Source organism: Tamandua tetradactyla, chromosome X, assembly GCF_023851605.1.
Source record: "Tamandua tetradactyla isolate mTamTet1 chromosome X, mTamTet1.pri, whole genome shotgun sequence".
NCBI lineage: Eukaryota > Metazoa > Chordata > Mammalia > Pilosa > Myrmecophagidae > Tamandua > Tamandua tetradactyla.
In genome coordinates, this window is record NC_135353.1 from 114,621,584 (window position 1) to 114,825,977 (window position 204,394).

Here is a 204,394-nt window from a genome sequence, read left to right on the forward strand (position 1 = left end):
CTCTCCAGGAAGGAGCCAATGGGGATATGGGAACTATAAGGGTCCACATTCCTTTTTCTACAACTGACTTAAAAGCAGAGTGTAAGTAAATTGTCTAAGGACTCCTCCAAGTTTCTGGTTTAAAAATCTCTTCCTCACCTATGAGTTCACCTGGGGAGATATCTGAGTTATTCTCTCTCTCCTCCTATTGCACTCCTGAGGAGAAATGAAGGATTTGGATAGAAGCCCAAGGGCATGCAGACAAGCTGCACTGGGGAACAACCAGCACTATACAGGGCAGGGGCCATAGCTGTCCCAAATGCAGACAGGGGAGACTAGTGGAGGCTATGAAAAAATAACCTAATGTAGATGCAGACTCTGAGGAAGGACATATCATGTTAAAAACCTACTTCATAGGCCAGCCAGCTTCTGACATAAGGAGAAGACTGCAAAAGATGTCCTCAGCACACCAAACAACTATGAATTACCTTATGAGTACTGCCAAAGTCCAGGACCAGATGGCTTCACATGTGAATTCTACCAAACATTCCAGAAAGAATTAGTACCAACTCTCCTCCAACTCTTCAAAAAAATTGAAGAGGAGGGAAAGCTACCTAATTCATTCTACGAAGCCAACATCACCCTCATACCAAAGCCACACAAAGATATTACAAAAAAAGAAAACTACAGACCAATCTCTGTAATGAATATAGATGCAAAAATCCTCAACAAAATTCTAGCAAATCGTATCCAACAACACATTAAAAGAATTATACATCATGACCAAGTAGGATTCATCCCAGGTCTGCAAGGATGGTTCAACATAAGAAAATCAATTAATGAAATACACCATATCAACAAATCAAAGCAGAAAAACCACATGATCATCTCGATTGATGCAGAAAAGGCATTTGACAAAATTCAACGTCCTTTCCTGGTGAAAACACTTCAAAGGATAGGAATAGAATGGAACTTCTTTAAAATGATAAAGGGAATATATGAAAAACCCACAGCTAATATCATCCTCAATGGGGAAAAACTGAAAACTTTCCCCCTAAGATCAGGAACAAGACAAGGATGTCCACTATCACCACTGTCATTCAACATTGTGTTGGAAGTTCTAGCCAGAGCAATTAGACAAGAAAAAGAAATACAAGGCATCAAAATTGGAAAGGAAGAAGTAAAACTCTCACTGTTTGCAGATGATATGATACTATACGTCGAAAACCCTGAAAAATCCACAGCAAAACTACTACAGCTAATAAACGAGTACAGCAAAGTGGCAGGGTACAAGATCAACACTCAAAAATCTGTAGTGTTTTTAAGAGTACTGCCTTTTCTGTCTTTAATAACTGAGACAAGGTTATAGTGGAGGAGAGAGCAAAGAAAGACCGGAATAAAGCAAGACTCATAGTTTTAGCAATGAATGATAAGCAGCCTCCTCAGGGCGACTCGGTGCAGAAGCCACTGGGAATCTGTCATCAATGTGGAAAATTGGGACACTGGAGATGAGTGTGTCCCCCAAAGACCAAAGGGGCCCCAAGGATGGACAAATCCTCCAGGGTCTTGTCCATGATACAGGAAGGCAGGACATTGGGCCCGAGAATGTATCAAACCCTCAAGGGGGAGTGAAGCCTCTCCAAAAGCCCTGTTGGCCACCCCGAACCAGGACTGAAGAGGCCCGGGGTCAATGGCTCCCTGGATCTCTCTGAAGGATATAGAAATCGAAGAGCCCCAAGTGTCTTTAGACGTGGTGGGTAAGACTGTTAATTTTTTTATTGATACGGGAGCTACATATTCTGTGTTAATCTCTCACTATTGTCCTCTCTCCTCTAAAACTTGTCCCATAGTGCGAGTAGATGGGAAGTCGCGGGCTCCAGCCTTCATGTCACCTCTCCCCTGCTGAATTGGTAGTATTTTTTTTTTACATGGGCAGGCAGCAGGAATTGAACCCGGGTCTCTGGCATGGCAAGCGAGAACTCTACCTGCTGAGCTACCGTGGCCTGCCCTGGTGGTATTCTTTTGAGTTATCAGTTTTTAATACCAGAGTATCCCACCCAGCTTCTGCGAAGGGATATATTAAAGGCATTAGGTGCTCAAATCCAATAGACTGCCTGCAAAGCAGGATCCTGAAAGCCCCATTAAAAATATTGTAGCATTAAGTATGGTGTTAGCTGGGACTGAAAGCACTCTAGAGTTCCTCCCCTCAGAGTTAAAAAGCCATGTGGACCCTAAAGTCTGGGAGATAGACTTGCCTGGGAAAGCAATTCATGTTCCTCCTATTGTAATTCAGTACAGAAGGGACCTATCTGCCTTTATCCAGAAAAAAAAAAAAAAAAAAAAAAAAAAAACCCAGAAAAACCTGAAGCAGGAGGACATCAAAGGTATTCAACCTCTCGTCTAAAAATTCCTAAAAGCAGGACTTCTCATCCCTTGTAGGTCCTCCTCTAACACCCCTATTCTTCCTGTTAAAAAGCCAATGGGTCCTACCAGTTAGTGTAAGATCTTAGAGCCATGAACCAATTTGTCATTCCCCTCTACCCTATGGCACCTAACCATTACACTCTTCTCAAGAAAATTCCGAGCTCCATCCTATGGTAGTCAGTTCTTGATTTAAAACATGCTTTCTTCTGCATACCTGTACCTAAATTCTCAGTTTTTATTTGCCTTTGAATGGCAAGGACTCAGAGAAGCAGTCCCAACCCAGCTCACTTGGACAGTCCTACTCCAAGGGTTCAAAGATAGTCCTCGCCTTTTTGTGAAGGTACTAGCATAGGACCTAGCCCTCCTGCATTTAGGGTCTACCTCCCTCCTTCATTATGTAGATGATTTATTAATATGTAGTTCTACAAGGGAAGCCTCCTTCAAGGACACTATTACCACTCTTAATTTCCTAGCCAAAGGAGGTTACCAAGTTTCACCTTCTAAGGCTCAAATAGCCCTATAAAAGGTTGTTTACCTTGGGCTTGTCCTCACCCCAGGGGAGTGATCTTTGTCATCTAAAAGAGTCCAGGCCATACTCTAAGTGCCACTCCCTGAGATGTAAACCTAAACCATTAAACATTAAAAAGAGTAAGCATAAAAGGGCAGCAATGAAGTGGCAAATAGAAAAATTGTTAGTATTTCAAAATGCATAAAAATATATTCTGACAAGTTTTATTTTGATGGTAATTGCATGTTGTAAGGTATTTTTTTGGAAACAGTTTCCAAAATTATTTTGGTAACTGAGTATGAAGGCTATGAAGAATGTGGGTTTTTTTAAATTTTTTATTAAAAGGAAAAAGAGTGTAGTTTTGTTCTACGATCAAATGAATGGTTGTTACAGAATGAGGAAAATGTAGGTTAAAACCTAAATGGACATAGACAGTTGTAGAGAGTTTGCAAAAAGAGAAATTATGGTCAAGGTTAAGAAAACTTTGATGGGTCTATAATATACTAATGTAAAACTAAAACACAGTTTTTCTCTTAAAATGATAGTTTTCTTAAATTATTACTCAATCTTTAGTAAAAAGTTTCCCTTAAGTAGTCAGTATAAAAAGCAAAAAGTCAATAGTTTGTCAAAATAACTTCTTGTGCCTGCGTTAATATTTGTATACCCTTAGTTGCTTTAAAAAAAAAAAAACTTCACTTTTTTTTGAAAAAAAAAAAAAGCTAAGTCTTGTCCTTAACTTTAATTAAATAAGGAACCAAATATTGTTTCAAACCTGACAACCTTTAACAGTTTTCTTTCTCAGGGTCAAACCCTAAAGGATACCTCTTTATTCTTTCTTTCTTTTGGTAAAAATTTATTCTTTCACCTTATAAAAATTAAGTGCTAAAAATAGCTAAATTCATTTAATATTTTATAAGTTGCATAAAAAATGTCCAGTGTTATAATCAAATTTCCTTGTCAACTACTTTGTTTCACTCTAATGCTTCTCTAAAAGTGTTTGCAGTAAACTACAACTCAAAAATTCATCTTCAGGGCAGGCAACGGTGGCTCAGTGGCAGAGTTCTTGTCTGCCTTGCCGGAGACCCAGGTTTGATTCCTGGTGCCTGCCCATGCAAAAAACAAAAAATCATCTTCAACAAAATGAGACTTTCAAAAGAAAGCAAGGTGAGTATATAAATTATATTCTACTTGTTGAGTAACATAACCCTAGTTATGTTAGAAAAAGAAACTAAACCTCTGTTTTAACTAAAGTGTTTACATGTTTACCAAGGCCAATAGAAAAAACTTCACAAATAACCTTACTCATAAAAGGAAAAAACCTTCCCATTTGGGTACCCAATAAACATTTATGTTTAAGTCCCTATGTCTCTTTCCTGCTTCATCTAAGTTGATTAAGTTGCAGCTATAAAGGCACTCCACAATCAGGCTGTTGGTTATGCAACTACATTCCAACTTCAAGTAATTCTAGCTTCCCATGGAATAGTCTTCCACCATCTTCAGTTAACTGGAACAATTAAATAATAACTGTTAATCACCCATGACCTGCAAAGCGGCAACTACCTAATTCTTTTTTTAAATTAATTTTTTAATTTTTTTAAAAAATATAACAACAAATGCAAACATTCTTAACTTTTGATCATTCCATTCTACATATATAATCAGTAATTCACAATATCATCATATAGTTGCATATTCATCATCATGATCATTTCTTAGAACATTTGCATCTATTCAGAAAAAGAAATAAACAGAAAACAATTTATATATACCCTACCCCTTACCCCTCCCTTTCATTGATCACTAGCATTTCAGTCTAAATGTATTTTAATACTTGTTCCCCCTATTATTTATTTTTATTCCATGTTTTACTCATCTGTTGATAAGGTAGATCAAAGGAGCATCAGACACAAGGTTTTCACAATCACACAGTCACATGGTGAAAGCTATATCATTATACAATCATCTTCAAGAAACATGGCTATTGGAACACAGCTCTACATTTTCAGGCAGTTCCCTCCAGCCTCTCCAATACTTCTTGACTAACAAGGTGATATCTACCTAATCCGTAAGAAAAACCTCCAGGATGACTCTGTTTGGAATCTCTCAGCCACTGACACTTTGTCTCATTTCACTCTTCCCCCTTTTGGTCTAGAAGGTTTTCTCCATCCCTTGATGCTGAGTCTCAGCTCATTCTAGGATTTCTGTCCCACGTTGCCAGGAAGGGCCACACCCCTGGGAGTCAAGTCCCACATAGACAGGGGGAGGGTGGTGAGTTTGCTTGTTGTGTTGGCTGGAGAAAGAGGCCACATCTGAGCAACAGAAGAGGTTCTCTTGGGGGTGACACTTAGGCCTAATTTTAAGTAGGCTTGACCTATCCTTTGTGGGGTTAAGTTTCATATGAACAAACCCCAAGATTGGGGGCTCAGTCTATAGCTTTGGTTGTCCGCACTGCTTGTGAGAATATCAAGAATTCAACTTGGGGAAGTTGAATTTCCCCCTTTCTCACCATTCCCCAAAGGGGACTTTACAAATTCTTTTTTATTCACTGTTCAAATCACCCTGAACAAACCCACAAAATCTCATGCCCTACTCATGGTTCCATGTACTTATGGTGTTCAATTAAGCTGTCTACATAAGTTATATTAGGAAATGCACTCAACTACTTAATTCTAATACTCTATAACTATTTTCTTTCTGCTCTGTATGTTACCTCTATTGTCAGAGTACATCTAAAAAGGACCTTCCCATCTGTGATATCTGTTTGGGATGGCTCAATCTGGATAATTACTAAATGTGGCATCCTGGGCCCCAGGATGGCTGGCCACAGTCAAGTGTGACTGGCACATCATCATATGTTAAAATAAATGAACAAAGGATAGAGCAGCTCTAAGGAAGCCAGAGCATTCTTGGCTTTCCCCAAATGCTATTGTATTCTCATTTCTCAACAGTGCAAGCTATAAACCTGCAACCTCCTATTCCTGTGCTCATGGACTTACGCAGAAGAGGTAGCAGAAAGATTGTAAGAGTGGTGGGACAGGATAGACTATAACATGTTTTTGTGTTTTCCAATCTCCCCCAAAGCTTCCAATATCATCAACAATTATGCACATTCCTACATGTACTCTCTCAACTCTGAAAATATAAGAAATTCATCCCTCAACCTCCCTTTAAGATTAAAGGGATTTAACTCTGGGGTAGGGGGTGGAGACTGAAGCAGGATAAAATAGGACAACAGTAAATCCCTGGTTTCCTATTCAGCTGTGAAAGAGTTAACAGACAACTCCAAGTCCCTTGTTTCTTACCTAGATCCAAAGAAACTAAACAGATAGCAGCAAACTTCCTGGGTCAAAAATTCCCCTAAAGCTCCCAAAGCATTGAAACCTCCCCAAACCATAAAAGCTTGTAAAATTCTGAGCCAAAAACAAATTCTAAGTTAATGATAGGTAGACTCATTAACCATTTGCCCAAAGACAAATTTTAGGTACAAACTATGAATTCTACTATCTATCTCCTGGTGCCATGGGAACCTGCACAAAGAAGACACCTGCTGTTCAAAGATTACTGTGGAAACCTGCTACCAACAAAACTTCCCTATAAAACAAGCTAGCCCACTCCACTTAGTGTGTGTCCGTCCCTTGAGCACGTCAGCATTAACCTCTTTAACATGTACTCTCTCTCCTTCTCTTTAATGAACTTTACTACTTATTCCTACTGGCCCTCTCCTCTCCAAATTCTTTTAGTTTCGAGACTAACGAACCTGGATTGAGCTCAGCTGGCACCATTGCCATCAGGGCATCAGTTACAGTAACTCAGTGAAGAATACAACTTGTAGTTCAATTTGTATTGGTGTTTATTTCCCTGATAAAAGGAGATCTTGATGGGAAAGGATATTCAATTTCACTTTGGCTGTGCATGGCCTTGAGCAAATAAATAATGTAAATTTTTCCCATTCATAAAATGGGTCCAACAACTCTTCAGAGAATTACAGTAGGTAAAAGTAACTGGTTTGCTATAGAAATGTTAGTGGTTGTCATTATGTTTCACATGTGTTCTTTCTTCTATATTAAAAGCTAGGCATATTATTTTTTCCAAGGGGAAAATTCTCCTGGGGAATTCTAGCTTACTTTAAACTCAGTCAAGCCACTTCATTTCCCATGATGCGTCACTGCTTTCCCCGAAACTCCTTTTCGTGGGAAAGTTGCCTGAAACAACTCCGTGGATACAAGGAATATGAGAGCTACTAAACACAAATCATCACGTCCCGCCCTCGTGATCGGTGAGCGCAAGGGTTGACAGGGGCGGTAGTTTCATTCCTCGACTGCATCCCGAGGCCATTGAGGAGGAGCCTACAACTCCCGTCATGCCCCTCCACCCAGCTCTCCCTCCTAGAGCTAGAAAACGTGTACCATAGAGAAGACGATGCAACATGGCTCCTGGAGGTGAAGAGCCTTTACCCCCCCCCTCTTTAAAGCAGTGAAGAAGAGCAGCCTGGAGGAGGAAGAGAAGTGACTAGAACTCATCGTCGCTACTTTCCTCCCAGCCCCTCCTGAGTCTGGTCTGCATCACCCCTCCTCCCCACCCCAAAGCAATCTGTGTTTTCCTCCGTGCCCTCATAGCCTCGCTTCCTCCTCCCTCCGCTCGGGAATCCTTTTCCCGCCCCTCGCCCCCCGCGGTGTGCGCACGCGCCTGCTCCCTGCTTCGCGCCCAGATCGCCGCCCAGCCTGCTCGGCGAGAAGAGAGCCGCGGTCTCTTCTGCCCACCGACGAAGCATGGGCGTCCAGGGCTTCCAAGAGTTCCTGGAGAAGCGCTGTCCTGGGGCTGTGGTGCCAGTGGACCTCCTCAAACTCGCGCGTACGGTCTCGCGGCGGCGGCAGCAGCAACAGCAGCAGCACCGCCAGCTACCACTGACAGCAGCCCTGGCGCCCGGGGCGCCACACGCCGCCGCCAGGGGCTCAGTACCTCTGCAACTGCCGCTCCCGCCCGCTGCGTTGGGTACCTACTACGGGGGCGCGGGGCCAGCTCGGCACCATCATCCCGCTCACCACCTCCATCACCACGGCCAGGCACAGTCCGGGTTGCACCCGCCGCTGCCCCCTCCGCTGCCAGGAGCCCGGGTGCTGGTGGATGCGGGTTCGGCGCTGCCGCGGCTCTATGGCGGCTACCAGACGGATTGGGTGTGTGGCGGCCAATGGAACGCCATGCTGGGCTACTTGTCAGCGCTGTGCCAGGCTTGTGCTTATCCTGGTGGCGACGGCCTGGAGCTGGTGGTCATGTTCCCCGGGGGCCTGGGCAAGGACCGGCTGGCCGAGTGGGGCCGTCGGTGTCAGGCCGAGCGGCAGACAGCGCAACTGATCGTGGGACACGTGGGCAACAAGGGCACCCCTCCACCACGGGCCTGGTTCCTGCCACCGGCCTGCCTGAGCCACTGCGTGAGGCTAGCACTCATCCGCTTCCGGGTCAAGGTGAGGGAGGGGCCGGATCTTAAATACTACGTCCCACACCTATTCCTTCCCAACTAAAAACCTAATCACCCACCCACTTACCTGCCTCCCATCTACCCACTCGGCCCTATGCCTTACTACCGCCTGACCATTTTATCCATTTACCCACCCTTTCATACCACTCCCTAGTGATTCACTCACCTACATGACCACATCTCTACCCATGCCATCCCAATCCCTTCCTTCCCCTTTAGTTATCTAATTGCCCTCTTCCTAGGTTTTAGCGGATAATCATTTAAAGCCCCACCTTTCTCCTGCTGTCTTCTGCCTCAAGCAGGAGTGCCTTTTTCCAGATTGTTCCAGTTGGCATCTTTGTTCTGTATGCCCCTTTACCAATCTCGCAGCAAATCAATTAAACAAATGTTAATTGAATACCTTCTACAAGCTTTTTTTCCCATCGTCCTGACCCAGTGCTTCTTTTTTACCCATCTGTCCATTCAACCTTTTTTTTTTTCAAAATGCATCTACCTGCTTGCTTTAGCTTAAGCAAACAAAAAACCTGCTAATTCAACCACTGTTCAACAAGTGAGAGTAAAGGGTTTGAAAGACATGTGAGACACATTTCCTGCCCTTGGAGAATCAAATATGTACACATGAAACATTTATTAATAGTATAGATGTGTATGTGATTATGCTTTAAGGTACAGACAGTAAGTACACTACCTGTTGAATGAGGGGAAAATGGTTGATTTTTCCCTGAATAAGTTCCCTGAAGAAGTTGGACCTCAAGGATGGGTTGGGTTTGAATGGGTCACAGGTTTTAGAAGATTGCTTTAAGTGAAAGGAAAAAACAGTGAGCAGAAGCAAAAATATCAAACATGTAAGGCCCCTGGACAGTTAAATTCAAATCTCTGCATGTAGTTGTCTCACTGCATATGGGGCCTGGGGAACAGATTGGCAGTATTTCCAGTTCTGGAGACCACTGTGGTTGCTCTGTTGCTTTCCCATATGCTTAGATTTCAAATTCCTAGGTGTAGGGAATAGACTTGAAGAGGAAAGGACGTGGACAGGAAGAAGAAAAAATTAGGTCAGGGTTGGGTAAGATGAAACCTTCTCAAACCAATTCCTCAACCGAGATTCTTAGGGATGTGCCCCCAGTTAGAAGACAGGACTGGGAATTGTGAGAATCACAAACCAAAGAAATAGTTTAAATTGCAGCAATAAGGAGGAAAGAAATCTCAGTTGAGAAATTGCAAGACCTGCACAGGGAAGCTTGTAGTGGTCATAGAGCTTGTGGCTAGACTCCAATCATTGCTAGATCCCTGTGCCCAGCATCAAATTAGTGCCTATGCTGGATAGATTATAGCTGTTTTTAATAATAAATTCAATCATGAAATAGCTGAGTAAATTGGACATTGGCAGGAGACTGTAGAAGTTGCTAGAGGGTTGGACACTAAGTTTGGGCTTGTAGTTTCCAAAGAACTCTCTGTTCATTGCACTCCATTTACCAAAAATTTTTGAGCAAGCAACCCTAATATAGATATATGGGTCTACTAAAATTCTTGTCATCCTTCATCACACAAAGTCTCGTTTTAAAATTCCAGCAGTTCATCAAAAAAAAAAAAAAGGTAGATTGTCTAGATGGATGGGTATGTGAAGACGCAAGTATGATAAAGGTAGAATCTCAGTGGCAGGTATCCAGGTATTCACATATTTCAATTTTGCCAAATTTTTCATAATAAAATGTTGGGTATAAAATCCCAGCATTCCTCCTCGGCTCTTAGTACCTCTGGTTGAGAAATATATAAATCTTTTCCCCCGTGCTAGATTATAAACACATCCTTGGATCTTTTCATGTTTTCTGTAATGTCTTTATAATGTATATTTTGGGTGCAGGATACATTTTTTTTCTGAATAAATCGGTCAGTGGCCCTAAGCAAATGGATTGTAGGAGTAACTTTAAAAATGAAGTATTTCCTCTTACCATAGTGGATTTAAGACAGGCTCCAAAATTGCATATATAAAGTGTTTTAGAAGTTGTCAGTGAATAAAGTTCTGGTTCTGGTCAGTGACTTTGTTGGAGTGATAGAGAGCTTCCTGGATTGGAGCACTGGATAATCTGTATGCAGACCTTTTCTTTGAATGGTAGTGTTTCAGAACAAAATCCAGTTCTCCCCTCCTTGCTTAGTTCTTCAGGTTAAGCCACAGAATGCAATTTTTGAGGTAGCAGCCCTAATATAGATATTCCTAGTTTCATTTTCATTGTGATAAGTTGAGAAAAATAGAGGTGGAGGAATTAAATAATAGGTAAATTGCTGGGTTGTCTGTTTAGCCTTAAGACAGTTTAGGCCTTCCATGAAAAAACTCAATGTATATTGTCGGGGTGGGCTTTGTCATTTGGTTGGTTTCATTTATATGCTCTACACACCATTGTAAATGGTAATGATCAAAAGCAGAAAAACTAAATAAATTCACAAATTTCTAGTCTGATCTTTCTGTAAGGGTCTCAGAAGTAGAACAACCTATAGCAGTTCGAGACTGTGGTTCAGGAGATGATGTGGGGTGATTAAGGGGGTGAATAATTTATCTTAATGGTTTATGTATATTAGAAAAAAAGATAATTAGTACATCACAACTGTCATTTTATGGCTATAATATTTGAAATGGGGCCAATTAAAGAACAGTGAGTTAATTTAATAATAATCCATTAATTTGTAGTATGGCAAATTAATTTGGGTATGGCAGAAATCATGCTGATGGTTCACAAGTGACCAAAGTTTAAGAAGCCTAACCAACAGCTGATATAATTTTGTGCTTTAGTTCTCTAGAGTACAATATAGCAATGAATGAAATGTCTCCTAGTTGTTTACTTATCTGCAATTAGACACATTCTGAAGTCATTGACTACTTCTAGATATTGCAGTGGTAGGAAAAATAATTATAATAGTAATTACTATGTCTTAGTTGTATATAAGCTGCCTTTAAAATATTTAATCCTCACAGGCTTGCAAGATGCACGGTATTATCCCCATTTAAAAGTTGAAATAACTGAGGCACAAAGAGGTGAAATGATTTTTCTTTGGTCTGGGAACTAGAAAGTGGTGGATAAGAAGCTTTGTTCTAAGGCTGTATTGCTCAGAGTCTCCATAATCCTACCTCACTGTTTTGTGATATGTTCTTAAGGAAGATTCTGCACTCTTATTGCCAGTTATTATACATAGATACATGAAGAAAAACAATAAAAAGTAGATTTATTGAGTGCTTGGTTTGTGCCAGCATTGCCAAATTTGTAATATTGCCAGCACAAGGGAAATGTGTAAGCTAAGTACCAAGTGAGAGAATCGTTGCAGTGATGTTATAGGAATTCAAAAGAAGCAGTCCCTTTTTTTACTACATTTTTATCTCTCCCTCTCTAGTGTCTTTCACTTACAGCATATATAAGTACTCTTTAAGAACTAAAACTTCCCCTTCCCTTTGTAAACCCTTCAAGCTATTACCCTTATCCCCTTTCTTCCTTTTTCATTATTATTCTTGAAAAGGATAGTGTTAATTCCCATTCCTCTTGCCAGTTTGCATCTGCTGTTACCACCCAGAAGCTGCCACATCCATTTCCATTCTTAACCTTTTTAGTTCTCTTTGAGCTAAATGACACCATTGAACCATCCTTTCTTTGAATTCCCTTCCTTGGATTCCATGATCCTACTTACATCTGATTCTCATTACAAATATCTGGCTGTTTCTTCTTACATTATTCCTCGTTCTCTGCCTGTTCCCTTAAATGTTTGTACCCTCAAGGCTTCTGTCCTTGTCATATTTATATTCTCCATTCATTTCCTGAGCAATCTAATCCCTTCTGACTTAAGTATTAATTCTATTCTGATGATTCAGTTCTATCTTTACACCCAACCTCTCTCCTGTGCTTTTACACAGATCTTTTCAGGACTCTATTCCTCAATGTCTTATAAGTCACTAAAACTACAAAATATTCAAGATAAAATTCATTATCTTTCCCTCAAACTTGTTCCACCAATGAATGGTATATTTCATCCATTTCAAACCAAAACCTGGACTCTGGATTCTTTACTTTCTTTTCACTTCCCACATCTAGCTGCTCACTAAATCCTGTCAAGTATATCTTAAAAATGTCTCCTGAGGGCAGTGTGACAGTGAGAACGGTACAATGGTGGCTTAGTGGCAGAGCTCTCACCTGCCAGGCCAGAGACCCGGTTTCAATTCCTGGTGCCTGCCCATCTTAAAAAAAAAATGTCTCCTGACTCTAGCCACTTCTATCTGTTCTCATCCCCATGGCCTTAATTCATCCCTTCATCATTTCTTATCTGAACCATGAAAACAGCCTCAATTTGTTCCATTCTCATAACACTCTCTGGATTATAGTCCATTTGCCACACTGCTACCAGAAGTACCATTATGAAAACCAAAGCTGATTCTGTTGTGTGCCCAAAGATCTACTGACCCAAGTCTAAACTCCTCAGCATGGCAGACAGTGCTTTTCACAGTCTGCCCAGCTTTCCCTGGTGTTCACCTCTGCCCATCCCTGTTCCAAACATTCTGAACAATATTTAGTTTCCTAGATGCATCATGTCCTTTCACAGAGTGCTTTTCTTACGTTACCCTCACTTTTATTAAACTTTTTTTATTGTATAGTGTAACATATAATAAATGCAAAGCAAAGAAATAAAAAAAGCAATAGTTTTCAAAGCACTCTTCAAAGAGTGGTCACAGGATACATCCCAGAGTTTGTCATGGGCTACCATACGATCCTCTCAGATTTTTCCTTTTAGCTGCTTCAGGACATAGGAGGCTAGAGGGCTTAAATACTTTTTTATCATCACAATTGACTTTTTTTCTTCCTTTATTGTGAATAATAACATATATACAAAAAAGCTATAAATTTCAGAGCACAGCACCACAGTTAGTTGTACAACATATTTCAGACTTTGACATGGGTTACAATTTCACAATTTTAGGTTTTTACTTCTAGGTGCTCTAAAATAGTGTAGACTAAAAGAGATATCAATTTAATGATTCAGCATTCATATTCATTTGTTAAGTCCTACCTTCTATGTATAATTCACCATCACCTTTGATCTTTCCATACCTCTGATTGGGGTTGTTTGGGCTATGGCAGTTCTAAATTTTTGATGTTGGAAGGATCCGTCACTGATATGGGGTAGGGAGAACACTCACTTTTGCTTAGCAAATGCTTACCTGCACCTGCTCAAAAATTATCACTTTGAACTATTTTCTAACTGACCTCTTCCAACTAAGGTAAATTACCGCTTCCCTTGTGCTACTAGAGTGCCTGTTCTTAGCTTTCTCATAGTATTGTCATATCACATTATAATTCTTTTTTAATTGAGTTCTAGGAGGACAGGGTTTTGCCCTAGGACCTGGTACATTATACACATTATTAGTTGTTGAAATAGAGGGTGAGAGAAAAGGGGGCTGATTGATTGGTTGACTGACTGTAGAAGATTTTAACGATCTCATAAAGAATATCTTAGAACCAATGTGATACGTTAATTCCATGTAAATCAACAAATATTGCAAATTGCATTACCAAACTCCTGTTATGTAGAAGTGAGTTTTGTAGCAGCTTAGCAATGCATTTATGGAATACAGTTACTCTTTGGTGGTAGTAATGGGCTGGATACCTTACATATATTCATTATCTCACTTAATCCTCACAACCACCCCTGAGGATGGGTGGTTAATTAATCTCCACTTTATTTTACAGCTAAAATAAAACAGGTTCAGTATAGTCACTAGCCCAAGATTGCATGCTAGAAAGAATGTGGTTGGTCTAAGATTTGAAACTAAACTTATCTTCTATATATCACAAAATAATGCAGTAGAATTTTTTATTAGTTTTTATAATTTATTATTAGTTTTATAGTTTATTAGTTTCTTAAGGCTGTTGTAACAAATTAACACAAAATTGGTGGCTTCAAACCACAAAAACATACTCATTCACAGTTCTGTGGGTTAGCAGTCCAAAATTAAGGTGTAGGCAGGCCATGTACCCTCCAAAGGCTCTGAAAATACTTCCTTGCTGCTTCCAGCTTTTGGTGGCTCCAGAGGTTCTTTGGTTTGTGGCTGCATCACTCTGATCTTTGCCTCCGTCTTCACATGGCCACCTGCCTTTTCCCTCTGTGTCTCCATATGTCTTCACATGGATACCAGTTGGTGGATTTAGGACCACCTTAATCCAATATGACCTCATCTTAACTAATTGCATCTGCAAAGCTGCTATTTCCTAATAAGGTCATGTTCTGAAGCTGCAGGTGGATATGAATTTTCAGAGGACACTTCAGCCCAGTACAGTTGCATTTGAGTAACTTTTTTCAGAACACTTGTACTTAATTGTTTAGCATAAAGGCTAAGAGCCACTGGAGCCAGACCGCCTGGATTTAAATCCCTGTTCTTCTAACTTCTAGTTGTGTAACCTTAGTTAAGTTACTTACCCTCTCCGTGCCTCAGTTTTTTCATCTTAAAAATGAGGATAGTAATAATAACTATATTACACACTTGATTGTGAACATTAAATAATTTAAACTTATTAAATAAAAGTACTTAAAACATATGGCTTTATATGACACATGGTAAATGTCATATAAATATTAGCTACTACTACTCTGATCAAAATATTTTGTGCGTCAAGTAGGTTGGACATTGATAACTTCACTCTTATGTTTTAAGGATGGCATGGCATGCAGGGTCCTTCATGATCTAACTACCATTTTCTAGCTTTACTTTACCACATTTTTCTTTTCAGGACAATAAATGCTTTTCAGTTCAATTAACATTCTTTGAGCATCTTCTCTTTGTTAGACCCTGTGCTAAATGCTGTGAACAGTGGAATTCATTCATTCATCAAATATTTATTGAGTTGCTCGTGTGTGCCAGGCACAGTTCAAGATTCAAACAGTGAACAGAACAGATTTCTGACTTTATGAAGCTTATATTCTGATGGGAAGGACAGATAGTAAATAAGATGGACAAAATACATAGTACATTCGGTGGTGTAGTAAATGCTGTTGAGAAAAATGAAGTAGAAAAGTGAGATAAGCAGTGTGGAGATCCGTGGTACAAAATGTGGTTCTCTTCCCCTCCAGAAGCTCATATTCCAGTAGGGGAGACAAATAAGGAAATACAGTATCAGTTTCAAGGATCACTTCTCTGACTTTTGTTGTAGGCCCAGGGACATAGCCAATATTAAGAGGTAGCATCAGAATTTGCATGCCAGATACAAAAGCCCTTGTTCTTTCATTACACCATATAGGAAATTACAAAGGTTATGGCAGGGATGGCAAACTAGCAGTCCATAGACCCCATATGGCCCATGTGCACATTCGTTTGGCCCACAGGTTTCTTTTTAACAACCTTGAATTTATTGCCAACATTTGAAACATTGTAAATTGTTGTGAAAGAGCCTGACTTTTAAACTACTCTTGAAACTTCAGATCCTCTGGCAGTATTAGTTGCCACCTTTAGATGAACCACATGGCCTTCATTTATGGAAGCTCTACCACCCATGGTATCTCCCTGTCTTGGGCACTTGGTCCAAGCGCCACTGGCCATTCATGACACACATCTTCTACAGTTGCTCCTAATGATCCCTGACTCCTGTTATTCACACAGTTGTGTAATTCTACCAGCTTTCCTTGTGTGTGGGCTGGATCTAGTGACTTGCTTCTAATGAATAGAATATGACAAAAGCAATGGGATATTACTTCCAAGATTTTATGAAAAACTATTACTTCCCTCTTATTTACACTCTCTCTCATCTTGCTTGCTTGCTCGTATAAACTAAGCTCAATGTTGTGAGCTGCACTATGGTGAGGGCCACGTGAAAAGGAACTCAAGGCAGCTTATGACCAACTGCCAGTGAGGAACTGAGGCCCTCTGTATAACCACTCACAAGAAACCGAATCCTGCCAACAGCCATGTGAATGAGCTTGAAAGCGGATCCTTTCTCAGTCAAACCTTGAGATGACTGCAGCCCCAGCTGACAATTTAATTGCAGCCTTGCAAGACTCCCTGAGCCAGAGGATACAGCTTATCCATACCCATAAAAACTATGAGATAATAAATGTTGTTTTAAGCCACGAAGTTTGGGGGTAATTTGTTATACAGAAATAGATAATACACCTTTGATTGCTGTGCTTGTACTTTTTAAAATAGTAGCTTTGATAAACAGGAAATATTTCTTATATCCCCATCTATGAAATGTACAAAAAAGAGGTTATGCAAGAAGGTCACATTTCGTATGGAAGGGATGAGCATTCCTATATATTTAAATAAAATGTGTCTGTTGAAAGACTACAATTTAAGTCACCATTGTAAAATGTGTGAGCACTATAAAAAATGATGAGTGTTGAAACTAAAAGAATTTTTTAATACTTATAGAGTGACACTCATGAAATGCAATTATGTATTAAATGAAAAAATTGCCAGACCTTGAAAACCTATTAAAGATAGTTTTATAAAAGAGCGTCTGTTGCGTTCAGCAGAAATTATGTCAAACAAGGATTTGCACAGGTAGGAAAAACTGTTGTTCAGGTGTTAAAGATTGATGGCTGGACCATTATTCATTTTCATAAAATTTCATTTTCATAAAATTCCTTTTTTGGAATTCAATAGACAGCTTCTCAATTTGGGGAATGTCATTCAGGTCTCAGAAGAGGCAAACTGGGTCAAGAAGTTAGTGTGAAGTTTTAAATTGGAGCTGGTTAGAACCGTTAGAAACTCCACCCACATAGCTATACACTTAACTATACACTTGGCGAGAGGTTCTCAAACTGTCAGATCAGCAGTATTGGCACTACCTGAAAACTTGAAGACATTGCAAATCCTCAGGCACTACCCCAGACCTACTGAATCGGAAGCTCTAGGGTGGAGGTGGGGGGGCTCATCAGTCAGTTTTAACAAGCCCTCCAGTTGATTCTGATAGATGCTAAAGTTGGAGAACCCCTGAACCTAGATATTATTCATGTGTAAGGAATTTTGATATAATCTCTTTTAGACTTGGATCTTGTGAAAGGTACATCAGGAAATACCTGACTTTTATGTGTTGAGAAAAGTCTTGAACATTTTAATATAGAGTGATCAAAATGAGTAAATATGATAGTGCTTCTGCAGTGGGTGGCATTACTATTAGACTTAGAAAATTTCCATTTGAAGCAGAAACATTTTATTAGGATTTAAAGCTGTTCATTGTATCACTTCTCAGGATTCACTTTGTGCTAAAAAAGATCAAAATGAATCATGTTAGAAACTAGTAATTAACATTGTGGTTTGCTCGAACCACAGCTGAATACTTTGCTTGAAGCTATTAGATGCATGTTTTGCACATCTGCTCTATTCTGTGACGGTTGATTGACTTAGTTGAGGTATGGTACTGGAGGTACTAAAAAAAAAAGATTTGACTTGTTTGACATCCAAAGGGCATTCCTACTTTGGTTCACCGACAAAGACTGAATAATATTTGACCTGTTTGGTTGACATTATAACTCATCCAGATATTGTGAATAAAAGCAGAGCTGTTCAGAAGTATCTTCACATATATATGTTAAATTTGCACATTCCTAGCACAATTACATCCTTGACAAACTCATTTTGCAAGACATAAACTAATAAACTTTCTTTTGCCAAAATTATTTTCAAGAAATGAAAGTGATGTCCTGAATTACATTTCCAAAATTGTGTGGAGTTGGTCAAATTCCAGAAAAGATTCTCTGACATTAAATTTTATGCAAGTGAACTAATATTGTTCAGAGAGTTTTTCTCAGTGGTCATGATGTGAAACAAGCTACAATGGAGATATGGAATTACTGTGCCATGGTACTGAAAACGAAGCATGATGTCATCGAAATACCAGAATTCTACAAATATCTTGCACGTATGTACCCTAAATATAAAACCACTGCATAAAATGCCTGTTAGAAATGTAGTCGTTTCCAGGGTGGGCAATGGTGGCTCGGTGGCATAGTTCTCGCCTGCCATGCCAGAGACCCGTGTTCAATTCCCGGAGCCTGCCCATGCCAAAAACAAAACAAAACAAACAAAAAACCACAAAAGAAATGTAGACATTTCCAAGCAGCTCCTTTCTATTGCAAAATAGGGTAAAATTAATCACTCTCAGCTAAAAGATTCAAGGCTAAATTCTGTACCACACATTGCAATACAAAAATAAAAGACGTGGCATTGACATGTTGGTACATAATAAAGGTATCAGACCTCTAAGTCCAAGTCAAAAGAGTAATAAGCTTTAAAAAATATGTTGTAAGGATGAAAATTTTCTATTTTTTAACTTACGTTTTTAATTTTTAATTTAAAATGGAAACTTCAATATCTTACATATGTATATTGTTAACACCCGAAGTTTAGTAAAAAAGACAAAAAATTATTAGATTTCTGGCAGTTGATTTTTCATAACTCAAGCCCCTCTCATTCATTCATGTTAGCTGCCCTGTCCCTCTAAGCATTTGCAGCCCCTGGTTCAAAGACTTATAAACTTCTTGCCATCATTGTCTCAGCAGTTCCTGTCTTCTTTTCTGAAGTAACCTAGAAGCTCCCTTGAACTCTTGTCCTCTTCCCAAGGATACCTTTCATCAGGCCTTCTAACTTTTCAATCCCAAAGATTTGCTTTGGGCAGAACAATTGCACATTCTGGTATTTACTTATCTCGAATGATTTCTCAAGACCTCCAAGACAGTAGTATGCTCATAGGCTTCATTAATCTCTGCAGAACAGAACATGATTTTTTTGAAGCACTTTTTCAGAGCAATATGCCAAGCTGTCTTAAATAAGTAATTTCGAAATCTTACAATAGGGTAGGAATAAGCAAAATCTCCACTTTACAGACTTGTTCCACAACTATAGTAGTTCTGGAACTTGAATTTGAACATAGAGACATTGGATGCCAATGCTCCTGTTTTATACATTGATTATAAAAATTTATTCTCAAAGTATAATCTTCAGTCAACTGATGAGCCACAATAAATTAAAAATCGAAGTCTTCCCTCTGGTTCTTACCTGTGACAGGCAAGTTTCACCCACCTAGTAGCCTCAGAATAATTAAGAGTATTAAAATTGGGTGTTTATCATCCCTAAAGAGAGGGTCGGAAAGATCAAAGGTGATGGTTGAATTATACACAGAAGATACGATTTAACAAATGAATATGAATGCTGAATCATTAAATTGATATGTCTTTTAATCTCCAGTATTTTAGAGCACCTAGAAGTAAAATCCTAAAATTGTGAATTTGTAACCCATGTCAAAGTCTGAGATATGTTCTATAACTAATTGTGATGCTGTGCTTTGAAATTTATAGCTTTTTTGTGTATATGTTATTGTTCACAATAAAGGAAGGAAAAAAGTCAATTGTAATGATAAAAAAGTATTTAAGCCCTCTAGCCTCCTACATTCTGGAGCAGCTAGAAGGAAAAATATGAGAGGATTGTATGGTAGCCCATGACAGACTCTGGTATCTGTCCTGTAACCACTCTTTGAAGAGTGCTTTGAAATCTATTGCTTTTTTATTTCTTTGCTTTGTATATATGTTATGCTATACAATTAAAAAAGTTAAAAAAAATTTGGGTGTTTATAAATTAGCCCCTTATGAGCATTTACTGAGCACTGGATCAGTATTCCACTATCTCCAGGTTGACTGCCATATTTCACTGCAAAGGCTCTACCATGTAAATCATTGAATCTACAGTTGGTGGGGAAGGCCATTTTATCAATGTTGCCTTGAATGGATATTGTTTCAATTGCTATTATTCTTACTTTTTAATTGTACATTATTCTTTAGCCTTGTGATTATCAATTTAGTCTCTTAGTGATTGTTTGTTAAACTCCACAGGGTATAGTGATGTATATTTGCATCAATAATAGATTCAGTCTGTAATTTTCCAGTTACTAGACTTTGAGTCATATCAGCCTTACAGTTGAATTATAACTCATTAATATCTCTATTGCTAAAACAGATATATATATATAATCCACTCCCCCTCAAAATTTCCTTTAAGGTGATTCTGATACTTCCTTGTCACCTCTGATTTCTTTTTACTTTGGGATTGAAAACAGGTGGAGAAAGTGGGCCATAGAGCCCTGAGTCAGATACCAGTTTGGTGTGTTTAACATGATAGATGGGAGTGAGAGTCCCAAGAAAAAGAATTTGGAACAAGGTGGAGGAAGTCAAGTATTACAGACATCAGAATGCAGTGCTGCCTCTGGTTTGAGGTTACTTTAAATGACAAACATTTATAAAGCTCTTTCTATGCTTCAGCCAGGGTCCTGTATAGTCACTGCCATGAATAGGCTCACAATCTACTTTTCGTTATGGTCCTTTGCTTATTGTTTTACTTTATGAATTGATATGAAGTTAGTGTATGTCCAGTTTTCCAGTTGCCCTTATTTGAGAAGGAACATATTTTGTGGAAAGAGCATTGTTTTGCAGTCATACCTAACTGGGTTCAAATTCAGGTTCTGCCACATTACTTACTAGCTGTGTGATTTGAGGCATTATCTAAATATTCTGAGCTTCAGTTTTGTCCCCTGTAAAAAAAACCCAAAGGATTGGGGAGAGGCATTATTGATGTAATACCCATTTCACAAGGTTAAAAGGATAAATGAGATATGTCTTAAATAGCTTAGCCCAGTGTCTATCTTAAAATATTAATCACCAGAATGTCAGCTCCATGAAGGCAGGGATTTTTGTCTTTTGTTCACTTCTTTATCCCAACGCTTTTATCAGTGCCTGGAATAGATTGGTAATATATGGTAAATACTGGTTGGATGTTGAAATGCTCATTGGTTGCCTACTCTGTGTAACTGTTCTATGTACCGAAGATAGAGCAGTGAACAAAACAGACAAAAATAAAATCCCAAGCCCTCTTGAAGCTTATGTTCTAGTTATTTTTAATGGCAAACATTCTTGAAATAAGATATTTCTGAAAGAGCCAAAATATGAAAAAGATAAAATGGGGCATGTGACTCCAGGTTGAAGAGAAAATAGGGGCGCTAGTCCCCTCTGGTTATTTGGTCCAATTCTCCACCCACCTAAATTCTGTTTTCATGAAGCACAGTTTGAAAGCCACTTCTTGGAAACAAAACATTAAACTTTTCTCAGAGAGCTAGCTGTTTTTCCCTGAGTTTTATAAGTAGGTGTGGCATCCTCTAGAAAGTATTACTCCACTGACCTTAGTTGCCTTTTCTCTGCTACCCCATAGCCCTCTGTGCTTATGTCTGTTAAGAACTTATCACACTGTCTTGTTCTATGTTGTCTGCATCCTGATACATGGTAAGTCCTCAATTCATATTTGTTCAACTGAACAGTGAACCATTAATTGAGAGCTATAGACAGCTGCTCAGAATTTCAACTCACAATTTCTTGGAAGCACAAATGTGCTTCTTTCTGATTAGTTGTTTGGATATGTTATTAGTCTCCCCTAAATCATTTTACCTGCTCAGAAAATTGCAAAGTTAATAAAGTATCTAAAATGACCAGTTAGGGCCAAGAACTGGAAGTCATTCTGCTTACAGGTGGTAGCAGTCATCATAAATGTGTACATGGAGCCAGGGTGCTCAGCCGTTCTGAGGCTTTTCTCTTTGACCTGGTCAGGATTTAATTGCCATCAGTCACACCCATTGTGTTTTGTCAGGAATAAATTGCCATGCTATATAATCTGACTACAGACCAGTGTCTCTTAAGCCTGTCTCAGCATGAGAATCACCTGGCCTTAAAAATAAACCTACTGAATCAGACTCTCCAGAGGAGGGCCTGGGAATATAAGTTTAAGGATCATCATGGGTGATTCTTCTGATGAAGCACTGGCAAGCTTAATGTCTCATTTCCAGCTACAATTAAGAAGAGCAGAATCTTCAGTGGATAAAGATACTTTTATGTTCTTCCACCTGCACAGAAATTTTTTAAAACATCAATTACCTCCTGTGTTAGTTAGATTCAGTTGTCAACTTGGCCAGGTGAGCATACCTAGTCTTGTTGCTGCGGACATAAGCCAATGGTGCGTGAACCTCATCTGTTGCCAATTACATCTGCAGTCAGCTAGGAGGCGCGTCTGCTGCAATGAGTGACGTTTGACTTAATTGGCTGGTGCTTAAATGGGAAATTGCAATGTAGCACTGCTAAGCAGCTCACATTCCTCATCTCAGCACTAGCAGCTCAGCTCAGGCCTTTGGAGATGCAGAAAGAAGTCACCCCGGGGAAAGTTGTTGGAACCCAGGGGCCTAGAGAGAAGACCAGCAGAGACCATCTTGTGCCTTCCACGTAAGAAAGAACCTCAGTGGAAAGTTAGCTGCCTTTTCTCTGAAGAACCAACAAAATAAATCCCCTTTTATTAAAAGCCAATCCATCTCTGGTGTGTTGCATTCCGGCAGCTAGCAAACTAGAACACCTCCAGGGAATGAAAGTAAAAGGACTATTATTTTTTACTGAATATGCCCTGTATTTTTTTTAATTTTTCACTTTAAGTATCTTCTGCTTTTATTCAGCCACACTTTATCCTTTATTTTTATTAGAGAAGTTACAGGTTTACTGAAAAATCATGCAGAAAGTGCAGAGTTCCCATATACCGCCACCCCCAATAGTTTTTCCCTATTTTTAATATTTTACAGTAGTGTGGAACCTTTGTTAAAATATCTTTTGAACAATTATTGCAACTCATGGTACAATTTACCACCTAAATACAAAAGGATAGGTGGTAAAAAAAAAAAAAACTTTCCTTTTTGCTACTGTCCCCAGCCACTAGATCCTTTTCTCCAGAGGCAACCAGTTTTATCAGTTTGTTGTGCATCCTTCCAGAGATACTATGTATATAAAAGCAAATACATATAGCTATACGTTTAATATATATAGCTAAGTATATAATTCATACAAAATACCTTTTTAAAAACACAAATGGTAGCGTACTATAATGTTCTGTACCTTGCTTTTAGCATTTAATATATCTTAATTTTCCCATGAGTATGTAGAACTTTTTTATAGTTTCATACTACTCCATTGCATACATGTTATAATTTATTTTGCTAGTCCCTTACTGATGGGCAATTAGTTTTTTCTAGTCATCAGCTATTACAAATAATGCTACAGTGAATTACCTTGTATGCTTGCAATGTAGTTGCTTATATGTAAGCAGTTGCATTGTTTTTCCAAATGCTTTACGTTTTGAATCAAATTCCTAGAAGTACAAGTTTTGGATCAAACAGTGTGTGCTTTTGTAACTTTAAAAGATCTTGCCAAATTGCTCTCCCTAGAGATTGTACCATTTATACCCCTACCAGCAATATTTGAGAATGCCTGTATCCATCATCAATACATTATTTGCTAATCTCGTACATGAAATATCATGTTCCAACATTATTTTAATTTGCACTTTTCTTATCGTGAATAAGTTTGCATTTCCTTTCATATATTTAAGATCCATCTGTCTTTCCTAATTTTGTGAAATATCCTTTTAGGTTGTTAGACTTTTTTCTTTCTCCTAGGGAAATTAGCCCTTTGTGATAAGTTGTAAATTTTTTTTTTCCAGTTTGTTGTTTGTCTTTTAAGTTTGCTTATGTTGGCTTTTCTCAAGCAGAAATTTTTGATTTTACACTATCAAGAGGATTGATCATTTTCTTTAGTGTTACTAGGTTTTCTCTTATATTTAAGTTTTTCTCATGCTGAGATTATAAAATATTCCCCCCATGGTGTCTTATATTATTTTTATGGTTATCCTGATTAGAGTGTGAGGTATGGATCCATCTTTTTTTTTCTGAAATGACTATCCAGTTATCCCAACACCATTTGCTGTGTGATCTTTCTTACTTTTGAATTCTAAAGACAAGTTTTTTTCCCCCAACAAATGAATAGCATTTAAATAAAGGGACCGGGAACTGTTATAGATTAAAAGAGATGTAGGTGACATATCAACCAAATGGAGCATGCGAACCATATTTGGATTTGCTGTTCTGTTTACATATGTATGTTTAAAATTTTCTATAATCCAAAACTTTTAAAAGGAGGTGTTAGGGAGCATGGGCTTTGTGGGCTGAACTGAGTTTGAATCCTAGCTCCACATTTTAAAAACTGAAGTATAATTCACATACCATAAAATTCATCATTTTAAAATGTACAATTCAGCGGTTTTTTTTTTTTTTTACTGTATTCACAGATATGTGCAACTACTACCACCATCTAATTTCAAGACATTTTCATCACCGCAAAAGGAAACTCTTTATCTGGCTTCTTTTACTTAGCCTATGTTTTCAAGGTTCATTTGTGTTGTAGCATGTGTCAGTACTTCATTTTTATGGATGAATGATATTCCATTATATGGATATACCATATTTTTTTATCCATTAATCTCTCTTTGGACACCTGGATTGTTTCCACCTTTCAGCTATCCTCAATAGTGCCAGTATAAACATTCATGTACAAGTTTTTATGTGGACATAGATTTTCAGTTCTCTTGGGTATATACCAAACAGTAGAATTGCTGGATCATATAGTAACTCTGTGTTTAACCAGCCAGACAGTTTTCCAAAGCTACTGCATCATTTTACAGTCCCTCTAGCACTGTATGTTCCAGTTTCTCCACATCCTTGTCAACACTTGTTATTGTCTCTCTTTTTTATTATAGCTGTTGGGTTTGAAGTGGTATCTCATTGTAGTTTTGACTGGCATTTCTCTAATACTAGTGATGTTAAAACATCTTTTCATGTGCTTTTTGTCAAGCTCTACTTTTTTATTTGAAAAAAATTTATATACAAAAAAGCAATAAATTTCAAAGCACACTCAAATTTCACAGTTTCATACAGTTACAGTTCCACAATTTTAGGTTTTTACTTGTAGTTGCTCCAGGACACTGGAGACTAAAAGAAATATCACTATAATGAATGAGCAATCATATTCATTTGTTAAATCTTATCTTCTCTCTTATAACTCCACCTTCTCCTTTGATCTTTCTCTCAACCTTTAGGGGTGTTTGGGCTCTACGCATCCTAACTTTTTCATGTTGGAAGGGGCTGTTGATAATATGGGATGGGGGATAGAACTACTTGATGTTCTGGAGAGGCTTGTCCCTCTGGGTTTCAGGACTCTTCTGGTCCAGGGACCCATCTTGAAGTTGTAGGTTTCTGGAAAGTATTCATAGTGCATGGAACCTTTGTAGAATCTCAGATAATGTCATAGGTGTTCTTTAGGGCTGGCAGGAATGGTTTTGGTTGGGTTTGGCAAACCATGATAAGTAGCAATGTCTAGCTGAAGCTGTGTAAGAGTGGCCTCCAGAGCAGCCTCTTGACTCTATTTGAACTGTCTCAACTGATTCCTTATTTGTTATCATTCTTTTCCCCCTTTTGTTCAGGAAGGCATTGTTGATCCCATGGTGCCAGGGCCAGGCTCATCCCTGGAGTCATCTCCCACGTTGCCAGGAAGACTTTCACCCCTGGATGTCATGTCCCACGTAGAGGGGAGGGCAATGATTTCACTTACAGAGTTGGTCTTAGAGAGAGGGAGGCCACATCTATAGCTTTACTTTTTATCTGTGTGACTTTGGTCAAGTTCTCTAACTTTTCTGAGCCACATTATTCCCTCATCTCCAAAAACAGAGATAATAATGCCTAATAATGTTATTGCAAGCATTAACATTATTAATGAGATGAACTTCGAACACTGCCTGGATAAAGATAAGTTCAGTATGCTTTAAGTGCAGTGATAGAGTCATACACAGGAATGGTACTTAACATTCTGCCTCTATTACATAAAAAATAGTGCTCACCAGGAAGAAGCATGGCACAATGGAAAGTCCTATCTACCATTCACTCACTATGTAACTTCGCGGACAGTCAACCTCTCTCAGTCTTTGGCCACAATTTCATGAATGGAATAAAAAAGGACTGGGCATTTGAATAAACACTTATAGTGATAACTGTAAATCAAGCTCAAGGCTAGGAGAAGCTTTTTATTTTTACCATGAGTATTCTGTTAGTGGAAGTTATATATATATAACTTTAAGATTATATTCTTAAATTTCAATGAACTATTAACCTTCCTGACTTAACCAAAGACTGGTCAGCTTCTGTCACATGACATGTTCTTCTCTTATTCCCTCCTAGGTTTTTCAGAGCCTTGAGGACCACCATTTGGAAGTGGTAGCTTTTTTCAGGGAAAATGGCTTCCATGGCCTTCTTGCCCATGATTCGGAGTATGCACTCTACAATATTCCCTCTTACTACAGTTCCCATGCTCTGAAGCTGAGCTGGAATGGGAAGAACCTCACTACCAACCAGTTCCTGATGCAGGAGGTGGCCAAGCAGCTGGGCCTAAAGCGGATGAATTTTCCCATATTTGCTGCACTGTTAGGTAGGTAGTCCAAATAAGAGACTCCAATGATTGTTAAAGTTTCCTTTTTCAGTATTAAGAAATGAAGACCAGAGTGATTTAGCCTATCATTATTGGATTTGTCTTCTTCTTCTTTTTTTTTTAAACAAAACAAAACACATTTATTGGAGTACAATTCATGGTTTTTTTTCTTTAAGTTCACTTGCCAAATACTGTGCAGTGGGATAACCTAGCAGGGTTTGGGCTTTTGATTAGACCTAACTTAAATTCAATATGCATATTTTATGGATTGCTGTGGGACACTCCAGAACATTATTTTGATTTTTGCAAAACTTTTTTTTGTTGTTTTATTTCCTAACTGTTTTACATACAGTCCTAGACCAAAATGTTTTACTAACCCTTGATAACTTAGGTTTCCCCACCCAGAGCATTAACATTTCTTACCCCACCATCTAAATTAAGACCAGGAACATACATTTTTTATTGTTTTTCTTTTTGTTTCAGTTGTGCCAAAATTTTATTTTGAAAATTTCCAACGACGGAGCAAAATTGAAAGAATTTTGCAGCGAAGATCCTATATGTACCACCTATATTCTACTATTAACATTTTTCTAAACTTGCTTTATCTTTCGTCTATCCATTCCTCTATCTATCCATCAGTCTATCTTTTTAAGGTGCATTTCATAGTAAATTGCAGAGAGCTGATTATGTGTTGAGTAGGTTTTCCAAGTGCTGACAGCATGAAAGTTAATATCCTATCTCAGGTGTGACTTCTGCTCCATAGTTACCTTCCTGGTTCCAGTTTCCTCATCTGTGAAACGGGAGTGATAATACTTCATGCTGTTATTGATAAGGTTAAATGAAATGAGATATATCAAATGCCCAACACTTATTAGGTAGTCAGTAATTTGGTGGCTGCTACTGTAAAAGGCAACATGACTAGGGGATAGGTAATAGCCTGGACTTTGGAGTCAGATAGTCCTAGCTTCTTATCCTACTGTGGGTACTTATTAACTGTGCCACCTTGGGCCAAGTCACAAAACATTTCAGAACCTCAGTTTCCTTATCAGCAAAATGGGAATAATAATACTACCATGCATGGTTATAAAATTTAGAGATGATACATATAACACGCACGGTACATAGTAGGTAATCAGCACATAACTACTGTAATTATTACCTTAAAAATATAGTACTATGCGAATTCACTGATCTTCTCTTTTTCCCAGGACCCCTTTCACAGCCTGGAGGGTCTAAGAAAACATTTGTATGGTCAATAAATGACAAATGTATTTTATAGGTAACCACATTCTCCCAGACGAGGACCTTGCTGCTTTTCACTGGAGCCTCTTGGGACCGGAGCATCCTCTTGCATCACTTAAGGTAATGTGTCCCAATATTTGCCTGTTCAGATTGGGGGACAACAAGTTTTGGTTAGAGTTTTGATAATTTTTCATTAGATTTAAAATATTTCAAATGCTTACAAGACAAAAAATTATAAATATAGTCATTATCCTTTATATCTTAAGAATTTGTATAAATCTATGAAGAGAAGTACTAATACTACAATAAATAATGAAATGATAACCAAAGGACATAAGGCAGACAGCTCACAAAAGAGGAAACACTGTCCAATAATATGCCTAGATGTTAAACCTTGCTGGTGATCAGACATTCACGTTATATGAGCAGTGTGGTTTCAACTTAACAAATGAGCAAATATTGAAAAATTAGTCTACCCATGCTATCAAGACTGTGGTGAGACTGATATTCTCACATAGTTCTGGTGGTAATATAAGTTGGTGATCATATATTTCTCTAGTCTTTTTACTCTCCTAGACAACTGTTTCAAACCTTTTCTCTCCTCAAACCTCTATTACTTCCTCCTCCTTGCTGATAACCTTATTTCCTATTTCACTAAGAAAATTGAAGCAATTAGAAGAGAACTTCCACAAGTTCCTACCCTCTCATCTTTTTACCTACGTACATCTGTGTGCCCACGTATGCATGCCTCCTGTTACTGTGGATGCTCTGTCCATGTTTCTATTCAAGGCCAGCTCCTCCACTGATATACTAGATCCCATCCCCTTTTGCCAACCTGTTTATTTTTTGTATGCTGTATGGCATGGGTCACATTTCCTTCTTTTTCCATGTGAGTATCCCATTATGGCAGCACCATTTGTTGAATTTTTGTTTTTTTTTTCTTTCTTTTCTATGCTTGTTTGTTTGTTTTTGGAAAGTGCATGGGCCACGAATCAAACCCAGGTCTCCTGCATGAGAGGCAAGAATTCTACCACTGAACTACCCTTGCACCCCTCCCCCAGCCCCAACCTGGTTTTAAAGGAAAGGTTTTACTATCTCTCAGTGGATTAACTGAACTTGAATTCCTTTGTTACCCCACCTCACCCTTTATCTTAGTGATCAGTCTTTGATGTCAGTGTCCCTTGCTTATCTTGCTTTTCTGTAGGTCCGAGCTCATCAGCTGGTTCTTCCTCCCTGTGATGTGGTGATCAAGGCTGTTTCTGAGTATGTTAGTTCCATCAAAGACCCCTCAAACCTGGATGTAGTTGGAAAGGATGTTTTCAAACAATCTCAGGTGAGCTAGCCTCTCCCTTCCTGAGAGCCACCAGTTTTCTTACTTTCTTCAGTACCACCAGTAGATCTCCAGATCTTTTCTGTGATATCTAACTTCTCTCCTCCTAGTTGCTGTCATCTCCATGTTGACACACTAGAGCCCCAAAGTTTACTTTAAAAAACATTACTAGGCCTGAATTCAAAGGGTTCTTTACCTTTTTTTTTTCTGATTATCAAAGTAATATAAGCCCATTCTGGAAAATTTAGAAAAGAAAGCAAGTCACATATAATCTTGCTATGCAGAAAAATATAGCAGCAGTTAACATTCTGGCATTATGTCCTGCTACTCTTTTTTTTTTTTCTACACATATTTGACATTTCTTGCTTAGTGTAGGAAATGGGTAATGAAAAAAGACTACTTAAGGTGAGCCCGCATAAAACAACAATCAAAATTTCATCAATTATGGAGAAGAAGGCTTGATGGGGACATTATCTTGTAAAGTGAAACTAAAAATTACGAAAATAATTTAGGTTTATTTTTAACAATTTATGTTTGCAACTCTGGATTTTTTCAATTTTTAAAAAATTACCATACAGTAAAATTGACTTTTGTGTATATGTGTGTAAAGTTCTATGAATTGTTAATAGATGTACAGATTTATGCCATCACCACAATGAGGATAAGAAGAGTTATATCATCCCCCTAAAACTGTCTCGTACTATCCCTTTTTAATCACAACCTCTAACCCCTGGCTACCACCAATCTTTTCTCTGTTGGCATAGTTTGATGTCTTAGAAAGTATTGTATGAATGGAATCATACAGTACTGCAACCTATTGAGACTGGTTTCTTTCATTCAACATAATACCTTTGAGATTCATCCAAGTTATTGCATGTTTCCATAGTTCATTTCCTTTTATTCCTGAGTATATATTTCATGTGTAAATATACCATAGTTTCTTAATCCATTCAACCCTTACAGTATATTTGGATTGTTTCTAGTTTGGGGTTATTATGGTTAGACATATAAACATTTGTGTAAGGCTTTTGTGTGAACATAAGTTTTCATTTCTCTTGTGTAAATAACTAAGAATGAGATTTCTGGATCATATTATAAGTGTATGTTTAACTTTAAAAGATTTCCAGAGTGGCTGTACCATTCATGTGCATTTCCCAAATGACTAATGATGAACATTTTTTTCTTGTGCTTATTTGCCATCCATATATGGCAAATAAGTGAATGGACTGTTCAAGAACAGTCTCTTGCCCATCTTTTAATTGAATTATTGTTTTCTTCCTGTTAAGTTTTACAAGTTCTTTTTATATTCTGGATACAGGTCCTTTGCTGAATATCTGGTTTGCAGATATTTTCTTCCTGTCTGTACCTTGTCTTTTCATCCTTTTAACAGGGTTTTTGACAGAGCAAAGTTTCTCATTTTGATGAAGTGCAATTGGACAATTTTTGTCTTTTATGGATCACACTTTTGGTGTCATGTCTAAGAACCCTTTGCCTAATCTCAGGCATGACAATTTTGTCCCGCTTTCTTCTAAAAGTTTTATACTTTTACATTTATATTTAGAACTATCATCCATCTTGAGTTAATTTGTATATAAAGTATGAGGTTTTGGCAATGTTTTGTTTTGTTTTTGCATATGGCTGTCCAATTACTTCAACGGTTTGTTGACAAGACTATCCTTTCTCCACTGAATTCTCTTTGCACCTTTGTCAAAAATCATTCATCCATATTTGTAAGGGTCTATTTCTGGACTCTATTCTGTTCAATTGTCTATACATTCACCAACTGTACACTGTTTATATTACTGTAGTTTTATATTAAAATATTAAATTGGATAGTGAGTGCTCCAACTTTATTCTTCTTTTTCAAAATTGTTTTAACTATTCTAGTTCCTTTGTCTTTTCATATAAATTTTAGAATATTTTTTTTATATCTTCAAAAAATTCCCTGCAGGGATTTTGATTGGAATTACATTAAATATATAAATCAATTCAGTTAGACTTTCAATCCATGAGTATGATATGCCTCTCCTTTAATTTAGGTCTTCTTTAGATTTCTTTCATCAGCATTTTGTAGTTTTCAGAATACATGACGTGGGTATATTTCATTATATTTATAATTAAGTGTTTCATACTGGGGGGCACCCTATTGTGAATAATGTTATTTTGTTAATTTCAGCTTCCAGTTGTTCATTGTGAATATATAGAAATGATCGATTTTTATGTGTCGACTTTGTATCTTGCGACCTTTCTAAACAACAGTTCTAGCCGTTGTGGAGTAGAGTTCTTGTGTAGATAATCATCTTGTTTATGAATAGCATTAGTTTTTCTGTGTTTTTTTGGCATAGGCAGGCCCAGGAATTGAACCTGGGTCTCCAGCATGGCAGTCAAGAACTCTGCCTGCTGAGCCACCATGACCCGCCCTTTATTTTTTGGCATGAGCGTTAGTTTTATTTATTCCTTTCTGATATGTACGCCTTTTTTATTTCTTAAGTTACTGTACTGCCTAGGACTTCAAAAATGATGTTGAATAAGAGTACCGAAAGCAGACATGCTGTCATGTTCCTGATCTTCAGGGAAAGCATTCAGTCTTTTATCGTTAAGTAAGATATTAACTGTAGGATTTGTAGATGCCCCTTTTCAGTTTGAGGGTGTCCTCTTCCATTCCTGGGGTGCTGACAGTTTTTATCATGAACAGATGGTGTGTTTTATCAAATGTGTTTTCTACAGCTATTGATATGATTATGTGGTTTTTCTTCTGTAGTCTGCCAATATTTAGGATTTGTTTGTTTGTTTAAGTAAAATTTAGTTTTGGAGTAGTATGAGGTTTATGGAAAAATTGCATGCAAAGTACAAAGTTTCCATACACCTTCCCCTCCACCCCATACCATTTCCCATATTATTAACATTTTGCATTAATGTGGGATATTTGTTACAACTGATTAACCAATATTTATATATAACTAGTAAATAAAGTTTACATTAGGGTTCACTCTTAGTGTTGTACAGTTCTATGTGTTTTACAAATGTGTGATGCCATGTATCCACCCTTATAGTATCAGACAGAATAATTTCACTGCCCTAAAAATGTCCTGTGCTCTACCTATTTATTCCTCTGTTCTTTCCCCAGAACCCATGGTAACCACTGATATTTTCTCTGTCTATATACTTTGCCCTTTCCAGAATGTCATATAGTTGGCATCATACAGTAGGTAACCCTTTCAGACTGTCTTCTTTTACTTAACAATATGCATTTAGGTTCCTCCATTTCTTTTTGCAGTTTGATAGGCCATTTCTTTGATTTTAACTTTATTTTATTTCTTGTGGTAAAATATGCACAATATAATATATCCCATTTTAATGATCCATAAGCATAAAATTCAGTGGCATTAAGTACATTCATAGTGTTCTACTACCATCAGCCCATCCTTTATCAAAACTTTTCCAGGATGGGCCACAGTGGCTCAGCAGGTAGAGTTCTCACCTGCCATGCCAGAGACCCGGGTTCGATTCCCAGTGCCTGCCCATGCAACAAAACAAAACAAAACAAAAAAAACAAACAAACTTTTCCATAACCCCAAACAGGGACTCTGCACCCATGAAGCACTGATGCTCACTCCCCTACTGATAACCTGTATTCTACTTCTGTCTTTATAAATTTGTGTGATCTAGTTATTTCATATAAGTGAAATTATACAATATCTGTCTGTGTCTGCTTTATTTCACTCAATATGATGTCTTCAAGATTCATCAGTGTTATAGTACACATCAGAACTTCATTCTCTTTTACAGCTGAATAATACTCCATTGTAGGTATATATAGCATTTTGTTCAACCATTCATCTATTAATGGACACTTGAGCTGCTTTCACATTTGACTATTGTGAGGGACAAATTCTATGAGCATTGGTATACAATACCTATTTGATCCCTGCTCTCAATTTTTTTTGTATATATACCTAGAAGCGATATTACTGGATCATATGGTAATTCTGAGAAAATTCCAAACTGTTTTCCACAGTGGTTGCACCATTTTACATTCCTACCAACAATGTACAAGGGTTCCTATTTCTCTGTATCCTTGCTAACACTTGTTATTTTCCATTTTTTAATAATAGCCATCCTAGTGGATGTGAAGTGGTATCTCACTGTGGTTTGATTTACATTTCCCTGATGGCTAATGAGGTTGAATGTCTTTTCATGTGCTTATTGGACATTTATATATCTTCATTTTGGAGAAATATCTAGTCAAATCCTATGCCCATTTCTTAAAACTTTTTATTGTAGTAATAAATATACAGCACAAAATTTTCCATTTAACCAAATTCAAGTGTACAATTCAATAATAATTAAATATGCACAATATTGAACTACCATCGTTGACATCCATTACTACTACTGAGTCATCATATCAAACAGTACTACTTTCACCCATTAAGGTATAAATCCTTACTACTGAGTCATCATATCAAACACTACTACTTTCACCCATTAAGGTATAAATCCTACTTCCTGCTCCCACCTCCAGCCCCTGGAAACCTATAAACCACCATCTGTCTCTTTAAAGTTTGCTTCTTCTAGGTATTTCATATAAGCAGTTGATTATCATTTTGTCTTTGAGTTGCAGGAGTTATTTATATATTCTGGCTATTAAGTTAGTATCAAATATATGGCTTCCAAATTTATTCTACCATTCTGTTAGTTCTCTTTTCACCTTTTTTTTTTTTTTTGCATGGGCAGGCAAAAAAACCTGGGTCTCTGGCACACCAGGCGAAAACTCTGCCTGCTGAGCCACAGTGGCCCGCCCTCTTTTCACTTTCTTGATAATATTCTTTGATGCACAAAAATTTTAGTTTTGATGCAGTCCTATATATTTTTTCTTTTGTTTCTCATTCTTTTGGTGTAAAGTCTAAAAATCCAATGCCATGTACAAGCTCTTGAAAATATTGCCCAATGTTTTCTTCTAAAAATTTTATAGTCTTAGCTGCTATATTTAGGGTGTTGATGCATTTTTAGTTGCTTTTTATATGGTATAATAGAGGGGTCCAATTTCATTTTTTGCATGTGAATATACAGTTTCCTAGCAGCATTTGTTGAAGGAACTATTATTTTCCCATTGAGTAGAATTGGCGCCCTGAAAAAAATCAGGTGGTCCTATGAGAGTGTATTTCTGAGCTCTCGAGTCTATGTCATTGGTCTACTGTCCTTTTGGTGGTACCATACCATGTTGATTACTGTATCTTTGTAGTAAATTTTAAAATTGGGAACTGTGAGTCCTCCAACTTTGCTTTTCTTTTTCAAGATGGTTTGGGATATTCAGGCCTCTTGCCCTTCCATGTGAATTTGATGATTGGCTTTCCATTTTTTGTAAAAAAAATTCTATTGGAATTTTTTATTGGGATTGAGAATCTGTAAAAGTCACTTTAGATAGTGTTTTAAGTTGTTTAATGCTGCCGGAATGGAATAAAGCAGAAATGGAACAGCTTTTAAAAAGGGAATTTATTGTTACAAGTGTGCAGTTATAAGGCCATAAAAATGTCCAAACTAAGGCATCCAGAGAAAGATAATTTGACTCAAGAAAAGCCAACGTCTGTCACATGGGAAGGCATGTGGCTGGAGTCTGCTGGTCCTTGTTCCTGATTCTGTTGCTTCTAGATTTTGATGCCAGTGGTTTCCTAAGTATCTATGGGCCTTCACTTAGCTCCTCTGGGACACAATTCTGGGTCCTGGCTTGCTTAGCATCTCATGGGAAGATACATGCCGAGATCTGCTGGGTTCTGCATCTCTAAATATCCCTATCATTAGTGTCAGATCTGAAGCAATTGTATTTTCTCCAAAATCCCTCTCCTTTAAAAGGACTCAAGTAAACAAATCAAGACGTACCTTAAATAGGCAGAGTCACATCTCCATCAAATCAAAAGGTCACACCCAGAACTGGGTGTGTCGCATCTCTATGGAAATAATTCAATCAGTTTCCACCCCACAATATTGAATCAGGATTAAAAGAAACATGGCTTCCCCCACACATTGGATCAGGAAAAAGGACATGGCTTGTCTTGGATACATAACAGCTTCAAACTGGCATATCCCACCCTCTGGACCCCCAAAAGACATGTTCTTTCCCTATACAAATTAGATTTCATTCCATCACAATATCACAAAAGCCTTGAACCATTTCAGTAACAATACAAATATAATACAAAGTCAGAAACAGTATAAAATCTTATCAAAGCCAGTTACAAGCATAGCATGTCCTAAGGCAAAAATTCTCCTCTGGTTGTTGACCTGTGAAACTCAGAACAAGTTATCTGTTTCCAATATACAAAGGAGATACAGTCATAAGATACATGTTCCCATTGCCATAGGGAGATATCAAAAGAAAAACAGGGGCAATCAGTCCAAAACAGTTCTGAAAATCTTCAGGGCAAGCTGCATTAAATTTCAAAGTCTAGAAGTTACTTATTACCCTCAGGGCTTGGAAGAGTGGTAGTCTCACCCTTGCCAAGGGCAAACACTGGGATGAGGGTTGCAGCACTGGAGTACATGAAGGGGACTACCTTTATCTTGGCTCCACCCTCTCCAAGCATCAGGGAATCACCTGGGATCTATGCCATCTCTGAGGCACACACTCAACCCCTCGAGAGCAATGGGGTAATTGCTGGGCTCCCCTCAATCCCCGGTTTATGTGCTCCACCCTCTCCAAGGCCTGAGGCCTCGTCCTGAAAATCGAGGAGGAAGGCCCACCCTCTGCTTCTGGGGCAAACACCCTTCCCATGTGGGAGGGTTGGTCTCATCTCCTGGCCCAAGATTTCTTGGCTTCAGACCTTACCTCCAGTGGATCTGCCTTTGAAGTCATTTTTCCTTCAATCTGTCCCTTTTCTGTCTCTTTTAGTCCAGAATGGCAGTGGTTCAGTTCATACAGACCTTGCAAGAAATTTCTTGGTTTTCCATGTATTATACAGGGATTATAGCCATCAGGCAAAAGGACTTTCTACAGATCCTTTCTGGATAACTCCATCTTTGATCCTTGCTTGTCCTATAACAGCTGACTGCTTCCATGATTTGGGAAATCCTCTTGTGGGTCACTATTCTCTGGGGGTCTCTCTTTCTGGAAGCCCAGGATTTTCCAGACCATTAATTTCTGGTTTCTTTGTGCTCAAGAGTTCAGTTCTCAACTTATCCCTTTCCTGTCGCATTTTACTATAAGCTACAAGAAACCAGACTGCATTTTCCACATTTAGTTTGGAAATCTCTTCAGCTAAGTATCCAAATACATCACTCTCAAATTCTACCTTCTATGTTATATCAGCACTGAATTTTGTCAAATTCTCTGCCACTTTAAAACAAGGGTCACTTTCCTACCACTTTGAAGAACACATGCATCATTTCTGTCTACAACCTCTTTGGAGGTATCTTTAGAGTCCACATTTCTTTTTTTAAAAGATATTTTTATTATAAGCAATGAACAACCATACAAACTTTCTTGACATACAAACATTCTTGTCATGGTTACAATCAGTGGCTCACAATATCATCACATAGTTGTGTATTCATCACCATGATCATTTTTTTGAACATTTGTATCTCTCCAGCAAAAGAAAGAAAAAAGAAAAAGTCATGCATGCCATACCCCTTACCACTCCCTTTCATTAACCACTAGTATTTCAATCTATTCAATTTATTTTAACCTTTGTTCCCCCTATTATTTGTTTATTTCTTATCCATGTTTTTTACTCATCTGTCCATACCATAGATGAAAGGAGCATCAGACACAAGGTTTTCATAATCACACAGTCACATTTTGAGAGCTATATCATTATACAGTCATCTTCAAGAAACATGGCTACTGGAGCACAGGTACATCCCTCTAGCTACTCTAATACACCATAAACTAAAAAGGGGAATATCTATATAATGCATAAGAATGACATCCAGGATTACCTCTTGACTCTGAAATCTCTCAGCCGCGGACACTTTATTTTGTCTCATTTCTCTCTTCCCCTTTCAGTCGAGGTTTACTCAGTCCCTTGATGATGAGCCTTAGCTCATTCTACGATTTCTGTCACACATTGCCAGGGAGGTTTACACCCCTGGGAGTCATATCCCACGTAGAGAGGAGGGAGAGCAGTGAGTTTACTTGGCTGAGAGAGAGAGTGGCCACATCTGAGCAACAAAAGAGGTTTAGAGTCTACATTTCTACCAACAGTTACTTCAAAGCATTCTAGGCCTTCTCTATCAAGATCCTCGCAATTTTTCCAAAATCTTCCCCTTACCATTTGAAAAGCCATGCCAACATGTTTGGCATTTGCAATCCGCAGAACTCCACTCCTCTAGTACCAAAATCTGTTTCAGTTTGTTAAATGCTACCAGAATGCAATATACCAGAAATAGGAAGGCTTTTAAAAAGGGAATTCATTAAGTTACAAGTTTACAGTTCTAAGGCCATAAAAACGTCAAAACTAAAGTTATCTAGAGAAAGATACCTTGACTCAAGAAAGACTGATATCTGTCACATCAGAAGGCATATGGCTGGCATACTCTGGTCCTTGTTCCTGCTTCCGTTGTTTCCATTATCTGATGCCATTGGTTTCCTCTCTAAGTGTCTGTGGGCCTTCACTTAGCTTTTCCAGCACACAAGTCTGGGTTCTGGCTTCCTTAGCATCTCATGGGAAGGTACATGATGACGTCCCCTGGGCTCTGCATCTACAAACAACTGTGTCCAAGCATCTTCTCTCTCTGTTAGCACTCCAAGCATCTCCAAACATCTACGTCTCTGTCAGTTCCACCCTATTCTAGCGTCTGAGCTTCCTTGAGATCTGTGCAAACTAGATTCAGAGTTTCATTGTGCGAGTAGCAGATTTATAATATAAACTAAATTCTCAGCTTTGCAGGGTGTCTGCTGTTAAAGTTAGGGCTTTGATTGGAAATGAATGGGATATGTAAACTTGGGATGGGGACATATGGTTGATAATGATGGCAATGGGGACATGAAAACCCTGGATTCTGCTGAGTCTTTGATAAATAGACCTGTAATGATCTGCCCTGAGAGACACCTGCCTCACATCCAGCCTGCTCTGAGGAAATATCCACCCAATCTCCAGGCTGCCCTGAGGAGACAGGTACCTGACTTTATACCTTCCCTGAGGAAAGATCTTCCCAACCTCCAGCCTGCCTTGAGGAAACAGCTTCTTAGCCTCTAGTCCACCTTGAGGAGTCTATGATCCAAATTCCACCTAAATAGATGAACTTTTCAGTGTTTTCTAAACTTATAACCACCTCCCCTGGGGAGACAGCCCTCCTCTGATTGGAAAGATTAATCCTGTTTCATCAGATGAAACTGCAGTGGAATGCCCTTCATTGGATCTGCCAGCTTCACAGCCTGCCCTGTGGATTTTGGACTCTTTCATTCCTACAGCTGCATGAGACACCTTTATAAATCTCATATTTATGGATAGTTCCTGTTGGTTCTGTTTCTCTAGAGAACCCGGACATGTTTCACCTAACAATACTCAAACGTCATGTGTACACCCAGAAAAGCACTACATCTCTCCAGAACAAGGTGCAAGTCCTTACGTAACATTCACTATTAAGCTTCATGTCCTGTGACTTAAAGACCATAACATGAACAATACAACTTATGTCATAGGATAAGAGGAAAGATATTTCCTTATGTACAGATGCAAACATACTTGTAACAAAATAAGGAGGAAATATTCATACAACCACAGTACTCATTTCTGTAACTGATCACGTGGTTGTAGTTCATATTTATCACTACCTTCTTCTACTATCTATTCCATGTTCCCTTTACCCTCAGCAAGCACTTCAGCTGGCCGTAGTTCTTTGCCAGGTAGGGTGACCCAAACCTTCATTCCTGAAGTTTCTGGGCCATTTGTAGTTCTGCCTCGATTGGGTTGTTGCAGTACTCCATTGACTTTAATCTCAGGGAACGGTAGTACTAAGAGATACCCTAGGGGATCTCCTATATTCCAGGAAAACTCTTCTTTATCTCCATTGTGTAGTTGCAATCCTATTTTCCCTTGATACTGGGATCAATCACACCGGACAGAACAGTAATCCCCTTTCCAGCCTATTCAGTAGTATAAGAAGCCCAAAGTGGCCAGGTGGCAGTCTTAACTACCAATTCAATGGAATCATTGTTATGTCTCCTGGTAGGAACACTCCTCCTTTTCAAACTAAGACCTGTAGACCAGCAGAGCTTAAGGTTTCCGGGACAGGAAGCAAAAATTTTCCTAGTGGACCACTAGGTGTGATACTGAGTGGTGCCACACCTATCTCCACCCCTTAATTCCTGGACCCATGAATCCTGGCTATGGGAGAAACAGCACCATATGTTGGACACTGATTCAGAGCATACACAGCCTCCTGGAGAGCATTGCCCCAGCCCTGCAAGGTATGGCCACCTAGTTGGTACCATAATTGGGTCTTCAAAAGGCCATTCTACCTTTTTATTAACCCAGGTACCTCTGGATGATGGGGAATAGAGTTATACTAGAGAATTCCATGAGTATGTGCCTGTTCCTGCAGTTCATTTGTTGTGAAGTGGTTTCCTTGATTAGAAGCAATGCAGTGTGGAACACTGTGGCAGTGGATAAGGCATTCCTTAAATCCACGTGTGGTAGTTTTGGCAGAAGCATTGCATACAGGAAGGCAAACTCATATCCAGATAAGTGTCTACTCCAATTAGAACAAATCACTGCCCCTTCTGTGGTGGAAGTGGTCCAATGTAGTCAGCCTTCCACCAGGTAGCAGGCTGATCAGCTCAGGGAATGGTGCCATATCAGGGACTGAGGGTGGGTCCCTGCTGCTGGCAGATTGGGCACTCAGAAGTGGCTGTAGCCATATAGGCCTTGGTGAGTGGAAGGCTATGTTGCTGAGCCCATGCATATGCTTCATCCCTACCACTATGCCTGCTTTGTTCATGAGCCCATTGGGTAATGGCAGGAGTGGCTGAGGAAAGAGGATAACTTGTATCCATAAGACAGGTCATCTTATATACTTGGTTATTAAACCCTTCTTCTGCATAAGTCACCCTCTGGTGAGCATTCAAATGAGACACAAATATCTTCATGTTCTTTACCACTCAGAAAAGTCTATTCACATACCTCTTCCCCAGACTTCTTTGTCACCAATTTTCTAATCATGTTCCTTCCAAGTCCTTGACCATCCAGCCAAACCATTAGCAATAGCCCATGACTCAGTATACAAACCCATCTCTGGCCAGATCTCCTTCCAAGCAAAATGAACAACCAGGTGCACTACTTGAAGTTCAGCCCACTGGGAAGATTTTTCTTCACCACTGTCCTTCAGGGGAATCCCTTAAAGGGGCTGCAGTGCTGCAGCTGTCCATTTCCTGGTGATCTCTGCATATCATGCAGATCCATCTGTAAACCAGGCTCGAGTTTTCTCTTCCTCCATCAACTGGCTACAAGCATCCCCAAGATGCCATAGCTCTGGTCTGGGAAAGAGAAGGTAATGTGGCAGGAATAGGGGCAGTGTGCATTTGGGCCACTTCCTCATGTAACTTACTTGTGCCTTCAGGACCTGCTCGAGACATATCTCTAATATGCCATTTCCATTTTATGATGGAGTGCTGCTGTTGCACACCCAAATTTATGGCTTGGCGCATAAGACAACACCCAGCTCGTGATAGGCAACTCAGGTCTCATGGTAACTTGGTGGCCCACGGTTAAGCATTCAGTCTCTACTAAGGTCCAGTAGCAGGCTAAAGGCTTTTTCTCAAAAGGAGAGTAGTTATCTGCAGCGGATGGTAAGGCTTTGCTCCAAAACCCTAAGGGTCTATGTTGTGATTCTCCTATAGGGGCCTGCCAAAGGCTCCAGACAGCATCTCTATTTGCCACTGACACTTCCAGCACCATTGAATCTGCTGGATCATATGGCCCAAGTGGCAGAGCAGCTTGAACAGCAGCCTGGACCTGTCGCAGAGCCTCCTCTTGTTCAGGTCCCCACTCAAAATTAGCAGCTTTTCTGGTCACTCAATAAATGGGCTGGAGTAGCACACCCAAACAAGGAATATGTTGTCGCCAAAATCCAAAGAAGCCAACTAGGCATTGTGCCTCTTTTTTGTTTGTAGGAGGGGCCAGATGCAACAGCTTATCCTTTCCTTCAGAAGGAATATCTCAACATGTCCCACAACACTGGAAACCTAGAAATTCCACTGAGGTGGAAGGCCCCTGTATTTTTGTTGGAGTCATTTTCTGTCTTCTGACATGCAAATGCCTTATCAATAAATCATTTGTGGGAGGGAGAAATGATCAAAGTCCCTGCAGACAAGATTGTGACATAGGGCTGGATGGTTGATATACCCCTGAGGAAGGATAGTGAAGGTATACTTCTGGTCTTGCCAGCTGAATGCAAACTATTTCTAGTGGTCCTTACTAACAGCTATTGAGAAAAGAGAATTTGCCAAATCAATAGCTGCAGACCAGGTACCAGGCAGTATGTCGATTTTCTCAAACAGTGATATCACATCTGGAACTGCAGATGCAATCTGAGTTATTACTTGGTTAAGTTTATGATAATTCATTGTCATCCTCAAAGTCTCATGTGTTTTCTGCAGAGGCCAAATAGGAGAGTTGAATGGGGATGTGGTGGGAATCACCACCCCTGTATCCTTCAAGTTCTTAAGAGTGGCACTAATCTCTGCAGTTCCTCCCGGAGTCTGGTATTGCTTATAATTCACTATTTTGCTAGGTAGGGGCATTTCTAGTGGCTTCCACTTGGCTTTTCCTACCATAATTGCCCTTACTCCATGAGTCAGAGAAACAATGTGGGGATTCTGCCAGTTGCTGAGTATTGGTTCCAATTATGCATTCTGTAACTGGGGAAATGAGCACAGAATGGTTCTGGAGACCCACTGGACCCACTATGGATGGATCCAACAATCACCTGGCCTCTGTAAGCCCCTACTCTGACTGGTAGACTGTAGTGACATTTTGGGTCTTCTGGAATTAGTGTCACTTCTGAGCCAGTGTCTGTAATCCTTGAAATATCTGATTAATTCCTTTTCCCCAATGCACAGTCACCCTGGTAAAAGGACATAGTTCTCCTTAGGGAAGGCTGGGGGAAAGTTAACAGTGTAAATTCTTGGCAATGTGACAGGGTGCTTCCCAAAGGGAACCTGGCCTTCCCCTGATTTGAGGGGCTCTGCGTCATTAAACAGTCTCAAGTCCGCGAATTGATTAAGAGGCCACGGCTCTGTTTTTGTAAATCAAGTTAGACTTCTGTTCACTTGATCTAGAACTCTTCAGCTTATACAGCTCAAACAAGAATTTAGTAGACTGCCCATCTATTTTACTTCTAGATACCCCATGATCTAGCCAACACCACAAGTCTCTGTGAGTCAGATTATTTTGACTGCTGTTTTGAGTCTGCTGTCCATTACACTGGCCACACATACCTTGTCTATGGTGATTAACTATCTCCACCTGGCTTCTGTGAACTCAGGATCCAATCATCCCCATTGTGTTTAAGGATTCCAACTCAGTGACAGCAGTTCCCACAGTAATATCTGACCTACAGAGACGGGTCACTACAGAGCTCTTCAGTGATGATACAGCTGGTCTCACAAATTTATTTCTCAAGGTTCTGGTGAAAGATGTGTCCTCTGGACATTCCTGGGGATATGAACTGATCGTCCATGATAAATCCACTCTAACATTCCAGTCTCTCGAAACCTCTGGACCCCCTATCAGCGTTTACCAGAGCAGTTCTGGCATTTCAACTTCGGGTAATGTTGGCCACCTTTAGATCCATGTTTCAGCCAACTATCCAAACTATTAATGTCCTTTCTAACCCTTAGAGATACAGCATTGAATGTAAAATCTCTGCTTAATGGGTGCCTATCAATAAATTCAGGTTGATCCAACTTTATATTCCTTCCACCATTATCCCACTCCCTTAATATCCATTCCCACACATATTCCCCTGATTTCTGTCTGTATAAATTGGAAAACTCATGTTGTCCTTTTGGAGTATAACTTACCCCTCATGGGTCACACTTTGTACCTCCCCTTTCAGGGCCTGTTGGGACTTTTGTCTAATTATAAGTCTTAAAGAGAAGAGGGGTGGTGGGAATGGGCCATAAAAAGAAATAGAAGTGTCTTTAAAGCCAATTACCTCAGGGCATTCTGTTGCAGATTCTTCTGGTGAAACAGGATTAGTTGGTCCAGACAGTGAAGTGAGGGCTCATTCCCCAGGTGTGGTGTTTACAGGGTTAGCAGGCACTGAAAGGTTAATCACATTAGGTGGAGGTTGGATGGCAGACTCCTCTGGGCAAACTGGAGGCTGGTAAACTGTTTTCTCAAGGCAGACTGGAAGTCAGGAAGCTCTTTCCTCAGGGCAGTACATTACAGGTCTATCTAGCAAAGGCTCAGCAGATTCCAGAGAGTCCATCTCCCCATTGCTATCATCATCAAGCCATATATCCCCATCCCAAGTTTCAGGATCCCATTGTTTTCCAATCAAAGCCCTTTCTTTAACAGTAGACACCCTGCAAGGTTGAGATTTTAGTTTAAGTTGTAAATATGCTACTTGCACAATAAGGCTCTGTGTCTGGTTTAGAGAGATCTCAAGTCTGCAACCACAGGAAATAAGATTTTCTTTCAGGGCCAACATGGAAACTTCTACCTTGTTCATACAGTGTTTAATTTTCTAATTTGAAGACTTTAACTCATCCCTTTACCTCATCACTGTATCCAGTGTATCAACAACCAGCCGATATCATTGTACCTTTTAATTCCACAAAATTCCATAAAGTTCTCAAAAATGCTGTCACCCAGAGCCTTGAATCATGTAAGCATACAATTAGTAGAATCTAATGGTGATATTTTGAGTATGCCCCTTGCCAGCTCTCCTCATATAATGTCAATGCCATCTTTGGAAACAGAGCCATTAGTACCTCTGTGTCTAATCAGAGTAGAAAACCAATTGGAAACACCCATTGTTAAGATTCTGTTTTTCAAGAACCACTGCCAGTACGAAGCTGTATTAGTCAGGGTTCTCTAAAGAAACTGAACCAACAGGAGATATCTGTAAATATGAGATTTATAAATGTGTCTCACACAACCATGGACATGGAAGAGTCCAAAGTCCACAGAGCAGGCTGTGAATGTGGCAGCTCTGATGAAGGGTCTGGAGGAACTCCACAGGATAGGCTCACTGACTGAAGAAACAGCCAAAATTCTCTCTTTTTCCTTAGAAACCTTCAAATGATTGAGTTATCTATTTGGTGGGAGACAGGCCTTAGTTGATCTCAGATGTAATCAGCAATGGATGCAGTCAACTGACTGATGATTTAATACACCAGCCTTCCACTTTATCAACCAACCATGAAATATCCCTGCAGCAATGGTCATGCCAATGCTTGTCTTACCAAACAACTGGGCATCATCACTTAGCCAAGTTGACACTAGAACCTAACCATCACATAAGAGATAGTGCTTGAGTAGATCCTGAAGGCACATGTAATTTACATGAGGAAGTAGCCCAAATGTCCATGGCTTCCCCACATTACCTTCTGTTTCCCAGCCCAGAGCTATGGCCTCTTGGGGAGTGCTGTACATTCAGTTGACTGAGGAAGCGAAAACTCGGGCCTTGTTTATAAATGGTTCTGTACGATATGCAGGTACCACCCAAAAGTGGACATCTGCAGCACTACAGTCCCTTTCTGAGATGTCCCTGAGGAACAATTGTGAGGAGAAATCCTCCCAGTGGGCCAAACTTCGAGCAGTGCACCTGGTTGTTTATTTTGCTTGGAAGGAGAGCTGGCCAGAAGTGCATTTGTATATTGACTCATTGCTATTGCTGATGATGTGGCTGGATGGTCAGAGACTTGGAAGAAGCATAATTGGAAAATTGGTGATGAAGTCTGGGGAAGAGATATATGGATAGACCTTTCTGACTGGGCAAAAAACAGAAAAAATATTTGTGCTCTATGTGAATGCTCACCAGAAGGTGATTTCAGCAGAGGAAGGTTTTAATTATGAAGTGGATAAGGTGACCCATTCTGTGGGTCCAAGTCATTCTCTTTCCCTAGCCAGTCCTGCCATTGCCTAATGGGCTCATGAGCAAAGTGGCAATGGTGGTAGGGATGGAGGTTATAAATGGGCTCAGCTACATGGACTTCTGCTCATCAACTTGACCTGGATGTGGCCACTGCTCTGTGCCCAATCTGCTAGCAGCAGGGACCCAGACTCAGTCCACGATATGGCACCATTTCCAGAGCTGATCAGCCTACTACCTGGTGGCAGGTTGATTACATTGGACCTCTTCCACCATAGAAGGGGCAGCGATTTGTTCTAACTGGAATAGACACATACCCTATATATGGATTTGCCTTCCCTGCATGCAATGCTTCTGCCAAAACTACCATCTGTGGACTGATGAAATGACTTATCTTCATGGTATTCCACACAGCAGCATGCTTCTGATTGAGGAACTCACTTCACGGCAAATGAAGTGCAGAAATGGGCACATACTCATGGAGTTCTCTGGTCTTACAATGTTCTGCATTATCCTGAGGTAGCTAGTTTGATAGAGCAGTTGAATGGCCTTTTGAACACCCAATTATGGTGCCAACCAGGTGGCAAAACCTTTCAGGGCTGGGCCAGTGTTCTCCTGGAGCCTGTGTATGTTCTGAATCAATGTCCACTCTGTAGTGCTGTTTCTCCCATAGCCAGGATTCACAGGTCCAGAAATCAAGGGGTGGAAATGGAAGTGACACCACTCACTTTATTGCTAGTGATCCACTAGGAAATTTTTTGCTTCTTGTCCCTGAAACCTTAAGCTCTGCTGGTATACAGGTCTTCATTCCAAAAGCAAGAGTGCTCCTACCAGGAGTCACAACAATGATTCCAATGAACTAGAAATTAAGACTGCTACGTAACCACTTTGGGCTTCTCATGCCACTGAATTAACTGGCAGTGAAGGGGATTACTGTTCTGTCTGGAGTGATTGATCCTGGCTATGAAGGGGAAATAGGACGGCAACTACACAATGGAGGTAAAGAAGAATTTTCCTGCAATACAGGAGATCCCCTAGGGTGTCTCTTAGTATTACCATGCCCTGTGATTAATGTTAATGGAAAAATACAACAATCCAATCCAGGCAGTTCTACCAGTAACCCAGAAACTTCAGAAATGAAGGTTTGGGTCACCCCATTATGCAAAGAACCCCTGCCAGCTGAAGTGCTTGCTGAGGGTAATGGGAACATGGAATGGGTAGTAATAGAAGGTAGTGACAAATATGAACCATGACCATGTGGCCAGTTACAGAAACAAGGACAGGGTTGTATGAATATCTACTCCCTATTTTGTTATGAGTTTGTTTGCTTTTAATTTTTATTAATAAAACCAATCAACATACAATATGAACATTCTTCTTTTTGTCCATCAAATAGTTGTATATTCATCATCATGATCATTTCTTAGAACATTTGCATCCGTTCAGAAAAAGAAATAAAAAGAAAACAGAAAAGAATTCATACATACCATATTCTTTACCCCTCCCTTTCATTGATCACTAGCATTTCAATCTACTAAATTTATTTTATTTTGTTATGTGTTTGTTTGTATTTATACATAAAGCAAATATCTTGTTTTCTTATCACATGACATAAGTTGTATTGTTCATGTTATAGTATTTAAGTTGTAGGATATCAAGTTTAAGAGTGAATGTTACCTAAGGACATGCACCCTTCAGGATTTAGTGCCTTTCCCATTGTTCTTTCTCAGAACAGTTGAGTATAGTTAGGTGAAACATATGTCTGTTATTGTATTCTATTTAGAGATTAAGTATGGCTTAATGTGATGTATATATCTGCTTAGTTGACAAGGGTTGGAGTGTGATGGTTAGGTTCAGGTGTCAACTTCACCAGTGGATTGTGTCCAGTTATCCGGTGAGGCAAGAACTGGCCTAACCATTACTGCAAGGATATTTCGTGTCTGGTTGATAAACCAGAAGATTGGTTGTTTTAGTTTGCTAGCTGCCGGAATGCAATATACCAGAAATGGAGTGGTTTTTAAAAGGGGGAATTTATTAAGTTGCAAGTCTACAGTTCTATGGCTGTGAAAATGCCCTAATTAAAGCAAAGATACGGAAATGTCCAATCTAAGGCATCCAGGGAAAGATACCTTGGTTCAAGAAGGCTGTTGATGTTCAGGGTTTCTCTGTCAACTGGGAAGGCACATGGCAAAGATGATGACGTCTGCTGGCTTTCTTTTCAAATTCTTCTTTCATGAAGCTCCCCTGGGAATATATTCCTTCTTCATCACCAAAGGTCTCTGACTGCATGGGCTCTCTGCTTCGTGGCTCTCTCATGGCTTTCTTTAAAAGGGACTCTCTCCAAAATGTTTTCTCTTTTAAAGGATTCCAGTAAACTAATCAAGACCCACGTGTAATGGGTGGAGTCACACCTCTATTCAAAAGTTAGTACCCACAATTGGGTGAGTCACATCTCCGTGGAGACAATCTAATCAAGTTCGCCAACATACAGTACTGAATAGGGTTTAAAAGAAAAGGTTGCTCCCATGAGATTGGATTAGAAATAAAGTATGGCTTTTCTAGGGTATATAAATCCTTTCAAACCAAAACACTGGTTTATTTAAATCATCAGTCAGTTGATTGCATCTGTGACTCATTACTTCTACCGTCAACTAAGGTTGTGTCTTCCACAAATGAGAGAATCCAATCAGTTGGATTTGATCCATTCAGTTGAAGACTTTCTTCCTCCAGCCAGCCTCTTCTCTGGAGTTCATCAAGACACTTCATTGGAGTTGTCAGCCTTGTGGCCTGCCCTATGGATTTTGGACTCTTGCATCTCCATGGTTACATGAGACACTTTTATAAATCTCATATTTGCAGATATCTCCTGTTCTGGTTCTCTAGAGAACCCTGACTGATACAGATAGTATTTACATTTTAATGATATTACGCCTTCCAATCCATAAGCATGGAATATCTTTCCATTTATTTAGGTCCTTCAGCAATGATTTGTAGTTTTTGGTTTACAAGTCCTTTACACCTTAGCTAAATTTGTTCCTAGACATTTTATCCTTTTTGATGCTACTATAAATGTAATTATTTTCTTGATTTCCTTTTTAGATTATTCATTGCTTGTAGACTGAAACACCACTGATTTTGGGGAGTAATCTTCTACCCTTTGACATTGCTAATTCATTTATTTCCTATAGAATCTTCTAGATTTTCTAGGTATACGTTATGTCATCTACAAATATGGATAGTTTTATTTCTTTTTATCCCATTTGGATGCCTGTTTTTCTTTTTATTCATAACTTGCTTTGGCTAGAACTACTGGTACAATGTTGAAGAGCTGTGGCAAAAGTGGGCATCCTTGTCTTTGAATTGGGAAGTGATTGCTACCCTTCAATTTTTTTGGAAGAGTGTGTGAAGGATTTGGTGTTCATTTTTTGTTTTAAATATTTGGTAAAATTCCCCATTAAAACCTTCTGGTCCTGGACTTTTCTTGGTTGGGAGATTTCTGATTACTGATTCAATCTCTTATTACTGGTCTGTTAAAATTTTGTATTTTTTCTTCAGTCAGTTTAGATAACTTGTGAGTTTCTCAGAATTTGCCCATTTCATCAAGGTTACCTAATTCGTTGTACAATTTTTCATAGTATTGTTATATTGTATTATTCCTTTTATATATGCTGAATTTGTATTTCTAGTATTTCACTGAAAATTTCTGTATTCATTTTTATAGTCTATAATTTTCTTGCACAGTCTATATTGGTTTTTATATCAGGATAATGTTGGACTTATAAAATGACTTGGCTGGTATTCCTTCCTCTTCTGTTTTCTGGAAGAGATTGTATAGAATTAGTGTTATTTCTTCTTTAAATGTTGGGTTATATTTAACAGTGATGTATCTAGAATGGATTTTCTTTGACCTTATTGTGTTCGAAATTTGCTAAGCTTCTTGAATCTTTTAAATTTATGCCTTTCACCACATTTGGATAGTTTTCAGCCATTATCTCTTCAAATAGGTTGTCTGTTCCATACTGTTTCTCCTCCCCTTCTGTAACTCTGATGGCCTCAATGTTAGACTTTCTGATAGCCTGCAGATCCCTGAGTCTCTGTTACTATTTTAATAATTTTTCTCATTGTTTTTTACACTGGATAGTCTCTATTAAAGTATTTTCTATTTTTAAATGTTTATTTTAGAGATATATATACAACATAAAATTTTCTCCTTTATGCATATTCAGATATATAATTCACTGTTGTTAATTACATTCGCAATATTGCCCTGCCATCACCATCATCTATTTTTTTTGGCATAGGTAGTCTCTAGGAATTGAACCCGGGTCTCTGGCATGGCAACATCATCTATTTTTTTAAAGAAATTTTTATTATGGTAGTATACACAATGTAAAATTTCCATTTTGATCACTTTCAAGTATACAATTCATTAGTATTAATTTCATTCACAATGTTGTGCTAACATCACCATTATCTATTACCAAAACTTTTCCATCATCCAAAACAGTAATTCAGTACCAGAGAAGCTTTAATTTCCCATTCCCTACCCATCCCCTGTTCCTGAAACTAGGAACTCTAATTATTTTAACTCATTGGGTTCATACAACATTTGTCCTTTTGTGTCTGGTTTATTTCACTCCATATGCTGTCTCCAGGGTTAATCCAGGTAGTTGCATGTATCAAAACTTCATTCCTTTTATGGATGTATGGAATATTTCACAGTATTTGTGTACCACATTTTGTGTATTCACTCATCTGTTGATTGACACTTGGCTTGCTTCCATTTTTTGGCTAATGTAAATAATGCCACCATGAATATCAGTGTGAAAATATCTGTTTGAGTCCTTGCTTTCAATTACTTAGGTTATGTACCTAGAAGTGCTATTACCAGGTCATATGGCATTTCTGTACTTAACTTTCTAAGGAAATGCCACACTGCTTTCCACAGAAGTTGCACCATTTTACATTCTAACCAACAATGTTCAAGGGTTCCTATTTCTCTGTATCCTCCCCAACACTTATTTTTATTCTTTCTTTTAAAAAAACCCTCCCAGTTGGTGTGAAATTGTATCTCATTGTGGTACTAATTTTCATTTTCCTAATGGCTAATGTTGTTATACATCTATTTATGTGCTTATTGGCCATTTGTATATCTTCTTTGGAGAAATGCCTATTCAAGTCTTTTGTCCATTTATTAATTGGGTTGTTTGTCTTTTTGGTGTTGAACTGTGGGATTTCTTTATATATTCCAGATGTGTAAAAAATTCACAATCTCTTTATGGGATATGTGGTTTTCAAGTATTTTTTTCAATTCTGTAGGTTGTCTTTTGACTTTCATGATGAAGTCCTTTGATGTGTAAAAGTTTTTTATTTTGACGAGGTGCCATTTATCTTTTTTTTTCTTTTGTTGTTTGTGCTTTTGGTATAAGGTATAAGGAACCATTGCCTAACACAAGGTCCTGGAGATGGGCTTCCCGACATTTTCTTCTAGTAGTTTTATAGACCTTGTTCTCATATTTAGGTCTTTGATCCATTTTTAGCTAATATTTTTGTATGGTGTGAGGTAGACATCTACCTTCATTCTTTTGCATATGGATATCCACTTTTCCCACCAATATTTGTTGAAGAGACTATTATTTCCCAATTGAGTGGACTTGACTGCCTTGTCAAAAATCAGTTGTCCAGACTTCTGGGAAAATGGCTGATTAGAGTAGCTTGAGCTTAGCCCTGCTCCAAGGAAGAGTTAGAGAAGGGGCAGGAGGGCGACTGAGGCTGCGATTTGGGAGTGCAGCTGACCTGGGAGAGCCTTCTGCACACATGTGGTAGCCCTGGTTGCAGAGGCCAAGGAACTGAGAGGCAGAAAGCTGGAGCCTGGCACGGAGGCATAGAGTGGTGGAGTCTGTGGGAGTGCACCTACAGGAACTCAGAACTAAGAAGTAAGGCAGGCCATGTTCCTTGGGCACGCTACCTCACCAGCGCAGCCCTGTGACCAGCAACTCACCCCATACCCCACATACCTGAACCCTGTCACGGGCTCCCATTCCCTGCACTCCAGGCACCCCCAGCCCACCAGCTCCCAGTGCATGTACCTGCACCACACCCTCACCTCAAGTGCAGCCCAACCCACCACTCCTGCACCCCTCCCGAGCACTACATACTCCTCCCTGTTCCCTCCAGGCTCTTGCCAGCACATAAAGGCTGCAGGCACTAATCTCTATATGTAGGCTACCCCTGCTGCCCACCCCCCGCCCATGGTGTCGCACAGCTTCACTCCACCCCCCCCCCCAGCTCTATGCATCAGTTTTACGGCACTCCCAAGCCCATGCATGCGAATGGGCCCCCAATCACATCATTCAATTCTGGGAACCACAGATTACAGCAATCCTAGAACCGCGCCTGTGCACAGCCCTCAGCCCCACTTCCCAGCTCTTAGAAAGTGCTGACCTGTGCAGCCCGGTCGCATCTGCCCCCAATCCATGAACACATTATGTCAACCTGCTGCCTCAGCTCTATGCATGTGCACAAAGGGCCTGGTGCCTTAGATCAGCACACATTATGCTTAGAACCCCCCAGACCAGTGCACCCACACAGCTACATCCTCCCTGGTCGCTGGGTGCCCTCATTCACAAGCATCAGCATAACATCCCCAACCTGCACCTATACCTGCCCTGAAAAAAATCACCATACTGAGTGCCTCACCCTATACCCTGCTCCCTACTGAACAACCATCCCTTAAACACAAGGCCTAAGACTACTGAAAGAAATCAACTTCAATGTAAATCAATCAAGATATTTATGTGTGACAATAAAACGGAAGATCACTAAGCATATCACAATGCAGACAGGTATCGTCCTGCCTAATGACAAAACTATAACACCAGAGGAGAAACAGATATTGGAAGAACTAATGAAAGATGTTCATACAACTCTACTTAATCAAATAGGTGGGATAGCAAATGACATAAAGGAGATCAAGAAGACAATGGAAGAGCATAAAGAAGAATTTGAAAGAATAAAAAGAAAAATAGTGAATATCACAGAGATTAAAGACTCTGTTGACCAAATAAAAAACATACTAGAGGCACACAACACCAGATTTGAAGATACAGAAGAAAGAATAAGGGATATACAGGACAGGATAATTGATTTTGAAGACTGAAAATAGCAAATGGCAAAAATGATGAGAAAAATCAGGGAAATGATAGACAAAACAAAGTGCTCAAATATAAGAATCACTGGTGTCCCAGAAGGAGAAGAGAGGGGTAAAGGGCTTGGAAGAGTAGTTAAGGATATAATGGCTAAGTTGACAACTGAATCTGACTACCGCACCATCATGGATAGGAAGGCTAAATATAGTTAAGGTGTCAAGTCTTCTCAAATTGACCTACAGATTCAACACAGTACCAATCAAAATTCCAACAGCGTACTTTGAAAGTTGGGACAAACTACCAAATTCATCTGGAAGGGAAAGAGACCCCAAATAGCTAAAAGCATGCTAAAGAGCAGAAACAAAGCAGAAGGATTAACACTCCCTGACTTTAAAATCTATTATAAAGCCACAGCGGTCAAAACAGCATGGTACTGGCACAAATATAGAAGCATTGAACAATGGAATTTAATCGAGAGTGCAGAAATAGACCACCAAATCTATGGTCAACTGATTTTTGAAAAAGCCCCCAAATCCTCTGAACTGGGTCAAAATAGTATTTTCAGTAACTGGGCATGGAAGAACTGGATATCAATAGCCAAGAGAATGAAAGAGGACCCCTATCTTACACCCTACACAAAAAAGAACTCAAAGTGAATCAAACACCTAAATATAAGAACTAGTACCTTAAAGCTTCTAGACATGACAAGATGGATGAGCCCTGAGGACATAATGCTAAGTGAAGTTAGCCGGACACAAAAGGATAGGCTATATGTTTCCACTTTTATGACCAGCATAAAGGTATAATCAGAGGCTTATAATACAGAATATAGGGGACTTAGTGATACGTAGAAGCTAGAGATGGGTGAACTGTTAGCTAATGAGTTTGAACTCCAATGTGAGGGAATAGATAGGAGTGAAGGCAGTTCTCTAGTGGGTCTATAAGTAATATTACCATATTGAAGATGAACAAGATGAAAGGGGTTGTATAGACCTACATGTGTCCTACTTATTAACACTAGAAATATGAATTAGTTCTTGCAAGAATTACTTCAAAGATATGATTCTTGTATAAAGAGTGTTTAAGTCCAGGGTACAGGGGGAAACTGCTGTTGCATGCTATGAGCTATGTTCAAAAGGAAACCATCAGCACTACCACAGCAATAGCAGAGGTAAATAATGGCGGGAAGGACAAGAGTTAAGAGGAGGTTTAGGTTTCTTATTTGGTGAGGGTATTTTTTATTGGTTTTCTATCTCTTGTGAACAATGAAATTATCTAAAATTGAGAATGCTGATGGACTGTGGACTTTGGGCCCTCTACATGATGCCCGATGAATGCAGGTGGCTGAAGGATGCACTGACAGAGAAGTAGATTGGCGAACGATGGTGTATACTTATGAATGAAGGTTGTGCTGATACAAAAAGAAACAAAGTCGTGAGGCATGCAACACTGTGAATGAACATTTGGGACATTTGGTGAGACAAAATAAGCCAGAAACAAAAGAACAACCAGGGTATGGTCACCTTTAAAAAATGCTTATAAGAAAACAGGGGCCTAGACTGTAAGCTTTTAGAGCAGACACATTAAATCTGGCATGGTGATTATTATTTCTGGATTTTGAAAGGCTGTTTTATGTATATTACCTGATATTTAGAAATAAGAATGAAGCCGAACAGATTTGGGTTAAAATAATTCAGAACATAGGGGTAAGGAAGACAGTGGTTCTATATTTTAGAACCACGCATACTCTTTGAGACCAGTGGAAGAAAGGTTTATTTGGTCTGAAACTGAAATTTTCTGCAGTGCATAATCTAATTCAAGCTATCTGTATAGCTCATTTGAACAATTGAAACGCAGGGAGCCCAGAGTAAGAAAGAGGTCCTTTAGTCCTGTATAGATTATTGTAATGCCTGGAAACATCCTAGAGAATATTAAGCAGATAGTCAAAAAGTATTGGCAAGTCCTCTGAGGGATGGAGAAAAATATGGAACTATTAAACCTTACCATCAGGGAATCCCCTGATACTGTGTCATTCTGTAGGGACACCCAAATCAATAGGCCATGCCCTCGATCATGAAGCTTACTCTTGTGAAGCTTATGTAGACAGCAAGGAAGCTTAGACTACCTATAGGCATGCCTAAGAGTTACTTCTGGAGGACCTCTTTTCTTGCTCTGATGTGGCCTCAGTCTCTCTAAGTGCAACTCTGCATGTGAAATCATTGCCCTCTCCCCTATGTGGGAAATGACATTCAGGGATAAACGTCTCCCTGGTGACTTGGGAGATGACTCCCAGGGATGAATCCAGACCTGGCACCATGGGATAAACAATTCCATCATGAACAAAAGGGGAAAAGAAGTATAATTAATAGAGTTTCTGTGGCAGACAGAGTTCAAATAGAGTGGAGAGGCTACTCTGGAGGTTGCTCTTACGCAAGCTTCAGGTAAACCTTGCTACCTATCATAACCTGCCAACCACCAACCAGGACCATTCCAGCCAATCCTAAAGAACACCTAGGGCATTATATAAAATTCCACAAGGATTCCATGCACTAGAGTAACTTTCCAGAAACCTACAACCTCCAGGTAGGTCCCTGGTCCAGATAAGTCATCCTCTCCAGAACATCAGATAGTTCCATGTCCTTACCCCATATTATTGAGAGAGCCTTCCAACATGAAAAAGTTAGAATAGCCTTAGCCCAAATACCCCTAAAGAGAGGGATGGAAAGATCAAAGGTGATGGTGTAGTTATACAGAGAAGATAGGGTTTAACAAATGAATATGAATGCTGAATCATTAAATTGATATCTCTTTTAGTCTCCAGTATTTTAGAGCAGATAGAAGTAAAAACCTAAAATTGTGAAATTGTAGCCCATGTCAAATTCTGAAATATGGTCTACATAATTGTGATGCTGTGCTTGGAAATTTATAGCTTCTTTGTATATATGTTATTTTTCACAAAAAAGAAGGAAAAAAGTAGATTGTGATGATAAAAAATATTTCAGTTCTCTAGCCTTCTATATTCTGGAACAGCTAGAAGAAAAATTGGAGAGGATCGTATGTTAGCCCATGACAACCTCTGGGATCTGTCCTGTAACTATTTGTTGAAGAGTGCTTTGACAACTATTGCTTTTTTATTTCTTTGCTTTGTATATATGTTATACTATACAATGAAAAACGTTTCAAAAAATCAGTTGTCCATAGATGTGAGGGTCTATTTCTGATCTCTCAGTTCTATTTCATTGGTCTGTATAACTATCCTTGTGCTCATTCAATGCTGTTTTTGCCATTGTAATTTTGTAAGAAGTTTATTTTTTTTGCATGAGTAGGCACCAGTAATTGAACCCAGGTCTCCGGCATGGCAGGCAAAAACTCTGCCTGCTGAGCCACTGTGGCCCACCCGTTAGAAATTTTTAAATAGAAAGTGTGAGTTGTCTGATTTCATTCTTCTTTTTAAAGAAGGTTTTGGCTATTTATGGCCCCTTATCCTTCCCAGTACGTTTGATGATTGGCTTTTCCATTTCTGCAAAGAAGGCTTTTGGAATTTTTAATGGGATTGCACTGAATCTTTTTTAAAAATACTTTTATTGACAAATCTTCACATATACATACCATACATGGTGTACAACCGATGGCTCACAATAGCATCACATAGCTGTGTATTCATCACCATGATCAATTTTTAGAACATTTGCATCACTCCAGAAAAAGAAATAAAAAGAAAAAAGAAAAAATCTCATACATACCATATCCCTCCCTCTCAGTGACCACTAGTATTTCCATCTGCCCAATTTATTTTACCACTTATTCCCCCTATTATTTATATTTATTTTTATTCATACCTTTTTTACTCATCTGTCCATACCCTGGATAAAAGGAGCATTAGACACAAAGTTTTCATAGTCACCCAGTCACATTGTAAAAATCATATTGTTATACAATCGTCTTCAAGAATCAACAAGTGGATTATTGAGCTACTGGAACACAGCTCAACAGTTTCAGGTACTTCCCTCTAGTCACTCCAATACACCATAAACTAAAAAGTGATATCTATATAATGCATAAGAATAACCTCCAGGATAACCTCTCGACTCTGTTTGAAATCTTTCAGCCACTGATTCTTAATTTTGTTTCATTTCTCTCTTCCCACTTTTGGTCAAGAAGGCTTTCTCAATCCCTTGATGCCAGGTCCCGGATCACCTAGGAGTTCTGTCCCACATTGCCAGGGAGATTTACACCCTTGGCAGTCATGTCCCATGGAGAGGGGAGGGCAGTGAGTTCACTAGTTGAGTTGGCTTAGAGAGAGAGGCCACATCCATGTCACAAAAGAGGTGACTCTTAGGCCTGATTTTAAGTAGGCTTAACCTATCTTTTGCAGGAATAAGTTTCATCGGGGCAAACCCCAAGATAGAGGGTTCAGCCTATTTATTTGGTTGTCCACACTACTTGTGAAAATATCAGGAATTCTCCAAATGGGGAAGTTGAATATTTCCTCCTTTCTCTGCAGTCCCCCTAGGGGACTTTGCAAATACTTCTTTATTCACTGCCCAAATTACTCTGGGATATATCAGAGCATCACACTAACCTGGACAAATCAACAAAGTCTCACGCCCTATTTAAGATTTCATGTACTTATGGTGTTCAACTAGACTGCCTATACAATTAAATTAGGTAATGCACTACCTAAAATATAAATTTTGCATCAAATAAACATCTCTCACTTTGTTCTCACATAGAAGTTGGAGTTTAAAATATGGACAGTATCATCCTTTATCCTGTATTCTGATTTACATTAGTCCTATCCAGCTCAGCTTCATTCATATCTCTACTCGAAGTCTGATCACTTTCTAAACTTTTTAAACAGTTGCCATGTGGGGTACTGCTGAGTTTCATAGCTTCGGAGCTCCAACTATGAGTCTCAATTGGGTAGAATTGGCATCTTGATAATATTTAGTCCTCCAATCCATAAGAATGGAATGTGCTTCTGTTTATTTAGGTCTTTTTAATTTTTTGAAGCAATGTTTTAAAATTTTCCATGTTTATATCCTTTGCATCCTTGGTTAAATTTATTCCTAGATATTTATTTCTTAATTGGTATTGTAAATGGAAAATTTTCTTAAATTCCTCTTCAGATTGTTTAATAGTAATATATGGAAACACTGCTGATTGTTGCATGTTGATCTTGTACCATGCCACTTTGCTGAATTCATTTATTAACTCTGGTATCTTCGTTGTAAAATTTTCAGGAACTTCTATATAGGATTATGTCATCTTCAAGTAGTGAAAATTTTATGGATTCCTTTACAATGTGGATGTCTTTTATTGCTTTTTTCTTGCCAAGTATTCTGTCTAGAATTTCTAGAATAATATGTGAAGAACAGTGTTGACATTGAGCATCCTTGACTCTTCCAGATCTTAGCAGAAATGCTCTCAGTCTTTCACCATTGAGTATGATGTTAACGAAGAGTTTTCACATATGTCCTTTATTATGCAAAGGAATTTTTCTTTATTTTCTAGTTTACTGAGTGATTTTATCAAGAAAGTGTGCTGGATTATGTCAAATGACTTTTTCTTTGTCAGTTGAGAAGATCGTGTGGTGTTTTCCCTTCATTCTGTCAATGTGGTGTATTACATTAATTGATTTTCTTATGTTGAGCCACCTATGCATACCTGGGATAAACCCCACTTCAACATGGTGTGTAATTCTTTTAATGTGCTCCTAGATTTGGTTTGCTAGTATTTTGAGGATTTTGGCATCTATTTTCATAAGTGTGTTAGGGCTATGCTTTTCTTTACTTGTGATATCTTTACCTGCATTGGTATTAGAGTGATATTGGTATCATAGAATGAGTTAGAAGGTTTCCAGACCACTTCAATTGTTTTGGAAGAATTTGAGCAGGATTAGTGTTAATACTTCTTGGAATGTTAGATAAATTCACCAGTGAAGCTATCTTGTCCTGGGCATTCATTTATTGGGAGGTTTTCTTTTTTTAAAAATCACTGATTCAATCTCTTTACTTGTAATTGGTCTTTTGAGAGCTTCTATTTTTTCTAGAGTCAGTGTAGGTTGTTTCAGCATGTCTGGAAACTTGTGCATTTCATCTCAAATTTTCTAATTATTGCCGTATCGTTGTTCATGGTATCTTCTTATGATCCTTTTTATTCTGTGTGGACAGTAGTAATGACCCTACACACACACTTTTATTTCTGATTTTGATTATCTTCACTATCTGTCTATTTTTGGTCATTCTAGCTAAAGTTTTTTTTCTATTTTATTGATCTTTTCAAAGAACCTACTTTTGATTTTATTAATTTATTTTACTTTTTATTCTATATTTCATTTAATTCTGTTCTAAGTTTTGTTATTTCCGTCTTTCTGCTCACATTTGGTTTATTTTGCTATTCTTTTTCGGGTTCCTTTAAGTGTGTATGTATGTCCCTGTTTTTACCTCTTTCTCTTTTTTTTAAGATTTTAATTTTTTTTATTAATTTTAAAATTAAAAAAAATTTCAAGAAAGAAACACAAACATTAACATATGCTCATTTCTGTTCTACATATATAATCAGTAATTCACAATATCATCACAGTTGCATATTCATCATCATGATCATTTCTTAGAACATTTGCATCAATTCAGAAAAAAGAAATAAAAAGACAACAGAAAAATAAAATGAAAACAGAAAAAAACTATACATACCGTACCCCTTACCCCTTCTTTTCATTGATCACTAGCATTTCAAACTAAATTTATTTAACATTTGTTCCCCCTATTATTTATTTTTATTACATATGTTCTACTCGTCTGTTGACAAGGTAGATAGAAGGAGCATCAGACATAAGGTTTTCACAATCACACAGTCACATTGTGAAAGCTATATCATTATACAATCATCATCAAGAAACATGGCTACTGGAACACAGCTCCACATTTTCAGGCAGTTCCCTCCAGCCTCTCCACTACATCTTGAATAACAAGGTGATATCTACTTAATGCGTAAGAATAACCTCCAGGATAACCTCTTGACTCTGTTTGGAATCACTCAGCCATTGACACTTTGTCTCATTTTACTCTTCCCCCTTTTGGTTGAGAAGGTTTTCTCAATCCCTTGATGCTAGGTCTCAGCTCATTCTAGAGTTTTTCTCACTCCCTTGATGCTGAGTCTCAGCTCATTCTAGGATTTCTGTCCCACATTGCCAGGAATGTCCACACCCCTGGGAGTCATGTCCCACGTAGACAGGGGGAAGGTGGTGGGTTTGCTTGTTGTGTTGACTGGAGAGAGAGGCCACATCTAAACAACAAAAGAGGCTCTCCTGGGGGTGACTCTTAGGCCTAATTTTAAGCAGGCTTGACCTATCCTTTGTGGGGTTAAGTTTCATATGAACAAACCCCAAAACTGGGGGCTCAGCCTCAGCCTATAGCTTTGGTTGTCCACACTGCTTGTGAGAATATCAAGAATTCAACTTGGGGAGGTTGAATTTTTCCCCGTTCTTGCCATTCCCCGAAGGGGACTTTGCAAATACTTTTCTACTCATTGATCAAATCACTCTGGGATTCATCGGGGCATCATGCTGGACAAACCAACAAAATCTCTTGTCCTACCCAAGGTTACGTGTACTTATGTCATTCACCAACTATGTACATAAATTATATTAGGAGATGCACTAGTCAAAATAGGAATTTTGTACCAAATAAACATTTTTTGCTTTAGTCTCACACATAGGTTGAAATTCTAAAATATTAATTACCAACTATTTTCAGCATCCTGCAGTAATGACATTCCTCTGTTCTTCCTCATGCAAAAACATTTTTAAAATTTGTACATTTAGTCACTATCATTATACATTCTAGACATTCCTAGATGATACCATCTCAATCTTTATTGACTATCTTTCTTTGTGATTTCATTTATGCCCCCAGCCCTCCTCCCTCTATCATTCTCATATGCAGCCTCATTCAATTATGTTTTAACATAATTGCATTACAGTTAGGTAGTATTGTGCTGTCCATTTCTGAGTTTTTATATTCAGTCCTGTTGCACAATCTGTATCCCTTCAGCTCCAATTACTCAATATCTTACCCTATTTCTATCTCCTGGTGGTCACTGTTACCAATGAAATATTCCAAGTTTATTCACTAATGTCAGTTCATATCAGTGAGACCATACAGTATTTGTCCTTTTGGTTTTGGCTAATCTCACTCAGCATAATGTCCTTAAGGTCCATCCATGTTGTTACATTCTTCATAACTGTATTCTGTCTTACAGCTGCATAATATTATATTGTATGTATATGCCACAGTTTGTTTACCCACCCATCTGTTGATGGACATTTTGGCTGTTTCCATCTCTTGGTAATTGTAAATAATGCTGCTATAAACATTGGTGTGCAAATGTCCATTTGTGTCCTTGCCCTCATGTCCTTTAAGTAGAGACAGCATATGGATGGGTCCTGTTTTTTTAATCCATTCTGCCAGTCTATGTCTTTTGAGTGGGGAGTTTAATCCATTAACATTTAGTTAATTACTGCATGGGTAGTACTTTCTTCTACCATTTTGCCTTTTGGATTTTATATGTTATATCTAATTTTCTTTCTTTTTACCTTTACTCATAGTCTTCCTTTCTACACTCTTCTCCACACCTCTCTTCTGTCTTTTTGTATCTGTCTCTAGTGCTCTCTTTAGTATTTCTTGCAGAGCTGGTCTCTTGGTCACAAATTCTCTCAGTGATTTTTTGTCTGAAAATATTTTAATTTCTCCCTCATTTTTGAAGGACAGTTTTGCTGGATATAGAATTCTCAGTTGGCAATTTTTCTCTTTTAATAATTTAAATATATCATCCCACTGTCTTCTCGCCTCCATGGTTTCTGCTGAGAAATCTACGCATAGTCTTATTGGGCTTCCCTTGTATGTGATGGATTGCTTTTCTCTTGCTGCTTTCAAGATTCTCTCTTTCTCTTTGACCTCTGACATTCTGATTAGTAAATGTCTTGGAGCATGCCTATTTGCATCTGTTCTCTTTGGGGTATGCTGCACTTCTTGGATCTGTAATTTTAAGTCTTTCATAGGAGTTGGGAAATTTTCAGTGATAATTTTCTCCATTAGTTTTTCTTCTCCTTTTCCCTTCTCTTCTCCTTCTGAGCCACCCACAACACATATATTCATGCGCTTCATATTGTCATTCAATTCCCTGAGTACTTGCTCGTATTTTTCCCTATATTTTCTGTTTCTTGTTGGATTTCAGATGTTCCGTCCTCCAGTTCACTAATCCTATATTCTGCCTCTCGAAATCTACCATTGCGGGTTTCCATTGTTTTTTTCGTCTCTTCTACCATGCCTTTCATTCCCATAAGATCTGTGATTTGCTTTTTCAGACTTTTGATTTCTTCTTTTTGTTCATTCCTTGCCTTCTTTATATCCTCCCTCAATTCATCGATTTGGATTTGGTGAGGTTTTCCATGTCTGTTCGTATATTCTGAATTAATTGTTTCAGCTCCTGTATCTCATTTGAATTGTTGGTTTGTTCCTTTGATTGGGCCATATTTTCAATTTTCCTAGTGTGATTTGTTATTTTTTTCGGGTGTCTAGGCATTTTATTACCTTAATTAGTTTATTCTGGAGATTGCTTTCACTTCTTTTATCTAGGGTTTTCTTGCTGGATGAATTTGTTGTCTATCTGTTCTTTGACACTCAGTTCAGCTTTATCTGGACCTCTAGTTTAGGTTTTGTTTGACAGAAGAGAATTTTTCAGTTCTTGTTTTCTTGTTTCTTGCCCTGCTTGTATGGTGCCTTCCCCCCCCCCACCCTGAGGAGGGTCTACATAGGTATTATAGACCCCAGCTGGATTTTCTCAGACCAAACTGGCCTCCTATCAGAATGAAAGAGTCACCTGCATTGGTTTTCTCTGAGGGTGAGACCCAGCAGGGTATAAGACTTTCCTGTGAAGTCTGGGCTCTGTTTTTCTTATCCTGCCCAGTATATGGTGCTTGTCTGCCTGCAGATCCCACCAGCATAAGATGATGTGGTACCTTTAACTTTGGCAGACTGTCCTTGCTGGGGCGTGGTGGAGACAGAGGAGAGGTTGTATGCTGGATTTAATGGCTTCAAATTACCAAGCCCTGGTGTCTGAATTCCTTGAGGGAGGGATTCCACCTTAGTTGGTCTTCACCCCTCCCCTGGGGAAGGCACAGGCTCCAGACAAGCCCTCAAATGAGTTTGTTTCTGCCTATGCTTGGGGCGTTGCAGCTTGAGGAGCCCTGCTGCTGTATCCAAAGGCAGTCAAGCCTTTATAGAAACACAGCCACAAAAACTTCTGTTTCCTTTTTCTTTTTTTCTTTTTCCATCAGCCCAGCCTCCTTGGCACCTGGGCAAAAATGAGCAACCTCTGCTTTGACCAGGTTCACCTGAGCCAGGGGCCTATTTTTAGTAGTCAGAATTTGTTAATTAATACCACAATTGGCGTTTGGTTGGGCTCAGCCCCTGCTGCTGGTAAAGTCTCTTTCCTTTCCCCTCTGGGAAGCAGCCTGTGGGGGAGGGGCACTGGCCACTGCAGCTTGGGGAACTCACGGTTCTGGGGGTGCTCTCAGCCAGTCGAGCTGGTCCGGACTGGGGTACACTGTGTGTCCGGTCACTAACGTAGCCCCAGAAGCTGTTCTGTACTGTTTCTGGTTATTCAGTAGTTGTTCTGGAGGATGAACTAAAACGCATACATTGCTGAGCCACCATCTTGGTGCCGAAGTCTTTCTCTTTTTTTAATGTAAGCATTTAGGGCAATAAATTTACCTCTCAGCACTGCTTTCACTCCATCCCATATTTTTTATGGGTTCGGTTCTCATTTTCATTCATATCATGATATTTCCTGATTTCCCCTATGATTTCTTCTTTGACCCATTGTTTTTTTGTTTTTTTAAGCCAGAATCATTTTTTAATAAAAAATATATATAACAACAAACAAATGCAAACATTCTTAACATATGACCATTCTGTTCTACATATATAATCAGTAACTCACAATATCATCACAGTTGCATATTCATCATCATGATAATTTCTTAGAACATTTGCATCAATTCAGATAAATAAATAAAAAGACAACAGAAAAAAATTCATACATACCATCCCCCTTACCCCTCCCTTTCATTGATCAGTAGCATTTCAATCTACTAAATTATTTTAACATTTGTTCCCTCTGTTATTTATTTTCATGCCATATGTTTTACTCATCTGTTGATAAGGTAGATAAAAGGAGCATCGGACACAAGGTTTTCACAATCACACAGTCACATTGTGAAAGCTATATCATTGTACAATCATCTTCAAGAAACATGGCTACTGAAACACAGCTCTAGATTTTCAGGCAGTTCCCTCCAGCCTTTCTATTCCATCTTGACTAACAAGGTGGTAACTATTTTATGCGTAAGAAATGCAGGATAACCCTGCAACTCCGTTTGGAATCTCTCAGCCATTGACACTTTATTTTGTCTCAATTTGCTCTTCCCCCTTTTGGTCCAGAAGGTCTTCTCAATCCCTTGATGCTGAGTCTCAGCTCATTCTAGGATTTCTGTCCCACATTGCCAGGAAGGTCCAGACCCCTGGGAATCATGTCCCATGTAGACAGGGGAAGGGTGGTGAATTTGCTTGTTGTGTTGTCTGGAGAGAGAAGCCACATCTGAACAACAAAAGAGATTCTCTTGGGGGTGACTCTTAGGCCTAATTTTAAGTAGGCTTGACCCATCCTTTGTTGGATTAAATTTCATGTGAACAAACACCAAGATTTGATGCATTGATTTTTCTTTTTATTTATTAATTTAAAAAAATTTAACAACAAATGAACAAAAACATTCTTAACATATGATCATTCCTTTCTACATATATAATCAGTAATTCACCATATCATCACAGTTGCATATTCATCATCATGATCATTTCTTAGAACATTTTGCATCAATTCAGAATAAGAAATAAAAAGACAACAGAAAAAAATAAAACGAAAACAGAAAAAAAGATTATACATACCATACTCCTTACCCCTCCTTTCATTGATCACTAGCATTTCAAACCAAATTTATTTTAACATTTGTTCTCCCTATTATTTATTTTTATTACATGTGTTCTACTCATCTGTTGACAAGGTAGATAAAAGGAGCATCAGACATAAGGTTTTTTTTTATTAATTAAAGAAAAAAAAGAAATTAACCCAACATTTAGAAATCATTCCATTCTACATGTGCAATCAGTAATTCTTAACATCATCACATAGATGCATGATCATCATTTCTTAGTACATTTGCATTGATTTAGAAGAAGAACTAGAAAACAACAGAAAAAGATATAGAATGTTAATATAGAGAAAAAAATAAAAATAATAATAATAGTACAAAAAAAAGACAAACAAACAGACAGACAAAAAAAACTTATAGCTCAGATGCAGCTTCATTCAGTGTTTTGACATGATTACTTTACAATTAGGTATTATTATACTGTCAATTTTTGAGTTTTTGTATCTAGTCCTGTTGCACAGTCTGTATCCCTTCAGCTCCAATTACCCATTATCTTACCCTGTTTCTAACTCCTGCTGGACTCTGTTACCAATGACATATTCCAAGTTTATTCTCGAATGCCGGTTCACATCAGTGGGACCATACAGTAATTGTCCTTTAGTTTTTGGCTAGACTCACTCAGCGTAATGTTCTCTAGGTCCATCCATGTTATTACATGCTTCATAAGTTTATTCTGTCTTAAAGCTGCATAATATTCCATCGTATGTATATACCACAGTTTGTTTAGCCACTCGTCTCTTGATGGACATTTTGGCTGTTTCCATCTCTTTGCAATTGTAAATAACGCTGCTATAAACATTGGTGTGCAAATGTCCGTTTGTGTCTTTGCCCTTAAGTCCTTTGAGTAGATACCAAGCAATGGTATTGCTGGGTCGTATGGCAATTCTATATTCAGTTTTTTTAGGAACCGCCAAACTGCCTTCCACAGTGGTTGCACCATTTGACATTCCCACCAATAGTGGATAAGTGTGCCTCTTTCTCCACATCCTCTCCAGCACTTGTCATTTTCTGTTTTGTTGATAATGGCCATTCTGGTGGGTGTGAGATGATATCTCATTGTGGTTTTGATTTGCATTTCTCTAATGGCCAGGGACATTGAGCATCTCTTCATGTGCCTTTTGGCCATTTGTGTTTCCTCTTCTGAGAGGTGTCTGTTCAAGTCTTTTTCCCATTTTGTGATTGGGTTGGCTGTCTTTTTGTTGTTGAGTTGGACAATCTCTTTATAAATTCCGGATACTAGACCTTTATCTGATATGTCGTTTCCAAATATTGTCTCCCACTGTGTGGGCTGTCTTTATACTTTCTTGATGAAGTTCTTTGATGCACAAAAGTGTTTAATTTTGAGGAGCTCCCATTTATTTATTTCTTTCTTCAGTGCTCTTGCTTTAGGTTTAAGGTCCATAAAACCACCTCCAATTGTAAGTTTCATAAGATATCTCCCTACATTTTCCTCTAACTGTTTTATGGTCTTAGACCTAATGTTTAAATCTTTGATCCATTTTGAGTTAACTTTTGTATAGGGTGTGAGATACGGGTCTTCTTTCATTCTTTTGCATATGGATATCCAGTTCTTTAGGCACCATTTATTGAAGAGACTGTTCTGTCCCAGGTGAGTTGGCTTGACTGCCTTATCAAAGATCAAATGTCCATAGATGAGAGGGTCTATATCTGAGCACTCTATTCGATTCCATTGTTCAATATATCTATCTTTATGCCAATACCATGCTGTTTTGACCACTGTGGCTTCATAATATGCCTTAAAGTCTGGCAGCGTGAGACCTCCAGCTTCGCTTTTTTTCCTCAAGATACTTTTAGCAATTCTTCCAGATAAATTTGCTTATTGGTTTTTCTATTTCTGAAAAATAAGTTGTTGGGATTTTGATTGGTATTGCATTGAATCTGTAAATCAGTTTAGGTAGGATTGACATCTTAACTATATTTAGTCTTCTAATCCATGAACACGGTATGCCCTTCCATCTATTTAGGTCTTCTGTGATTTCTTTTAACAGTTTTTTGTAGTTTTCTTTGTATAGGTTTTTTGTCTCTTTAGTTAAATTTATTCCTAGGTATTTTATTCTTTTAGTTGCAATTGTAAATGGGATTCGTTTCTTGATTTCCCCCTCAGCTTGTTCATTACTAGCGTATAGAAATGTTACAGATTTTTGAATGTTGATCTTGTAACCTGCTACTTTGCTGTACTCATTTATTAGCTCTAGTAGTTTTGTTGTGGATTTTTCCGGGTTTTCGATGTATAGTATCATATCGTCTGCAAACAGTGATAGTTTTACTTCTTCCTTTCCAATTTTGATGCCTTGTATTTCTTTTTCTTGTCTAATTGCTCTGGCTAGAACCTCCAACATGATGTTGAATAATGGTGGTGATAATGGACATCCTTGTCTTGTTCCTGATCTTAGGGGGAAAGTTTTCAATTTTTCCCCATTGAGGATGATATTAGCTGTGGGTTTTTCATATACTCCCTCTATCATTTTAAGGAAGTTCCCTTGTATTCCTATCTTTTGAAGTGTTTTCAACAGGAAAGGATGTTGAATCTTGTCAAATGCCTTCTCTGCATCAATTGAGATGATCATGTGATTTTTCTGCTCTGATTTGTTGATATGGTGTATTACATTAATTGATTTTCTTATGTTGAACCATCCTTGCATACCTGGGATGAATCCTACTTGGTCATGATGTATAATTCTTTTAATGTGTTGTTGGATTCGATTTGCTAGAATTTTGTTGAGGATTTTTACATTTATATTCATTAGAGAGATTGGTCTGTAGTTTTCTTTTTTTGTAATATCTTTGCCTGATTTTGGTATGAGGGTGATGTTGGCTTCATAGAATGAATTAGGTAGTTTTCCCTCCACTTTGATTTTTTTGAAGAGTTTGAGGAGAGTTGGTACTAATTCTTTCTGGAATGTTTGGTAGAATTCACATGTGAAGCCGTCTGGTCCTGGACTTTTCTTTTTAGGAAGCTTTTGAATGACTAATTCAATTTCTTTACTTGTGATTGGTTTGTTGAGGTCATCTATTTCTTCTTGAGTCAAAGTTGGTTGTTCATGTCTTTCCAGGAACCCGTCTATTTCATCTAAATTGTATTTATTAGCGTAAAGTTGTTCATAGTATCCTGTTATTACCTCCTTTATTTCTGTGAGCTCAGTGGTTATGTCTCCTCTTCCATTTCTGATCTTATTTATTTGCATCCTCTCTCTTCTTCTTTTTGTCAATCTTACTAAGGGCCCATCAATCTTATTGATATTCTCATAGAACCAACTTCTGGTCTTATTGATTTTCTCTATTGTTTTCATGTTTTCAATTTCATTTATTTCTGCTCTAATCTTTGTTATTTCTTTCCTTTTGCTTGCTTTGGGGTTAGTTTGCTGTTCTTTCTCCAGTTCCTCCAAGTGGACAGTTAATTCATGAATTTTTGCCTTTTCTTCTTTTCTGATATAGGCATTTAGGGCAATAAATTTCCCTCTTAGCACTGCCTTTGCTGTGTCCCATAAGTTTTGATATGTTGTGTTTTCGTTTTCATTCGCCTCGAGGTATTTACTAATTTCTCTAGCAATTTCTTCTTTGACCCACTCGTTGTTTAAGAGTGTGTTGTTGAGCCTCCACGTATTTGTGAATTTTCTGGCACTCCGCCTATTATTGATTTCCAACTTCATTCCTTTATGATCTGAGAAAGTGTTGTGTATGATTTCAATCTTTTTAAGTTTGTTGAGACTTGCTTTTTGACCCAGCATATGGTCTATCTTTGAGAATGATCCATGAGCACTTGAGAAAAAGGTGTATCCTGCTGTTGTGGGATGTAATGTCATATAAATGTCTGTTAAGTCTAGCTCATTTATAGTAATATTCAGATTCTCTATTTCTTTATTGATCCTCTGTCTAGATGTTCTGTCCATTGATGAGAGTGGTGAATTGAATTCTCCAACTATTATGGTATATATGTTTATTTCCCTTTTCAGTGTTTGCAGTGTATTCCTCACATATTTTGGGGCATTCTGGTTCGGTGCGTAAATATTTATGATTGTTATGTCTTCTTGTTTAATTGTTCCTTTTATTAGTAGATAGTGTCCTTCTTTGTCTCTTTTAACTGTTTTACATTTGAAGTCTAATTTGTTGGATATTAGTGTAGCCACTCCTGCTCTTTTCTGGTTGTTATTTGCATGGAATATCTTTTCCCAACCTTTCAGTTTCAACCTATGTTTATCTTTGGGTCTAGATATCTTTCCTGTAGACAGCATATAAAAGGATCCTGTTTTTTAATCCATTCTGTCAGTCTATGTCTTTTGATTGGGGAATTCAGTCCATTAACATTTAGTGTTATTACTGTTTGGATAATATTTTCCTCTAACGTTTTGCCTTTTGTATTATATATATCATATCTGACTTTCCTTCTTTCTAAACTCTTCTCCATACCTCTCTCTTCTGTTTTTTCGTATCTGACTCTAGTGCTCCCTTTAGTATTTCTTGCAGAGCTGGTCTCTTGGTCACAAATTCTCTCAGTGACTTTTTGTCTGAGAATATTTTAATTTCTCCCTCATTTTTGAAGGACAATGTTGCTGGATATAGGAGTCTTGGTTGGCAGTTCTTCTCTTTTAGTAATTTAAATATATCATCCCACTGTTCCATGGTTTCTGCTGAGAAATCTACACATAGTCTTATTGGGTTTCCCTTGTATGTGATGGATTGTTTTTCTCTTGCTGCTTTCAAGATCCTCTCTTTCTCTTTGACCTCTGACATTCTAACTAGTAAGTGTCTTGGATAACGCCTATTTGGGTCTAATCTCTTTGGGGTGTGCTGCACTTCTTGGATCTGTAATTTTAGGTCTTTCATAAGAGTTGGGAAATTTTCAGTGATAATTTCTTCCATTAGTTTTTCTCCTCCTTTTCCCTTCTCTTCTCCTTCTGGGACACCCACAACACGTATATTTGTGCGGTTCATATTGTCCTTGAGTTCCCTGATACCCTGTTCAAATTTTTCCATTCTTTTCCCGATAGTTTCTGTTTCTTTTTGGAATTCAGATGTTCCATCCTCCAAATCACTAATTCTATCTTCTGTCTCTTTAAATCTATCATTGTCGGTATCCATTGTTTTTTCCATCTTTTCTACTTTATCCTTCACTTCCATAAGTTCTGTGATTTGTTTTTTCAGTTTTTCTATTTCTTCTTTTTGTTCAGCCCATGTCTTCTTCATGTCCTCCCTCAATTTATCTATTTCATTTTTGAAGAGGTTTTCCATTTCTGTTCGTATATTCAGCATTAGTTGTCTCAGCTCCTGTATCTCATTTGAAGTATTGGTTTGTTCCTTTGACTGGGCCACATTTTCAGTTTTCTGAGCGTGATCCGTTATCTTCTGCTGGCATCTTGGCATTTAGTCAGATTTCCCTGGGTGTTGGACCCAACAGGTTGAAAGATTTTTCTGTGAAATCTCTGGGTTCTGTTTTTCTTATCCTGCCCAGTAGGTGGCGCTCGTGGCACATGTTTGTCTGTGGGTCCCACCAGTAAAACGTGCTGTGGGTCCTTTAACTTTGGAAAACTCTCGCCGTGGGGGAGGTTCACCAGCCAAAGCGGCTTGGAAGAGTGGCAGCTGGCCCGGGGATCCGAACACGGGGAGGGTCGCCGGCCGCCACAGCCCGGGAGAGTGCCCGTCCGAATCTCCTAGTCGGCCCGGGGCGCCAAGCGTGATGGGAGGGCACCAGCCGCTGCGGCCCAGGAAAGTGCACCATTCCCAGCCGGACTGGGAAGTCACATGTCTGGAAGGGACCCCGGTAAGCGTTCTCCACAGCCTGGGGATCTCCGATCCAATTCTCCCAGTTGGTCCGGGGGGCCGCGCATGGGGGGGTTCGCCAGTCACTGCGGCTTGAGGGGACCGCCTGTCCACTTCTCCCAGTTGGCCCGGGAAGGAGGAAGGGAGGGACACTGGCCGCTTGCCGCCCCGGCCCGGGGAAGCCCGCGCCCCTCGGCGATCTCACCGGAGCGGGTTCTCCCAGCCAGTCAGCCATTCCAGGATGGGGTACGCTGTCTTTTTTATCTCTGTCGTGGCTCCGGGAGCTGTTCTGTATCGTTTCTACTCCCCTAGTAGCTGTTCTGGAGGAGGATCTAAGATCCGCGTGTCTTACTAAGCCGCCATCTTCCCTGGAAGTCTGTCTTTCAGATGAGTGAAATCAACGTCTAGTCTTGTTGCTAGAAGTGCTGGTACAGATCATGATAGTATGTTTCTTGGATTATATTATGTATTGAGACCTGTAACATCATCACTTAGACATCACCAGCCTTTCCAATTTCCCTTCTTTCTTTCCATTCTGTTTCTTCCAGCTCTGGATCAGCAGCGGCGGGAAAGGCCCTGACGGCTCTCCAGACATAAGGTTTTCACAGTCACACAGTCACATTGTGAAAGCTGTATCATTATACAATCATCATCAAGAATCATGGCTACTGGAACACAGCTCCATATTTTCAGGCATTTCCCTCCAGCTTCTCCATTACATCTTGACTAACAAGGTGACATCTACTTAATGCATAAGAATAACCTCCAGGATAACCTCTTGACTGTGTTTGGAATCTCTCAGCCATTGACACTTTGTCTCATTTCACTCTTCCCCCTTTTGGTTGAGAAGGTTTTCTCAATTCCTTGATGCTGAGTCTCAGCTCATTCTAGGATTTTTGTCCCATGTTGCCAGGAAGGTCCAGACCCCTGGGAATCATGTCCCACGTAGACAGGGGAAGGGTGGTGAATTTGCTTGTTGTGTTGGCTGGAGAGAGAGAGGCCACATTTGAGCAACAAAAGAGGTTCTCTTTGGGGTGACTCTTAGGTTTAATTTTAAGTAGGCTTGACCTATCCTTTGTGGGGTTAAGTTTCATATGAACAAACCCCAAGACTTGACCCATTGATTTTTTTTTTAATGTGGGCAGGCACCGGGAATCGAACCTGGGTCCTCTGGCATGGCAGGCCAGCATTCTTGCATGCTGAGCCACTGTGGTCAGACCCATTGAGTTTTAAAGTATATGGTTAAATTCCTAACTTGTAGGTCTAAGTTGTAGCTTATTTTTTTGGTGTGAAAAATAGCATATATACAAAAAAGCAATAAATTTCAAAGCACATCCCAACAATTCATTATAGAACAGATTTCAGAGTTTGGGTTACAATTCCACAATTTTAGGTTTTTACTTCTAGCTGCTCCAAGACACTGCAGACTAAAAGACATATCAATATAATGATTCAGCAGTTATACTCATTTGTTAAATCCTGTCTTCTCTGTTATAATTCCACCTTCTCCTTTAATCTTTCTCCCAACCTTTAGGGATATTTGGGTTATGCCCATTGTAACTTTTCCATGTTGGAAAGGGGTGTAGCTAATATGGGATAGGGGGATGGAACTAGCTGTTGTTCTAGAGAGGCTGCCCTCTCTGCATTTTAGGACTTGTCTGGTCCAGGGACCCATCTTTAAGTTGTAGGTTTCTGGAAAGTTACCTTAGTGCATGGCATTTGTGTAGACTCACATAAAGTAGTAGGCGTTCTTTAGGATTGACAGGAATGGTTTTGGTTGGGGTTTAGCAAACCATGGCAAATAGCCATATCTCACTGAAGCTTGTGTAAGAGTAGCCTCCAGAATAGCCTCTCGACTATTTGAACTCTCTTAGCCACTGATACCTTATTTTGTTATGATTCTTTCCCCCCTTTTGGTCAGGAAGGCATTGTTGATCCCATGGGGCTAGAGCCAGAGCTAATTCTTGGGACTCAACTCCTATGTTACCAGGGAGACTTTTACCCTTGGGTGTCATGTCCCACATAAGGGGGAGGATAGTGGTTTTACTTGCAGAGTTGGGTTTAGAGAGAGAGAGGCCACATCTGAGCAACAAAAGAGGTCCTCTGGGAATAACTCTTAGTCATAACTATAGGTAGGCTTAGCTTCTCCACCACATAAATAAGGTTCACAAGAGTAAGCCTCAAAATCAAGGGGGCTGTTGACTTGGGAGTCCCTAATGGTTGAGACAGTATCAGGGCTTTCCCTAGTGGTCAAGTTTAATAGTTCTATACTTTTTCTCTCATCCCTCAAGAGACTTTGCCAATACCTTTTAATTGTCTGCTCAACATACTCTGAGATGTATCTGGGCATTACATACAGAATTACAAGCCCTCATTCCCATTCTGGGCTACATGTGTTTGGATTATTTAAATGATCTATCCAGACAGGTTGTGTTAGATTATGTGCTACAGAAAATTTACATTTAAGACAAAATATACCTTTCTTCCTTTGGTCTCATAGAGTAGGTGAAGTTCTAAAATACAATGTCCTCCTTACCCGTGTATTCTTATTTACCTTAGGCCCAACCCAGTCAGTTTCTTTCTTATCTCTTGTTGAAGCCTGATCTCTTTTTCAGTTTCTTTTAACAGTTGTTGTATCGGGCAATATTGCCTTTCAGACTTACAGAACTTCTACTCTGAGTCTTAGGTGTCACACAGGTACCTAAAGTTCCATGGAAATATTAAGTTATACATTTACAGTACAGCCTCTCAAAATCTAGAAATATCAATTACTGCTCCTGACTAAATATGGCTGCTATAAGAGCTTACAACCTAGACTCCGATTTTCCTGTAGCAAGTATTTTCTGAATGCAACCATACAATCTTTTCTCTTTTGTTTCTGGCTTATTCTGCATCACATAATGTCCCCCAGGTTCATTAACATTGTTGTATGCCTCACCACTGTGTTCCTTTCTGTGGCAGCACAATATCTGATCATAAGTATACACCACAGTTTGCCATTTTACTTTTCAGTCAGTCAGTATCCTTCAGCCACCTCCATCCATTGGGCATCATCTATATTGTCCAAAGTCAACAGCCCATGACTCACATTATCCTCACTTAGTTGTATAATAATCAGCACTCTCAATTTTCATTCCATTGTAATCAGAGAAAGTGCTTTGAATAATTTCAGACTTTTAAAAATTTATAAAGGCTTGTTTTATGCCCCTGCATATGATCAATCCTGGAGAACGTTCCATAAGCACTAGAGAAGAATGTATGTCCTGGTTTTGGGGGTGTAATGATCTATATGTCTGTTAAGTCTAATACATTTAACACATTATTTAAATTATCTATTTCCTTGTTGATCTTCTGTCTGGTTGTTTTATCTATAGAGGAACTATGTATAGAGTTCTATCTATTGTGAAGTCTCCCACTATTATGGTTGAACCATTTATTGCTTCCTTCAGTTTTGCCAGTGTTTCACTCATGTAGTTTGGAGCTCCTTGATTGGGAGCATAAACATTTATGATTGCTATTTCTTCTTGGTAAGTTGTCCCTTTTATTAATATATAGTATCCTTCTTTGTCTCCTATGATGTCTTTACATTTACAGTTTATTTTGTCTGATATTAATATAGCTACTTCGGAATTCTTTTGTTTCCAGCTTCCATGGAACATCTTTTTCCATCCTTTCATGGTCAATCTATTTATAACCTTGGGTCTAAGATCAGTCTCTTCTAAGCAGAATATAGATGGATCATATTTCTTAATCCATTCTGCCAATCTCTATGTTTTAATTGGTGAGTTTAGTCTGCTCACATTCAGAGTTTTTACTGAAAAGGCATTTCTTGAATCTACCATCTCATTTGTATTTTTTCCAATTTTTTAAATTGTATAATATAACATATATACAAAGCAAAGAAATTTAAAAAAAAGCAATAGTTTTCAAAGCACTGTTCAACAAGCAGTTACAGGACAGATCCCAGAGTTTGTCATGGGCTAACATATGATCCCCGTGTATTTTTCCTTCTAGCTGCTCCAGAATATAGGAGGCTAGAGGGCTTAAATATTTTTTTATCCTCACAATTGACTTTTGTTTCCCTCATTTTTTTGTGAAAAATATCATATATACAAAAAAAGATATACATTTCAAAGCACATCACCACAATTAGTTGTAGAACATATTTCACAGTTTGACATGGGTTACAATTTCACAATTTTAGGTTTTTACTTCTAGCGGCTCTAAAATACTGGAGAATAAAAGATGTATCTATTTAATGATTCAGTATTCACATTCATTTGTTAAATCCTGTGTTCTATGTATAAATTCCACCATCACCTTTTATCTTTCTGCCCCTCACTTTAGGGTTGTTTGGGCTATGGCAATTCTAAATTTTTCATATTTAAAGGATCTGTCACTAATATGGGGTAGGGAGATGGCACTATCTGATGTTCTGGAGAGACTGGGCTAGGTTTCAGGACTTATCTGGACCAGGGGCCCATCTGGAAGTTGTAGATTTCTGGAAAGTTACTCTAGTGCGTGGAGCCCTTGCAGAATCTTATAAATTGCCCTAGGTATTCTTTAGGATTGGCTGGAATGGTCCTGGTTGGGGGTTGGCAGGTTATGATAGGTAGCAAGGTTTACCTGAAGCTCGCGTAAGAGCAACCTCCAGAGTAGCATCTCCACTCTATTTGAACTCTCTCTGGCACTGATTCTTTATTAATTACACTACTTTTCCCCGATTTGGTCAGGATGAAATTGTTGATCCCATGGCACCAGGTCTGGATTCATCCCAGGGGGTCATCTCTGATATTGGCAGGGAGACATTCACCCCTGGATGTACTGTCCCATGTAGGGGAAAGGGCAATGATTTCACTTGCAGAGTTGGGCTTATAGAGACTGAGGCCACATTAGAGCAAGAAAAGAGGTCCTCCAGAAGTCACTCTTAGGCATGCCTATAGGGAATCTAAGCTTCTCCGCTACCTACAAAAGCTTCACAAGAGTAAGCCTCATGATTAAGGGCATTGCCTATTGATTTGGGTGTCCCTAAAATTTGACACAGTATCGGGATTCCCTGATGGTAAGGTTTAATAGTTTGGTATTCTTTCTCCCCTCCTTCAGGGGACTTTGCTAATATATATATATATATATATATATATATATATATATATTTTGGCATGGACAGGCTCTGGAAATCGAACCTGGTCTCCAGCACAGCAGGTGCGATTTCTGCCACTGAACCACCAGTGCACTGCCCTCTGATACTTTTTTGATTATCTGCTTAATATACTCTAGGATGTATCCAGGCATTACAATGAATCTATACAAGATTAAAGGACCTCTTTCTTATTCTGTGCTTCCTGTGTTTCAGTTGTTCAAATGAGCTATACAGATACGTTGAATTAGATTATGCACTACAGAAAATTTCAGTTCCAGACCAAATAAACCTTTCTTCCATTGGTATCAAAGAGTATGTGTGATTCTGAAATATAGAACCACTGTCTTCCTTACCCCTGTGTTCTGAGTTACTTTAAACCCAACCTGTTTGGCTTTGTTCTTATCTCTAAATATCAAGTTATATATATAAAACAGACTCTCAAACTCCAGAAATAATAATCCCCACTCCAGACTTAATGCGTCTGCTCTTAAAACTTACAATCTAGGCCCCTGTTTTCTTATAAGCATTTTCTAAAGGTGACCATGCCATTTTTGTTCTTTTGTTTCTGGCTTATTTTGTCTCACCAAATGTCCCAAATGTTCATTCACAGTGTTGCATGCCTCACGACTTTGTTCCTTTTTGTATCAGCACAACCTTCATTCATAAGTATACACCATCGTTCGCCAATCTACTTCTCCGTCAGTGCATCCTTCAGCCACCTGCATTCATTGGGCATCATGTAGAAGGCCCAAAGTCCACAGTCCATGAACATCCTCAATTTTAGATAATTTCGTTGTTCCCAAGAGAAAAAAAACCAATAAACACACGCTCGCCAAATAGAAAATCTAACCTCCTCTTAACTCGTGTCCTTCCCCCCATTATTTACCTCTGCTGTTGCTGTGGTAGTGCTGATGGTGTCCTTTGAACACAGCTCATAGCATGCAATAGCAGTTTTCTCCCTGTACCCTGGACTTAAACACTCTTTATAAAAGAATCATATCTTTGAAGTAATTCTTGCAAGAACTAATTCATATTTCTAGTGTTAATTAGTGGGACATATAGGTCTATTCAACTCCTTTCTATCTTGTTCACTTTCAATATGGTAGTATTACTTATAGACCTACTGGAGAGCCACCTTCACTCCTATCTATTCCTTTACATTGGAGTTCAACCTCATTAGCTAATGGTTCACCCATCTCTAGCTTCTATGTATCTCTATGTCCCCTGTATTCTGTATTATAAGCCTCTGATTATACCTTTATGCTTGTCATAAAAGTGGAATCCTACAGTATCTATCCTTTTATGTCTGGCTAATTTCGCTCAGCATTATGTCCTCATGGCTCATCCCTCTTGTCATGTGCTTCAGGACATCATTTTGTCTTACTTCTGCATAATATTCCATCATATGTATATGTCACATTTTGTTGATCCACTTTCTGTTGATGGGCATTTGGTTGGTTTCCATCTTTTGGTGATTGCGAATAATGCTGCTTTGAACATTGACATGGAAATGTCTGTTTGTGTCATTGCTTTCAGCTCTTCTGCATATATACCAAGTAGTGCTATTGCTGGGTCATAGGGCAACTCGATATTTAGTTTCCTAAGGAACCACCAAGCAGTATAATGGTGGCTGCACCATTATACATTCCCACCAGCAGTGTGCATAAGTGTCCCAGTTTCTCTACATCCTCTCCAACATTTATAGTTTCCTGTTTGTTTAATAGCAGCCACCCTTATAGGTGTGAAGCTGTATCTCATTGTAGTCTTGATCGGCATTTCCCTTAGTCAAAGGAATTGAGCATCTCTTCATGTGCTTTTGAGCCATCTGTGTTTGCTCTTCAGAAAAATGCCTATTCATATCTTTAGCCCATTTTATAATTGGGTTGTTTGTTCTTTTGTTGTTGAGTTGTACGATATCTTTGTATATACAGGAAATCAAACCTTTGTCCAGTATGTGATTTACAAATATTTTCTCCCATTGAGTTGGCTGCCTCTTTTTAGGACAAAGTCTTTTGAGGTACAGAAGCATTTGATTTTGAGGAGTTCCCATTTATCTATTTTTTATTTTGTTGTTTGTGCTTGGCTGGTTGGACTTCTTTGATTTGAATATTTCTATTTTTTTTAGAGGTTGGGAAGTTTTCCCCCATTATCTCCTTAATTCATATTCCTAGCCCTTATTCTTCTCTTTTCTTTCTGGGACACTGATAATTCTTATATTTGTGCGCTTCATGTGTTCTATCATTTTCCCTGAGATCCAATTCAGATTTTTCCGTCTTTTTTTGCCATTTGTTCTTTTGTGCTTTCGACATCAATTGTTCTGTCCTCTAGTTTGCTTATTCTTTCTTCTGCATCTCCAAATCTGCTTTTCTGTGTCTCTAGTATATTTTTAATTTTTTCTGTAGTATCTTTCATCTTTATGATATCTGCTCTTTTTCTACTTATTCTTACACATTCTTCTTTATGCTGTTCTAGTGTCTTCTTGATCTCCTTTATGTCATTAGCCAACCAGTTGAATTTATTTAGTAGAGTTGTATAAACATCTTTGATTAGTTGTTCCAAAATTTTTGTCTCCTCCAGTGTTTTCATTTGGTCATCAGTCTGGGCTGTATCTGTCTCCATCTTCAGTTGCTTTGTGATTTTTTGTTGTCTTCTGCACACTCAGTTATCTTCATAGGATTACATTGGAAGTTGATTTTCTTCACTAAAGGTTTGTATTTTCAGGATGGGCATGGGGTGGGGCACAGGCTGTGGAACAGGGACATGGTAGTGGAATGTGGCTCAGAGCTAGGTGTGGGTGGGTGCACTACGTTGGTGTCTGGGGTGTGGGGATGGGTTTGTAGGGAGGCAACATGGGTATCATGGGGTTGTGGTGCACCTTGGGCAGGTCTTGGAGCACAGGGGAAGGGTGCGACATGGGGGACTTGGAGGCAGGATGTGGTGGAATGCAGATCACAGAGGCAGTGTGTTGTAAGGGGTGCGGGTGTGCAGGGAGCAGGATGGTGGGGCATGGGGGTGGGTGTGCAGCCAGTGGGCAGGTTGCAGGGGGGCAGGGTGTAGTGAGTTGGTGCAGTGTGTTTCGGGAGGCAGGGCATAGGTGCACACCACATGGGTCATGGGGGGGGCAGGTGTGGGTGTGGGGGCTGGTACACGGGCCAGGGCATGAGTGCACATGGGGCACAGCATAGGTGCACACGTGAGCATGGGACAGGGGTTTCAGGGTGCATGGTTCAGGGGGGCAAGGGGGGGGAGTCCAGGATGCAGGTGTGTTCGAGCAGAGGGCATCAGGGGTGTGGGGTCTGGGTGTGTGCTGGGCTTGCGGGCGTGGGGCGCAGATGCATGTGTACATGCATATGCAGGCAGCAGGGTGCTTTTGCCTGGGTCTTGTGAGATGCTGCTTGGGGCGCCAGGGGTAGGTCTCAGTTGTGTGGGACACGGGGATTGGGTTGCAGGATGCAGGGTGCAGGGTGGTGCTTGCAGCATGAGGGGTCATGGATCAAGTGTGTTAGATATGGTGTGGCACTGGCAGTGGGGGTGGGCAGTCTGCAGGGATGTGGCTTACTTCCTCATCCCTGCCTTCATGTCCCTGAACTACTGAGGGCCCCAGGCCTCCATTTGGAAAGGGGCATGTTAGGTTCTTTGCACTAGCTGGATGGTCTTCCTTTCTCTGTACCTCAATTCCTCAACTTTTTCTTCAAAGACCTCCCTATATAGTGTAGAAGACCCCTGGGTCATGTGCACCCTGGAACTGCTATCTCGGTTGTTTTTCTGTCACTTCTCTAGCTGTTCTTTGGAGCAGGGTTGAACTCAGCCTATCCTATTCCACCATCTTCTTGGAAGTCCAAGTTACAGATCTGGTACCTTCTTATCGATGTTTTCTTCTCTTCAATTCAGTGGTTTGGAATATTTTTCCAGTCTCTATCATCCTCTAGTGTCTAAGTGGGATTTGGTCTTTTTTTTTGCATGGGCAGGCACCAGGAATCGAACCTGGGTTTCTGGCATGGCAGGCAAGAATTCTGTCACTGAGCCACTGTCGCACCACCCAGGATTTGGTCTTTTATTAGTTGTTTCTGAGGGGAAAAAAACTGATTTGTCCTCTGTGGCCATCTTGATAACTTCACTCTATATTGAAATGTTTTCAACTTCACTTACTCTTTGATATAGAGCCTATACAATGAGGTTTTTTTTTTTCATGGGCAGGCACTGGGAATCCAACCTGGATCTCCAGCATGGCAGGTGAGAACTCTACCTGCTGAGTCACCATGGCCTGCCCCGTACAATGAGGTTTTGATTTTCCTTATTTTATTTTTCAATTCTATAATTTCCTTTGTTTCTTCTTTTTGTCTTTTATTTCTTGTTGAGGTGTTCTGTCTTTTATTTGTCTCAAAGGTGTTCCACATTATACATTGATGAAAACTGTGTGGCACTTATGACCTCAGTTACATGGTGTTTCAGTTTTCTAAAGCTGTTGGAATGTAATATACCAGAAATGGATTGGCTTTTACAAAGGGGATTTATTAGGCTACAAATTTAAAGTTCTAAGGCCATGAAAATGTCTGAATTAAGGCATCAACAAGATGATACCTGGACTCTGAAGAAAGGCTGCCGGCATCTGGAACACCTCTGTTAGCTGGGAAGGCACATGGCTGGCATCTGCTAGTCCTTGCTCCTGGTTTGTTGCTTTCAGCTTCTGATTCCAGTGACTTTTTCTTTTTTCTTTTTCCTTTTTTTTTTTTTTTTAAATATTTTCATTGACATAGCTTCACACACATACAACCATGCATGGTGTACAATCAGTGGCTCACAATATCATCACACAGTTGTGTATTCATCACCATGATAATTTTTAGAACATTTGCATCATTCCAGGAAAAGAAATAAAAAGAAAAAACTCATATACCATATCCCTTACGCCTCCCTCTCATTAACCACTAGTATTTCCATCTACCCAAATTATTTTACCCCTCATCCTTCCTATTATTTATTTTCTTTTTTTCCATATTTTCTTTTACTCAACTATGTATACCATTGATAAAAGGTTTCAAGTTGTTAATAATGGAGGGGGTATGTGGGTACTCTATATTTTCTGCATGTTTTTTTCTGTAAACCTAGACTTCTCTAATAAATACATATATACTTGAAAGAAAGAAAATATACAAATGGTCAACAAGCTCACAAAAAGATGTTCAACATCACGAATCATTAGGGCCCCTAATACATTCTACATTGTTGTTCAGAATGTAAAATGGTATAGCCGCTATAGAAAATACTTTGGCCGTTCCTCAAAAAGTTAAACATACAATTACCATACAACCCTGCAATTCTTATCCTAGGAGTATTCCCAAAATTACTGAAAATAGGCACTCAAACAAGTACATGTGCACTCATGTACATAGCAGCACTCATCCAATAACCAAAAGGTAGAAACCGCCCAAATATACATCAGTAGATAACTAAACAAATGTGGTATACAATGGAATATTATTCAGCTGTAAAATGGAATGAAATATTAATATATGCTACAGCATACATCCCAAGATGCCATGCAAAGTGAAAAAAGCCAGATAGAAAAGCTCACGTATTGTATGATTCTTTTTATACGAAATATCCTGAATAGATAAATCCATACAGACAGGACACAGATTGGTGGTTGCCAGGGTATGGGAGGAGGGGAAGGAATGGGTAAGGGGGCTTTATTTTAGAGAGTTACAACTGTTTTGAAATTGGATAGAGGTGGTGTTACACAACAAATTGTGTATGTAGTAAATGCCACCAAAATGTTCACTTTAAAATGGTTATTTTTATGTTATGTGAGTTTCACCTCAATAAATTACTTAAAAAACAAAAATTATATATTTATATAAAGAAAACACACCAAAATATCTTTAAGTGTTGGTACTATGTGGTATTTTTCCTATCCTTATGTATTTTTATCTAATGAACTTGTGATCATTTTAGAATAGCACAAATTATTTCATATTTTGAAAATTGGCTCTCTTGGGTTTCTTTAAATATTTGATTTCTGTTACTGTTTTCACTTCTACATGAGTTTCATAAAAAGACACTCTCATGTTGTTTCTTCTTCTGAACATCTGGTGTTCCAACATCCAGTCCAGGACAGAAGATAAAATAGAACGATTCAAGAAAGCTGTTGAATACTATTCAGTCACAACCAAACTCTCTACATTGCCAGTGGGTCCCTCCTCCTTTCTAGGTAAGGCTTCCATCTGTCCCCAAGCTACTTTTTCTATAGGGAAAATTGAGTTGGTCCTTCAGGAATGCCTGGGCCAGATGGAATCACTTGTTGTGCTGTGCCCTCCTGGAAGTCATTCCTGTTTTAGTAGGCATTCTCTTTTTGATTTGCATGTAATAAGAGAGCTGATATAAGAAAGGTCCCTGCTTTCTCAAATTTATAGATGGGTCTAATGCATTTTCCTTAGTTTAGGCTTCTTCTGGGGTTAACCTCCATACTGGCCTGAGAGCAGCCTAATATATGTAAAGTAGCCCTGTCTTTGGGGTCAGAACTGAGTTTGTTTTCCACCTCTGCCACTTACCAACTGTTTGATATTGGTGAAAGTTATATTTATATATCATGTGGTTCATGATACCTAATTTTTCGAGTTATTAAATTAATTAGTGTAAGGGAAACTTGCATGGCACATTGTAGCTGTTCAATGAAGCATAACAATAATAATTTTCAGCTGATATGGGGTGAGTGGAATATAACATGGTAGAATTATTAGGATTGACTGAAGCATAATCCTTTCTATTGGCATCAGGTTTTTGGAATAATCCGCTTGGAAATCCTCCCCTTCCACGAAATCAGATGGGTACCATGTCTGCTGGAAAGCCAATAGTAAGTATCCTTTAAATGGCCTGAGACTATTTGATAAAATTAGATACTCAGATTTCTTTTTCATTTTTATGAGCTGAATTAAGGAGTTAGGGTAATTCAGTGTTATCAGAGTATCAAGGCTGTATATAACTATGTCACATTCTCAACTTCAGGGCAGCAGACTATGTAAAGAAAACATCCAATTTAGTAACCATTAGATAGTCGTGAAGGTACATTAGCTGATGTTAGAGAATGGTTCTAGGAGATCTGGATGGCCCTTTTTCCTGCTTCTGGAGGATTCTGTTCATAAATCACTGCTAGAATTATTTCTTTTTATTCTCAGTAGATTCTTTGTATCCCAACAATTCTCCTTCCTCATATCATCCACTGTATCACAACTTCTGAGGAACCATCTCGGAGCGTAGTAAAATGTTAAATAGCCTTTCTGTCTGTTTTGTCCTTTAGTTTTCTCACCGAGTACCCCAGAAAATGAAATACTCACCATCATTCCCAGTGGAATCCAACTCATCTCTTCTCCTTTCCTCACGTACTCTGGGGGAATCCCCTGCTTTTTCTCAGAATCCCGTGCTGCGGGACAGCCACTTTGCCAATTGGGCTGTCTCTTACGATTCCTCCACATCCCAGTTTCCCAATTACTTGACTTCCAAAGCCTCATCTCCTGTGGAACCAGACTCTTCCCACTCCTCTTCCACTGATGGTGATGAGGTGAATGGAGCCAGCTCCAAGTAAGTATCTTTATAGATGCTTCAAGGGAACAAACTTTTGGGGCATCTGTATTCCTTTCCTGATAACCTTGGTAGGGGGTATATGGAAGTGTATGTTACTGGCTTTTCTCTGTGACTCTTTGCTCCTAAGCTAAGTAGAAAGACTTTTCTGTGCTTTCCTACTTCATGCTCATTTCAGCCCTCTACAATTAGTAATTTTCAGGCAACCAGGCCACTCAAGTAAAAGGTAGCATAGCACTGGGTTAGGGAAGCCCTGGGATGGGTGGGCTATGTATCGTGGCCGTCATTTCTTAATTTGTAAAGGGGTAAATTGAACGTTAAAAAAAGGAAAAGTATATCTAGTTGGAGTTTGGGATATAGAGCAGGCAGTTATATTGCTTAGTAAGACAAGGTTCTGAGGATTAGAACAGTGAGATTTTGTATTAGCTTCCTTGTTCTTAGATTATTCCTCCAGGTAGTTTATTCCTGGGAAACAGAGCTGCTTTGAGATTTCAATTGTGCTTATTTTCTTAGGACATAAACAGACTCTGAATATGGCCTCTTACAAGTTGTAAAGGATTCAGAATGATTCCCATGACTTTTTTTTTTTTATTAACGGAAAGAAAGAAAAAAAAGAAAAAAAAGAAATTAACACAACATTTAGACATCATACCATTCTACATATGCACTCAGTAATTCTTAACATCATCACATAGATGCATGATCATCATTTCTTAGTACATTTGCATCAGTTTAGAGGAACTAGAAACACAACAGAAAAAGATATAAAATGTTAATATAGAGAAAAGAAATAAAAGTAGTAATGATAGTAAAAAACAACAACAAAAAAACCCTAAATCTCAGATGCAGCTTCATTCAGTGTTTTAACATGACTTTTGATTGCTTTGGTTTGGGTCAAATGAAAGAAGCCAGAGAGGGCAGTGATAGCCATTGAGAGGAAAGGTGTCAGGTCCATTGCTAACCCAGTGTTCTGACTTCCAGGGGGTTTGTGAGATTTCTTGGGATCAGAATGAACATCTCCTTGAGTTGGAATATCTTTATCAACCTCCCTTCTCTCTTCTACATTGTCTTTATAACTTTTTTAGTCACATTACAGAAGCACTTCAGCAACAGCCTGGATGGGAGAATCCCAGTGGTGACAGAGGGTCCTGGGTACAGCCCATTGATGCTGGAGTTTCAGATGCCAGCCTGGGTGATAGTGAGCCCCACATCCCATCTCTGCTGTCTATGTCTACGAGGAACCACATGGACATTACCATTCCTCCCTTACCTCCAGTAGCTCCAGAAGTCTTGCGGGTTGCTGAACACAGACACCGCAGGGGTCTTATGTACCCTTATATCTACCACGTTCTCACTAAGGTGAGAGCATATTGGTATTTACCTCCCTGTCATTAACACTGTACTTCACATTTCCTAAGACTGTAAGTTACCAAAGAAAATTCTGAGCACTAGTATATGAAAGGCATTAAAAGAGGACCATATACTGGGGCCCCTCATTGCTTTAAGGGCCTTAGGGTAAAGCGAGATCAATAAGAGTTGGTACTATGCAATAGCTAGAAGAGATGAGTGCCTATGAGACTTGGAAGAAGACAATACACCAAGTTGGTAGACTCTGATTCTAGTGATGAATACAATCTAAGAAGAAGCTTTATGCCCTTGTTCCTCACCTTTCTTCTGCTTCTGCAGAGCTGTTACCTTCCTCCAGCCTTTCTATACACATCCATTCCCCAGCAATATGTCTAAGATGGACTTTTCCCATTTAGTCAGCTGTATTCAGTTATAGCTGAGACTTTAAAAATGAAATAGAGCTATAAGCTGGCTGTGGTTGGTTGGACTTGTTACAGCCTCTTCTTTGTCTGAAAGTCTGTCTAAATACAAGTGGAAAAATTTAGTGACTAGATCACAGAGGCTATAGTTCTTTCCTGGTTCTTCTCAGTGCAGTTCCAAACTTTGGGGTAACTCCTTTTCTCCTTTTTCCCGAACAATTTTCTTGTTAGGGTGAAATTAAGATCCCTGTATGTATTGAGGATGAATGTAACATGGAGCTACCCCCAGCTGCTCTCCTGTTCCGATCAGCTCGTCAATATGTATATGGAGTCCTTTTTAGTCTGGCTGAGACACAGCGGAAAATGGAACGCCTGGCCATACGGCGGCGGCTCCCTGTGGAAGGTAAGTGTAGTTCTAGCTTTGGCAGTTCTCTCAAAGGTTGAAGCAGGGCAGAATCATTTTTACAAAGCACATCATACCTTTGGCTATGGAGTAGTCTTTGATAAAATGCAAAATTCACCAGACTGTGTTGCTATGGAAAATACATAAACTTAAGCCCTAGTTCTTCAATCATAAAGCTCTCAGAGTGCCTATTATTTGTAAGAATCATGCTGGGCTTTGGTAACACAGGAGTATTTGACACAGTCTCTTCTCAGTGAGGTTTTTAATTTGAGATCTGATGTGGTAGACAGTTGTAGCCATTGTGGTATTTTTAGCAGCAGTGACATTGTCAAATTAGCATGTGCAAAAAAAAAAACACTCTAGACTTCTGCTACTGGGAAGATGGAATAGATATACATTTACCATGCCTCTTGCTATGTACAACTAAAATCCCTGGAGATTACATATAAAATAAATATAAGACATCCTGGCAGACAGAGAAAAGAAGACAGACTGGCTAAGAACTTAGATTCAGAGGAATGGTATTTTGGTGAGTTATCTGGGTTTTTTTTTTGCCTTATATATCCAAGACTGGGTGTGGGAGAGGGTGGTAACCCAGAAACACCAGCAGGTGCAGACCAAAAAGAACCCACGAAAAAGCTTGCTTTCTCTTTTGCGAGTGATCAGAAGGGAACAGTCTAGCAATATAAAAAACTTTTGTATTATAACTGCTCTGCTCTAGCCAAACAGCACAGAAAAAAACTGTGGCCCACTCACACTCTAGCCAGCAAAGGCCAAATGAAGAGTGTAGACTTCCACCCTTGCTAGGCTCTAACAAATTGCCCCAATTGTCTCTGCCAGGGAGGTAACAGATGAAGCAAGTGTGGTTACTAGAATGACTCTTCTCTCTATGGTGTCAGCATAGCCTGGGCTTCCACCCATACCTGACAGTAATCAGGTGCCCCCCGCCCCCCTCTGATTCAAGGCTGGGATGGTGTCAGAAGAAACTAAGTGGAGAGTCAGAATTTTCACCACTTAGCTGTAACAAGGCCACCTTCCCACATTATTGGCCACCTGGGGACAAATAATGAGACAACCCTTCCCCTCCTAGCCTTGGTGTAATCAGTGGAGGCCTAGTGGGGAACCAGAAATTTTATTACTCCATCCCATCCCCTGGGTTTAATGAAGCCTTAGTGGTAAACCTGAACTTTCACCCCCACCTGGCAAGAACATGACAGTGTCTCCTTTCAGCCACCAGAGCAGTGTCAGAAAAGACCTGCTAAAACACAAAATTTAAATGAAGCCCAATATTTTATAAAATAATAATAGAAATGTCAAAGTTTCAATTGAAAAATTCCTATACCAAGAACCAGAAAGATCTCAAAATCAGATCTCAAACTGATTGAGAAAAGACAGTCAACAGAAGCCAAGACAGAGATGACACAGATTAAATTATCTGACAAGGATTTCAAAGAAGCCATCATAAAAATGCTTCAATGAACAATTATGAACATGATTGAAACAAATTAAAAATAGAAAGTCTCAGCAAGTAAATAGAAAATATAAAGAAGAATCAAATGGAGCCTTTAGAATTACAAAATAAAATCACCGAAATAAAATACTTAATGGATGGGCTAACCAGCAGAATGGAGACAACAGAGGAAAGAATCAGTGAACTTGAAGATAGACCAATAGAATTTACCCACAGTGAATATGGAGAAAATAAGACTGAAACAAAAAAATGGACTGGGGGCATGTGGGACTATAACAAAAAAATCTAACATTTGTGTCATCAGAGTCCCCGAAGGAGAGGAGAAAGAGGGTGAGGCTGTAAATGCAGACAAAGAAATAATGCCTGAAATACCCCCGGAGTTGGAAAAAATGTAAACCTACAGATTTAAGAAGCTGAATGAGCTCCAAACAGTATGAACCCAAGGTAGTATATGCTAAGACACATCATGGTCAAACTTTTTTTTTTCATATTTAATGAGATTTTTCCATTTTAATGCAGAAAATCTCAAAATCAGTTTCAAATTACAAGCATCAGGAAAAGTTTATTAGAAACAATCAGAATAAAGGCGAATATTCTATTTTATATTCAAAGCACTTGAGAAAGCATTTTTGACAATTGTAAAAGTTTAACAAAAATGTTAATATTCAGAATGTACATGACCCAATTATTATATCACAGTGAAAAAAAGGCCTTTGGGGGAGGGGACACATGGAAGCAATTGATTTCTCTGCTGAACACAACCATTACTTATACTCGTTCCAAGGCTTCTAACATGATGATGCTATTTCCTCTTATTACCACCATTCCAATATTGTTCTGTTGTCCACTAGTTGCCACACATTCATCAATCACAAGATTCATAAAGGGATCAAATCCTCGCAGTATCCCTTGGACATGTCTGCCACCATTTAACTTCAATGATAACTTCTTGTCCATAAATTTTTTCAACTCTGGGGGATGAGCTTTGCTCATGGTGTCTACTCCACAGGTTCAGTGCTGCCTCGAGCTGGAATTCGCAGCCCCATGGTCAAACTTTTGAAAAGTAAAAACGAAGAAAAATTATTGAAAGCAGCTAAAGGAAGCAGTGCTTTACCTACTAGAAAAAATAAAATGAAAATCAGCTTATCTCTTAACCAGACACTGAGGTCAGAAAGAAGTGGCACAACATTTTCATGTGCTGAGTGAAAAGAGCTATCAACCCAGAATTCTATATCAATGGAAAATATCTTTCAGGAATGAAAGGGAAATTGACATTCTCAGATGAAGGAAAACCAGGAGAATTTTCATAAGCAGACCTATCCTAACATAATGGTAAAAGTAGTTCTTTATACAGAAAGGAAATGATAATAGAAGTGATCTTGGAACAAGAAAGAAGAAACAACAGCAGGAAAAAAAGTATGGACTTTCCTTCTTCTCTTGAGTTTTCTAAATTATATTTGATGGCTGAAGGAAGACTTATGACACTCTCTAAGGTGATTCTCAGTATATGTGGAAAAATATTTAAGATGATCTCATAAATGGTGACTGACGGTAAAGGAGCATAAATGGAGTAAGATTTCTATGCTTCACTCAAACTGGTCAATTGTCAACATCAATAGACTGATAAGTTCTGTAATACCTAGAGCATTCACTGAAAAAGATATTCAAAGAGGTATACTAAAAAACACTATAAATAAATCAAAAAGGGAATCTAAAGTTTAAGTAACCACAGGAAGAGAAGAACATGAAAACAGAGAAATGAAAAATAGAGTAAACAAACAATGAAACAACAGACTTAAACCCTAACATAACAGTAATTGCATTAATGTGAGTGGGCTAACTATACCAATTAAAATGTGGAGACTGGAAGACTTGGTAAAAATAAAACATGAGCCAACTACATGCTTCATACAAGAAATTCACATCAAACAGGTAGATTGAAATTAAACGAATGCAAAATGATATACCATGCAAACTTACTAAAAGGAAGCAGGGTAGTTATATTAATATCAGATAAAGTAGACTTCCAAGCAAAGAATATTACCAGGGACAGAGAAGGACATTGCATAATGGGAAAAGTGTTACTCCACCAAGAAGATGTAGCAAGGGGTATGGGATATATGAGTTCTTTTTATTTGTTTTTCTGGAGAGGTGTAGGTGTTCCGAAAATGATCGTGGTAAGGAATATACAACTATGTGATGATGTTGTGAACCACAGATTGTATAATATGGTTGGACTGTATGTGTATGTGTGTGGATATTTCTCAATAAAAATATTAACAAATAAAAACACTAGGTACATGAATCATTTAAAATAATTAACTACATTTTATACCACAAGACAAATCTCCACAATAATGCACAGCATCAGAACTGATTTGTTCTATGATCACCAAACAAATAAGTTAGAAAAATTTTAAAAAGTAATTAGAAATATATATATATTCGAAATCAAGAACCATTTCTAAATAACTCATTATTTAAATTAATCATAATAAAATTATAAAGCATTTATATGTGATTATATTTAAAATACCACATACCAAAACATGTGGAATAGGCATAAAGCTTACATTAGAAAAGTATGACCATTAGAAATCAAATGGTGTAATTAACAGTGTATTAGAGAATAATGAAAACATAGACCATGTCAATAGATGTAGGAAAGCATTTCACGAAACTGAACAGATATTCACGATGAAAAAAATTTTTTAAATGATAATGAAAGAAAGAAGACATATGTTTAAAAAATTAGAGGAAATATTTCATATTAAAATGTTAAAAGTATTTCCTCTAGGATTAGGACCAAGACCAAGGATAGCTGTCACTATCTTTTCTACTTAATATTTTACTCAAAGACCTAGCCAGTGCATAGGGTAAACAAAAAGAAACAAAATTGTAAGGATTGAAAGAAAATCCAATGTCAACGCTGCTGCAGATGCTAAGAGTTGAATGTAAATAACACAAAACCCATATAACATTATTAAAATAAAAAAATTAGCAAGATTATTAGCTATGAAGACAATACACAATAATCACATTTCTATATACCATTAACAATTAGAAAACAAAACTTTTAAAAAGTAAAGCAAAACAAAAACATTACAGGCTGTCTTTAGTGATCATAAGACTCTAAAGATTAAAATCAGAATGGGGGTGCAAGTGAGTGTTGGTCACAAGGTTTTTACAATCACAAGAAAGAGACTATATGGTTGTGCAATCATTTTCAGAGATTAGGGCAGCTGGATTACAGTTCAGAGATTTCAAGTATTTCCCTCTGTCTATTCTAATATACCAGAAGTAAAAAAGAAATATCTATATAATGATTCTGTCATCATAATCATTTGTTAAATCCTACCTTCTCAGTATAGTGATATAGAGTCTCTGTACTAAAGAACAGACTCTTCAGTTACATGTGGCTTGATGAGTATCCACTCATTACAGTCAAACACTTTGGCAGGGCAGGAGGGAGGAAGGAACATAAAAGAGATGAGAAGAGTGGTTGCAAATGCAGAATAACTGGTGGCATTAATTAAAGAGCACTTTATATTGAAAAAAAAGAAGACATAGTAATCTTTAATGTGTATATTCAAACAACAGAGCTACAAAATATGTGAGGCAAAAACTGATAGAACTGAAAGAAGGAATAGACAAATCTATAATTATAATTGGACACTTCAACACCTCCTATCAGCAAGATAGAAACTGGACAGAAAGTCAGCAAGGATACAGAACTCAAAAAAGCTGTCTTAGTTTGCCAGGCTGCTATGATAAATACCACAAAATGGGTTGGCTTAAACAATGGGAATTTATTGTCTCGTGGTTTCAGAGGCTAGAAGGCTTGCTCTCTCCTGAGGTCGTGTTCTGGCTGGCCAGCAATCCTTGGGGTTCCTTGGACTTCCCATCACATGGCAAGTGTGCTTTCCTTTCTCTCCTAGGTTCCTGCTGATTTCCTGATTCTGGCTCCTCCCTTTGGCTTTCTCTGAACTCTTACTTCTGGTTCCTTTTTTTTTTAATGAGGCCTCCAGTAATCTGGAGTAAGACCCAACCTCATTCAGTTGGGCCATATCTTAGTTGAAAATAATATCTACAGGAGATCCAATTTACAATGGGTTCATACTCACATGAATGCAGATTAAAATTAAGAACATGTCTAAATTTGGATACATAGTTCAACCTACTACAAAGACCATCAAACAAGCAGAATCCATTCAATTTTTATAGAACCCACAACAGCAGCACAATTCTTTTCATGCACCCATAAAACATATACCATGATAAGTCATATCTGAGACTTAAAAAGATCTCAGTAAATTTAAAAGTTGTGCAGTCACACAAAGTATGTCCTCAGACTACTATGGAATCAAATTAAAATTCAAAAATAGAAAAATCTACAAACACATGGAAAATAACAATTCACTTCTGTATAACCCATGGGCCAAAGAGGAAGTCTCAAGAAAAAGGGCATATACATAGAACTAAATGAAAATGAAAATACAATATATTAAAATTTGAAAGATACAGCTAAATTATTGCTGAGAGAGAAATTTATAGTACTAAATGTTTACATTAGAAAAGAGGAAGTCGCTAATCAATTAACTAAATTTTTACCTCAAAAGTAAAGAAAAGGAGGGAAAAATAAACTCTAAGCATGCCAAAGGGAGGAAATAATAAAGATAAGAGTAGAAATCAATGAAATGGAAAACAGAAAAGCAATAGGGAAAAAAATCAATGAAACAAATAGAAAGTAATAAATCTATTATTATGTTGAAATACTTTTAAATACTGTATTCAGTATTTGATTGATCAAACATACAAAAAAATTAAATGAAAGATTTCAACCAAACAATTAGCAAACTTGATCTAAAGACACATAAACTATCATTGTAGGCAGATTCTAAGATGTTCCCTAAGATTCCTGCCTCCACCCATGGTATATATGACCTGTATAATCCCCAGGACCTTGATTATGATGGGATATCTCTCTCATGACTTCAAGAAAGCGAGAATATCCTGGGTGGACCTGACTTAATCATGTGAGTCTTTAGAAGGGACATGGCTTTTCCTAAAGAAAGGAATTAGAAGCATTAGTAGGATTAAATGTAAGGAAGATTTTCTGTTGCTGGCTTTGAAGATGGAGGGGGCCACATGGCAAGGAATGTGGGAGGTATCTAGGAGCTGAGAGAGAATGGCACCCATCTGACAACCAGCAAGGAAATGCAGACCTCAGTTTCACAACTGAAGAAACTGAATTTGGCTAGCAACTTGAATGAGTTTGGAAATAGATTCTTCCTCAGAGCTTCCATAAAGGAATGCAGCCCCAGTTAACATCTTGGTTTCAGCCTTGTAATATCCTGATCAGAAAACTCAGCCACAGCATGCTTGGACTGCTGACCAGAACCAGAAATATGACGTTAAAAAAATGGGTGTCATTTGAAAAGGCTAAATTTATGGTAACTTGTTATGAAGCAATAGAAAACTAATGCAAGTACTCTATTTAACAACTGGAGAAGTCACCTTTTTTTTTCTAAACACTCAGGGTCATTTATGAAAACTGATTACAGTTTGGGCCATAAGGCAAGTTTCAACACATTTCAAAGAATTGACTTTTAAATACACCATATTTAGTGATGACAATAAAATTTGGTTAATGTGGTGGACTGAATTGTGTACCAGTTTGGTCATGTTCTTGGTCTTGGTTCACATTCTGGAGTGTGTGGACCCATTGTAAATAAGATCTCTTCAAGATGTTAGTTACATCAGTTAAGGTTTGATCCAAATAAATCAGGTTGGGCTGTAATATGGATTATGGGAGTCTTTTATAAGCAGAATGAAAGTCAGATGGAAAGAGAAGCCACAGGGGAAGCAAAAAGCTGGAAGTCGATGGAACCCATATGAGAGACAAGAAGAAACCACCCTGTGCATTTCCATGTGATGGAAAAGCCAACGAACCCCAAAGATTGCCATCCAGTCAGAATATACTGACCTTGGAATGAAGCAAGCTTTCTAACCTCTGAAACTGTGAGCCAATAAGTTCCTGATGTTAAAAACAACAACAACAAAAAAATCAATGAAACAAAAATCTTGGTTCTTTTAAAAGAACAGTAAAATTGACAAACCTCTAGCAAGACTAACAAAGAAAAATTAAGAGAGAAGATACAATATCTATACTATCACTACAGAACCTGCAGACATCAAAAAGATTATATGGGAATACTACAAACAACCATACATGCATCAATTTAACAAGTTAGATGAAATGGACCAATTTCTTGAAATGTGCAAACCACCCCAACACACCCAATATGAAATAGATAATTTTAATAGTCCTATAAATATTAATGAAATCAAATATAAAACTTAAAAGAGAAGTCTAGTTCCACTGGTATCACTAGATAATCCTCCCAAATATTTAAAAAAGAATTAACCTCAATTTCACACAGTCTTTTACAGGAAATAGAAGATGATGAAATACTTCCAAACTCATTCTAGGAAGTCAGTATTACCCTAATACTAAAACCAGGCAAAACAGTACATAAAAACACCACTACAGACCAATATCCTACCTCAGTATATGTGTAGAAATTCTTAACAGCCAACAGAATTCAGAAACATGTAAAGTGAATTATACACCATGACCAAGTTGGGTTTATTCCAGGGATGCAAGGATGTTTGACTATTTGAAAAATCAATCGTTGTCATCCACCAAATAAGCAGACTAATGAAGAAAAATCATATTGTCATACCAGTGGAGGTAGGAACAGTACTTGACATTATTTTAAAAATCTCAGAAAACTAGGAATAGAGAAGAATTTCCTTAACTTGATTAAGAACATCTACACAAAACTGTGACTGAACGTTTCTCCCCTAAAATAGGGAACAGTGCCAAAATGTTTGTTCTACCACTGCTTCTCAACATAATACTGGGAATGCTGGCAAGCTCAGTAAGATAAGAAAATGAAATAAAAGGTATATATATTAGAAAGGTAGAAATAAAATTGCCCCTTTTTGCAGAAGGCATGATAATTTATGTAGAAAATCCCAAGAAACTTACAAAAAATTTCTAGAAATAATAAGTGAGTTTAGTAACATCCCAGGATACAAAATCAACATACAAAGATCTATGGTATTTTTATATGCTAATGATGAACCTGTGGAAACCAAAATTTAAAATACAATACCATTTAAAATCACTCAAAAAATGAGATACTTATAACTAAATCTAACAGAACATGTATAGTTCTTGTATGCTGAAAACTACAAAATGCTGATGAGAAAAACCAAAGATTTAAATAAATGGAGGGATATACTGGAAGACTCAACATAGTATAGATGTCAGTTCTCCTCAAATTGATATGTAGGGTTAACTCAATTCCTATCCAAATCCCAGCAAGATTTTTTATAAATATAGACAAGATAATTCTGATATTTATATGGGAGATGGACACATGTCCCCCACAAAGACTTGTTCAAGTAGTAATCCCTGGACCAGTGTATGTGAATTCATTTGTAAATAGGACTTTCAAAGATCCTATTTGGATGGGGCCTAATTGAATCAGGGTGGGCCTTTATGCAATATGGCCAAAGTTTATATAAGTAGAGGAAATTCAGTATACTGAATTAAAAGAAGTCAGAGAAGGAGTGCCACGTGACAGAGGCAGAGATGCATCTACAAGCCAAAAAAAGTAAAGAATTGCTGGCAAGCCATGACCAGAATGCTCCCAAAACCAGGAGAAACCATAGCCTGGTGATACCTTGATGTTGGACTTACAGCCTCCAAAAACTGTGAGACAGTAAATTCATGTTGTTTAAGCCAATCAGTTTGTGGTGTTTTGTCATAGCAGTTCTTTCAAACAAAGACATATGGAAAGGCAAAAGAACTAGTATAGCTAACACAATTTTGAAAAAGAATAATTAATAAAGAGCAATCACCCAACCTGATTACAAGATTCATTATGTAACTACGTGATCAACACTGTGTAGTATTGGAAGAGGGATGGATAGCTCAATGGAACAGAATGGAAAACCCAGAAATAGCCCTACAGAACTACAGCCAACTGATTTTTTAAAACTTTCTTTTATTGTGAAATATGACATATATACAAAAAAGCTATAAATTTCCAAGCACATTTTTTTTTTTTTTGCTATTAACTTTTTTTTTATTAATTAAAAAAAGAATTAACAAAACAATTAGAAATCATTCCAATCTACATGTACAATCAGTAATTCTTAATAACATCACATAGTTGCATATTCATCATTTCTTAGTACATTTGCATCGATTTAGAAAAAGAAATAAAAAGACAACAGAATAAGAATTAAAACAATAATAGAAAGAAAAAAAAAACAAAAAAAAACAAAAACAAAAAACCTATACCTCACATGCAGCTTCATTCAGTGTTTTAACATAATTGCATTACAATTGGGTAGTATTGTGCTGTCCATTTCTGAGTTTTTATATCCAGTCCCGTTGTACAGTCTGTATCCCTTCATCTCCAATTATCCCTTCTCTCTTTTTTTTTTTTTTAATAAACGGAAAAAAAGAAATTAACCCAACATTTAGAGATCATACCATTCTACACATGCAATCATTAATTCTTAACATCATCACATAGATGCATGATCATCATTTCTTAGTACATTTGCATTGGTTTAGAAGAACTAGCAACATAACCGAAAAAGATATAGAATGTTAATATAGAGAAAAAAATAAAAGTAATAATAGTAAAATCAAAACAAAACAAAACAAAAACCTATAGCTCAGATGCAGCTTCATTCAGTGTTTTAACATGATTACTTTACAATTAGGTATTATTGTGCTGTCCATTTTTGAGTTTTTGTATCTAGTCCTGTTGCACAGTCTGTATCCCTTCAGCTTCAATTACCCATTGTCTTACCCTGTTTCTAACTCCTGCTGAACTCTGTTACCAATGACATATTTCAAGTTTATTCTCGAATGTCCGTTCACATCAGTGGGACCATACAGTATTTGTCCTTTAGTTTTTGGCTGGATTCACTCAGCATAATATTCTCTAGGTCCATCCATGTTATTACATGGTTCATAAGTTTATCTTGTCTTAAAGCTGCATAATATTCCATCGTATGTATATACCACAGTTTGTTTAGCCACTCTTCTGCTGATGGAGATTTTGGCTGTTTCCATCTCTTTGCAATTGTAAATAATGCTGCTATAAACATTGGTGTGCAAATGTCCGTTTGTGTCTTTGCCCTTAAGTCCTTTGAGTAGATACCTAGCAATGGTATTGCTGGGTCGTATGGCAATTCTATATTCAGCTTTTTGAGGAACCGCCAAACTGCCTTCCACAGTGGTTGCACCCTTTGACATTCCCACCAACAGTGGATAAGTGTGCCTCTTTCTCCGCATCCTCTCCAGCACTTGTCATTTTCTGTTTTGTTGATAATGGCCATTCTGGTGGGTGTGAGATGATATCTCATTGTGGTTTTGATTTGCATTTCTCTAATGGCCAGGGACATTGAGCATCTCTTCATGTGCCTCTTGGCCATCCGTATTTCCTCTTCTGAGAGGTGTCTGTTCAAGTCTTTTTCCCATTTTGTAATTGGGTTGGCTGTCTTTTTGTTGTTGAGATGAACAATCTCTTTATAAATTCTGGATACTAGACCTTTATCTGATATATCATTTCCAAATATTGTCTCCCATTGTGAAGGCTGTCTTTCTACTTTCTTGATGAAGTTCTTTGATGCACAAAAGTGTTTAATTTTGAGGAGTTCCCATTTATTTATTTCCTTCTTCAGTGCTCTTGCTTTAGGTTTAAGGTCCATAAAACCGCCTCCAGTTGTAAGATCCATAAGATATCTCCCAACATTTTCCTCTAACTGTTTTATGGTCTTAGACCTAATGTTTAGATCTTTGATCCATTTTGAGTTAACTTTTGTATAGGGTGTGAGAGATGGGTCTTCTTTCATTCTTTTGCATATGGATATCCAGTTCTCTAGGCACCATTTATTGAAGAGACTGCTCTGTCCCAGGTGAGTTGGCTTGACTGCCTTATCAAAGATCAAATGTCCATAGATGAGAGGGTCTATATCTGAGCACTCTATTCGATTCCATTGGTCGATATATCTATCTTTATGCCAATACCATGCTGTTTTGACCACTGTGGCTTCATAATATGCCTTAAAGTCAGGCAGCGCGAGACCTCCAGCTTCGTTTTTTTTCCTCAAGATGTTTTTAGCAATTCGGGGCACCCTGCCCTTCCAGATAAATTTGCTTATTGGTTTTTCTATTTCTGAAAAATAAGTTGTTGGGATTTTGATTGGTATTGCATTGAATCTGTAAATCAATTTAGGTAGGATTGACATCTTAACTATATTTAGTCTTCCAATCCATGAACACGGTATGCCCTTCCATCTATTTAGGTCTTCTGTGATTTCTTTTAGCAGTTTTTTGTAGTTTTCTTTATATAGGTTTTTTGTCTCTTTAGTTAAATTTATTCCTAGGTATTTTATTCTTTTAGTTGCAATTGTAAATGGGATTCGTTTCTTGATTTCCCCCTCAGCTTGTTCATTACTAGTGTATAGAAATGCTACAGATTTTTGAATGTTGATCTTGTAACCTGCTACTTTGCTGTACTCATTTATTAGCTCTAGTAGTTTTGTTGTGGATTTTTCCGGGTTTTCGACGTATAGTATCATATCGTCTGCAAACAGTGATAGTTTTACTTCTTCCTTTCCAATTTTGATGCCTTGTATTTCTTTTTCTTGTCTAATTGCTCTGGCTAGAACCTCCAACACAATGTTGAATAATAGTGGTGATAGTGGACATCCTTGTCTTGTTCCTGATCTTAGGGGGAAAGTTTTCAATTTTTCCCCATTGAGGATGATATTAGCTGTGGGTTTTTCATATATTCCCTCTATCATTTTAAGGAAGTTCCCTTGTATTCCTATCTTTTGAAGTGTTTTCAACAGGAAAGGATGTTGAATCTTGTCGAATGCCTTCTCTGCATCAATTGAGATGATCATGTGATTTTTCTGCTTTGATTTGTTGATATGGTGTATTACATTAATTGATTTTCTTATGTTGAACCATCCTTGCATACCTGGGATGAATCCTACTTGGTCATGATGTATAATTCTTTTAATGTGTTGTTGGATACGATTTGCTAGAATTTTATTGAGGATTTTTGCATCTGTATTCATTAGAGAGATTGGTCTGTAGTTTTCTTTTTTTGTAATATCTTTGCCTGGTTTTGGTATGAGGGTGATGTTGGCTTCATAGAATGAATTAGGTAGTTTTCCCTCCACTTCGATTTTTTTGAAGAGTTTGAAGAGAATTGGTACTAATTCTTTCTGGAACGTTTGGTAGAATTCACATGTGAAGCCATCTGGTCCTGGACTTTTCTTTTTAGGAAGCTTTTGAATGACTAATTCAATTTCTTTACTTGTGATTGGTTTGTTGAGGTCATCTATGTCTTCTTGAGTCAAAGTTGGTTGTTCATGTCTTTCCAGGAACCCGTCCATTTCCTCTAAATTGTTGTATTTATTAGCGTAAAGTTGTTCATAGTATCCTGTTATTACCTCCTTTATTTCTGTGAGGTCAGTAGTTATGTCTCCTCTTCCATTTCTGATCTTATTTATTTGCATCCTCTCTCTTCTTCTTTTTGTCAATCTTGCTAAGGGCCCATCAATCTTATTGATTTTCTCATAGAACCAACTTCTGGCCTTATTGATTTTCTCTATTGTTTTCATGTTTTCAATTTCATTTATTTGTGCTCTAATCTTTGTTATTTCTTTCCTTTTGCTTGCTTTGGGGTTAGCTTGCTGTTCTTTCTCCAGTTCTTCCAAATGGATAGTTAATTCCTGAATTTTTGCCTTTTCTTCTTTTCTGATATAGGCATTTAGAGCAATAAATTTCCCTCTTAGCACTGCCTTTGCTGCGTCCCATAAGTTTTGATATGTTGTGTTTTCATTTTCATTCGCCTCGAGGTATTTGCTAATTTCTCTTGCAATTTCTTCTTTGACCCAGTCGTTGTTTAGGAGTGTGTTGTTGAGCCTCCACGTATTTGTGAATTTTCTGGCACTCTGCCTATTATTGATTTCCAACATCATTCCTTTATGGTCCGAGAAAGTGTTGTGTAAGATTTCAATCTTTTTAAATTTGTTAAGACTTGCTTTGTGACCCAGCATATGGTCTATCTTTGAGAATGATCCATGAGCACTTGAGAAAAAGGTGTATCCTGCTGTTGTGGGATGTAATGTCCTATAAATGTCTATTAAGTCTAGTTCATTTATAGTAATATTCAGATTCTCTATTTCTTTGTTGATCCTCTGTCTAGATGTTCTGTCCCTTGATGAGAGTGGTGAGTTGAAGTCTCCAACTATTATGGTATATGAGTCTATTTCCCTTTTCAGTGTTTGCAGTGTATTCCTCACGTATTTTGGGGCATTCTGGTTCGGTGCGTAAATATTTATGATTGTTATTTCTTCTTGTTTAATTGTTCCTTTTATTAGTATATAGTGTCCTTCTTTGTCTCTTTTAACTGTTTTACATTTGAAGTCTAATTTGTTGGATATTAGTATAGCCACTCCTGCTCTTTTCTGGTTGTTATTTGCATGAAATATCTTTTCCCAACCTTTCACTTTCAACCTATGTTTATCTTTGGGTCTAAAATGTGTTTCCTGTAGACAGCATATTGAAGGATCCTGTTTTTTAATCCATTCTGCCAATCTATGTCTTTTGATTGGGGAATTCAGTCCATTGACATTTAGTGTTATTACTGTTTGGATAATATTTTCCTCTAACATTTTGCCTTTTGTATTATATATATCATATCTGATTTTCCTTCTTTCTACACTCTTTTCCATATCTCTCTCTTCTGTCTTTTTGTATCTGACTCTAGTGCTCCCTTTAGTATTTCTTGCAGAGCTGGTCTCTTGGTCACAAATTCTTTCAGTGACTTTTTGTCTGAGAATGTTTTAATTTCTCCCTCATTTTTGAAGGATAATTTTGCTGGATATAGGAGTCTTGGTTGGCAGTTTTTCTCTTTTAGTATTTTAAATATATCATCCCACTGTCTTCTAGCTTCCATGGTTTCTGCTGAGAAATCTACACAAAGTCTTATTGGGTTTCCCTTGTATGTAATGGATTGTTTTTCTCTTGCTGCTTTCAAGATCTTCTCTTTCTCTTTGACCTCTGACATTCTAACTAGTAAGTGTCTTGGAGAACGCCTATTTGGGTCTAATCTCTTTGGGGTGCGCTGCACTTCTTGGATCTGTAATTTTAGGTCTTTCATAAGAGTTGGGAAATTTTCAGTGAAAATTTCTTCCATTAGTTTTTCTCCTCCTTTTCCCTTCTCTTCTCCTTCTGGGACACCCACAACACGTATATTTGTGCGGTTCATATTGTCCTTGAGTTCCCTGATACCCTGTTCAAATTTTTCCATTCTTTTCCCGATAGTTTCTGTTTCTTTTTGGAATTCAGATGTTCCATCCTCCAAATCACTAATTCTATCTTCTGTCTCTTTAAATCTATCATTGTAGCTATCCATTATTTTTTCTATGTTTGCTACTTTATCCTTCACTTCCATAAGTTCTGCGATTTGTTTTTTCAGTTTTTCTATTTCTTCTTTATGTTCAGCCCATGTCCTCTTCATGTCCTCCCTCAATTTATCGATTTCATTTTTGAAGAGGTTTTCCATTTCTGTTCGTATATTCAGCATTAGTTGTCTCAGCTCTTGTGTCTCATTTGAGCTATTGGTTTGTTCCTTTGACTGAGCCATATTCTCAATCTTTTGAGCGTGGACAGTTATCTTCTGCTGCTGGCGTCTGGGCATTTATTCAGATTTCTCTTGGTGTTGGACCCAGCAAGGTTGTAATATTTTTCTGTGAAATCTCTGGGTTCTGTTTTTCTTATCCTGCCCAGTAGGTGGCGCTCGTGGCACACGTTTGTCTGCGGGTCCCACCAGTAAAAGGTGCTGTGGGACCTTAAACTTTGGAAAACTCTCGCCGTCCTGGGGCTTCGCTAGCCGAAGCGGCTTGAGCCGGCCCCGGGTCCGAACGCAGGGAGGGTGTCCGAACGCAGGGAGGGTTGCTGATCGCCGCAGCCAGGGAAAGAGCCCGTCCGAATTTCCTAGTCAGCCCTGGGCAACAAGCGTGGCGGGAGGGCGCCAGCGGCAGCGGCCCGCCCGAGAGAGTGCACGTTCCCCGGGAGTCACGGGGTCACCGTTCTCCGCGGCCTGGGGGTTTCCGATCCAATTCTCTCAGTTGGTCCGGGGGCTGCGCGTGGTGTGGGCGCCAGTCGCCTTGGTTTCAGGGGACCACCTCTCCAATTCTCCCAGCCGGCCCGGGAAGGGGGAAGGGAGTAACTCCGGCCGCTTGCTACCCCGCCCGGTAAGGCCCGCGCGCCTCGGGAATCTCACCCGAGCTGCTTCTCTCAGCCAGCCAGCCGTTCCAGGATGGGGTACGCTGTCTTTTTTATCTCTGTTGTGGCTTTGGGCGCTTTCTGTATCGTTTCTACTCCCCTAGTAGGTGTCCTGAAGAAGAAACTAAGATCCGCGCGTCTTACTAAGCCGCCATCTTCCAGGAAGTCCCCAAGCACATTTTAACAAGTAGTTATAGAATACATTTTAAAGTTTTGTATGGGTTACAGTTCCACAATTTTTTTCTTCTAGCTGCTCCAAGACACTGGAGACCAACAGAAATATCAATATAATGATTCAGCCGTCATACTCATTTTTAAAATTTTATTTTATTTTATTTTTTAAATACCAAAAAATACCAAACACAAACATTCCTATTTTGATCATTCCATTCTACATATATAATCGGTAATTCACAATATCATCACATGGTTGCATATTCATCATCATGATCATTTCTTGGAACATTCAGCAGTCATACTCATTTGTTAAATCCTATCTTCTCTGTATAACTCTGCCATCATCTGTGATCTTTCTCCCACTCTTTAGGGGTATTTGGGCTATGGCCATTCGAACTTCTTCATTTTGGAAGTGGCTGTTGATATATATGGGATGGGGGATGGAACTAGTTGATGTTCTAGAAGGGCTGGCCCCTCTGCATTTCAGGACTTATCTGGTCCAGGGACCCATCTGGAGATTGTAGGTTTTGGAGAATTACCCTAGTGCATGGAGCCTTTGTAGAATCTTATATAATGCCCTAGGTATTCTTTAGGATTGGCAGGAATGGTTTTGGTTGGGGTTTGGCAAGCTATGATAGGTAGCAGTGTCTAACTGAAGCATGCATAAGATTGGCCTCCAGTGTAGCCTCTCGACTCTATTTGAAGTTTCTCAGCCAGTGATACCTTATTTGTTATACTTTTTCCCCCTTTTGGTCAGGATGGCATTGTTGATCTCATGGTGCCAGGGCCAGGCTCATCCGTGGGGTTCTTCTCCCATGTCGCCAGGGAGTCATGTTCACCCCTGGATGTCATGTCCCATGTAGCAGGGAGAGCAACTGTTTCATTTGCAGAGTTGGGCTTAGAGAGAGAAAGGCCACATCTGAGCAGCAAAAGAGGTCCTCCAGAGGTGACTCTTAGGCATACCTATAGGTAGGCTAAACTTTTCTGCGACAAACATAAGGTTCACAAGAGCAAGCCTCAATATCAAGGGCTTGGCCTATTGATTTGGGTGTCCTTAACAGCCAAATGATTTTTGACAGAGCTGCAAAAGCACTTTATTGTAGGAAAGATAGTCTTTTCCACAAATAGAACTGGAGCAATTCGACCTCCATAGGCAAACAAGTACCACATATTTAGGCTAGTAACTAGAATATATAAAGTACTCTTAGAATTGAACATTTAAAAAACAATCTATCTTTTGTCAACCCCCAAGCAACAACATTCCTGCTAACCCTAAAGAACATCCAGGGCTCTATCTGATATTCTACAAAAGTTTCATGTATTAAGTTTACTTTCCAGAAACTTATAACCTCTAGGAGTTTCCTAGGCCAGATAAGTCCTGAAGGGACCATCCTGTCCAAGAACCTCAACTAGTTCCATCCCCCTATCCTATATTATCAACACTCCTTTCCAACATGAAAAAGGTAGAAAGGGCAGAGCCCAAATACCCATAATGATTGGTAAAAAGATCAAAGGAGAAGGAGAAGTTATAACAGAGTAGATAGGATTTAACAAATGCATATGACTGCTGAATCATTTTATTGACATTTCTTTTAGTCTCCAATTTCTTGGAGCAGCTAGAAGGAAATACCTGAAATTGTGAAACTGTAACCCATACTAAACTTTGAGATTTGGTCTATAACTACTTGTTAAAACATACTTAGAAATTTATTGCTTTTTTGTATATATGTTATGTTTCACAATAAAAAATGTTAAAAAAATCCAATTGGAAAATAGGCAAAAAACATACACGGCCATTTCACTAAAAATATAAAGATCGCAAATAAACACTGAAAAGATATTAAGTATCACTATTACAGAAATGTAAATTAAAATCACAATGAGATACCCATGCCTATCAGAATGGCTAAAATGAATGATAGTGATATTACCACATGCTAGAGAGGATATGGAAACACTGGATCACTCATAAAGTGTCTAGTGGGAATGTAAAATCCTGCAGCCACCCTGGAAAATAATTTCCGGTTCCTTCCAAAGCTAAAAATTGACTTACCATATGACCAGTAGTTAACACTCCTAGTCATTTATCCCAGAGAAATGAAGACTTATTTTCATGTAGAAACTTGTCATGGAATATTTATAGCAGCTTTATTTGTAATAGTCCCAAACTGGAAACAGCCCTAAACTGGAAATATTCAATGGGTGAATGGTTAAACAAACTGTGGTACATCCATACTGTGATGATTTAGAACTGTGTGTACTCTAGAAAAACATGTTCTCTTTTCTTAAAAATATGTTTATTGAGAAATCTTCTCATACATACATTCCATACATGGTGTACAATCAGCGACTTACAATATCATCACATGGTTATGTATTCATCACCATGATCAATTTTTAGAACATTTGCATCATTCCAGAAAAAGAAATAAAAAGAAAAAAGAAAAAATTCACGCATACCATACCCCTCACTCCTCCCTCTCATTGACCACTAGTATTTCCATCTACTCAATTTATTTTACCCTTTGTTCCCCCATTATTAATTTATTTTTATCCATATGTTTTTATTCATCTGTCCATACCCTAGATAAAAGGACCATCAGACACAAGGTTTTCACAATTAGGCAGTCACATTGAAAACACGTTCTTAAAGTTAATCCATTCCTGTGGGTGTGAACCCTTTGTAAATAGGACATTTTGATGAGGCTGCCTCAGTTAAGGTGTGACCCACCTCAGTTAAGATGGTGCCAATCTTAATTCTATGATTGGCATCCTTTAAAAGAGAATGAAATTCAGAGAGAAAGCCATGGAAGCAAGAAGCTGAAATCAGCAAAACCCAGAAGAGAAGGGAGAGACCACCAGACACTGCCATGTGTCTTGCTATATGACAGAGGAGCCAAGAATTGCCAGGAACCAGTCTTCAGGGACAAAGCATCAGTGCCTCAAATTGGACATTTTCATGGTATTTGCTTAGAGCAGCCTAGGAAAACTAAAACACCATGCAATACTACTCAGCAATAAAAAGGTAGAGACTATTGATACATACAACTTGGGTGGATCTCAAGGGCTTTATGTTAAGTGAAAAATGCCAGTCTCAGAAGGTTACATACAGTAATGATTCCATTTATATGACATTCTCAAAATGATAAAGTTGTAGATGGAGGACAGATTAATGGTTGCCACGGATTAGGGATGGTGCTGGGGAGTGTGTTGGATATGATTATAAAGGAGTAACACAAGGGAGATCTTTGTGGTCATAGAATAGTTCTAGTCTTGATTGTGACAGGGTTATACAAATCTACACGTGATGAAATGACATAGAACTATGCACATATATTATACTAATGTCAGTTTTCTGGTTTTGATATTATACTATGACTATTTATTTATTCATTTATTTTTGGCATGGGCAGGCACCAGGAATTGAACCCAGGTCTCCGGCATGGCAGGCGATAACTTTGCCTACTGAGCCACCATGGTCCACCCTGTACTATAATTATTTAAGATAGAGCCATTGGGGAAACATGGGTGAGGATTACAGAGAGCGCTCTCTACTATCTTTGCAACATCCTGTGAATCTATAATTAATTGAAAAAAAAGTTTTTTTTAAAAGAGTGGTTGTGGAGCATGCGTATGAGAGGGATGAAGATCAGATGGGATGAAGGCAGTGACAATAGTCAGGAGACACTTGTAATGGTTCAGGTGAAGGAAGATAAGATCTGAACTACTATAGTAATTGTGATGGAGTAAAGGAGACTGATATAAGGGATGATAAAGAGAATCAACAGGACCTTGGTAATAATCAAATATGTGGAAGGTTAAAGAGAGAGAGGAGTCTGTGTTTCTAGCTTGGGTAATTGAGTAGATGCCAGAACTTAAGGAGCCTGAGGTGTACTAAAAGTGCATGTTTTCCTTGTCTTTTACACCTTTGTAAATCTAGAAGATGTTGGCTTTTTGAGAATTTCTTGAAATTCTTTGAAGTCTTTTGGGGTGTCCTATAGTCTGTTATGGAGCCAGATATTAGCCTAATTGTTCTTTGAACTTTTTTCCCTGCCTAACCTGGTTCATCTACTTAAGAAATGAGTTTCAAAGTAAATAAAAGCTGTGTGACCTTGGGCCTTGATTTAGTGATTATATGGTCATAATATTTGCCCTCTTGAGGATTAATAAAGTACTTACCACATATCAGTTAATGCTTACTACTCCTGCTCTTGCTGCTGCTAACAGTAATAAAAATTATAGTTACATGAAAAAATGTGTTGAAATGTGATAGATCCTGAAAATTGGCCAACTTCAGAAATGCTCAGAGATTCTCTAGAGCCTATTTTTCCTCAATTTCTGTTTTCCAGTTCCTTCAGTGATCCTTAAAGAATGGTCTGCCTATAAAGGGAAATCACCTCAAACCCCTGAGCTGGTGTCTGCACTGACATTTCGGGAATGGACTTGCCCAAACCTCAAGAAACTCTGGCTAGGCAAAGCAGTTGAGGACAAGAACAGAAGGATGCGGGCCTTCCTGGCCTGTATGAAGTCAGACACACCCAGTATGCTCAATCCAGCTAATGTCCCCACTCATCTACTGCTCATGTGCTGTGTACTCCGGTAAGCCATATGACAGGGAGGTGGCCAGTCTTTTATCCTTTACCTTTTGACATATCCCTTAAGCAGGTATTTTTATGGTGTTTTGAGATGAGATTTTTGTTTCATGTTTAGGTTAGACTTCAGAAACACTGAAACTGATGCTATAATGATCTCAGTTTATCCTGTCCTCGGTCTCCTCTGTTATTATTAGTTCATACATGGCCCCTGTTTTATATTTGTTTTACTTTAATTTTGTCCCCTTCAGTCCTAATTCTTGATCCAATTCCCTTTCCTCTCCACCCATAGTCATTCACTCTTGGGTATTTGATGTGTGTCCTTCCAAGCCATCTTCCATAGATTTATTTAGACATACATGCATCCATGAACAGTCTGTGCTATTGTTTGTATGTGTAAATTTTTTTTTCCTTTTTGTAACAAATGTTTTGGGTTGTTTGTCTCAATTTGTTTCTTCCTTTTTTTTCACTTGGTTGTTTTTAAGATTGGTCTATATTCATATATGGTTCATTCTTCTTTACTGCTTGATTGTGTTCTATCAAATACTAATATCAGTATTTCATTTGATTGATGGATGATTATTTATAGTTCTTTGGTATTATAGACAGTGCTGCAAGGAATATCTAAGTAGATGTCACTTCATGTTCTGTGTCAGTTTATCTGAAGTATATACCCAGAAGTAGAATTTCTGCATTCTGTAAAATATGCATATAGATTTTTTGCTAAATATTGCCACATTGCTATAATCTAGAATTTATGAACAGTGCCTAAGCATTCCCACTTCCTCTCATTATTGCCAGTGCTTAATATCATACAACTTCTTAATTTTTGCCTATCCAGTAGATTTCAGGTACTATCTTTTATTTTAATTTGTTTTTATTTGGCTGTAGATGAGATTGATCTTCTGTTTATAAGCTTAATAGCCATCTGAGTTTTCTGAGTCTCTAAAGGACCTATTTATATATGTTGTCCATTTTCTATTGGGTTACTTGTCTTTTTCTTGCTGATTACAGAAGTTCCTGCTTAGATATGTGTTTGTATATATGTACACATGTATGTATATATACACAGCAGATATATTTGCTGTTTATATCAAATATGTTTTCCAGTTGATTGCAATTTTTAAAATGATGTGTATGGTATCATTTGATGAACACAAATATTTAATTTCCCCCAAGCTTTTGTTATTATGAATTTTATATATACAGAAAAGTTGGAAGAATTGTACAGTGAACACTCATATGATCACCACCTAATCTACAATTAACATTTTACTGTACTTGTTTTATCCCACATATCTGTCCATCCATTTATCCATCTTTTGTGATTCATTTCCAAGTAAATTGAAGATATCAGTACACTTTTACCCCTAAATAAGAAGTACTTAATTTATATTTAATCAAACCTATCCATTTGTACTTTTTTTTTTTTTTTTTTTTTTACATGGACAGGCTCCGGGAATCAAACCCGGGTCTCCAGCATGGCAGGTGAGAATTCTGCCACTAAGCCACCATTGCACTGCCCCATTTGTACTTTTATGGTATGTGCTTTTGTGGTTTTTAATAAATTCTTCCTTACCTCTGGGTCATAAAGATATTTTTCTACATTTTTATTCTAATACTTTTGTGTTGTCTTCCATGTTAGAGCTTTAAAATATTAGGTATTTATTTAATATTTGCTGTGAGAAAGGATCCAATTTTATTTTCTCTACATAATGAGCCAGTTTCCCAACTCCACTAATTTATATTACCACATTTTCTATGTTCTGGTTCCTATATATGCATGAGCCCATTCCTGGATTCTACTTTGTTCCATTGCCTATTTGATTTCTTGTCAGTATCACATTATTTTACTTATTAAGGGTTTGTAATTTGCCTTAATATCAGGTGGGGCAAATCTCTGATCTCGGCTTTTCTTTTTTTTTCAAAATTGAAATAGCTGTTCTTGAACCTTATGAACCTTTATTCTTCCATATAAAATTTAGAATCAGTCAAGTTTCCACAAAATCATAAGATTTTTGAAATTGAATTGAATTTATAGGTTAATCTGGGGAGAACTGGCATCTTTATAACATTAAATCTTTCTATCAATAAAAATTTACTAAGGTCTCTTCCTTTATGTGTTAATAGAGTTGTTTCTTTCCCCACAGAAGTTTTCTGCATTTTAAATTAAGTTGATTCCTAGGTCCTTGATATATATTGTTGTGATTATGGATGGTATTCTATTTCCTATTATATATTTAAATTGTTTATTTGCTGATATAAAGGAAGTAAGTTAGTTCTGATGCAAAAAGAAGGTCAGTACCTACAAGTCACCAGAGAGGATTTTTGAAGGTTATAGAGCATTGAGCTTTGGAACCAGACAGACCTTAGTTTGAATTCTGGCTCTGACAATTTCCATTTTGGATAAGTCACTTAACCTTTTTGAGCATCAATATCCTCACTTATAAGAGGGTTTGATGATTCCTACATTTCAGATCTGTTTAAGGATTAAGCTAATGCATACAGGGGCCTAGTACATAAGAAGTACTCAATATATATTCATTACTAATTGCCTTGTCATTGAGATAGGTCATTTTAAGTTGTTTTCCCAATGAGAATAATGGATAAGCATTTATTCTTTCTACTTTCTAACCTATTCCTGGACCATACATAGCTCTGCATTGTCTCATTGAGTAACCCTGGAATTGCACATTTTCTTTATCTTCTTTCTAGAAATTATAGTAATAGCTCATTTTCATATTTATTTGTTCTTTGGGTTATCTGAAACATATCCAGGAATATGAAAGTAAATACAAATGGCTTATGAACAGCTGTAACAGCTATCACAAAGACTATACTGCAATAGTTTAATAGATTCTATATACTTCCACCAAAGAGAACCCCTTAGGCTCTTCCTCAGCCTATTTATTTTTTATCTGGCCACATTTCTGGCAATTTTGTGATCTGATTTTGCAGAGTACAACAGATAAGTAGCAGCATATTGTAAAGGAGATGAGACAGGAAGTAGGAGCTACTCTTAGAACCAGCCCTAATAACAGTAATAAGTGATATCCCTCAATCTAAAAGAGTTCTTCTTTTTGTTCACCCAGTGTCTTCTTTATGTCCTCCCTTAACTTGTTGATTTGGTTTTTGATGAGATTTTCCATGTCTGTTTGAACATCCTGAATTAGTTGTTCCAACTCCTGTATCTCATTTGAAGTATTGATTTGTTCTTTTGATTGGGCCGTGTCTTTGATTTTCCTAGTATGATTTGTTATTTTTTTATGGCACCCAGGTATTTGATTTCCTTAGTTTATTATGGAGATTGTTTCCCCTCCTTTTTTTTACCTAGGATTTTCTTGCTGGACGGCTTTGTTCTCTATCTGTTCTTTGACATTCAGTTCAGCTTGTTCTAGACCTCTAGTATAGGTTCTGTTTAACTGATCAGAATTTTTCAGTTCTTGTTTTTCTGTTTCTTGCCCTGTCTATATGGAGCTTTTTTTTTTTTGAGGAGGGTCTCCTCAGACATTATAGACCCCAGTCAGATTTTCCCAGCCACACAGGCCCACGTCTCAGGAGGAAAGAGTAGCCACCATCAGTTTTCCTTGAGAGCGAGACTCATCAGGTTGTCAGACATTCCTGTGAAGCCTCCAGACTCTGTGCTTTTTCTATCCTGCCCAACTTGTGGCACTTGTCTGCCTGAGGCTTCCCACCAACTTAAAGTGATGTGGTGCCTTTAATTTCAGCAGACTCTCCCTGCCAGGGGCATGGTTGAGACAGAGGTGAGGTTGTAGGATGCTTCAGTTTTCCAGTCCCTGGGGCCTGAATTCCTTAAGGAGAGATTCCACTTCAGCTCGACCCCACCTCTCTCTTTGGGAAGATATACCCTTTTGGGAATTAATTCCTTTCACCTGACTAGTTATTTTGTCTCTCAGACAAGCTTAATTCTGCCCTTTCCTGGGGCAGTGCTGGAGTCTGAGAATGATTCCAGTTCTATCTAATGAGCTGTTAAAGAGTAGAATAAAAGTCAAAAAACAAAAAAAAATATTTTTCAGATCTGGACCCCTGCTACTCAGGTTTGCCAATCAAGAGCTTAAGTTGGTACATGGCTCTGTGTGTATCTCCAGGCTCTATATGCCCCCTTTTCTTGGGGTCCAGACATTTTCCAGTATTTTGTGCTATCCTGCTCAAAAAGCCTCTAGTTGTTGTTTGTCGTTTCTTTCTGTCAGCCCTGCCCCCTCTCTGTGGGGACAAACACTCCTAAGTACCTTTAGTACTTATTCCAGGCTTATCTGTGCTAGGGGCCTATATTCAGTAGTCAGAATTTGTTAATTAATTCTGCAATTAGAGCTTGTTTGAGCTAAGCCCTTGCTGCTAGTAAAGTCTGTTTTCTTTTCCCCTGGGAAACCAACCTGCTTTGCTCTGTGGTTTGGGGGACTTACAGACCTGTGTGGGGTCTCAGCTGGTCCACCTAGTCCAGACTGTTGTACACTGTTTGTCCAGTCACTGATGTTTCCCCAGCAGTTGTTCTGTAGCATTCCTAGCTATTTACTAGCTGCTCTGGAGAATGAACTAAATTCCATACCTCACTATGCTGCCATCTTGCCCTGCCTCCTCCCTACTGCCTCAATTTGATTAAACATGTGCCATCCTAATATATAAAGAGAAAAGTAGAAAAGTAGAACAAATTTTGTTCACTTGACAGAATAATTCTTCAGTTAATCAAGAAAAGCAAATGAGCTAGAATAGCATATAAATTTTTGAAGAAGAGTGCCAAGAGGGTCTTGACCCTATTAGATACCAAAATGTATTATAAACTTAAATAATGTAATATTGGTACAAAAATTGACAGATCATATTTTAAGAGCAATTAATACTGAAAAAGACCTTAATATAGTAGAACTTAAAATATGCTAAATGAAACACAACAAATCAATAAGAAAGAGAAGAATTCTTTAATAAATGTTGTGGGGAAAATTGGTTTAGTATTTATGGAGGAAATGTGAAGTTAGAACCTTGCCTCACATAAATTCCAGATAAATTCATTAAAGAAAAAAAATGTTAAAAAGTGATAAAAGGCTGTATAAAAACTAAGCAACTATTTAACTTATCTTGAGACAGGAAAAGAATTCCTTTTTAAAATAAAAATAAACAAAGAAGTCCCAAGTCCAGGGCACTGTAAAAAACAATAGCAATCTTGGTGATAAACAGGGAAAGCAAGCACCTCAGCTGCCTGTGCGTGTAATACACCAAGCCAAAAAGGTAACTGAGAGATCTGGGCAATAAGATTTCCATAGAGGGCTTTGATAAGCTCCCACCTGTTCCTGAAGATGTGTAAGTCACTGTACAGCACAGGACTGCATGCACAATCAAGAGAGAAATGGAAAAAAAGTATATAAAAAATAACTAATTATAATATGATTAATTTTATAATATGCCTATTTCACAAGAACAATATAGAAATCACAACAAAATAGGTGTGCAATTCCAAAAGGGAGGAATTTAGCATCACCACTCTTTTCTAACCAGTTTTGATTTCTCAATGCCAATAAATGTATTGTATCACAAAAAAAAAAAGAGAGGAGAAAGGAGAGGACCCCAGTTAAATATTCATACCTGGCTGAATATGAGGCCTTACACAAGAAAACAGTAAAAGACAGGGCAGACTTGTAAGCTGCCTGAACTTTTCATGAATGCCCCAACCTACACACAGATCCCTTGGCAAAAGGTGGAAGTCCTACTGGCTCAAGGTGTTTAAGCAAAACCTCTGGCCAATAATTGACTGACCAGTATGCTATGCTGAGCTAAGAGAGACCCCTAGGAAGCTAAGCTTAAAAATGAAAAAAAGAATAAAAAATATAATTCTGAGCAGGGCCTCCTTTCAGCTTAAGTTTTCCTGCTGAAATGATAATGACAACACTCCCTCCTTTTCTGCTTTGAACTTGCTATTCGAAATGACCTCATCTCCCCTTACTAAAATCCTTAAAAACCTTGACCCCCCTAAACTCAGGGAGACAGATTTTGGACTGCTAGGCCATCTGCTCTCCTAGTATGTGCCTAGTAGTAAACTTTCCCTCTCTCTTTGAAACCCTGGTGTCTCAAGAATTGGTTTTTGAGCATGTCAGGCAAAAGAATTCATGGCTTTTGTCTGGTTACAATTTGGCAACCCAGATGGGATGGATGCCTGAATCTCTGGAGCCCTGGTAGAGCATACGAGCCAGCACTCCAGAGACTTTTGGCATGTTAGGAAAGCTTCAAAGAGAGAAACTGTTTCCAGTTCAGGATCCAGACATCTGACTGGAGACTTGAAACCTCCAGATTGTTCCAATGCCAGAGAAGCACTGAAACCCAGAGATACTGGACTCTCCCAGAACAACAACTTGTTCCATCATTTCATCCCTTTGCCCCTTAATAACAATGCCCCTTTTCAGTCTTGAAGCATTTAAAAGAGTCATTGCCCAGATATCTCTCAAAATTGAGAGATAGTTATCAAATGAGAGGGAGGAATTGTAACAGAAATCAGGATTTAAGGGATGATTAGTGAATCATATTCCCTTTTGCTTCCTGGGATATGTGCCTAGTAATAAACTCTTTCTCTATTTGAAAAAAAAAAATTCTGAGCAGGGCCGTCAACGACCACACACTTCAGGTGAGACAGACTCTCCAAAACTAGTCTGGACAAGTCACTAAACAAAATAAACAACAAACAAGCGCAGCAGTAGCAATGCTAAGGAGGGAGTCAAAATCCTCCCTAGTTGTAATGTACTGTATTAGCAAAACTGCCAAATTTACAACAAAAATTTATGAGGCTTGCAAAGAAATAAGAATGTGTGATTTGTACATAGGAAAAATGAAGTCAATATAAACTGTCTCTGAGAGATGCAGATGTCACCTTAGTAGATAAAGACTTTAAATCAGCTGTTATATATTCAAAGAACTAAAGTTAAACATTTGTAAAGAATTCGAGGAAATTGTGATAACAATAATTCATCACACAGAGAATATCAATAAAGAGATAGAAATTATAAAGAGGAACCAAATTGATATTTTGTGGTTGAACAGTACAGTAATTGAAATGAAAATTTCACTTGAGGGGCTCAACAGAAGATTTGAACTAGTAGATTAAAAAATCAGTGAACTTCGTAGATCAATGCAAATTATTTAATCTGAGGAAAAAAAGAAAAAGAATGAAGAAAAATGAACAGCCTAAGCGACCTGTAGGACAATATCAAGCTTACCAACATACACATAATGGGAAACCCAGAAAAGGGAATAGAAAAATATTTGAAGAAATAATGATTGGAAACTTCCAAATTTGATGAAAAACATCAATGTACACATCCAAGAATTTCCACAAACTGCAAGTAGGTAGACACTATTAAAAGACAAAATCTTGAAAGGAACAAGAGAAAAATGACTCATCACATACAAAGGAAACAGGAGAAGATTAACAATTGACTTCTAATCAGAAACATTGGAGGTCAGAGAACAGGGGAATGATATATTCAAAGTGCTGGAAGAAAAAACTGTCAAATAAGAATTCTATATCCAGCAAAGCTATTCTTTACAAAGTAAGACAAGAGTTAAAACTTCTGGAATGGCAAAGTAGGGCTCCAGGCAGGCACTTTTCCTAGCAAAAATGCAATTTAAGTAGTGACTGGTTTAAAAAAAACAATCATTTAAGTCTCTGGAATTTGTCCAAGAGCGTATAGCAAATGGAGAAACATTCATTCAAGAAAATCTAGTAAATCTTAGTAAAAACTGCAATAATCTTTGGCATTTGAGGCAAAATTTTCTCCCTCCCCCCCACCCCCACCTCCAGCTCCATGTTACAGATCTGTCTTGGGTGTGTATAGCCAGAAAGACTGGAGCTCCTGCTCCTCCAGGTGCCCATTCTTGGGCTATGATTTCACACTCAGAAGGGAAGGCCTCCGTTTATTATCACCTTTAGGCCCATGTGTAGAAGCTCTATTCCAGGTATGCAGAGCCAAGAGGACTGAATCTAACTTTTCCTTTCCAAACCCCACTCATAGGGCAGAAGCTTTAATCCAAAGAGCAGCAGATCAAAAAAGTTGGGGCCCCAATTTTCTCCATCCAAGTTTAGCGGTAGGGTATCCACATTGGGCAGGGCAAGCCAAGAAGACCAGGAACTGTCAACACCCCCTTTTCAGTGTCCACATGTAGAGTGGGAATATCACTCAGAGAAAAGAGGGTCTCTACCTCCAGCTCTGATGCATTGGTGCAGGGGTTCAGCTCAGGGGAAAGGCAGGCGTAAGGTTGAGGTGCTCCACAGCTCTGTTGGAGGGGACAGATTTTCCAATTTAGAGAACTCTATGCCTAAGAGCATTGCCCAAAGCTACAGAGATTTTGATGATGAACAATTAAGAAGAGGCTTGTAGCTCCATGATATAAGCAAAATGGCAAAGTTTTATAGAGAGGAACCAGGGAAAGAAACAGCCAAGGAGAACCCTTCTGGGATTATAATCACCTCTAGGGATCAGGATGGGTGTGCACAAGCACTAGGTTGTACCCACTCAGGAGCAATAGGACACAATGTGGGGCACACTTCAAAGTATTCTCCAAGCCACATGCAGACCCTACCAACACAGAACATATGACTCACTGAACAAAAGGGGCTTAAACACCTCCAAACATTGACTGAATAAGCTATTCTGACACAGAGGTGGCTAGTAGAAAGCCAGGCCTAAAATTAAAACCACACTTATTACTGTGAGTCTGGAAGACTGTATGAATGCCCAAGGCTGGGCCTTCTCAGGAGTGATCAGAGAAGAAAATGCCAAGCTACTAAACCCTGACTGAATGTGAAGCACAAAAGATGTAAACTCCCTGAATTATGACAGGCACAAACATCTACAATGGTAATGGGTAAAAATATAAATGGCTAAGGGGACTTAAACACAGTCTTTGATAAATTAGTGACTTATCCTGACCCAAGGGTGACCCCTAAGTAGCCGGACTAAAAGATAAAAACAAGGGGAAAATTTTTCAGCAGGGACATCAGAGGCTTCATAGAATTAATTCAGCCAAGTAACTAAATAATTAAGCAGTATATTAAATAAACACCAACTAACAACAACAATGACCAGCTCTGGGCTGGAGGGCAGAGTCAGTATCCATTGTTGCCATAGTATGTTATCTAAAATGTCCACGATTCAACAAAATTATAAGAAATATACAGAAACATGAAAATGTGACACATATAGGGGACCGAAAACAGGCCTTTGAAGGGAAACAGATGGTAGATTTACTAGACAAAGACTTCAAATCAGTTATTCTAAATATTTTCAAATAACTAAATGAAACTATGCATGAGAATTAAAAGAAGGCATGATGACAATGCATCATCAAGTAGAGAATATCAATAAAGAGAGAAACTATTGAAAAGAATGAAGTGAATATGCTGGAGTTGAAAAATAAATCATCAAAATGAAAATTTCAGTATAGAGGACTGTGCTAGTTTGAATCTGTTATGCACCCCAGAAAAGGCCGTGTCCTCTTAATCCATCCCTGTAGGGGCAGACCTCTTGTTGGGTGGGACCTTTTGATTAGCGTGTTTCCATACAGATGTGACCCAGACTATTCAAGGTGGGTCTTAATCCCCTTGCTGGAGTCCTTTATGAGGGGATAAAAGACAGATGAAGCTCAGAGAGCTCAGAGAAGCTAAGTGATGAAGTCCAGAGAAAAACCTCTGGAGGAGAGAGAGAACCATTGAAACCAACCCAGTAGATAAGGACCAACAGATATTACTATGTGTCTTCCCACATGATAGAGGAACTCTGGATGTCAGCAGCTTTTCATCCAAGAAAGTATCTTCTTTTTTTTTTTTTTTTGGCATGGGCAGGCTCTGGGAATTGAACCTGGGTCTCCGGCATGGCAGGCAAGAACTCTGCCACTGAGCCACCATTGCCCGCCCAAGAAGATATCTTCTTGATGCCTTAATTTGGACATTTTCATGGACTTTGAACCGTAAATTTGTAACCTATAAATCCCCATTGAAAAAGCCAACCCATTTCTGGTATATTTGGCAGCTTTAGTAAACCTAATAGTGGATTAACAGTAGATTTGAGCTGGCAGAAGAAAGAAGCAGCTAACTTAAAGATAGAGCAATAGAGATTATGTGATACAAAGAATAGAGAGAAAAAATAATAAAGAAAAATGAGCAGAACCTTGGGGAAATTAGTGACTTAAGTGTACCAATATACACATAATGGGAGTATCAGAAGGAAAGGAAAGAGGCAGAAAAAAATATTTGAAGAAATAATGGCTGAAGATTTCCCAAATTTGATGAAAAAACATTAGTTTATACATCCAAGAAACTCAGTGAACTCCAAGTAGAATAAACACATATGACCCACACCAGACATGTCACAGTCAAAACATTGAAAGCAGTAAGAGAAAAATGACTTATCACATATAAGGGAATCACAAAAAATTAAACTTCAGAAACAATGGAGGCCAGAAGGCAGTGGAAAAATTTATTCAAAGTGCTGAAATATAAAACTCTCAACTCTTAAATCCAGGAAAGCTATTTTAAAAAGTGAAGCCAAAATAAAGACATTCCAAGATAAACAAAAACTGAATCTTTTGCCAGCAGATATGCTTTATAATAAATCCTAAAAGTTCTCCAGACTGAAAGCAAGTGACAAGTTATAATTCAAATTCACACACACACAAACACCAGTAAAGGTAATTATGTAGGTAATTACAAAACACAATATAATTGCATATTTCTTCTCCTCTTAATTGAGTTAAAAGGAAAGGTGTAAAACAATATGTATATAATGGTATTGTTGAGCCTATGAAATATAGGAATGTAATATATTTGATAGTAACAGCAAAAAGAAGTGGGTGCAAACAACGATATATTGAAATAAGGAAATAATGCCAGATGATAACTCAATTCCACAGGAAGAAATGAGGAGAGCCAGAATAATTGCGTTAATATAACAAACTCTATAAATATATACTTGCTCTCCTTTTACTCTCAGCTTTTTAAAAAAGATTATTGTTTCAGTTTGCTAAAGCTGACGAAATGCAAAAATAGGTTGGCTTTTACAATGGGGATTTATTAACTTACAAGTTTACAGTTCTGAGGCTGTGAAAATGTCCAAATCCAGGCAACAACAGGACGATACCTTCTTCCTGAAGAAAGGCTGCTGGTGATCCAGGACTCGTCTATCACATGGGAAGGCACATGGCAGCATCTGCTGGTTCTTCTTTCCCAGGTTTCATTGTTTTCAGCTTGTGGCTGCTCCATCCATGCCTTTCTTTCTGAGCTTCTGTGTGTTTTTCTCTCTCAGCTTCTCTGGCTTTTCTCTCTCAGCTTCGCTCTTTTTAATTCTCTGAATTTTATCTCTTATAAAGGGCTCCAATAAGAGAATTAAGACCCACCTCAGGCATGCCTCAACTGAAATAACCTAATTGAAAGGTCTCACCCACAATAGGTCTATATTCACAGGAGTGGATTAGCTTTAAGAACATGATATTTTCTGGGATACTATAGAGCTTCAAAACATCACAATTACATAAGGTAATAATTATAACAAAGTATTTTGGGGTTTGTATAGATACAGTGTGTATTGCAATAATACCACAAAAAGGAGAGAGAGGAAGGAATGATGCTATATAGAAATAAAGTACTGATATTTCAATGGAACTAAGTTAGTATATATCTGAAATAGATTCCAAGAAGTTAAGATGTGTATTAGAAACCCTACAGCAACCACTAAGAAATTAACTTTAAAAATAAGATTAGGGCAGTGGAATGGTGACTCAGTGGCAGAATTCTTGCCTGCCATGCCGGAGACCTGGTTTCAATTCCCGGTGAGTGCTCATGTAAAATAATAATAAGAAGAAGATTAAAAATCATTAAAGGAATTAAATTGTTATGTTAGAAAATTTCCACTTAAAAAAGACAAGAAGGAATAGAGGAAAAAACATATAATATACAAAAAACAAAATGGCAGATATAAATCCAACCGTATCAGTAATAACATCGAATTGTGTACCTACTCAAAAGACATGTTCATAATCTTAAAGGAAAGTTCCTGTAGGTGTGAACTTACTGAAAATAGGAACTTTTGTAAATGTTATTTTTAGTTAATCTGTGCCCAACTGAGTCAGAATGGGTCTTAATCCATGTTATTGGAGAACACTCCTTATAAAGAGAAGAAAGCCAGAAGTCAGAGAAACACAAGAGAAGCAAGAAGCCGTAAAGTGGCAAAAACTGAAAAAGCAGACATGGGATCAAGGGCATTGTCAGGTAGTGGTGGACTGCCATCACCAGAACTCTACGGACTCCAGACAGGATCTTGAAATTGAACTTCTAGCCTCTGAAACCATGAGACACTACATTCATGCTGTTTAAGCCAACTGGCAACCAGTTGCCAACCCAACTTGTCATAGCAGTTTGGCAAACTAAGACATTCCTGTTGCCGCATCTTTACATGCAGAGAGCATCAGTGAATTCCTCAGTGGTATTTCCCTTAATCACAAGGAAATCGCCACATCAAGGTTATCCTTATTATAAATGCTAGGACTTAAAATAGCAGTGTGCAAACATACTTCAAAATGTTTTAATTGAATTTAGCTTTTTCCCTCACTGGCTGTTCTTTACAGTTAAAAATGCATATATTAAAGCCATTTAAAAACTTAAAATTTTGAAACATTAGACACATTCCATAAGCAGTACACTTCCTATCACGAAATTAACATGTTTCAGGTTTGAAGGTTTTGATAAGTTCTGTGGACTGCTCTTCACCAGTTAATGGAAATTTTCAAAGTCCCTGATCTTTACCAGCATGAGGTGAATCCATTTTAAGGCATGTGCAGTGGCATAGTAATTATAAGATGGTAATATGTATAGTTAGGCCTTGTACAAGGAATAGTAAATCCCCACTGTTTTGCATGATAGGAGAACCATTTTGTTTTCCTTCAAACAGTGTTTTTTGTGGGAAAGTTTTGCCAAGTGAAATAGGATGGTGGTAAGCACACCCATATTTACAGGCAGGCTTCAGCTCACAAGGAGTTTTCTGGTTTCTCATCTCAGTATTTGAAAGGCAACCATCTGGGTCACCACTATGCCTGCTCATCAACTGTGAATGAATGCTAGAGTCGAAGATACTTGTAGTACTTTGTTTAAGACTGCGTTTTGGCTTACTGGTCTCATTCCTTCTCAGTTCCTACATAGCACCACGCTGCCCAGTACCACAGTAAACTTGAGGCTTGCAGGTTTATATGTTTGTAAAAGATTTTGTGTCTGCCTATCATGTCCTGAGAGTAAGAGTATGTGTATTCTCATCCCCAGCTCCTCCATTGTTACCACTGTGCTTTCCTCAGACATGTTTGGCTTTTTCAGAATAAATGATCTTGTGATGGCAAAAAAACAAACAAACACAAACAAAAAACCATGTGATATATAGAAAGCAAAATGGCATATATAAATCCAATCATATAAATAATAACATTGAATTTGAATGTATTAAAAAATCCAAACAAACGACAGAGATTGTCAGATTGGACATAGGAAAAAACTCCAACTATATGCTGTCTATAGGAGACGCACTTTAGATTACTAGGTGAAAAATAAAAGACAGGAAAAGATATGCCATGTAAGCAACAATCATAAAAGAGCTGGAGGGATTATACTCATATCAGACATAATAGACATTAAGACAATAAAAATATTAATAGAGACAAAGAAGGATATTTATAATGATAAAAAGTTCAATTCGCAAAGAAGATATAACAATTATAAACATATGTAGTTAACAAAAGACCCAAAAGTACATGAAGTAAAAACTGACAGAAATGAAGGCAGAAATAGACTATTAAAAGATAATAGATGGAGACTTCAATGCCCCACTTTCAAAAATGAATAAAACAACTAAGCAGAAGCTCAACAAGGAAATAAAAGACCTGATGTACAGTATAAACCAACTAGACCAAACAGACATCTATAAAAGCCTCCGCCCCAAAATAACAGAATATGTGCTTTTCTCAAGTACACAAAAAACATTCTCCAAGATTCAGCATATCTTAGGTTATGAAACAAGACTCAAGGAATTTAAAATTATACAAAGTATTATCTGAATAGAACGAAATTAGAAGTGAGTAATAAAAGGAAATATGGAGGGTGCATTGGTGGTTCAGTGGTAAAATACTTGCCTTACATGCAGGAGACCCGCATTTGATTCCCAGACCATACACCAAAAAAAAAAAAAAAAAGGAAATATGTGAAAATTAAACAGGACACACTTACATTACTAATGGGTCAAATAAGAAATCACAGGGTATGCTGGTTTGAAATGATATACGGATCCTAGAAAAGCCATGTTTTAATCCTAAAATCGTTTTGTAAAGGCAGCTGTTACTTCTAATCCCTATTCAGTACTGAATGTTTGAAACTGTAATTAGATCATCTCCCTGGAGATGTGATTTAATCAAGAGTGGTTGCTAAACTGGATTAGCTGGAGGCGTGTCTCCACCAATTTGGGTGGGTCTTGAGAAGTTTCTGGAGTCCTATAAAAGAGGAAACATTTTAGAGAATGAAGAAGATCCAGAAAGAGCAGAGAATACTGCAGCACCACGAAGCAGAGAGTCCACGAGCCAGCGACCTTTGGAGATGAAAAAGGAAAATGCTTCCCAGGGAGCTTCATGAAACAGGAAGCCAGGAGAGAAAGCTAGCAGATGACGCCATGTTCACCACGTGCCTTTCCAGATGAGAGAAAAGCCCTGACTGTGTTCACCATGTACCCTTCCAGATGAGAGAGAAACTCTGACTATGTTCACCATGTGCCCTTCCACTTGAGAGGGAAACCCTGAACTACATCGACCTTCTTGAACCAAGGTATCTTTCGAGGGATGCCTTAGATTGGACATGTCTATTGACTTGTTTTAATTGGGACATTTTCTCAGCCTTAGAACTGTAAATTAGAAACTTATTAAATTCCCCTTTTTAAAAGCCATTCTGTTTCTGGTATATTGCAGTCTGGCAGCTAGCAAATGAGAACACAGGGTAAGTAGAAAATACTTACAGATGAATGAATATGAAAAGGTAACAGAACTTATGGTATGCAACTAAAACAGTGCCAAGAATGGAAATTTAGCTGTGAACACCTATAGTACAGCAGAAGAAAGATCTCAAATCAATAGCCTGATCTACCACCTTAAGAAACTAGAAGAAGACCAAACTAAAAACCCAAGGGAATCAGATGAAAGGAAATAATAAAGACTGGATTGGATATAAATGAAATAAAGAATAGAAAAAGAACAGAGAAAATGAAATGAAACCAAAATTTGGTTCTTTGACAAATCAACAAAATTGACAAATCTTTACCTGGAACGAGAAAAATAAGAAGGGAGAAGACTCAAATTATTAAAATCAGGGATGAAAGAGGAGACTTTACTACTGACCTTAGGAGAAATAAACAACAGTATAAGGAAGTACTATGAGCAATGGTTTACCAATAAATAAGATAACATACATGAAATTGACAAATTCCTAGAAAGTCACAAATTATGAGAACTGACTCAAGAAGAAATAAGAACTCTGAATGGACATGTAACAAGTAAAGAGCTTGGATTAGTTGTTTAAAATCCCACAAAATAAAGCCCAGGCCCACATGTCTTTGCTGATAAATTTTACCAAACATTTAAAGAAGAATTAAAACCAAGTCTTTACAAATTGTTCCAGAAAATGTCAGAGGAAGGAACACTTCTCATCTCATTCTATGAGGTAAGTATCATGAAAACCAAATAAGGCAAAGCCATCACATGAAAAAAAATTAGAGACCAATATCTCTTATGCATGTGGACTCAGAAATCCTTAATAAAGTAGTAGCAAACTGAGTCAACAACATATTCAAAGGATTATAGACCATGACCAAGTGAGATTCATCCCAGGAATGCAAGATTGGCTTAAAATCTGAAAATCATAAATGAAATAAGCTATATTAATAGAATAAAAGAAAACCCATGTAGTCATCTTAGAAGACACAGCAAAAACATTTCACAAAACCCAATACTCTTTCATGATAAAAATGCTCAACATACTAGAATAGAAAGGAACTTCTTCAACCTGATAAAGGCCATCTATGGCAAATCCACAGCTCTCAGCCTTAGTGCTTGTGCTGGTTTGAAAGGAAGTATGCCCCCTAAGAAAAGCCATGTTTTAATGTAAATCCCATTTCATAAAGGTAGAATAATCCCTATTCAATACTGTATGTTTGAAACTGTAATGAGATCATCTCCCTGGTTGATGTGATTTAGTCAAGAAGGGTTGTTAAACTGGATTAGGGGATGACATGTCTCCACCCATTTGGGTGGTTCTTGATTGGTTTATTGGAGTCCTATAAAAGAGGAAATTAAAAGAGGAAATATTTTGGAGAATGAGAGACTCAGAGAGAGCAGAGAATGCTGCAGCACCATGAAGCAGAGACCCACCAGCCAGTGACCTTTGGAGATGAAGAAAGAAAATGTCTTCCGGGGAGCTTCAAGAAACAGGAAGCCAGGAGAAGACACTAGCAGATGATGCTATATTCGCCATGTGCCCTTCCAGCCAAGAGAGAAGCCCTGACTGTGTTCGCCATGTGCCTTCTCACTTGAGAGAGAAACCCTGAACTTCATCGGCCTTCTTGAACCAAGGTATCTTTCCCTGGATACCTTAGATTGGACATTTCTATAGACTTGTTTTGATTGGGACATTTTCTCAGCCTTAGAACTGTAAACCAGCAACTCATTAAATTCCCCTTGTTAAAAGCCGTTCCATTTCTGGTATATTGCATTCTAGCAGCTAGCAAACTAGAACAGTGCTTTCCACCAAATACTGGGAATAAGGCAAGGATGTCCACTCTTACTCTTCCTATTCATCATCATACTAGAAATTCTAGCCAGCACAATAAGTCAAGGAAAAGAAACAAAAGGCACAGACAATTGAAAGGAAGAAGCAAAAAAATCTATTTGCAAGTGACTTGATTCTGTATATAGAAAATTTGAAGAACTCCACTAAAAAACTATTAGCATTAATAAATGAGTCCAAGGATATAAGAGCAACATATGAATAGCAATTGTATTTCAATACACTAGCTTTCAACATTCTGAAAATAAAAGTAAAACAATTCCTTTTTTAATTACATCCCAAAAAAATGAAATACTGAGATATAATTTTGACAAAAGAAATACAAGATACAAGACTTACACACTAAAAACTACAAAACACTGATGAAAGAAATTTTAAAAGGTCTCAATAAAAAGACGCCCAAGAAATGATGCTGGAGTAATTGGAGATTCACTGGCAAAAAGAATGAAGCTCTACCTAAACATCATACCTTATAAAAAAATTAACTAAAAATAGATCATAGACTTAAACATAAACAGAAAATTATAAAACCTTTTGAATAAAATGGTAGAAAATCTTCAGGATCTAAGGGGTAGGCAGAGTTCTTAGACTTGATACCAAATGCATAATGTATAAAAGGAAAAATTGATAAATTAAATATCAACAGTAGTAAAAAGAAAAGCTACAGACTGGGAGAAAATATTTGCAAACCACGTATCTGTCGAAGGACTAGTATCTAGACTATATGAACAACTTTCACAACTCAACAGCAAAAACAAAACAAAATAAACATTCCAATTAGAAAATGTCCAAAAGACATGAACAGACATTTCACTGAAGAGGATATACAATGGCAAATAAACACTTGAAAGGATATTCAACATCATTAGCTATTATGGAAATGCAAATTAAAACCACAATGAGATATCACTACATACCTACAGAATGGCTAAAATAATAAATTGTGATAATATGAAATGCTCAAAAGGATGTGGAGAAATTGGATCACTCATACATTGGTGGTGAGAATATAAAATGGTGCACACTCTGGAAATCAACGTGGCAGTTTCTTAAACTAAATGTGCAAAAATCATAAGACCCAGCAATTGTACTTCTGGGGATTTATCCCAGAGAAATGAAAACTTACATTCTTGTAAAAACCTGTACATAACTGTTCATAGATTCTTTATTCATAACTCTAAAACTGGAAACAACCAAGATGTCTTTCAATGGATGAATTGTTAAACAAAATGTTGTAATCCATATCATGGAATTCTACTCATAAATAAAAAGGAACCAACTATTGTTAGACACAATTTGGATGAAAATTGACAGAATTATGCTGGATGTAAAAAAAAACTATCCCAAAAGATTACATACTATATGATTCTATTTATGTGACATTTTTAAATTGGCTAAACCGTAGAAATAGGGAACAGATTGGTGGTTTCCAGGGGTTATGGACATAGAGTGGGAAAAAGCCATGTGTGTTGCTATAAAAGGTCAACATGGGTGATCCCGTGGTGATGGGACTATTCTGTATCTTAACTCTATCAATGTCTATGTCATGGTCGTGATAATATCCTATAGTTTTGCAAGATATTACCATTGGAAGTGCTGGGTCAAGTGTTCAAGGGGTCTTTCTGTTTTATTTCTTACAGCTGTGTGTGAGTCTACAAAAATATCAAATTTAAACATTTAATTAAAACAAAAATTCTGCTAAAGAAAGAAGCCAGACACTAAAGACCACATAGAGCATTATCGCATTTATATGAAATGTCCAGAACAGGCATATTTATAGAGATAGAAGGTAGATTAATGGTTGCCTCTAGGCAGGAATGGGGAATGTCTGCACATGGACATGGGGATCTTTTTAGAGCAGTGCAAATGTTCTAAAACTCACTGTGGTGATGATTACACAACTTCATAAATTTACTAAAAATCATTGAATTCTGCACTTACAATGGATGAATTTTATGGTTTGCAAATTATACCTCAACAAAGCTCTTCTTAATGTGATTTTCTGTAGATACAAAATTATTCAAAAATTGAAAGGTGATTTTTAAAAAGTGAGTAATGTTAAAGAAAAAGCAACCACTGAGACACCCACAAAACAAGAAGATATAAAAAAATACTAGATCAGTAACTGCATAAAACTGATCAGTGACTGCATAAAAACTGAAAATCTGTTTGCCAGAAAACAAAATTATAAGACAAATGACAAAATGGGAAAATATTTGCAACAGTTAGGACAGGCAATGTGTTAAAATTTTTATTTTAAAGAATTGTTTAAATACTAGCACCCTAAAACAAAAATGGGTAAACGACACTCTCTTCTGATATACTTGCTTACAGGAAACAAAAGTCACTCCATTCCCCATCCATGCACTTCCCAAAAAACAAGCAAACAAGTAAAACAAGCAAAAATCAAGCAAACAGACAAAAATTCAGTAAACGGTGCTGCAATAATGGGATGCTCACATGGAAAAATAATGAAATGTGACCCCACCATACAGCATCCAAAAAAAAAGTCACTCCAGCAATCATAATGTCAAGATATATAACAAGCAGTCTCAATGTGAACAAGATGTACCTATTCACTGTCGGTAGGGAAACTGAGAGGTACAGCCCCCTTGGAGGCAGTGTGGTGGTTCCACAGGAGGCTAGGGTTGGATTTGCCATATGATCCTGAAACCCTGTTGCTCAGTATATACCTGGAGGAACTGAGTGTGGGTACGTGAACAGACATCTGTACACTGGTGTTTCTGGAGGCAGCGTTTGTGATCCACAAAGCATGGAGGTGGCCTAAGGGTATAACAACTGAGGATTGGAACAGGGAACTACGGTGTATACATACAATGGACTACTGAGCTGCCACAAGAAGGAATGAAGTTGTTAGACATGCAACTAGGTGTATGAAACTTAAGGACTGTATGTTAAATGAAATGTCAGGGAAAAAAGACAAATATTATCATGCCTCAATCATATGCGCTACCCATAAAATAAAAATTTTGGTGAATTGAAGTAGAGAACATGGGTTATCAGGTTGGGGCTTATTGTAAAGTGTCCTATATTATAAGGCCTTATAACAGTCACATCTGTTCTGGAGTTGTAACTGTTATTTCTAAATTCTGAGATACTGAGCTGTTTATTTATAATCTGGTCAATCCCAGAAACTTCAGGTATTTATGTGACACCTGAGACTCAGAGTTAGAACTCTGAAACTATGAAAGTCAGCAGTACCCTATAAAGAAACTGTTTAAAAAGTTGAAAAAGTAATCAGACTTCGAGTAGAGATATAAATGAAGCTGATCTGGATAGGACTACGGTAGAACAGAATAGAGGGTAAAGGATGATATTGTCCATATTTTAAAACTTCAACTTCTGTGTGAGACTAAATGGAGGGATGTGCATATCCTAATTTAACTTGTGTGGTCAGTTTAGTTGAATATCATAAGTAGATGGAATCTTGAATACTGTGTGAGATCTTGTTGGTTAGTCCAGTTAGTGTGATGCCCCGATAAATCCCAGAGTAATCTGGGCAGTGAATAAAGAAGAATTTGCAAGGTCCCCTTTGGGGACTGGGGAGAAAGGAGGAAATATTCAACTTCCTCATTTGGAGAATTTCTGATATTCTCGCAAGCAGTGGGGACAACCAAATCAATGGGCCCAGCCCTTGATCTTGGGGTTCACCCCTATGAAACTTATTCCTGCAATAGATAGGCTAAGCACGCTTAAAATTAGGCCTAAGAGTCACTCCCAGAGAACCTCTTTTGTTACTCAGATGTGGCCTCTCTCTCGCTAAGCCAACTCAGTAGGTGAACTTACTGCCCTCCCCTCAATTGGGACATGATTCCAGGGGTATAATCTCCCTGGCAATGTGGGACAGGACTCCCGGGATGAGCCAGGATCCAGCATCATGGGACTGAGAAAGCTTTCTTGACCAAAAGGGGGAAGAGAGAAATGAGACAAAGTTTCAGTGGCTAAGAGATTTCAAACAGAGTCGAGAGGTTATCATGGAGGTTATTTTTATGCATTATATAGATATCCCTGTTTAGTTTATGGTGTACTGGATTGGCTGGAGGGAAGTACCTGAAATTGTTGAGCCTTGATTCTTGAAGATAATTGTATGAAGATATAACTTTTACAGTGTGACTGTGGGAATGTTAAAACCTTGTGTCTGTTGCTCCTTTTGTTCAGGGTATGGACAGATGAGCAAAAAAATATGGATAAAGAATAAATAAATAATAGGGGGTCATAGGGTAAAATAAATTGGGTATATCGGAAATACTAGTGCTCAATGAGAGAGAGGGCTAAGGGCTATGGTATGTATGAGTTTGTTGTTTTTCCATTTTATTTCTTTTTCCGGAGTGATGCAAAGGTTCTAAAAAAATGATCATGGTGATGAATGCACAACTATGTGATGCTATTGTGAGCCATTGATTGTATACCATGTATGGAATGTATGTGTGTGAAGATTTACCAATAAAAATATTTAAAAAAAAAAAACAGGCAGTGTCATAACCGTCCAAGGACAGGAACTGTGTGGTACGCAGAGGGAATGGTCCTGAAAAGGCAGGAACAGAGATTGAGCACTCTCTCATGGGCCTGTGTAACTCTTCTTTCTGCATATCTGGTTCATCGGTTTCTGAGTCTGTTAGCTCAAATTCTCAAGACTTTAATTGGCGCAGTCTGATTGAAAAGCCTATTGAATGATTTGGCTTGGATCAGCTGTCCACCCCTTATCCAAATAGCTGTGACTGTGATCATGAGATAAAGTTTTAGATTATCTGAGAAGGAAGTGTAGATAGCAGGCAAATTAACTGCTATGTCTATGATAGACACAGAACTATCATAAAAGTAAATAATTGTTTGGTAACATATGCAACCTTTAAATAGCGAGAGATATTTTTGCCCATTAAATCATCCAAGATTAAAGATAACAGTCTAAGGTGTTGTACTGCTGAGAGACAGGGTGTAAATTGGGACAAACTGGTATAGAAAATAACTTCCCAACATATATTGAGGACCCTTAAAATGGACATAGACATAATTCCACTTCTAGAATTTATCCTAAGGAATGAATAATCAGATACAGACAAGGATTTATATATATGAGTATCTTTGTAGTGTTACTTATAAGAAAATAAATAGTATAAACAGTATAAAGTTTCAGTAATGCAGGAATGTTTAAATAAATACATAACAACCACGAGATGAACAGTCATTAAAAATCATGTTTTTGAAAAATATTTAATGAACAAAACATTCTCATAGCATAATGCTGAATGAAAAGAGCAAGATACGATATTTTATATATTATGTGGGAGAGGAAAGAAGTGAAGATTTAAGATTCTAGTAAGAAATGATCCAAAATCATAACAATCTTAACCTGGCTATATCCTAATGGTAGGATTACAAATGGTTTTGTTTTTTAATTTTCATTTTCTTTGTACTATTTTTGCATTTTCTACATAAGAATGAACTTTTATAGTCAGAATAAAATAATAAATGTTATTAAAAATTAAAAGAAGTGGAGTAAAAGGAGAGGCTACCAAATATTAAAACATATTCCAAAGTTAAATCAGTATGGCATGAAAAGTAATCATGCAATACATAGGATAGAAACCTATCTTTGCATGATTAAATGGGGCTTCAACAAATAGTAAAGGAAAGATTATACCATAATTGGTTCAGTTACATATGGTAACTGAGAGTGCCTGCTGTACGAGGCAGTATGCTAAGTCCATTTACATGCATTTTCTCCTTTACTTACTAAAGCTTATGAGGTATATGTAGTGTTATCTCCATTTTAGGGGTGTACAAACTAAAGCCCAGAGAGGCTAAGGCAATTACCCTGAGTCACATACAAAGGAAATAGTGGAATCTAGATTGGAACCACGGACGTCAGACACCACATCTGTATTCTTTGCTACCACATTCTATGTATATAAATTTCCTGTCATCGTATCTAGAACATAACAGGCATTTAGTAAATGTTATTAGTATGGGTAATTTATAGCTAGCTGTATATATTATTATCTATAATGCTTATATATAGTATTATAATGTAAATGTTATTAATAATAATAAAGATGTCTTCTTGTCACTGAGATTAAGTCCCTTGGTAAATTAGTAATGCTATAATTTTTTTTTTCAGAGGAATTCCCCCAATAGAATCCTCTGGAACAATTGTATTAATCATATAATTATATATATATTTTAATAATATAATAATTCTATTCCTTAGAATTCAAAAACTAGTGCATAATGAACATCACTAGATATTGGTTGATTTAATAATTATTATTATTTCCTGTTGTCCCATTTCTGAGCCTTTCATTCCTCTGTCTCATTAGACCCTATACTTTGTCTCATAATTCATTTAAGTCTTGTTTCTTAGAGGTACTGGACAAAAGATAGAGTTACCATTTATTACTAAAATCTTGATATTGGCTTATTCATTGAGCAAACATTTATTGAGCAACCATTCTGTCATGTACTATGCTAAGGTTAGAGAGACATACAAGATGCATTAAAATTGCAAATTAACATTAAAGTGCAAACTAGACCAAACAAAAATTCAAATCCTTAGGTAAGTAAATGCTCTTTCCTCCATTAAGCCTTCTGATTCTTCTAGGCAAAATTAGTCACTCTCCTTAGAGCACCCAGAACAATCTGTTCAACCTATAAAATCACATTTCTCACATTTATTAGTCTTTCTGTGAGCCTGCCCGCCTCCCACACTTGACTCTTTTGGGTCAGTTTTTATTGCAGAGGAATCAGAATGTGACTGGTACAATTCGGCTTTGGAAGATTTACATGATCTGCTCAGTACATTCAGTTAGTCCTTCGATAGGTATTTATCAATACTTACTCAATGCCATGTACTATGCCAGGTAGTTGATAATCAGTGAGGGATAATAAGGAAACAAGGACAAACAAATAAAGTCCTAGCCCTCATGGGAACTCACATGGACACTTGAAAAGAAAGTATTTTCTTGTATGAAATCAATCAAGCATTTGAACCTTATTGTATTATTCAAATTTGTGACTTTAAGTATATTTTACATCTATTTTATATGTCATAGCTGATCTAGTATATTGAAGTCTCCCATTATAATTGCATTTCTGTTCGTTTTCTTCCATTATTGCTTTACATTTTGCCAACAAAATAGGATAGAAAGATTTAAAACTAAAATGGGCAAAGGTAAATCAAGGTACTATAAATCTAAAGAAAGAAATAATGTTAGTATCTGATAAATAGAGTTCAAAACAAAAAGGCATTAAATAGGACAAAGGAGAATTATATATTGATAAAAGGTATAATCTATGAATTGTGTGCTTAATAATGTAGCACCAGAAAGTATAAAGTATGAATGAATTTTCCAAATGGAGAAAGTATTCTGGGCAAAGGGAAGTTTCCTGTTCCCCAGGAACTTCATTCCTAAAGAAGCAACAGGGCCTACTGGTGTATCCTGAAATCCCAGAACGATCCTAGTTCAGAGAAATAACAATTTGGGCATGAAGAAAGATTAGCGGCAGTAAGGCTGCCTGCACTGTTGTGATAATTTCATGTGAGAAAAGAGCAAGCTCTGAGTGGTTTCTACGTCACACAGCTGCTAAATGGCATGTTAACAGATTCAAAGACAAGCTGTCCGGCTTCAGAGCCTAGGCACTGCCTCCTGGTATTAGTAACTGGGTTGAAGTCCCCAGGAGCCCATTCTAAGTGCTACTCAGAAGAGAGCATTCCTTGGTTTAAATGCCAGGTTTCTAAAATCTTGCACATCTCTAATGATTATGTATAATCACTGTCTTATGGGCCTCCAGGGAGCTAAGAGCAAAAACTATACTAATGGGTTTTTCATCTCTCTGCCTTCCTCTTTCTGCATTCTTGGTGCCTAGAGCAATAAGGTATAATCAATTCATGGGCATTCAATAGGTATTTATTATTTAATTAGTGGATTTTCTATCTTGGTGAATGGCCCCATCATCCAGCCATCTGTCCAAGCCAGAATTATATAAGAGTTTTAGACTCTTCCCTCTTCTTTACCCCCTTCCCATAAAATCCTTGATCAAGTCCTATAGATTTATCTCCTTAATAGTTCTTGTCTCTTTACCCTGGCTCCATCCTCTCACTCAGTACCTTTGTTCAGGCCCTCTTCAACTACAAGTTACTGCAGTTGCCTCTTCAATTTCCTTTTCCCCTCTGCGCCACCAGAGTGGTCTTTTAAAAACGCAGACTTTTCAGTATCACTCTCCTGATGACAACCCTTAAATAGCTTCCTATATTTTTAGAAAAAGAGTGCAAAATCTTTAGTACTGTTTGAAGACTCTTCACGATCTGGCCTATTTTCTAAGTCTTTGCCTCCTGTCATTCCAGACATGCTTAGCTCCTGCAATATGGAACTTGGTATAGTGTACTGAACCACACTTCCATGTCTTTACACATACCATTCTCTCAACTTAAAACATCCTTTCCCATATTTTTGACTCACTAATTTCCTTAAGCCCTTTGAAACTCAGCTCCTGCCAACTTTTTTCAGGACGCCCTTCCTCACTCTTCCAGTCTGATGTAGGTGCTCTCATACCACCCTGGACATTCTTCTATCTACATCGTTGTGCATGCCTGTCTCTTCTACTACACAGACTGAAAGCACTACAAAGGCAGAAGTTCTTTTAGTTTATTCATTTGCAATTGTCAAAGCCAAGCATAAGGCCTGAACCATGATAGGCTCTTAGCTTAATAAATGTTTGTGAAATAAATGAGCTTTTGTGGCTTACTAATGATGTTTTATTCTCTAGATACATGGTTCAGTGGCCTGGTGGTCGAATCCTGCATCGCCATGAGCTAGACACCTTCCTTGCACAGGCAGTGTCTACACAGCTTTATGAACCAGATCAACTCCAAGAACTTAAGGTAATTTGATCCACTCTGGTTTAAATTTATTTTTTTTAAATGAACTCATAGCTCTACTTTAGGTCTTTTTTTCCTGGAGCTGGGGAGAAGAGTAAGTTCCATGGGTAAACATTTGATTTACTTTAATCAAATATTTGTCTATTAATAAAACCAAGAGTTGCCTGCTTCACTGCTTTCAAACTGGTGGTAAGAACGGACAGAAAGAAAAAAAAGAAAAGAAAAAATAAAGAAAGAAAGAAAGAAAGAATGGACAGAAAAGATGGATATTGTGCAAGGCAAATAAATCATGGCCCATAGACCTCAATAATTTTCTGACTCTTACAAGAGAAGTCTACATGGGACTTATCCTGGTGTCTCCTGCTTGTCTCTGAGTGAATGTCCACTCCCCCCCCCCAACTTTAAAATAATTCTTAATGGGTTTTAGGGGGAAGTATCGAAAAGCATAAAGAAGAAAATAAATCTGCCATGTGACTGAAGGCTATAGAACATACTAGTAAACAGGGCAGAGTCTAAAGCCAGGCTCCCTTGGGTTTGAATCCTGACTCCATTATTTCCTAGCTGTGTGACTTGGGGCACATTACTTAACCTCTCTAGCTTAAATTTCCTTATTTGCAGGGTTGTGAGAATATTAAATAAAACAATTCATGTAAAACACTTAGCATATTGTCTGGCATATTTTAAGTTTACAGTACACAGTGAATATTAGCTATTAATGCAAGAAACCCCTCCCCCTGAACATTAGCCATGGCCCTTTAAGGTCCTAGGTAAGCTAAAAGATCAGTCAATAAGTTTTGCAAAATCTTAATTTAAGTGACGTCAACTAAAAGAAAGGTGAAGCAGTCTAAGACAAATGGGGGTGGGTATTTTTTACATAAATGCAATATTTCTTGGTCCTAGAGCAACTAGTGACTCTAGAACATACTGAGTAAGGACCTGGAAATACTTCCCCTTTTCCTATTTTGAAGCCATCTAACACACCAACTTGAGATAACCACTGTGAACATTTTGATGTTTTCTCCCAGCCTTTTGTCATGCATTTTTACATTGTTGCGATATTGTTTATATAATAATATATTGCGTTTTTTCACTAAACATAGCACATATTTTCCACTTCTTGAAAATTTTGGCAAATAGTATTTTATCATATGAATATATCATTTAATTAATATAACGTTGGCCACTTAAATTATTTACAGTTTCCCCATTATACATCATGTTATAATTGACCATTTTATTCATAAACTTTATTCACAACTCTACTTCCTTACAATTGTTTCCTAAAAGTATAATTTCTGAATCGACAGAAATGAACATTTTTAAGATTCTTCATTGTAATATACATTTCTCATCAGCTTTATTTGAGAGTGCCCATTTATTTCACTTTATCTTTATCAGCATTGGGTGTTCTTTCAGTCTTTAGCGGTTTTTTTTTTTTAACATGGGCAGGCACCGGGAACTGAACCCGGGTCCTCGGGCATGGCAGGCAAGCATTCTTGCCTGCTAAGCTACCGTGGCCCACCCAGTCTTTAGTTTTTTTAATCTCAAGTTGGTGCTTTTTAAGTTATAAAGAGTATCTTTTGAATCATCTCAGGAAAGAACATGAATAGAAGCAACTCACGCACTCAGTTGTCTATATTGAAGGGCAACATGTTCAAATTTAATTAGGAGAGTCAGCATGACAGGAATAAGAGTAAATGTAACCAATAGTGGGTATTTAATAGTAGTTTTTCCTCTGTGGTGGTTTCAGATTGAGAAACTGGATGCCCGAGGGATCCAGCTTGCTGCCCTCTTCATGAGTGGGGTCGACACAGCTCTGTTTGCTAATGATGCCTGTGGCCAGCCAGTCCCTTGGGAGCACTGCTGCCCCTGGATTTACTTCGATGGCAAGCTGTTCCAGAGCAAGCTAATTAAAGCAGGCCGAGAGCGAGTATCCCTGGTTGAGCTCTGTGATGGCCAGGTACCAGCATGTTAGGCAGCCAATAAGGGACATTTCTTATCTGCTGTTGGAATGAATGAATAGGGAGGGGAAAGGAGCAGAGACATTGGGGAGGGAGGTAGCAGAAATAGGAAAATGTATCTGACCTTAACCTAACTTGGTCAACCATGGTCCCAAAGGCCCAGAGTCTGATATGTACACGTAAGAAGATCATATGTTGGAAGGGTTTTTTTTTTGCATGAGGGCTTGAAAGATTTCACATTCCTTTTCTTACTCGGATTATTTCTTCCCTGTGGAATATTCAGATGTCTTTCCTTTTAAGAATTTCATTTCTTTTACCAACAAAAACTCTAAGGTGATGATATTGTTTGTAAAAGAACTGTGTTCGGGAATAGAAGAGAGTACTAAAGTAAATGACACAGAAGAAGCACGGTTATTTTTGAAATGAAACCTTAGGAAAGATGAAGGAAAGCAAGGGAAAGGAAACCTTACTCTCCATTTGGAGGAGATGAGCTGAAGTACTATAACAAGTATTGACAAACTACAGCTGCAGCCCAAACCCATGTTTTAGTTTCTTAGATGCTAAAACAAATACCATACCATGGGTTGGATCAACAACAGGAATTTATTGGCTCCTGGTTTCAGAGGCTAGAAGGTTTGCTTCCTCCCAGGGTCAGTATCATCTGCTGGCCAGCAATCTTTGGAGTTCCTTGGCTTTTACATCTCATGACAATCAATATACGTGGCAACGTCTTCTTCCTTTTCTGTGTTTTATTAACTTCCAGCTTCTGGCTGCTCCCGGGGGCTTCTCGTTCTTTGTCCAATTTCTTTTGCTTATAAGGATTTCAGCCATATTGAATTAATTCAGTTTGGGCACACCTCAACTAATAACATCTTCAAAGGTCCTATTTGCAAATGGTTTCATACCAACAGGACCAGGGTTTAGGACCCCAACATGCCTTTTGTGTGGAACATGATGCAATCCTCAACAATCTGGCCTCTGGACCTCAAAAAGACATATTCTTCCTACATGTAAAAGAAATTTATTCCATCATAACCTTCCAAAAGGTTAAGTCATTTCAGTAACAATGCTAAGTACAACGTCTCATCAAAATCAGTTTGAGTGTGGTCCATCCTGGGGCAAAATTCTTTTTTCTGATGGAACTGTGAAACCTAGAAAACAAGTTATCTGCTTCCAATATACAATGGTGGAACATCATAGGATAAACGTTCCATTCTAGAAGGGAGAAATTGGAGGGAAAATAAGGTTCACAGGTCCCAAACAAGTCCAAAACCGAACAGGGAAAACATTAGATTCCAAGGTCTGAGAGTCACCTGTGGCTTGATTCCTTGTTGTCTTGGCCTGAGGTAGTGGCAGCACCATTCCATTCCAAGTACTTATGCAGTAGTCATGCTCTTCCCAAACACTAGGGTGAAGGCCTCACCTTCTCTGAGAATCAGAATGGTTGCTGGGCTCTCTGCAAAATGTAAGGGCACAGGCTCTACCATCTCTGAGCACTGGGATGGGAGCCAGGCTCTCTACGAATGCTGGGGCACAGACCCCACCATCTCCCAGCTTTGGGGTAGCAGCCCTCTCCCCAAATGATGGGGCATAAGGCCCGCCACCTCCTAGTATCTGGGCAGACGACTTGCCCCTTTCATGCACAGGGGCAGACCCACCCTTTCCTCACATGTGGGTGGGCCGGTGTTCTTGGCCTAAGGAGATCTTTTCAGTTCAGACTTTTGCTTCCACGATTCTGCACTTGAAGTCATTCTTCCTTCAATTTGTTCCTTCTATGTCTTTTTCTGTCCAGGCTGGCAGTGGCTCTGTTCATACAAATTTGGCAAAAATATCGTTGGCTTTGTGTGTGGTTCCAGGGTTCTCTAAACAACTGAACTTTCCACAGATCCTTCTTGGATAATTGCATTTCCAATCCTGAATTCCTCTGAGATGTGTGACCAGATCCATGTTCAGGCACAACCTCTTTGGCAAAGAGTTGTTTAGTTAACCCCCTACATGGAACCCTGTTCTCTGGAGACTCAGGGTGTCCCTGATGAAGTCATTTCTGGCCCTCACCTCAGGGCACACTTTCTAGATAGGCTAATTTTTCAGATCATTGGTTGCTGGTTTCTTTGTGCTTAAGTCCTCAGCTTATCTCTTTCCTTTTGTATTTTGCTATTTGATGAGAAACCAGGCTGCACCTTCTACGCTTAGCTTGGAAATTTCCTCAGCTAAATATCCAAGTTCATTACATTCAAGTTCTGCCTTCCATCTAACATCACAACACAATTTCACCAAGTTCTCTGCCACTTTATAACAAATATCACCTTTCCTCCAGTTTCCAGTAATGCATTCATCATTTCCTTGTAAGGTCTCAGAAGGGGCAGCTTTAATGTCCATATTTCTACCGACAGATTCTGCAAAGCAATCTAGGCTTTTTCTATCAAGTACCTCACAGTTCTTCCAGCCTCTACCCATTACCCAATTCCAAGGTTGTTTCCACATTTGTAGGTATTTGTCATAGCAGTACCCCATTTTGTGGTACCCAAATCTATTTTAGTTTCCTTGCTGCTAAAACAGATGCCATACAATCGGTCAGCTCAACAATAGGAATTTATTGGCTTCTAGAGGCTAGAAGGCTCGCTTCCTCCCGGGGTCAGTATCTTCTGCTGGCCAGCAATCTTTGGGGTTCCTTGGCTTTTCCATCTCATGGCATTCGATGCACATGGCAACATCTTCTCCTTTCTCTTCTGGGTTCTTTTGACTTCCAGCTTCTGGCTGTTCCCTAGGGCTTCTCTTTCTGTGTCTAATTTTCTTTGCTCATTCAGTTTGGGTACATCTCAACTAAAACATCTTCAAAGGCCCTATTTATAAAGTTCATATCCACAAGACCAGGGATTTAAACCTGAGCATACCTTCTGTGGGGGATATGATTCAATCCCCAACACCCAGCCTGCCCCTGTTTTGTAAATAAATTTTTGTTAGAACACAGCCAGATTCACTTGTTTATTTATTGTCTGTGACTGCTTTCATGGCAGAGTTGAGTAGTTGTGACAGAGATAATATGGCCCACAAAGTCTAAAATATTTATAACATGGCCCTTTTCTAATCCTCTGGATTAGAGGAATGGGCTTATCTTGGAAAAAGCTCATCTCTGATCCTGGATATGGAAGTGAAGGCTACAAGTCTTATATGTCAAGTTTTTGTTCTCTCTTTTACCTAATTGTATTACCTCCCCCTTAAAAAATGGCCTAACCTTCTGCTGGCCATGTAATAGACCATCAGTAGTACTTACTATTATATGTTTCTTCCTTGACATAGTCATTGTACTTCACAAGTCCTCAGTCAGAACAAGTGTGATGGTACTGTAATGTCATACTACCAATAGGTAGACTTGATGCCAGATAGGCTTCCTGAGTATGTAGCCTAAAGCCATTTACTTTAGGCCTCAACTCCCTTAATGTGAATAGAATTGTGAGACTGTGCCGAGAGTGCCCAATACTGTGCCTAAAACATAGGAGATGTTCTAAAACTGGCAGCTGCTATTGTTATTCTGTTCCTCATTTGAAGGCTGACCTGGCAACCAAAGTGGAAAAGATGAGACAGAGTATCCTTGAAGGAGTCAACATGAATCATCCACCACCTTCTGCTCTACTTCCATCACCTACTTTTGTACCTCCTATGGTGCCCTCTCTCTACCCTGTTTCACTTTATTCCCGAGCCATGGGCTCAATGCCACCTCCCCCTCAAGGAAGGAGCCGGGGGTTTGCAGGTCAGTACCTAAGAATGTGGTATTTGCCATCCTCAATTTATTTCATAATAACCCATTGTGGTAGTTTGAAGAGCAGCTTTTTGAGATGGAGGGGTGTAGCCTGAGGAGGAAAGTCCACTGATTTCCCAGACCATAGAGGTGGTTGGTCTCCAGAGATTTGAATTTCACCAATCAAACTCATGAAATGACTGACACAGAATCCAGGAGCCACTTTATTAATTTTGAGAACTCTAACTCATAAAAACTATATCTTCGTGGTTGCTGGTTAATTCATTCATTCCCTATAGGCAAATGTGCACAGGAGCTTGGAGGAAGAGCAATAGGAGGTAAGATTCAATGGTCAGTTTTGGCAGACGGTGATAGCCTAATATACTCATTTCCACTCTGGGGGTAGACCTGATATATTTCACTTCTTTCAACTCCAGAAGTATATAGAGAAATAAGTTACAGCCCATGCCCTCCAGGGAACTACAGGGAAAACAAACACACACATATATGTATAAATTATGGTGCCACCTGAGCTGTGGCTTGAAAGATGAATAGACAGTCATGCTTAAGTAGTTACAGATACTGATCCTCATAATTCAAACAACCTATCCCCTGGTAAAGCAGGGTTTTTTTTTTCTGTATTTTGCCTTTTTATTTTGAAATAATTTCAAACTTACAGGACAGTTGAAAGAATAATGCAAAACCCATACAGAAAACTCCAACATACCCCCTCCCAAATACCTAGATCCATCAACATTTAACATTTTGCCACATTTGCCTTTCCTTCTTTTTTTCTTTTTCTTTCTTTCTTTCTTTCTCTATCTATCTATCTACTCATCAATCTGTCATCTGTCTATCATCTTTCTCTGTATCTGTCTATCCACCCACCTATCCATCCATCCATGTATCAATCAATCTATTTACCTGGCTGTCTATCTATTTATCTAATTTCTAAATATTTGATAGAAGGTTATATACATTATGCTCCTTAAACACTTAATACTTCCATGTACATTTTCTGAGAACAAAGATTTTTTTTATGTAATCACCTTAAGTATAGTTATCAATACCAAGCAATTTAACACTGATGTAAAGCTTACATGGTATTTTTTTTATTATTAAAAAAAATTAACTAACACAACATTTAGAAATCATTCCATTCTACATATGCAATCAGTGATTCTTAATATCATCACATAGATGTATGATCATCATTTTTTAGTACATTTTCATCGATTTAGAAAAAGAAATAGCAAGACAACAGAAAAAGAAATAAAATGATAATATAGAGAAAAAAATAAAAATAAAAAATAGAAAAAATATATAAAAAAACAAAAACAAACAAACAAACAAAAACTATAGCTCAGATGCAGCTTCATTCAGTGTTTTAACATAATTACATTACAATTAGGTATTATTGTGCTGTCCATTTTTGAGTTTTTGTATTCAGTCCTGTTGCACAGTCTGTATCCCTTCAGGTCCAATTACCCATTATCTTACCCTGTTTCTAACTCCTGATGGTCTCTGTTACCAATGACATATTCCAAGTTTATTCTCTAATGTCCGTTCACATCAGTGGGACCATACAGTATTTGTCCTTTAGTTTTTGGCTAGACTCACTCAGCATAATGTTCTCTAGGTCCATCCATGTTATTACATGCTTCATAAGTTTATTCTGTCTTAAAGCTGCATAATATTCCATCGTATGTATGTACCACAGTTTGTTTAACCACTCGTCTGTTGATGGAGCTTACATGGTATTTTAATGGGGACATGTAAACATAAAATAGAGAGATTCTTTGTTCAAGTGAGAGTCTTATTGGTATGGTTGAAGGTGTTGTCCATCTTCCTCCTTTTAAGAATAATAAAGCTGGAAGTTGAAGTTTGTCTTTTTTGTTTTTTGTATGCTATATGGTGGGGAGCACATTTCGTTCTTTTTCCATGTATCTATCCCGTCATTGCAGCATCATTTGTTGAATTTTAGGGGGTGCGGTGAGTGTGGGCAAGTGCCCAGGCTGGGAATGAAGTTTATCTTTTAAGGTCAAAAAATTCAGTATGAATGCTAAACACAAGGCTGTACTTAGATGAGGAATGTATAAATCTGCTCTGGTAACTCCCTGATCAGTCAGGTAGTCATCAAGTCTTACAAACTGGAGAGCCAACCATTCTGTCCCTTTAAGGTAACTTACAGATTCCTACTCTGATTCCTTGTATGTTGGGTTTATTGCGTATGCCTCAGAAGGAGGCCTTAATTAAGGCCAGATTCTTGTCCTCACCATTGCCCCAGCTATCAGTGATGCTTAATCTGATCAGCAGTTACTGGTGTCCACAAGAAGGTTCCTTTCTCCTGAGAGGCCACAAAAAGACCCCAAAATGCAAGTCTTTCTTGTCTCTCTTAGGAGTAACTAACACTCTAGTTCCTTAGACTCTCATTTTTGTGTATATGAAGGGTTCTTTACTAATAACCTGCTAAATGAGTTAAAGGCTCTTACACTTTTGTTTCTTTGCATAAATTAAAATGAAAGGTTAACTAAAATTTGGTATTCTCTGAAGGATTGCTTTTTGACAAATTACAAGTTCTACTATACTTGTGAGCTCACAGTCACAGAGCTGGAATTTCTTCTCTGTTAAGGAGATAACATCAAACCTGTCTTGAATTGGTCCTAGTTTTCAACTGTTGTCATTCTTGCTTTTTAATTATAAATTACTGTTTAGTTTCATTATTTACGATTTAGTTTGTTGTGGGCTCTTTACCTAATCCTATAGTGTCTAGTTATGTAAATTTGCATCAAAAGTGGTTTTGGTCTATAATTTTCCAATTAGTGGATTTTAAGACATTCACTCTCTCAACAAATTTCAAGTGCCTACTATGTACCAGATTCTACAATAGAAAAATTAATCTTGCCCACTTCCACTTGCTAAGGTCGAAAGTATATAGATTTTTCAATTTCCTCCCCCTGTATTTGTTTCTATCATGACCCTTATTGAATCGTGGACTATTTTGATCTTAGGGAAGTGGAAATAAGCAGAGTATGGAGGCCATAGGATCTTTTGATTCACCTATCATTTTACCTTGCACTTACTGTTCTTTACTGCATTCTTCCTTTCTTGCCAGGTCTTCATCCAATCCCACCCCAAGGAGGAAAACTAGAGATTGCTGGGATGGTTGTAGGCCAGTGGGCTGGCAGCAAATCATCCAGGGGCCGAGGATCCTTTGGCATGCAAGTGGTTTCTGTCGGTGGGCCAGGAAAGGGGTATGTATGTATTCTCATAGGTTGGTATGAGCTAGTGTCAATTAAGGTGCCCTTGAGAAAATACCCAACTATTGAATCTTTCTATTAAGGTAAGAGGCACTAACTTTCCATTTTTTAAGGCAGTCTTCAGTTTAGTTCAGCAAATGCCCTGCCTTGATGAAAAAGATTTTTTTGCCCTAAAGAAGAACATGGGACACAGAACAATTCAATATAATATAGAAAAGATGGGGACAGAGGTCCTTTACAGTGATATCACAGAGGAGGGGTATTTAACTTAAGGGGTCAAACTTCCTAGGGGAGGTGAGTAGTTAACCAAGTGAAAATGGGGATATGGACTTTATATGGTTTTCATGAACACTTTTCCCCCTCCCCCTCTTTCTAAAGGCATGGAAAAGAACAGACTGGTAGAGGATCCAAAGGACAAAGGAAAGCAAATAAACAAGTAAGCACCTTTTTTGTGAGATTACCTAGTTTTTCTTTGATAGTGCTTGCCTTTTCAGCTTAATTGCCAGAAATGAGATCTGATTTGGAAACCTGAGCTGCTTAGAGGAGCTTTCACAGCTTTTCCAGGCATTTGATTTCATTCCCCTGCTCTCTAGCAGTCTAGTGAGGGTTAGCCTGCCCAGAGCTGTTCCCATAGGAGTACAAAGGATCAATCTTTTTCCTGAGTAAGGCCCAAGGATAGAAACCTGGTTTTGTGTCTTGAAGACCTGTGTCTAGTACAGAATGCACTGCATGCAGCCATAGAGGGGCCAAAGTGAAGTTAATGTGGTTGCCTCCAGGATGCCTGACCTTTTGATCGGCTACCAGAGATGCTTAGAAAATTGGTCTTTTGCCTTTGCAGGGTAGGAGGGAAGTGGGGTAGCCATTCTTATTCTTAATGGCTTAGAGTGGTCTTAACTTTTCTCTAATCTAGGCCTTAAATTATAGCACAGTTCCAACTGGTGCTCATTGGACATGGCCCTCCTCCCTAATTATAGAGTATAAAGACCTGTTCTGGTAGTGATCCAAACTCTTGTAGTGGACTCTAACTGCTGGGCTTCTCATAGTATAGCAGCTACCATTTCTGGAGTGTCTGGTAAAAAACAGGCACCCTACTAAACATTTTGCAAACAGTATCTAATATTCACAAGGATGAAAGTTAATGCTGGGTCGGTATTAATAAATCCATATTTTTAAATGACAAGGGAGGCTTAGAGAATATTGTATAGCCAGTTAAGTGGCAAAACCCCAGGATCTCCTTGGAACAGGTGGAAGACTTAGTCCCTCTTTTTTGAAGTCTCTGACTAGAGCATACCATAAGGCAACTTTATCATCAATCTTCAATCCCAAATCTGTTCTCCTTTATACGACCAGCCCTTATTGTATTCTGCTAATCCCCATCATCTCTTGTTTTCTTAAATAATACAAATTTTCTTTAATGCTATTTTGAGCCATAATTGAAACTAGGATGGTAAGTCACACACACAAAGCATTTTATAATACACTCCAAAGCCAGAGAGCAATGACTTTTGGATTTTTCCCTCTATTAGTATAATTATAGTTCAAAGAAGCTGCTTAGTGAGGCAAAAGAGAGTGCACCTGAGAAGGAAAACTGGTCATCCAGATAGGCTTCCATAAGGTGGTACATCCTTGGTGAATCCAGGGTCTGATCCTCAAGCATATGGTCTGAAAATCCTGATATTTTTGGAACAATAAGCATGGATCTATCTCTCAATGGTTGACTCACATTAAGTAAGATCACAGAAATTGCTATGTGGATACATTTAAAGGGGTTGTGTGTGTGTGTGTGTGTGTGTGTGTGTGTGTGTGTGTGTGTGAAAGAGGGAGGAGAGAGTGTGTGCAAGCAAGCATGTGAGGGTGGTGGGTTGGGAGAAGGGAGTGATAAGATTTACAGTGATAAGAAATAATTATAGCAATATATTGCACACTTATTCTTTTCCAGTCGCTCTTATAAATACAATATGAGCTCACTGAAACCTCATAACAACCCTGTGAGGTAGGTATTTATTATTCCCCATTTTAAACAGGAGGAAAACAAGGCTCAGAAGGATGAAGTATCTTGCCCAAGACTGTCCATTAAGTCAGTGTCAGAGTTGAAATTTTAACCTAAGCTGATTGACTCCAAAGCCCTCTGCTCTGCTGATTCTGATACAGTATAATAACTAATTGGCAGAGACAGGATTCAAACCTAAGTCTGGTTGACTTTAGCACCCATGTTCTTAACCATTTTGACCTAAGCTTTCTCTGTTTTTTTTCAGTAAACTGCAAGGGAAGCATGGTGTCAGAAGTTTGCTTGGGGATGTGGAATCAGAACAAAAATATTAGCTAGCATTACTGAGTTTTTACAATGTGCCAGACACACCATGTTCTAAGTGCTTTACCTGAAGTGCTTCATTGAATCCTTACAAGAATTTATGAAGTAGATACTACTATTCTCCCTATTTTACATACAAGAAACTGAGGGAAAACAAGGGGTGGCAGATGATCCTGTTTCTTTTATCTAACATGGCTTGAGACATTGGTATTTACTCTAGATGTAGCCTTGCCAAGAAAATCCTAATGTTGATTTTGGTTTTAGCACCTTCTCTGGACAGAGCTACTCATGATTGCCTTGCTGACTCTCCTTTTTCTGTTCAGTCACCCTTTCTGTAGAGTATGAGCTAATTGCTCCAACTAATCACATTTATTTACATTATGGTCCCATCTTCCTGATATTATTCCTAACCCACTAGAGTTTTGTATGCTCTCAAATTCTTATGTCACTTATTTGTAACAGTTTGATTTTTTGATTAACTCCTTTAGGTAACTGATTCCATCCATTGTGTGTATTTTTACTAATTTCATCTTATTTCCAGGTTCTTGGGCAATACCTTGCAGTAGCTTCCATACTGTACAGACTTTGGAGCCAGATGATCTAGCTTTGAATATGGCACTGCTACTTACCAGTTCTGTGATCTTGGACACTTTATTTAAACTCTCTGTTTCCTAATTTCCTCATCTCTAAAATGAGGAAATTGGTATCTATCTTGCAGGATTGTTATGATGATTAAATGAAATGATATAAGTAAATTATTTAGCATAGAACCTGGAACATAGGAAGTTCTCAATAAAAAATAATAGTTTTTATTTATTGGCCATAAATTCAATACATATTAAATTTCCATTATGTATTTTATATTACTGGAAAGAAAAAGGGCTTTGGAGTCAAACAGACTTAAATGCAATTCTAGGCATACCACTGAACTTGATAAGTAATCTCAATTTTTTGAGCCTCAGTTATTTTACCTATAAAACAAATAGCAGAGTAGTTGGCATGACCAACCACTTAATAATCAGAAACTGTTATTATCCCTAAAAACATTCATTGAGAGACTGTGCTGTATAATAAGGCAATGAAGTTCATACATTAACATTTCAATGGCAGTCTCATTCATGGGATTAACAGAAAAACAGATGATTGTTTTTAGTTATGAAAAATTCTTTGTAATATTGGACATAGATTTGATGGTTTGCTTTCCTTTCTTTCTTTTTTTTACATGTCCAATTGTCAGCATTGGACAGAGTTGTGTGGTGGTTAGGGGAACAGACTCTCGATGCAAACTGATCTGGAGTGGTATCCTAACCCCACTACTTTCTAGCTGGGTGTCCTTGAGCAAGTTACTTTAATCGTTCTGAGCCTCAGCTTCCTCATCTGTAAATGGGACATCATAATATCTACCATTCAGGGTCCTTATTAGTATCAGAAAAATATATTGCAAAGCTTTATCCATGTTTTCTTCATCGTTATTGTGTTGTCTTTGCCGTTCGTTCAGTCAGATCCGTCTATTGTCATCCTATGTTCTCAGAATAATAACAGAATGTATTAGGTGTCAACAAACTCTGGGCTTCCTGGTGTTTTGGAAGAACTGAAGCAGCTTCCTCAGGGTAGCTTATGAACATGCTTGGGAAGGGTCAACCAATATGGGATTACCATTTCCACTGAGTATCTCTGTTTATGACAGGGCTCTTCAGATGGAGTTTCTAAATTCCTGAAGCTTCATCAAGGTCATTCCTGCTCACAGGTAAATGGAAACAATGGCACATTGACCAAGGAAGAGAGGAGTGATCATAGTCTTCCAGCTCCATCACAGTGTGCCTTATCCAGAGACAGCAGCATGTATAATAATGGTAACAGCTGCTTCCCAATGAAGAAAGGGGAGAAGAACATCTTCCGAGAGCAAAAGCTAGGAACTGTTGCACAACAGAAAGAGGAATGAAGAACTGAAGATGATGGATTCACCAGATCAGGAAGATGGGAAAACCTATACATTTCTGATTCTAGGCTCAAGTTAGAGGAGGACATAAATGCCTACCCTAGGTTTATCCAAGATTTTGATGGGATGCCCTATTATATACATCTTTCTCCGTTCTGTATCTTTTCTTCTGGGTCCCCAGACTTAGTGGTTTGCTTTCCTAGTCAAAGATGGATGACAACAGGCTAGCTCCTATTCTCAAATTGAATATACAGCACCAGTCTTCTCTTTACCTCCCCTGAGAGCACAGTAAGGCAGTGATTCTCGCAGAAATTGGGTATCATCACATAAGGCCCTAGAAAAAGTTCTAACTTTGGTTTTCTGAGTCTTTATCATGATACTCATTTACAGACTTAAGTGATAAACCTATAGGATGGTAGGAATAATTGTCTATGACTTTCTAACTTGCTTTTTTCTCTAAGAAGTAGTGGGGCCTTGATATATAGTCAGTATCCATCTGCTTCTCACTCTTTCTCCCAACTCACTTGCCCTAAGACTTTGTACCACCACCTCTAGCTCTGGCCTGACAATCAGATAGGTATATGTTTTCAGGGAAGTGAGGTGTAGTGTTGATTATTTTATTTTTAATTTTTAATTTTTAATTTTAATTTTATTTTATTGTATACACTTCTTTTCAAAAAAAAAGAAAAAAAAAAACTACCAATGGCCTTTGTACTCGGAGATTTAAGTGAGTCAGAAAAGTACTAGGCAGATTTTTCCTGCCTCTGAACCAATGCATTATTTGTAAAATAGAGTATGTGGAGCAGTTCACCCACTCTGCTGCCCACACCCTGGAAGGGTGGGAATCAATGTAATGAAATTGAGTAGGAAAGGGGACTCAAAAGATTGTGGGTGTGTATTTGTGTGTGTATGGGTATGTAGGTGGGTGTATATATGAATGCATATATCTATATGCATATACATACCCTTTATATAAAGAGACAGATCTATTTATCTATACATATTTTATATATATATAAATATATGTGTGTATTGTATGTATATATATATATCTTTATATATATGCATGCATACATACATTCATACATACATACATACTTGGTGATGTCTCAGAGGATTTATTGCATTTCCCAGAAATGCTTCCCCTATTTCAGAGTAGTGTGTTTCAAAAAACCACACTTTACATCGAAAATTCTTACTAAGTCACAGCCCATCACAATTATGAGAAGATGGGCTTCACTAAAGCAGACAAAAAAATGTTTTCCAGAGATTGCCTGTTTAGAACAACAGACACTTGGGTTGTCATAAACTTAATCTTGAACAGAGCCCTCACAACCCATTTGGTGGTAACGGGGTTGGAATGATATTGGGAAGAGTTAGATATTTCCTTATGAATGAGCAGCCTACTTTGGAGAGAGAAAGGGATGGGAGGTAATTACAGTTTGAAAGGGCTTGCAGCCAATTTTGAGGAAATCTCATCTGGGACTCTGGGGTCATATTGGCTCCAGGTTAGAATTGATTGACATGAATACCTGGAGGAGAGAAGACTAGCTTTGGAAAGATGGACTAGGGAAGTGTGAGGAAATAGACAATTTTATTTTATATGCCTGGATTGTTTCATTTGTTCATTGACATTTTGACTACTAGATCTTTTCATTTGCTTTGCAAGAAAGACTTCAGAGGGCTCTGACCTGGGCCTTGAGAGGCATTCTGTAAAAATTTCCCAGCCCTCTCTGTGGCCAGGATCTGCCCAGGATAAAGAGACTACTCCTTGCTGGAAATAACTCTTGAGACAACCTTGCATTTCCAATTTCCCTTCTTCAGCAGTTTAAGGATGGGGGATGGGAACATGATTTGCAACATATTAGCATTGTGTCTTCATTCAGAAATTGAGGCTTCCAGTCTCTCACACTACCTTTTGGGCTTTGTGATATTCTTGCTCAAGAAGTACCATTTCTGCAAAAATGCAACTAACTGACCAGACTTCTAGCAGGATTCTTATTTTTTTTTTTGAAAAACCGCATGCACCTTAACTCACCGCAGCTTCTTAGTGGTTTTTTTTTCCAGACCTCCAGAAGGCTATTTGCTCATGGCCTTTTACCATATCATGAGAGACTGCAGACAGTCTTAGACTGCTTAATCCTAATCTGGCCCAATTTCAGAGAATCCACAATTTGCAGGGGGAAGGAAAGTCCTGGAATACTTCTCCTCTTGCCCAGCCACTTCTTACATAAACCAAAGGAGGATGACAAGAGTGCATACCTAGCCAGATTTAAACAGAAACAAAGTGTGGCAAACCTCCTTTTTGAAATCAGCTTCCCTAATTTGGTTCCCCCATTTTAATGGACCTGTTCAGCATTTCACATCATAAAGATTAGGATTTCTATATCCAACAGGGGAAGGAATTAGTAGTAAACTTATATGGCTTGGAAATTTCTTTCTGAAGCCACAGAGGAATGAATCCTTTAGAGTTCTAAAAGTAACTAAATCACTGGACTGCATTATATTTTCTAGTACTTATTAAATGGTAAGATTTTTTTTTCAGTTGCTATTTCTATGCATCTTTAATCTATTTGACAAAATCAAATGACAGTATTGTTAATCCTCACAGCATTAAGAACATTTTTTTATTTTGTAGGCATTTACTATAAGATGTAAAATTGCTGCTTTGATAGGGTGATTCCAGCTTTCCTCCTGCAGAGCAGCACTTTCCCCTAGGCTGGTCCAGGGTGAAACAAATGGCCTACCTCCAACCTTTTGTTTGATTCTGCACTTTGAGTTTGGAAAGTTTCAAGAAAGAACAATAAAGGGCCATAATCCTGTATTTTAATTTATCTGCTAAAATACCCAACTTAAAACAAAAATTAGAAACACTAATGTTTGTTACTGGCAGAAGAACTTTTTTCTGATTGGAGAAGGCTAGGGTCTGATCTTTGTCGTGAGTACCATTTGAAGAGTCTGTCATTCTTCACTTAATGGTTCCACTTCTGAGATATGGACTCTCTTGAACAGTGACATGTGAGAACCCCCAGAAATGACCGCTTGGCCTCACAGGACCACAAACAAAAGCACTCTGGGTATAAGTATAGCCATTTACCCCCAAGGGCTCCCAGTTCTTGATTTCTGCTAGTGTATCTTGGGGTCAGCCTATAACTCCCACCCTAGGGCTGCCAAACAGCTGCTCACTTGCATCATTTTCATTCCGAGCCCATAGGATTTGGGGTAGACTTTAAAGCCCAAGAAGTTTCACTTGATATGGCTAGTGATATTTGCTTTTTGTCACCATCTTGATTTTTTTTTTTTTTTGGCATAGTTGGCCAAATCACACTAACTCTTGATCAATGAGAAAAACAGCTGGACAAGGCATTTAGGGTGGATGGCTAAGATGGAAGATGGGAGGAGGAAATTTTATGCAGGGTAGAAGGAATGCGGTGGTAACTTGATTACTTATGGTGAGCCAGTCCTTTGGAACCTTAGAAGGCTCCTGTGGCTATGTCAGTGCTACCATTTCAGCCTCTAAGACCCACTTCCTTCCTTTGAAATGACAATACAAGAAGTCCCCAATTTAAAGTAGTTAGTGTAATTCTGCTAAGGTTTAATCATTATCCTTGTTTACTTCCTTATAGGTATTTCCTAAATGTACCAGGGGTTGGTGGGCATGAGGGGAGCAGTTTTCACTGTTCCATTGTGTGTCATCTTATATTTTTCTCCCTCCTGTATCTTTGGCCTCTTATTTGACTTTCTGTTTTCTTTACCCTTGGCCTATTGCAGCAGTCTTCTGGTGCAGATAGAGTTCAGTGCACCTATTCCCCTATTCTTACTAATTATCTTCAGTATTGTCACAGATTATTTTGATGTTCTGTTAAGATAACTTCATTTAAAAAAAAAAATCATCTTTTTCAAATTAAAAGAAAAAAATACCCTTTTTGCTAGGGTGCCCATTTCAGCTTTTGACATTGCCCCTGTACTTTTATAGATGCTCTTTTTTTCCATGTTAATAGTAACTAATGACTAGTGAAGTTTCATGTAAATGAAGCAAATGAAATATTTCAGATTTTATGAATCTCTCATAACCTTGCCAAATCTTCATTTTAATTACTTCTCAGAAGGCACTTCCCCTCTCACCTTTTATTTCACTTCTTTTCATTTTTATAATAACACACTAGATACAGAAACTTTAACTTCAAGGAGTCAGTGATTTTTAGTGTTCCCTGATAAATGGCGTTATTGGTAAAAGTTAGAAATTCTTTCATTGTTTTTTCCTATGTTAATATTTCTTCTCCTGTACTCTTGACAGTGTGTTTAGTGGATGGATAATATGTATTTTTCTTTCCCACTCCCAGATACCAAACTCCTTGCCTTTTTGGCCCACCTCACCACAAAAGCTCCGTAGTTTATTAATGTAAGTTTGAATGGATGCTTCTTTGGGGAAACTGCAGGAGTTAATGGAAGTCTTTCAGAAAGGAATGGGAATGTCTCAGGAGCTGTTCTGTGATGGAAATTGGTTTGTTGTTCTGTTATTGCTGATGGAAAGAAACTTACAGCGCTTAATAAAAGTCTATTCTTTTAGTAAAAAAAAATTATGAAATAATTTTGGGTGTGTGAAGTTTGATTTCTTCTTCTATCTCTGGATCCCTTTCTGCAAGTGGGAAGTATACCTGTCTCAATTCAGAAGTTTTGCGCAGAGACATAGGAGCTGATTACTAGTTGAATATCATGGCAGGAGACACAGTACCTGAATCATCAAAAGAAAGGGTATATTTAGCTTCCTGCTGATGTTCTTTATTTGGACGTTCTAGAGGCACCTTTTCTCAGTGTGTCTCAAACTGAATTCATCCTCTCCTGTAGCTTGTTCCTCTCCATGAATGGCACTACCTTCTACTTAATTGCCCAAACAATAGACCAACCTGGGAGTAATTTGTCCCTTTCTTTTATTTTTCGAATCTAGATTTATTAACACTCAGCTATCCTTCTATTGCTTACCTTTATCTCCTCTTTTTTTTGTCCCCATTACTGTGACTTAGTACAGGTTTCATCATGTCTCACCAGGATGTTGCAGTTGCTCACCTGTCTTACTCCAAACCAGGCACTTGTAGGCAACATTTTGTATCTAAGTATAAGTACCTTTTAATGGTAAAAGGGCCCGTATGTTTTATCAGATTTTTAAAGGAAACTAGAACCCAAGAGATATTAAGAACCACAGCTTTACCCCCACCCCCACCCCCTCCCGCTTATCAGTTTCCAGAGTAATGTGTCCTAACATGCTGCTTCTCCACTTCCATGTCCCCCTTCGTGATCGGGCCCGTGATTACTTCTCCAGCCTTATTTTCTACCTCCCTTACCCTACTCCAGCAATACTAAAGTGTTTCCTGTACACGTTAAGGAATATCCATTTCTTTTCATTAGCTTATACCATGGCCTAGAATGTGATTCTGATGCTGTCTTAACTCCCTCCAACCCCATCCTCCACATCCACACCAAGAATCAGCTCATTTCAGTTCTTTGTGTTTTTTCCCTCATCCCTGCCTAGGGATCCCTACACAGACTCATCACAGTCTCGAGAGCACTTTTTTTGCATTTCTGTTTCTGTCTCTAGATTAAACTTGAGAGCAGTGACTGTGTTTGACCATCACTGTGTTCTTGGCACCTATTGCACAGTGGACGCTTAGTAATTAAATGTTTGATGAGTAAAACAAGGGCAGATAAAACATCTGTAAAAATATTCTCTGGTACAAAGCAGATTGTCAACTTTCCAGGCAGAGAATATGTTGATGGCAAAAACAAAGGAAGATTGGGAATGAGCATTTAATCCTGAATAGTGTTCATTTAAATGTATTTATAAATTTGGGCTCTGAAAAAAAAAGTGCTCAGTCACCTTTGAGTAGTAAAGGGATCCTTGCAGCAGAGACTGAAACCAGAACTCTAGGGGGTTCTTCTTACCTTAATTATGTTGAATGACACTAGTTGAACTTGTCTCCTCCAACCACTCTGCCTTGTGTTTACAGATTATAAAAAGAAATGGCTGAGCCTAAAATGAACATTTAGCTGTTGCTGAAGCTAGTAAACACTTTATGCTTAAATGAAAACTATTATTTGTAACATTCTTTGTTTTACATAGGTTCATTATGGCTGCAGATGTCTTTTCCTAACCTTTGATCATTGCTGTGGTTATTGGGACCCAGATAATGTAATAGTAGGGAAACACTGGCATTTGGCTTCTAAGAGTTACCATTTTTTAAGGGCCTGTTAGGCATCAGACATAGAACTAGGCTCTTGTATATTATGTCTAATCTTTAAACAACTCTCCCAGGTGAGTACTATCCCCATTTTACATATAGACAAACCGAATCAGAGATGCCTGATTTCCCACACAGCTAGTAAGTGATCAAGACCAGCTTTCTAAATCGAAGTCTGTTTTGATTTAGTAGCTAACATTTGTGTCTGTCTGCTCAGAATTCCTTCTTCTTTATGGTAATCAAATCCAGTTTTTCCCTTTTGGGAACTGCTTCTTCCTATCTTAGGTTAGAGGTGCGGTTGACCATTAGTCACATAGATTTACCTCCCCTGGCACAGAGATGGATATGACCCAAGCGGGGCCAATCATAGTGTTTTTTTCATGGACTGAGGGCAAAAGGGACAAAGAATGAAAATATCTCTTCTGAGATCACAAGGATTAGGAATAATATGAACGTGAAACATTGCCTCCTACTTTTATCTTCTACAACTAAGATGTTATTTGTGTGTGAGAAATGTGGAAATTATGTGGTCATTAATTAGGAGCCGATACAGGACAGCAATTTACTGAGGACTTACTATGTGCCAGAGAGAGTTCTAGACACTTTATATTCATTTCATTCTATGTTTTCAGTCCTTATACATTTAAAAATTCTAACCCTAGAAAAGGGCAGTTTATCAGTCAGGATAGACAAGGATTTGCTGCAATAAAAAACCCAAATCTCAGTAACTTAACAAAGGTATATTTCTTGCTCACATTGTGTACCTGACAAGGGTTGACAGGGGAACTCTGTTAATCCATTGTCACTTGGGAACTCAAACTAACAGAAACCCCATCACCGAATGAGGGGGTAGGGGCATGTAACCAAAATGCACATTGGCTCTTAAAGCTTAAAGTGGCACACATCATTTCTCTTTTCATTGCCGAAAACAAGTCATGCAGTCGCATCTATTGCGTAGAAGTGGGAGAGTATAATTTTACTGTGTGACTGGAAAGGGGAAGGGTGGATAGATTTGGTAAGCTGCAGTAATAGCAAACCAAGGAGAAATGACCCATTTTAGGCTAGACATGATTTATATCACTTTTTGATTGCTTGTCATTATGCTTGAATCATTAAACCTAAAATTTAGAATGGAACAGTGAAACATTCATTCCCATGCCAGCATTAGTGTAGGGTTTATCTGCATACATGTAGAGGTGAATCTAATCTGGTGGTAATAAAAACATTGAGTTTAGTTCCCCTTAGCCTACCCTGTAGGGTGCTAGGATTAAAGACACAGTGTGTACAAAGTGCCTGGCATGTAATACAGCCCTGAAAAATATTAGCTGTTGTTATGGGTTTGGAGGGAGATGGTAGTAGATGAAAAGCTTGTCTACAATCCCAGTAATGACTTCTTCGTAGCACATCCCTTTCCATTGTATAATCTGGCATCAGCTCTCTCCCGTCAAGTATGGCTGCTTCCAAAGGTGACCAGTATGCTCCCAACCACCATATCCAGGCTTTTCAAACAGGCTTCATCTTCCTAAGGACTTCCATAGTATTTGACACTGAAACAACCTTTTTCCTGAAATCCTCTGGTTTCCCTGTACTTCTCTCCAGTTTCTCTTTCCTTTCTGATCACTTTAAGAAGTATTTTGAAGACAGGATTGTGGGAAGATAGCATAGTAGGGATTCTTAGGACTCAGTCCTTCCACCAAAACAGCCATTGAACAAGGGAGGAACTGTCTGAAGCAAACTATTTTGAAACTCCAGAGGCCAGAAGAACACTGGACAGCATCCAGGGAAAAGCAGAAGGAAGAGGCTTATAAATTATGGTAAAAACAGTAAGTACCAGCACCCATCACCTACTCTCATGGCAGGTCACCATGGGGCCAGCCCCTAGCTAACTCGCTAGTGACAGAAAGACATGAAATCTTCTCCCCCAAGAATAGGGTGGTGGCAGTGTAGATATAAAGATGCTGCACATCCTCAGGGCTGTGGAAGACATTTAGTTGAAGGGCTGCATTTGCTGGGCAGATCAGAAAAGCTCAGGTGTGGGAAGCCATCAGAGCAGCTGTTGCCACCTTCCTGATCCCATTACCAGTGCACTTTGGAGTGGGTCTGCACCCCCTTCATGGGTCCCTAGCTATGTTTGACTGGAAAAGAGTGACTTGGGAAAGTCCTCTCCAGTGTGGTCTTCTCTTGGAATTTGCCCTCCAGGCAAGAGCAGCTTGAGACAATGAAAGGAGTGAAAAAATGCTATGAAAGTGAACAATCTTGACAAAGGCCTGGCAGCATCAAACACCAAGAAGAGGGAAACAGAAGGGACAACCAAACTCTTGTAAACAGGAGAATTCCAAAACAAGAAACAAGCAAAAGCCCAGGACAAGACAGAGACCTAGAAAGACAGGGAAACCTGCACACTGCATTCACCTTGGGCAGATGATACCGATAGGAGGGCCAAAGCTCAAGAAAATCACTGTCTTGTCACTAGTTGGTTATAAAACCAAAAAACAGACATCCCAGGGAGTAAATCCCAGAGTTAATAGTCAAGAAATATTAAAATGTTCAGTACGCAACAAAAGAGTACAAAACAAACAAAGAAACAGGAAATGATGGCCCATCCAAAGGAAGAAGATAAAACCCAGAAAGCAGCAATGAAAAAGATGAGCATGTAGGATATATTGAACAAAGCCTTTTAAAAAAATAATCTTAAAAACGCTTGAGGAGATGAAGGAAAACACCAAGAAAGAACTAAAGATATCAGGAAAACAAAGAATGATCTATATGAGAGTCTTAGTAGAGAAAAAGAAATTTTAAAAAGGAACCTAACAAAACAACTGGAGTTGAAGGACAAAATAATTGAAATGAAAAATGCCACAGGGGTTGCAAGAGCAGACTGGAGTTGGCAGAAGGAAGAATCAGTGAATTTGCAGACAAGAACATGAAATAAGGCAGGTTGAGGAGCAGAAAGAAAAAAGAAATATTAAAAGTGAAAATAGCCTAATGGACCTCTGGGACACCATCAACTGCACCAATATATGCATCATAGGAATCCCAGAAGAAGAAAAAAAGAAAGGGGCAAAAGGAATGTTCAAAGAAATAATGACTGATAATTTCCCAAACTTACCAAAAGATGTGAATATGCACATCCAAGAAGCTCAGAGAACACCAAACAGGATAAACAGGAAGAAAAATATACCCAGTGATTATATACTGATCACACTGCCAAATGCAAAGGACAAGGAGAGAGCTCTGAAAGCTGCAAGAGAAAAGTAATGTGTTTCATACAAAGGAATCCAAATAGACAGAGTGCCAATTTCTCATGAGAAACTGTGGAGGCAAGAAGGCAGTGGGTTGAAATACTTATAGTGGTGAAAGGAAACAATTGTCAGTCAAGAATTTTACATACAGCAAGACTTTCTTGCAAAAATAAGGGAGAGATTTAAGATGTCTCTGATAAACAAAAGCTGAGAGAGTTTATCACCAGCAGAAATGCACTGCAAGCAATGTTCGTAAGTCCTAATAAATCTATGTGTACTTTTTAAAAAGTCCTAATAAATTTATGTCTACTTTTAAAAAAAGAGGAAATTAGCAGTGAAATTAGGAAATATCTTGAGATGAATGAAAATGAAAATACAACATACCAAAACTTACAGAATTCCACGAAAGCAGTGCTGAAAGGGAAATTTTTAGCTCTGAACTCTTACATGAAAATAGAAGATGTAAAATCAGAGACCTAACCTCAAAACTGAAGAACAAGTAAAAGAATGGCAAAGTTAAAGTAGAAGGAAGGAAGTAGCAAAGATAAGAGCAGAAATAAATTAAATAGAAAATTTAAAAATGATAGACAATAGACATAATTAACAAAGCCAAAAGATGGTTCTTTGAAAAAAAAGATCAGTAAAATTGACAAACCTTTAAATACACTGACAAAAAGAGAGAGAGGATACAAATAATGAAACACAAAAATGAAAATCTGACCCTACTGAACTAAAAAGTAGGATAGAGGATATTATGAGCAATTGTATGTCAATAAATAAGATCACCTAGATAAATAGGCAGATTCTTAAAAACTACAAACAACCTACATTAACTGAAGAAATCTCAAATAGCAAATGACTAGTAAAGAGAGTGACTAAGGAATCAAAAATCTCTCAACAAATACAAGCACAGGAGAAAAAGACTTCACAGGAGAATTCTACCAAACATTACAAGAAGACTTAACTCCAATTCTGCTCAAACTCTTCAAAAAACTGAAGAGGGGGGAATATTTATTAATTCATTTTATGATGCCAACATCACCCTCATACCAAAGGCTGAAAAAGATAGTGCAAGAAAAGAAACTATAGACCAATGTCTTCATGAATATAGATTCAAATATCTCAACAAATTATTAGCAAGCCACATTGAACAGCATATTAAAATAATTTTACACCATGACCAACTGGGATTTATCCTTTTTATGCTAAGTTGGTTCAACATAGGAAGCGCAATTAATGTAATATACCACATTAAAAGAAAGAAGGGAAAAATGATCATCTAAATTGATGCAGAAAAGGCATTTGACAGAATCTAGCACACCTTCATTTTTTCCTCTGTTTAAAAGGCAGTTTTATTGATATATATTCACATGCCATACAATCCATCCAAAGTGTACAATCAGTGACCTTTAGTTTATTTACAAAGTTGTGTATTCATCAGCACAATCAATTTTAGAACATTTTCATTACTCCAAAAAGAAAAACCCCATACCCCCATTTAGCAGTCATCTCTGAATCTCTCTCACCTTCCCCAGACCTATATAACCACTACTCATTGTTTTCTCTATAGATTTACCTGTATTTACATTTTATATAAATGGAATCTTACAATGTGTAGTACTTTATGTCTGGTTTCTTTCACTTAGCATAAAGTTTTATTTAGTTCTTTTTTTAATTTAGAGAAGTTGTAGGTTTACAGAAAACTCATGTAAATAATGCAACCATTCCTATATACCCCTTATTATTAACAGAGTATTTATTAGTGTGATAACTTTGTTACAATTAATGAAAGAATATTAAAATAGTACTATTAATTGTAGTCCATAGTTTACAGTAGGTGTATTTTTCCCCACATACCACCCTATTATTAACACCCTGTATTAGTTTTGTACATTTGTTATAAAATCATAAGAGAATATTCTCATATTATTAACTTGAGCCCATTGTCCACAAGGGGTTCACTGTGTTATACAGTCTGATGTTTTAACTTCTAACTTTCATTCTAGTAATTCTGTTACTAGAATGCCCTTTCAATCACATCTACACATAATACAGAGCTGTTAATTACACTCACAATAATGTGCTACCATCAAAACCATCCATTTCCAAAGTACACTCAACCTAAATAAAAATTCTGTATAAATTAAGCATCAGCCCCCCCCACTCTCTACACCCAATCTATCCCCTTGAAACCTGGGTTGTAGATTCTAACTCTATGAGTTTGCTTACTATAATTGGTTCATATCCGTGAGATCATACAATATTTGTTTATACAATATTTGTTCTGGCTTATTTCATGAGAAGCCAGACATAAATCCCATTTGATTATGGTGTATAATTCACTTGATATGCTGTTGGATGTGGTTTGATAGTATTTTATTAAGGATATTTGCATCTATATTATAATGTCATCAAAGTTCACCCATGTTCTCCCCTGCATCAGGACTTCATTCATTTTCACAACTGAATAATATTTCATCATATGTATATACCACATTTTGTTTATCCATCCAAAAGTTGATGCGTACTTGGGTTGCTTTCATATTTTAGCAATTGTGAATAATGCCACTATGAACATCAGTGTGCAAATAATTGTTTGAGTCCTTGCTTTCAATTCTTATGGTATGCACATAGTAGCAGATTGCTGGATCATATGATAATTCTGTATTTAGCTCCTGAGGAACTGCCAACTGTCTTCCACATGGGCTGCACCATTTTACATTGCCAGCAGCAATGAATGAATTTTCCTAGTTCTCTGCATCTTCTCCAACACTTGTAAATTTCAGTTTTTTTAATAATAGCCATTCCAGTGTGTGTAAAATGATATCTCATTGTGGTTTTAATTTGAATTTCCCTAATAGCGAATGAAGTTGACTATCTTTTCAAGTGCTTTTTAGCCATTTATATATCCTCTTTGGAGAAAAGTCTATTTAAGTATTTTGACCATTTGTAAATTGGTTCATTTGTCTTTTTATTGTTGAGTTTTAGGATTTATTTATTTTATCCTGGGCTTTTCTTGTTGGGAGGTTTTTGATGATTGATTCAATCTCTTTCCCTGTAATTGATCTGTTGAGGTCTTCTATTTTTTTATAGAATAAGTATAGATAGTTAATGTGTTTCTAGATGTATACATTTCATCTAGATTCTCTAATTTGTTGGCATACAGTTGTTCATAGTATCCTCTTATAATTTTTTCTATTTCTGTGTTGTCCATGGTAACGTCCTTCCTCTCATTTCTGGTTTTATTTGTGTCTTCTCTCTTTTTTTCCCTTTGTCAGTCCAGCTCAGGGTTTATCCATTTTGTTGTTCTTTCCAAAGAAGCAAATTTGCTTTTGTTAATTCTCTCTGTTGTTTCTTTATTGTCAATTCCATTTATTTCTGCTCTAATCTTTGTTATTTTGGTTCTTATGCCTGCTTTGGGTTTAGTTTGTGGTTCTTTGTCTAGTTCCTCCAAGTGTGCAATTAGGTTCTGATTTTTAGCTCTTCCTTTTTTTTTTTAAATGTAAGCATTTAGGGCTGTAAATTTCTCTCTCAGTACTGCCTTCAGTACATCCCATAAGTTTTTATATGCTGTGTTCTTTTTTTCATTCATCTGAAGGTATTTACTGATTTCCCTTGTATTTTCTTATTGACCCACTGATTGTTTAGGAGAGTGTTATTTAACTTCCATATATTTGTGAATTTTCCAGTTCTTCACCTGTTATTTATTTTCAGCTTCATTCCACTATGGTCAGAGAAGGTCTTTGTATGATTACAGTCTTTCTAAATAGACTGAGACTTGTTTTGCAGCACTGCTTCTAGAGGAAACACTTAGAAAAATAGAAATAGAAAGAAATTTCCTTGTCATGATAAAGGACTCATATGAAAAAAACACATAGCTAACATCATACTAAATGGTGGATTACTGAAAATTTTCCCTCTAAGATCAGGAGTAAGACATGGATGCCCACTATCACCACGGCTACTCAACATTGTACTGGAAGTTCTTGCCAGAGTAATTAGGCAAGAAAAAGAAATAATAGGCAACCAAACTGGAAAGGAAGAAGTAAACCTTTCCATATTTGCAGATGATGTAGTCCTATCATATCATCCTACAGAAAATCCTGAACAATTTACAACAAATCACCTAGAATTAATAAATCAAAGTGGTGGGGTAAAATATCAATAACCAAAAATTAGTAGTGTTTCTATAACAAGCAATTAACAAATGTAAGAAGAAATCAAGAAAAAACCTCCACTCAAAATAGTAACTAAAATAATCAAATACCAAAGGACTTCCGGGAAGATGGCTGAATAGAGTAGCTCAAGATTAGCCCTGCTCCACGGAAAAGTTAGAGAAAGGACAGGAGGACAACTGAGGCGGTGATTTGGCAGTGTGGCTGACGTGGAAAAGCCTTCTGCATCACATGCGGCACCCTGGTTGCAGAGGCCGAGGAACTGAGAGGCTGAAACCTGGAGCCTGGCATGGAGGCACGGAACTGCAGAGCCTGTGGGAATGCACGGATGGGAGCCGGGACTAAGAAGTAAGCCAGGCCACATTCCTTGGATGGGCTACCCTCACCAGCACAGCCCTGTGACTCACGACACACCCCACACCCCACATACCTGAACCCCATCACCCGTTCCCATTCCCCATGCTCCAAACGCCCCACAAGCCCCCATTGCACGTATCTGCCCCACACTCCCACCCCAAGTACAGCCCAACTCACCTCTCCTGCACCCCTCCTGAGCACTACCTCCCCCTCCCTGTTCCCTGAAAGCTGTTCCCAGTGCAAGAAGGATACAGGCACTAACTTCCATACCTAAGCTACCACTGCCCTCCCCTGCCATAGTATCACACAGCCTCACACTGCCCCGCCTGAGCTCTGCACATCTGTTTATGGCACTCTGAGGCCCAGGCAGGCACATAGGCCCCCAGGCATGTCATTCACCTCTGGGAATCACACTTTACATCAATCCTAGAACCACACATGCACCGGCCCTCAACCATGCTTCCCAGCTTGAGAAAGTGCTTACCTGTGCAGCCACGTCACATTTACCCCCAATCTGTAAAGGCATAACACCAACCTGCTGCCACAGCTCTACTCATGCACACAAAGGGCCCCGTGCCTTAAACCAGTGCACACCAGGGTTCTGCCCCCCAGACTGGTGTACCCACACAGCTGCATCCTCCTTGACCACTGGGCATCCACATTCACAAGCATCAGCGTACCATCCCCAACCTGCACCTATATCTGCCCGGGAGACTGACGAAGAAAAAAAGAGAGAGGATGCAAATAAACAAAATGAGAAATGAGAAGGTGTGTGTTACCAGACCCTGAGGAAATGAAATAAATCCTAAGAGGACACTATGAACAACAATATGCCAACAAACTAGACAACTTGGATAAAATTTACAAATTCCCGGAGACACACAAACAAGCTACACTGATTCAGGAAGAAATAGAAGATCTCACAAACCAATCACAAGTAAAGGGATTCAGTCACCAAAAATCTTCCTACAGATAGACCATATGCTGGGTCACAAAGCAAGTCTCAATAAATTTAAAAATATTGAAATCATAAAAAATGCTTTCTCAGATCATAAAGGAATGAGGTTGGAAATCAATAACAGGCAGAGTGCCAGAAAATTCACAAATATGTGGAGGCTCAGCAACACACTCTTTTTTTTTCATTTTTAATTTATTTTATTTTATTTTTTAAATACCAAAAAAAAACCACCAAACAAACGCAAACATTCCTACTGTGATCATTCCATTCTACATATATACTTAGTAATTCACAATATCATCACATAGTTGTATATTCATCATCATGATCATTTCTTGGAACATTTGCATCTATTCAGAAAAACAAATAAAATGAAAACAGAAAAAAAATTTATACATACCATACCCCTTACCCTTCCCTTTCATTGATCACTAGCATTTCAAACTAATTTTAACACTTGCTCCCCCTATTATTTGTTTTTATTCCATATGTTCTACTCCTCTGCTGACAAGGTAGATAAAAGAAACATCAGACACAAGGTTATCACAATCACACAGTCACATTGTGAAAGCTATATCATTATACAATCATCTTCAAGAAACATGGCTACCGGAACACACCTCTACATTTTCAGGCAGATCCCTCCAGCCTCTCCATTACATCTTTTTTTTTTTTTTTTAAGTTTTTTTTTTTTATTAATTAAAAAAAGAATTAACAAAACAATTAGAAATCATTCCAATCTACATGTACAATCAGTAATTCTTAATAACATCACATAGTTGCATATTCATCATTTCTTAGTACATTTGCATCGATTTAGAAAAAGAAATAAAAAGACAACAGAATAAGAATTAAAACAATAATAGAAAGAAAAAAAAACAAAAACAAAAAAACTATACCTCACATGCAGCTTCATTCAGTGTTTTAACATAATTGCATTACAATTGGGTAGTATTGTGCTGTCCATTTCTGAGTTTTTATATCCAGTCCCGTTGTACAGTCTGTATCCCTTCATCTCCAATTATCCCTTCTCTTTTTTCTTTTTTTTTTTTTTATTAACGGAAAAAAAGAAATTAACCCAACATTTAGAGATCATACCATTCTACACATGCAATCATTAATTCTTAACATCATCACATAGATGCATGATCATCATTTCTTAGTACATTTGCATTGGTTTAGAAGAACTAGCAACATAACCGAAAAAGATATAGAATGTTAATATAGAGAAAAAAATAAAAGTAATAATAGTAAAATCAAAACAAAACAAAACAAAACAAAACAAAAACCTATAGCTCAGATGCAGCTTCATTCAGTGTTTTAACATGATTACTTTACAATTAGGTATTATTGTGCTGTCCATTTTTGAGTTTTTGTATCTAGTCCTGTTGCACAGTCTGTATCCCTTCAGCTTCAATTACCCATTGTCTTACCCTGTTTCTAACTCCTGCTGAACTCTGTTACCAATGACATATTTCAAGTTTATTCTCGAATGACCGTTCACATCAGTGGGACCATACAGTATTTGTCCTTTAGTTTTTGGCTGGATTCACTCAGCATAATATTCTCTAGGTCCATCCATGTTATTACATGGTTCATAAGTTTATCTTGTCTTAAAGCTGCATAATATTCCATCGTATGTATATACCACAGTTTGTTTAGCCACTCTTCTGTTGATGGAGATTTTGGCTGTTTCCATCTCTTTGCAATTGTAAATAATGCTGCTATAAACATTGAATGTGCAAATGTCCGTTTGTGTCTTTGCCCTTAAGTCCTTTGAGTAGATACCTAGCAATGGTATTGCTGGGTCGTATGGCAATTCTATATTCAGCTTTTTGAGGAACCGCCAAACTGCCTTCCACAGTGGTTGCACCCTTTGACATTCCCACCAACAGTGGATAAGTGTGCCTCTTTCTCCGCATCCTCTCCAGCACTTGTCATTTTCTGTTTTGTTGATAATGGCCATTCTGGTGGGTGTGAGATGATATCTCATTGTGGTTTTGATTTGCATTTCTCTAATGGCCAGGGACATTGAGCATCTCTTCATGTGCCTCTTGGCCATCCGTATTTCCTCTTCTGAGAGGTGTCTGTTCAAGTCTTTTTCCCATTTTGTAATTGGGTTGGCTGTCTTTTTGTTGTTGAGATGAACAATCTCTTCATAAATTCTGGATACTAGACCTTTATCTGATATATCATTTCCAAATATTGTCTCCCATTGTGAAGGCTGTCTTTCTACTTTCTTGATGAAGTTCTTTGATGCACAAAAGTGTTTAATTTTGAGGAGTTCCCATTTATTTATTTCCTTCTTCAGTGCTCTTGCTTTAGGTTTAGGGTCCATAAAACCGCCTCCAGTTGTAAGATCCATAAGATATCTCCCAACATTTTCCTCTAACTGTTTTATGGTCTTAGACCTAATGTTTAGATCTTTGATCCATTTTGAGTTAACTTTTGTATAGGGTGTGAGAGATGGGTCTTCTTTCATTCTTTTGCATATGGATATCCAGTTCTCTAGGCACCATTTATTGAAGAGACTGCTCTGTCCCAGGTGAGTTGGCTTGACTGCCTTATCAAAGATCAAATGTCCATAGATGAGAGGGTCTATATCTGAGCACTCTATTCGATTCCATTGGTCGATATATCTATCTTTATGCCAATACCATGCTGTTTTGACCACTGTGGCTTCATAATATGCCTTAAAGTCAGGCAGCACGAGACCTCCAGCTTCGTTTTTTTTTCCTCAAGATGTTTTTAACAATTCGGGGCACCCTGCCCTTCCAGATAAATTTGCTTATTGGTTTTTCTATTTCTGAAAAATAAGTTGTTGGGATTTTGATTGGTATTGCATTGAATCTGTAAATCAATTTAGGTAGGATTGACATCTTAACTATATTTAGTCTTCCAATCCATGAACACGGTATGCCCTTCCATCTATTTAGGTCTTCTGTGATTTCTTTTAGCAGTTTTTTGTAGTTTTCTTTATATAGGTTTTTTGTCTCTTTAGTTAAATTTATTCCTAGGTATTTTATTCTTTTAGTTGCAATTGTAAATGGGATTCGTTTCTTGATTTCCCCCTCAGCTTGTTCATTACTAGTGTATAGAAATGCTACAGATTTTTGAATGTTGATCTTGTAACCTGCTACTTTGCTGTACTCCTTTATTAGCTCTAGTAGTTTTGTTGTGGATTTTTCCGGGTTTTCGACGTATAGTATCATATCGTCTGCAAACAGTGATAGTTTTACTTCTTCCTTTCCAATTTTGATGCCTTGTATTTCTTTTTCTTGTCTAATTGCTCTGGCTAGAACCTCCAACACAATGTTGAATAATAGTGGTGATAGTGGACATCCTTGTCTTGTTCCTGAACTTAGGGGGAAAGTTTTCAATTTTTCCCCATTGAGGATGATATTAGCTGTGGGTTTTTCATATATTCCCTCTATCATTTTAAGGAAGTTCCCTTGTATTCCTATCTTTTGAAGTGTTTTCAACAGGAAAGGATGTTGAATCTTGTCGAATGCCTTCTCTGCATCAATTGAGATGATCATGTGATTTTTCTGCTTTGATTTGTTGATATGGTGTATTACATTAATTGATTTTCTTATGTTGAACCATCCTTGCATACCTGGGATGAATCCTACTTGGTCATGATGTATAATTCTTTTAATGTGTTGTTGGATACGATTTGCTAGAATTTTATTGAGGATTTTTGCATCTGTATTCATTAGAGAGATTGGTCTGTAGTTTTCTTTTTTTGTAATATCTTTGCCTGGTTTTGGTATGAGGGTGATGTTGGCTTCATAGAATGAATTAGGTAGTTTTCCCTCCACTTCGATTTTTTTGAAGAGTTTGAAGAGAATTGGTACTAATTCTTTCTGGAACGTTTGGTAGAATTCACATGTGAAGCCATCTGGTCCTGGACTTTTCTTTTTAGGAAGCTTTTGAATGACTAATTCAATTTCTTTACTTGTGATTGGTTTGTTGAGGTCATCTATGTCTTCTTGAGTCAAAGTTGGTTGTTCATGTCTTTCCAGGAACCCGTCCATTTCCTCTAAATTGTTGTATTTATTAGCGTAAAGTTGTTCATAGTATCCTGTTATTACCTCCTTTATTTCTGTGAGGTCAGTAGTTATGTCTCCTCTTCCATTTCTGATCTTATTTATTTGCATCCTCTCTCTTCTTCTTTTTGTCAATCTTGCTAAGGGCCCATCAATCTTATTGATTTTCTCATAGAACCAACTTCTGGCCTTATTGATTTTCTCTATTGTTTTCATATTTTCAATTTCATTTATTTGTGCTCTAATCTTTGTTATTTCTTTCCTTTTGCTTGCTTTGGGGTTAGCTTGCTGTTCTTTCTCCAGTTCTTCCAAATGGATAGTTAATTCCTGAATTTTTGCCTTTTCTTCTTTTCTGATATAGGCATTTAGAGCAATAAATTTCCCTCTTAGCACTGCCTTTGCTGCGTCCCATAAGTTTTGATATGTTGTGTTTTCATTTTCATTCGCCTCGAGGTATTTGCTAATTTCTCTTGCAATTTCTTCTTTGACCCACTCGTTGTTTAGGAGTGTGTTGTTGAGCCTCCACGTATTTGTGAATTTTCTGGCACTCTGCCTATTATTGATTTCCAACATCATTCCTTTATGGTCCGAGAAAGTGTTGTGTAAGATTTCAATCTTTTTAAATTTGTTAAGACTTGCTTTGTGACCCAGCATATGGTCTATCTTTGAGAATGATCCATGAGCACTTGAGAAAAAGGTGTATCCTGCTGTTGTGGGATGTAATGTCCTATAAATGTCTATTAAGTCTAGTTCATTTATAGTAATATTCAGATTCTCTATTTCTTTGTTGATCCTCTGTCTAGATGTTCTGTCCCTTGATGAGAGTGGTGAGTTGAAGTCTCCAACTATTATGGTATATGAGTCTATTTCCCTTTTCAGTGTTTGCAGTATATTCCTCACGTATTTTGGGGCATTCTGATTCGGTGCGTAAATATTTATGATTGTTATGTCTTCTTGTTTAATTGTTCCTTTTATTAGTATATAGTGTCCTTCTTTGTCTCTTTTAACTGTTTTACATTTGAAGTCTAATTTGTTGGATATTAGTATAGCCACTCCTGCTCTTTTCTGGTTGTTATTTGCATGAAATATCTTTTCCCAACCTTTCACTTTCAACCTATGTTTATCTTTGGGTCTAAGATGTGTTTCCTGTAGACAGCATATAATAGGATCCTGTTTTTTAATCCATTCTGCCAATCTATGTCTTTTGATTGGGGAATTCAGTCCATTGACATTTAGTGTTATTACTGTTTGGATAATATTTTCCTCTAACATTTTGCCTTTTGTATTATATATATCATATCTGATTTTCCTTCTTTCTACACTCTTTTCCATATCTCTCTCTTCTGTCTTTTTGTATCTGACTCTAGTGCTCCCTTTAGTATTTCTTGCAGAGCTGGTCTCTTGGTCACAAATTCTTTCAGTGACTTTTTGTCTGAGAATGTTTTAATTTCTCCCTCATTTTTGAAGGATAATTTTGCTGGATATAGGAGTCTTGGTTGGCAGTTTTTCTCTTTTAGTATTTTAAATATATCATCCCACTGTCTTCTAGCTTCCATGGTTTCTGCTGAGAAATCTACACAAAGTCTTATTGGGTTTCCCTTGTATGTAATGGATTGTTTTTCTCTTGCTGCTTTCAAGATCTTCTCTTTCTCTTTGACCTCTGACATTCTAACTAGTAAGTGTCTTGGAGAACGCCTATTTGGGTCTAATCTCTTTGGGGTGCGCTGCACTTCTTGGATCTGTAATTTTAGGTCTTTCATAAGACTTGGGAAATTTTCAGTGATAATTTCTTCCATTAGTTTTTCTCCTCCTTTTCCCTTCTCTTCTCCTTCTGGGACACCCACAACACGTATATTTGTGCGGTTCATATTGTCCTTGAGTTCCCTGATACCCTGTTCAAATTTTTCCATTCTTTTCCCTATAGTTTCTGTTTCTTTTTGGAATTCAGATGTTCCATCCTCCAAATCACTAATTCTATCTTCTGTCTCTTTAAATCTATCATTGTAGCTATCCATTATTTTTTCTATGTTTGCTACTTTATCCTTCACTTCCATAAGTTCTGTGATTTGTTTTTTCAGTTTTTCTATTTCTTCTTTATGTTCAGCCCATGTCCTCTTCATGTCCTCCCTCAATTTATCGATTTCATTTTTGAAGAGGTTTTCCATTTCTGTTCGTATATTCAGCATTAGTTGTCTCAGCTCTTGTGTCTCATTTGAGCTATTGGTTTGTTCCTTTGACTGAGCCATATTCTCAATCTTTTGAGCGTGGACAGTTATCTTCTGCTGCTGGCGTCTGGGCATTTATTCAGATTTCTCTTGGTGTTGGACCCAGCAAGGTTGTAATATTTTTCTGTGAAATCTCTGGGTTCTGTTTTTCTTATCCTGCCCAGTAGGTGGCGCTCGTGGCACACGTTTGTCTGCAGGTCCCACCAGTAAAAGGTGCTGTGGGACCTTAAACTTTGGAAAACTCTCACCGTCCTGGGGGTTCGCTAGCCGAAGCGGCTTGAGCCGGCCGGGGTCCGAACGCAGGGAGGGTTGCTGGTCGCCGCAGCCAAGGAAAGAGCCCGTCCGAATTTCCTAGTCGGCCCTGGGCAACAAGCGTGGCGGGAGGGCGCCAGCGGCAGCAGCCCACCCGGGAGAGTGCACGTTCCCCGGGAGTCACGGGTTTGGAAGGGGCCTCCCCCACCTGTCACCGTTCTCCGCGGCCTGGGGGTTTCCGATCCAATTCTCTCAGTTGGTCCGGGGGCTGCGCGTGGTGTGGGCGCCAGCCGCGGCGGTTTCAGGGGACCGCCTCTCCAATTCTCCCAGCCGGCCCAGGAAGGGGGAAGGGAGTAACTCCGGCCGCTTGCACCCCGCCCGGTAAGGCCCGCGCGCCTCGGCGATCTCACCCGAGCTGCTTATCTCAGCCAGTCAGCCGTTCCAGGATGGGGTACGCTGTCTTTTTTATCTCTGTTGTGGCTTTGGGCGCTTTCTGTATCGTTTCTACTCCCCTAGTAGGTGTCCTGGAGAAGAAACTAAGATCCGCGCGTCTTACTAAGCCGCCATCTTCCAGGAAGTCCTCTCCATTACATCTTGAATAACAACATGATATCTACTTAATGCGTAAGAATAACCTCCAGGATAACCTCTCCACTCTGTTTGGAATCTCTCAGCCATTGACACTTTGTCTCATTTCACTCTTCCCCCTTTTGGTCGAGAAGGTTTTCTCAATCTCTTGATGCTGAGTCTCAGCTCATTCTAGGGCTTTTCTCAATCCCTTGATGCTGAGTATCAGCTCATTCTAGGATTTCTGTCCCATGTTGCCAGGAAGGTCCACACCCCTGGGAGTCTCATCCCACATAGACAGGGGGAGGGTGGTGAGTTTGCTTGTTGTGTTGACTGGAAAGAGAGGCCACCTCTGAGAAACAAAAGAGGTTCTCTTGGGGGTGACTCTTAAGCCTAATATTAAGGAGGCTTGATTTATCCTTTGTGGGGTTGTTTCATATGAACAAACCCCAAGACTGGGGGCACAGCCTGTAGCTTTGGTTGTCCACACTGCTTGTGAGAATATCAAGAATTCAACTTAGGGAAGTCGAAGTTTCCCCTTTCCCACCATTCCCTGAAGGGGACTTTGCAAATACTTTTTCATTCACTGCTCAAATCATTCTGGGATTTATCGGGGCATCACTCTGGACAAACCAACAAAATCTCAGGTTCCATGATGATGAAATGGACAACTTCCTAGAAAGGCATGAACAACCAACTTTGACTCAAGAAGAAATAGATGACCTCAACAAACCAATCACAAGTTAAGAAACTGAATCAGTCATTAAGAAGCTCCCCAAAAAGAAAAGTCCAGGACCAGATGGCTTCACATGTGAATTCTACCAAACGTTACAGAAAGAATTAGTACCAATCCTGCTCAAACTCTTCAAAAAAAATTGAAGAAGAGGGAAAGCTACCTAACTCATTCTACAAAGCCAACATCACCCTCGTACCAAAGCCAGACAAAGATATTATAAAAAAAAGAAAATACAGACCAATCTCTCTAATGATTATAGATGCAAAAATCCTCAACAAAATTCAAGCACATCAAATTCAGCAACACATTAAAAGAATTATATATCATGACCAATTAGGATTCATCCCAGGTCTGCAAGGATGGTCCAACATAAGAAAATCAATTAATGTAATACACCATATCAACGAATCAAAGCAGAAAAACCACATGATCATCTCGATTGATGCAGAAAAGGCATTTGACAAAATTCAACATCCTTTCCTGTTTCCTTTGAAATACTTCAAAGGATAGGAATAGAAGGGAACTTCCTCAAAATGATAAAGGGAATATATGAAAACCCACAGCTAACATCATCCTCAAGGGGAAAAAAAACTGAAAAATTTCCCCCTAAGATCAGGAACAAGACAAGGATGTCCACTATCACCACTGTTATTCAACATTGTGTTGAAAGTTCTAACCAGAGCAATTAGACAAGAAAAAGAAATAAAAGGCATCAAAATTGGAAAGGAAGAAATAAAATTCTCACTGTTTGCAGATGATATGATATTATATGTCAAAAACCCTAAAAAATCCACAACAAAACCACTCGAGCTAATGAACGAGTACAGCCAAGTGGCAGGTTACAAGACCAACACTCAAAAATATGTAGTGTTTCTATACACTAGTAATGAACAGTCTGAGGGACAAATCAAGAAAAGAATTCCATTTACAACTGTAACCAAAAGAATAAAATATTTAGGAATAAATTTAACTAAAGAGACAAAAGACCTATACAAAGCAAACTACAAGAAATTGTTAAAAAGAAATCACAGAAGACCTAAATAGATGGAAGGGCATATCGTGTTCATGGATTGGAAGAGTAAACATAGTTAAGATATGAATTCTACCTAAATTGATTTACAGATTCAATGCAATACCAATTAAAATCCCAACAACTTACTTTTCAGAAATAGAAAAACCAATAACCAAATTTATCTGGAAGGGCAGGGTGCCCCGAATAGCTAAAAGTATCCTGAGAAAAAAAATGAAGTCAGAGGTCTCACATTACCTGACTTTAAGGCATATTATGAAGCTGCAGTGGTCAAAACAGAATGGAACTGGCATAAAGATAGATATACTGACCAATGGAGTAGAATAGGGTGTTTAGATATAGACCTGCTCATCTAGGGATAATTGATCTTTGATAAGGCAGTCAAGCCAACTCACCTGGGACAGAATAGTCTCTTCAATAAATGGTGCCTAGAGAACTGGATATCCACATGCAAAAGAATGAAAGGGGACCCATATCTCACACCCTATACAAAAATTAACCCAAAACGGATCAGAGACCTAAACATTAGATGTAACAATAAAACTGTGAGAAGAAAATGTAGGGAAATATCTTATAAATCTTATATTAGGAGGTAGTTTCCTAGACCTTACACCCAAAGCAAGAGCATTGGAGAAATAAATAAATAAATGGAAACTCCTCAAAATTCAACACTTTTGCGCATTAAAGAACCTCATCAAGAAAATGAAAAGACAGCCTACACAATGGTAGACAATATTTGGAAACGACGTATCAGATAAAGATCTAGTATCCAGAAGTTATAAAGAGATTGTTCAACTCAACAACAAAAAGACAGCCAACCCATTACAAAATGGGGGAAAAAGGCTTGAACAGACATTTCTCAGAGAGGAAATGCAAATGGCCAAAAGGTGCATGAAGAGATGCTCAACTTCCCTGGCTATTAGAGAAATGCAAATCAAAACCACATGAGATATCATCTCACGTCCACCAGAATGGCCATTATCAATAAAACAGAAAATGACAAGTTCTGGAGAGGATGTGGAGAAAGAGGCACAGTTATTCACTGTGGGTGGGAATGTCAAATGGTACAACCGCTGTAGAAGGCAGTTTGGTGGTTCCTCAAAAAGCTAAATATAGAATTCCAATATGACCCGGTAACACCATTGTTAGGTATCTACTCAGAGGACGTGAGGGCAAGGACACAAACAGACATTTGCACACCGATGTTTATAGCAGCATTATTTACAATTGTGAAGACATGGAAACAGCCAAAATGTCCATCAACATATGAGTGGCTAAACAAACTGTGGTATATACATACGATGGAATATTATGCAGCAGTAAGACAGAATAAAGTTATGAAGTATGTAACAACATGAACGGACCTTAAGAACATTATGCTGAGTGAGATTAGCCAGAAACAAAAGAACAAATATAGTATGGTCTCATTGATATGAACTGACATTAGTGAATAAATTTAGAGAATTTCATTGGTAACAGAGACCATCAGGAGATAGAAATAGGGTAAGATATTGGGTAACTGGAGCTGAAGGGATACAGATTGTGCAGCAGGACTGAATGTAAAAACTCAGAAATAGACAGAACAATACTATCTAACTGTAATACTTTAATACTTGTTAAAGTATTGTTAAATTTGTATGTTAAAATACCGAATGGAGCTGCATGTGAGAATGATAGAGGGAAGAGGGCTGGGGGCACAAATGAAATCAGAAGGAAAGATAGATGATAAAGACTGAGCTGGTATAATCTAAGAATGCCTAGAGTGACTAGGTCACTGGAACACAGCTCTACATTTTCAGGCAGTTCCCTCCAGCCTCTCCATTACATCTTGAATAACAACGTGGTATCTATTTAATGCATAAGAATAACCTCCAGGATAACCTCTCCACTCTGTTTGGAATCTCTCAGCCATTGACACTTTATTTTTTCTCATTTCACTCTTCCCCCTTTTGGTCAAGAAGGTTTTCTCCATCCCTTGATGCCAAGTCTCAGCTCATTCTAGGGCTTTTCTCAATGCCTTGATGCTGAGTATCAGCTCATTCTAGGATTTCTGTCCCATGTTGCCAGGAAGGTCCACACCCCTGGGAGTCACGTCCCATGTGGACAGGGGGAGTGACTAAATGTACAAATTTAAAAAATGTTTTTGCATGAGGAAGAACAAAAAAATGTCATTACTGCAGGGTGCTGAAAATAGATGGTAATTAATATTTTAAAATTTTAACTTTTGTGTGAGACTAAAGCAAAAAAACGTTTATTTGGTACAAAATTTACGTTTTGACTAGTGCATTTCCTAATATAACGTATGTAGACAGCTTACCTGAACACCATAAGTGCATGGAACCTTGTACATGAGATTTTGTCAGTTTGTCCAGAGTGATGCCCTATAAATCCCAGAGTGATTTGAACAGTGAATAAAAAAGTATTTGCAAAGTCCCCTTCGGAGAATGGTGAGAAAGGGGGAAAATTCAACTTCCCCAAGTTGAATTCTTGATATTTTCACAAGCAGTTTGGACAACCAAAGCTATAGGCTGAGCCCCTAGTCTTGGGGTTTGAGCATATGAAACTTAACCCCACAAATGATAGGTCAATCCTACTTAAAATTAGGCCTAAGAGTCACCCCCAAGAGAACCTCTTTTGTTTCTCAGATGTGGCCTTTCTCTCTAGCCAACACTACAAGCAAACTCACCACCCTCCCCCTCTCTGAGTGGGACATGACTCCCATGGGTGTGGACCTTCCTGGCAACATGGGACAGAAATCCTAGAATGAGCTGATACTCAGCATCAAGGGATTGAGAAAAGCCCTAGAATGAGCTGAGACTCGGCATCAAGGGATTGAGAAAACCTTCTTGACCAAAAGGGGGAAGAGTGAAATGAGAAAAAATAAAGTGTCAATGGCTGAGAGATTCGAAACAGAGTGGAGAGGTTATCCTGGAGGTTATTCTTACGCATTAAATAGATACCACGTTGTTATTCAAGATGTAATGGAGAGGCTGGAGGGAACTGCCTGAAAATGTAGAGCTGTGTTCCAGTGACCATGTTTCTTGGAGATAATTTTATAGTGATCTAGCTTTCACAATGTGACTGTGTGATTGTGATAACCTTGTGTCTGATGCTCCTTTTATCTGCCTTATCAATGGACAAGTAAAACATATGGAATAAAAATAAATAATGGGGGAGCAAGCGTTAAAATAAATTTAGATTGAAATGCTGGTGATCAATGAGAGGGAGGGGTGGGGGCTATGGTATGTACGAATTTTTTTCTGTTTTCTTTTTATTTCTTTTTCTGAATAGATGTAAATGTTCCAGGAAATGATCATGATGATGAATATGCAACTATGTGATGATATTGTGAATTACTGATTATGTATGTAGAATGTAATGATCAAAAGTTAAGAATGTTTGCATTTGTTTGGTGTTTTTTGGTACTTAAAAAAGAAAAAAATTAACAACAACAACAAAAAAGAACCAAAAAAAAATCTTCCTACAAAGAAAAGCCCAGGGCCAGATGACTTCACAGGGGAATTTTAGCAAACATTTCAAAAAGTACTATCACCAATCCTGTTCAAACTTTTCCAAAAAGGTGAGGAAAAAGGAACTCTACCTAACTCATTTTATGAAGCTAATATCATTGTAATACCACAACCAGGTAAAGATGCTGTAAGAAAGGAAAACCACAGGCCAATCTCCCTAATGAACATAGATACAAAAACTCAATAAAATATTAGCAAATTGAATCCAACAACACATTAAAAGAATTATACACCATGACCAAGTGGGGTTTATACCAAGAATGCAAGGATGCTTCAACACGAGAAAATCAAATTAATGTAATACAGCACATTAACCAATTGAAAGGGAAAAATCATCTCCATTGATGCTGAAATAGCATTTGACAAAATTCAGCATCCTTTTCAGATAAAAACACTCCAAAAGATAGGAATCAAACGTAGTTACGTCAATATGATAAAGGGAATAAATGAAAAAATGATAACCAGCACCATACTCAATGGAAAGAGACAGAAAGCTTTCCCCCCTAAGACCAGGTATAGGACAAGGATGCCCATCATCACCACTATTATTCAAAATTGTGCTAGAAGTTCTAGCTAGAGCAATCAGGCAGGACAAAGAAATAAAAGGCATCTAGATTGGAAAGGAAGAAGTAAAGCTCTCATTATTTCCAGATGATATGATAGTATACTTGGAAGATCCTGAGAAATCTACAGCAAAGTTATTTGAGGTAATAAACAATTTCAGCAAGGTGGCAGGATATAAAATTAATGTGCGAAAATCAGTAACATTTCTATACACAAGCAATGACCCAGCTGAAGAGCCAGTTAAGGAAAAAATTCCATTCAAAATAGCAACTAAAAGAATCAAATACTTAGGAATGAACTTAACTAGGGATATAAAAGACTTGTACATAGAAAACTACATAACATTTCTAAAAGAAATCAAAGGAGACCTAAATAGGTGGAAAGACATTCCCTGCTCATGGATAGGAAGGCTAAATATAGTTAAGATGCCTGTTCTCCCCAAATTCATGTAAAGATTCAACATACTACCAATCAAAATTCCAACAACCTACTTTGAAGATTTGGAAAAGCTAATTACCAAATTCATCTGGAAGGGAAAGAGACCCCAAATGGCTAAAAGCATCCTTAAAAAGAAGAACAAAGTGGGAGGATTAACACTCCCTGACTTTAAAACCTATTATAAAGCCACAGTGGTCAAAACAGCATGGTACTGTCAAAAGATAGAAGCACTGACCCATGGAACAAAATCAAGAGTGCAGAAACAGACCACAAAATCTATGGTCAACTGATTTTTGTCAAGGCCCCCAAACCCTCTGAACTGGGACAAAATAGTCTTTTCAATAATTGGGCATGGAAGAACTGGATATCAATAGCCAAAAGAATGAAAGAAGACACCTATCTTATACCCTACACAAAAATTAGCTCAAAGTGGTCAAACACCTAAATATAAGAACTAGCACCATAAAGCTTCTAGAAAAAAATGTGCATAAACATCCTCAAGACCTAGTATTAGGAGGTAGCTTCCTAAACTGTACACCCAAAACACAAGCAACAGAAGAAAAAATAGATAAATGGGAACTCCTCAAAATCAAACGCTCTCACCCCTCAAAAGACTGTAAAAAAAAAGTGAAGAGGTAGCCAAATCAATGGGAGAAAATATTTGGAAATCACATATCAGACAAAGGTTTGATTTCGTGTATGTACAAAGAAATCATACAACTCAACAACACAGAACAAACAACCCAATTATAAAATAGGCTAAAGGTATGAAAATGCATTATTCTGAAGAGCAAATACAGATGGTTCAAAAGCACATGAAACATTTTCATTGGCTATAAGGGAAATGCAGATCAAGACTACGATGAGGTACTACCTCACACCTATAAGAATGGCTGCTATTAAAAAATCAGGAAACTATAAATGTTGGAGAGGATGTGGAGAAACTAGGACACTTACACACTCCTGGTGGGAATGTACAATGGTGCAGTCACTATGGAAGACTCTTTGGCCGTTCCTTAAGAAACTAAATATCGAGCTGCCGTATGACCCAGCAATAGTACTACTTGGTATATACCCAAAAAAGCTGAAAACAATGACACAAACAGACATTTGCATGCCGATGTTCATAGCAGCATTATTCACAGTCACCAAAAGATGGAAACAAACCAAATGCCCATGAACAGACGAGTGGATCAACAAAATGTCATATATACATACGATAGGATATTATGCAGCAGTAAGACAAAATGATGTCCTGAAGCACATGACAAGATGGCTGAGCCTTGAGTAAATAATGCTGAGTGAAATTAGCCAGACACAAATGGCTAGGTACTGTATGATTCCACTTTTATGACCAGCATAAAGTTATAATCCGAGGCTTATAATACAGACTATAGAGGATTTAGAGATACATGGAATTTAGAGATGGGTGAACTGTTAGCTAATGACGTTCAACTCCAGTGTAAGGGGATGGATAGAAGTGAAGGTGATTCTCTGGTGGGTCTAGAAATAATATTACCATATTGAAGAGGAATAAGATTGAAAAGGGTTGAATAGACCTACGTTTCCCACTGATTCACACTAGAAATATGAATTAGTTCTCACAAGAATTACCTCAAATATATGATTCTTGTACAAAGAGTGTTTAAGTCCAGGGTACAGGGTGAAAACTGCTCTTGCATGCTATGAGCTATGTTCAAAAGGAAACCATCAGCACTACCACAGCAACCACAGAGGCAAAAAATAGGGTAAGGGACAAGACTTAAGAGGAGGTTTAGATTTCCTATTTGGCAGGGTGTGTTTATTGGTTTTCTTTCTCTTGGGAACAATGAAATTATCTAAAATTGAGAATGATGATGCACTGCGGACTTTGGGTCTTCTACATGATGCCCAATGAATGCATGTGGCTGAAGGATGCACTGACAGAGAAGTAGATGGGCGAACAATGGTGTATACTTATGAACAAAGGCTGTGCTGCTGCAAAAAGGAACAAAGCCATGAGGCATGCAACAATGTGAATGAACATGTGGGACATTTGGTGAGACAAAATAAGCCAGAAACAAAGAAACAAGAATGGCATGGTCATCTTTAGAAAATGCTTATAAGAAAACAGAGGCCTAGATTGTAAGCTTTTAGAGCAGACACATTAAGTTCAGAGGGGTGTTTATTATTTCTGGATTTTGAGAGGCTGTTATATATATATATAACCTGATATTTAGAGATAAGAACGAAGCCGAAAAGTTGGGGTTAAAGTAATTCAGAACATAGGGATAAGGAAGACAGGGTCTATATTTTCGAACTACACATATTCTTTGAGACCAATTGAAGACAATTTTATGTGGCCTGGAACTGAAATTTTCTGTAGTGCATAATCTAATTCAATTCATCTATATAGTTCATTTGAACAATTGAAATGCAGGGAGCCCAGAATAGGAAAGAGGTCTTTTAGTCCTGTATAGATTGTCGAAATGCCTGGAAACATCCTAGAGTATATTAAGCAGATAATCAAAAAGTATTGGCAAAGTCCCCTGAGGGAGGGGAGAAAGAATATGGAACTATTAAACATAACCATCAGGGAATCCCCTGATACTGTGTCAAATTAGGGACACCCAAATCAATAGGCCATGCCCTTGATCATGAGGTTTACTCTTCTGAAGCTTGTGTAGGTAGCAGGGAAGCTTAGACTACCTATATGCATGCCTAAGAGTTACTTCTGGAGGACCTCTTTTGTTGCTCAGATGTGGCCTCAGTCTCTCTAAGCCCAACTCTGCAAGTGAAATCATTGCCCTTTCCCCTATGTGGGACAAAACATCTGGGGTGTAACTTTCTTTGCTGATGTCAAAGATGACTCCCAGTGATGAATCTGGCCCTGGCACAGTGGGATCAACAACTCCATCCTGACCAAAAGGGGGAAAAGAAGTGTAATTAATAAAGTATCAGTGTCAGAGAGAGTTCAAATAGAGCTTAGAGGCTACTCTGGGGATTTCTCTTACACATGCTTCAGTTAGAATTTGCTACTTATCATAACCTGCCAACCCCAAACCAGGACCATTCCAGTCAATCCTAAAGAACACCTAGGGCAATATAAAGATTCCATAAGGGTTTCATGCACTAGAGTAACTTTCCAGAAGCCTACAACCTCCAGATGGATCCCTGGTCCAGATAAGTCCTGAAATCTAGCCCAGCCTCTCCAGAACATCAGCTAGTTCCATCTCCCTACCCCGTATCAGTGACAGACATTTCCAATATAAAAAATTTAGAATTGCCATAGCCGAGACTACCCCAAAGAGAAGTATGAAAGGATCAAAGGTGATGGTGGGATAATACATAGAAAATAGGACTTTACAAATGAATATGAATGCTCAATCATTAAAGTGATATCTCTTTTAGTTTCCAGTATTTTAGAGCAGCTGGAAGTAAAAACTTAAATTGTGAAGTTGCAACCCATGTCAAAGTCTGAAATATGTTCTACAACTAATTGTGGTACTGTGCTTTGAAATTTATTTTTTTTGTATGTATGTTATTGTTCACAAAAAAAGGAAAAAAAGTCAATTGTGATGATAAAAAAGTATTTAAGCCCTCTAGCTTCCCATATTCTGGAGCGGCTAGAAGGAAAAATCTGAGAGGATCATATAGTAAGCCCATGACAAACTCTGGGATCTATCCTGTAACCACTTTTTGAAGAGTGCTTTGAAAACTATTGCTTTTTTTTTTCTTTGCTTTGTATATATGTTATACTACACAATTAAAAAGTTTAAAAAATAAAAGGAGAGATATGGAAAATCAAAGTTATACAGAGAAGATAGGATTTAACAAATGAATATGAATGCCGAATCATTAAATTGATATCTCTTTTAGTCTCCACTATTTTAGAGCAGCTAGAAGTAAAAACATAAAACTGTGAAATTGTAACCCAGGTCAAACTCTGACTTATGTTCTACAATTAATTGTGGTGCTGTGCTTGGAAATTTATAGCTTTTTTGTATACATGTTATTTTTCACAAAAAAAGAAGGAAATAAAGTCGACTGTGATGATAAAAAGGTATTTAAGCCCTCTAGCCTCCTATATTCTGGAGCAGCTAGAAGCAAAAATCTGAGAGGATCATATGGTAGCCCATGACGAACTCTGGGATCTGTCCTGTAACCACTTGTTGAAGAATGCTTTGAAAATTATTCCTTTTTTATTTTGTTGCTTTGAATATATATTATACTATGCAATAAAAAAGTGAATAAAGAAAACCAATCAAATACCTAGGAATAAATCTAACCAAGGATATAAAGGATCTGTACACACAAAACTAGAAAACATTACTAAATGAAACTAAAGGAAACCTAAATAAATGGAAGGATATTCTGTGTTCATGGATTGAAAGATTAAATATCATTAAGATGTCCATATTACCCAAAGCAATTTATAGATTCAGTACAATCTTATTCAAAATGCTCACAACTTTCTTTGCAGAAATGGAAAAGCCAATCATCAAATTTATAAGGAAGGGTAAGGGGGCACAAATAGCTAAAGCCATCTTCAAAAAGAAGAATGATGTTGGAAGACTGAACCTTCCCAATCTTAAACTCACTACATAGCAGCAGTCATCAAAAGAGCATAGCACTGGCTGGGCCAAGATGGCGGCTTAGCAATGTGCGCATTTCAGTTTGCCCTCCAGAACAACTAGTAAATAACCACAAACCATACAGAACAGCTCCTGGGGCCACGTCAGTGATCAGACACATAGCATACCCAGTCTGGACCAGCTGGACTGGCTGTGAGCACCCCCAGAACCATGAGTTCCCCAAGCCATGGCGGCCGGCACCCCTCCCCCATGGCTGCTTCCCAGAGGGGAAAGGAAACAGACTTTACCAGCAGCAGGGGCTGAGCCCAACCAAACGCCAATTGTGGGATTAATTAACAAACTCTGACTACTAAAAATAGGCCCCCAGCTCAGGGGAACCTGGTCAAAGTGGAGGTCGCTCATTTTTGCCCCTGTGCCAAGGGGGCAGGGCTGACAGAAAAAGGAAAAAAAAAAGAAGGAAACAGAGGTTTTTGTGGCTGTGTTTCTACAAAGGCTTAACTGCCTTTGGATACAGCGGCAGGACTTCTCAGGCTGCAACTGCCCCAGGCATAGGCAGAAACAAACTCATTTTGAGGGCTTGTCTGGAACCTGTGCCTTCCCCAGGGGAGGGGTGAAGCCCAACTCAGGTGGAATCCCTCTCTCAAGAAATTCAGACCCCAGGGCTTGGTAATTTGAAGCCTTTAAAACCAGCCTACAACCTCTCCGCTGTCTCCACCACGCCCCCAGCCAAAGTTAAAGGTACCGCATCATCTTATGCTGGTGGGACCTGCAGGCAGACAAGCACCACATACAGGGCAGGATAAGAAAAACAGAGCCCAGAGACATCACAGCAAAGTCTATCAACCTGCTGGGTCTCAGCCTCTGGGAAAACCGATGCAGGTGAATCTTTCCTCTTCATAGGAGACCAGTTTGGTCTGGGAAAATCCAGCTGGGGTCTATAATATCTATGTAGACCCTCCTCAGGGTGGGGGGAAAAAGGCACCATACAAGCAGGGCAAGAAACAAGAAAACAAGAACTGAAAAATTCTCCTATGTTAAACAAAACCTAAGCTAGAGGTCCAGAAAAAGCTAAACTGAATGTCAAAGAACAAATAAACAAATTCATCCAGCAAGAAAACCCGAGGTAAAAGAAGTAAAGCAATCTCCAGGATAAACTAATTAAGGTAATTAAATGCCTAGATGCCAGCAAAAAACAACAAATCACACTAGGAAAATTGAAGATATGGCCCAATCAAAGGAACAAACCAACCATTCAAATGAGATACAGGAGCTGAAACATTTAATTCAGAATATACGAACAGACGTGGAAAACCTCATCAAAAACCAAATCAATGAATTGAGGGAAGATATAAAGAAGGCAAGGAATGAACAAAAAGAAGAAATAGTAAGTCTGAAAAAACAAATCACAGAACTTATGGGAATGAAAGCCACAGTAGAAGAGATGAAAAAAGCAATGGAAACCTACAATGATAGATTTCAAGAGATAGAACATAGGATTTCTGAACTGGAGGATGGAAAATCTGAAATCCGGCAAGAAACAGAAACTATAGGGAAAAATATGAGCAGGGACTCAGGGAATTGAAAGACAATATGAAGCGCATGAATATACGTGTTGTGGGTGTCCCAGAAGGAGAAGAGAAGGGAAAAGGAGGAGAAAAACTAATGGAGGAAATTATCACTGAAAATTTCTCAACTCTTATGAAGGACTTAAAATTTCAGATCCAAGAAGTGCAGTGTACCCCAAAGAGAATAGACTCAAATAGATGTACTCCAAGACATTTACTAATCAGAATGTCAGAGGTCAAAGAGAAAGAGAGGATCTTGAAAGCAGCAAGAGAAAAGCAATCCATCACATACAAGGGAAGCCCAATAAGACTATGCATAAATTTCTCAACAGAAACCATGGAGGCAAGAACACACTGGGATGATATATTTAAATTATTAAAAGAGAAAAACTGCCAACCAAAAATTCTATATCCAGCAAAATTGTCCTTCAAAAATGAGGGAGAAATTAAAACATTTTCAGACAAAAAAAATCACTGTGAGAATTTGTGACCAAGAGACCAGCTCTGCAAGAAATACTAAAGGGAGCTCTAGAGACAGATACGAGGGCAGAAGAGAGAGGTGTATAGAAGAGTGTAGAAAGGAAGACCATGAGTAAAGGTAAAAAGAAGGAAAATTAGAAGGACATATAAAAGCCAAAAGGCAAAAAGCCCGGGCAGTAAGAACACTGATGTTGATAGATTAAGCTTCCCAATCGGGACACGGACTGGCAGAATGGATTAAGGAACTGGACCCATCTATATGCTGTCTCTACTCAAAGGACATGAGGGCAAGGACACAAATGGACATTTGCACACCAATGTTTATAGCAGCATTATTTACAATTACCAAGAGATGGAAACAGTCAAAATATCAACAGATGGGTGGCTAAACAAACTGTGGTCTATACATACGATGGAATATTATGCAGCTGTAAGACAGAATACAGTTATGAAGTATGTAACAAGATGGATGGACCTTAAGGACATTATGCTGAGTGAGATTAGCCAGAAATAAAAGGACCAATACTGTATGGTCTCACTGATATGAACTGACATTAGTGAATAAACTTGGAGAATTTCGTTGGTAACAGAGACCATTAGGAGATAGAAATAGGGTAAGATATTGGGTAATTGGAGCTGAAGGGATACAGATTGTGCAACAGGACTGAATGTAGAAACTCAGAAATGGACAGCACAATGCTACCTAACTGTAATACAATTATGTTAAAACACTGAATGAAGCTGAATGTGAGAATGATAGAGGGAGGAGGGCTGGGGACACAAATGAAATCAGAAAGAAAGATAGACAACAAAGATTGAGATGGTATAATCTAAAATTGCCTAGAGTGTATAATGACAGTGACTGAATGTACAAATTTTAAAAATGTTTTTGCATGAGGAAGAACAAAGGAATGTCATTACTGCAGGGTGCAGAAAATAGATGGTAATTAATATTTTAAAATTTCAACTTATGTGTGAGACTAAAGCAAAAAATGTTTATTTGGTACAAAACTTATGTTTTGACTAGTGCATTTCCTAATATAACTTATGTAGATAGTTTGGTTGAACAACATAAGTACATGGAACCTTGGGTAAGACATGAGATTTTGTTGGTTTGTACATAGTGATGCCCCAATGAATCCCAGAGTGATTTGATCAGTGAGTGGAAAAGTATTTGCAAAGCCCCCTTTGGGGAATGGTGAGAATGGGGGAAAATTCAACTTCTTGATATTCTCACAAGCAGCGTAGACAACCAAAGCTATAGGCTGAGCCCCCAGTCTTGGGGTTTGTTCATATGAAACTTAACCCCACAAAGGATAATAGGTCAAGCCTACTTAAAATTAGGCCTAAGAGTCACCCCCAAGAGAACCTCTTTTGTTGCGCAGATGTGGCCTCTCTCTCCAGCCAACACAACAAGCAAACGCACCACCCTCCCCCTGTCTACGTGGGACGTGACTCCCAGGGGTGTGGACCTTCCTGGTAACGTGGGACAGAAATCCGAGAATGAACTCGAACTCAGCATCAAGGGATTGAGAAAAACCCTAGAATGAGCTCAGACTCAGCATCAAGGGATTGAGAAAATCCTGTCCACCAAAAGGGGGAAGAGTGAAATGAGACAAAGTGTCAATGGCTGAGAGATTCCAAACATAGTCGAGAGGTTATCCTGGAGGTTATTCTTATGCATTAAGTAGATATCACCTTGTTATCTAAGAGGAAATGGAGAGGCTGGAGGGAACTGCCTGAAAATGTGAGCTATATTCCAGTAGCCATGTTTCTTGGTGATGATTGTATAATGGTGTAGCTTTCACAGTGTGACTGTGTGATTGTGAAAACCTTGTGTCTTATGCTCCTTTTATCTACCTTGTCAACAGATGAGTAGAACATATGGAATAAACATAAATAATAGGGGGAACAAATGTTAAAATAAATTTAGTTTGAAATGGTAGTGATCAATGAAAGGGGGAAGTAAGGGGTATGGTGTACATGGTTTTTTTTTCTGTTTTTGTTTTATTTTTTCTGTTGTCTTTGTTTCTTTTTCTGAATTGATGCAAATGTTCTAAGAAATGATCAAGATGATGAATCTGAAGCTATTTGATGATATTGTGAATTACTGATTATATATGTAGAATGGAATGATCACAAATTGGGAATGTTTGTGTTTCTTTCTGTAATTTTTTTTTAATTAATAAAAAAATTAAAAAAAAAAAAAGAGCATAGCACTGGGCAGGCCACGGTGGTTCAGTGTCAGAGTTCTCATCTGCCATGCTGGAGACCCGGGTTCAGCTTCCACTGCATGCCCATGAAAAACAAATGAACAAACTAACCAAAGGAGCATAGCACTGACATTAGGACAAAAATATAGACAAATGGAATAGAGTTGAGAGCTCAGACAGCATTTATGGCCAACTGATTTTTTAAAAATATTTTTATTAATGAAACAATATACAAACACACAAACATTCTTAGAATACAAATATTCCATACATGGTATACAATCAATGGCTCACAGTATCATCCCATAGTTGTGTATTTATCACCATGATCATTTTTTTAACATTTGCGTCACTCCAGAAAAAGAAGTAAAAAAAGAAAAAAAATCATACATACCATACCCCTCACCCCTCCCTCTCATCGACCACTAGTACTTCCATTTACCCAATTTATTTTAACCTTTGTTCCCCTATTATTTGTTTATTTTTATCCATATTTTTCACTCATCTGTACATACCCTAGTTAAAAGGATCATCAGACACAAAGTTTTCACAATCACACAGTTACATTGTAAAATTTATATCATTATACAATCATCTTCAAGAAACAAGGTTATTGGAACACAGCTCTACAGTTCAGGTACTTCCCTCCAGGCACTCCAATATACCATAAACTAGAAAGGGGATATCTATTTAATGCATAAGAATAACTTGCAGGATAACCTCTGAACTCTGAAATCTCTCAGCCACTGACACTTTATTTGCCTCATTTCTCTCTTCTCCCTTTTGGTCAAGAAATTTTTCTCAATCCCTTGATGCTGGGCCTCATCTCATCCCAGGATTTCTGTCCCACATTGCCAGGAAGGTTTACACCCCTAGGAGTCTTGTCCCACATAGCTGGGGAGCACAGTGAGTTCACTTGCCATGTCAGCTTAGAGAGAGAGGACACATCTGAGTAATAAGAGGTTCTCTAGGGGTGACTCTTGGGCAAATATTAAGTAGGCTTAGATGATCTTGTGCAGAAATAAGTTTCATTGAGATGCCAACTAATTTTTGACAATGTGGCAAACACCACTAAGTTGGGAAAGAATAGTCTCTTCAACAAATGGTGCTGGTATAACTGGATATCCATATGCAAAAGAATGAAGGAGGACCCCTATCTGACATCATATATAAAAACTAACTCAAAATGGATTAAAGATCTAAACATAGGAGCAAGGACTATAAAACTCCTAGAAGAAAATGTAGAGAAGAATTTTGTGTTAGGCAATGGTTTCCAGACTTTACACCCAAAACACAAGCAAAAAAGAAAAAATAGAAAAATGGGACCTCCTCAAAATTGAAACCTTTCATGCATCAAAGATTTCATCATGTGAGTGAAAAGATGACCTACTCAATCAGACAAACTAATTTGAAAACCACATATGCAATGAGGGTTTATGCCAAGGACCAGAAATCTTCATAGGTGAAGTCTACCAATCACTCCAGGAAGAATTAATACCAATCCTACTCAAACTCTTCAAAAAATTGAAGAGGGAGGAAAATTCCCTAACTCATTCTATGAGACCCAACATCACCCTATACCAAAGCCAAATAAAGATACCACAAGAATAGAAAATTATAGGACAATTTGTCCTATGTGTATAGATGCAAAATACCTCAACAAAATACTTGCAAATTGAATGCAACAGCACATCAAGGAATTTTGCACCATGATCAAGTGTGTTTTACCTGAGGTATACAAGGGTGATTCAACACAAGAAAATCAATTAATGTAATATACCACATCAATAAAACAAAAGGAAAAAATCATATAATCATCTTAATTGATATAGAAAAAGTATTTGACAAAATTCAGCATCCTTTCTTGATAAAAACATTTACATACTAGGAACAGAAAGAAACTTCCTCACCATGAAAAAGGGCACTTATGCAAAACTAATGCAAGTTGTTGTTGGGAATACTGTATTTGCATTGGTGTGGGACACTAATTACAATTGATGATAGTGCATTTTTATAATTGTACTATTAATTAAAGTCCATGGTTTAATTTAGAGTCCAAAGTTTGTATAGTGTAGTTTCATGGATTTTTAAAAAATTTGTTCTTTTACTATGAGCACAAGCTCACATTTCCCATTTTAATCAAATTCAGATATACATATTTCAGTGCTGCTAGTTGCATTCACAATGTTGTGCTACTAACAGCACCATCCATTCCCAAAACATTTCCATCATTCTGACCCTTGTTCACATTAAGCCTTAAATTCCTATTCCCTATCCCCACCCCATCCCCAGGTAATTTATATTCTAAATTCTGGCTATGAGTTTGCTTTTCCTAATTGTTTCAAAACAGTGAGTTCATACAGTATTTGTCCTTTTGTTCTGACTTATTTCACTCAAAATATCTTCAAGTCTCATTCATGTTGTTGCAGGACTTCATTTCTTTTTACAGCTGAACAATAATATAAAATATAACACATTTTATTTATCCATTCATCAGATGATGGACACTTGAGTTGCTTCCATCTTTTGGCAATTGTGAATAATGCTGCTATGAATATGGGTGTGCAAATATATGTTTTTGAGTCCCTACCTTCAATTCTTTTGAATATATATATCTAGAAGTGGGATTGCCAGGTCATTTGGGAATTCTATACTTAGCTTCCTGAGGAACTACCAAAGTGTCTTCCATAATGGCTCTAACATTTTACATTGCCACCTTCAATGAATGAGTGTTCCTTTTTCTACACATCCTTTCCAACACTTGTTTTTTAACTTTTTGTTAATAGCAGCCATTTTCATGGGAGTAAAGTGATATCTCATTGTGGTTTTGATTTGCATTTCCCTGAGGGCTAATGATCTTGAGCATATTTTCATGTGCTTTCTGACCTTTTGTATATCTTCTTTGGAGAAATGTCTGCTCGAGACTTTTGACCATTTTATAACTGGGTTGTCTTTTTGTTGTTAAGCTAAAGGATTTCTTTTTATATTCTGCATATTAAACCTTTTTCAGATTTTGTGTTTTTCAAATGTTTTCTTCCATTAGGTAACTTGTTTTTTTACTTTCATGACAATGTCCTTTGAGGAACAAATGGTTTTAATTTTGATGAGGTCTCATTTATCTATTTTTCTTTTGTTGCTGGTGCTTTTTTAATTAGCTTTTAGAAAATTTATTTTTCATTTCAAAGGCAATATGTCTCTTTTTAAAACTTTTTTTTATTGTATAGTGTAACATATATACAAAGCAAAGAAATAAAAAAGCAACAGTTTTCAAAGCACTCTTCAAAAAGTGGTTACAGGATAGATTCCAGAGTTTGTCATGGGCTACCACACAATCCTCTCATATTTTTCCTTCTAGCTGCTCCAGAATATAGAAGGCTAGTGGGCTTAAATACTTTTTTATCATCACAATTGACTTCTTTTTCCTTCTTTTTTTTGTGAGCAATAGCATATATACAAAAAAGCTATAATTTCCAAGCACAGCACCACAATTAGTTGTAGAACATATTTCAGACTTTGACATGGGTTACAATTTCACAATTTTAGGTTTTTACTTCTAGCTGCTTTAAAATACCGGAGACTAAAAGAGATATCAACTTAATGATTCACACTCATGCTCATTTTTCAAGTTCTATCTTCTACGTATAACTCCACCATCACCTTTGATCATTCCATACCTCTCCTTGGGGTTGTTTGGTCTATGGGAACTCTAAATTTTTGGTATTGGAAGGGTCTGTCACTAATATGGGGTAGGGAGATGAAACTATCTGATTTTCTGGAGAGGTTGGGCTAGGTTTCAGGACTTATATGGACCAGGGATCCATCTGGAGGTTGTAGGTTTCTGCCAAGTTACTCTAGTGTCTGGAAACCTTGTAAAATCTTAGAAATTGCCCTAGGTGTTCTTTAGGATTGACTGGAATGGTCCTGGCTGGGGATTGGCAGGTTATGAGAGATAGCAAGGTCTACCCGAAACTTGCAAAAGAGCAACCTCTAGAGTAGCCTCTCGACTCTATTTGAACTCTCTCTGCCCCTGATACTTTATTAATTACATTTCTTTCCTCCCATTTGGTCAGGATGAAATTGTTGACCCCACAGTGCCAAGTCTGGATTCATCCCTTGGAGTCATTTCTGATGACAGCAGGGAGACTTTCACCCCTGGATGTCATGTCCCATGCAGAGGGGAGAGCAATGATTTCACTTGCAGAGTTGGGCTTAGAGAGACTGAGGTCACATCTGAGAAACAAAAGAAGTCCTCCAGAAGTAACTCTTAGGCATACCTATAGGGGGTTTAAGATTCTGTGCTACCTATATAAGCTTCAAAAGAGTAAGCCTCATGATCAAGGGCATGGCCTATTGATTTGGGTGTCCCTAAAGTTGGACACAGTATAAGGGGATTCCCTGATTGTAAGGTTTAATAATTCCATATTCTTTCTCCCCTCCCTCAGAGGCCTTTGCCAATGCTTTTAGATTATCTGCTTTATATACTCTAGTAAGTTTCTAGGCATTACAATAATCTATACAGGATTAAAGGACCTCTTTCTCATTCTGTACTCTCTGTGTTTCAGTTGTCCAAATGAGCTACACAGATAGGTTGAATTAGATTATGCACTACAGAAAATTTCAGTTCCAGGCCAAATAAACCTTTCTTTCAATGGTCTCAAAGAGTATGTGTGGTTCTAAAATATAGAGTATGTCTTCCTTACCCCTGTGGTCTGAATTACTTTAATGCCAACCTGTTTAGCTTCATTCTTATCTCTAAATATCAGGTTATATATATATATATAAAACAGCCTCTCAAAATCCAGAAATAATAATCACCACTCTGGACTTAATGTGTCTGCTCTAAAAGCTTACAATCTAGGCCCCTGTTTTCTTTAAAGCATTTTCTAAAGGTGACCATACCATTGTTGTTTTTATGTTTCTGGCTTATTTTGTTTCACCAAATATCCCACATGTTCATTCACATCATTGCATGCCTCACGACTTTGTTTCTTTTTGTAACAGCACAGCCTTCATTCGTAGGTATACACCATCTTTCACCATTCTACTTCTCCATCAGTGCATCCTTCAGCCACCTGTATTTATTGGCATCATGTAGAGGGCCCAAAGTCCACAGTCCTTCAACATTCTCTGTTTTAGATCATTTCATTGTTCCCAAGAGAAAGAAAACCAATAAACACACCCTTACCAAATAGGAGATCTAAACCTCCTCTTAACTCTTGTCCCTCATGCTGTTATTTACCTCTGCTGTTGCTCTGGTAGTGCTGATGGTTTTCTTTTGAATGTAACTGATGGCATGCAATAGCAGTTTTCCCCCTGTACCCTGGACTTAAACACTCTTTGTATAAGAATCATATCTTTGAAATAATTCTTACAAGAACTCATTCATATTTCTAGTGTGAGTCAGTGGGACATGTAGGTCTATTCAACCCCTTTCAATCTTGTTCATCTTCAATATGGTAATATTACTTCTAAACCCACTAGAGAATCACCTTCACTCCTATCTATTCCTATACATTGGAGTTCAACCTCGTTAGCCAACGGTTCACCCATCTCTAGCTTCTATGTATCTATAAGTCCCCTGTATTCTATAAGTCTCTGATTATACCTTTATGCTGGTCATAAAAGTGGAATCATACAGTATCTGTCCTTTTGTGTCTGGATAATTTCACTCAGCATTGTTTCCTCAAGACTCACCCATCTTGTCATGTGCTTCAGGACGTCATTTTGTGTTACCACTGCATAATATTCCATCATATGTATATACCACATTTTGTTGCTGTTGTGATTTTTTAATGCAATTTTATTGAGATATATTCACATACCACATAATCATCCAAAGTGTACTATCAATGGTTCACAGTATCATTATATAGTCATACGTTTATCATCACAATCAATTTTTGAATGTTTTTATTACTACAAAAATTTAAAAAATAAGAATAAAAAATAAAAAGAATATGTAAAACATCTCATACCTCTGAGCCCCCCTATTTTTTAAATTTATTTTTGTCTTATTTTTTTCTTGCTTATATGTCCATACACTAGATAAAGAGATTGTCAGTTAACAAGGTTTTCACAATCACACAGTCACACCATGAAAGCTATACAGTTATACAATCATCTTCAAGAATCAAGGTTATTGGATTATGTTTCAACAGTATCAGAAATTTCCCTCTGGCTATTCCAATACACCAAAAACCAAAAAGAAGTACCTAAATACTACATAAGAATAATCTCCAGAATGACCTCTCAACTGTATTTGAGAACTCTCAGCCACTGAAATGTTATTTTGTTTCATTTCTCTTTCCCCTTTTGGTCAAGAAGTCTTTCTCATTCCCATGATGCCAGTGCCAAGCTCATTCCCATGAGTTAGGTCCCACGTTGGCAGGGAGATTTGACCGCTGGGAATCATGTCCCACATAGGAGGGAAAGCAGTGAGTTTACCTGCAGAGTTGGCTTAGAAAGAGAGGCCACATCTGAGCAACAAAAGAGGTTCTCTGGGGGTTGCTCTTAGGCATAATTATAAGAAGGCTTAGCTTCTCCTTTTGTTGCTTGTACTTTGGGTGTAAAGTTAAGAAACCATTACCTAACACAGGTTCTTAAAGATAGTTCTCTATGTTTTCTTCTAGGAGTTTGATTGTTCTAGCTCTTATATTTTAAGCTCTATGATATATTTTGAGTTGATTATTGTGTATGGTGTGAGGCAGGGAACTTTTGTTTTTTGGCACATGTAGATCCATTTTCCCAGCACCAATTGTTGAAGGGACTATTCTTTGCCACTGTGGTAGTATTTGGCATTTTCCTAATATAGTGATGTTTGCCACACATCTATGGTCAAAAATCAGTTGATCATATATGCGAGGGTTTATTTCTGAGCTCTCAATTCTATTCCACTGGTCTTTATGTCTCTTGGGCCAGTACCATGCTGTTTTGGTTACTGTGGCTTTGTAGAATGTTTTAAGATTGGGAAATGTGAGTCCTCCAAATTTATTCTTCTTTTTCAAGATGGCTTTAGCTATTCTTGGCCCCTTGCCCTTCCATATAAAATTAATGTTTGCATTTTCCATCTCTGCAAAGAAGATTGTTGGAATTTTGATTGGGATTTGTTGAATCTATAGGTTGCTTTGAATAGTATTGACATCTTAACGATATTTCATCTTTGAAACCATGAACGTGGACTATCCTTCCATTTATTTTGGTCTTCTTTAATTTCTTTTTTGTATGTACTAGTCCTTTACATCCTTGGTTAGATTTATTCTTAGATACTTGATTTTTTAGTTGTTATTGTGAATGGAATATTTTTTCTTGATTTCTTCTTCCAATTGTTCATTGCTTGTGTATAGAAGCACTACTGATTTTTGGTTGTTGATCTTTTACCCTGCCACTTTCCTGAATTCATTTATTAGCTCTAGGTGGCTTATTGTGGATTTTTAGGATTTTCTCTATAAAGGATCATATCTGAAATTAGAGAATGTTCTAATTCTTCCTTTCCAACATGGATGCCTTTTATTTCTTTTTCTTGCTTAATTGCTCTGGCAAGAACTTCCAGTACAAAGTTGAGTATCAGTGGTGACAGTGGGCATCCAGTTCTTGCTCCTCATCTCAGAGGAAAAAGCTTTCAGTCCTTCACCATTAAGTAGGATATTAACTGTGGGCTTTTCATACATGTCCTTTATCACGTTGAGGAAGTTTCCTCCTGTTCCTAATGTTCTCAATGTTTTTAGCATGAAATCATACTGTACTTTTTCAAATGTCTTTTCTGCATCACTGAGATGATCATGTGTTTCTTTTCCTTCTTTGTATTAATGTGGTTAATTGATTTTCTTATGTTGAACCAACCTTAATACTAGGGATAAATCTCTCTTGATCATGATGTTTAATTCTTTCAATGTGTTGTGGGATGTGATTTCCTAGTATTTTCTTGAAGATTTTTCATATGTATTCATAAGAGATATTGGTTTGTATCTTTCTTCTATTGTATGGTTATCAACTTTGATATGAGGATAATGTTGGTCTCACACCACGAGCTAGGGAATGTTCCCTCTTCTTCAGTTTTTTGCAAGAGTTTGAGTAGAATTGAATAAAAAGTATTATTGGAATATTTGATGGAATTTCACTGTGAAGTGATATGTTCTTGTGCTTTTCTTGTTGGGAGTGCTACCCTATTTAAAAATGCAATTTCATTGAGACATATTCACACACCATAAAAACAGTTTGAAGCATACAATCACTGGCTCATGGTATCATCACATAGTTGCGTACACATCCCCATGACAAAATTTAAAACATTTTCATTACTGCAGAAAAGAAATAAATATTAAAAATCTTCCCATACTCATTATACCCTCCAATTATTGACTGTAGTATTGGTGTGGTACATTTGTTACTGTTGATGAAAGAGTACTAAAATATCACTGTTAACTGTAGTCTGTAGTTTGTAATAAGTACATTTCCCCCATATACCCTTCCATTATCATCTCCTTGTAACAGTGTCATAATTTGCTCTAATTCATAAAAGAACTTTTCTATATTTACACAATTAATTAATTATGGACATTGTCCACTGCAAGATTCACTGTGTTGTACATTCCCATGTTTTAACCTCCAACTTTCCTTCTGGTGATATACATGACTCTAAACTTCCCTTTTCCACCACACTCACACATGATTCCGCACTATTAATTATTGTCACAATAACATGCTAACAACACCTATGTTATTGGAATGTTTTGATTACTGATTAAATTTCAATTATCTCTCTCAGCACTGCCTTCATTGCATCCCATAGTTTAATTTAATTTAATTTATTTTAATTAAACACCTTAAGATATTTCCATTTAAAATTTTAATTAAAAAAATTAAAACTAATTTAAAAATTTTTTGATTTAATTTTCATTTAATTTTTCACTTATTTGTGAATTAAGTTAAACAAAATACTCTTAGACAACCAATGTGTTAGATAGGAAATCAGAAGTGAAATTAGGAAATATCTTGTTTTCAGGGTTAGGGGCTCTGATTTGAAGTCTTTCTTCCTTTTTTTTTTCGTATGGGCAGGCTCCGGGAATTGAACCTGGGTCTCCGGCATGGCAGGCAAGAATTCTGCCGCTGAGCCACCTTGCACCACCCTTTCTTCCTTTTTAATGTATTCGTGTAGAACTATAAATATCTCTCTCAGCACTGAATTTTCCATTTCTCCCTCTATTATTGATTTCTAGCTTCATTCTGTTTTGGTCAGAGAATATACATTGTTTGATTTTAATATTTTTCTATTTATTGAAACTTAGTTTGTGACCCAACATATGGTCTATCCTGAATAATGATCAACACACATTTGAGAAACATGTATCTTCTCTCTTTTTGCTGGGTTGCAGTGTTCTGTATATGTCTGTAATGTCTAGTTAGTTTAGTGTATTATTCAACTCTTCTACTTCCTTATTTATGTTGTTATTAGATGTTTTATCCACTATTGAGAGTGGTATACAAAAGTCTCCTACTATTAATGCACAAGTTTCAATTTCTCCCTTAAATCTGTTAGTATGTGATTAATATATTTGGGGGCTGTATTGTTAGATGCATGTATATTTATAGTTGTTACATCTACCTGTGAATTGTCTTCTTTAACAGTATGTAATGACCATCCTGTCCTTTGTAACTGCTTTTGGCTTTTTCTCTGTCCTTTGTAACTGCTTTTGAGGCCTCGTTTTATATTTATTTACTTTTTTGAGTTTTACTATATTGAATGCCTTCTCATTTCTACCTGGATATATATTTCATCTATTTTTCTTGTGGCTACCATGAATTTAAAATTCAGTATCCTAAATATATGGCAATCATATGTTATTTGATATCAACTTAACTTCAATAGTATGCACATATACTTTTCCTATGCCTCTCTGCTTCCCACCATTTCATACTTGGTTCCAGTTGTATCTTTGTACATTGTATGTACAAAACCCCAGACTTATCATTACTTTTTATGTATTTGTATTTTATTACCTGTAGGAAGTAAGAAGCCAAGTTACATACCATACAATGTAATACAATAATTCTGGCATTTAAAATTACCCCACTGGTAACCTTTATTGCAGAGCTTTATTTCTTTATGCTGCTTTGAATTGTTGCAAATCTTTATTTCTTTATTCTGCTTTGAATCACCATCTAGCGTTCTTTGCTTTCAGTGTGAAGAATTTCCTTTAGCATTGTTTGTATGGCCGGTCTAGTGGTAATGTTCTCCCTTAGGTTTTGTATATCTGGTCTTCATATCTTAAAGTCCCTCTCATTTTTGAAAGAGAGTCTTACTGGGTATAAAATTCTTGGCTGGCAGATATTTTCCTTCCATACTTTAAGTATTTCAACCCACTGCCTTCTTGCCTCCATTTTTTGTTTTGTGGTGAGAATTGGCACACAGTCTACTTGGGACTCCTTTGTACTTGACTCATTGCTCTTTTCTTGCAGCCTTCAGAACACTCTACTTGTCCTTTGCATTCAATAATGTAATCTATAAATGATGGGGTATATTTTTCTTCATGTTTATCCTATTTGGAATTTTCTGAGCTTCTTAGATGTTCATATTAACATCTTTTGGTACATTTGGGAGGTTTTCAGTCACTATTTCTTTGACTACTCCTTCTGCCCCTTTCTTCTCCTTTTCCCATAATGCATATTTTAGTGTGTTGGATGGTATCTGACAGTCGTCATAGGCTATTTACACCTTTAATATTTATTTTTTCTTTCTGCTCCTAAACCTAACTCATTTCAATTGTCTTGTCTTCAAAATTCTTTCCTCTGCCAGCACCAATCTGCTCTTGAAAGCTCCTGGACATTTTTCATTTCAGTTATTGTGGTTGTCAACTCTGGTAGTTCTATTTGGTTCCTTTTTATAAGTTTTATTTCTCTACTAAGACTCTAACATCATTCATTCATTGTTTTCCTGATATTCTTTAGGTCATTCTCTGTACTTTCATCTCCTTCATCAATTTTTTTTTCTACGTTTAACTTTTTTATTGTATAGTGTAACGTATATACAAAGCAAAGAGATACAAAAGCAACAGTTTTCAAAGCACTCTTCAACAAGTAGTTACAGGACAGATCCCAGAGTTTGTCATGGACTACCATACGATCCTCTCATATTTTTCCTCCTAGCTGCTCCAGAATATAGGAGACTCGGGGGATTTAAATATTTCTTTTATCACCACGACCGACTATTTTTTCCTTCTTTTTTTTTGTGAAAAATAACATGTATACAAAAAAACTATAAATTTCAAAGCACAGCACCACAATTAGTTGTAGAACATGTTTCAGAGTTTGACATGGGCTACAATTTCACAATTATATGTTTTTACTTCTAGCTGCTCTAAAATAGTGGAGGCTAAAAGAGGTATCAATTTAGTGATTCAGCATTCATATCCATTTGTTAACGCCTATCTTCTCTGTATAACTCCACCAACACCTTTGATCTTTCCACCCTCTCTTTAGGGGTGTTTTCACTATGGCAATTCTAAATTCTTCATATGGGAAGGGTCTGTCACTAATATGGCATAAGAAGATGGAACTATCCGATGTTCTGGAGAAGCTAGGCTAGGTGTCAGAACTTATACGGACCAGGGACCCATCTGGAGGTTGTAGGTTTCTGGAAAGTTACTCTAGTGCATGGAGCCCTTGTGGAATCTTATATATTGCGCTAGGTGTTCTTTAGGATTGACTGGAATGGTCCTGGTTGGGGGTTGGCAGGTTATGATAGGTACCAAGGTCTACCTGAAGCTTACATAAAAGCAACCTCCAGAGTAGCCTCTCGATTCTATTTGAACTCTCTCTGCCACTGGTACTTTCTTTTTCTTTTATTTATATAACTTTTTTTACTGTATAATATAACGTATATACAAAGCAAAGAAATAAAAAAGCAATAGTTTTCAAAGCACTCTTCAACAAGTAGTGACATACAGATTCCAGAGTTTGTCATGGGCTAACATACCATCATCTCAGATTTTTCCTTTTAGCTGCCACTGGTACTTTATTAATTATAATTTTCCCCCCTTTTGGTCAGGATAGAATTGTTGATCCCATGGTGCTGGGTCTGGATTCATCCCTGGGAGTCATCTCCCACATCGCCAGGGAGACTTTCGCCCCTGGATGTCATGTCCTATGTAGGGGGGGGAGGGCAATGATTTCACTTGCAAAGTTGAGCTTAGAGAGACTGAGGCCACATCTGAGCAAAAAAAGAAGTCTTCCAGAAGTAACGCTTAGGCATACCTATAGAGAGTCTAAGCTTCTCCGCTACCTACATAAGCTTGACAAGAGTAAGCCTCATGATCAAGGGCATGGCCTGTTGATTTGGGTGTCCCTAATTTGACACAGTATCAGGGGATTCCCAGATGGTAAGGTTTAATAGTTCCATATTCTTTCTCCCCTCCCTCAGGGGACTTTGCCAATACTTTTTGATTATCTGCTTTATTTACTCTAGGATGTATCCAGGCATTGCAATAATCTATACAGCATTAAAGGACCTCTTTCTTATTCTGGGCTCCCTGCATTTCAATTGTTCAAATGAACTACACAGGTGAATTGAATTAGATTATGCACTACAGAAAATTTCAGTTCCAGGCCAAATAAACCTTTCTTCCAATGGTCTCAAAGAGTATGCATGGTTCTAAAATATAGACCCTGTCTTCCTTACCCCTATGTTCTGAATTACTTTAACCCCAACCTGTTCAGCTTCATTCTTCTCTCTAAATATCAGGTTATGTATATAAAACAGCCTCTCAAAATCCAGAAATAATCTCCACTCCAGACTTAATGTGTTTGCTCTAAAAGCTTGCAAGCTAGGCCCCTGTTTTCTTATAAGCATTTTCTAAAGGTGACCATACCATTCCTGTTCTTTTGTTTCTGGCTTATTTTGTCTCACCCAATGCCCCACATGTTCATTCACATCATTGCATGCCTCACAACTATCTTCCTTTTGTAGCAGCATAACCTTCATTCTTAAGTATACACCATCGTTCGCCAATCTACTTCTCTTTCAGTGCATCCTTCAGCCATCTGCATTCATTGGGCATCATGTAGAGGGTCCAAAGTCCACAGTCCATCATCATTCTCAATTTTAGATAATTTCATTGTTCCCAAGAGAAAGAAAACCAATAAACACACCCTGACCAAATAGGAAATCTAAACTCCTCTTAACTCTTGCGCCTCCTCCCATTATTTATCTCTACTGTTGTTGTGGTACTGCTGATGGTTTCCTTTTGAACGTAGCTAATAGCATGCAATAGCAGTTTTCACCCTGTGCTCTGGACTTAAACACTCTTTATACAAGAATCATACCTTTGAAGTAATTTTTGTGAGAACTAATTCATATTTCTAGTGTTAATCAGTGGAACACGTAGGTCTATTCAACCCCTTTCAATCTTGTTCATCTTCAATATGGTAATATTAGTTATAGACCCACTAGAGAACCACCTTCATGCCTATCTATTCCCTTACACTGAGGTTCAACCTCTTAGCTAACTGTTCACCCATCTCTAGCTTCTATGTGTATCTAAATCCCCTGTATTCTGTATTATAAGCTGATTATACCTTTATGTTGGTCATAAAAGCAGAATCATACAGTATCTATCCTTTTATGTCTGGCTAATTTCACTCAGCATTATGTCCTCAAGACCCATCCATTTTTTTTCATGTGTGTCAGGATGTCATTTTGTCTTACTGTTGCATAATATTCCATTGTATGTATATACCACATTGTGCTGTTGATGGGCATTTGGTTTGTTTCCATTTTTGGTGATTGTGAATAATGCTGCTATGGGCATCTGTGTGCAAATGTCAGTTTGTGTCATTGCTTTCACCTCTTCTGGATATATACCATGTAGTGCTTTTGCTGGGTTATGGGGCAAGTCAATATTTAGTTTCCTAAGGAACCACCAAACAGTCTTCCACAGTGGCTGCACCATTATACATTCCCACCAGCAGTGCATAACTGTCCCAGTTTCTCCACATCCTCTCCAACAAGTATAGTTTCCTGTTTGCTTAATAGCAGCCATTCTTATAGGTGTGAGGTAGTATCTCATTGTAATCTTGATCTGCATTTCCTTTGTAGCCAATGAAAATGAGCATCTCTCCATGTGCTTTTGAGCCATCTGTGTTTGCTCTTCAGAAAAATGCCTATTCATATCTTTAGCCCATTTTATAATTGGGTTGTTTATTTTTTTGTTGTTGAGCTGTATGATTTCTTTGTATATACAGGAAATCAAACCTTTGTCTGGTATGTGATTTCCAAGTATTTTCTCCCATTGATTTGGCTGCCTCTTCACCTTTTTGACAAAGTCTTTTGAATTGCAGAAGCATTTGATTTTGAGGAGTTTCCAATTATCTATTTTTCTCTTTTGTTGCTTGTGCTTTGGGTGTACAGTTTAGGAAGCTACCTCCTAGTACTAGGTCTTGAGGATGTTTCCCTACATTTTCTTCTAGAAGCTTTATGGTGCTAGTTCTTATATTTAGGTGTTTGATCCACTTTGAGTTAATTTTTGTGTAGGGTATAAGATAGGGTTCCTCTTCCATTCTTTTGGCTATTGATATCCGGTTCTTCCGTGCCCAATTATTGAAAAGACTATTTTTTCCCAGTTCAGAGGAATGGATCCTTGGCAAAAATCAGTTGACCGTAGATTGGTGGTCTATTTCTGCACTCTTGATTTGATTCCATTGGTCAATGCTTCTATCTTTGTGCCGGTACCATGCTGCTTAGACCACTATGGCTCTGTAGTAGGTTTTAAAGTTAGGAAGTGTTAATCCTCCCACTTCATTCTTCTTTTTTCAGGTGTTTTTAGCTATTCAGGGTCTCTTTCCCTTCCAGATGAATTTGGTAATTAGCTTTTCTAAAATCTTCAAAGTAGGTTGTTGGAATTTTGATTGGTACTGTGTTGACTCTGTAGATCAATTTGGGGAGAATTTTACATCCTAACTATATTTAGTATTCCTATCCATGAGCAGGGAATGTCTTTCCACCTATTTAGGTCTCCTTTGATTTCTTTTAGCAATGTTATGTAATTTTCTGTGTACAAGTCCCTTATGTCCCAAATTAAGTTCATTCTTAAGTACTTGATTCTTTTACTTGCTATTTTTTTAGTTGCTGTTTTGAATGGAATTTTCTCCTTAACTGTCTCCTCAGCTAGTTCATTGGTTGTGTGTAGAAATGTTACTGATTTTTGCACATTAATTTTATGTCCTACCACCTTGCTGAATTTGTTTATTAGCTCAAGTAACTTTGCTGTAGATTTCTCAGGATCTTCCAAGTATAGTATGATATTATCTGGAAATATTGAGAGTTTTACTTCTTCTTTTCCAATTTGGATGCTTTTATTTCTTTGTCCTGCCTGATTGCTCTATCTAGAACTTCTAGCACAAATTTGAATAATAGTGGTGACAATGGGCATCATTGTCCTGTACCTGATCAAAGAGGGAAAGTTTTCAGTCTCTCTACATTCAGTACAATGCTGGCTATCAGTTTTTCATTTATTCCCATTATCATATTGAGGTAGTTACCTTTGATTCTTATCTTTTGGAGTGTTTTTATCAGAAAAGGATGCTGAATTTTGTCAAATGCTTTTTCAGCATCGAGATGATCATGTGATTTTCCCTTTCAATTCGTTAATGTAATGTATTATATTAATTGATTTTCTTGTGCTGAAGCATCCTTGCATTCCTGGTATAAACCCCACTTGGTCATGGTGTATAATTCTTTTAATGTGTTGTTGGATTTAACTTGCTACTATTTCATTGAGGTTTTGCATCTATGTTCATTAGGGAGATTGGCCTGTAGTTATCCCTTCTTATAGCATCTTTATCCGGTTTTGATATTAAAATGATATTGGCTTCATAAAATGAGTTAGGTAGAGTTCCTTTTTCCTCACCTTTTTGGAAAAGTTTGAGCAGAATTGGTGATAGTTCTTTCTGAAATGTTTGCTAAAATTCCCCTGTGAAGCCATCTGGCCCTGGGCTTTTCTTTGTAGGTAGATTTTTGATGATTCATTGAATCTCTTTACTTGTGATTGGTTTGTTGAGATCTTCTATTTCTTCCTGAGTCAGTGTTGCTTGTTTGTGTGTCTCCAGGAATTTGTCCATTTCATCTAAGTTGTCTAGTTTCTTGGCATATAGTTGTTCATAGTATCCTCTTATGATTTCTTTTATTTCTTCAGGGTCTGTGGTAATGCACCTTTTCTCATTTCTGATTTTATTTGCATCTTCTCTCTTTTTTTTCTTTGTCAGTTTTGCTAGTGGTCCATCAATTTTACTGGTTTTCTCAAAGAACCAAGTTTTTGTTTTATTGATTCTTTCTATTGTTCTTTTGTTCTCCCATTCATTCATCTCTGCTTTAATCTTTGTTATTTCTCTTCTTCTATTTGTTTTGGGGTTAGTTTGCTCTTCTTTTCAAATTCCTCCAAGTGTGCTGTCAAGTCCTTGATTTTTGCTCTTTCTTGTTTTTTAATGTAGGCATGTAGGGCAATAAATTTCCCTCTCTGAACAGCCTTTGCTGCATCCCATAAGTTCTTATAAGTTGTATTCTCATTTTCATTCATCTCCAGATAGCTACTGATTTCTCTAGCAATTTCTTCTTTGACCCACTGGTTGTTTAAGAGAGTGTTATGTAATCTCCATATATTTGTGAATGTTCTCATTCTTTGGTGGTTATTGAGATCCAGCTTTACCCCATTGTGATCAGGGAAAGTGTGTTGAATAATTTCAGTGTTTTTAAATTTATAAAGACCTGTTTTGTGCCCCAGCATATGATCTATCCTGGAGAATATTCCATGAGCACTGGAGAAAAATGTGTATTCTTGTGCTTTGGGGTGCAATGACCTACATATGTTTGTTAGGTCTAATTCATTTATCAAGTTATTTAACTTCTCTATTTCCTTGTTGATCTCCTGTCTGGTTGTTCTATCTATTGAGGAGAGTGGCATATTGAAGTGTCCTACTATTATTGTTGAACATCTATCACTCCCTTCAGTTTTACCAATGTCTGTCTCATGCACTTTGGAACTCCTTGATTGGGAGCATAAACATTTATAATCATTATTTCTTCATGGTGAATTGACCCTTTAATTAGTATTTAATTAGTGTACTTCTTTGCCTCTTATGCTGTCTTTACATTTGAAGTCTATTTTGTCTGATATTAGAATAGCTACTCTTGCTTTCTTTTGGTTGCAACTTGTGTGGAAAATCTTTTTCCATCCTTTCACTTTCAATCTATTTGTATTCTTGTGTCTAAGATGAGTCTCATATAAGCCACATATAGCTGGATTATGTTAATAACTTTTAACATTCAAAGTTATTACTGAAAATGCGTTTCTTGAATCTACCATCATATTTTTTATTTTATTGGTCAGATCTATATATCGTTTCCCTCTTTCTCTTTGTATTCTTTAAATTACCCTTAGTAGCATTCTTCAATTCTGTGCCCTCCTCCAGACCTCCCTCTCCTATCTTTTTTTTCAGCTGGAAGAACTCCTTTTAGTATTTCGTATAAGGTCGGGCTCTTGTTGACAAATTCTTTCAGGGCTTCTTTGTCTGTGAAAACTTTAATCTCTCCCTTAATTTTGAAGGACAATTTGGCTGGGTACAGAATTCTTGGCTGGAAGTCTTTCTCTTTCAGGATCTTGAATATATCATACCACTGCCTTCTCACCTCCAGGGTGCTAGTTGAGTAGTCTGAACTCAGTCTTATTTGGTTTCTCTTGTATGTAGTAGAATATTTTTCTCTTGCTGCTTTCAGGATTTTCTGCTCCTCTTCAACAGTGGACAGACTGATTAGTATGTATCTTAGTGATGACCTATTTGGATTTATTCTGTTTGGAGCTTGTTGGGTTTCTTTGTCTTATATAGTTATGTCCTTTATGATGGTTTGGAAGTTTTCCCCCATTATATCCTCAATTACTCTTCCTAGCCCTTTGCTTCACTCTTCTCCTTCTGGAACACCAATGATTCTTATATTTGCATGCTTTGCTTTGTCAATCATTTCCCTGAGATCCAATTCAATTTTTCCATCTTTTTTTTGCCATTTTCTGTTTTGAGTCTTCGAAGTCAGGTATCCTGTCCTCTATATCACTTATCCTTTCTTCTATCTCTTCAAATCTGGTGTTGTGTGACTCTGGTATGCTCTTTACTTGGTCAACAGAATCTTTAATTTCTGTGATATCTGCTATTTTTCTATTTATTCTTTCAAATTCCTCTTTATGCTCTTCTGTCTTCTTGATCTCTTTTTTCTCATTTGCTATCCCACTTATTTTATTAAATAGCATTGTATGAATATCTTTGATTAGTTTTTCCAACATCTGGGTCTCCTCTAGTGTCTTAATTTGGTCTTTAGCTGGGGCTATATCTGTCTGCATTGTGATATGCTTAGTGATCTTCTGCTGTCTTTATCACATGTAAATATCTTGATTGATTTACTTTGGGAGTTGATTTCTTTCAGTAACCTAAGGCCTTGTGTTTGCAGGGTGTTTGTACTGCAGGGAGCAGAGTAGAGGATGGGGCACTCAGTGCAGTGATTTGTTTCAGGGCAGGTATAGACACAGGTTGGGGATTTTACACTGATCGTGGGTGCCCAGCAGCCAGGGGGTATGTAGCTATGCGGGTGCACCGGTCTGGGGGCATAACCCTCGTGTGTGCTGGTCTAAGGCATGGGGCCTTTTGTGCACATACATAGAGCTGAGGCAGCAGTTTGGCATTATGCCTTCTTGGATTGGGGGCATAGGTAACATGGCTGTGCAGGTCAGCACTTTCTCAGAGCTGGGAAGTGTGGCTGAGGGCCATGCGCTTGCATGGTTCTAGGACTGCTATAAAGTGCGGTTCCCAGAACTGAATGACGTGATTGGGGGCCTGTGCACATGCATGGGCCTAGGAGTGCCATAAACTGGTGCGCAGAGCTGGTGGGGCATGGGGTGGGGTAAGGCAGTAGGACACTATGGGCAGGTGGACAGAGATTGCTAGGGTATGGAGGTTAGTGCCTGCAGGCTTTATGCACTGGTAACAGCCTGCAGGGAACAGGGATGGGGAGTGGTGCAGGAGAGGTGGTTTGGGCTGCACCTGGGGTAGCTCTGCATGCACTGAGGCCTTGTGGGTGGGGGTCCCTGGAGCACGGGGAATGGGAGTTGGTGACAGGGTTCAGGTGCGTGGGGTGTGGGGTGAGTGGCGGGTTATGGGGCTGCGCTGGTGAGGGTAGCGCATTCAAGGAATGCAGCCTGGTTTACTTCCTAGTCCGCAGCTCCTGTCTGTGCATTCTTGCAGGCTTTGGGCCTACACACCAGGCGCCAGCTTTCTGCCTCTCAGTTCCTTGGTCTTTGAAACCAGGGTGCCCTATGAGGTGCAGAAGGCTCTCCCAGGTCAGTTGCACTCCTGAATCACCGCCTCAGACACCCTCCTGTCCCTTTTGTACCTCTTCTGTGGAGCAGGGCTAATCTTGAGCTACTCTATTTGGCCATCTTCCCAGTAGTCCAGCACCTTTTTTTTTTTAAAAAAGAAAGCTTTGATGGTACGTCCACATTCTCATTTTCTAATTGGTGTTGTCTGTGTTTTTATCCTCTTCCTTTGGATGGGCCATCATTTCCTGTTTCTTTGCTTCTCTTGTCCCTTTTCATTGCACAGTGTACATTTAAACAATTTAAAAAGTTAGCTCTGTGATTTGCTCCCTGGGATGTCTGTTTCTTGGTTTTATAACTAGCTGGTGATAAGATAGCCCTTTTCTTGTGCTTCAACCCTCCTATCAGGGACATCTTCCCAAGGCAAATGCTGTGTGCAGGGTTCCCCCTGTCTTTCTGGGCCTGTGTCTTTGTCTGAGCTTTTGCTTGTTACTTGTTTTGGAGTTCCCCTGTTTACAGGAGTTTGGTTGTCCCCTCTGGTTCCTAGGAGACAGACCTCACTCTTGTGGTAACTAGATTCAGTTGTCAACTTGGCCAGGTGAAGTTACCTAGTTCTGTTGCTGTGGCCATGAGCCAATGGTACGTGAACCTCACCTGTTGCTCATTACATCTGCATTCAGCTAAGAGGTGTGCCTGCTGTAATGAATGATGTTTGATTTAATTGGCTGGCTCTTAAATGAGAGACTCAACGTAGCACAGCCCAAGCAGCTCGGCATATCTCATCTCAGCACTCGCAGCTCAGCCGGGTCCTTTGGAGATGCAGAAAGAAATCACCCCGGGGAAAGTTGTTGGAATCCAGAGTCCTGGAGAGAAGGCCAGCAGAGATCACTCTGTGCCTTCCCATGTAAGAAAGAACCTCAGTTGAAAGTTAGCTGCCTTTCCTCTGAAGAACTAATGAAATAAATCCCCTTTTATTAAAAGCCAATCCATCTCTGGTGTGTTGCATTCTGGCAGCTAGCAAATTAGAACACCTCTCGATTCTGTTTGGAATCTTTCAGACATTGACACTTTATTTATTTATTTTTTTTCTTAACATGGGCAGGCACCGGGAATCAAACCCAGGTCCTCGGGCATGGCAGGCAAGCATTCTTACCTGCTGGGCCACCGCGGGCCGACACTTTATTTTGTCTCATTTTGCTCTTCCCCCTTATGGCAGAGAAGGTTTTCTCAATCCCTTGATGCTGAGTCTCAGCTCATTCTAGGATGTCTGTCCCACGTTGCCAGGAAGGTCCACACCCCTGGGATTCATGTCCCACGTAGACAGGGGGAGGGTGGTGAGTTTGCTTGTTGTGTTGGTTGGAGAGAGAGGCTATATCTGAGCAACAAAAGAGGTTCTCTTGGGGGTGACTCTTAGGCCTAATTTTAAGTAGGCTTGAGCTATCCTTTGTGGGGTTGTTTCATATGAACAAATCCCAAGATTGGGGGCTCAGCCTATTGCTTTGGTTGTCTGCACTGCTTGTGAGAACATCAAGAATTCAACTTGGGGAAGCTGAATTTTCCCCCTTTCTCACCATTCCCCAAAAGGGACTTTGCAAATACTTTTTTATTCACTTTTTGAATCACTCTGAGATTTATTGGGGTATCACTTTGGACAAACCAACAAAATCTCATGCCCTACTAAAGGTTCCATGTGCTTATGGTGTTCCATTAAGCTGTCTACATAAGTTATATTAGGAAATGCACTAGTCAAAATAAAAATTTTGTACTAAATAAACAATTTTTGCTTTAGTCTCACACATAAGTTGAAATTTTAAAATATTAATTACCATCTATTTTCAGCACCCTGAAGTAATGACATTCCTTTGTTCTTCATGCAAAAACATTTTTAAATTTGTACATTTAGTCATTATCATTACACATTCTTGGCATTCCTAGATTATACCATCTCGATCTTTATCGCCTATCTTTTCTTTGTGATTTCATTTATGCCCCCAGCCCTCCTCCCTCTATCATTCTCACATTCAGCTTCATTCAGAGGTTCACCTTTTTAAGATAGTTTAAAATTGTTTTAAAAAATGGTAGCATTATTTGAGAATAATAATGCTTCCCTTAGCTCTGTTATAGGTATTTTTGACAGTAATGTAAGGAAGTGGATATGAAAACACTTTAAGTGCATTAAGAAGTCTATTATAACTGTTGACATACTGGTTTTACGTCCAAGGTCAAACTTCTAGAAGTTATCCCATATGCCTAATGGTTTCAATAACTGGAAAGAACAAGGTCTTTCTATCTCAATTTAAAGTATTTCCAGAATTTTCTAATTAAATTTCTTGGATGCTGAGGCACATATCTATCTGTCTTGTTGTTTCCTTGCCTGACACATAACCTTTCCTCATTTCTTCTAGTAATAGCACCTCCATTTTCCAAGTAACTACCCCTGTCCCATTTTGGTAAGTGTTATCAAGTGCCCTGCTCTCCCTTATCATTGAGTTTTATTTTGTTGCTGTGATGGCTTTTGTTTGCTAGTTTGCTTAGTTTTGTTTGGTTCTTGGAGACTTCTTTTATTTCTGGTAATCTAGTGAGATAGACTGATTACTAAAATAGCCACAATTTTTTTTGGATCTTCCTATACCTATGCTAGGTTCTAGATGCAGAGTTCACACAGTCTGCCTGAAAAATCCACATAATATTCACCTAGAAAATCACAACCCAGTATGGCTAAAGATGAAGTTATGCTCCCACCCCTCCATTGTTTCTTTTTTCCCCCACTTAAAAATATTTTTTTTTTTTTTTTTTTTTTTTAAGAAAGAAAGACAGAGAAGGAAGGAAGGATGGAAGGAAGGAAGGGAGGAAGAAAGGGAAAGATCTTTAAACATTATCTTATTTTATTATATTTTGTTTGTTTGTTTTTTACATGGGCTGGGGCCGGGAATCGAACCGGGGTCCTCCGGCATGGCAGGCAAGCACTCTTGCCCGCTGAGCCACCGCGGCCCCCCACTTAAAAATATTTTTATTGATAAATGTTGACATACA

The 204,394-nt window shown here is 38.1% G+C and overlaps 1 protein-coding gene and 1 pseudogene across 7 annotated transcripts; one reads left to right on the plus strand and one right to left on the minus strand.

Annotated features, from left to right (window-relative positions):
• Positions 1-7,143: 7,143 nt before the first annotated feature.
• FAM120C (family with sequence similarity 120 member C) lies at positions 7,144-149,375 on the plus strand. 7 transcript variants are annotated; one of them, XM_077145921.1, is made up of 16 exons: positions 7,145-8,373; positions 26,495-26,741; positions 28,021-28,103; positions 29,188-29,316; positions 81,581-81,683; positions 82,249-82,325; positions 82,770-83,050; positions 84,136-84,409; positions 85,048-85,219; positions 105,615-105,864; positions 131,503-131,617; positions 133,365-133,574; positions 137,125-137,326; positions 140,430-140,568; positions 140,953-141,010; positions 144,573-149,375. In XM_077145921.1, exons 1-16 carry the CDS (start codon positions 7,681-7,683, stop codon positions 144,825-144,827), a joined length of 3,288 nt encoding a protein of 1,095 aa, XP_077002036.1. In that variant the 5' UTR covers positions 7,145-7,680; the 3' UTR covers positions 144,828-149,375. The 7 variants fall into 7 exon arrangements, with proteins under 7 accessions (XP_077002038.1, XP_077002041.1, XP_077002043.1 ...); XM_077145922.1 differs by having other exon boundaries at positions 144,633-149,375; XM_077145925.1 differs by lacking the exon at positions 7,145-8,373 and adding an exon at positions 17,252-18,274.
• Positions 87,398-87,731, minus strand: LOC143671004 (small nuclear ribonucleoprotein G pseudogene; annotated as a pseudogene).
• Positions 149,376-204,394: the final 55,019 nt, after the last annotated feature.

Coding starts and splice junctions, on each gene's coding strand:
- FAM120C (XM_077145921.1), top strand. CDS start 7,681: ATGGGCGTCCAGGGCTTCCAAGAGTTCCTGGAGAAGCGCTGTCCTGGG. Junction 8,374..26,494: donor TCATCCGCTTCCGGGTCAAG/GTGAGGGAGGGG, acceptor ATTCCCTCCTAG/GTTTTTCAGAGCCTTGAGGA. Junction 29,317..81,580: donor ATGTTTTCAAACAATCTCAG/GTGAGCTAGCCT, acceptor TCCAACATCCAG/TCCAGGACAGAAGATAAAAT.